This window comes from Durio zibethinus, chromosome 1, assembly GCF_047325235.1.
Source record: "Durio zibethinus cultivar Kanyao isolate XHJ-2024 chromosome 1, ASM4732523v1, whole genome shotgun sequence".
NCBI classification, from domain to species: Eukaryota; Viridiplantae; Streptophyta; class Magnoliopsida; order Malvales; family Malvaceae; genus Durio; species Durio zibethinus.
In genome coordinates this window covers 1,589,497-1,861,111 of record NC_143162.1, presented here as the reverse complement: position 1 = coordinate 1,861,111, position 271,615 = coordinate 1,589,497, and the positions used below count along the sequence as shown (strand labels likewise).

Genomic DNA, 271,615 nt, shown 5'->3' with positions numbered 1-271,615 from the left:
TAATAACCTCCCCAACCTGTAAATTTTTTGCATTAATTACTGCGAAAGAAAAGCTCATTCATTAAGTAACTCTAGTGAAAAAAACAACATTGACACAAGTTGATGTCGAACCCGAGTTAGAGGTGAAAATTTTAAAATTATATATATATATAAAAAAAAGAATGATCAATGATAAAAATAAGAGTATTCATTACGTTTTAATTATGATTTTAAAGTCATATATTAAGATAAGAGAAATAATAATAATAAAAAAAGAGATGAATAGATAGTATATGAATTATTTTATTTATAAAAAAAAATGAATGATATGTAATCAAGTAAAAACGTAACTTAATTAATGTGATATTATACACTATTAAATCATTTAAAAATTAAAATTATTTATATTTATTTACTAAAAATCTTTAATAAAAAAGATGAATTTATTTTTTAAATTTAAAAATACCTCTAACAAAAAAAAATATATATATAATGATACTATCGTTTTTTCTCGCTAGAAAAGAAAATAAAAATATATAATGTAATTAATTTTGATAACTCCATATTTTAAGTAATTTACTAAACCAAAATTTTTAATCAAGATTTTTCAAAATATTTTAATGAATAACATTTAAAATAAAATTTTAAACCTTGATCAATCGAATTAAAATTTTTTTGAAAAAATAATTAAGTCAATATTCGCGAGATAAAAATTTGTAATAGAAATTTTTATTTAAAGATTTTCTATTTTTACCCAACGTCCGTACAGATTGAGTGTCGGCATAACCCATAACTTTCGGATTAAGAATTGACCCTTGATTTGACATTAAGAAAATAGAAAAAAATGATTATATTAATAGGAAAGTAAAAAGTTTTGGGAAAAAGGGTATTTTCCATCTTTGGATCCATATTCTTTTTTCCATATTAATCATTAATTTGAAAATCTGACATCCATCAAAGACATGGGTCCATCAAAATAATTAGCAATAAAGAATAATGGACAGCATAAATATTGCATTAATTTTTTTTCCTTTTCCCCTTTTATATATTCTAAAGGTTTTCGACTAAAAAAATGATTGAAGTTTCGGTCCAACACGCTGACGACCAAATCATTGCATATTTCGAATTTAGAAATTATTCTAAATAGCTAATAAAAAAGATAGTAATAATTTTGTATAAAATTGAGCTTCGAATATTTGACACATAATTTTTTTTAATTTTAATTCTTCCTTATGTCTTAACCCTTTTTTTTTTTTTTTAAATTATCATTCCTTTTTTACCAAAAAAATATAAATATTTTTCATATTTGCTTTTTAATAAAATTTTGTGATTTCTTTTTAAATTATCATTTATCTAAAAATAAATTTGATAATTCATATATTATATCATATTTATTTTATATTAAATATGTATAAAATATAAAAATTATCATATCAAATATAAAATATATTTTTTATTTATTATATTCATATAAAAATTTTACTAAAATTTTATACTATATTATTCATATTTTTTATTTTTCATCGTATTTAAAATCATAAAATTTATTAAAAAAAAGTTAATCTCCAGCTAAGACAACCAAAAGTATTTATTGTGCATAGACTTGCAGTCCATAGACTGGCAGGAACCTTGGGACATAAATTAATCAGTGGTTGTTCCTGTCACTTTAAAATTGTACCGCCTAAAATGTTAAGGATGTGAATATTGGAAATTCTTGTTCTTTTATAGTTGCCATTTTGTACGGACAAAGCAATTTGTAGTTGGTGTGAATAGTCTTACCAATAATGATAAGGGGAGAAAAGAAAAATCAATGAAGAAGGAAATAAGATCGCTTGTTATCCTTGAATACACCAACTGTCAAAATGTGCTTCCTGTGTGGGAGCATGACACCCAGTTTCACTGGATTGACAGTGAAATTTGTTCAACCATCTGCTCCCAATGGTGAATTTCAGAGTTAATAATAATTATAGTAATTAATGGATTGTACAATTATCAATCCAACTCTTTTTTTTTTTCATAATCCAATTTTAGTTAAGAAAAAAAAAAAAAAAGAAAGAAGTTTTAGATCATGAGGATAAAAGTTCAAGTTTCATTTTCATTCCGTATGATTTTGATTATTTAATTATATTATATTTTATTAATTAATTATTCAGTTAATTGTAATTTAATTGTAATATAATAATTAATTATTCAGTTAATTATATAAATATAATATTTAATTATAATTATAATTAAAAGTTCCCAATACCAACAAATGTTTATGTATTTAATTTTGAAAAAAACATATAAATGCTTCAAAACATTTTAAAGATTTATTGATATTAAGATTTATTGTTTGAACATTTAATTTAATAATTAATATATTTAAAAAAAATTGAATATTTTTCCCATCTAAAAAAATACTATGATTATCAATATCATTCTCAATTAAGATAATAAAAGTCAAGTTTATGTCAGCCAATCATCTAAAAATTAAATTAAATTAATTTAATATCAAATTTGATAATTTTAAATATGATATAAAAAATATAAAAGTAACATATTTTATAAAATTAACGTGCTGATATAAATTATAATTTGAAATTTTTTTTATTTTATATTTGTTAAATGTAAAATAAATACAAATATATGATTATATAACTCTCTAACATAAAAAATAAAATAAAATTTAAATTAATTAATTGGGAAAAGAAAAAAAAAAACCTATACCAAACTCATTCTAGTATTGGCCCAAAAAAGTAGGTTATGATAATAAAAGACACTTATAATTGTATTCTTAATATATATATTTTTATCTTTTACCAATAATATAATTAAATATAAATATAAATTTGATAATTTTAAACACCAGCGTACAAGCTTATAAAAGAATACAAACAAAAGAAACTCGGGGATCTTGGTTTTTTTGGTCAAAGGGACAGTGAATTTTGCCATTGCTGCCCAAACTCTGTTGCAGGGAAATTTTTTTTCCTAACAGGTCTCCAAATCTTTGATTAAACTAATATTAATTGTCTTATTTGCCGACGGTCTAATCCCCAAAAAATGTCACATCCTTGGTTCCAAAAATCCCTCGATTTTATTCTCCAAATGCCAATGAAATTGTGAATTGGAGTTTAAAATAAAAAAAAAAAAATTTGGATGGTGAGTTGATGGGATGGGGGCACTCATTGTTGATTGACCACCCCTTTCTAAATGACAAACAAACTTATCATTCAAAAGATTTCTTTAGTACCATCATAATGTAAAATTTTACTAATTTTAACAAGGTTTTATTACTACAAATCTACATTGTACCCAAAAAATCATTACAACTAGAATATTAAAAATACAAAAAAATAATTTACAAATAAAAATTTATAAATAATAAATTTTAAATATATTAAATATTATTTTTAAAAACAATTATATAAATTAATTGAATTAATTTATAATATTCAAAGAAAATTATTTAACATCTAATACTATCGTGACATTTAATATTTATTTATATAAATGTATCCTTCGAATGATTTATTATAGTAGTACCTTTTTATAATTGTGGCTAATTTTATCTATTAAAATAAGATTCAATTTATATTCAGAAACAGAATTCAAGATATAGGTTCAAAGAAATTCAAGATAAAAAAATGCATAGATATTTGAAAATTTAAACATTAGAATAAGAACTTTATATCCAAAGGGAGACTGGGTGTGGGCGGTTGATATCACATGCATTTTGTTTTTTAGCTTTCACTTTTAACTTTTGGATTACTGAATTTTATATTTATTCATCAATATAATTTATTAATAAATGAATTAATATTTAAATAGATTGTATCGATTCAATGCAATCTATTTTCATATTTCTACAAATTAAGAAAATTTTTTGCAGTTATTAGTTTTGATTAATTTATCTTAATTTGATATGAACTCATTTACAAATCACACTTTACCACCAAAAAGAAAAAGAAAAAACCATTTACACCACCAACAAAACGTGAACTTAACATGCTAATAATTTTATGTTAGGTACATAATCTTTATGGGTTCTGCCACTTACTATTGTTTACCATTCTTAATGATGGCATCCACCAAGTAAATTTTATTGGACAAAACTTAATTAAAGTCTTTTAGGTAAAGTTATTAAAGTTGCTTTTTAAAAATAATTTAATAAAAATTTTAGATTAATAAATTAATAGAATTTAATATGAAAATAAAAGATCAATAATATATAAAAATATTATAAAAAAATATTATTTATAATTTAAATTTGTCTTATATTTGTTTAATTATACAAATTTTGTCAAAATTATTATTAAAAACATATATCTAAAAAAATCAATTTTTTTTTTTAATTTTTTCAAATTTTACATACTTAATCTATGTAATACAAAATTTTTAATGTATCACTTTTAATTTTTATTTTATCATTTTTAATAAAAAAATTTACAAAATTCACTTAAAAATTTTCATTAAAATTTTTTTCCAACTTTATTAATGCAAAAATAATTGATCAATCTTGACTTTTCCGTTGACTATTACCCTTCAACCCAAATGATGTGCCTCTGCATCAATTGAATGAGCACCCGACCAGCTTAATCTCACTCCCAAACTTCAAACATATAAGTAAATAAATAAATAAATAAAATTTATTTTTTCAAAGGGTTTCCCTAGTTAATATTCTATTTAAAGTAATAATTTTTTTTGGAATAAAGTAATAATCTTATATTAAATATAATAACTGATAATTTTATTGATGATTTCAAATGTATTGGATAAAAATATAGTAATATTTTAAAAAAGGTGTCCTTAAAATACTCGAAAATAAAATATTTTTTAAAACAGCAGTTGAAGATTATTGGACATTAACTCGTTATGTAAACGTATATACATTTAGATTTCTATCACTATTTTTGTAGATTTATGGCAAAATATTGGTTCTAGGAGTTTGAATTGTGAGGGATCATATGAATGTTTTAACGGCATTAGATGATAAAATATGTTGATATGAATAAATTTTAGTTTTGATAATTTATATATTTGTATTGTATTAAATATTTATAAAATATAAAAATTATTACATTATAAGTAATATTCACACAAATTCATAAATAATTTAATAAAATATTGGCCGCTCACATTATTTATCAATTATTTTTCAACAAAATATTATATTTGTCATGTTATTAAAAATTATGATAAAAATACATAATTTAATAATTTCAGATTATTTTAATCAAACACAAAAATCTAAAAATAAAATATCATGAAAATCATATTTTCTTCGAAAGAGTATATTTTTTCTCCAAATTCCATATTTTAGGAACCAAACGTTTTTTTAATAATATTTATATAATTAATAATTTTCAAAAAACAATACTTACCATTCTTTGCTGATTCTTTCTGTTTCTAAAAGAGTAAAGACTGACAAATTTGGTTTGTTCTGAGCTTTCTTTATTTTTTCTAATAAAGTAATTTAGTCAGAGTGTACTATACATCCCTCGCTGGCATGGGCCAGTTTCAGTGTCAGGTGTCTAACCTTTCACTGTCTCTCTCTGTGGATCTCTTTTTCCTCTTTACTTTACTTTATTAATGTTTATCGCTCCTTTATATTTATGTTTGTTTACTACTGTTTAGACTAAACAAACGCATTAAAATTTCTGTCTGTTGGGTGCGTGTACGGTGAGATAAGAAAGAGCACATTTTCATGACCCTCAAAGACAAAAACCCCATGAATGGGCACTAGGCAGAGCTCATGGAAATGGGTTCGGGCTCCTTGGGAGAGTCGGGCGGTTCTTCCACCAACTCTTCAACTGAATCACTCAACGGCTTGAAGTTTGGTAAAAAAATCTACTTTGAGGATGCAGCAGCTGGTGCACCACCAGCAGCTGCTGCTACTGCTACTGCTGCTGGTGGTTCAAACGTGGGGACTCCATCCAAGTCAGGCCCGGGGTCTTCAAGCTCATCCAGGTCGAGTAGGAAGGCCAGGGTGGGTGGAGTGGTGCAAGGGGCTCAGCCTCCAAGGTGTCAAGTAGAAGGGTGCAAAGTGGATCTGAGTGATGCTAAGGCTTACTATTCGAGGCATAAGGTTTGTGGTATGCACTCTAAGTCACCTAAAGTCATTGTTGCTGGTCTTGAGCAAAGGTTTTGTCAACAGTGTAGCAGGTCAGCCCTCCTAATACCTCTAACTTTGCTCTCTTCATTCTCCTTTTCAGTTCCAACTTTTTTAGTCTTGCTTTGTTTTGACTGGTCTTTGTCGTCCGCCTTTTCCCTTGTACTAATTTATGAAGAGCTTGTTAATTGGATTCTTTTTTTAGTTAATGTTCTGTTTCTATGATTGATGGTTTTGAGTTTTATCGGGTTAACTTTTGATTTTATTTGTTTTTCCCTTGTACCAGTCTTGGTGGCTTTCTGCATTATGTCTGGAAGTTTGTTACTTTCTTCTATTTATTAGTCTTTTTAAATTTCTCTGTTTAGTGGGAAGGGATATGGTGGCTAGAATTATGAGCCTGTTTCTTATGGTTGTGGATTAGGTGGTTTTGGATTTATTAGGTTAGTTAAATGGGTGTATGGGCTTAATTGAGTTCTATTTAAGTTAATTCGGACTTAAGTACTCTAATTATCTTGTTTCTTGGTTTTGAATTCTTATAAAGTGAAGGGTTGGGGTTTTGGTTTCTTATTGTCTTTTTTGGATTGATGTTCTTGGTTCTTTGTGTTTGGATTTGTAGATGGAGTCGATTCTAGTGAAGGTTCTGGACTTCATTGGTTGTGTTTGCTTGCTTTGGTGTTTAGCTACGGATTGGTGGCATAGATTTTTTGGTGCTTTTAATTTGTCTTCTCTTACATAGTTTTATAGTGATCCTTTTAATCTATGTTGAGCTGGTGGCAATGTCTGAACTATTTTGTTAAATAAATTTTTATGCTGAGATGGCATTGCATTTACACAAAATAAAATTTCAACCATCCTTCAGTTTTCTTTTATAACTTCTGGTTCTATGGTTTATGGGTTTGGCTTACACATATTTTCTTAAAAATCTCATCAGCGCATCCGGTATGCAAACCTGATCTTTTCTTAAACCAAACAGCATTAGTAACCAGTATTGGAGCATTTAAGACCAACTGAGTTCTAACTGTACTTCATCTTGAACCTGGCACCTCAACTTTGAATAAGTAGAGAAGTAAAACTGATAGTAGGTTATCAGTGATCTTAAGAAACTTCTTTCTTGGTTAACCGTCCTAAGTAGATTTTGGTTATTATGTCCTATGTTTTTCAGGTTGCTTAATTGTAATGTAATTGTGTGCCTGTTGCACCGATGTCTTAATTTTTCATACACCTAGGACACCTTCTTGTAATATGCTAAAGCATGCACTAAGTTATCAACTTTAAAGTAATCCCTGATCCTTATCTTGTGTTCTTCAGACATATGTTTATATCAATTCTGTGTTGTATATATTATTCAGTAACTTTAGTGAAATTAGTTTTCTGGTCTTGTTGAATGGCCTGTTTAAAGCCATTTGAGTTGCATGTTTCCTAAACCCTTTTTACCTGTGCAGTGGTGAATCTGTCACTTTATCATACTTTGTTTGGAGATAAGCAGATTGTCTATTATACCGGAATTAAACATGATTGTATGGAGGAGATTCATGTGATTAATATATCCATTGGCAATTCATAAAAATTGCACATATAAGGAAACATGGGATTAATAAAAAATAATCCAGTTGACTACATAAATAATCATGTAATTAAGTTAGAAATAATTGAATGTTGTGTCTTGATCCTTTACTTTCAACGTATGTGGTATTTTACTCTCTGGATATATTTGGCTGCTTCCCTAATGTTCTGTAATTTTTAATCAGATTTTTTGGAGCCATTTGCTTGGTGTGGTGGTTGTTGATCAATTGCATCCACAATTGGTGTATTGTATTTCCATTATTTTGAAAAAGAAAACCAGATGCTGTTTTCATCATTTTTGAAACGTTCACAAATTATGAATTGACTACACGGTCTAACGAAGCTTATAATTCTCAAATGCATGGTTTGCAAAATAAATGACTCATACATAATGCACTTCAAAGCTAAAAGAAAGAAAAAATCGAATGGTCCTAAATTTTTTGCTCATGACAACTTTTGGTATTTTGACATTCCCTCTGCCATTTTATGCTGCTCATACCTTGTTGAATGCAAGAGCCCTTTTATTTCCATGCTAGTAAAACTTAAGAAATCATTAAGTGTAGGAGGTTTACTCCTTGAGATAGTCACTGGGGTTAATTTTAGTGATGGAACTTGAGTGAATGTGCTAAATAGAGTTTGAAGCATGCATGCTGTTTTCATCATTTTTGAAACTTTCACAAATTATGAATTGACTACACGGTCTATCGAAGCTTATAATTCTAAAATGCATGGTTTGCAAAATAAATGACTCATACATAATGCACTTCAAAGCTAAAAGAAATAGAAAATCGAATGGTCCTAAATTTTTTGCTCATGACAACTTTTGGTATTTTGACATTCCCTCTGCCATTTTATGCTGCTTATACCTTGTTGAATGCAAGAGCCCTTTTATTTCCATGCTAGTAAAACTTAAGAAATCATGAAGTGTAGGAGGTTTACTCCTTGAGATAGTCACTGGGGTTAATTTTAGTGATGGAACTTGAGTGAATGTGCTAAATAGAGTTTGAGGCATGCATGCTTTTGACTGTGGGAAGTAATACACTCTGATAAAAGCAATCCAGGTCATGTAAAAGCTGTTTCAATTTCCTAGGTGAAAAAGATGTTTCATTGCTATCTTTAGATGGAATAACATGCATATGGAGAAGCTGAAAGTTTTTTAAGGATGTATTTACCTCTATCTGTTCTTTTCTTATAGTTATGCTGTAAAATTCTCAGGGTGCAATCAGGCTGTGCCTATTAAGATATTGTAATATGGTTTCCTTGTTTAATTTGAATCTTAATCATACGATTTGCGTCTTTAAGGTAGGCTTGACTTTGAAAGAAGTGACAACAGACAATAATAGTAAATTGGCAGATTGTTATATTCATTGGCAAGTTCTTTCTCAATTCAGTTTGTTATGTTTGAGAATTCTGAACTGTAGTATGCTTGGTAGCCTTCCAGATTGGGGATTTAGCATGTACCAAGGACCTATTTTAGGTGATGGCAATATCTGAGTTTCTTGTCTGGTTCCAGACTTGTTTATGCATCAGGAAAGAGAACCAGGTCTAAGGGTTCCTTTTTTTTTTTTTTTTTCAATAAAATGTCTTAAGCAAAAGTATGCCTAAGAATAGTATGTATGAATTATGGAAAGTATCTTATTCTTATAGATTTTGTCTTTGTGCTTCGACAAGGCTTGAGTGTGTGGTATATCCTACATTGACAGTTAAAGTTAGTTACTTTTGAATTTCTGATCCCATTTGCTGCAAAAGGCATGTTTTGTAATTGCTTATATGAATCATTTTTCACTCGTCCTCCTCTATCACAAAAGAAGAATTATGCTCTGTTGTGTGCCCACTATTATCCAGATTTCATCAGCTTCCTGAATTTGACCAAGGGAAACGGAGTTGCCGAAGACGGCTAGCAGGTCACAATGAGCGACGCAGGAAACCACCACCAGGATCATTATTACCCTCTCGTTATAGCAGGCTCTCTTCATCTATTATTGGTTAGATCGTGCTTAGAAATGGTGTTTAAAACTTTGTTTAGTAATTGCAAGGGAATGGCTTGCAGTTCTACTGTGTATTTAATAAGGTGTCTGCATTTGATACAGAAAGCAGTAGAGATGGAAGCTTTATCATGGATTTCACAGCTTACCCAAGGCATTCCTCAAGGGATGTGTGGCCAACAGCAAGATCATCAGAGTACTTACCTGGAAATCAAAACACAGCTGCGGCAAGGTCACTTCCACATCCATGGCAAAACAACTCGGAGAATCCTCGACCTGACCTTTTCATGCAAGGTTCACCGGGTGGGACTGTTTTCTCCAGTACTGAAATTACTCCGGGACAATGCTTCACCGGAGTTGGTGACTCAAGCTGTGCTCTCTCTCTTCTGTCAAATCAACCATGGGGCTCTAGAAATCGGGCGTCGAGTCTTGGGGTAAATAACATGATAAATACCGAAAGGTATTCTGCGGCCCAACCAGCAACGCGTCATGGTGCAGTTGTGAATCCTTATTCAAATGCCTCTTGGGGTTTCAAGGGCAATGACTCTGGTAGTAGCTCTCATGAGATGGCCCCTCAACTCGGTTTGGGTCAAATTTCAGAACCTGTTGTTAACAGTCAGTTTTCTGGCGGACCGGAGTTCTGTCAGCAAAGCAGGAGGCAATATATGGAACTTGAGCAGTCTAGAGCATACGACACCTCCACGCAGGATATTCACTGGTCACTCTAAGTTAGTTGTGTTTCTCTTTCCTCATCATTTTGGCCACTTTTCATGCCCAATCTTATGTCATACATGACATGCTGTTATTTTAGGCATCTGATTTTAAGTTTTAAGTCAGTGTCGGATAAACCCAAACTATCCCTGTTATGTGTCATCCCAAGGTTTGTAAGATGCTGAATAGCAAGGTGTTCCCCGCGCCAGTAAACTAATTAGATGTCGAACCATCTAGCAAGGTATTAAGCCTTAAGATAATCTGTTTGGCTTATCAAATTAGTTGTCACTGATGAGGATTAATGGTTCTGATGCCCTCTTATGTCATTGCTGCTGCCTGAGTAGCAATGTGTTGGTATACTTGGTTATGATGGGTGGCAGAAATAAATGGGCTACCCAATCTATTCAGAAGTTCAAAATTTCCAGACATGAATAATAGAACGTGGCATATGAATGAAGACAACAATTGTTTTTCTAAAATTTGGGTGCCATTACGAAGATGGTATCATGAGGATTTTAGTGCCCCATTCGGTGTTATGGTTAAATTTTTGGTATGGAAATTAAAACATCATGTGCTGCAGCTACTGGATGCTTTTCAGTATTGATTTAGTGTCAAACATCAATGTCCTGAAAATTGGAACTCCGCTTACATAAAAATGAAAGAAAAACACCTCCTAAGTTCTTGTGACTCGTGGTGTGCTGAAAAACCCTAGATTCATGGCTTTAACAATTGCATCCCGAAAGAACCTGAAGAATGTTTACAAAGCATACTATATTTTTTTATCCTCTGTTTTAGTCTCTGTTTAACTGATCTATATTCCAGCTTTTGGCTCATGTTGACTTAAAAAAAAAAAAAACAATCTAAGTGCAGATAATCACCTGCTTCCATGAATTCCATCAGCAGGAAGCTCAAACATTTCACCGACAGTGGCATCACTCATCAGAATTCACTAAAAGTGAAAATTTATTTCAACGTCTAAATCAATTAACTCCACTCTAGTGGTCATCTTCGTTTGTTCCAGGGCAGTTGGATAAAAGTGCTTCCATCGATTCATACTGAAACAAATGGAAGATTCAAGCTTAAAACAATAAGGAATTCAGATTTCTGGAATTTGGATTTAGCTCAAAATTTCTAGAGTCACACATTAATAACCAAGTGCAAAGCTTTGAAGTGGTAAAAATGTTAGCATAATCAAACTTACCTGAAATCCACAGAAGGGACAGTACTGATATTCATCTCTCAGTTTCATCAATATATCTTGCAAATCCTGCATCCAAAATAGTGTGACTATTACCCACACCAAATTAACTCTCCCAGTCATGCAACAAAAAAGAAGACAATAGTTTTCAGAATAAAAATATCTTAGGCTCTTAGCTACATTCAGATACACAAGGACCACAGGAGGAAAATAAGGTAATGCTGAAAGTACTGTTAGCACAAGAAGTTTGTGCTAGCATACCTTCGACCAAGTGGGCAGTCAACTGAGATTTATAATGAGAATTGGAGTCGTAAGACTGGCCAGGTTTGTTGGTCTTCAGTTCACACACATCAACTTTATGTTAGAATTCACCCACCCAATGGACATAATGTCAATACCACCAAGAAAGCTAAGTTGACAAACACTGGTCGTCCTTTCAGGTGAAGACAACAGTGCAAGAAGAGTACTAGCTATCTGATAGTAGCAATTAAAGACTTGGATGCCCATTCTATCAAAAGACATCTTTTTCTTGGATCAAGTACTCGTGCTAAGTAAAAGGTGTTATAGCATCATTCCTTAACAAGAGCATGCATGTGGGTTATTCATACAACCATATTTCTCTCTCACTCTCTCTAACATTTTTCATTAACAATACTTTATTCTAACAATTAGGGGTAGTCGAAATCGAAGAGAAGATGAGAGAGGGCCGTTTGCGATGATTTGGACATGTGAAATGTAGGCCTAGCTGTGCACCGGTTAGGAGAATTGAGTCTCTAGATCTAGAAGAGATCATAACATCTAGAGGTAAACCATGAAAGATATGGATGCAAGTAATAAAAAAAAACAATATGATGGTTAAAGAATTAGATGAAAAGGTGGTTGTTGATAGAAATGAGTGGCGCAAGAAGATTTAACCTATAACCTAACCTAATTCTCTTATTTGGTATTTCATACAGTCGACCTCAAAGTATGGGATATAAGGCTTAGTGTGTTGTTGTTGATGTTGTAATACTTTATTCTAACACCACAGGTCCATGCACCACCTGGTAAGCTACTTTTTGGACCTAAAACACTGGCCCTAAAATGTTGAAACTTATATGAATGATAGATTTGAATACTTACATAAGTTTTGATAATTGTATTCTTAACCAATGGGGGATAACGTCACAAATGCAATAATGACCAATTCACAATGGGCGTAATGCGATGCCATGTTGGACTGGCATATACTCTGATCCTAATTCTAATGTTACAAGCTGATACCACTAGCCCAGCTACTTTTGGACCTAAACCATTGGCCCTCAAAAACTTAAATTCAAGTTACTTGTCGTGACTTGAACCCATATATGGGCTTCACAACCACATTCCTATCCATTCGCACATATCAGATTATTATAGTTTAGGCCTAAAAAACAGTTCAGTCACTTGTGTTTACTTTGAGCATGATTTTGGGGCATTATATACACACACCATACACATCTTTTTAACTTCATCAACAATGAGACTTGATTTTAACTACTATAATACAAAATGTTTCATGCATAAAAGCCATAGCTATAAAAGCAAACTTAGCTTGAACTTTAACTAGTAGAATGCACTGAAATAATTATGCAGTCATAAAATCATCAACAAGATGCTCAATCCGAATTTATTCGTCAAGCAGAGAATTTTAAACTTTGTTATTCAGACTCTTCACTTTGCTTTGAGTATTCATGTTGATGCAACATGAAATTTGTAAGGTTTAAGGCAACCAGAAATCTACTAAACCTAGATACACATAACATTAGGAAATGAGACGAATCTATACCAGTATACAATTCTACATGACATAGGCATTAACAAAACACGCTAAAAGTAGGTCTAAAATAAGTTTGTACAACTATATACTTTATACGTATGTGCGGATACTTATATCTAATATATATATGTATGTAAGTCTACATACCCCTTCTGTCACTTCTTCTTCCTCTTCCTCTTCATCCTGTCCCCCCTCATCTTCATCTTCATTCTTCTTGGGCGCTACAACTTCTTTATTCTCTAGTTGATCAAGGGCTGCCTTTGCCTTCTTGTAATTTACCACAACTCTCCGACTCTGCCATTGTAACTTTTGCCAAGAACCAAATTCTGCCATCAAAGCCTCCTCATTCTTCTTTTTTGTCTCTAGCTCAATCTCCTCTTTTTTTCTCTTCACCTTAAGTGGGTCCTCCCGTCCAATCCCAGCTCGTGACCGCCGAATGTCAAGCCCCACCGGCTCAGCTCGACCCAAGCCCTCCTTTCCAAGTGCTGAGCCTGGGATGTAACCCATTTGCTTTAACAACTTGAAGCCTATGTTAGATTGTGGAATTGGAGCATCTATTTTTGCTAACGTTTGCTCATCCTCTTCTAGCTGCTTCCTTTCTCTATCAAGTTTACGCTGTTCTTGCCAATTCAACTTTTTTGACTTTTTCTTGGAAGGTTGGGAACTCAAAGAACTGGTGTTAGGAATCTGCAAACATTAAAATGACTGTAACAAACCTATAACAGTTGCCACAAACTTTAGCAATGGAGGAAAGGTCTTTAAAGTTTCATTTCTGAAAATGCAAAATGTCTAAAAGCTTGTTTATAAAAGGGGGAAAATAGGTACAAAATTATATTCCATTGAAATAACTGGCATTCTTTATTTGTTCGTTAGAACAATCTTTGAATTTGTTGAAATACTATCAAATAATGAAGTAAAAATGTACCCATGACCAGAGAGAGTTTACTGTTGGTTCAAATTCTTCCCTATCTCTTCCTCTGATAAAAAAAAATCGACTTTTTTTTTATAATTACGCCAAATCAATGTAATAAACAAGAAAAATAAAGCCATAGTTCCATATAAATGAAGAACTCAATTACTTCGGAGAGTTTAATTGCAAACTTTAAACGATATATTAAAAAAGAAAAAAAAAACCCAACCTTTTTGGAAGAGAATTTAGAAGGGTTAGTAGGTTCAGGAGAAAGAAACTGAGACAGATCACCCATATAATCTTCTTCGTCCTCTCCTTTTCCATTGCTGCCTTGATTTCTGCTTGATTCTTCTGCCATTTCCACCTTCAGAAGCAGAAAACAGAGATTTTAGTAGTAACCTTTGAAGAAGAGAACTTGACAACAGTATCTGGGCTTCAGGCCCAAAGAATATGGGCTTCTTTTAACCTCTAAAACTGTTCAAACTCGGGCCGAGTTTGGATCCAAAATGAACTTGCCCACGTGGCATTTTTCAAAACGACCTCAACTGCTTTTGCGGACGTGGATCCTCTTCTTCTCTTTCTCTCTCTGGAAAATTCTGTCCTTCAGCGCTTTTCTGGAGCTCTGCTTCAGTCAATGTCAAGTCAAAACACTTCTTAAGTTCACTTTCTCTAAATTTTTTTAAAGTTTGTTACCAGTTAGATTGATGATTCTTTGAAAAACTTGAATCATGCTATAAAGAAATCTGATATTCTCCGTTTGGTTTTCAAGAAAACGAAGGAAAATGCAAGAAACTTGGTTTACTTTCCAAGAAAGCCAAAATATGACAAGCTTAGCCTCCGTTTACAAACATTATTAAAGCTTGTTTCTTTTTCTATCGTTTAGATTTCTCAGAAACCTTCTCGTAATCTGATTTTTCATTGTGACCTAACATTTCCTTTTCGTTTCTGTTTTTCTTCTGCGTTTCCAGGAAAAGCTAAGATTCTCGACGAAAATGTATAAGGAGCTGCTGTGTTTGTATTTACTGTAGTTGTTTTCTCGGCGACTTTGTTGTTAGAGTCTAAAGCTACTACTGATGAACTTGATGGTAATTTTGTTCCAATCTTTTTTCCCTCTTATATTTATTGATAGTTCCTTTCGTATTATATGTTCTGTTTGGTTCGTAAGAAAATATAGGAAAATCTAAGAAAGTTTACATAACTATTTATTTTCTCGCTGTCAAGTTTTTGAGTTACTTAATACTTTTTGGACAAGAAGGGTAAAAAAGTATTGAGATTCTGGTATGTTAGTTTAGGGTAATTGATTTATCTGATGACTATAAGATCATGGAAAACTCATGAAAAAGGATGAAAAAAAAGGCATAGTTATGAGATCATAATTCATAAATGCTAGACTGCATCATCATTCATTTTCTTATTAAAGTTGAGAGATTAAAAAATCCGATGATTTGGGGTTTTCTGTGTCCAGATCCAGAATACATTGACAAAGAAGTTGTCTATAATTGGATTACTCTTTATTCCCCCTTTCTTTTGCTATGGATGTGATCAAATTAACTTGATTTTGTGGACCATTAACATTGTTATTCATAAACCTTATGCCATTTCAGGTCAATTATTACGCTTAGCTTTAATTACCATATTAGTGATAATCTTATGCCAGTAATATATATTGCGAATCTGTATTTACTTGTATATGCCTTTTGCCTTTTGTCAGTCGTAGCTCTAAACAGTCTGTTCAAGGCCGTGATGTACACGTCCTCGCTAAAAGGGTGGAAATTGGATGGTGGGAACCCATGTGGAGAATTCTGGACAAGAGTGGCATGTTCTGGGTCTTCCGTGACACAACTGTAATGCGCAAAACCTACAGCTTAAATAAAACCATCCACTCTATTTGGATAATCAATAATTAGTCACTTTCTTTTGTGCCTACTGACTAAATAAACTTGTTATCTACCCTTTTGCAGGGAACTACCACAACCAAACCTTAGTGGGTATCTCGGCCAACTTGATAATCTCCGTAACCTAAGGCATCTGTGAGTAACTTTACTTTGTATTGGATTTTGTACTTCAGAAAATGTATGGCAAGCTCTAGTCTGCATTAAACTCTTTGAGCTGTTTTTACTCTGCTTAGGGATGTAAGCTTCAATAACATTGAAGTTGAAATTCCTTACGGCTTACCGCCTAATGTCACTCGTGTAAGATGCCTGATCTCTATAACTTCTGGTTCGTTATTCAACGAATTTCATCTCAATTTAGACTTTGTCCCCCGAAATTTTCAGTCTTTTGTCCTCCCTTTCACTGTTTTTGTTATCATGACATTTAATGAATGCAGAAATATGGCATGTAACAAGTTGAGCAAAAATATACCCCAGTCATTATCTTTCTTGACAAATCTCAGGCATTTGTAAGTTGCTTTTACCATGACTACCTAGTTTGCTGGCTTTACTTCTGGTTATTCAATGATGTACTCATAATTATTTCCTTCTTTTTGAAGGAATCTAAGCCACACTTTTTGTCTGGACCTATTGGCGATGTGTTTACTAGCTTACGGAATCTGAAAACAATGTATTCTTTTCCTCCTACTGTTTTCTGTTTTGCATTAAAACTTGAAAGTGAAAGGGAAGTCGCTATCTATTAAATTCTGGCTTTTGAAAAGAGGGAAACAAAATCAGAATTCTGAACATTTTTCAGGCTTCATATTCATGTTAGGTTTGTTTACAGAAACTGGTTTGCAACCCTTATTAATGATTTCCATCAAAACCTTCTAGTTTAGATTGTTGGAAACTTACATTTAGTGAAACTAGTTTTCGTACGAATTTCTGAACTGAATATTTTCCATGATGACGTGAATCACAGTGTCTTATCAATTTACAGAACTGTGATCTTGAATTGTAAAATGCTGCACCTGTCTGATATCTTGTTTTCATTCCAACTTGTTACTAGTTTCCACACCATGCCTTTCATGGACATAAAACTCTAACGATGACTGATATAAAATCTTAAACATGTTTATGATAGAGATCTATCGAACAATAAGTTCACTGGAGATCTACCAAAATCTTTTGGAGCACTGACTAATCTTACTCGACTGTGAGTTATATTCAGCTTAATAAAAAATTTTCTTGTTGCATGCCCCAGTTTCTTTTAGCCTTTATACAGGCATCTTGATTTCCACATATTGCTTTGGTCTCTGCACAGGTTCTTGCAAAATAACAATTTCACTGGATCAGTGATATATCTGGATCAGTGATATATTTGGCTGAGCTTCCACTAGCTCACCTGTAGGTTTACGAGGACTGGTTTCTGCTGCATCTTTTGGCTAATTTTTGGCCAAGTTTGATATTTATTTTACTGTTTACTCATGCATATCTTTCTCAGGAACCTTGAGGATAATCATTTTGGTAGCATTATTCCGAAGCAGTTTCAGTTAATTCCAAATTTATGGCAAGTGAAAATCTCAATGGTGTTAGCTTGCATAAACTAACAAATCATACTATGACTATTTTCCTCTTTTACTTCTTAACAGGTTTTGGGGTAATAGATTTGACATAAGGGCCATTTATCCACCCTGGAATTTCCCTTTGGACAGTGTTCCGCTTGAGCAAAATATTAGTAGTCCACCAACAACTCAGCAGAGTGCTGTCGTGGACTACCCCTCCCCTGAATTTAGTGAAGAAAAAAACAAGTTAAGCCCTCTTGGAATAGCTTGTGTGGTTGTTGGTGTGGCTCTTGTGGCTATCTGTGCAGCGTTATTCTTTGCAAACCACATTAACCGTTCTCATGCAAAAAGACTAAGAAGCTTGGACAGCAGCAATAGAACGCTGCATTCTCTCCCAATCAGTACAACCATAGGTGAGAACTCCACTGGTTGGCATTCTTGAGTGTGTGTGGATATCAAGTGCATTTGTCACTCTGATTAGTTATAACTAAAAATTCTCTCTTTCTTCCTATGCTTATAGACTGTTCTACTACTGCACAAGCAGCGAGCCCACCATTCTTCAATATCAGCAGTCTCCATCCAATCTCGTCCAAGGGCATAATCCCCCTGTTCATCTTACCGGTACTGAGAAAACATCTAGAAGAAAATGTCTCGCAAGAAAACCCAAATTTGCAATGAATGCAAAAGTGTATACTGTGGCAGAGCTTCAATTAGCTACGAACAGCTTTAGTGAAGACAAACTTCCTGGAGAGGGATCTCTTGATTCTGTTTACAAAGCTGAGTTTCCTGATGGTCAAGTAAGTCTGTAATTTGCTATAGGTTTTTCTACAATGCTCAAGAGACAATCAAATTCTATGCAAGGTTTTAGCATTGTTTTTAACCGAAATTCTGTTACTTTTGTTTTTCGTCCAGGTTTTTGCTGTAAAGAACATCCACATGTCATCTTTGTCTTACCATGAAGAAGAGCAATTTATGCATGTAATTCAGATGGCATCACAACTAAGGCACCCCAACATTGGAAGACTTATTGGCTACTGTGTAGAACATGGACAGCATCTTGTAGTATATGAATATATGAGAAATTTGTCTCCTGACGATGCTTTGCACAATGAAGACTTCAAGCCACTGTCCTGGGGGTTACGTCTTTGTATTGCTCTTACCATTGCTGGGGCTTTGGAGTAAGTATTTCATATGGTTTCTGTAACAAGCACTTCTTTTCTTCAAAATTCTCTGTAGTACACCTTTATCCCTTGAGCACCCTATGAGGTGAATTAATCTTGATTACTGCATCTAAAAGTATTATCTGCATGATAAAAATTAAGCCATACAAGATTAGTTACACACTTTACAATCAAGAAGATAGGGATATGGACTTAATATTTAAGGCTGCTTTATCTATGAAGCCAAGGGAGTATGAATCCTACTATGATCTTTCCCTTCTGCTTTTTGATGGTTTCTATGTTGATAATGTTTTCAGCTATTTGCACTCTACATTCTCACCACCAGTTACTCATTGCAACATAAAAGCTGCCAACATCTTGCTTGATGAAGAACTAATGCCTCGCATATCTGACTGTGGCCTAGAAGTTCTAAGACCACTTACGAGCAATGTTGTCAAAATTAAGGTAAGCACTTCAAGGAATGTGAGATGGGGGGACAGTAACTTGATAAGTAAGAGCAAGCATTCCATATTTGTCTACTGAATTTAGCTAATTTTATTACTCTTCCATTCGCTGATAAAGAACTCCAGTCAATAAGATGAAAGAACTAGCTATAAAGAAAATAGTACCCAGCAATTTCATAGGTAAATGAATGGTTACTACTAATAACATCAATCCGTGTGACTGCCAGTATATCTGCATGCAGTTGGCAAAAAATTTTACTCTCTATTCTGTCCTCTCAACAAAAGTTGTTAAGCCTCTGTTTAGAAGAGTATTTATTTTTAAAAGTTGTTAAACCTTTGTTTAGAAGAGCTTTATTAATTTTTTAAAGTTGTTAAGCCTCTAATTAGAGGAGCTTTATTTATTTTTCCAAAGTTTTTGAGCATCTGATTAAAGAAACTTTATTTATTTTTCAAACTCGTTGAGCCTCTAATTAGAGGAACTTTGTTTATTTTTTCAAAGTTGTTGAGCCTTTGATTAGAGAAATCGTATTTATTTTTCTAAAGTCGTTGAGCTTCTATTTAGAGGAGTTGTATTTATTTTTTTCAAAAGTTGTGAGCTTCTGCTTAGGAGAGTTTTGTGTCATTCAGCAAGTTTTGGGTGTCTAATTTAAAAAAAAAAATGTGTTGAGATGACTATTTTGATATGAGGGGTATCTACATCTTTGTATAATTCCTATCACACAGAAAATGAACAAAAGGAGACAACTGTAGATACCTTATTCAAGCTGAGCCCAAATCAATTGGCCTGGCTCAATAGAGGCCAAGTAGTTAAACCTAATAGCTTATTGTTTTATATTTTATATTTTATTTATGTATTTTTAATTTTTCTAGATTTAATTTTTTGAATATTTATTTATTTTGATGTTTATCTGTGATTTTCTTTCTCTTTGTTTTTTGATTTATCTTTAGGGGTTAGGATAATGAGGTAATAGTTAAAAAAAAAGAAAAATAAAAAAAATAATGAAGATTTATGCCGGTGGAAGAATCATAGTTGGTTTTAATTTCTATAGGATAAATATGATGATTTTGTGATAATACATAATTTCTGTCAATGGTGGACTTAGGGTTAGTCAAAAACTCTTCTTATTATACTCTAAAAATACCCATACTAATAAGAGGTAGAAAATACAAAAATGCAAACGCAGATAGAAAGGTAAAGAAAAGCACACAAAAGTAGCCAAAAATTTTTAGGGAAATTTTAAAGGAAATTTTGCAGTATTTTTTTGGAAATTTTTTGGAAAATTTTCAAATTTTGGCCAATTTTCTGATGAAACTCATTTTTTTTGAAGGAATTTTCTAGTTTTTGGTATGTTTTTCTTAGTTTTTGATAAATATTCAACTAGAATCCTAGGTTTGTAGAGAGAGAGCAAGAGAAAAAAAAAGGAAGAAAAAGAGAAGAAAAGGGAAATCTGAAGAAAAAAAGTGAATTTTGGCTTTTATATCGGCTCTAAAACTATGTTATTTTTGCCTTAAGAAAAACCTAAGATCCACGTGTTTTTATTCGGGCAACCCAACCTAAGTGCAACCCATTTCGTTAACCTGCACCTTAACCAAACTCTTTCAGTCGAGCCAAGTCAAGCCAAGCTTCTGAGTTGAGTCATCGAGCCACTTTTGTGCTTGAAGCCAAGCCACATCGAGCCATTTTAGTTGAGTCGTTTCTTTTTTTGTGTTTTTACTTTTTTATTATTTATTATTTAATTATTTCTTTATGTGTTTGATTATCTTTATAGGTATTTTTGCATGATTAAGTTTAGGAAAAATAATAAAGAATAAAATTTTTAGAATTAAATATTAATTATCCAATGATGAAATTTTTAGAAATTTCAAATAGTTAATTTTTATAAAATTCCTAGATTTCTATATGAGAAAATTTTTTTTTCTAAATTTATCCCAAATGGTAAAATAATTTAGATAAAGTTTCAATAACAATAATTAATATTTATTTTCAATAAAAAAATATAAAAATTTTGGTTGAAAATATTTGACAATTATCCAAGGATGAGATTCTTAAAAATTTTAAATGGTAAATTCCTAAGAAATCTCTAAGTGAGAAATTTTTTTAAATTTGACCCAAATGATGGAAGAATTTAAATGAAATTTCCATAAAATAATTGTCATTTATTTTCTTTCCAAAGATAAAAAAACAAAACAAAACAAAATTTTAAATTGACCCAAATGGTAAAAAATTTAGAAATTAAAAAAATATATTTTTAATTTGGCCTAAATGGTAAAATAAATAGATATATCTTCAATAAAAAAACTAAACCAAATAAAAAATAATTAAACCTTTTTTTTTCTGACGATTGAGCTTCTTAAAAAAAATAAATAGATTCTTGAATACTTTTGAGGTAAAAAAATATTTTCGAGAATTCTACTATATTGATGGAGAATCTGATGAATTATTTTCAATATTTGAACCTAAAAATTTAAAATCATTAGAATCAAAACCTTAGGATAAATTTAAAATAAATTAGTACCATCCTTTGGATGGGTATGTGGGGGTGCTATAACCTTCCCTATATGTAACTGAACTCCTGAACTCAATTCTAATTAGTAGACCAAAACTTATTTTTTTAGAGACCTTTAGTCAAGCTTAGAATCTCTTTAATAGGATAGATTCATTATGTGCCCAATCACACCTAGTTAAAAAAGATTAGTGGTGACTCCTTCGATTAAGTCTAACTATAGATTTTTGGATCTATATGTTATGACATTAAGCAAATGTATTAGGCTTCTTGGATTGGCTATGCTAAAAAATCCAACTCCATTCGCTTTAATTAATAAATTTGTATTTATATGTTTTTATTTTGTAATTGAATGAAACTTTATTGATGAAGAAATACTTGTAAAAAAATAGTCTTGTACAAAAGTTTTGGGATTGAATTTGTCTAAGCATTAAGTGAGTTTTTATTGACTATAATATGTTTTTTTTTCCTATAGTGATTAGGATGGAACAAGAAGCTTTAAAATTGTGTTAACCGGGTTTTATCACCAAAGCAAAGTTTATAGTTTTGAGTCATTTATTGTTATACAATAAAAAAATTATCTTTATACTCATCATACTAAAATATACAAGCTTTAATTTTCTGTAAGAGGCATTTCACCTAGTTCATCTCATTTCATCCATTCATTCGCTTCTGATAACCAAACATAAGTTTGGATGGATATTTCTTTTAAAAGAGAATTTAAGGAAATGAAATAATAAAGAAAGAAAATGACAAAGGTCAACATATAAACACATGTAGACACCTAAATCTGTTTAGGGTTTTACTTGTTTTTTATAATTAAAAAATAATAAAAAAATAAAACTTAGGAAATTTTAAGGTGGTTGGTTTGGTTTAGGGTTGTTTATCTAAAGTTATCAAATTTGGGGTAAATTCAGGAGTTAAAGTTCGAATTTGAAAGAAATCAAAAATCCTTTCTTGTTTAGGGTTTTCAAACTCAAAACCCTATAAATACATATACATAAAACATATAGAAAAAACAAAAAAAAAAAGGATCAGAGAAAGGCTAATCACATAGAAAATCGAAAAGCAGTTAAAAATTTTTTTTGAAGATTTTTTGGGTGTTGAAAAAAGGGAGAATTTTTTTGGAAAAATCTAGAAAAATCCTAGATTCCAATGAAAATTTTCAATTTTTAGTGAATTTTTTGATGTCGATTGAATTTTTTGGTGAACTTTCTAGCATCGGTTGAAATTTTCAGTAGGTTTTCTAGAATTCAATGGAAGATTCCAACATCGGTTAAATTTTTCGATGAACTTTCGATGAACCAACCTAGATTTTGATAGGATTTTCATACTCCAATGAAGAATTCAACTGAAGTTCATCTAGTTGTAGAAAGAAAGTGAGAGAAAAAAAAAAAGGGAAAGAGAAATATGAAGGAGAAATCAAAATTTTGACTTTGATACCCGTACCAAAATGACAACATTTTAGCATTTAAAAGGCCTCAGGGTTCGTGTGTTTTTATTCAGGCGACCCGATCCAACCCAAGCGTAACTCACTTTTGTCGACCCACGTACCAGTCGATCCCTTGAACTGAGCCAAGCCGCCAAGTCACGTCCTCGAGCCACTTCTTGTGACTAAAGTCGAGCCACCAAAGCTGCCATGCCGAATCGTTTCCCTATTTTGGTATTTTTTCCTTTATTTATTTATTTTATTTATTTTTTAAAGTATTTTTGCATGAATAAATTTTGAGAAAAATAAAAAAGTATAAAACAAGAATAAAATTTTTTTTGAGAATAAATATTAACTATCAAATGATGAAATTTTTAAAATTTCAAATGGTAAATTTCTATAAATTTCCTAGGTTAGAAATTTTTTTTCTAAATTTGTCCCAAATTGTGGAATAATTTAGATAAAATTTCAATAACAATAATTAATATTTATTTTCAATCAAAAAAATAAAAATAAAAAAATTAAATTTTGGTTGAAAATATTTGACAATTATCCAAAAATGAGAATCTTAGAAATTTCAAATGATAAATTTCTAAGAAATCTCTAGGTGAGAAATTTTTTTAAATTTGTCTCAAATGGTGGAAGAATTTAAATGAAATTTTAATAAAAAATAATTGTCATATTATTTTCTTTCCAATAAACAAAAAAAAAAGAAAAATTTTTTTTAAATAGACCTAAATTGTGAAGAATTTAAAAATTCAAAACAGGAAGATATTTCTAATTTGGCTCAAATTGTGAAATAATTAGATATATTTTCAATAAAAACTAACTAAAAAATAAAAATAATTAAAACCTTTTTTCGATGACAGAGCCTCTTCAAGAAAACAAATGAATTTTTGAATACTTTTGAAATTAGAAACTATTTTTAAGAATTCTACCAGATTGATGGAGAATTTTAAAAATTATTTTTAATATTTAAACATAAAAATTTAAAATCATTAGAATTAAGACCTTAGAATAAATTTAAAATTAAATGGTACCATCTTTTGGATGGGCATGTAGGGTTGCTATAACTTTTTCCACATGTAATCGAACTCTGAAACTCTGTTCTGATTAGTAGATTAGAACTTATTCTTTTAGGGACCCTTAGTCAAGCTTAAAAGATCTTTAAAATGATAGATTCATTAAGTGACCAATCACACCTAATTAAAAGAGATTGGTGGTGACTCTATTTGTCAAGTCTAGCTATAGATTTATGGATTTATATGTTATGATAGTTTGGCGATTTCACTAAGGACTACTAGAGAGTCAGGCCATAACAAATTTAAATTTATCTTATCCTTGGGTCTAAGGGTTTTAAAGTGTAATGATTATGTTATTTGTTTGTTTACTAACGTTTTTTCTTTTTTCTCTTGTATTTTATTTATAGGGATTGACAAATATTATATTCTTTCATACACACTATCACATGTGTTCTCATTATATGAGCTCTATACCAGAGCTCTGTCTCTCTTAAGAGGGAGTAAAGTACCTACATTCTCGTGAGATGATAATCTTCGTAATGGCTAGTGAAATACTCTCACTTAAATTGAATCATTTCTATTGGTAGCTTGTGATGGGTGAGGATTGAAATGCTTTACTAGTCTATGATAGACTATGATGTAAGGAACAATTTAGAAACCTTTAGTGGCCAAAGTAATCTAACCATGCATATATGATTATGTAGTTTGAACGAGAATGAGCGATCTTAAGTTTTATCTAAGTTCTCTACCAATGTTGAAAATAACCTGTTACTTTTGTGGCTTCAAATTGAAAATGCACCCTGAGTCGACCACCGATGTCTGAAATCATGGAATCTCTAACACGTCTGTTACAGCAGATGGGCATGATAAAAAGCAGAGAAATAGATGGTACTGAAGTTCATCCCTTGGAGAGATCTTTCCGTTCAACTCAAACTTGCTTCAGGGGCTCCCCAACGGGTAGCTATTTGTCCCCCTAATCTTACATCAGAGTACTTAAACTTGGCATAGATTCTTATTCCTGATGTAAGAAATACTTCAAAATCAGTTCATTTCATTCCTTGGCACAGCATTACAGTTTTCTAGTGCTACACTCTCAGGATTCTTGGATTAATCTTGTTGGTGATGCACAGGCAATTTTGTTGATTCTTTTAATGCGGTTTAGTTTCATATATAGGCAAGTCCATTTTACTAGTGTTAAAATTTGATTGCTGGTAATGCATATGTATGAAATGGTTAGGGCTACATTAACCTGTTCACTGGTTCAATCTTTCAAAAACTACTCTTCCCAATTCTTATCAGCATTCTACAAGTTAAACTGACTAATCCTGACCTGATGAAGTTTAAGAAAAATGATTTGATTCCTTGGATGGCTTGTAACTCTGGCAGAAGGTTTATCCTTTTTTGAGGAGAAATTTGATTGAGATCTCTTGTACAAAGAAATTCCCAGAGTCACCCATGGCTATGAGCATGATACTAGTTCAGCAGCTAACAACAATATGACAGCATGTCAAATTTAAAAAATTAAAGCTACAGAAATTACTTTGCTAAACAAACAAAGAACAAATATCCTCCAACAAAGCAGCACAACCTCCATTAAAAAATTTCATATACATAGCAGGCGAAGTGTCAACTCCGGAATTAATTGATTTCATAATTATTATGTAACATAAAAAAACAGAAATAACAATACGGTAAAGCATAAAACGATGACAGCACATTAGAGTTCTAACTTTTAAGCATTGCTACCAAAACAAAAGAGGACAACCAATCGAACTGCACGATTTCCAAAACATCTGCTGACGTCTAATGCCAGCCGCTGATCCGATGGTTCTAAAGTAACATTAATACAACAAGCATCAACCTGCGACCTTAGTTTTAACATCTCCCAACACAAACTCCCCTTGGGAGCTGCTGGTCCTACGAACATGCATGGAAAACATCCTGACAGAAACATTAATGTAGGATAAGTCTGCTCCTCTCTGACAAGCTTCTCAGGGCCGGTGGCATCCTATTCTTCCTTAATTCTGAAGACATAAGGCATCTTTTGGTAAACTTCTCTCCCATTTAGTTTCAGCCTCTGAAGACGAGGATAATGTGATTTAATGTTATCTCGACTGTCTAATGAAAGAGGCCAAGGCCAAATTATCGAAAAATCTCGAAAGTAGTGGACTATGATGGTTGGGCATTCGAAGATTCCATTAAACCTCCTGAGTGAGATCTCATCAGATATCAGTATCTTCAATTTCCTAAGATTGGTCAGTCTGATCAGATCTTCTACGTCAGCATTAGATGTTGGAAAATTTACCAGTTTCCATAGGTCGCTCAGATCTGCAAATTGCAACTTTTTTTTTCCCTTCCAGATCTTATAGGAAGATAAAGATGCCTCAATATTTTCAACTTCCAAAACACATCCGGTATGGTTCTTGCTGAATCAAAAGGATCTAATATTAAGGTCAAAAGGCAACTCAAGTTGCCTATAGATGGAGGAAGATTTCCAACCCAAGCAGACCTCAAATTCAGGAGTCTCAAGTGAATTTAACTTTCCTATTTTTGCAGGTATAGCAAAACCCTTAACTCTTTCGAGATCTAGGATTCTAAGCAAAATCAAAATAAAGACATTATTTTGAAAATAAAAATAAATTAATAATCAATAATCATTATGAAAATAAAAACAGAAATAACATTACTGTAAAGCATAAATCAACAATAACAGCATAGTAGGGTTTTAACTTTTAAGCATTATTACACAAACAGAATAGGGCAAACAACCAAACTGCACGATTCTAAAACATCTGGCTGACGTCTAATGCCTACCACTGATCCGATGGTTCCCAAGTAGCAATAAAGCAAGCACCAACCTGCGACCTTAGTTCTAACATCTCCCATACATACATACATTCATTTTTTACAAATACATTCATTTTTTACAAACAAACTTTATTGCAAACTCCCCTTGGAAACTGCTGCTCCCACAAACATGCATGGAAAACTTCCTGACAGAAACATTAATGTACGTCCTTGCATAGGATAAGTCTGCTCCTTTCTGTCAAGCTTCTTAGGGCCGGTTGCATCCTATTCTTCCTCAATTCTGAAGACATCAATCTTCTCGTAAACTACACTCCAATTCAGTTTCAGCCGCTGAAGACGAGGACAACGTGATTTAATGTTGTCTACAACCAGAGATTCTAATGAAGGTAGCCGACAACAAATTATCGAAAAATCACGAAGGTGGTTGAATGTGATGGTTGGGGATTCGAAGATTACATTAAACCTCCTGAGTGAGATTTCATCAGATATCATTATCTTCAATTTCCTAAGATTGGTCAGTCTGATCAGATCTTCTACGTCAGCATTGGATATTGGAAAATTTACCAGTGTCCGTAGGTCGCTCAGATCCGCAAATTGCAAGCTTCTTGTGCCGCTTCCAGCTTTTCTAGGAAGATATAGATGCCTCGATCTTTTCAACTTCCAAAAAACATCCGGAATGGTTGATGCTGAATCAAAAGGATCTAATCTTAAGGTCAACAAGCAAATCAATTTGCCTATAGACGGAGGTAGATTTCCGATCCAAGCAGACCTCAAATTCAGGAGTCTCAAGTGAATTAACTTTCCTATTGTTTCAGGTATTCCAAAACCCATAACTCTTTCGAGATCTAGGATTCTAAGCAATTTGAAGCTTCGAACGAAGGTTTCAATAAGTGGCTGGTTTATACCACTGTGTCCATCTAAGGAGAAACCTATAATAGACCTGAATGGGGGATATTTTTCGCATTCCAGGGCAATGTCTCCAGGAAAGTTATTTAAATGCAAAGAAAGTCGGCGAACTCTGCCTTTCTCTTTGGTTGAAGAAGAAGAAATATTCAAACTCTTCTCTCTAGCTCCGTAGAATGGTAGAACTTGAAAGAAATTTTCCTCTTCAGCCTTGGACAAACAAAACTCCCTCATAAGATCGTGCATTTGGCACCTTTTGATTCTTCCAGATGAATCTCTTCTTTCCACATTAACCATGTACCTCTCCGTCAACACTGTCAAGTAACGATATGCGATATCCTCCAATGCTTCCTCACTTTCTCTCTCTATTTTTGGAGGTAATATAATACCGTCAGCCACCCATAAATTAATCAATCTATCCCGGGATACCTGAAAATCTTCTGGAAGCACGCCCATATAAAGGAGACACGGCTTCAGCTCATACGGTAAATCATCATAGCTTAAAGCCAGCAGCTGAAAAATTCCGAAATCTTCTCCCTTTAAGTATGACTTGATACATTCATGCATCGTATCCCAGCCATCGTACGTTCTTTTACTTTTTAAAAGACCTCCAAGGACAACGATGGCCAGTGGCAGACCCCTACAATGTTTTACCATTTCCCTCCCTAGCTTTTCCAAGCTCGGATCAACCCCGTAGGCTGAAGGAAGAGAACAAAAAATAATGTGGTTGTTTCAATTTGCAAAGGATAACGACAAAAAACAATCGTATTTAGTAAGTTAATTGCTAGTAACATGTATGCGTCACGAATCTCATAGGAAAGAGATGAAGTCAAAATTATTGTAAAATCAAGTTCTTTTTCCGATCAATAAACAATTCTTTACAGTTGAAAATGTGGACTTGTGACACACGCATTGGGTAAGTCCAATCAATAAATAGAATTAAATTGAGATGGTGAATAGTACTTTTGGATTGAATTATATAATATATTTTCCTTTTTCATAAATTATGTCTTGATTGCATATTTTAGTTATTCTAAATTATTGTTTTGTCTGAAAAGTGAAAAAAAAATCGTTATTACCCTCGCCTATAATTATCAACTTCTTATTTTTCAAGGTAAAGGTGATTCGAGAAAGAAATTTTACAATCAATAGAAATCAAATTTCAACTTAAGATTTTGAAACTGAAAAGTCAAAATCAAATATTATTATTTATGGGAGGCAGAAAATAATAGTTAATAAAGGATTGTTAGGTATAGATATTTTTGTACGTGTGTGTTGGCAAGACTTAAGTCACGATTTCATTTAAAAAAAAGTTTATAAAAGTTTCAACTGAAATTATAATTAAATAAAGAGTATCTTTGATATTGTAATTTTTTATTACACAAATCGAATTAAAAAATTTATCACATGTTTTATTTTTAATTAATTTTTTATTTTATAATATATTTTAAAAATTATCTTTTCCCTTATTAATGTTGAGTTTAAAAATTTTATTGATAATGAATAAGCTAATTTCTTTTAAATGATTAAACTTGTTAACTAGGTCAGGTATAGAAATTTCTAAAAAAAAAAATAAATACTACATTTAAATAGTAGGAGGAATATTTTCGTAGTTATAGTAATAAAGGCGTCATAGTAATTCTATCAAATTATGGTAAGAGGGACTTCTAATTTTAATTAATTTATAGTAAGAGAAACATTTTATGTAATTATGATAAAAGGAATATTATAATCATTTAAGACACATGTCAACTCTTAATAAAAAATCAAAAAGATATTTTGATAATTTTAATGAGATTAGTAATTTAAAACATAGTGAATTTTATATTATGTTAAAATTTAATATATATATATATATAATATAATAAGAGTATTATAGTAATTATCAAATAAAATTTCGCACATCAATTTTATATGAAACGATAATAAAGGTATTTTAATAATTTAATATATAATTAATTTTATATTGTTATGTTAAAATTTAATTTGTAAATTAAAAAGGATATTATAGTAATTTTTAAATTAAATGTTACATATCAACTTCTTACGAAGCAATCATAAAGAGACTTTGTAATTATGGTAAGGAGTATTATAGTTATTTTGATCAAGTTTGGTAAGAGGGTATTTTTATATTATTATAAGATAATTATAGCAAATTTGGTCAATTATAGGAGTAGGGATATTTTCATAATTATAATAAAAAGGATATTTTCATAATTTTAGTTAATTATAAGAAAGAGGATATTTTTGTAATTATGATATATATCATAATAATTCGTCATTTATAAGAGGGGTGTTTTCATCATTTAAGACATAAAGGACATTTTAGTCATTTGATATTTATAAAAAAGTCCTTTTGTAATTTAAGAAAAAAAAGGGTATTATAGTAGTTTATCATTTAAAAGAAGGGTATTTCTATCATGATCATTTTGTTGGCATTATAGTCATTTAACATTTATATGAGGGATATTTTTTCAATTTAAGAAAGGACGGGCATTATAATAATTTATCATTTAAAAAGGGATATTTTTGTCATTTAATACAGGAGGAGCATTGTCATCTTTTTTACAATTGTTAAGCAATTGGTAAAAAATTGAAAGGGTAAAATGATCATTTTGTTGGCGTTATAGTTATTAGATATTTATAAGAGGAGTATTTTTGTAATTTAAGAAAGGAGGGCATTATAGCAGTTTATAATTTAAAAGATGGATTTTTTTGTCATTTAATACAAGAGGGACATTGTTGTCTTTTTGAACATATGTTAAGCAATTGATAAAAATTTGGAAGCGTAAAATGATCATTTTACTGGGAGTTACTATCTATATATTATATAGATTTAAAACTTAAATTAAAACAATTTTCATCATTTGACAAGTGTTGATAAAGTTGTTTGTATATAATTTATAGTAGATAGTAGTAGAATTTTTTTTGGAGGAAGTATATTATTTATATATATTAGTTATATACTAACAACAAGCTCTAAGTTGGACCTAATTGCTGATCATACTCGAAAAATAACATACCCGTTATCCATACTCAATATGATAGATTTTTTCTATAAGACAAGAGTTTGAAGGGGATAAGATGATGTACCTGCTGGATTGATGTTTTGTGTCGATAATGCAGTCTTTTCAAGTAGTTCCCAACTATCTTCATCATTCAGGCATTTTGGTTCATAGATGAATACGCTTGGATCCACAAGATGAACCAAGTTTTTGTTGCGGGTGGTGATCATAAATTTGGTACTAGTCTCCTCAGTTGGGAAGCCAGGTTTCAATGCGTCCCAGACATTGTCCCATATGTCATCAAGTACCACTAGACATTTTTTCTTCTTCAGTTCATCGTGGAGCATTTTGGCCACAGCACCATCGTTCATTTTCTGAATCTTTTTCCATTCTTTTTTAAACTTTTTCTCGATCTTCTCGTCTTCTAACTGTTCTTTAGAAGGAGAAATAAGCTCGTGAAGAAATGTCTCCCAAATGTTCCTTTTTTGCCATTGTTGTGACACGAATACCCAAATGAAAAACTCAAAATGGCTCCCATCTTTACATTGACGGTAAACCTTCTTAGCCAGAGTAGTCTTTCCCAAGCCGCCCATCCCACATATCGACACAACTCGACAGTTAGTGCGTACAAGTTTTGTGAACAATAAATTTGTGGCTTCCTCCAACCCAACAACATTTTGTTCAATCATGTGAGAATAAGACTGCCGATCAATGACCCTATTTTCTGAAAAGCTTGGTGGCCTCTCTCTTTCCTCGTTGTCCCTTAAGGCATAAGTTGGTAGCCTTTCGGTTAATCTAGTAAGCCTGGTTGTAAGACCCTCAATTTCTGATCCCACCTTGTGGAGCAATTTTGTATCATTCCCCTTACATAAAAAGAACAAATATTTTAAGGAGGCATATCTAGAAGAACTTCTCCTGGATGTTGCTTTGAGGGCAAAAATCTCGAGGACATCTTCTGCATCATAAGCAATGTCTCTGATTTCTGCAACCCTAGTGCGTATGTTCCTGTCATTTCCCTGTCCTGACTCCGCTTCTCTTAAAAAACTCCGCATGCGCATTAGTTCAGTTCGCATTTCTTCCACTTTGCCCCTTACGTCGTACAAGAATCTTGCTTCCTGTATGATCACATCGCCAATTCTCTCCACAGCAAAGGAGATAATAGCCTCCACCACTGCCATTTCCGTGTTTAGTAAGAGGAACAGAAATGAAATATGGGTTTGGTTGGTTCTATATCTCCAAACCTTCACCGTTATATATAGATGTGCTATTTTGTTTTTTTCTTTCTTCTAGTGTATAATCTATAACCTACATAAAAATTATGTACGAGATCATGATAGAAATAATAATTTAAATCTCATCGTAAATCTATTTAAAATTGATTAAATATTAATCAATGGATAAAAAAAATTACAAAAGAAGAATTAAGAAAAATGCTTGATAAGTAAATTAGTATACATATAAATAAGTAGAATCTCTATTAGTAAACATTTCGTAAAATTAGAAAAAATTAAGAAGATTTTTATGAGTTTGTATATTTGACTGGATTAAAAGATAATGATAGAGTTCACATTATTATTGTGTATGAGTGCACAATTGATATGTATTTATTTAGATTAAAAATATTTCACAAAAATAAAGGAGAGTGAAAAAGGTCATAGGTATTGATTATTAAGTAATTGATTGAAAATATATATTTATAATTTTTTATAATTAGTGAACCTATTTTTTTTATTCATAAATGTAGGTAAATTGAGCTGAATCATGTTAAATTATTATCTTTTGTATAGTTAATTAATCATTTAATTTTGCTTTCTCTCTCTTGAATGTTTAATTGGATTGAACTTTTATGCCTAATAACTATTATCAAAGCTATCATGATCCAAATAATTGATATCAAAATGTAGGTTTGAGATATCGAAAGAGGCAAACCTAGAGGTACTTGATTCAATTGATGGATTTGAGTTCTAGTTTTGATGATTATTTTATAAGAAGCGTGAAGACACATAAAAAAAGCTTGCTACTAGACTTACATTGTAAATTGAGCCAAGTATAACTAGCATAAAAATTAATAATTTGATAGAATTTGAATAAATGTGAAAATTGTTGGGAATAGTACTCAAATACCATAAAAGATTTATTTGATATTGACAATATATTACTTGATGAATAAAAATACTTTAAAAAAAAATTAAGAGAAAGAGAATTCTTAATAAGAAAATTAGTATGCTTATAAATATGTAAAGTTTCCATAAAGTTAGATATTAGAAAAAAAATTTAAGAGAACTCTAGCATTTTATTAAGTAGACACTTCATAGACTAAAAGAGATTGATAAGGTATTTATAAGTGTATATGTTTGAGTAAATTAGAGAAAAATAAGAGAATCTACATATGTATGGTGCATGGATCTATATGGATATATGTTTATTTGTGTTGAGAATATTATATAAGATTAGAAGAGAATGAGAGTGTTTATAGGTATTGATTATGAGTAATATTGATTTATTGATTTTTTTGTAATTTTTTATAATTAGTAGATTTTTTTTCATTTCTGGACATATGTTGGATGGGATCACATAAAATTATTATCTCTTATGTAATTCATTAATTGTTTAATTATATTTTTATTGACTTAATTGTTTAAATAGATTGGGGCTTTTTAGCTTAACAAATCATTAGTTGACTTAAAAACTTTTTTTTTGTTTTTAATTTTGTAATAATTAATATTAATAATTATATTATAATAATTCAAGTAGTATTTTTAAATAAAACTTGTTATTGTGTAGGTAGATACTTAGTTACATTTGGTTCATATTTTTATTATTAGCTTTTTATATTTAAAAAATAATAAATTAAAAATTAAAAATAATTGACAAATAGTAAAAAGCACTAATCAATCTAGCTGTAATGATTTTTATTTTTATTTTAAGTAATTTAGGGTTTAGGTGAATAACTTTTTTAAATGACATATAAAATAGTTTTTTTAAGAATATATTTTATTTTAATTACAAATTGGATAATCTTGAATTTATTTAAATATCAAAATTATTCAAATTATAATTGCAAATCAAATTAACTTAGAGATTTTTTTTTAATTAAAAATTTGACATGTGGATTTTATCTAAATAATTTCAATTTTTTACAAGATAACTTTATTTTATAAATTATTTAATTGTAAAAATCTTTCATTATGTTTTAAATTTATAAAAATTAAGTTTATCCGGTTTTTTAAAAAACTAACTATGTTCTTTTATTTTAATTTGTATCAAACAAAAATGATCTTTTAAAAAATTTACAAAAATATTGAAAATTCAAATAGTCTTTTTATATTAAATCTCTAAATAATAGAACCTATATCCATCTCAATTCTAACTATTAAATTTATAGCTAAAAAATAGATAAGAAATTTAATTTAATTTTTATCACTTATATCCTTTTAATTTTTTAAATATCAATTTGAAAATTATCTACTTAATCTTAAATGTCATCCAAGAGTTGTTTTACAAATTAAAAACTATAAATATAATGTATTATATATTTTTTTTATTTTTCAACTTGTAGCTTTTTGAAATTTTATTGTTGTTGCAATTTATTTTTTCAATTTGCATCTTTCTTTTTTAACGTTTATTCTATTACTATTGTAAGTTTATTCTTATGAAAATTAACTTGTATTTATTTTTTTTAACGCATCTCTTAACTTTTTTTTATATTTTGTCTAGTAATTTGAATAAAATTACAAAAGTGAAAGCGTATACAAACTTTTTTTATTATTTAATTCATTATTCAGTAATATATATGTTTTTGTGTTTAAAAAAAAAATCATGTAATTTATTTTTTTATCTAAATTTTAAGTATATAAATATTATCGTAAATAAAAAAATGCAAAATATAGATATATTATTTTTAAAAAAAATTATTTTTTATTACAAATTAATCAAATATAAAATATTTTATATGTTATAAATTTTAAAATTTTAAATATATATTTTAAAAAGTACAATTTTATAGGTATTTACATATAAAGTAAATAAAATTTTTTCGTGCATAACACGAACTACAATCTAATAGCTAAAAAAAAAGATAATTATTAAGAGAAGACGGGGTAACAGTACCTAGATTGATTAAACCTAAGGGATAACTGCATTTCTTTATTTGTCCAGTAGAAAAACTCTTTTATCCTTTTACAGTGTCAAATATTTTATTAGATAAAAATAGTAATGATTTGGATTAGATTTTGTTTTATTTTTTTAAGTAATACATAATATTATAAATTTTAAAATTTTGATTTAAATTTAAATTTATATTTTTTAAAATCAATCTGATCTAAGTTGATTTTATTGATTCTATTAATTTAGTTTAATTTATCGATTTTTAAATTTTGATTTTTTATATATATTATTTTAATAAAATTATTAATATATATAAATAGATTAATATATAAATAATTATTTTATTTTCTAAAAATTTAAAATATTATATAAAAACTAATAAAATATACATAATTTGATTTAATTTTTTTTATTTTTTATATTGTAATTCGAAATTTGATTCAAACTTAACTTATACATTTAATATATGATTTTGATTCAAATAAAATAAAAACAAACTGATCCAAATTAATCTGATTAATATGATTTTAAATCAATTTTTGAATTTCAAAATTTTTTTTTACTCCTATTATCAATTACTAATTCTTAATTGCACGAAGGATTCTCTCTCTCTCTCTCAATATATATATATATATATATATATATATATATATAGAAAAACTTTAGGAGAAATTGGATGTAATGAAAAAAATCAAGTGACTGATTCCTCAAAAGCTAACCCAACATCGTTATTGAACGATAATTATATTATTGAGATCGATTGCATGGATCAAATTGACTTATCTGCTCTTTGGTATCTCCCAATTAAAGAGACGTAGACTTTGTTTCTAAATTTAACCAAAAAAAAATGACTCAAACTTACAATTAATGAGACATAGACATAACAAGGAAAAGGACAATGACGTAATTAGACCAATTATCTAAGTCTTGGATATAGTTTCATTTCGAAGCACATTGATAAAGCAAAAAGGACAATGACTTAATAGACAATTCAAAAAGCACAATAACTAGATTAATGACTTAATTATACAATTCAGAAAAGACACTGATTTAAGTAGACCAAAAAAAAGGACAATGACTTAAAACAATTCAGAAAAGGACAAATATAACACAAAAAGAAGTAATAAAATTTTTAATATATTTAAATAGATTAATATATAAAATAATTATTTTATTTTATAAAAATTAATAAAATATATATAAATTAATAAAATATATATATAATTCAATTTAATTTTTTATTTATCATATTTCAATTCAAAATTTAATTTGAACTTAATTTATATATTTCATATTTAACTTTGATTCAAATCAAATAAAAATAAATTAATCTAATTTAAATTAAATACTATGATTTTAAATAAATTTTTGACTTAAAAAAATTTCTCGCTCCTACTATCAATCACTAATTCTTAATTGCACGAAGGATTTTTTTTATATACATAGAAAAACTTTGGGAGAAATTGAAAGAAATGCAATAAAAAAAAACCAAGTGACTAATTCCCCAAGAGCTAACCCAACATCGTTATTGAACAGTAATTATATTATCGAGATCAATTGCATGGATCAAGCTGACTTGTCTGTTCTTTGGTATCTTCCAACTAGTGAGACGTAGACTTTATTTCTAAATTTCACAAAAAAAATATAAAATGACTTTTCAAACTTACAATTAATGAGACATAGACTTAACTAGGAAAAGGACAATGACTTAATTAGTCCAATTGTCTAAGTCTTGGCTATAGTTTCATTTCGAAGCACATAGATAATTCACAAAGGACAATGACTTAATTAGACGATTCAGAAAGCACAAGTTATTAATGACTTAATTATACTATTAAAAAAAATAATGATTTAATTAGACAATAAAAAAAAGGACAATAACTTAATACAATATAGAAAAGGACAAGATTTTACAAAAAGAACTAATAAAATTTTTAATATATTTAAATAAATTAATATATAAAATAATTTTTTTATTTTATAAAAATTAATAAAATATATATAATTCGATTTAATTTTTTATTTCTCATATCTTAATTCAAAATTCAATTTTAACTTAATTTATATGTTTCATATTTGACTTTGATTCAAAATAAAGAAAAATAAATTAATCTAAATTAAATTGATACCATAATTTTAAATAAATTTTTTATTTTAAAAACATTATCTCGCTCCTATTATCAATTATTAATTTTTAATTGCACGAAGGATTTTATATATATATATATATATATATACAAAAACTTTGGGAGAAATTAAAAGAAATGTAATGAAAAAAACAAGTGACTAATTCCCCAAGGGCTAACCCAACATCGTTATTGAACGGTAATTATATTATTTGAGATCGATTGCAAGGATCAAGCTGACTTGTCTGTTCTTTGGTACTTTATTTCTGAATTTCACAAAAAAAAAAAAGGGATTTTTCAAACTTTCAATTAATGAGAGATAGACTTAACCAGGAAAAAGACAATAACGTAATTAGCCCAATTATCTAAGTCTTGGATATAGTTTTACTTCGAAGCACATAGATAACCCCAAAAAGGACAATGACTTAATTAGACAATTCAAAAAGCACAATAACTGGATTTATGACTTAATTATGCATACAATTCAGAAAAGATACTGATTTAATTAGACAAAAAAATGGACAATGACTTAAAACAATTCAGAAAAGGACAAAGACAATACAAAAAGAAGTAATAAAAATTTTAATATATTTAAATAAATTAATATATAAAATAATTATTGAGATCGATTGCATGGATCAATCTAACTTGTCTGTTCTTTGGTATCTTGCAACAAGTGAGACGTAGACTTTTTTTATGAATTTAACTTGAAAAAAAAAAAAAAGACTTCTGAAACTTACAATTAATGAGACATAGACTTAACAAGGAAAAGGACAGTGACTTAATTAGTCCAATTGTCTAAGTCTTGGCTATAGTTTCATTCTAAGCACATAGATAATCCAAAAAAGGACAATGACTTAATTAGATAATTCAAAAAGCACAATAACTTGATTAATGACTTAATTATACAATTCAGAAAAGATAATGATTTAATTAGACAATAAAAAAAAAAGACAATGACTTAATACTATTCAGAAAAGATATGATTTAATTAGACAATAAAAAAAGGACAATGGCTTAATACAATTCAGAAAAGATAATGATTTAGTTAGACAATAAAAAAAAAGGACAATGACTTAAAACAATTCAGAAAAGGACAAGGACAATACAAGAAAAGAAATAATAAAATTTTTAATATGTTTAAATAGATTAATATATAAAATAATTATTTTATTTTATAAATTTTAAAATATATATAATAACTAATAAAATATATGTAATTCGATTTTTTTTATAACTCAATTCAAAATTTAATTCGAATTTAATTTATATATTTAATATTTGTTTTTATTCAAACAAATAAAAATAAATTGATATAAATTAAATTAAATGTTATGATTTTAAATTAATTTTTTATTTTGAAAAAATTTTCTCACTCCTATTATCAATTGCTAATTCTTAATTGCACGAAAGATTATATATATATATATATATATATATATATATATATATATATATATAAAAGCTTTGGGAGAAATCGGAAGAAATGTAATGAAAAAAACCAAGTGACTAATTCCTTAAGAGCTAAGCCAACATCGTTATTGAACGGTGATTATATTATTCAGATCGATTGCGTCGATCAAGCTGACTTGTCTGTTCTTTGGTATCTTCCAACTAACGAGACATAGACTTTATTTCTGAATTTAACAAAAAAAAAAGACTTTTCTAACTTATAATTAATGAGACGTAGACATAACCATGAAAAGGACAATGACTTAATTAGTCTAATTATCTAAGTCTTGGCTATAGTTTCATTTCGAAGCACATAGATAATCCCAAAAAAGATAATGACTTAATTAGACGATTCAAAAAGCACAACAACTTGATTAATGACTTAATTATACAATCCAGGAATGATAATGATTTAATTAGATAATAAAAAAATGGACAATGACTTAATACAATTCAGAAAAGGACAAAGACTACAAAAAAAATAAGTAACAAACTTTTTAATATATTTAAATAGATTAATATATAAAAAATTTATTTTATTTAATAAAAATTTAAAAAATATAAAAACTAACAAAATATAAATAATTTTTTTTAATTTTTTTTATTTTTCATGTCTTAATTCGAAATTTAATTTGAACTTAATTTATATATTTAATATTTGATTTTAATTCAAATAAAATAAAAATATATTAAAATAAATTAAACTGAATATTATGATTTAAAATTAATTTTTGATTTTAAAAAAAGTTTCTCACTCCTATTATCAATTACTAATTCTTAATTGCACGAAAGATTTTATATATATAAACTTTGGGAGAAATTGAAAGAAATGTAATGGAAAATACCAAGTGACTAATTCCTCAAGAGCTAACCCAACATCGTTATTGAACGGTAATTATATTATTGAGATCGATTGCATGGATCAAGCTGACTTGTCTGTTCTTTGGTACTTTATTTCTAAATTTCACAAAAAAAAAAAAAGGGAATTTTCCAACTTTCCATTAATGAGAAAGATTTAACCAGCAAAGGACAATAACGTAATTAGCCCAATTATCTAAGTCTTGGATATGGTTTTACTTCGAAGCACATAGATAATCCCAAAAAGGACAATGACTTAATTAGACAATTCAAAAAGCACAATAATTGGATTTATGACTTAATTATGCATACAATTCAGAAAAGATACTGATTTAATTAGACAAAAAAATGGACAATGACTTAAAACAATCCAGAAAAGGACAAAGACAATACAAAAAGAAGTAATAAAAATTTTAATATATTTAAATAAATTAATATATAAAATAATTATTTTATTTTATAAAATTTTAAAATATATATAAAAATTAATAATATATATAATTTGGTTTAATTTTTTATATTTTATATTTTAATTTGAAATTTAATTTAAACTTAATTTATATATTTAATATTTAATTTTGATTCAAACCAAATAAAAATAAATTAATTTAAATTAAACTGAATATTATGATTTTAAATCAATTTTTTATTTTAAAAAAATTCTCACTCCTAATACCAATTACTAATTCTTAATTACACGAAGGATTTTTTATGTATAAATAGAAAAACTTTGTGAGAATTGGAAGAAATGTAATGAAAAAAACCAAGAGACTAATTCCTGGAGAGTTAACCCAACATCGTTATTGAACGGTAATTATATTATTGAGATCGATTGCATGGATCAATCTAACTTGTCTGTTCTTTGGTATCTTGCAACAAGTGAGACGTAGACTTTTTTTATGAATTTAACTTGAAAAAAAAAAAAAAAGACTTCTGAAACTTACAATTAATGAGACATAGACTTAACAAGGAAAAGGACAGTGACTTAATTAGGCCAATTGTCTTAGTCTTGGCTATAGTTTCATTCTAAGCACATAGATAATCCAAAAAAAGACAATGACTTAATTAGACAATTCAAAAATCACAATAACTTGATTAATGACTTAATTATACAATTCAGAAAAGATAATGATTTAATTGGACAATAAAAATAAGGATAATGACTTAATACAATTCAGAAAAGCACAAAGGCAATGCAAAAAAAAAAAGTAATAAAATTTTTAATATATTTACATAGATTAATATAAAAATAATTATTTTATTTTATAAAATTTAAAAAATATATATAAACTAATAAAAAATATATAATTTAATTTAATTTTTTTATTTTTTATATCTTAATTCAAAATTTAATTTAAATTTAATTTATATATTTAATATTTGATTTTAATTCAAATCAAATAAAAATAAATTGATCTAAATTAAACTAAATACTATTATTTTAAGTCAATTTCTGACTTTAAAAAATTTTCTCACTCCTATTATCAATTACTAATTCTTAATTGCACGAAGGATCTTTTATATATATATATATATATATATATATATATATATATATAAACTTTGGGAGAAATCGGAAGAAATGTAATGAAAAAAATCAAGTAACTAATTCCTCAAGAGCTAACCCAACATCGTTATTGAACGGTAATTATATTATTGAGATCAATTGCATGGATCAAGCTGACTTGTCTGTTCTTTGGTATCTTCAAACTATTGAGACGTAGACTTTATTTTTGAATTTACCAAAAAAAAAAACTTACGAGAAATTGGATGAAATTTAATGAAAAAAACCAAGTGACTAATTCCTAAAGTTCTTGAGCTAACCCAACATAGTTATTGAACGATAATTAGATTATTAAGATCGATCGCATGGATCAAGCTCATTTGTTTCTTCTATGGTATCGTCCAATTAGTGAGATGTAGACTTTATTTCTAAATTTAACAAAAAAAAAACTTTTCAATCTCACATTTAATGAGACATAGACAATGATTTAATTAGTCCAACTGCCAATTAGTGAGACGTGGACTTAATTCTGAATTTAACAGAAAAAAAACTTTTTAATCTCACAATTAAGGAGACATAGACAATTATTTAATTAGTCCAATTGACAATTAGTGAAACGTAAAAAATCAATCTAATAATTAATGAGACATAGACAATGATTTAATTAGTCTAACTACTAATTAGTGAGAGGTAGACTTTATTTTTGCACTTAACAAAAAAAAAATTTTCAATCTCACAATTTAATGAGACATAGACAATGATTTAATTAGTCAAACTGCCAATTAGTGAGACGTAAACTTTATTTCTGAATTTTCAATCTCACAATTAATGAGACATAAACAATGATTTAATTAGTCCAACTGCCAATTAGTGAGACAGATTTTATTTCTGAATTTAACAAAAAAAAAACTTTTCAAATTCACAATTAATGAGACATATATAATGATTTAATTAGTCCAACTGTCAATTAGTGAGACATAAATTTTATTTTTGAATTTAACAAAAAAAGAAACTTTTCAATCTCACAATTAATGAGACACAGACAATGATTTGGTTACTTAACGGCCAATTAGTGAGATGTAGACTTTATTTCTGAATTTAACCAAAAAAAGCTTTTCAATCTCACAATTAATGAGACATAGACAATGATTTAATTAGTCTAATTGCCCAAGTCTTGGCAATGACTTAATTAGTCCAACTGCCCAAATCTTGGCTGTAGTTTCATTTCGAAGCACACCAGAAAAGGACAATGACTTAATTAGTCCAACTGCCAAGTCTTGGCTGTAGTTTCATTTCGAAGCGACAATACAGAAAAGGATAATGACTTAATTAAACAATATGAGTTTTAAAACATTATAATTTTTTTACACATTTCTTATTCTAAAAATATCCAAATATCAAATATAAATTTTAGCCTTTAATAAGTCAAAAATATCTTAATTGTTAAACTCAATTGAGTTTGAATTTTTGATGCTTTTGAAAATTTGTTTTCGAAACTGCAATATAAATTTCTACAATTTATTTTCGTGAATTATATTGTGTGCTCGAATATGAATTTTTGAAAATATATTACAATACTTAAAAATAAATTTTTAAGAATTATATATATTTTTATTGTTATAACGTTTAGATTCGTAAACTTATTGTTAGACATTAACTTAAGAGTCGTCATCAAATTTTTTTTTAGGTGCGATCAGTCACCTAATCGAACTGTTTCTTTAAAAAAAAAATTTTTAAGCTTGACTCAAGTATCTTTAAAAAATCAATTCAATGTCTAAAAAATCAAAATTAGGTTCAAAAATACGATTATATGTAAAAAATATTATAATAACCTCACAAAGCCAATCCAGTGATGATACCAATGCGATTTCGTATTACCTATTAAGCCTTAAAAATCTTACTGAGTAATTAATTATTAAAAATTATTCTTAATTCACTCCAATACTTTAGGTAAAAAATTAAAAAATTCTCTCACCTTAGGAATATAAAAAAAAAACTACTATTTTTCTTGTAGGAGCTCCGACGTCGAATTATTTAACATTAAAAAAATTCAAGAAAAAAAAATTAGTATTTCAACTTCTTCTTGAGATTTCTTTTCTTATTTTATTTCTTTTTAAAAATCATTAATGACTTTATTCAAGAAAAATTAATACTTTTAATAAAAAAATAATTAAACTAAACCAAATAAAAAATAATTAAACCTTTTTTTTTTACGATTGAACCTCTTCAGAAAAACAAATAGATTCTTGAATACTTTTGAGGTGAAAAAATATTTTCAAGAATTCTACTATATTGATGGAGAATCTGAGGAATTATTTTCAATATTTGAACATAAAAATTTAAAATCCTTAGAATCAAAACCTTAGGATAAATTTAAAATAAAATAGTACCATCCTTTGGATGGGTATGTGGGGATGCTATAACCTTCCTTATATGTAACTGAACTCCTGAACCTAGTTCTAATTAGTAGACTAAAACTTATTTTTTTAGAGACCCTTAGTTAAGCTTAGAATCTCCTTAATAGGATAGATTCATTATGTGCCCAATCACACCTAGTTAAAAAAGATTAGTGGTGACTCCTTCGATTAAGTCTAACTATAGATTTTTGGATCTATATGTTATGACATTAAGCAAATGTATTAGGCTTCTTGGATTGGCTATGCTAAAAAATCCAACTCCATTTGCTTTAATTAATAAATTTGTATTTATATGTTTTTATTTTGTAATTGAATGAAACTTTATTGATGAAGAAATACTTGTAAAAAAATAGTCTTGTACAAAGGTTTTAGGATTGAATTTGTCTAAGCATTACATGAGTTTTTATTGACTATAATATGTCTTTTTTTCCTATAGTGTTTAGGATGGAACAAGAAGCTTTAAAATTGTGTTAACCAGGTTTTATCACCAAAGCAAAGTTTATAGTTTTGAGTCATTTATTGTTATACAATAAAAAATTTATCTTTATACTCATCATACTAAAATATACAAGCTTTAATTTTCTGTAAAAGGCATTTCACCTAGTTCATCTCATTTCATCCATTCATTCGTTTCTGATAACCAAACATAAGTTTGGATGGATATTTCTTTTAAAACAGAATTTAAGGAAATGAAATAATAAAGAAAGAAAATGACAAAGGTCAACATATAAACACATGTAGACACCCGAATCTGTCTAGGATTTTACTTGTTTTTTATAATTAAAAAATAATAAAAAATGAAAACTTAGGAAATGAAATAATAAAGAAAGAAAATGACAAAGGTCAACATATAAACACATATAGACACTCGAATCTGTCTAGGGTTTTACTTGTTTTTTATAATTAAAAAATAAAAATAAATAAAAACTTAGGAAATTTTAAGGTGGTTGGTTTGGTTTATGGTTGTTTATTTGGAGTTATCAAATTTGGGGTAAATTTAGGATTTAAAGTTCGAATTTGAAAGAAATCAAAAATCCTTTCTTGTTTAAGGTTCTCAAACTCAGAACCCTATAAATACATATACATAAAACATACAGAAAAAACAAAAAAAAATCAGAGAAAGGCTAATCACATAGAAAATAAAAAAGCAATTAAAAATTTTTTTTGAAGATTTTTTGGGTGTTAAAAAAAGGGAGAATTTTTTTGGAAAAATTTAGAAAAATCCTAGATTCCAATGAAAATTTTCAATTTTCGGTGAATTTTTTGATGTCAATTGAATTTTTTGGTGAATTTTCCAGCATCGGTTGAAATTTTCAGTAGGTTTTCTATAATTCAATGGAAGATTTCGACATCAGTTAAATTTTTCGATGAATTTTTGATGAACCAACCTAGATTTCGATAGGATTTTCATACTCCAATGAAGAATTCAACTGAAGTTCATCTAGTTCTAGAGAGAAAGTGAGAGAAAAGAAAAAGGGGAAAGAGAAATATGAGGGAGAAATCAAAATTTTGACTTTGATACCCGTACCAAAATGACAACATTTTGGCATTTAAAAGGCCCCAGGGTTCGTGTGTTTTTATTCAGGCGACCCGATCCAACCCAAGCGCAACTCACTTTTGTCGACCCGCATACCAATCGATCCTTTGAGCTAAGCCAAGCCGCCAAGCCACGTCCCTGAGCCACTTCCAGTGCCTAAAGTCGAGCCACCAAAGCTGCCATGCCAAACCATTTCCCTATTTTGTTTTATTTTATTTTATTTATTTATTTTATTTATTTTTTAAAGTATTTTTGATTGAATAAATTTTGAGAAAAATAAAAAAGTATAAAACAAGAATAAAATATTTTTTTGAGAATAAATATTAACTATCAAATGATGAAATTTTTAAAAATTTCAAATGGTAAATTTCTATAAATTTCCTAGATTAGAAATTTTTTTTCTAAATTTTTTCTAAATGATGGAATAATTTAGATAAAATTTCAATAACAATAATTAATATTGTTTTTCAATCAAAAAATAAAAAATAAAAAAATAAAATTTTGGTTGAAAATATTTGACAATTATCCAAGAATGAGAATCTTAGAAATTTCAAATGATAAATTCCTAAGAAATCTCTAGGTGAGAAATTTCTTTAAATTTGTCTTAAATGGTGGAAGAATTTAAATGAAATTTTAATAAAAAATAATTGTCATATTATTTTTTTTCCAATAAACAAAAAAAAAAGAAAAATTTTTTTAAATAGACCTAAATTGTGAAGAATTTAAAAATTCAAAAGAGGAAGATATTTCTAATTTGGCTCAAATGGTGAAATAATTAGATATATTTTCAATAAAAACTAAATAAAAAAATAAAAATAATAAAACATTTTTTCAATGACAGAGCCTCTCCAAGAAAACAAATGGATTCTTGAATACTTTTGAAGTTAGAAAATATTTTTAAGAGTTTTACCAGATTGATGGAGAATTTTAAGAATTATTTTTAATATTTAAACATAAAAATTTTAAATCATTAGAATTAAGACCTTAGAATAAATTTAAAATTAAATGATACCATTCTTTGGATGGGCATGTAGGGGTGCTAGAACTTTTTTCACATATAATTGAACTCTCAAACTCTATTCTGATTAGTATATTAGAATTTATTCTTTTAGGGACCTTTAGTCAAGCTTAAAAGCTCCTTAAAAGGATAGATTCATTAGGTGACCAATCACACCTAGTTAAAAGAGATTGGTGGTGACTCTATTTTTCAAGTTTAACTATAGATTTATAGATCTATATGTTATGATAGTTTGACGATTTCGTTGAGGACTGTTAGAGAGTCAGGCCATAACAATTTTAAATTTATCTTATCCTTGGGTCTAAGGGTTTTAAAGTGTAATGATTATGTTATTTGTTTGTTTACTAACATTTTTTCTTTTTTGTCTTGTATTTTATTTATGGGGATTGACAAATATTATATTTTTTCATACACACTATCACATGTGTTCTCATTATATGAGCTCTATACCAGAGCTTCATCTCTCTTAAGAGGGAGTAAAGTACCTACGCTCTCGTAAGATGATAATTTTCGTAATGGCTAGTGAAATACTCCCACTTAAATTGAATCATTTTCATTGGTAGCCTGTGATGGGTAAGGATTGAAATGCTTTACTAGTCTATGATAGACTATGATGTAAGGAATAATTTAGAAACTTTTAGTGGCCAAAGTAATCTAACCCTGCATATAATCAACACTTAAGAGGCCAGCCCTAAGATAGAACCCTCTTACCTGTTGATAGATGTAACCCGAAGATAAAACACAAGAAGGAATGGCTTGTGATCTAACCATTTTATTTGTTTAACTTTGTGTATTTGCATTACCATATCATACATTATTTTCATTGTCATATTTAACATTGTGCATTTGCATCATTTTCATATAAGGAATATCTGCCAGATATTAGATTTCATTCATAAAGCATAGCATTTTTTATAACATAATTATGGTACTCAAGGTTCAAGAATAGCTCCACTAACCAAGAATCTCACATAATCAACTCACCAATAGAATACAAGAGCTCGAGCCAAACAAATGGAACAAAAAAATTTCAATCGTCTTAAGAGGATAAAGAAAACTTAAGAAAATCTTGAAGGCGAGTTGAGTAAAATCTTGGATGCTTTAAACAAGTTGAATGAGAGAAAGAACGTAGAAAAAAAATACTAACCAACAAGACCATCCATCATAAAAGGTGGATGACCTTTTGTACCCTCTTAGTTTTGTGCTACAACAAGCCCGATCTACATAAGACCCACCACCATAGTAGTTCACATATCCTACAGGGTATACATATCCTGAAATACCATCAGCTTCAAATTTAGGGCAATACCAGAATTATATAAATCTTATCTTTACTGAAAAGGTAGTAAAAATGATATCAATCCCTAACTTAGAAGATTTAAAAGAGAAAAAAAAGCTGAGCCTTAAGGAAAAGGAAATATTAAAAGGTTCAAAAGCTAAACAGAAGATGAACTTGTTAGAAAAAATGTTATGAGCAGTGGAGGGAATTGGTTTTTATGATTCTATAGATGCTGTTGGGCTCTGTTTAATCCTAGATGTGATTATTCCTTTTTAAAGTTCAAGTTGTCAGAGTTTAAAAAATATGATGGTACAAAGTGCCCAAAAACTTACATTACTATGTATTATCAAAAGATGGCTGCCTATGCTAATAATGAGAAGCTGTTAATGCATGTGTTCTAAGACAACCTTACTGATTCTCCTCTAGATGATATGTTCAGTTGGACAGGACTCACATTCAGTCCTGAAGTGATATGGCTCGTGACTTTATCAGTCAGTATCAACATATAATAGATTTAGCTCTTGATCGTCTGTCTTTGTGTAATATGAAGAAAAAAGTGACTAAATCATTTAAAGGGTATGCCCAAAGGTGAAAAGACATAGCTACTCAAGTTCAGTCATATTTGATTAAAAAAGAACCACAGTGCTATTTGTAAGCATTTTGAAATCTCTTTATTATGAAAAGATGATAGAGAATACAACAAAAAACTTCATTGATATGAGAATTTCAAGGAAAATTATGGAAAATATCATTAAGAGTGACAAGCTCTAAGAAGGAAAAACCACTAAAAAAAGAGGATTGCCTAAAAAGAAAGAAGCTAAAGCCCAAGCTATGAACATTGATGGGTAACAATTCAGAAGCTATGCTCGATATCCATCGCCAGTTCATCCTATTTATTATCTCATAGTTAATATTATTGCGCAAGCTTCTTACCAACTATATCCACAACCAGTTTAACCACTAACCTATCAATCAGATTTTCAAGTACCTACATCAATTTAAAAGCCTAACAATCAAGCAAGTGGATTAAAAAGATCTTGGGATAACCAAGAAAAGGTGCACATTTATCCTATCCCCATAACTTACACTGAATTATTCTCAGAATTGGTCAAGAATAACTTAGTATCTCTACTTATTCTTGAACCATTGAAGCCATTCTATCCAAAGCGGTATTATGCTAATCGACGTGCGATTATCATAATGGGAATATGGGTTATTCTATTGAAACTTGCACTGCTTTCAAACATAAAGTGTAAAATTTGATCCAAAAAAGCTTAGTAAGATTCGATAAATCAGGGGGTAAGATGTCAATAAAAATCCATCACTTGATTATATAGGGACATAATTTTAAAAAAGATGTTAAGGCTGGTTGAAAGTTGCTTGTCATTTTAAGATTTCTTTCAGAGTAATGTTAGGGATTCTTTCATGCAATAAGATTTCATTCATTATCATTTTAATAAAAAATAAATTGATGCATTTCATTACATTTTCTTTTTCATCCAAGCTATTATTCCATGCTTTGCTATCTGCCACATCTTTTTATTTTCATTCTCAAATTTCAAATAATGAATGTTTAGACAATGATAACAATAATTTTGGGATTTAAGTTTGAAAACTCATTTACATTGATAAAGTTCAATCTGTGGAGACTATTTGAGCAAAAAACAAAAAGGCTAGCAAATGTGAAATAGATATGTCTTGAAGATATACAATCTTTTATAAAGATCCATGAACTTGTTTTTATTCAATAGATGATATTCAAGGAAAACATTCACATTTGAAATTAAAAATGGTCATATTTCTTTTACCATTTAAAAAATCATCTATTGCTACCCCTTTAAGCCTATTATGATTTTTTTTCTAAAGAACCCCAACCAAGGATCATCCTCCACATTAAGGGACCAATTGAGAAAAATATGCTTAAGCAAGGAAAGAGGCAAAAAATCGTAAAAGGTCTCAAAGATAGAGTAAAAAAAAAGGGAAAAAGAATCTTTTTTTTTAAAAAAAAAATGAATGCCACACATGATTTGGGGCAAAATAATGAGAATCCTTTTGTGAGGAATGAGATGAATGAAAAAATAGTGAAATGATGAAGAATGGGAAAAAATGCCAAGCTACATCAAATGATGAATGATCTTTTAGTTCTGAACCCTTTAAACATGTGTTTTAAGCCTATTTTATCCATTTTTGTATGACCTCTCACCATAGCCTACATTACAACCTTTAAAAGTTCATTTAGATTAAATGTGAATGCTCAAATTGAACGATCATATGTTAGACTAAGGCATGCTTGTGATGGAACAAGGGAATCATGCTATGTTTTTTTATAGATTAATGTGGAAAAGATATAAATAATGGGTGAAAAAATGAAAGAAAGAAAAAAAATGAAAAATGAAAATGAGAGAAAAGGAAGACTCAAATTAAAAACCCGAAAAGTGATTTGAGTAGAAAAAATTAGAGCTGAGAGTTAAATAGATAGTTCAAAATAGTTAAAAAATCAAAGACGTCTTAAGATCCCTTAAAGCTGGGGGTAAAGTTCACTGAGCTTAAAATGATTTTGAAAGTCAATGGACTGAGTTTTTAATAAAGAATTCTGGATTAATGTTAAGAATTATCTAAGTATTCATTGTTTGGACATTGTTGTACCATTCAATACCATCCCTAGTGATAAACTTTGAATTTGTTTCTTTGCCCATTTATTTTTATATCAGATTTACTTTTCATTGATTACCTTTCTTTCAATTCACATTGTGCTCTCTTTTTCTTGTATTCCCAAAATAAATTGAGAATATATGAATGCATTATATTTGTCATAATTTAGAATGATAATGAATGAATGATAATGCATATAAAAAATTCTTGCATTCCTTTTTAAAAAAATTCAGGATGATAAGTGGCAAAAAAAATAAAAATATGGCAAAAACCTAAAAGCATGATTTGAAAAGACATTTAGGGTGACCAAGTGATGAATATGGTGATGAATTGATTGACATAACTTGTGAGATATAATCAAATGATGGAAATAATATGGATTAGTAGACAAAATTTATTCTAAAATGGCTAATGTTGAGAAGCTTGTGAATTGTGATAAAAATAGTATGGATTAGTAGACGAAACTTGTTCTGAAATTACTACTGCTGAAAAGCCTATAAATTGTGGTATCAATTGATGAAACTTATTCTAAAATGGTTAGTGATGAGAAGTTGAAAAAGAAAGATGAGAGATGGTGGAGTCTTGAGAATCATATTACGACAATTAATTAGAATTTCATCATATGGACATCCGCATTACATGCATTACGTTTGCATTGTTGTTTGGAGAATATTTAAAACTTTGGTTTGGCTATGCATTTACATTATATAGTAAACATTTGAATCATGGATGAGAATATGGCATTATAAGAATCCAGATTGTTGCATTTACAAAATTAAGAAGGCATTTGTATCATTAATCATGACATTCATTACATACAAAATTTTGAGTCACCTGGGAAAGAAATTATGAATATTTTAAGATGAAATTTTGAATCCTCAAATGAGAATCTTTGAGGTTTCAAATGAGAATCTTTGAGTTTTAAATGAGAATCTTTGAGATTTTAAATGAGAATCTTTGATTTTTCAAATGAGAATCTTTGAGTTTTCAAATGAGAATCTTTAAGTCTTAACTGAAAATCTTTAAAAAGTTTTCAAATAAGAATCTTTGAGTTTTCAAATGAAAATCTTTAAGTTTTCAAATGAGAATCTTTAAGTTTCAAATGAGAATCTTTAAATTTTAAATGAAAATCTTTGAATTTGAAATGAGAATCTTTAAGATGTGAAACCCTAAAATTTGTCAAATGTGAATCTTCGAACTAGAATGAGAAGCTTTGAACTTTTAGATGTGAATTTCTAAATTTGTGAATGAAAAACTTAAAAATAATTTGAATGTGAATATTTGAAAAGCTTTAAACTTTTTAGACGTGAACCCTAAATTGTCAAATGTGAACCTTTAAACTTAGTTATGAAGCTCTAAGATATGTTGAATGTGAATCTCCAAAATTCAAATGTTTAAATGTTGGATGTGAGCATTGCAATTTGCATGCGAATCCCTGAATTAAAATTTTGGATGTGAATTTCATAAATGCGAATATTGAAATCTTACGAATTTGAATTCTTGCAAAGTTGAAAAATCTTTCAAATATGATCTTTAATTCTTGTGAAACTGAAATTTTTATGATCAAATTTTAGTGAATTCTTACGAAGCTGAAAAAATTTTACGAATTTAAAAATTCTTATGAATCTTTGAATCACGAATCTTTGAATTTTGAACTCAAATTGTGAATCTTTGAGTTTCTAATATGATCTATAACTTCTCTGGATAAGATTATCGATGAGTTTATTTATTTTCTCAAAGTTGTTGAGCCTCTTATTAGAGGAGTCTTATTTATTTTCTCAAAGTTGTTAAGCCTCTGATTAGAAGAGCTATTTATTTTCTCAAAGTCGTGAAGCCTCTGTTTAGAGGAGTTTTTAGGAACTGTGAGTATGTTTAAAAAAAACCAAAAAAAAGGCATCGAGTTTATTTTAATTGGGTTGTCTACATCTTTACACAATTCCTGTTTTACAAAAAAATGTATAAAGAGGGGCAACTATAGATACCTTAATCTGTCTAGGTTTTACTTGTTTTTTATAATTAAAAAATAATAAAAAATGAAAACTTAAAAAAATTTTAAGGTGGTTGGTTTGGTTTAGGGTTGTTTCTCTAGAGTTATCAAATTTGGGATTTAAAGTTCAGATTTGAAAAAAAATTAGAACTCCTTTCCTATTTAAGGTTTTTAAACTTAGAACCCTATAAATACATGTACACGGAACACACAGAAAAAATAGAGAGAAAGATCATAGAAAGGCAGATCACAAAAAAAAAATAAAAAATAGTCAAAAAAAATTTTTAAAGATTTTTTTGGGTTTTAAAAAAAGGGAATTTTTTTGGAAAAATTTGAAAAATTCTTAGATTTTGATGAAAATTTCCAATTTTTGGTGAATTTTTCAATGCTGGTTGAATTTTTCAGCACTAGTTGAAATTTTTTGTAGGTTTTTCAGAATCTAATGGAAGATTTCGACACCGATTGAATTTTTTGGTAAACTTTTGACAAACTAACCCAGATTTTGATGGAATTTCCATAATCCAGAGAAGAATTCAATTGGAGTTCATCCGGTTCTAGAAAGAGGGAGAGAAAAAAAAAAAAAGAGAGAGAGAGGGAAGGAGAAATCTAAGGGAGAAATCAAAATTTGGACTTTGATACCCTCACTAAAACGATGTCGTTTTGGCGTTTAAAAGGCCTCAGGGTTTACGTGTTTTTATTCGAGGCACCCGACCCAAGCGTAACCTACTTCTGTCAACCTGCATACCAGCCCATCCCTTGAGTTTAGTCGAGTCGCCAAGCCACGTCCCCTAAGCCACTTCCTGTACCTGAAATTGAGCCAACAAAGTCGTTGAGCTGAGCCGTTTTCCTATTTTGGTTTATTTATTTATTTATTTTTATTTTTAAGTATTTTTGCATGAATAAATTTTGAAAAAAAATAAAAAAGTATAAAACAAGAATAAAATGTTTTTTTGAGAATAAATATTAACTATCTAATGATGAAAATTTTAAAAATTTCAAATAGTAAATTTTTATAAATTTCCTAGGTGAGAAATTTTTTATCTAAATTTATCCCAAATTGTGGAATAATTTAGATAAATTTCAATAACAATAATTAATATTTATTTTTAATAAAAAAAATAAAAATAAAAAATAAAATTTTGGTTGAAAATATTTAACAATTATCCAAGGATGAGAATCTTAGAAATTTCAAATGGTAAATTTCTAAAAAATCTTTAGGTGAGAAATTTCCTTAAATTTATCCTACATGGTGGAAGAATTTAAATGAAATTTCAATAAAAAAATAATTGTCATATTATTTTCTTTCCAAAAAACAAAAAGAAAAAGAATTTTTAAGTAGACAAAAATGGTAGAGAATTTAGAAATTAAAAAAAGAAAAATATTTCTAATTTGGCCCAAATTGTGGAATAATTAGATATATTTTCAATAAAAACTAAATAAAAATAATTAAAACATTTTTCGATGACAGAAGTTTTTTAAGAAAACAAATAGATTTTTGAATACTCTTGAGGTGAGAAAATATTTTTAAAAATTCTACTAGATTGATGGAGAATCTTAAAAATTATTTTCATTATTTAAACATAAAAATTTAAAATCATTAGAATCAAAACCTTATGATAAATTTAAAATTAAATGGTACCATCTTTTGGATGGGGATGTGGGGATGCTATAATCTTTCTCACATGTAACTGAACTCCTAAACTTTGTTCTGATTAGTAGATTAGAACATATTTTTTTAGGGATCCTTAGTCAAGCTTAGGAGCTCCTTAAAGGGATAGATTCATTATGTGGCCAATCACACCTAGTTAAAATAGATTGATGACGACTCTATTTACTAAGTCTAGCTATAGATTTATAAATCTATATGTTATGACAACACAAATTAAGTTACGAAATTGCACCTTTTAGAGTTGTGAATCATGATTAAATCTTATGTTTTTCCAGTTGTTAGCAGTGAAATTGCCAATGAAACATGAGATATCATTTTTCTGATGGCATTAGGTATATACTACTGTAACACCAAGGAAGCAACTGCTTGGACTTGATTTTACAAGGACAGAGTGTCTTCATTCCTCAACCCCACCAATCATTGGTTCAAAATTGATTTCATCTGATATCACAACATTAAACCAAATATGAAGCCTTAAACTAAAAATATCCTTTGAAGATTGATCGAATAATATGAACGATTACACCATAACGACAAACATGCTATCGTAACGATTTTGGGACTACCAGACGTAAAGTGTTTTAAGATCGAGAAAAATAAAAAAAGAGTCATCACCAATCTTTGTTAGAGTGTGATTGGATATCCAAAAGTTTATCTTTTTAATAAAACTATAAAAATGGGTTTAAAGCTTATCAAAAAGATAAATTTTGGTCCACGAAAAACCAAATTAGGCTTGGGACTCGGTTACATGTGGGGAAAGATTATCACCCCCACAATGCCCATAAATTGGTATCATTTAATTATGCGCTATTTTCGATGTTGGATAAAAATGGTTTCAATTTGAAATGTAACACTAATTTCTTTCATTTGAAAATATAAAATTTTTCTAAAGCTTTTTATTTAAGAATATTAAGAAAATCTTTAAGTTAAAAAATTATCTTCAAATTCTCCAACATCTAGGCAGAATTTAAAATAATCCTTTTCGCTTAAGATTTAACACAATAATCCTTAAAATGAAATAACACTTTTTATAGAAGATAATTATTGGTGACTCTCCAACATCTAGGCAGGGTACCAAAAATCATTTCTTTCGAAATGTTATTTTTATTTTATTTTAAAATTTTACATTTTTGTACTAATTTTTTTTTTAAAGAATATTTTTTGTGAAAAAATACATGATAAAACTAACAAGTAGTGAACGAAAATTAAAGGCATAAATATGCGAAGCGAGTGCAAACAATAACAAATAAATGCATGTAAGCTAATAGGTGTTATATATAATGATGGAATGCAAACTTGAAATTGGATTCCTAAATATAATGAGACCACTTTGACTTTCTAATATCTAGGCAAAGCTTAGGTGCGACTATTTATATTTAAAATCTCATTTTATTATTATTCTTATTTATTATTAATTGATTTTAATTCCATGGTTAAAGTGAATTAAGGGCTAGCATGAAAACTTAATGAAATAAAGTTTCTCAAATACCTCATCATCTAGACAGCATTCAAGAAAAAATTATTTTGAGATATTCATACATGTCTTTAAGATATTATGATGGTCCTGGTTAGAGCCTAGGGTCAAGGTTTTAAAGAATTGGTGACTTTCAAATGATGATTTGGGAATGCATATCAAATTTGGGATTTTTAGAATTTTGGATTTTAAGAATTTTTTTTTGGTTTAGGGTTTTGGCTCGGAGGATTTTGAGACCTTTAGATTTTGGATTTTGAAGGTTAGGGATTTTGATTTTAGGATTTAGAATTTTGGATTTTAACTTTTTGGTTTAGGGTTTTAATTTTGAGGTTTAAAGGTTTTAAGGTTTCAATTTAGTGAACATCTCTAAAAATCCCTAATATTTAGGCGGACTTTCGAAGTAAATTCGATTTTTTTATCATTTTTCAAAAATTAATTTAAAAAAATCTCTCTTTTTTTAATGAAAATTTATTAAAAAAATTAATTTTTTATTATTATTATTATTGAAAAAAATTTTATATAATTTTTCAACATCTAGGCGAAATTATATTTTTTATTCCTTCTAACATCTAGGCAGGGAAAACAAAAAAAATTATTTTATTCTGGTTATAATTTTTTTAGATTATTATTATTATTATTTGCATTTTTAGTATTTTTTTTAGTTATTATCCTATTTTATTTCATTTTATTATCAATAAAAATAATCAAATAATTATTCTAATAAATTTAAAAAATTATCATGCATAAATATTAAAAATAAAACTCAAAATAAAAAAATTAAAAAAATTAAAAAATTAAAAAAAAATACTCAAACCGGACCGGTCAACGATTCAGTCAAAGCTGGTCTAGATCGATTTGACCGGTTCAACAGTTAAATCAACGATTTGGGTGGTCTAACCATTCAGACCGATTCAATCGATTCACTGGCAGTTCATCTAGACCGATTCAAGGCTGGCTGAAGTGGGTTGTAAGTCGGGTTGCACGGATCCTAGGTCGGATCTAGGTTGACGCGCAGATCCCTTTAGTCCAAAACAACATCATTTTGGGTTTTGCTCTTCTATATAAAACCAATTTTTTTTTTTACTTCATTCTCACTTTTTAGCCCAAAAAAAAGTCAGAGCTCTAGGAGAGCTCTGAGGGCTTGGTTGGCATCCAATCACCAGTGTCTGTGCTGTCGTGTTGGTCACCATAACTACTACCATCAATGGGACTCTGTTGGTGGTCAAAAAGCACAAAAAAACTCTCAAATGTTCACCTCAACATGATCTTCTCAGATCTAGTGTTCGTTTTACCTGAAACAGCCTCGATTACATAGATCGGGGCTTAAAGTTTTCAGTCTCTTCTTTTTTTTTTGTAAACAAAAGTGATTAAAATTTTTTTTTGCAGGTGGCTTGGCGCTGGGTTCTTCCCTACGGGGAAGACTGCGTTGATTTTTTGTGTGGATTTTTTTGTGTGTTTTTTTTGTATCAGTTTGGTTTTTTTAGTGGATGAAAAGTTTGATAGGGGTCTCTAGCTTTCTGGTAGGTGAGGGAAGGATGTCTGAGCTTGGGGGTTGCTCGTATCTGGGTTTGTATATGAAAAGCTTGAAGAGCTATTACGTGTTGAAGGCTTTATTCAGTGTGTGCACTGAGTGAGTGGTTGGGACTCTGAGACTAGGGTGATTAGTTTAGTGCTAGGTCATTTTAGGTGTGGAAGCTTGGGTGTCAAGAGCTTCGAAGGTGTTTTTCCCAGTGGAAGAAAGAGATGATTGGTGCTTCAGGCTATATGGGTTTTTAAGAGCTTTAAAAGGAGAACATGTGATGGCTGGTATGGCAGGGTAAAGGTTCTGGCAATGCAGGGTATGGTCGGGCCAAAAGGGTGGGTGGTTAAGGGTCTGGGGTATGATGCTGGCAATGAAGTGGGCGGCCAATAGGGTGTGTGGCCAATGGGGTGGATGGTCAGTGGTGCCGTGCAAAACACCATTGCCACCAGTCCCTACCTCTTTGTTTCTTCTTTCGTTTAGATTTTTCTAATTGTCTCTTCTCTTTTTTTTTTAATTTTTTTAATAATTTTTAATTAATTAATTTTTAATTTTAATTAAACTAATATTATTATTATTGTTAAAATTATTATTAATAATACTAAACAAGAATTGAAGATAGTAGACCTGGACAAAATTAATGTCTACAACTGCCCTTATTTACACATTACTGAGAATCAAGAATAGGGTAAAGAGAATTACAAGTATTTTATCCGAAAGCAAATTGTGGATTTTTCAAAAGTTTTTTCTTTTTTTTTAATTTTTTTTAACCACAGGTCAAGTGATAAAGAAATTGACCGAGATGACATGATGAGTCGAAAAATAAAAAAATCGATCGATATAACACTGCAAGTCAAGAATAAAGAATCGATCGGGATAACACTGTAAGTCGAAATTAAATAATTGATCAGGACAACCCCACGAATTGAAATTATGCCTGGAGGTCTTACAAAATCGATAGGATAACACCGTAAGTTGAAAAATAAAGAATCAATTAAGACAACATTGTGAATCAAAATTATACTTGGAAGTCTTAAAGATTATGTTCGGAGGTCTTAGAAATCATGTTCGAAGTTCTTACAGAGTTTATCGGGATAATATCGCAAGTCAAAAAATTAAAAATCGATCAAGATAACACCGCGAATCGAAATTATGATCGAAAGTCTTAGAAATCATACCCGAAGGTCTTACAGAATCGACCAGGATAACATCGTAAGTCAAAAAATTAAAAATCAATTGGGATAACACCGTGAATCAAAATTATGCCTGGAGGTTTTAGAAATCATGCTCGAAAGTCTTATAAAATCGATCGAGATAACACCAAAGTTGAAAAATAAAGAATCAATTAGGACAACACTACGAATCAAAATTATGCCCGAAAGTCTTAAAGATTATCCCCGGAGGTCTTAGAAATCATACCCGAAGATCTTACAGAATCGATCAGAATAACACCGTAAGTTAAAAAGTTAAAAATCGATATGGATAACACCTCAAATCGAAATTATACCTAGAGGTCTTAGAAATCATGCTCGGAGGTCTTAGAGAATCTATCGGGATACATTGTAAATTAAAAAATTAAAAATCGATCGAGATAATACCGCGAATAGAAATTATGCCTAGAGGCTTTAAATATTATGTTCGGAGGTCTTAGAAATCATGCCTAGAGGTCTTACATAATCAACCAGGATAACATCACAAGTTAAAAAATTAAAAATCAATCGGGATAACATCGTGAATCGAAATTATACCCAGAGGCCTTAAAGATTATGTCCGAAGATCTTAGAAAACATGCTCGAAAGTTTTACAAATATCAAAACCTTTGAATGCTCTTCTTAATTAGAGGCAATGAAACTTTAAAATTTTGAATTTTTTTTTTTAAATGGCTTTCGTATGGTCAGAGATTTTTGAAACTTTAAAGGTCTTGTTTGAATAAGGTTCCTCCTAAACAGAGGCTTTAAAATCTTGAAGAAAAAACTTGCTCCCTCATTTTTTTTGTTTCTAATACTTACAAAGTTGATAAATGCAATCATGATACAAATGTTTATTCTCATCAAATGATGCTAATGGAAATGTCAATGTGAATTTAAATGTTAATACAAATGCAAGGATATGAATGCTTGATGCAAATATATTTGACTTTTTCATGATGCAAATATATTTGACTTTTTCATAATGCAAATGACAATGTTGTTTTCATGTAAATGCCCCTGCACATACATTTTTTTAGGATGCAGATGCCATGATGCAAAAGCAAATTTTTCTTCGTGCGAATGCAAATATCTTTCACAAGTGTAAATGCAAGTGATGCAAATGCAAATGTCTTTCTTATGGTGTAGATGCAAGTGATGCAAATACAAATGTCCCCTTTATGATACACAAGCAGGTGATGCAACGAATATCTTTTTTTTGTTTTTTTTTCTTGTAGGTCAAATGTCTTTCTCATAATACAAGTGATGCAAATGCAATATCTTTTAAAAGGTTTTGCATCAATAATTTTTTATTCTGGATAGAACCTTGAAACTCTAAAACTCTTTTAGGGCCAGATAAACTTGGCTTAAATTTCATTAATGGCCAGTTAAACTGGGCTTAAATTTCATTAATGGTCAGCTAAACTAGGCTTAGAACCTCATTTAAGGTCAAATAAACTCGGCTTAAAACTTCGTTAATGGCCAAGTAAATTGGGCTTAAGACTTTTTTAGGGGCCAACTAAACTAGGCTTAAAACTTCATTGATAGCTAGATAAATTTGACTTAAATTTCATTAAGGGCTAGCTAAACTAGGCTTAAAGCTTCATTGATAGCCAGATAAACTGAACTTAAATTTCATTAAGGGCTAACTAAACTAGCTTAAAACTTCATTGATGGCCAGATAAACTGGGCTTAAATTTCATTGATGGCAATATAAACTAAGCTTAAATTTCATCAAAGGCCAGATAAACTGGGCTTAAATTTCATTAAGAGCCAGTTAAACTGGACTTAAAACTTCAATGATGGCTAGATAAACTGAGCTTAAATTTCATTAAGGGCCAGATAAAATGAGCTTAAAACTTTATTGATGACCAGATAAACTGGGTTTAAATTTCATTGGTGCCAGATAATCCAAGCTTGAAATTTTTTTTTTTTCATTTGGCAATACCTATCAAAAATGAAAGATGTGAGAATTTTATTTCCAAATAGACGTAATGGTTCTATAGACAGAGATTTTTGCTTATTCAAATGGTTTCAACACTTGAAATTAGTGAAAGAGGCATATAATTTTTCTTGCAAGCTCACAGATGAAACATAAGCCTTTCTAAAAACATGAATTCTTTAAAAATCAAACATATTCAATATTTTTCTTAGTCTCCAAATACAACATTTTGATACATGTCAAAGTCAGTCGTAAGAGCTTAAAATTTTAAAAGGTTATCTGGGAATGAACAGTAGTTGAGATTTTCAAAATCAACCTATCTCAGACTTCTGTGACTTTGATATTTTAAATCTTTCAAAAGGTTTGGCTTTATCTTTGTTCAGCATCCATCATATTTAGCATAAGGAGTGACCTTTTATGGTTTGCTCTAGACTACTTTTTTGAGGGTTTTCACCTTAGAGCTACTTTTATTTCTATTTTTTATTTGATTTTTTTTACACACCATGTATTTAAAAAATTCAAACCTAATCCAAAATAGGAAAAGAATTTGTTTGAAAGGGTTTAACGGTTCAGACAGAAAATTAGGTAATAAAATGGAAGCTCAAAAAATTCATGTTCATTTTTCCAATAAAAACTCTTCAAGATTAAGCCTTTATATTTGATCCAATATGGAATTTTCAAAGCTTGTAACGTAGGTTAAGGTTCATGGTTACCAAGAAAAAGGATAAAAAGGCCCAAAACAAGTATTTAAGGATATATGAAACTAAGGATCATTTTTTATTTGAAGGATACACTCTAAGGTATATTTTTTTTTATGCCTTCCACCCATTCATTTCTTTTTCTTTCCTTTTTTTTTTATTCTTTCATTCCTTTCTTTTTTTTTCTTTTGCATTCTTTCACCGAGTGGATTTAAAACTTTTATGAACTTTTATACCGAGCTTTTGCCCCCATACATGAGCTTCCATTAGACACCCATTCTTAACCCTCAAACGTATTTTTTTTTACCCTTCAATGTGGAGGGAGATCTTTAGTTACGATTTATTTTGAAAGACTTCAGTCAGGCTCAAGGAGGTAACAAGGGATAAATTTTTATTTTTGTGAAGGGATAATGAAATATGACCATTTGTCATTTCAAGTATAAACACTTAAATTGAAGAATAGTTCTCTTTAGGAAAATGAACTTGAAGAGAGGATTTTATTTTGAAAATTTTTTGTTTTTTTTTTTAGTTATTGGTTTTTTCTATTTTGGTTTTTTTTCATCCATTTTTCAAAACTTTGAATTTTTCAGAACTTTATTTGGATTTGTTTAAATTTTCTAAATGCATTGTGTCATAACCATTTTTTCCTTTGCTTTTTTTTCTTTTTTTTTGACATGCCCCATAACTCACACCTGGATTTATTTTGCTAGTAATATGTTTTATGAAAGATACCCTATTTTAACAAACCACCTTAATGAAAGTAATTACAAGAGAAGAATCATATGAAATGGATGAGAAAAGGATTATGTGGGATAAACATGTTTAAGGTATCAAATGATCTAAGTTACTCCATAAAAAGAGAACAAAATGGGTGATCATAACTCAAGTTACCTTAAAGGCAATGAGGTATTTATTTTCTTACAAACATACCTCAGGACAAAGGATCGGGTCAATTTTGGGGTAAAAGGCTGAAAGGGTAGTATGTTTGAGTGTATTTTACAAAACTTGGGCTTGAAAATTTTGGAACTATAACATAATCTTGACACATCAAATATTGCATTTGAATTCTTAAAAAAAATGTATATACTTGATTTTCTAGGAATCATACATTTTTTCAATGGTTGTTTCATGGTTTATTGCCTTAAAAAATAATATTGCCTTAGAAAAGAATATTGCCTTTTGATATAATAACAATATTAGGTGAAAACAAGGTTCACAAATTCGAATTAAAGGCTATCAAAGGGTCATGGCTGATGAATAGGGTCAACTAAATGATTTAAGAAAATTAGTGTTTAGGTATTTGAAAAATTCCTAATAGTGATTGCCAATTCATCTTAGACTCAATACTTTCCTTTTTTTCCTTTTTTTTTTTGGCTTTTTTTACTTTTTTTTTCAAGGCATTTCTATAACCTTGGTATTTAACCACATAAAGCTTTATTCATATCTAACATCTTCTCTCTTCTTTTATTTTTGAATTTTTTTGTTAAGAAAACCAACCATATATAAAAAACTTATGCATAATGTTTACTCATGCAATGCAAACCTTAAAACCTAACAAAAAAATTTACCATCTTGATGGTGCTGTTGAGATGACATTCAAAGTTACATAAACAAAAATTTTCCCATTGATCTTTCAACTTTAGCATCATTAACTTGCAACTCTACTACTATCAATCATCAAAACACCAACCAGTTCTTTAAACTTTACAACATCTGCATTGATCAAAGCTTGAACTGTATCCTTAAAGGTAGTACAATATTCTATGAAATGCTCTTCAACTCCATCATGAAATTTACATTTAACATTAGGATCATACCACTTCAAGTATGGAGGCTTTCTGGGTCTTGTAGGAACAACAAAGATTATATGATTTTTTATCAATAAGGTAAAGAGCTTAACATAAGGTATTGAAAGTGAATGATACACTTTGACTCTTTTTTTCTTACAGCTTCGTGAATGGCTTAAGTTGACATTGGTTCTATAATTGTTTATGGTGAAGGAATTGGAGCACACAAATGAAGTGGTTGGGAAAAATCACTAATCTAAAATATTAGTTGAAAATGATATGGTGACCATTGCGAATAGTCATCCATTAAATTTTCTTGTATCATGGTAAAGTTTCTCTCATTTCACCCTTTAATAATTATTTTTTAGGTTGGTTCTACAAAAATATCTCTTATCTTTTCATCAATAACATTTTATAACTCTTTTTTTTTTCATCCGATCCTTAATTCTACTCACAGCAAATAATAAATTTGTAAACTCTGATGAAGTATTACTGATCAACTTATTATAATAAAGAGAAAAAAGGGTATCCACAAACAAGGAATTCAACTCCCTGTTGGTAAAAGGTGATTGTACTTTTGATGCCATATTCTTCCATCTAACAGCATATTCTTTGTAACTCTCATTGGGGCTCTTTCTCATATTTTGAAGGGTTAATCGATCTAGACCTAACTCTAATATATATTGGTATTGCTTCAAGAATGCCAGTGATAAATCCCTCTAAGTATGAATTTGACTACTCTTTAGACTATAATACCAATTAGCTGTTGTCCCAATTAAACTTTCTTGAAAGACATGAATAAGCAGGTTTTCATCACCAGCATACCCAACAATTTTGTGATAGTATTGAGCCAAATGTATTTTAGGACATCTAGTTCCATCATACTTTTCAAATGTCAGAACCTTGAACTTGAGTTGAATAACCACATCTGAAATTAGCTGAAATTCTTTTATATCACAAGATTCACCTTCAATAGCTTAAACTCTTTTTTCCAAGAGATTGTACCTTCTTTGTTCATTTAGATTCTTTGATTTTTCCCTTATGAGTCCTAAATCAAGTCATTCAGGATGATTATTTCCTTGAGCACATTGTCTATCGATGATCTTCTCCATCTCTCCTAAACTGATCAATATTCTTCAAATCCTTAAAAAAAATCACAGAGATTATTCTTGAAAAAAAATTCTTTCTTTTAGAGCATATGAGAATTGCATTAAATTGAATGAATACATAAATGGATGAATGAATGAATAAATGAATGAATGAATGAATGAACGAATAAAAGAATGCACAACAGACAAACTCTTTAGTGAAAATTATGAAAATTGGCAAAAGGGCAAAAATGAAAGATGAACCATAATTCACAAATCTAAGTTCGACAGACAATGTCATGTCAAAATAAAAAATTTTCAAATAAAAGAAATTCATAAGGCATTTTATTTTTCAAATAGCTTATCACTTAAAGACCCACTTTAAACAAAAGTCCCATCCATGTTTATCATCTTGCAATCCTTTTTCCTATTATTCCTAGATCTCTTAATCCCCTATTGTAGTTAGATCGAACCATTTCGCACCTATGAATGACTATACCTTATGCTTGAAGCCCTCATAATTCTTGATGAAATGCCTTATATTCCCTTCATGGTATTCGTATCTTACATTCAAGTTGAAATATTTTTAGTACGGAGGCTTTAAAGGCACAAGGTCAATAAGGTGTCTCTCAAATATATGAGAAAGAAAAAAAAAATTTAATGGGGGAAAGGCCTCACTCTTTCTTTTTTTTTGGGTAATTATTTTGTAACAGGTTGATTAGGAGTCTTAAGTTTTGACATGGTGTAAAGGTTCAAACTTGAGCAATTAGCTGAACAGGTGGTTGGGGAAGGAAAACCCGAAGATTTTAGTTCAATATGGACTTCTTGGAGATTGTATGAAGTTTTGGGCCCTAATCACAGATGTTTGGAAAAAAGGGCAAAAACAATCATGAGAAGGATTTGAATGCAAGTTTGAGCTTGAAACAATTAGTGACAGTTGCACAAAACCTAGTAATCCCTTCTTGAAAATCAAATTCTAAAGCTTAGACCTTTGAATGGTCAGATCACTCATTCCTTTCATGATTTTGTTGAGACTTTCATTATTACTCAAACCATTGAATGATTTAACATGCTTTAAAAGTGTACTAGGCCTAGTGAGAATCGGTTGATCATGACTCTATGAATTAATAGACTCACTGGGGCTTAAGTTGGTTAGAACTTTTTTTTGAAAAGGTGTCAAAATAAATTTCTTAAATCTATCCATGATTTTCATCAACTCAATAAGCTATTTTGAATGTCATGACCAAACTCCTCTTGATTTTGTTTTAACACACTAATTCGGGCCTCCAAGTGATCTTCCATATTTTTGGCTTCTTATACCCACTAATATTATTTCAAAGGTTTAACACCAATAATGCTTATGCGATTATTCTTGCTAAATGAATGGTACAATTCCTAATTTGTATGTAACATGTTTATGAATGCTTGAATATGATAATGATACAAAGATATATACAAAAAATAAAATAACCCAAAAATATACAAACTAACTTAATGATGAATAGAATGACTAAATTCCAAAAAGAAAACCGACTTTTTACCTATCCTAAATCTCTTTTTTTCTCTTTTTTTTTTTGCTTTTTTTTCTTTTTTTTTTCCATCTCTTTTTATTTATCCTAACTTTATTTATACTATTATTACCTTTAAACACTAACTGTATCAAAGTGCCCTACCTATCCTAATGTGAATAATTTTTATGGAAGAAGAAGAAAAAATGGCTTGGCTTTGGACTTCTAAATGATTTTTACAAAAGGTTGACACCACTAATGGCTCCATGCGAACTCTTTTTTTTTTCACTTTTTTTTCAATGATCGATCTAAAATAAATACCACATCTTAAATAATGCACGTAATCAAAGAATATATAAAAAAAATGACTCAAGAATTCAAAACAAATAAGTAAGAGAAATAATATAACAACCATACAACAAAATAATATAATGTATAATGTCCTAACTTTTGGTAATTTTCTAAAAAAAGTGGCATGGCTCTATCCTAGGCAGGCTTTCTATGGCTCTCAATATGTCGGGTCGAGATTTCTTTATCTAAGGTTCCCAGGCTATTCCTTACATCATTGTTTACTATAGACTAGTAAGGCTCCCTGATCCTCACCCATTGTAAGCTATTAACAAAAATGGTTCAATCTGAGTGAAAGTATTTTGCTAGCAAATACGAAAGTTATCACCTCACGAAAACGTAGCTACTCAACTTTTTCCTAAAAAGAATAGAGCCCGAGTCTAGAGCTCATGCATGCGAATAGATATGCAAAGTGTGTGAAAATGATGTATTAATCAAAATAAATAAATCATGAGAACAAATCAAAATAATAACTAATATGCAATTTATTCTATTTATTAACTCATATTTTTTTTTAAAAAAAAAATTAAACTAAATACTAAATAAAACCAATTAAATCTAACCATTGCTAATAGTGCATAATTAAAGTTTTGGCCTGACTCTCAAATATCTCCAATGGAGTCACCAAGCTGTCGTAACGATTTTGGGACCACCAGACGTAAAGTGTTTTAAGATCAAGAAAAACAAGAGGAGAGTCACCACCAATCTTTGTTAGGGTGTGATTGGTCACTTAAAAATTTATCTTTTTAATAAAACTATAAAAGCAGGTTTAAAGTTTATCAAAAAGATAAAATTTGATCTACGAAAAATTAGGTTAGGCTCAAGAGTCGGTTACGTGTGAAAAATATTAGCACTTCCACAACGCCCATAAATTGGTACTATTTAATTATGTGTTATTTTTTGTGTTGGATAAAAATGATTTCAATTTGAAATTTAACACTAATTCCCTTCATTTGAAAAAATAAAATTTTGCTAAAGCTCTTTATTTAGGAATATTGAGAAAGTTTTTAAGTTAAAGAATTCTCTTCAAATTTTCCAACATCTAGGTAGAATTTAAAATAAGCCTTTTCACTTAAGATTTAACACAACAATCTTTAAAATGAAATAACATTCTTTATAGAAGATAATTATTGGTAACTCTCCAACATCTAGGCAGGGTATCAAAAATTATTTCTTTCGAAATGTTATTTTTATTTTATTTTAAAATTTTACATTTTTGAAGTAAGTATTTTTTTTTAAGAATATTTTGTGTGAAAAAGTAAATGATAGAACTAACAAGTAGTGAACGAAAATTAAAGGCATAAATATGCAAAGCAAGTGCAAACAATAACAAATAAATGCATGTAAGCTAATAGGTGTTATATATAATGATGGAATGCAAACTTGAAATTGGATTCTTAAATATAATGAGACCATCTTGATTCTCCAACATCTGGGCAAAGCTTAGATGCAATTATTTATATTTAAGATCTCATTTTATTATTATTCTTGTTTATTATTAATTGATTTTAATCGCATAGTTAAAGTGAATTAAGGGCTAGCATAAAAACTTAATGAAATAAAGTTTCTCAAATACCCCATTGCCTAGGCAACATTCGAGAATAAATTATTTTGAGATATTCATACATGTCCTTGAGATTTTGGGATGGTCTTGGTTAGAGCCTAGGGTCGAGGTTTTAAAGATTCGGTGACTTTCGAATGATGATTCAGGAATACGTATCAAATTTTGAATTTTTAGAATTTTGGATTTTAAGGAATTTTTTTTAGTTTAGGGTTTTGGCTTGAGGGATTTTTAGATTTTTGGATTTTGGATTTTGAAGGTTTGGAATTTTGATTTTAAGATTTGGAATTTTAGATTTTAAGGTTTAGAGTTTCGATTTAGAGTTTTAATTTAGGGTTTTGTCTAGGGATTTTAAAATTTTAGGTTATGATTTTATTGTTTTTTTAATTTTAAAATGCGAACATCTCTAAAATCTTCAATATCTAGGTGAATTTTCGGAGCAAGTTTATTTTTTTATTATTTTTAAAAAACTAATTTTAAAAAATCTCTTTTTTATGAAAATTTATTAAAAAAATTAATTTATTATTATTATTATTGAAAAAAATTTTATATAATTTCCCAACATCTAGGTGGAATTATATTTTTTTATTCCCTCCAACATCTAGGTAGGAAAAACAAAAAAATTATTTTATTCTTATTATAATTTTTTTAGATTATTATTATTATTTTAGCATTTTTAGTTTTTTTTAGTTATTATCCTATTTTATTTCATTTTATTATCAATAAAAATAATCAAATAATTATTCTAATAAATTTAAAAAATTATCACGCATAAATATTAAAAATAAAACTCAAAATAAAAAAATAATAATATAAAAAAATTTAGAAAATTCAAAAAAATACTTGAACCGAATTGGTTAACAATCAGGTTAACGCTGGTCTGGACCAATTTGACCAATTCAGTAGTTTAATCAGTAGTTCGGGTGATTCAGCGATTTAGACCGATTCACTGGCGATTCATCTGGATCAGTTTAAGGTTGGCTGAAGCGGGTCGTGGGTCAAGTTGTGCAGATCCTAGGTCGGATTTAGGTTGACGCGCGGATCCCCTTAGTCCAAAACGACGTCGTTTTGGGTTTTGCTGTTCTATATAAAACCATTTTTTCTTCATTCTCACCTTTTAACCCAAAAAAAAAAGTCAAAGCTCTAGAAGAGCTCTGAAGGCTCAGTCAGTGTCCGATCGTCGGCGTTTGTGCCGCCATGCTGGCCGTCGATGGTCAAAAAACACAAAAAGTTCCCAAACATTCACCTCAACGTGATCTTCTTAGATCCAATGTCCGTTTGCTAGAAACAGCTCGAATCAATGTAAATCAGGGCTTGAAGCTTTTGACCTTCTTTTTTAAAAAAAAAAACAAAAGTGACGAAATATTTTTTTTTATAAGTAGCTTGGCATTGGGTTTCTCCCTACAGGAAAGACTGTATTATTTTTTTGTATTTTTTTCTTTTTTGTGTGAATTTTTTTTTTGTGTTTTTTTTGTGTCAATTTGGTTTTCTTGGTGGATTGAAAGTTTAGTAAGGGTCTCTGGCTTTTTGGTAGGTAGGAGAAGGATGTCTAAGCTTTGGGGTTTCTCATATTTGGGTTTGTATATGAAAAGCTTGAAGAGCTATTGGGTGTTGAAGGCTTTATTCAGTGTGTGCATCGAGTAAGGGGTTGGGACTCTGAGACTGGGGTGATTGGTTTGAATGAGTGCTAGGTCATTCTGGGTGTGAAAACTTGGGTGTCAAGAGCTTCGAAGGTGTTTTTCCCAGTAGAAAGAAGAGAAGATTGGTGCTTTGGGCTTTATGGGTTTTTAGGAGCTTCAAAAGGAGAGCAAGTGATGGTTGGTATGGCAGGGTAAGGGTTCTTGCAATGCAGGGTATGTCAGGCCAAAAAGGTGGGTGGCTGAGGGTATGGGGTATGGTGCTGGCAGTGAGATGGGTGGCTAATGGGGTGGGTGGCCAGTGGTGCCGTGCAAGGCACCATTGCCACCAACCTCTACCTCTTTATTTCTTCTTTCATTTGGATTTTTTTAATTGTCTCTTCTCTTTTTTAAAATTTTTTAATTAATTAATTTTAAATTTTAATTAAAATATTATTATTATTAAAATTGTTATTAATAATATTAAACAAGAACTGAAGATAATAGATCCGGATAAAATCGATGTCTACCCATACCTAATGAAGTTTTAATGCAATTTTACTTCTCTTATTTTGTTCATACAGAAGATAAAATGGTATTGGCAAACCAAACGTCATTATGCATCCATCACAAATTACATATAGTTGTCTATTAATGAAACCTTTTCTTCCACTTAGATATAAGCAAAAAAAAAAAAAAAAAAAAGAACTATTACAGCAATATTAGCCAATCAGAAATTTCTGTGAGACTAATCAGCATATACCTCGTACAAATCATCCAGAATCTTATTTCTGTATTCCTTCACCACTCCTCCCTGGTTCCTCGGGTAAGAGGTAAGCAATCTGGAGCATATGTCTGATTTTCCAATTGTATATTTTGTAATTAAGCTGACCTCATCATTCACATCAACCAGTGGTGTTTCAACACTAATGTCCCAGAATATATCTGATACAGATATTTGAGGAGGTGGGTTGCCTTCTGTTTTATGTAATGGGGTTTTATCAGATTCAGCAGCTTCATTTAGTGAAGAATTCTGCAATATCTCACTGGCATTAACTATCTCATATGGGCCCAAACCATTACCACCATCATCTGTTTCTTCCTCGGTACCAATATCCCCATCAATTTGAGCAGTGTCAACAGAGATATCCCAATCAATAGTATCGGTGTTGGCATCTATGTCTCCCCTCACGAGGTTTATTTAATTAGAGCTAAATTGAGTATTCTCTAAATCAAGGGTCTCAGAAGCTGCAGAAACAGTAAAAGATGGAGGATTTTCACGAATGTCTTTCCAGTTCAGCAAGAAAGCAAGTGAAGATTTCTGCAAATCTTTTTTGTCAGCAGCTACATCATATAACTTACAAAGTTCAAGTTACAACCCAGATCCAAAAAATAAGCTAAAACTTTGGAGTGTGCAAACAGCAATAACACAAGCATGATCGGAATTTTATTGTCTTACATCCTTTTCTGTATGAGCATCGCTGACAAAATTAGAATAATATTTTATCACTTATGGAACAGAATCACCATCAATGAATTCTAGAATCCTGCCAAATGTGCTTGGAAGTGAATTAGCAGTCTCTAAGAGTTCAAGCTGGACATTTTTTCCCTGTAACGTGCATTGATTGTATGAAGGAAAACAAATCAGACCAATTTGCTACCATCAATATAAATACTTTCATAACCTGCAAACCAAGCTCTGGCGAGCCTCAGCGTATTTAGCAGCTGATAAAGCTGCACTTCTTTTTATATCAGATTCCTTCTGCTCAATTTCTGCCAGTCGTTGCTCAATCTTTTGCACCTGTTTTTTCTGATATGAGCTTTTACATTTTAAGAAAATTGATCAATAAAGTGCATCATATTGACAATAAATCACTACTTGTGTGTACTGACAGAGAGATGATTTATATTGAAGTTTTAACAGTAAGAAAACGGAGGACAACAGCAATTAATTAGGTTGTGTATCGATTGCCTATAATTTGATTTTAGGGGTTCATAAACTTTGTTGCAATTGTCTGGTTCTTCGTCCTTACTGCCAGAATATACTTCTTTTTTTTTTTTTTTTTGGAAATGGCTCGAAACTAGAATTGTCAGAATTTATCAATCGAAATCTAACTTGAAAATTGCCAGAATTTGAAATTGTAATAACTGATTTTGAAGGATGGTTGTACTGAAAGTAGTACCATTTTATAGTTGCTTGTGAAAGAAGAAAACACCTTAACGTTTATATGATTATGCAGTTTGAACGAGAAATGAGCGATCTTAAGTTTTATCTAAGTTCTCTACTAATGTTGAAAATAACCTGTTACTTTTGTGGCTTCAATTTGAAAATGCAGCCTGAGTCGACCACCGATGTCTGAAATCGTGGAATCTCTAACACGTCTGTTACAGCAGATGGGCATGATAAAAAGCAGAGAAATAGATGGTACTGAAGTTCATCCCTTGGAGAGATCTTTCCGTTCAACTCAAACTTGCTTCAAGGGCTCCCCAACGGGTAGCTATTTGTCCCCCTAATCTTACATCAGAGTACTTAAACTTGGCATAGATTCTTATTCCTGATGTAAGAAATACTTCAAAATCAGTTCATTTCATTCCGTGGCACAGCATTACAGTTTTCTAGTGCTACACTCTCAGGATTCTTGGATTAATCTTGTTGATGATGCACAGGCAATTTTGTTGATTCTTTTAATGCGGTTTAGTTTCATATATAGGCAAGTCCATTTTACTAGTGTTAAAATTTGATTGCTGGTAATGCATATATATGAAATGGTTAGGGCTACATTAACCTGTTCACTGGTTCAATCTTTCAAAAACTACTCTTCCCAATTCTTATCAGCATTCTACAAGTGAAACTGACTAATCCTGACCTGATGAAGTTTAAGAAAAATGATTTGATTCCTTGGATGGCTTGTAACTCTGGCAGAAGGTTTATCCTTTTTTGAGGAGAAATTTGATTGAGATCTCTTGTACAAAGAAATTCCCAGAGTCACCCATGGCTATGAGCATGATACTAGTTCAGCAGCTAACAACAATATGACAGCATGTCAAATTTAAAAAATAAAAGCTACAGAAATTACTTTGCTAAACAAACAAAGAACAAATATCCTCCAACAAAGCAGCACAACCTCCATTAAAAAATTTCATATACATAGCAGGCGAAGTGTCAACTCCGGAATTAATTGATTTCATAATTATTATGTAACATAAAAAAACAGAAATAACAATACGGTAAAGCATAAAACGATGACAGCACATTAGAGTTCTAACTTTTAAGCATTGCTACCAAAACAAAAGAGGACAACCAATCGAACTGCACGATTTCCAAAACATCTGCTGACGTCTAATGCCAGCCGCTGATCCGATGGTTCTAAAGTAACATTAATACAACAAGCATCAACCTGCGACCTTAGTTTTAACATCTCCCAACACAAACTCCCCTTGGGAGCTGCTGGTCCTACGAACATGCATGGAAAACATCCTGACAGAAACATTAATGTAGGATAAGTCTGCTCCTCTCTGACAAGCTTCTCAGGGCCGGTGGCATCCTATTCTTCCTTAATTCTGAAGACATAAGGCATCTTTTGGTAAACTTCTCTCCCATTTAGTTTCAGCCTCTGAAGACGAGGATAATGTGATTTAATGTTATCTCGACTGTCTAATGAAAGAGGCCAAGGCCAAATTATCAAAAAATCTCGAAAGTAGTGGACTATGATGGTTGGGCATTCGAAGATTCCATTAAACCTCCTGAGTGAGATCTCATCAGATATCAGTATCTTCAATTTCCTAAGATTGGTCAGTCTGATCAGATCTTCTACGTCAGCATTAGATGTTGGAAAATTTACCAGTTTCCATAGGTCGCTCAGATCTGCAAATTGCAACTTTTTTTTTTCCTTCCAGATCTTATAGGAAGATAAAGATGCCTCAATATTTTCAACTTCCAAAACACATCCGGTATGGTTCTTGCTGAATCAAAAGGATCTAATATTAAGGTCAAAAGGCAACTCAAGTTGCCTATAGATGGAGGAAGTTTTCCAACCCAAGCAGACCTCAAATTCAGGAGTCTCAAGTGAATTTAACTTTCCTATTTTTGCAGGTATAGCAAAACCCTTAACTCTTTCGAGATCTAGGATTCTAAGCAAAATCAAAATAAAGACATTATTTTGAAAATAAAAATAAATTAATAATCAATAATCATTATGAAAATAAAAACAGAAATAACATTACTGTAAAGCATAAATCAACAATAACAGCATAGTAGGGTTTTAACTTTTAAGCATTATTACACAAACAGAATAGGGCAAACAACCAAACTGCACGATTCTAAAACATCTGGCTGACGTCTAATGCCTACCACTGATCCGATGGTTCCCAAGTAGCAATAAAGCAAGCACCAACCTGCGACCTTAGTTCTAACATCTCCCATACATACATACATTCATTTTTTACAAATACATTCATTTTTTACAAACAAACTTTATTGCAAACTCCCCTTGGAAACTGCTGCTCCCACAAACATGCATGGAAAACTTCCTGACAGAAACATTAATGTACGTCCTTGCATAGGATAAGTCTGCTCCTTTCTGTCAAGCTTCTTAGGGCCGGTTGCATCCTATTCTTCCTCAATTCTGAAGACATCAATCTTCTCGTAAACTACACTCCAATTCAGTTTCAGCCGCTGAAGACGAGGACAACGTGATTTAATGTTGTCTACAACCAGAGATTCTAATGAAGGTAGCCGACAACAAATTATCGAAAAATCACGAAGGTGGTTGAATGTGATGGTTGGGGATTCGAAGATTACATTAAACCTCCTGAGTGAGATTTCATCAGATATCATTATCTTCAATTTCCTAAGATTGGTCAGTCTGATCAGATCTTCTACGTCAGCATTGGATATTGGAAAATTTACCAGTGTCCGTAGGTCGCTCAGATCCGCAAATTGCAAGCTTCTTGTGCCGCTTCCAGCTTTTCTAGGAAGATATAGATGCCTCGATCTTTTCAACTTCCAAAAAACATCCGGAATGGTTGATGCTGAATCAAAAGGATCTAATCTTAAGGTCAACAAGCAAATCAATTTGCCTATAGACGGAGGTAGATTTCCGATCCAAGCAGACCTCAAATTCAGGAGTCTCAAGTGAATTAACTTTCCTATTGTTTCAGGTATTCCAAAACCCATAACTCTTTCGAGATCTAGGATTCTAAGCAATTTGAAGCTTCGAACGAAGGTTTCAATAAGTGGCTGGTTTATACCACTGTGTCCATCTAAGGAGAAACCTATAATAGACCTGAATGGGGGATATTTTTCGCATTCCAGGGCAATGTCTCCAGGAAAGTTATTTAAATGCAAAGAAAGTCGGCGAACTCTGCCTTTCTCTTTGGTTGAAGAAGAAGAAATATTCAAACTCTTCTCTCTAGCTCCGTAGAATGGTAGAACTTGAAAGAAATTTTCCTCTTCAGCCTTGGACAAACAAAACTCCCTCATAAGATCGTGCATTTGGCACCTTTTGATTCTTCCAGATGAATCTCTTCTTTCCACATTAACCATGTACCTCTCCGTCAACACTGTCAAGTAACGATATGCGATATCCTCCAATGCTTCCTCACTTTCTCTCTCTATTTTTGGAGGTAATATAATACCGTCAGCCACCCATAAATTAATCAATCTATCCCGGGATACCTGAAAATCTTCTGGAAGCACGCCAGGAGACACGGCTTCAGCTCATACGGTAAATCATCATAGCTTAAAGCCAGCAGCTGAAAAATTCCGAAATCTTCTCCCTTTAAGTATGACTTGATACATTCATGCATCGTATCCCAGCCATCGTACGTTCTTTTACTTTTTAAAAGACCTCCAAGGACAACGATGGCCTGTGGCAGACCCCTACAATGTTTTACCATTTCCCTCCCTAGCTTTTCCAAGCTCGGATCAACCCCGTAGGCTGAAGGAAGAGAACAAAAAATAATGTGGTTGTTTCAATTTGCAAAGGATAACGACAAAAAACAATCGTATTTAGTAAGTTAATTGCTAGTAACATGTATGCGTCACGAATCTCATAGGAAAGAGATGAAGTCAAAATTATTGTAAACTCAAGTTCTTTTTCCGATCAATAAACAATTCTTTACAGTTGAAAATGTGGACTTGTGACACACGCATTGGGTAAGTCCAATCAATAAATAGAATTAAATTGAGATGGTGAATAGTACTTTTGGATTGAATTATATAATATATTTTCCTTTTTCATAAATTATGTCTTGATTGCATATTTTAGTTATTCTAAATTATTGTTTTGTCTGAAAAGTGAAAAAAAAATCGTTATTACCCTCGCCTATAATTATCAACTTCTTATTTTTCAAGGTAAAGGTGATTCGAGAAAGAAATTTTACAATCAATAGAAATCAAATTTCAACTTAAGATTTTGAAACTGAAAAGTCAAAATCAAATATTATTATTTATGGGAGGCAGAAAATAATAGTTAATAAAGGATTGTTAGGTATAGATATTTTTGTACGTGTGTGTTGGCAAGACTTAAGTCACGATTTCATTTAAAAAAAAGTTTATAAAAGTTTCAACTGAAATTATAATTAAATAAAGAGTATCTTTGATATTGTAATTTTTTATTACACAAATCGAATTAAAAAATTTATCACATGTTTTATTTTTAATTAATTTTTTATTTTATAATATTTTAAAAATTATCTTTTCCCTTATTAATGTTGAGTTTAAAATTTTTATTGATAATGAATAAGCTAATTTCTTTTAAATGATTAAACTTGTTAACTAGGTCAGGTATAGAAATTTCTAAAAAAAAAAAAATACTACATTTAAATAGTAGGAGGAATATTTTCGTAGTTATAGTAATAAAGGCGTCATAGTAATTCTATCAAATTATGGTAAGAGGGACTTCTAATTTTAATTAATTTATAGTAAGAGAAACATTTTATGTAATTATGATAAAAGGGATATTATAATCATTTAAGACACATGTCAACTCTTAATAAAAAATCAAAAAGATATTTTGATAATTTTAATGTGATTAGTAATTTAAAACATAGTGAATTTTATATTATGTTAAAATTTAATATATATATATATAATATAATAAGAGTATTATAGTAATTATCAAATAAAATTTCACACATCAATTTTATATGAAACGATAATAAAGGTATTTTAATAATTTAATATATAATTAATTTTATATTGTTATGTTAAAATTTAATTTGTAAATTAAAAAAAGTATTATAATAATTTTTAAATTAAATGTTACATATCAACTTCTTACGAAGCAATCATAAAGAGACTTTGTAATTATGGTAAGGAGTATTATAGTTATTTTGATCAAGTTTGGTAAGAGGGTATTTTTATATTATTATAAGATAATTATAGCAAATTTGGTCAATTATAGGAGTAGGGACATTTTCATAATTATAATAAAAAGGATATTATAATAATTTTAGTTAATTATAAGAGAGAGGATATTTTTGTAATTATGATATATATCATAATAATTCGTCATTTATAAGAGGGGTGTTTTCATCATTTAAGACATAAAGGACATTTTAGTCATTTGATGTTTATAAAAAAGTACTTTTGTAATTTAAGAAAAAAAAGGGTATTGTAGTAGTTTATCATTTAAAAGAAGGGTATTTCTATCATGATCATTTTGTTGGCATTATAGTCATTTAACATTTATATGAGGGATATTTTTTCAATTTAAGAAAGGACGGGCATTATAATAATTTATCATTTAAAAAGGGATATTTTTGTCATTTAATACAGGAGGAGCATTGTCATCTTTTTTACAATTGTTAAGCAATTGGTAAAAAATTGAAAGGGTAAAATGATCATTTTGTTGGCATTATAGTTATTAGATATTTATAAGAGGAGTATTTTTGTAATTTAAGAAAGGAGGGCATTATAGCAGTTTATAATTTAAAAGATGGATTTTTTTGTCATTTAATACAAGAGGGACATTGTTGTCTTTTTGAACATATGTTAAGCAATTGATAAAAATTTGGAAGCGTAAAATGATCATTTTACTGGGAGTTACTATCTATATATTATATAGATTTTAAACTTAAATTAAAACAATTTTCATCATTTAACAAGTGTTGATAAAGTTGTTTGTATATAATTTATAGTAGATAGTAGTAGAATTTTTTTTGGAGGAAGTATATTATTTATATATATTAGTTATATACTAACAACAAGCTCTAAGTTGGACCTAATTGCTGATCATACTCGAAAAATAACATACCCGTTATCCATACTCAATATGATAGATTTTTTCTATAAGACAAGAGTTTGAAGGGGATAAGATGATGTACCTGCTGGATTGATGTTTTGTGTCGATAATGCAGTCTTTTCAAGTAGTTCCCAACTATCTTCATCATTCAGGCATTTTGGTTCATAGATGAATACGCTTGGATCCACAAGATGAACCAAGTTTTTGTTGCGGGAGGTGATCATAAATTTGGTACTAGTCTCCTCAGTTGGGAAGCCAGGTTTCAATGCGTCCCAGACATTGTCCCATATGTCATCAAGTACCACTAGACATTTTTTCTTCTTCAGTTCATCGTGGAGCATTTTGGCCACAGCACCATCGTTCATTTTCTGAATCTTTTTCCATTCTTTTTTAAACTTTTTCTCGATCTTCTCGTCTTCTAACTGTTCTTTAGAAGGAGAAATAAGCTCGTGAAGAAATGTCTCCCAAATGTTCCTTTTTTGCCATTGTTGTGACACGAATACCCAAATGAAAAACTCAAAATGGCTCCCATCTCTACATTGACGGTAAACCTTCTTAGCCAGAGTAGTCTTTCCCAAGCCGCCCATCCCACATATCGACACAACTCGACAGTTAGTGCGTACAAGTTTTGTGAACAATAAATTTGTGTCTTCCTCCAACCCAACAACATTTTGTTCAATCATGTGAGAATAAGACTGCCGATAAATGACCCTATTTTCTGAAAAGCTTGTTGGCCTCTCTCTTTCCTCGATGTCCCTTAAGGCATAAGTTGGTAGCCTTTCGGTTAATCTAGTAAGCCTGGTTGTAAGACCCTCAATTTCTGATCCCACCTTGTGGAGCAATTTTGTATCATTCCCCTTACATAAAAAGAACAAATATTTTAAGGAGGCATATCTAGAAGAACTTCTCCTGGATGTTGCTTTGAGGGCAAAAATCTCGAGGACATCTTCTGCATCATAAGCAATGTCTCTGATTTCTGCAACCCTAGTGCGTATGTTCCTGTCATTTCCCTGTCCTGACTCCGCTTCTCTTAAAAAACTCCGCATGCGCATTAGTTCAGTTCGCATTTCTTCCACTTTGCCCCTTACGTCGTACAAGAATCTTGCTTCCTGTATGATCACATCGCCAATTCTCTCCACAGCAAAGGAGATAATAGCCTCCACCACTGCCATTTCCGTGTTTAGTAAGAGGAACAGAAATGAAATATGGGTTTTGGTTGGTTCTATATCTCCAAACCTTCACCGTTATATATAGATGTGCTATTTTATTTTTTTCTTTCTTCTGGTGTATAATCTATACCCTACATAAAAATTATGTACGAGATCATGATAGAAATAATAATTTAAATCTCATCGTAAATCTATTTAAAATTGATTAGATATTAATCAATGGATAAAAAAAATTACAAAAGAAGAATTAAGAAAAATGCTTGATAAGTAAATTAGTATACATATAAATAAGTAGAATCTCTATTAGTAAACATTTCATAAAATTAGAAAAAATTAAGAAGATTTTTATGAGTTTGTATATTTGACTGGATTAAAAGATAATGATAGAGTTCACATTATTATTGTGTATGAGTGCACAATTGATATGTATTTATTTAGATTAAAAATATTTCACAAAAATAAAGGAGAGTGAAACGGTCATAGGTATTGATTATTAAGTAATTGATTGAAAATATATATTTATAATTTTTTATAATTAGTGAACCTATTTTTCTTATTCATAGATATACGTAAATTGAGCTGAATCATGTTAAATTATTATCTTTTGTATAGTTAATTAATCATTTAATTTTGCTTTCTCTCTCTTGAATGTTTAATTGGATTGAACTTTTATGCCTAATAACTATTATCAAAGCTATCATGATCCAAATAATTGATATCAAAATGTAGGTTTGAGATATCGAAAGAGGCAAACCTAGAGGTACTTGATTCAATGGATGGATTTGAGTTCTAGTTTTGATGATTATTTTATAAGAAGCGTGAAGACACACAAAAAAGCTTGTTACTAGACTTACATTGTAAATTGAGCCAAGTATAACTAGCATAAAAATTAATAATTTGATAGAATTTGAATAAATGTGAAAATTGTTGGGAATAGTACTCAAATACCATAAAAGATTTATTTGATATTGACAATATATTACTTGATGAATAAAAATACTTTAAAAAAAAATTAAGAGAAAGAGAATTCTTAATAAGCAAATTAGTATGCTTATAAATATGTAGAGTTTCCACAAGGTTAGATATTAGAAAAAAAATTTAAGAGAACTGTAGGATTTTATTAAGTAGACACTTCATAGACTAAAAGAGATTGATAAGGTATTTATAAGTGTATATGTTTGAGTAAATTAGAGAAAAATAAGAGAATTTACATATGTATGGTGCATGAATCTATATGGATATATGTTTATTTGTGTTGAGAATATTATATAAGATTAGAAGAGAATGAGAGTGTTTATAGGTATTGATTATGAGTAATATTGATTTATTGATTTGTTTGTAATTTTTTATAATTAGTAGATTTTTTTTCATTTGTGGACATATGTTGGATGGGCTGAATCACGTAAAATTATTATCTCTTATGTAGTTCATTAATTGTTTAATTATATTTTTATTGACTTAATTGTTTAAATAGATTGGGGCTTTTTAGCCTAACAAATCATTAGTTGACTTAAAAACTTTTTTTTTGTTTTTAATTTTGTAATAATTAATATTAATAATTATATTATAATAATTCAAGTGGTATTTTTAAATAAAACTTGTTATTGTGTAGGTAGATACTTAGTTGCATTTGGTTCATATTTTTATTATTAGATTTTTATATTTAAAAAATAATAAATTAAAAATTAAAAATAATTGACAAATAGTAAAAAGCACTAATCAATCTAGCTGTAATGATTTTTATTTTTATTTTAAGTAATTTAGGGTTTAGGTGAATAACTTTTTTAAATGACATATAAAATAGTTTTTTTAAGAATATATTTTATTTTAATTATAAATTGGATAATCTTGAATTTATTTAAATATCAAAATTATTCAAGTTATAATTGCAAATCAAATTAACTTAGAGATTTTTTTTTAATTAAAAATTTGACATGTGGATTTTATCTAAATAATTTTAATTTTTTACAAGATAACTTTATTTTATAAATTATTTATTGTAAAAATCTTTCATTATGTTTTAAATTTATAAAAATTAAGTTTATCCGGTTTTTTAAAAAACTAACTATGTTCTTTTATTTTAATTTGTATCAAACAAAAATGATCTTTTAAAAAATTTACAAAAATATTGAAAATTCAAATAGTCTTTTTATATTAAATCTCTAAATAATAGAACCTATATCCATCTCAATTCTAACTATTAAATTTATAGCTAAAAAATAGATAAGAAATTTAATTTAATTTTTATCACTTATATCCTTTTAATTTTTTAAATATCAATTTGAAAATTATCTACTTAATCTTAAATGTCATCCAAGAGTTGTTTTACAAATTAAAAACTATAAATATAATGTATTATATATTTGTTTTATTTTTCAACTTGTAGCTTTTTGAAATTTTATTGTTATTGCAATTTATTTTTTCAATTTGCATCTTTCTTTTTTAACGTTTATTCTATTACTATTGTAAGTTTATTCTTATGAAAATTAACTTTTATTTATTTTTTTTAACGCATCTCTTAACTTTTTTTTATATTTTGTCTAGTAATTTGAATAAAATTACAAAAGTGAAAGCGTATATAAACTTTTTTTATTATTTAATTAATTATTCAGTAATATATATGTTTTTGTGTTTAAAAAAAATCATGTAATTTATTTTTTTATCTAAATTTTAAGTATATAAATATTATCGTAAATAAAAAAATGCAAAATATAGATATATTATTTTTAAAAAAAATTATTTTTTATTACAAATTAATCAAATATAAAATATTTTATATGTTATAAATTTTAAAAATTTAAATATATATTTTAAAAAGTACAAATTTATAGGTATTTATATATAAAGTAAATAAATTTTTTTCGTGCATAACACGAACTACAATCTAATAGCTAAAAAAAAGAGATAATTATTAAGAGAAGACGGGGTAACAGTACCTAGATTTATTAAACCTAAGGGATAACTGCATTTCTTTATTTGTCCAGTAGAAAAACTCTTTTATCCTTTTACAGTGTCAAATATTTTATTAGATAAAAATAGTAATGATTTGGATTAGATTTTGTTTTATTTTTTTAAGTAATACATAATATTATAAATTTTAAAATTTTGATTTAAATTTAAATTTATATTTTTTAAAATCAATCTGATCTAAGTTGATTTTATTGATTCTATTAATTTAGTTTAATTTATCGATTTTTAAATTTTAATTTTTTATATATATTATCTTAATAAAATTATTAATATATATAAATAGATTAATATATAAATAATTATTTTATTTTATAAAAATTTAAAATATTATATAAAAACTAATAAAATATACATAATTCGATTTAATTTTTTTTATTTTTCATATCTTAATTCAAAATTTGATTAAACTTAATTTATACATTTAATATATGATTTTGATTCAAATAGAATAAAAACAAATTGATCCAAATTAATCTGATTAATATGATTTTAAATCAATTTTTGAATTTTAAAATTTTTTTTGACTCCTATTATCAATTACTAATTCTTAATTGCACGAAGGATTCTCTCTCTCTCTCTCTCCATATATATATATATATATATATAGAAAAACTTTAGGAGAAATTGGATGTAATGAAAAAAATCAAGTAACTAATTCCTCAAGAGCTAACCCAACATCGTTATTGAACGGTAATTATATTATTGAGATCAATTGCATGGATCAAGCTGACTTGTCTGTTCTTTGGTATCTTCAAACTAGTGAGACGTAGACTTTATTTTTGAATTTACCAAAAAAAAAACTTACGAGAAATTGGATGAAATTAAATGAAAAAAACCAAGTGACTAATTCCTAAAGTTCTTGAGCTAACCCAACATAGTTATTGAACGATAATTAGATTATTAAGATCGATCGCATGGATCAAGCTCATTTGTTTCTTCTATGGTATCGTCCAATTAGTGAGATGTAGACTTTATTTCTAAATTTAACAAAAAAAAAACTTTTCAATCTCACATTTAATGAGACATAGGCAATGATTTAATTAGTCCAACTGCCAATTAGTGAGACGTAGACTTAATTTCTGAATTTAACAGAAAAAAACTTTTTAATCTCACAATTAAGGAGACATAGACAATGATTTAATTAGTCCAATTGCCAATTAGTGAAACGTAGGAAAACACTTTTCAATCTAATAATTAATGAGACATAGACAATGATTTAATTAGTCCAACTACTAATTAGTGAGAGGTAAACTTTATTTTTGCACTTAACAAAAAAAAAATTTCAATCTCACAATTAATGAGACATAGACAATGATTTAATTAGTCAAACTGCCAATTAGTGAGACGTAAACTTCATTTCTGAATTTTCAATCTCACAATTAATGAGACATAAACAATGATTTAATTAGTCCAACTGCCAATTAGTGAGACATAGATTTTATTTCTGAATTTAACAAAAAAAACTTTTCAAATTCACAATTAATGAGACATATATAATGATTTAATTAGTCCAACTGTCAATTAGTGAGACATAAATTTTATTTTTGAATTTAACAAAAAAAGAAACTTTTCAATCTCACAATTAATGAGACACAGACAATGATTTGGTTAGTCAACGGCCAATTAGTGAGATGTAGACTTTATTTCTGAATTTAACCAAAAAAAGCTTTTCAATCTCACAATTAATGAGACATAGACAATGATTTAATTAGTCTAATTGCCCAAGTCTTGGCAATGACTTAATTAGTCCAACTGCCCAAATCTTGGCTGTAGTTTCATTTCGAAGCACACCAGAAAAGGACAATGACTTAATTAGTCCAACTGCCAAGTCTTGGCTGTAGTTTCATTTCGAAGCGACAATACAGAAAAGGATAATGACTTAATTAAACAAGATGAGTTTTAAAACATCATAATTTTTTTACACATTTCTTATTCTAAAAATATCCAAATATCAAATATAAATTTTAGCCTTTAATAAGTCAAAAATATCTTAATTGTTAAACTCAATTGAGTTTGAATTTTTTATGCTTTTGAAATTTTGTTTTCGAAACTGCAATATAAATTTCTAAAATTTATTTTCGTGAATTATATTGTGTGCTCGAATATGAATTTTTGAAAATATATTATAATACTTAAAAATAAATTTTTAAGAAGTATATAGTATTTTTATTGTTATAACGTTTAGATTCTTAAACTTATCGTTAGACATTAACTTAAGAGTCGTCACTAAATTTTTTTTTAAGTGCGATCAGTTACCTAACTGAACTGTTTCTTTTAAAAAAAAAAATTTTAAGCTTGACTCAAATATCTTTAAAAAATCAATTCAATGTCTAAAAAATAGAACTAGGTTTAAAAGAACGATTATATGTAAAAAGTATTATAATAACCTCACAAAGCCAATCCAATGATGATACCAATGCGATTTCGTATTATCTATTAAGCCTTAAAAATCTTAATGAGTAATTAATTATTAAAAATTATTCTTAATTGACTCCAATACTTTAGGTAAAAAATTAAAAAATTCTCTCACCTTAGGAATATACAAAAATACTACTATTTTTCTTGTAGGAGCTCCGACGTCGAATTATTTAACATTAAAAAAATTCAAGAAAAAAGAAAATTAGTATTTCAACTTCTTCTTGAGATTTCTTTTCTTATTTTATTTTTTTTTAAATGATTAATGACTTTATTCAAGAAAAATTGATACTTTTAATTTTTCTTCAAAAAAATTTTTTTTGAAATTTTTTTTTTTAAGAAAAATTGATACTCTCAACTTTTCTTCAAAAAAATATCTTTTGAAAATTTTATCTTCAAGAAAAATTGATATTTTCAATTTTTTCTAAAAGAAAATATGTTTTGAAAATTTTATTTTTAAGAAAATTTGATAATTTCAACTTTTTCATAAAATGTTTTTCTTTTGAATTTTTTATTTTAAAATAAAATTAATACTTTTAACTTTTTCTTGAAATGTTTTTTTTTTTAAATTTGATTTTAAATAAAAATTGACACTTTCAATTTTTTCTTAAAAAATATCGTTTAAAAATTTTATCTTTAAGAAAAATTGATACTATCAATTTTTTCTTAAAGTGCTCTTTGAAATTTTTATTTTTAAGAAAATTAATATTCTCAATTTTTCTTTAAAGCACTTTTTTGAAATTTTTTATTTTTAGTGTCAAATATTTATCAACTACTAATTCTTAAGGGCAGGAAGGATTTTTTTTATATATAGAAAAACTTTATGAGAAATTGAAAGAAATTCGATGGAAAAAACCAAGTGACTAATTTCTCAAGTTCTTGAGCTAACTAAACATAGTTTTTGAATGATAATTATATTATTGAGATGGATCGCATGGATCAAGCTGACTTGTCTGTTCTATGGTATCTTCCAATTTGTGAGACGTCGGCTATTCTGAATTTAACAAAAAAAAAAAAAGGCGTTTCAATCTTACAATTAATGAGACATAGACTTAACCAGGAAAAGAACTATGACTTAATTAGTCCAACTAACTGAACAAGTCTTGACTCTAGTTTCATTTCGAAGGACATGGACAATGCAGAAAAAGGACAATGACTTAATTAGGCCTGCTGTCCAAGGCTTTAGTCTTGGCTGCAGTTTCATTTCAAAGCACATAGATATTCCAGAAAAGAACAATGATTAGATATTCCAGAAAAGGACAATGATTTAGTGATAATTTGGATTTTATTATATTTTTTATGTGATTAAATTTATTATATTATCAATTAAATTTAAATATAAAATTTTTATTTTTTTAAATTATAAATATAATATATTTTTTCAATAATAATAATTATTATTATTATTATTTTTTTAATTTCATCACTCAATTTTATCGTTCAAGAACTGCCTAGTCTTTACTGTAGTTAGAAGACAAAGTTCTGTCTCGAGGTGGGCTGTTCAAACACAAGTTTTTATATTCACACGACACGAGATAAAATGACGAAAAAAATAAAAAAAAAAAAGAAAAGAAAAGAAAAGAAAGAAAGGTTAGAGGACATCAAAGAACAAAAACATAAATAAATATGAAACTTGCCTTCTGATAACCAAACATAAGTTTGGATGGATATTTCTTTTAAAAAAGAATTTAAGGAAATAAAATAGTAAAGAAAGAAAATGACGAGGGTCACCATATAAACGCAAATTAAGTTATCGAGTTGCACCCTTTTAGAGTTGAGAATCATGATTAAATCCCATGTTTTTCTATTTGTTAGCAGTGAAATTGCCAATGAAACATGAGATATCATTGTCCCGATCGCATCAAGGATATACTGCTGTAGGACCAAGGGAGCAACTGCTTGAACTTGATTTTTCAAGGACAGAGTGCCTTCATTCCTCAACTCCACCAATCGCTGGTTCAAAACTGATTTCATCTGATAGCACAATATTAAACCAAACATGAAGCCTTGAACTAAAAATATGCTTTGATCTAATGACAGAAACAATTACACCATAATGATAAGTATGCCTAGGGAAGTTTTAATGCAGTTTTACTTCTCTTATTTTGTTCATACAGAAGATAAAACGGAATTGGCAAACCAAAAGTCATTTTGCATCAATCACAAATTGCATAGAGTTGTCTATTAATGAAACCTTTTCTTCCACTTAGATATAAGTAAAAAAAAAAAAAAAACTATTACAGCAATATTAGCCAATCAGAAATTTCTGTAAGACTAATCAGTTTATACCTCGTTCAAATCATCCAGAATCTTATTTCTGTACTCCGTCACAAAAAGTTGTCTCCTGTTTTATGTATTGGGGTTTTATCAGATTCAGCAGCTTCATTTAGTGAAGAATTCTGCAATATCTCACTGGCATTAACTATCTCATATGGGCCCAAACCATTACCACCATCATCTGTTTTTCCACAGTAGCAATATCCCCATCAATTTGAGCAGTGTCAACGGAGATATCCTAATCAATAGTATCGATGTTGACATCTGTCTCCCCTCACAAGGTTTATTTAATTAGAGCTAAATTGAGTATTTTCTAAGTCAAGGGTCTCAGAAGCTGCAGAAGCATTCAAAAATGGAGGATTTTCACGAATGTCTTCCAAGTTCAGCAAGAAACATTCAAAGATGGAGAATTTTCCCAGTTCTTATCAGCATTCTACATGAGAAACTGGTTCAATCCTGATCTGATGAAATTTAAGAAAAATGATTTGATTCCTTGGATAGCTTGTAACTATGGCAGAAGGTTTATCCTTTTTTTGAGGAGAAATTTGATTGAAATCTCTTGTACATAGAAATTCGCAGAGTCACCCATGGTTATGAGCACGCATACTAGTTCAGCAGCTACAACAATATGCCAGCATGTCAAATTTAAAAAATAAAAGCTACCGCAATTAATTGGCTAAACAAATAAAGAACAAGTATCCTCCAACAAACCAGCACATTCTCCATTAAAAAATTTCACATACATGGCAGGCGAAGGGTTAACTCCAGAATTAATTGATTTCAATAATTATTATGTAAAAAGAAAAAAAAGAAATAACAATACGGTAAAGCATAAAACAAAAACAAAAGAGGACAAGCAATGGAACCGCACGACTTCCAAAACATCTGCTGACGTTTAATGCCAGCCGCCGATCCGATGGTTCTAAAGTAACATTAATTGAACAAGCATACCTACGACCTTAGTTCTAATATCTCCCAACACAAACTCCCCTTGGAAACTGTGCTCCAACAAACATGCAGGGAAAACATAAATGTAAGATGAGTAGGTCCTATACATAAAAGGTAGAAATTTTAAAATATATAAATATTTATTAAATATTAAAAATAAAAGATATACAAGATTAAAAATTTTGGTACAAATGAGTCCATACATGAAAAATAAAATCTTATAAAATATATTTTATAATTAAAAAAAATAAAAAAGTTTTATTAAATATTTTTAAATAAAAATTTAAAAAGGATAAAAAAAGCAAAAAAAAAAAGATATAAATGGATCTCATACATAAAAAGCAAAATATTTTAAAATATAGGTTTTTGAATATTTGAAAAAAATTATTGAATATTTGAAAATTCAAGAAAAAAATTGAAAAGGATAAAAAAAAGCAAAAACGAAAGTTTAGTATAAATAAGTTTCATGTATAAAAATCAAATATTTAAAATATATTTTTTATAATTTTAAAAATATTTATTAAAATTTTTAAAAAAATTAAAAAGAATAAAAGATAAAAAAATTTAATATAAGTTGATCTCACGCATAAAAATAAAATCTTTAAAAAATATATATTTTTATAATTTTACAAAATATTTATTAAAATAAAAAAAAAAACTAAAACACAGCAAAATAAAAGAAAATTAACATAAATAAAAAAAAGACACGTGACAGCTTAAGGAGCTGGTCCTGTTTCGATACATTTGTTAGATTAAATGTTTAGATTTACGCTTTTGTTCTTTCTCTCTCTCTTTTTTTTTTGGTGAATTTTCTGTCATTTTGTCTTGTGTGTATATACATACTTGGGTTTGAACTGCCCACCTAGAGACAGTTCTAGCTACAATGAAGAACAGCAAACACGCTTGTTGGACTATTCATGTCATTGTCCTTGTACTTCGACATGAAACTATGTGCTTTCGAGATGAAACTACGGCCAAGACTTGGACAATTGGAGTATTCAAGTCATTGTCCTTTCTGCGTTGTCTATTTGCTTAAAGATGAAACTACAGCCAAGACATGGATAGTTGGACTAATTCAAGACATTGTGCTTTATAATTATCCAATGACCCCCTACATCATTTTTATGTAGGGTATAGATTATACACTTGAATAAAAAAAACAAAATAGCACATCTATAGAACGGTGAGAAGGTTTTGAGCTATAGAACCAAACAAAGCCCATATTTCATTTCTGTTCCTCTTACTAAAACACGGGAATGGCAGTGGCGGACGCCGTTATCTACTTTGCTGTGGATAGAATTGGCGATGTGATCATACAGGGAGCAAGATTCTTGTACGGGGTAAGGGTCAGACTCGATGAACTACGAACGGAATTAATACGTATACGGTGTTTTTTAAGAGATGCAGAGTCAAGATAGGGAGATGAAATGAGCATACGCAATTGGATTGCAGAAATGAGAGACATTGCTTATAATGCAGAAGATGTACTCGAGATTTATGCCCTCAATGCAGCAGAATCCAGGAGAAGTTCTTCATCTAGATATGCCTTCTTAAAATGTTCCTTTCTTTTCGGTAAGTGGAATAATATAAAATTGCTCTGCAAGGTTGGATCAGAAATTGAGGGTCTTACAGCCGGGCTTACTACATTAACCACAAGGCTACTTATGGCTTAAAATGTTTCTTATGGCTTAAAGGAAATCAAGGAAAGAGAGAGACCACCAAGCTCTTCAGAAAATAGGTTCCTTAATCGGCGGACTTATTCTCACAAGATTGAACAAAATGTTGTTGGGTTGGAGGAAGATACAAATTTATTGTTGACACAACTTGTGCGTACTGACTGTCAAGTTGTGGCGATATGTGGGATAGGTGGCTTGGGAAAGACAACTCTGGCCAAGAAGGTTTACCGTCAATGTAAAGCTGGGCACCATTTTAAGTTCTTCATTTGGGTATTCGTGTCTCAACAATAGCAAAAAAGAAACATTTGGTAAACATTTCTGTACGAGCTTATTTCCCCTCCTAAAGAAAGGCTAAGAGATGAGCAGATGGAGAAAGAGTTTAAAGAAAGATGGAAAAAGATTCAGAAAATGAACGATGATGCTGTGGCCAATATGCTCCACGAAGAACTACAATAGTCTAAATGTCAAGTGGTACTTGATGACGTATGGGACAATGTCTGAGACGCATTAAAACCCGGCTTCCCAACTGACGAGACTAGTACCAAATTTATGATCACCACCCGCAATAAGAACTTGGTTCAACGTGTGGATTCAAACGTATTCATCCATGAACCAAGCTGCCTGAATGATGAGGATAGTTGGGAACTATTTAAAAAGACTGCACTACCGGCAAAAAAAATCAATCCAGAAGGTACATCATCTTATCCCACCAATCTATAATTCCGCTTCAAACGCCAATTATCTCGTCTTATAGTAAAAATCTATGAACAATATGCAAATTATTTATTTTCCTGAGTTTGAGCAATTAGCTCCAGCTTGCTATTGATTAATATATAGAGCTAGTTATGACTATATAAATAATATCTATACAAATAATTAAAACTATCCCATATAGCAGCGTTAGTTTTTTTTCTTAAAAAATTATTTGTGGGGCATTTTTGAAGCTAATACTAATATTTGAAGATAACATGGTCTTTGTCATATGTTAAAAGTTGTCGTACTCATATTTTTTTGCTTTGATTTTTTCTTTTTATTTTTAATTTTATTTTGTTATTATTGATTTTTATTTCTTTAATTTTGTTTTTTTTACATATTTCACTTTTCAAACAAGACAATAACTTAGAATAACTAAAAGTATGCAATTAAATTGGCAAGAAAAGCATGGAAGACATAATTTATAAAAAGGGGGATATATTAAAACTCAATCCTCAATTTACTCTGTATTGATTGGAAAGCAAAAATCACCTCATGCATGTGCCACAACTCCACGTTTTCAACCCAAAATAATTGTCTATTGACTGGGAAAAAAAGAAACTTTTGACTTATACCCTATGTGTGGACGGAGGTAAGGGAAGAGAAAGAAAAGGAATGGAAACGATATAGAAGAAAATGAGAAAAATTTTTTTATTTGTATATAATATAAATTTTTAAAAAAAGTATGCCTATCTCTCTTTGTTTTTCTCAATTTTTAAAATTTTTAATTACATCAAATTGGGAGAAAAAAAGAAAAAAATATAAAATATAAAATAATTACTATATTTTTATTAATTTTTTAAATTAAAAATGTATAATTTTGAACTTTAAAATTAAATTGAAAATATAAAACATCATTTACTAATAAATTTATTATCTCAAAATTTTTTTTATTTTTATGAATTTTATAAATTTTATTGATGAATATTTTATGAAAAAAATAAAAAAATTGAAAACATGAAAGACATTAATATAAATATTATAATAAAAACAAAGATTATCAAAAATTATAATAAAAAAATAATATGATAAATGATTTTTTATTATTTAATTAAATAATAATTGTTAAAATTTTTTAATTAATTTTAACTATCCAAATAAGTTTATATATATTTTTAAAAATATTTTTCTTTTCTTTTATTTTTTTATTAATATTTATCTAAATATAGCGATAAAAACAAAACCATTCGGGTTCGTGATGTATGGATATATATTGCTTCTTTGTTGATGTTATCCTTTGCAAATTGAAACAACCACATATTTGTTTTCTTCTTCAGCTTACAGAGTAGACGCGAGCTTGGAAAAGCTAGGGAGGGAAATGGTAAAACATTGTAGGGATCTGCCACTAGCCATCGTTGTCCTTGGAGATCTTTTATCAAGTAAAAGAACGTACGATGAATGGGATACGATACATCAATGTATCAAGTCATACTTAAAGAGAGAAGATTTCGAAATTTTTCAGCTTCTGGCTTTAAGCTATGATGATTTACCGTATAAGCTGAAGCCGTATTTCCTTTATTTAGCCATGCTTCCGGAAGATTTTAATATATCCCGAGATTGGTTGATTAATTTATGGGTGGCTGAGGGTATTATCTTACCGCCAAGAATAGAGAGAGAAAGTGAGGAATCATTGGAGTATGTTGCATATCGCTGCTTGACAGAGTTGACGGAGAGGTACATGGTTAATGTGGAAAAAAGAGACCCATCTGGGAGAATCAAAAGGTGCCGAATGCACGATCTTATGAGGGAGTTTTGTTTGTCCAAGGCTGAAGAGGAAAATTTGTTTCAAGTTCTACCATTCTACGGGGCTAGAGAGAGGAGTTTGAATATTTCTTCTTCTTCAGCAGAAGTGAAAGGCAGAGTTCGCCGACTTTCTTTGCATTTAAATAATTTTCCTGGAGACATTGCCCTGGAATGCGACGGATATCCCGTATTCAGGTCTGTTATAGGTTTCTCCTTACACCGACACAGTGGTATAAATGAGCCTCTTATTGAAACCTTCGTTCGCAGCTTCAAATTGCTTAGAATCCAGTAGATCTCGAAAGAGTTAAGGGTTTTGCAATACCCGAAACAATAGGAAAGTTAATTCACTTGAGACTCGTGAATTTGAGGTCTGCTTGGGTCTCCGTCTATAGGCGACTTGAGTTGCTTGTTGACCTTAAGATTAGATCGTTTTGATTCAGCATCAACCATACCGGATGTTTTATGGAAGTTGAAAAGATTGAGGCATCTATATCTTCCTCGCTGGTATGGAAGAGGCACAAAAAGGTTGCAATTTGCGGACCTGAGCGACCTAAGGACACTGGTAAATTTTCCAGCATCTGATGCTGACGTAGAAGATCTGATCAGACTGACCAATCTTAGGAAATTGAAGATATTATTATCTTCTAATGAAATAACACTAAGGAGGTTTAAGGGAATCTTCGAATCCCCAACCATCATACTCAACTACCTTCGTGATTTGTCCATCCTTTCGTCACTTTCATTGGACGGTCAAGATGTAGAGAACATTAAATCACGTTGTCCTCGTCTTCAGCGGCTGAAACTAAATGGGACAGTAGTTTACCAGACGCCTGATGTCTTCGGAATTAAGGAAGAAGAGGATGCCACCTGCCTTGAGAGCGGACTTATCCCACAATATTAATATTTGTCAGAAAGTTTTCCATGCACGTGGGAGCGGCAGTTTCCAAGGGGAGTTTGTGCTAGGAGATGTTAGAACTAAGGTCGCAGGTTGATGCTTGTTGTATTAATGTTACTTCGGAATCATCGGGTCGGCGGCTGGCATTATTAGATGTCAGCAGATGTTTTGAGAATCATGCAGTTCGATTGTTTGTCCGGTTCTATTTGTTTAATAATGCTTTACCGTTGTTGTTGTTTTAGGTTTTAGGGAATCTAGTGGGCCGTTATTGTTGGTTTATGTTTTGCCGTAATTTATTTCAGTTTTAATTTTCATAATTTTTATTGAAATAAATTGATACTGTAGTTAACACTTTGCCTGCTATGTACGTGACATTTTTTAAGGGAGGTTGTGCTTTTCTTTTAGGTTATTTGTTGGTTTCTTTTTCTTTGTTTATTTAGCCAATTAATTGTGGTAGCTTTTACTTTTTATATGTGACATGCTGGCATATAGTTGTAACTGCCGAACTAGCATGCATGCTCAAAACCATGGGTGACGGTGAATTTCTATGTTCGTACAAGAGATTTCGTCAAACTGTAACTGTAATGCTGAGAGTCTAGAACTAGAAAACTGTAATGCTGTGCGAAAGAACAGTATGAGCTGATTTTGAAGTATTTCTTACATCAGGAATAAGAATCTACGACAAGTTCAACTACACTGTGTAAGATTAGAGGCACAAATATCTACCTGCTAGGGATATGTCTGTTGACATCGCTCAAGTTGATTGTAATATTGTACTGTGGAAGAAACAGATGATGGAAGTAATAGTTTGGGCCCATATGAGATAGTTAATGCCAGCGAGATCTTGCAGAATTCTTCACCAAATGAAGCTGCTGAATCTGATAAAACCACATTACATAAAACAGAAGACAACCCACCTCCTGAATTTCTGTATCAGATATATCCTGGGACAATAGTGTTGAAACACCACTTGTTGATGTGATTGGTGATGCTATCTTACAAAATATACAATTGGAAAATCAGACATATGCTCCAGATTCCTTACCTCTTACCCGAGGAACCAGGGAAGAGAGGAGCCAACTTTTGGAAACAGAGTACAGAAATAAAGATTCAGGATTATTTGTACGAGGTAGTGAAGATCGTGGCTAGTGGCGTTTTTAAATGAAATGCCGCTACAAAACTGCTACTAATCTTCTTTTTTCTTGAGACGTGTGTTTGATTATCGGAAGCGAATGAACGGAGGAAAGAAGATGAACTAGGTGAAATCCCTCTTACAGAAAATTAAAGCTTGTATATCTCAGTATGCTGAGCATAAAGTTAAATTTTTTATTGTATAAAGATAAATGATTCAAAACTATAAACTTTGCTTTGGAGATAAAACCTGGTTAACACAATTTTAAAGCTTCTTGTGCCATTCTAATCGCTAGGGGAAAAAAGTAAAGACATTATAGTCGATAAAAACTTCCTTAATGCTTAGACAAAGTCAATCCCAAAACCTTTGTACAAGACTATTCCTTTATAAGTATTTCTTCATCAATAAAGTTTCATTCGATTACAAAATAAAAACATATAAATACAAATTTATTAATTAGAGCGAGTGGAGTTGGATTTGAGTAAGATTGAAAAATTTTAGCACAGCCAATCCAAGAAGCCTAATACATTTGCTTAAGCCCACGCCCAGATTTTGCTTGGGCTCTTTGACTTCTGAGTTTATGCAGAATCAGTCCATTATACCATCGATGATTTGAGCTAAAGAGGGCCGAGTCATTGCTGATCAAATTAATTTTTAATTCAAGAGTTTGATTACCAAGTTTTATCCTTAACAACGAAGTTCATTTGAAGATAGATATAGTCATATCGGTATAGTATTTTATATAAAAATTATGTGTTATAATTTATGTTAATATATATAAAATACAAAATATATTTTTTATTTTGTTAAAATTCATATGCAAAAATAAAAATAAAAAATCGGATGAAATTTATTGAGTAAATTTGAGAATAATGAATTTTAATGATTTCGATGTAACAAGTTAAACTTCAACGACCTAATAGAGAGGATAGGTATAGTTATGCCACATTTAAAAGGTAGAAGATACCACAATTGACTAAACAAACAAAGAAAAAGAAAACAACAAATAATTAACCTAAAAAAACAGCTCAACCTCCCTTAAAACAGGTCAGAAACTTAGCAGGCGAAGTGTTGACTCCAGAATTAATTGATTTGAATAATCATTATGAAAATAAGAACAGAAATAACATTACGGTAAAGCATAAAACAACAGTAACAGCATACTAGAGTTTTAACTTTTAAGCATTATTACAGAAACAGAATAGGACAAACAATCGAACTGCACGATTTTGAAACATCTGCTGACGTCTAATTCCAGCCGCTGATCCGATGGTTCCAAAGTAACAATGCAGCAAGCATCAACCTGAGATCTTAGTTCTAACACCTGACAACACAAACACACACACAGAAACACAAGCACACATATAAACACAAACAAACTTTATTGCAAACTCCTCTTGGAAACTACTGCCTCCAGAAACATGCATGGAAAACTTAATGGAGGTCCGTACGTAAGTCTGCTCCTCTCTATCAAGCTTCTCATGGCCGGTGGCATCCTATTCTTCCTCAATTCTGAAGACATCAGGCGTCTTCTGGTAAACTACTTTCCCATTTAATTTCAGCCTCTGAAGACGAGGACAACGTGATTTAATATTGTCTACATCTTGACTGTCTGAAAGTAATGAAAGTGCCAACTCTATCGAAAAATCACGAAGGTAGTTGAATGTGATGGTTGGGGATTCGAAGATTCTTTTAAACCTCCTTGGTGAGATCTCATCAGATATCACTATCTTCAATTTCCTAAGATTGGTCAATCTGATCAGATCTTCTACATCAGCATAACATGTTTGAAAATCTACCAGTGTCCTTAGGTCGCTCAGATCCGCAAATTGCAACCTTTCTGTGCCGCTTCCATACCAGCGAGGAAGATATAGATGCCTCAATCTTTTCAACTTCCACAAAACATCTGGTATGGTTGTTGCTGAATCAAAAGGATCTAATCTTAAGGTCAACAAGCAACTCAAGTTGCCTATAGACGGAGGAAGATTTCCGATCCAAGCAGACCTCAAATTCAGGAGTCTCAAGTGAATTAACTTTCCTATTGTTTCAGGTATTCCAAAACCCTTAACTCCTTCGAGATCTAGGATTCTAAGCAATTTGAATTTGCGAACGAAGGTTTCAATAAGTGTCTGGCTTATTACACTGTATTTATCTAAGGAGAAACCTATAACAGACCTGAATGGGGATTCTTCACATTTCAGGGCAATGTCTCCAGGAAAGTTATTTAAATGCAAAGAAAGTCGGCGAACTCTGCCTTTCTCTTTGGTTGAAGAAGAAGAAATATTCAAACTCTTCTTTTTACCCCCGTAGAGTGGTAGAACTTGAAAGAAATTTTCCTTTTCAGCCTTGGACAAACAAAACTCCCTCATAAGATCGTGCATTTGGCATCTTTTGATTCTTCCGGACGGATCTCTTCTTTCCACATTAACCATGTACCTCTCCGTCAACTCTGTCAAGTAACGATATGCAACATCCTCCAATGAATCCTCACTTTCTCTCTCTTTTCTTGGCTGTAATATAATACCCTCAGCCACCCATAGATTAATCAACCTATCTCGGGATATCTGAAAATCTTCCGGAAACACGGCTTCAGCTCAAACGGTAAATCATCATAGCTTAAAGCCAGAAACTGAAAAATTCCGAAATCTTCTTTCTTTATGTATGACTTGATACATTGATGTATCGTATCCCATTAATCGTACGTTCTTTTACTTGATAAAAGACCTCCGAGGACAACGATGGCCAGTGGCAGACCCCTACAATGTTTTACCATTTCCCTCAGCTTTTCCAAGCTCGCCTCAACTCTGTAGGCTGAAGGAAGATAAGAAAAATGTGGTTGTTTCAATTTGCAAAGGATAACAAAAATAAAAGACGCAATTGTCATTAGTAAGGAGTTGCCAGTAATATACATCCATGCATCACGAACCTAACGGTTTTGTGCTTGTAAGTCAAAAGTTTTTTCCAGTCAATAAACTTTTTTTAGTCGAAAATGTGGAGTTGTGGCACATGCACAAGATGATTTCTGCTTTCCAATCAATAAATAGTAAATTGAGATCCTGAATAGTACTTTTGGATTGAGTTTTATATATTTTCCCTTTTAATATTAAATTATGTCTATTTTTCGAATTTAATTGCATACTTTTAGTTAGTCTAAATTATTGTGTTGTTTGAAAAGTGAAAAAAAATCACTCAAACTCTTTTTTATTAAGTTAATATTTGATGTATTATCATTATAAATTTTAATTACACAAATAAAATTAATTGAGTGACAAATGTTTTATTTTTTTAATTTTTTAAAATATATTCTAAGATTATATATTTTTTCTTCTCTGTTACTCTCATTTATAATTATACTCCTTCTGTTCTAAATTATTTATATGGTATTAATTTTTATGAAATTTAAGAAAAAATATTAAATTTAATATATTAAAAAATATTAACTTTAATATATTAAATACTAAAATTAATTTTTTTATAAAATTAAATTTTTATATTTTTATTATAAAAAATTAAAAAAATAATTTTAAAATATAGAAAGTAAGCGTTTTATATATTAAAAATATATAATTTTAGGATATCCAAAAGAATGAAAAAAATAAAGGATAGAGAGAATAACTTTTTATTGTTCAAGGTAAAAGTAACTCGAAAAAGAAAATTTATAATCAATAGAAATCAAATTTCAACTTAAAATTTTTAAACTCTTTGTAAAGTCGAAATAAAATCTAATATATATATATATATATATATATTATAGGATACAAAGTTACCGGATAAAATATGTTGATATGAATGCTTATATGATAGCTTTTCTTTATGACACATAAGATAATATTTATATTATATTATTTATCAAGTAACTTTATTTAATAAATTATTTAAATTTAATATGTTTGGATAATTATTTAAATTCAAATCAAAACCTATAAAATATTAAAAATTTTACAGAAATTTTAAATTCAAATATATTGAATTATAAATTATCTTTTTTTTAGTTTAATTGTAATTCCAAATATATATAGGCTTAATAAATTTTTCTTTGCTTTCAAATAATTTTATTTAATAAATTATATAAAATAAATATTTTTAGGTAACTATTTAAATTCAAATAAAACTTTATCAAAAATTGAAAATTTTACATAAAATTTAAATTTAAACATATTAAATCATAATTTATCTTTTCTTTTCAAATTTAATTATAGCTTTACATGTATGTATATATATATATATATATATATATATATATATGTGTGTGTGTGTGTGTGTGTGTGTGTGTGTGTGTGTGTATGTGTTTGTGTAAGCTTAATAAATTTATATTTGTTGAAATCAAAATCTCAAAATAAAAATAAAAAGCTCATAAAATGAGAGCGTCACCTCCTAACCAATATTATTTTATTTGTTATTATTAGAATTATAAATTGAAGAATACAATCTATTTTTTATTTGACGATTATGATTTATGAGTTTTGAAAGGAATTAGTAAAAATTAGAAATAATAATAATCACATCATACTCATGAACAAGTAAATTTATTTTATGCCTTTATTTTTCTTTTATTTTTTTATTATTATTTTTTTAGTTTTAAAAATAAGTTTGTGATGGTGTTGGATTGTTTTTTCTTTGTTTTTATAATATTGAATTTTTTTTTAGATTTCAATAATGAAAGAAAAATGAGCATACATTTAAATTGGTTTCAACTAGGTAAGAGGTATAGTTCATTATTTTTTTCCTATTCTATTTATTTTTTTTCTCTCTATTTGTTTGTTTTTTCCAACCTTTTTTATTTACATTGTATGATATATACATTTAGATTTGATTTATTCTAAAAAAAAGTTGGTTCATATTTGTGTGTGTGTGTGTGTATATATATATATATATATATATATAATTAAACTAAATATTTACTATGCACAAGTATAAAATATTTAAATTATATATACGTTCTCAATTTGTGTATTTTGTAAAATCAAAATCTATAAAATATTAAAAATTTTACATAAATTTTAAATTTAAATATATTAAATTATAAATTACTTTTCTTTTTTAATTTAATCATAATTCCAAATATATATAAGTTTAATAAACTTTTATCTACTATCAAATAATTTTATCTAATAAATTATATAAATTTAATTTAATAAATTATATAAATTTAATATCTTTGGGTAACTATTTAAATTCAAATCAAAACTTTATCAAAAATTATAAATTTTACATAAATTTTGGATTTAAATATATTAAATCATAATTTATCTTTTTCTTTTTAAATTTAATCATAACTCTACATATATATATATATGTGATATGTGTGTGTGTGTGTGTGCGAACTTAATAAATTTTTATTTGTTGAAATTAAAATCTCAAAATAAAAATAAGTAACTCGTAAAGTGAGTGCATCACTTTTTAACCAATATTATTTTATTTGTTATTATTAGAATTAAAAATTAAATAATACAATCTTTTTTTTTATTTGATGATTATGATTTACAAGTTTTGATAGAAATGGACAAAAGCTATAAAGAATAATAACCACATCATAGTCATAAATAAGTAAATTCATTTTATGCCTTTATTATTTTTTAGTTTTAAGAATAAGTTTGTCATGGTGTTGGATTCTTTTTTATAATATTGATTTTTTTTTTTTTGTTTTTAGATTTCAATAATGAAAAGAAAATGAGAACATATTTGGTTGGGTTTTAACTAGGTAATAGGTATAGTTTATTACCTTTTTTATATTATATTTCATTTTTTTATTATTTTCCTCTGTTTGTTTGTTTCTTCAAACTTATTACTTGGTTTTATTTGCATTATATGCTATATGCATCTAGATTTGATTTATTTTAAAATAAATTGGTTTATATATAGTTAAACTAGATATTTGCTATGCATAAGTACAAGAGATGTAAATTATTTATAATTCTCAATTTCTATATTTAGTTTATATTCTAATAAAAAAAACAACTATGTATGTTAAAGTACATAGCAAATTGTAACTCGGACAATAGCAAATTATTGTCATAGCAAATTTTATTAGTTAAAATACAATATCAATTAATTTTATATTATTGTAGATACTTCAATCTGTCTGGAAAGTCTACTTTTAATTTTACTAATAAAAAATAAAATATAAATATAAAAAATAGATAGTTGAATTTGTATGAAATTATTGGAATTGAGTTTAATATTGAAATTCAAAGAAAATTGAGATTCATTTTTGGATTGAAGTTCTCAGATTCAGAACCCTATAAATATATACCCACATAGATCACACATACAAAAACAAAAATCAGGGAGAGAGACAGAAATAAAAAAAAAACAGTCAAAAAAACTTTTCAAAGATTTTTTGGGGTTTTAAAAAAAATTTTTGAAAATTCTCAAATTTCGGTAATTTTTTCTAGTCTTTGTCTCAAGCCGAGCCACTTTTTAAACTGTTTTAGCTTTTTTTCCTACAGTCGAGTCAAGCCTTCTAGTTGTTGAACTGAGCCATTTTCCTGTTTGGTTTTTTTTTATTATTTTTTATTAATTTATTTTTTTATTTTCATAGTATTTTTGCATGATTAGATTTAGGAAAAATAAAAAATGTAAAACTTGATAAAATATTTTTTTTGAGAATAAATATTAATTATCTAATAATGAAATTTTTAAAAATTTTAAATGGTAAATTTTCTAAGAAATTCTTTGGTGAGAAATTTTGTCTAAATTTATCACAAATGGTAGAATAATTTAGATAAAGTTTCAATAATAATAATTAATATTTATTTTCAATATAAAATACAAAAAATAACAAAAATTTTTGGTTGAGAATATATGACAATTATTCAAGGATAAGAATCTTAAAAATTTTAAATGGTAAATTTTTAAAAAATCTCTAAGTGAGAAATTTCTTTAAATTTGTTCCAAATTGTGAAAGAATTTAAATGAAACTTCAAAAATAAAAAATAATTTTTATATTATTTTCTTTCCAAAATAAAATAAAATAAAATAAGTCAAATAGTGAAAAATTTAGAAATCCAAAAAAATAATAAAATAAAAATATATTAAAAATAAAAATTTTAAATTAGCCCAAATGGTGAAAAATTTAAAAATCCAACAAATAAATAAATAAAGAGAATTTCTAAATAGGCCCAAATGGTGGAGAATTTAGAAATCCAAAAAGAGAAAATATTTTTAATTTAGCCCAAAATAATTAGATATATTTTCAACAAAAACTAAACAAAAAAAATCTTTTTGACGATGGAGCCTCTTCAAGAAAATAAATAGGATTCTTGAATACTCTTAAGGTGAGAAAATATTTTTAAGAGTTCTACCAAATTGATGGAAGAATCTTATGAATTATTTTCAATATTTAATAAAAAAATTTGAAATCATTAGAATCAAAACCATAAGATAAATTTAAAATAATATAGTATTATTTTTTGGATGGGCATATAAGGGTGCTATAATCTTTTTCACATGTAATCGAACTCCCAAATCTTATTCTAGCTTGTAAAATCAAACATATTCTTTTAAGGACCTTTAATCAAGCTTAAGAGTTCCTTAGAAAGATAGATTCTTTATGTGACCAATTACACCTAGTAAAAAAGATTGATAGTGACTCCTTTTATTAAATCTAATTATAAATTTTTGGATCTATATATTATGAAAATTATCTTAAAAGAGTTCTAGCTAAATGGTATTTTATTTTTAATTAAATTTTATTAGCTAAAATATTTAAAAAATTTTATCTCCAATATTATGACATAATTTTTAGAAAATTCTCTAATCTCAAGAATATTCAAAACTTCATTTGTTAAAAGGCTCCATTGTTAAATTAATTTAAAATTTTAAGGAACAAATGTATTTTTTATTTTTATAATGATTTTACCAACATTTATTTTTTACTAAATAATTTATTAAAAAATAAAAATATTTATTAAAATATTTCCAAAATCTTTCCATCTCTTTTGGCAACAATTTTGGTTTAATTTCATCATTAGAATAATTTTCATTTATTTTCAAATTTTATAAAAATAAATAAAAATAATTATAAAAAACTATAAATTTATTTGTCTAACCCATATTTTTTGTTTTTTTGTATATTTTCAATAACTAAATTATATTCTTAACATACATTTAAATGTTTATGTGAATAAAAAATAAACAAAGAAATAACAAAATCAATAAATAACAAAATATAAATTTTTTTTAAAAAAATCAAAGCAAACAAAATGAGTCATTAACTTTTAATGTGACAGACAATTCTATTCTCAAATATAAATATTAATTTAAAAAATGTCCCTCAAATAATTTTTTAAGACAACATTGACGTGGCTGTATCTGATATTTTAATTATTTGTAAAGATATTATTTATATACTAATAACAAGCTCTATATATTAATCTATAGCAAGCTGAACCTAATTGCTCCAACTCAGGAAAATAAATAATTTGCATGTTATTTATAGATTTTTACCATAAGACAAGATATTTAGCATTAGAAGCGAAATCATAGATTGGTGGGATAAGATGATGCACCTGCTGGATTGATGTTTAGTTTCGGTATTGCAGTCTTTTCAAATAGTTCCCAACTATCTTCATCATTCAGACATCTTGGTTCATGGATGAACACGTTTGGATCCACACGATGCACCAAGTTCCTATTGCGGGTGGTGATCATAAATTTGGTACTAGTCTCCTCCGTTGGGAAGCCAGGTTTTAATGGGTCCCAGACAATATTGTCCCATATGTCATCAAGTACCACTAGACATTTCGACTTTTGTAGTTCTTCGTGGAGCATTTTGGCCACAGCATCATTGTTCATTTTCTGAATCTCTTTCCATTTTTCTTTGAACTCTTTCTCCATCTGCCCATCTCCTAACCGCTTTTTAGAAGGGGAAAGAAGCTCGTATAGAAATGTCTCCCAAATGTTCCTTTGTTGCCATTGCTGAGACACGAATACCCAAATGAAGAACTCAAAATGGCGCCCAACTTTACATTGATGGTAAACCTTCTTAGCCAGAGTTGTCTTTCCCAAGCCGCCCATCCCACATATCGCCACAACTCGACAGTCAGTACGTACAAGTTGTGTCAACAAGAAATTTGTATCTTCCTCCAACCCAACAACATTTTGTTCAATCTTGTGAGAATAAGTCCGCCGATTAATGAACCAATTTTCTGGAGAGCTTGGTGGCCTCTCTCTTTCCTTGATTTCCTTTAAGCCATAAGTTGGTAGCCTTGCGGTTAATATATTAAGCCTGGCTGTGAGACCCTCAATTTCTGATCCTGTTGGGAATATTGACTCAAATCCCATAAGAGATTTGTTTGGGATTTGTCAGATATTGCTTAATGGACAAGAAGACTTGCAAAAGAAGAATTCCAAGAGAAAGAGGATTCTTAATAGGTAAGTTTGATTTGCAAGAGAAGAATTCTAAAAGGAAAGGGATTCTTAATAGGCAAGTTTGACTTACAGGAAAAGAATTCTAAGAGGAGAGGGATTCTTAATGGGCAAGTTTGTATGGTTATAAATAGGTGAAGTCTTTACAGGGTTTGGTATGAGAAAAAGATGTAAGAGAGTTGTAAGGTTTTGTGGGATAGACACCCCATAGGAGTATTGGGGCTCTACGTCTTATGGGTGTGTGTGTTTGTTTGTGAGTGGACTAGAGGAGATTGAGAGGGTCCATATAGGTATGGTGTATGGGAGCATATGGGTATGTGTTTGGTTATGTTGAAAAAGTGCACAAGGGTTTGGGTTTGTGTTTGTTTGGGTAGAGAATACTTCATAGGATTAGAGGAGATTGAGAGTGTCTTATGAGTATTGATTGTTGAGTGAGGTTGATGATATGATGTATGTTTGTAATTCTCTACAACTAGTGGATCTTGTTTCTCATCCGTGGATGTAGGTCAGTTGGACCGAACCACGTTAAATTATTGTCTCTTGTGTGTTTGATTTATTGTTTGATTTCGCTTCCGCTGGTGTGATTGAATTGGAGGCTTTTAGCCCAACAGATCCAACCTTGCAGAGCAATTTTATATTATTCCACTTGCCCAAAAGAAAGGAACATTTTAAGAAGGCATATCTAGATGAAGAACTTCTCCTGGATTCTACCGCTTTGAGGGCATAAATCTCGAGTACATCTTCTGCATCATAAGCAATGTCTCTGATTTCTGCAACCCAATTGCGTATCATTTCATCTCCCTGTCTTGACTCCGCATCTCTTAAAAAACACCTCATACGTATTAATTCAGTTCGCAGTTCATCGAGTCTGCCCCTTACCTCGTGCAAGAATCTTGCTCCTTGTATGATCACATCGCCAACTCTATCCACAGCAAAGGAGATAACGGCGTTCGCCACTGCCATTCCTCTGTTTTAATAAGAGGAACAGAAATTAAATATGGGCTTTGGTTGGTTCTATAGCACAAAACCTTCGCCAATATATATAGACATGCTATATGTTTCGTATTTTCTTTCTTCTACCGTATAATATAATATTTTATTGACTATACTAAGGACGCTCTCACTTCTTTGACCATAATTGTCGGCGTAATTCTCGATGATATTGGAATAATTATTATTTATACTGTTCAATTTTCTTGTTATGGTATCATCTCTACGTGCTTCTCATTTTTTTCCTACTGTTTTTTTTTTCACCAATTCCCTGTCGTTTGTTTCTTTTTATTCTGGCATTGTAACATTACATTAAAAAAATTAAGCCTTCTTTTTAGTCCTTGCTGTTTTTGAATGGCTCCCACCTAAAACCAAACTTTTTTTTAATTCTTTTAAGCATCATCTCTCAATCACTTTTTCTTTAATCATCACACGCCATCATTTTGCTCTCATCGTAACCATTTTTCTTTAATCACACAGTCTATTATTTCATCAGATTAATGATATATTTGCCCCCTGACTATTAATAAAATCTTTAACGTAGTGTTTATATTATGATTTTGTTAATTTATATATTATTTGCTTTTAACATCATTAATGATAATACAAATATTGATCAATAAAAACATAGGATGCGTCATAAAAATTCTTATATCATCAATTTAATCAATTTCATTACTCATACATGGCTTTTACATATGACACTAACATATCACCTTAAATTATTATGTATCATCGTAATCATGAAAAGAAGGATGATTGTATATACAAATTTTGAATAAAAATAAAATTAAAAATTTTGGATGATATGTCATCATAAAGTTACCACATATCACTGTAATCACCGGAAGGAAAGCGGTTATATATATAAATTTTAAGTCAAAAATAAAATTGAAAAAAATTTTAAACAAATAATAAACTTATTAATCATATATAAAATTTATAATCTTTAAAAATTCTCATAAAAAATCTCTTGATTTTTTTTCTTCATCAAAATAAATAAAATTTTAACGATGTTTTTTTCTTGTTTACAATAAAAATTAAAAGATAAATAAATAAATAAATGATCCGCAAACCACTTGATCAGTGATCAACCGGCATCATTTCTGTACATAGTTTAATCTAAAAGGACATTTTTTACTATACAATACAGTTGACATATTTTTCCACGATAACCATACCTTAAATCCAAAAGCAGCTTAAGAGTTGTTTAAAGCACTTGATTGCCTGTCTCTTTCCCTTTATTTGCTTGCTCAACCCGGTATGCTCTTCTTAAGGGGGAAAAAAAAAGGTGGAAGCCGATTTCAATTAATTGAATACCCCCAAGTCATTCTCTACCAATCCCTTTTAAAGTGGGGGAATTCAATAGCTTTCTTTAATTCTTCATTCGTCAGGGTCTGGGGGAGGTAGGAAGCTGCCTTAAAGGGGACTTATCACATTAAGAAAAGAATCTAAGCAAACTAACAACAACCTTAGTTAGATTCTTTTTTTTTTTCTTTATGAATCTTATTTTCCTTTATCCTCCCATTTGTCTTGCTTGCTCCCTTTATCCTCTTTTTTTTTTCTTTCAAGCATATTGCAATTGTAATTGATTAAGCAAAATTTCTTCCGCCGCAGAGATTCCTTACTTGGGGGTTTCTTGGTACCTCAATTCCCTTTTTTTGTCAGTCTTTTAAAAATTTTAATTTATTCTTAAATATACATTAAAATATTATGTAAATATTTTTTTAATTTATACTTTTAAATGTTAATTTTAATATTATATCAATTGATTAAAAACTAATTGGTATATCTTGTATATTAATTAAATACTCATACATGCTCGAAACTCTTTTAATTTTGGCTCACAAATCAAATCATGCATACAATATATCACATTACAAGTCAAGCACATGCAAGTTGACACTTATTAACTTGGACATATATGATTTGTTAGTGCTTTCTTGCACCGTGCATCACTTGTGAGAATAACCCTGCTGAAGATCCACTTAATGCTTGAAGATATCATGTTTTGGATTTACATTTTTTTTACTAATTAAATTCCTTCATTGCGAAGCACTGATTCCAATTATTCCAATGCATTATCGTCTTCAGTTTGAATGATGATAAATTAATTTTAGCCCTGATTTCAAGCCATTCGGTGTATCTATGAATTCAAACCCTTCAATGTTTCAATGAACCCAAGCTATTTGCCCTTTGCATAATCTTTCATTCTTAATCTTGACATAATATTCCTTGGAACCCCACCAAAAAAAAAAATGCCTTGCTTGAATTTTTTTTAATTCATAACACGGTTTTTTTTTTTTCTGTCTCTGACCCTGATGTACTTGTCTCGAATAACAAGTAAAGAATTCTTTAAAATTCTTTCGATGGCTAGTTGGAATTGATACTACTTGTTGTTGGACCGGCTCTTCTCCAAGGTAATGGTGACAGTTTCCTGTATCTTTTAAAGTTTTAAACTTTTCTCAAGAAGATGAATAGAAAGTTTTTAATTCTAATGCTTAATTTCGAAAGTTAATTTGTGGGTTTGGTTGCTGAGAGAATCAGAATAGTTGGGAAGAAAGAATTGTCAGAACTATCCATTGCATTGGCAAAGCAATCATCCATTCATAAAATATAACCTTAATAAGTGCGCTTAATCAAGGTACTCGTCAGCATTTATAAGGCTTGCTGCCATTACAAAGCGTGAAAACACTCACATTATTTTCTTCTGTTCTATAGCCTTCTGAATCGGCGGATTATATTGATTCTTTTTTTTTTCTGCTGAATTTCCTGAAAAATGGACCAAAAAAAAAATAAAGAAGATGAAGAATGCACTAGCTTGTTCATGAACTTTTTGTTGGAATATTTGTAGTTATATAGTTTAGAAATGACACACAACCAGTGTAGAAATTGAAATAAAAAGGCTACCAACATGGAAGTAATGAATTAAGATGTGGTTTCAGCAATTCTAGAACTTGGCTGGAATTAAAGACTCACCATGGAAGGGCCATCTCAGGGATACCTATCCAGCGTAGACATTTAAGCATTGGAGCGGATGTGAATTTTGTAAATGCTGAAGAAGCAAAAATAACTTATAGCCATTGAGGGTTATGCAGTTTTTGATGTCCGTGATAAATTTCATTTTGATCGAGCTCATATCAAATCATGTTATCATGCGCCTCTTTTCATTGAAAATAAAGACAATGATCCTGGTAACACCATCTATCTTCATTTCTTCTTCTAAATTCAGTTCATTTTTTCATTTTTGTCTCTCCCCTCTGAAGATTATTAAGTACTACATACATAACTGCATACGAGGGAATTTTGGAAATAGCAATTAACTCATTCTTATTTTTCTTTGTTTTGTTTGTGCGGGCACAATAATAAAAGAGGACTTTGCACGATAAATTTTCAGGTTTATTCTTTGGGTTGCCATTTAAAAACTCAATCCTGAATTTGTACAATCTGTGAAAAGTCAGCTTTCACCTGAATGTAAATTGCTTCTTGTATGTTAGAAGAGGCTAAGGATAGTTTTTACTACCATCCTTATGGTGTCTCAGACTTACTTTACTCGGACTCGAAGGTGAGTGTCGGCTATGGTATGCGTCTAGCACAAGAGTATATCATTTACATTTTTTTTTCTTATAATGCTACAATTGTCCAATCACAATAAAAAATTATATAGGAGTTCATCACTTAAAAATGTAAAGTTTACCTAAAATTATGATGGATTCCACATAATTTTAAATTATGATTGATTATATGTATTATAATTATTGTCGGTCAAGAGATCCCATCGGACATGGGTATATTCAATTTTTTCTAAGTTTTTTCATATATTTGCAGAATCTTACCCTAATCCATAGTCAATACTGATACTTCTGAGGAGTCAGAGGAATATAGTCCCTAACAGTTTCAAACCCAGAACGTTTTTTCATCAATTTTATTTTGTCTTAACATCTGGTTGCCAGAAGATTGTAAACATATCATACTCATAACACAGGACTAGTTGGTATGGCCTATAGAGGAACTTATTATTTATGTATATCTTTTTCAGATGAGAAATGTAGTGGTGAAGTCTTTAGATTTGCTATAATAGATATGTTAACTGTGCGATCTGATTTAGTAGTATACCTCCGATTTCTAAATTCAATCCATCTTATTCTTGTTTGTGATAAAGGCAGTTCGCATTCGCATTGAATATACCAGTTAAGTATTCAGATATCAACTGATGAATAATCTGAATTTATTTCCACACTCTTATTACTTCATTGTATCCAGTTAAATTTGCCTCAATGTGGAAACCATTTGACGGGATTCTGCTTCTTTTTTTATGTCAAGGTCTGCTGCTGCTGCCAATAAATTGGACCAAGCTGGTTTACAGAATATAGCATGTATAACGGCAGGGCTTCAAACTGCAAAACCAGGTTAGACATCAATTGCTTGACCTTGTAAAGCCCAGCTTGTCCTGTATGCAAAGGACAAGAGAATGAAGTAGTTCTTGTTTTGCAGGTACATGTGATTCTGTGGGTACTACTTAGTTGCCAGATGCTGGCAAAGCTGGTTTGGAGACGATGAAGCAGAAAAAATTCACCCAAATTTGTAAGATTTGAGCTGTAATCAACCTTACCTAAATGACCAACAAAAAAATGCTGAAAAAGAGGCAACTATGAATTTTTCTTAATGACAGACCATGTCTATTTTAACTATCGTCGAATCTCACTGTGATTGTTATACCAACGAAAACAAATAAACCTGCAAAACTGCTTTTATCTTGAGTAGTTTAATTTGCTACCATCAAAACCTAATAATTTAAAAAAAAAAAAAAAAGGAAGAGAGGAAAATAACTCAACAAAATTAAAATAAAAAAAAAGATTCAGTATTTTAATTCACATGGCTAGATGAAGGGGATCAAAAAATTCACAAGATTGCAGACCTAGGTTAACAAATATTACAGTAAGATTATTTTTCTTTTCATCCAAAAAAAAATATTACATTGGGATTAGCAAATGTATATATAATTGCATTCTGTGCACAAAAGCCAATCCATAAAATTTTTGTGCCGTTCCAAATTAAACGGGTGATTCTCAGCTGCCTGTTGTACCCACAGAAATGACCTGAGGAACTGGCAAAGGGGTTGAAACTGAAAGAAAACTATAAACCGTCGTTCTGTAACTCATCTAATCATGAAGCATAACCTTGAAGTATCAGTCACCTTGTAGGCAGTACAGCTGACGAATATTTCCAGAAGCTGCCATGTTATTACAGGAAATGAGCTCATTTGCTAAAAATCTTTTAAGTTCGTACCATACAGTATAAAATTCAGAAACACCAGCTAAGATATGGTCACCGGTCATAAACTCAGAAAAACTCATAGACCATATCTAAAAAGTTGACAGTTCAATCCTACCTTTAGTTGATCTCCTAATTTAGGTATGTCCAACACTCAATTTCACATATAATTCAGAAGGGTGAGAGAAATTGGATAAGGGTAAGAAATCGTATAATCTATTTCTATTTTTGAATTTTCAAGTAAGAAACAACCATATAATCTTTACCACACAGCATCCTACCATCGAAAGAACTCTGGACTAGGAAAGTACAGAAGTGGAAACAACTATAACCATGAATATACCTAAAAGTAAAAAATAACGAAAACCACATAGAAATAAAACGAAGAAATAAAATGATGAAATTAACAAAGAGACCGAAATGATGGATTACCATATAACCAGTCTTTGAAGTATACATGAAGAGCACATGATAATTCTCTTTTTCGATTTTCTTCAAGAGGAGCTTCCCTCAATATTTGCTTTATCTCACCCAAATTCTTTTGCTGTTGATAACATCAGGAAGAAAACCAAAATTCAGTTAATTCAAAGTTAGAAAGATCAACAAAACCAATCACTAATTCTAAATACGCAACAATGCTTCTATCATGCAGATAAAAACCAATTCAAACTATAACGTCAAACTTTGCCATCCTCAGTTGAGATTAGTGCATTTACATTTCTCTGTTGAGATGTTAAGTACGCATCAGGTAAGGGGAATGGGTTATCCTTTGTCAACCCAGTGGATTCACCTTCAAACCAGTTTGGAATCTGTGTACGAAGAAATGCTTATGTCAAGTACAATAAAAAGGTAACAGAAAAGAAAGACGTAAAAATACCCCAAGCTAAGCTATGAAATACACAAAAGCATACCAGAAAATTTGTGAACTGATCAGGATCTAGGAGTGCAGCTGACTCAGCTTGAGCATCAGAAACACCTGCAGGATGTGATAATGAATCATGTGGATCAATAACTCCAAGTGCCAAAGGTTCATCCCATCTATTGATAGTTGTCCCAATGCCAACTTCAGTCATGTGCTCCTCCAACTTAGAATAGAATGTGTTATATGGTGCCACCTGATGAAATTTAAGAAAAGAATTTCCAAAACTGTCAGTCTTCCGGGTGTTGAATTTAATAATGGTGATAAAACCCATAAACCAACTCAAAACAATAGCAAAGATGGGTCTAAAAAGTGAAATGTCGTTAAAGATTAATCAATAATCTGTAAGGGCCTGTCTACCAGCTCTAAAAAGAAGGAATGACTTCTTGGGGTGCTCTCCACTGATGGTCTGGAAGAGTCCATATTCTATTTTGCAGCACAATTAGATATTAAATATGTTAAATCAAATCCTCGAGGAATTAAATATCCCTTGAAAACCTTAATACTTCATGCTGTCTATACAAACAGATATAGCAGCATTTGCATTAAAATGGCCAGAACCAAATCCCCGAAACCCCTCCATCATTGCAAGCTAACAGACAGAATTGACTAGACAGCAACAAAAGCCCACCAATGATGATACTACAAAGAAATCAAATACTAAGTGCAAAATATTGAGCTCAAACAAGTGTTGAAAGACCTTAGTTAAACAATATGCATGAAAAAAGATCAAGAAGTTTAGCTTTGGAGTATTTTTTCTTCTCTTGTCACTTGTGGTTTGATTGCTTTTCTTTGTGAAATGATTTTACCAAGAATGATCAAATTGTTATAATAACCTTAGTACTATTCTCAGCAAGATATAAGGCACTACAGGCATGCTTCCCTTGTGCCCTCTATCCAGCACAGACCCATTGACTATAGCGATCAACAAAAAGATTCTACAATAGAACTTGTGCCCAATGTTTTAACTTGATCAGTATTCATTAATTTGGCTCATAGGTGGTTCAAAATTAACTCCTGAACAGTAATTTAAACCCCATCTTGTTCAAAGATTAACAGGATATTCTGTTGATGATTCGTTTCAAGCAGTTAAAAAATTAAAATCTTGGCTGTAATGGGAAAAAAAAATCATCTTTATTTGAGGACAATCAGCCTTAAGAACACATAAAATAAAACATGACAAAGAATACGAAAGAAATTCTCCCTTCCAACCATAAGCCACAGCACCAACCAGCAATCACCTACAGACATCTTTCACACGTAAATGAACCAACCATTGGTGGACTGTTCATAAACAAGATTGGTTTAAATTTATTTATGTTCATTTATTAAGTTAAACAAACAAGCTCAAACAAGATTTTAAGGCTTGTTTAATATAAGAGCCAAACAAGAACAGAGGAGTTCAACTCATTTTTGTTCATGAATCATAAACTCGTTCTAAGTTCATGAACAAGTTTAATAAAAAACTTGATTATAGCATGATCAAATTTGTTTATGTTCAGGAATAAGCGTGATCACATTAAATTCTCATTGCACTCACAAATGGGGATGCTTGTGGTTTACTCACCTGGAGCTTGTGGTTATCGCCAACAATAAGGGGACGATGGTTCACTCCCAAAAAGAATACACACTCACGACAATTGACAATGCAGACTCGTTTTGCAGCTATAATCACATGAACTCGTTCACAGTGTTCAATTCTTACCGCCTGCAATGACAAAAAAAATCATATTATATTCATCCATGAAATGAGAGTATATCAATTGCTTGAACTGGAATTGTGTAAACATCAGGTCAATTGTTTTACAAGAAAGTACTATAAAATATGGAAAGAGAGGTGAAGGGAGCCTATAAAGTGTTCCTATAAGAGAAGAATTATCACAAACAAGTAAAGAATATAAGAGGGAATACCATAACTGGAACCAGCAGCAAGACTTAATAAATGACTTAAAACAAAGATGACATATGCATATATCATGTAGGCAAGAAAACATCTATTATTGATTTAACAATCTTAGCAATCGAAACTGAAAGTGCACATGTCCATGGCAATATTTCAGTTCATACAAATTCCTTTTAGCAATTTTGAGATAGACAAGAAATGGAGCAGAGATGAAGAGAGGCTATTCTTCTACAAGTTCTGACACATTTGTTGAATATGTATTCAAAATAAAAACAGACTAACCAACATTAGATGATAGATTTTGACATTCCAACCATGAAGAGTTCATAGATTGCTGAGAGATGCTAGGCAGATGAAATGACAGATACACGTCTAGCCATTTCCTAAAAGTCAAAACATAAGGAATCAAACAGTAAGATGCTGGGTTGCCTTTCATGTGAGTTTCAGTTCAAAATACCATAGAAATGTTTTCAGCAATTCCAAACACCAATACTGAATTAAAACGATGAAAACAATTTTGTATCTTAATTCCGCATTACAACGTTTCCACTGGTTCCAAAATTAGTGAAATACAAACAGCTGACAGCACAAAGGCAATGATACCTTGCCAACAGCTCCAAGAACTACAGTAGCATCAGAGCATCCATAAATGGTGGCATATCTCAAAGGCGCTAAAATGTAAATGACTGAATCATGGCAATTAATGACCTGAAATTATTAAATCACAAAAAGTTAGGGGTGTTTTATGTCACAAAGTACATAAATATCAAACAATAATCAAGAATTAGATAAAAGTTGTTGGCATAGCCCAATTAGCACCACATCTTTCCTCAAAATTGAAGGCCCCAAGTCAAATCCCCCTACTCCCAATTATCAAAAATATTTTAATTTTAATAAAAGCAAGCTAGGTGTTCATGAAATAATTGGGTAGAAGACAAACATTACAAAAAGGACAGCAATTCGAACTGTGTTACTTGCAGCTTTTAATTAATAATAAGATGATGATTATAATGACATTGAGGACAGTGACTATGAAGAGGGGATGGAAACAAAAGAGCCATATTTGGTTGCATTTAAATGGGAATCAAGAAAAACACTACACGGCGAATACCCATGAAAAATTCCAGATTTCACTAAATCACAATGCATTTAAGCTCACCTTAACAGAAGAATTTTTAAGATCAGATGCCTGCTTTATATAAGATGATTTAGAGACCCCCTCGATGAAACAAGGACTCCTCACACTTGGTGAGGCTTTAGCTGAACTTGGGCTAGCATCAGCCATTGCAACATCCTGATCAGAGCCGCTTGGAGGACCATTTTCTTTTGCAGAAATTTTTTCAGTAACATGCTCCAAAGAAGAAGCTATATTCTGTAGAAGCCAATCATGAACTTGTGACGCTGGAACGGGAACAGCAGGCATGTCTGGATCTGAATTAGCAAAAAAAGGAGCAGCTTCGCTTAAAGGAACTCCTTCAGATCCCTTATCACCAAATTGAATCAGAAATCCAAGGTGCTCAAATCCTTCCATGGTTAAAACCTGAATGAACAGCAGTTACATGAGAAAACCAAGCCATAGAAGCTAATAACACGCACAAACAAATGACAACAGAGTAAGATATGCAACAACTAGAAAGACCAATCAAGAAGAATACATAATAAGAGAGATATAACAGCCTGGCTGATAACAAAAAGGAAAAATAAAGAGTGCAGAACAAATCAAAATATAATAAAAAAGACAGGGTATAAGGGAAGTCATGTATGTTGGTTAAGGTAAAGAAAATAAGAACAAAAGATTCATAAAACTCAAATTTATACTCTGAACATTTTACAAAGAAAAATTCAGCTCAAAATCAGTGAATAATTGCTGAAAGCTGACAAGGACTTCTTTTGACCTCTTTTGGTCAAAATTGCTCGTATTTCTTATTTTAATCCTGTAAATGAGGCCCCTGACTCTTCCTTCCATCATAAAACCAGGTTTAGCACTAAAACAAACCAATTTTTGGTTGCAAAACCAATAATAAAGCAAAGAAACAACACATAAAGAGAAAAAGCGCATAATGAGGATCCCATTGTTTCATAACAAACGGTCTCACCAAGTTATCTAGTAAGACAAACCAGGCTATGCCTTCAAAGACTAGAATAAAAACCAAATGAAACATTTTATAAACAGCAAGATTAAATTCCAGCTCATTAGTATTTTACATCAATATTTGGCTCTAATGAGTCTACCACTAAAATAATTCTCCTATGGTTTCACCTGTTATCCTTCTAAACTACAGTTACCACACATTGGAATTACAAAATTGTATTTCAGAGATGAACTAAAAAGAAAAAGAATAAACCAAATGCAACAAAGAAATGCAATCCTTGACATATATTTCAAATATCTCAGTTTTACTTGAATTGAGAAAAACAAAACAAAACCCAAAAACAGAAAAAGAGAAAAGAGAACTCCACTAGACTACAGATAGCAAGAAGCAGTATTACAAACCAGAGACTCTTCACCTTCCCCCTCCACAGGCTCTGACAAAAGAGAGAGAATATTAGCCAAGTGCTTTTTTAGATAGGACAATTGATGGGCCTCTTCATCAGCCTGTGATGGCATAAAGCGACGCGTGTTGCAGCGTACAAGCTGCAATGAGAGGAACCACCAAGGTTAAATCTAAGTAACTAACTCACATAAAGTAAAAGACTACAGCTATTAACTTCCAACAACAAATTGAACCATAATTATAACAAATGTTCACAGACATAGTGAAATCCATATTAATGAGATACTTAGCTGGACAAAACAATAAGACAAACAACAATGATAGAAAATCCTAGTGTCTAAAACACAAAGTTAAATGAAACCATAAAATTTTACAATCTCTCCAGTAACATAGTGCCAGCTTCATTTATCATATTTGACAGCAATCTTAAAGCAAAAGGCACAGGGAAGAAATTAAAACACAACTATCAAAACCAAGCAATTTAGTTATTCCTTTTGCCACTTGCTTTTTGCTTTCTAATAGTCTATTTGGTTGTTACTTTACTCTTGCCATTTATTTTCCGCTATTTGTTTTTCACCTCCTAAAAAGTTATTAAAAAGAAAAAGTAAATAATAGAAAGCAAATTAATAATCGATTAGAAATGAATAGATAACTAAAATGCAACACCAATGCTGATATAATTGTTCTACATAAAAGTATAATCATGCATTTTATTTTCCAAAAACAATTGTATGTTCAATTTTAAGTTATTAAAAATGTTGTTTGTTTTTGTATATGCACTTGTTCATTTTTCCTTTTTGCTTCATATGCAAAAAGAGAGTTGCCCAAATAACAAGCAAATCGTATTTGAAAAATTGCCAAAAAGAAAAGGCAAAATTATATTTTATCAAAATAAGAATTCGTAAAATGTAAAATATATTCAAACATAATAGTTCCATATAAAAGTATAATCATGTATCTTTGGTATTGAATTTAATTCTTCGAAAATATTAGTAGCTTTTGTATCTTAAAAGACCTTTTGCTTCCAATTTCCAAAACCAAAAAGCTAGAGACAAGGGTAACACCAAACGCAGCTTCAATTATCAAAAAGATTAACTTAATCCTAAAAGACATCTTTCAATTTGCCAAACATAAACGGAATCACATTTGGTTCTTTTCCAAATGCCAATCAAGAGTTAACTCTATCGTTAATTTTATCACCTCCAGCACCAAAGACGTTCATTTTCCTAAAAGTAGCCATAAATCTAACGCAATTGTATAAAATGACATTGAAATTAAACCATAATTACCTACTTTTAAACAACCACAAATCAAATACAAAAAAAATCAACCACATTTCACCAAAAAGATGGCGAATTGGTCAAACTCCTTACTTGCAAAGGAGAAAGGGCCGACAAGTAACCGTCGAAAGCTGACGTGGAAGGCCAAACATCGGCAACCGCAGCGGAGTCCTTGTGCGGGCGCGGCAAAAGCCTCTTATATGATTGAATATACAAAAACATAATCAGATCACGCAAATCGGCACCAACGGAATCGACATCCTCGGGCCTGGCGCTGACAAGTGGGTCGGATTCGGAGTGGAGCACCAAGGCGAGGGTCTCGAGGACGAGACGTGCATGGTCCAACGAGATCTGGAGCGCGTCTGCGAGGGCCGCCGAGTCGACTCGGTGAGTTGAGGACGATACAAGTTTTTGCTTGAGAGGGGTTAGGGCTTGTACCGGGTCGGCGAATATGAGCTTCTGGATTGGTAGGAGGCCGTGCTCGAAAGGCTCGCGTCGAGGGAGGAGGAGAGTGCTCGGGCTTAGATTCAGATTCGGGTCGCTCGTTGACGTTGATGGTTCAATGGGGTCGGTCATCGCTTTGATTTAGAGAGAGAAACAGAAAGAAAGCTCCTTTTTTTCTTTTTCTTTTTTTTTTTTTGTTTGAAGAGAAAAAAAAAAAGGGATGGTTTTGTCTTGCAGATCTTCGAGCAAGGAATGATGATGTTGAAGGCGGAAGAGAGAGGAGAGAGTGAGGGGATGGCTGTGGTGAGGTCGGGGCTAGCGGAACTATTTACGTGGCTGGGTTTCATTGGGTATAACGTTAGTGGAGCAATCAAATAATGTAATAAAATCAAAGTCTACCCGGTTCCTCGTTCTTGCATGATTTTGTGGTTGAGATTTCCTTGATCCGATATTAAAAAAAATTATAGTAGAGCTTACGTCAGTTGCATGTAATTATTTTTAAAAATTTGTATTTAATAAATATAAAATTTTAATTTTAATATTTATATTTATATTTTTTTTTATAAAATTACAATCTGTGTTACAAGAAATTATATTATAATTATTAATAAAATTTTATTTAATATAACATAAATAAAAAATTTTAATTATATAACGAAGTTAACATATGATACATGTCTTATTTTTTTTATTAATTTTATATATGAAATTAAAATTTTATTTTGATAATATATTTGATCATTCCTATTAATAAATTTAATTTTTTTAAACATATAAATTTCTTTTTTTTTCTCTAATAAAAATAATCAATATGATTATTCCAACAACAATATTACGATTATCAAGCGCGGATTCGAATGGACACTTAGAATGCTTATAGACACTTAAAAAATGAAAAAAAAATTAAAAAAATCCTATATACCTCTAAACTTTTTCACTAGGCACCCAAAAAAAATGAAAAATAATAAATTTTGAAAAAAAAAAAAGACATCTCAAAATTTTATCTTAAACACTTCGAAAACCAAAAACAAGAAAACAAAAAACAAATCTTAAACAATCAATAAAATTGATAAATATATCAATATTATATATATTATAAATAAACAACCGTAAAAATCTTATATTCATTGCTTATAGTTATTAATAAATTTGATCATTCTACTCTCTGTTAATTAATATTCTAACAAATATATATCAAGATCAATCTTTTTTTTATTGATAATTTTTGTTCAAACACTTAAAGATTAAAGATGGAGGTGTGACCGAAGTCATTAAAAAAAAATAATAATAATAAAAGAAATTATGTGACCCAAGTTGATCCTCAATCCAGAACAAAATAGCAATGTTGATTTGTTGAGCAAACATGCAAGTATGGCATCTAGGCTTTTTTTTTTTTTTCTTTTATCTAAAGTTATCTTAGCATCGATCATTTCAAATTTTAAATAATTTCATATGCGATACTTTTATTTTTAGATTCGGGTAATTGAGAATACATAATTTTTATTTTAAATTGTTAATTTTAAAATTAAATCAATTTATCTCAAGTTAATCATTTTGATCCTTTCAATTTGACTTAAACAAGTTTAAATTGTTTTTTTTTTTTTAATAATTTGGGTTGAAGCAGATAAATTTTTCACATTTAGTCACATTTGCTAATTCTAATTTTAAGGATGCCTAAACATTGAAGCTTGGACATTTGTGATATCACTTCTTTCCACAATGTTTTTATCTTCACATTCAAATGTATTTACCACTACCTAAGTGTAAAGGGCCAAAAAATATCAATTAAGACTGAAAAAGATATCGATAGATACCAATGAAGTTTTAATTTAGTGACAAAAAATTTTTAAAATTGAAGATTTAAATTTAAATTTAATAATTATAAACGTTTAGTCGAATTTTATATAGTTTTGTCTAATTATATAGTAATCATTAGTATGTTTGTTTATTTTATTTAATTCAATAAAATTATTATACAAACAATAATAGTTAGTGGAAGGTAGAAAAGTGATAGATCATGAAAATCATAGAACATTGCGTGACAATTTCATTTGTCATAATTACAAAATTCAAGTAAAAAAAAACTCGATTACAAACTAAAAATTCAATAGGCTGATGAATTAACGTGGCTCAAAAAGAGCAAGAATTGAATTAATTACGTTTCAATTAGTTTCTTAATGGCATGCAACTTTGACAAGCTACCTTTCTATGGACCAATTTTTGCATTGTTAATTGATTGAACTTAAAAAAAAATGTATAATAATTTAGTTTGAAATTGAAGTTGTTAACAAAAAGCCCTTTGGTTCATTGTTTTTTTTTAAGTTACATAAGTGGGCTTTTAGGCTGGCTAATGCTGGTAATGGACCTTTAGAAGTGTGAATGGGATGGGCTGGGGGCACAAAAAGACCAATCAAGCTAAATATGCTGAAGCAAAAACCAGACAAACAAGTTTATAAAAAGCAAGGGTGTTTTTTTTTTTTTTTTTACAAAGATAAGAGCTTTAAAGCAAGTTCACGATGAAATCCATTTCCACACACACAATTTATTTGACAATGCTCTTCTTCAATCCAATTCCTAAGCATTTACTGTAAAAACCACAAAAAAGGAATCGGTGTTTGAACGATGTAGAGAGAGAAATGACATGATGAGTAGAGATAAAATTAATTGAGTTTAAATTGATACAGTATTACATTTGAGTTCAAGTTTGACTTTAAATTTAAAATTCGAAATTCAAATCAAATTCGATTAAATTTTTTTTCAATTTGAGTTTAATTTGAGATAGAAATCGAGCTCACTAAATTATATTCGATTAATATATAAAAATAAGTTTGATTCTTATATTCGATAAAAACTTAATTATTTATACTTGAGTTTAAGATATTTTATTAATTTAAATAATTAAAATATGTTAAAATATAAAAATTTGATTAGATTCATGAGTTATTCGAATTAGATATAAAAATATTTAAATTTGACTCAATCGATAAATCGAGTTATTTAAATTTGAGCTCAATTTAAATAATAATTTAGTTGAATTTAAATTTTATTTAAATCAAAATCAAATTTTATTTAAATTAAATTCAAATAATTTATTAATATTAATATATCATTTACATTTTTAACAGTGAAGCTTTAATTCCTTTTTGAGCCTTCCATACTAACTCACTCCTACTAACTTGTTTTTTTTTTTTTATATAATGTTTTCGTCAATTTTCTGCCTAACTGACCATATGGAACTTAGTTGACAGTTGCATCAATATATTAATCATGGGAGGTTGAAAAGGCATTACCATGACATTTTCACACAATTTCATGATCAAATAATGCGATATCATTGGTCGCATGAGCTTGGAACAGCCATGATTTGATGGATAGTAAAAATTTCCAAGCATTTCCTAACATGAAGGGAGCTTGTCAGTTGTATTTTGGGCTTCAATTGTCATTGCTCTTACTTCAAAAAAAGTTAGAATCTCCATATTTATACACCAAACTAAGCTCTAAATGCAAGTTTAAAGGATGAAGGGACTGTCAAATTAAGCCAAAAGCCAAATCTACTTGTAGTACATGCAACATGTTGCTGTGCATTTCCATATGCCCCAAAGCATCCCCCGCCCCTGGGGGTGTCCTGCCTGGTGCAGCGCCACCTATAGCCACGATTCTTACCCAGGATGGATTCTTCTCAAGCTCCTGCAAGCTGCTGCACTACAAACGCTAGGGAATATGGATTTCTGTAAGACACCTGCAAAGGCCATCTCCATTAGGATTAGCCATTAGGTCCTTTCCTTAGGAACCCTTTTTGCCCTTGTACGGCAATGGAGGCTTCTTTACCCTTACTAGCCTTATGATTTCCATCATAAACCAGCTCAAGAATCTAACACGTACGTACGTTCACCAAGCCTTGTCTTGTTACGTGTCAGCCAATTTTCGGGGGCTTTATCACTGGCTCACTGCCATGCATATAGGTCACTAGCTTTCCAAGATTTTCGTTAATGTCGAAAAATTTAAGTCTTGTCCTAATTTTTTTTAAGATTTTAAAAATAAACTCTAACATATTCTTATGAAAACATCTTACGTACAACTATTGCTTTATATGAATTAATCATAGTTTAAAACATGTAAGATCCATCACAATTGCTTATATAACCCATAATTATAAATTAATTAATTATAAGATTATTGTAAAGAAAATGATAGGTGAAATGTTCCATTAATACAGTATATTCAAATTTAATTTTATTTTTTAAATGCTCCCACAATGAAAAGTAATATTTTCCACGTCATATGAAGAAAATAAAATGAACAAACAACTACCCATCAAAAAGAAAAAAAAATTTCCAAATTTATGACTCTGATTTTGCTCTCGTAAATCCCTTTTAATACAGCCAAATCACACCAACTTAGCCTAAATTGAAAAATAAAATTCTGAAGTGATAGAGTAGGTAGATCCTCAACTTAGTTAAGGAATACACAAATTTAGATTTCCTGAGTTGCTCTTTCAGGATTTATTTGTTTCATGGTAATTGCGTTATAAAAAATGTTGACATTTTAATAATTTTTTGTTACTTAAATGACTAAAAACAATGTTTTTGGTTATTTAGTTATTTTTTAAATATTATATATTTTTGAAAAGAATTATATTGACATAACTGATAAAATATAAAAAATTATTTATTATTAAATATTAATATTTTAATATTTTCAAGTAGTAATATATAATAATATTGAATATTAAAATATTATATTAATATTGAATGTTTGGAAATACTATTTATTATTAATACATTATTTATAATAATATTTTAAAATATTTAAAAAATATTATTTTTCTTAATATAAATATATTAAAATATAAATATTTGTTATTAAAATTTGAAAGTGTTTATACTATTAAAATAGAAAAAATTTATATTGAAAAAATTTATTATTAAAATAATAATATAAAACATTTTTTTATAAAAATAAATATATATTTTAAATTTCAAAATCTTAAGAAATGATTAAAAATACTCACTTTTATTAAAAATTATTATTAAAATTATAGTTATATTAAATATTCATTATTAAATTAATAAAAATATTATTTATTATATGAATTATTATTTTTAATTAAAACAATATTAAAATAATATTTTTATTAAAATATTAATTTTTAATAATAGTTAAAATATATATTTTAAATTAAAATAGGAAACGATTTTTTATATTAATATTTTATATATTTTAAAATCAAATAAAATAATAAATTTTATGAATATAATAATACTTTAGATTGAATGAGCAATAATCCTGTTCACGGATTTTTTTTTTTTAAATATTTGTCTCTTTTGAAAATAGTAAGACAACTTTCCAAAAGATTACTTTTTTTTTGTTGATTAGTAAATAAGTTTTAATTAATCAAATAAATTTTGTCAAATAAATATTAAAAATATAAAAATAATTTTTATAAATAAATTTATCCGAAACACTCATTCTTTAGTTAATTAGTTTAGTTAAAATTTAAACAAATGAATATTGCTTTAAATATGAAGTATTTCAGCTACAAATTCAAATTTTTAATTATAATTCTGCAATTAACTAATTACAATAAAAAATTATGTAAAAATTTACTATTTAAAAGTGTGAACTACGTATTTTTTTTATGGATCCTAAGTAATATTAAATTATAATTAATTAATTAAATTACAGTAATTATGTTTAAACCTGATTTCAATAAACCATGCATGTGGCCATAACCATTTACTCCCTTAAGCAAGTTGTTATTAAGTCAGTGTCAATTAATTAATTTCCACTTTCATGCTATGATAAGCTTCAATTTCAGTTTCTACATAATCTGGAAACAAACTCAAATGCATTTTCAAAACTAGTTCGAACAAACTTTCAAATTGATGACTAATTTCACACGAAACCCGCTTTTTAAGCTAAGTTCGCCATCAGTATAATATAGTTAGTACGTAATTTCAAAAAAAAAAAACAATTCCGTCCCAATTCCGAACCGAGAAAAAAACATTCCAAAAGATTACAAAATAAGTGAAATCCCAATAATATCCCTAAGAAAACAAAGAATCCGATGACAATAAAAGAATATCAAAACGAGAAGAAATATAATCGTGATTTGTTCATTTATTTTTAAAATTATTTATGTTTGATAAAATATTTTTATATTGTATTTGAATTTAATTTATTTAAATATTGAAATATCAAATTGATATGAGATCTATTTATTCAAATTAAATGAACTCATTTCCTTTATAACTTATTTATTGATTATTTTAAATGATTAAAAATTATATTTATAATTATGTTTTTAAAGCCATTATAAAAGATTTTTTTATCTATTAGATAAGGGATAAAAAATAAAATTGATGAGGTTCGAACTTTTAATTTATATGTTTTCTTAAGGTTTTTTAATCATTAGGCTAAAAAATTGAAAGCTATGAAAGATTTTTAATATATATTAAATATATTTTTTAATGTATTAATATTACATTATAATTAAAATTTTATAAAAAATATTTAATATGAAATAATTATTTTAAAAAAATAAAAACAAAATATAAAAAAATATTTGATGAATTTTCTCATGAACACTAAATAAATATTTTCATGACTAAAAAGAAATTATTAAATAAATATTAAAATATTATTCATCAAGCTTAATAAATAAATATAAATAAATCTTCCTTTACATTACTGATCAGAGCAGATGAACTAAACAACGTCATAAGGGGTTGATTCCGACAATTCACCTTAAACAAAGACACGTTTGAAATCCGGACGACGTTCTCCTCACAAGCGTGAAAGAGTCGGGTCCCCACTTTCACTGTATTCCAACAGAGAAAAAAACAGACAAAGCAAAGCAAAGCACCACCCAAAGAAAAAGAGAAAGGCAGACTCAGAGAGTATTCTCTGGCAGATTCATTAGATCCCAACCAACAAAAAAAAAAAAAAAAAAGCAAAAAACTGCACCGTTTCTCTTTCTCTATAGACAAGACTTCTCCTTTTTTTTTTTTTTTTCTTTCTTGTTCTTATCTTTGATTTTTTTGTTTTGGTTTTTCACTCTCTTGAAAGAACAGAAAAAATTTTTTTTTGTTTGATTGGGAAGTTCTTTTACTTGTCCATTTTGGTTCAATTATTGCTGATGAGACTTTCATTGATGTAATCGAGCTTTTTTTTTATTTTTTTGTTTGAACGTTTTATTTTGGGTCCTTTGTAAACCGATCTTCGAGGGTATAATATTTATCTTTTTCTTTTTTGTTTTCAGTAGTTTTTGATTTACCATTTGAATCTAAAAGCCTTTCTAAAATGTTTTTAGGGTTTTGTTGGTTCATTTGATAGTGCAGTTTGGTGCTTTGTTTCAGTGTTCTGTTTTTTATTCCTATTGTTTATAAGTTGTTTTTTTTTTCGTGACTTGTGCTTTGGTTTCTGAGAAAAGCAAGGGGAATGATAAGTGTACGTTGTGATTTATTTTTTTAAATGTTGGTTTAGTTGTTTTGTTACTGAGAAATATTTTGGAATCAAAAGGAAAATCTGAAGTTTTGAACTCTTTGTCTCTTCGAAAATAAACAAAAAAAAAAAAGTTTTTGATAGTTTTACTATATCTAGCACCATCAGAAATAAAAAAAAAATCAGAGAAATTAGCGTACATTTTCACGCATTTTCGCAGGAACCAAACAGGGGATTACTTGTAGATACTCTGTTTTTTCACATCTCTTTGTAATTGGATCTAAAGCTTCATTTTCATACACTTTCATGCTTTTTCAGGAATCAAGGTTGGCAGATCTGAAAGTTTGAAGGAAGTCTCTGTTTACGTCCCTCACTTGAAAAACCTTGTAAGTTTCGGTAGCTGTCTTTGTCTACCAAGCTTTTCTTACATGACTGCATTTTGCGTTCTATGTTTCATCCGATGTCGTTTTGAGTTCATATAATAAAATGGATGTAGCCTCATTTGTAGTAGTTGGTGTTGTTATAAATGTTTGGATTTTTTATATCATTTTTTCCCTAATTTTCAGTTTCCCTAGCATTTAGGCAAACTCAGCTTTTTTTTGTTCTTTTGTTAAAGGAAATTTTGTTTCGATCTTTTAGGTTTCTGTAGGTAGTTAACTCTTGAACTGCAGTTCCAGGTTTTTGGTTTTTTCGGTCACTTTGTTTGAATCCAAAGATGATGCATCGTCCTCAACGTGAAGAATTCGCCCTTAAGGAGACCTATCCCCACCTTGGTGGTGGAAAGATCAGTGGGGACAAGCTTACGAGCACTTATGACTTGGTAGAGCAGATGCAATACTTATATGTTCGGGTTGTAAAGGCAAAGGATTTGCCAGGGAAAGATGTTACTGGTAGTTGTGATCCTTATGTTGAGGTTAAGCTTGGAAACTACGTGGGTTTTACTCGGTTTTTTGAGAAAAAGTCGAATCCTGAGTGGAATCAGGTGTTTGCTTTTTCGAAAGATAGGCTTCAGGCTTCATTGCTTGAGGTTACGGTTAAGGACAAGGATTTTGTGAAGGATGACTTTATTGGGAAGATTTTCTTTGATCTCAATGAGATTCCAAAAAGGGTTCCCCCGGATAGTCCACTGGCACCACAATGGTATAGGTTGGAGGATAGGCAGGGGAATAAGGTTAAGGGAGAGTTGATGTTGGCTGTTTGGATGGGAACTCAAGCTGATGAAGCGTTCCCTGAAGCTTGGCATTCTGATGCAGCTGTTGTTAGTGGGGCTGAAGGTCTTGCAAATATTCGATCAAAAGTATATCTCTCTCCAAAGCTTTGGTATTTGAGGGTTAATGTTATTGAGGCTCAGGACTTGCAACCTGGTGATAAGGGTCGGTATCCTGAAGTTTTTGTGAAGGCTACCTTGGGAAATCAGGCTTTAAGGACTAGGATTTCTCAGGCCAGGGGTATGAATCCAATGTGGAATGAGGATCTTATGTTTGTGGCAGCAGAACCTTTTGAGGAGCGATTAATTTTGAGTGTAGAAGACAGGGTTGCTCCTAACAAGGATGAAGTTCTGGGGAAGTGTGCAATTCCTTTACAATATGTAGACAAGAGGTTTGATCATAAACCTGTGAATAGTAGGTGGTTTAATCTTGAGAAGCATGCTATTATAGAAGGAGAGAAGAAGAAAGAGACTAAGTTTTCGAGCAGAATTCATATGAGGATCTGTTTGGAAGGTGGTTATCACGTTCTGGATGAGTCAACCCATTACAGTAGTGATCTTAGACCAACTGCAAAGCAGTTGTGGAAGGCTAGCATTGGGGTTCTGGAATTGGGTATTCTTAATGCGCATGGTTTAATGCCAATGAAGACAAAAGATGGACGGGGGACAACAGATGCTTATTGTGTTGCAAAGTATGGTCAAAAATGGGTTCGAACCAGGACAATCATTGATAGCTTTGCACCCAAGTGGAATGAGCAGTATACATGGGAGGTTTTCGATCCTTGTACTGTCATAACTATTGGGGTGTTTGATAACTGCCATTTGCATGGAGGAGATAAGGGTGGAGGGGCTAAGGATTCTAAGATTGGGAAGGTGAGAATTCGTCTTTCCACTCTTGAAACTGATCGGGTTTACACTCATTCATATCCACTTCTGGTGCTACATCCAAATGGGGTCAAGAAGATGGGTGAAATTCATTTGGCTGTGAGGTTCACTTGCTCTTCGTTGCTTAATATGATGCATATGTACTCTCGTCCTCTTTTGCCAAAAATGCATTATCTTCATCCGTTGACTGTTATCCAACTTGATAGCTTGAGGCATCAGGCCACACAGATTGTGTCAATGTGGCTAGGACGGGCTGAACCACCATTGAGAAAAGAGGTGGTCGAATATATGCTAGATGTGGGTTCTCACATGTGGAGCATGAGAAGAAGCAAAGCAAATTTTTTCAGAATTATGAATGTTTTGGGTGGGTTAATTGCTGTTGGAAAATGGTTTGATCAGATTTGTAATTGGAAAAACCCTATTACGACAGTATTGATTCACATCTTGTTTATCATACTGGTCCTCTATCCTGAACTTATTTTGCCGACAATTTTCCTCTACCTGTTCTTGATTGGGGTTTGGTATTATAGATGGAGGCCAAGGCATCCTCCTCACATGGACACTCGCCTTTCTCATGCAGATTCCGCACATCCTGATGAACTGGATGAAGAGTTTGACACATTCCCAACTTCCCGGCCATCTGATATTGTCAGGATGAGATATGACCGACTGAGAAGTATTGCTGGGAGAATTCAGACAGTGGTTGGCGATTTGGCTACACAGGGTGAGAGGCTGCAATCTCTATTAAGCTGGAGAGACCCAAGAGCCACGGCTCTGTTTGTAATTTTCTGTCTGGTTGCTGCCATTGTTTTATATGTCACACCATTCCAGGTTGTGGCGCTGCTAGCAGGATTTTATATCTTGAGACATCCAAGGTTTCGCCATAAGCTTCCATCAGTGCCTCTCAATTTCTTCAGGAGGTTGCCTGCTAGAACTGATTCCATGTTATGAACAAGACTAGTTTTGTGTGCAATTTCCTCAAGGTAGTTTGGAACTGGATTTTTCCCCTTGTTGATTCTGACAAGAATATGCTGAAACAAATGGAGCTTGTTTCTTTTCTGTGTTCAGTAGCTATTGTTGAGTTCTGGTATGATGTATAACCTTCCCCTGAAGGTAGTAGATTTTGTGGGTTTGTGTTCATTTATGGTATCTATAGGATTTCTGTCTTAAAACTGAGGTGTTTTCCATGATCAATCAGTTTTCATTGTAATTTTTTAGGTTGTGATTGGAATTTAGCCAATTGCTGGACCTTCCCTATCCTTATTTTGCATCTAGCAGATAGTGTACTAAAACGTTATGGGACTTATAACCCCAAGCTTTAGTTCATCCTTCATGACAAGTTATTTGTTTTGTTCAATGGTGATATTAGAGCATTAGCATATTGACATGAAGCGTGTGAATTTTAAATTAAATCTTGATTAATCGATGTGAATGTCGTCTAGGATTTGGAATTGAAAAAGCATTCTTTTTATTAGATTAATCGGGTTGCTGATCAAAGCTGTTAATTTATAGTAACAGATAAACACCAACATAATTTTTTTATTACATTGTAGGGATCTCCTATTGGTTGGTTTCATTCCTCGAGAAGTAGATCAGCTTCATTGTTTATTGCTTTGTTCTCGTGGAATATCGTGATAGCGATTTGTTTATGTATGGTATATCTAATTATCTACCATTAACTGATACGAATGTAGATGTGGATTTGTTTGGGAAGTGAAAAGGACATATTTTCTGAGGTGCTGTCTTGTCCTTTTACCTATTTTATTCCAAGTTGGTTTCACTCGATAGAAGATTCAAGAAATAGGGACAGGCTGGTTGCCCCTGGCTGGCTCTGGGCATTTGTGTTGTGTGTCTCTCATATCATTTTTTAAACAATAAATGCTGGTAAAACTTGGTTTCTTTCTTGGTAAAACAATTTCCTATCAATGATCATGGTATGAGTGTGAATTCTGAGAACCTGGTTTTATCCGTTAGTTATAAAAAATGTGGTGTTCAAAGTTTCTGAATGATTCCAAAAAAAAAAAAAAAAAAAAAGAAAAGTGGGCTCTCCCATGGAACCTTGGCAGACCAAAGCAGAATAGGATTGGTTAAAGTGCCTTCTACGACGGAGCCTATCTGATTTTCAACGGCAAAATTTGACGGTTAGGACTACTAAAATGTGACCTTTGGGTAGAAATATGGCTCATCTGCTTCCTGGTATTCTCTGAAAATGGCCTGCCCAATTCTTAGTTGTAGGGGCAGTGGGGACCTACATCTCTTCCTTTATGTTTTTTCTCACCCCTTTCCTCCTTTACAGCCTGTAAAATTGCTTTCTTCTTCTTCTTCTTCTTCAAGTCTTTTGTTTTTGTTGCCAATGCAACCTGTGGATGGGACTGGGAGCCCTTAGAATACTGCTTTTACTCTTGTTTTTCATGTGGTCCAATCCTTCTTTCTCATCACACTCGGCCACATTGTGAATTCTAAAGCCACATTGCTGTCGGGGCTACAGTTAATTTGTGAGACATGAAAAGAAAGTTATTAATGTAAACTTCAGACATTTGTAACCAGTAACCACACCACACATGATGCTCACAAAAGAAGCAATAGGAAGAACGAAACGTGCTGCCATTGCATTAATTTTTTAAATATAGATACCTTTTTTTAAAATGTGCATGAATGTAGAATAGAAGAATTCATGTGAAAGTCTAATAGATTCATAAATTTTAATTGAATTGATGATTTATCTTAATCTTAAGCTTCATCTTCCTTACTCTTAAATTTTTCTGGATAAAAAAAAATGTTTTGGGAGCATTTTGTTTTAATGACGTTTCATCAAAAAAGGAAAGCAGTCTGCAATAAATTTTCCTAAATCTGCTACTTCCCTTTACGTATCATCCTGAAACACAGCTTTATTATTATTAGCATATCAAACATTAATTGATAAAGGACCCCATTTTTCCCTCCCACACTCTCCCTTTATATAATCAAACATTTATTTGGACAGACAGAATTCATAATAAAAAATTAAATTCCATCTCCGTCTCTATCAAACATTTATTTTTAGATTCACATCAACAACATAACATAATATTAAAAATGAGTCATTCACTATCCTTTCAGAATTTGAGAATTAGGGCTCCAAATTACTTGCCAAATGTCATTTAATTTGGGAAATTAGGGTATTTTTGATTCAATGGGATAGATGGTTCTTGGCCTGATGATTGGCCTCATGGAAAAGTCTACTGTGGACTGTAGACATGGGTTTATTTTAGCTCAGCCTTAACCCTGTATTAGGTTGTTTAAGAGTTGGGCTAGGCCTTGCTTTGTGATTTTTTAGTTCAAACTCTGGTTTCTTACACAAAAAATCTTTTAAGAATCAAACAAGATCAGCAACCAAAAATTTACTTGAAATTGAACAAATGGCCAAGCCAAAAATTATGAAATGTATCAGGACACAATTATTAAATTTCTTATTCAACAAAAAATAGCAAAACCATTTAACTCCATCACCCAATCAACCCATCCAGATTTACTATATTTAGAAACTTGACAGTTTGCTCAAGGGCCCAGCCTGGAACTTTGTTGATAAGTGTTGATTTATCATTTAAGGCCCATTTCTGTTGAAAGAAAAGCAGAACAAAAGGAAAAAGCCATTGCCAAATATAGCAAAATGGTTATCTCCACCGCCCACTAACCAAAGAGAAATCAATGCCACTTTAATTTTAGAGTATGGTGCTTGAGATTTCCAAGCCTAAACCTTTTGCCACTTTTAGCTATAAAATAACACATGGAGTCCGTACAAGACAATGAATCGGTTGGGCTGTCTATGTTATTGATTTGATTTGATTACCACCTCCTTCAAGCAAAGGTAATGTTTGAGGATTTTTGTCACTTTGAATACCAAAAAAATCGTTTAGCATTACAAAATTTGCCTTTGACGGTGAATATATATACGCGCATATATATATATTAATACGTTATAAGTATTGAGATATAACAATATTTATATAAATCAATTGAATTAAATTTTAAATTCAACATTTATATTTTAAAATGTGAGTTTAGATATTCTTTAGTTTTTTCTTGAGAAAATGACTTCCAATGACAATATATAGTTCTTAAGATATGTCTACGCTTGTGTAAAATTGAATATCACCTCAAATTGAAAAATGAAAAGTATTTTGCGTTTTTAGATTAATCAACAAAGCAAAATCCAATCTTCCTTTTGTAATTTCTGTCATGTGACCTCCTTTGTGAAACGAGGATGTCAAGACATGAAAAAGCAAAAACTAGTTATACAGATATATATATATTGATAAATGGGAAGATTTCTTGTTTGACAAATTGAAAATTAATGATATGGGTTTTGGTATACCATGTAATAAATTTATTTTAAAAGTTGGAGCATCCAATTCAATCAACAAATCTTCAAAGCTTGGGAAAGGGTACTGTTTTGTCCTTATTTGATACCTGCAGTTAGACAATTCTGACTTTCCAACATCAACGAAGTAGATTTAGTTGAAAACATAGATTTAATAGAATTAAAAAAAATAGATTTAATAGAATTAAAAAGCATAAGGTAAATTAATTGCTCTATGGAAGTAGGTATACATACATATACAAGTGCATGAAGTGCCTTAAATTATTAGGAGAATTTTCCTCATTTAAGGCAAGCAAGATTAGGCTAACCATGCCTCTTTTTTTTTTTTTTATCTTGATTTTGTTAAACAACCCTAAGTTATTATTATTATTAAGTAGAGTCAACAATACAATATATGTGTACTAACAATCAAACAACACAGACAAGTGAGATTATAAGTTTAAAATTATAAGAAGACTAAGAAAGTGGATGCCCTCTCTTAAATTGAACTTGGAACTCCTCTCTTCAAATTTTGATTGGGGACATAACTAGGTTAAGAGGAGGTTTGGATTGCATCGCATCTTTAATGCGATGCAATTAAATTTATTGTATTATTAGTTGAATTTAAATACTAATTTTAATAAAATATATTTAGTATGAATTTTTTTTTATAATTTTATTTTCAATCGCAATTACATTAATTTTTATTATTATTTTCAATCTCACATGAGTTAATATCAACATCCATCTAAATAAACCTTTAATATATATGAGTTTGATTGATTCATGTCAATTAATTTTCAAAACAGCTTTAATAAAATCAATAATTCATGATTAGATCCAAACGATGGATATACGAAAAACATAGATAAAAAAAGTAACAAAAGAGAGACAAATTCGAAACATATTATGTATTCTAGATTGAGATAATCTATGTTGCAAAGCATCACATAATTTGTCTAACAATTTGACTTGCGTGAAAGAGTGCTCAAGCAACTTGTAAAACAACATCTCCTATACAATTTGTGTATTATCGATTAGTTTTATATAATATATATGTAGTTTGTTCTAATAAGATGCCCTAATTGGTTGACCAAAATATTAATATAAAAAGTCAACCAAAGAATAATGAAAGATTTGGGGTCGCATCAATAGGATAAGTGAGCAAACTAAAGAGTACATATAGATTGGTGCAAGGTAGATACATTGGATTTAAACAATATTTCGATATTTATTGTGGGAATTTAGAAAATTAAATGAGCAGTTAGGAAAGTAAACCATATTGAAAATATTTGAGTTCTATGATAAAATCTGAATATGAAGAACTTGGAATCTAAATCACGGAATATCGTTTTAATAAAAAAATTTAATTATTAATCTGACTCTGATTTTTTAAATAAATAAAATAAAATAAATTATTCTTTTAATCATAAAATTGTAAAGTACTTTACTCGGGTCCAAATAAATTTTCTTCTTTCAATCGCCAAGTGTGACTTGTCATGCTTCGGTTGCCTTCCTAGCAATTTCAGTTTCATTTGATTTTTCAATAGATCTGTTCATAAAACAAATTATTTATTCAATTTATAAATCTAACATGATTTAAATAATTATTTTTAAATCTGAATTCGATTCAATTTAATATATTAAATTATTAATAAAAATATTTTAAATTTAATTTTATTATATTTTAAAAAAATTCAAATCTCTTAAACCGACTAAACTAAATTAATTGAGCCTCGAATAAAATCTTTAAAAAACCAATCCGACCGGACCCACAAACAGGTTGAATGAGCGCAGACTTTCCACATTTGCAAAGCCCTGAAAGTGATCAATATTATTTACTTTAATAATAAAGGATCAGTCCCCCCAGATTGGTTAACCTAATTTTGAACCAACATAGAAAATTAGCAAGGGCTAACAAGAAAACTCAGCCACACGGCAAACAACCTTGAGTTAAAGGGCGGCATCAAGTATTAGTGATATAATTGTTAAATTAATGTGAAAGTAAAACTTTAATTTCAATTTTTTAATCAACTTCAAATCCACGTATATAAAGGGTTGTCCAAAAATACCGTGTAATCTATTATTATAACTAATTATAAAACATATTAAATTCCAACAAATTTTTTTAATTAAAAAGGCACGCTTTGAAACAATTGAATATATTATACATTTCTTACACAAATTGGTAAGTTATTGTATCTTGGGCAATTTCAACCACATATGCATATTTCTCGATTTCGAGGTATTATTTGTTTTAATTTTATTAGGTTTTATAATTTTATCTCATAAAAAATATTTTATAAATTAAAAATGATGTAAATATTTATATTTTAAAATTAACTTTAATATATAATTGATGTGAAATTCATGTTTCTTCTCCTGCTCCAATCAAAGTCATCATTTTCGATAATAATTGCTAATATTTAAGTGTTAGTTCATTGTCAAATATCATAATTTATACTAACTTATAAAATATTTTTTGTAAAATAAAATTATAAAATTTAATAAAATTAAAATGAATAAAATTTCATAAATAGATATAAATCATAATGCCGTGTTATTACGTCAAAACGATAGTATTTTTTTTTGTTACAACATATCCAGTTTTTACTCGTGATGATGAAGCAAGTCATGCGGTTTAATTCATCCACAAAATGGAAAATGAATAATTTTTTTTATTTTATATATAATGACATAAATTGTCATTTTCTGATTCGAAATGTCAGCCAATGAAAGGAGTTGTTGGAAACTCTAGCAACTTAAATGGCCTTAATAAGGACATAAATCATTTATCCATACCTAATCCAAATAGTTTAGTTTTTTAGCATTTATTCTATAATAAGAACAAAGAAATATATAGTAAATAAATAAAAAGAATTAGTTTGCTTTTTGAGCAACAAAATAAGTTAGTGCATCTTTTATTTTTTTTTATAATATACGGTTAAAAAAAACTTATTTGATAATGATTGTTCAAATAAGAAACAATTCTACTAACCGACTGATGTTTGTATTTAATGTATAATACACATATTATAAATACCTTGGAGGTTTTGCATACATAAAATAAGTAATTAAATGTGTATATAGTCAAACAAAGTTTCCGTATGTATATACATATATACATTAGCAACTTGATCAAAATATATCCATGAAAGGAACTTATTTAACAGTTCTGATAAATTTTAATTTATTTCAGTTATTTCTTATTCATGTTCTTCTCATTATTTATATATATATATATATATGTATATATGAAGAGCAGTCCAATTATATCAATGTAGAATTTTTCAAGTTTATATTTTTTTAATTATTAATTTCAATAGATCTAAAGGATATGATTAAATCATTTTTTTTTTACTTATTTCTTTTATTTTTTAGATTTATTGAAATCAATTATTAGAAAAAAATGTAAAATTTTTTCCCATTCCTCTCTCTCTATATATATGTGTATATAAGTATATATATATATATATATATATTTATATATATATCATAGTATCATTTGTCCTTACCTTTTTTTTTTTTTTGAAAGATTGGTACGTCAAATTAACTGGTTGGCGTTAATAATACATGATATAATGAAGAAAGTAGTAAAGAGTGGGGAGTATGCTCTTAAAATCATTCGAAAATATATATTAAAGTTACGTAAAATAGAGAAGTTTATGGACGGGTCGCATTGGATTTGAACAGAATCCAAGTATAATGTTAACATTATATATGCTTGCCCAAATGATATAGCTCAGACCCATCCATGTTATTTTTTATCTAAAAAATAAATAACATGTTAGTAATTTAATAATTTTTTTATTAAATTTCAAAATATGAATAACTTAACATAATTTCTGATGTTTAAATTATAATATTATATATATTTATCCTTTATATAATATAAATTAGTACATAATATATATCTAAAATTGAAAAAATGAATTGAATTGGGAATTAAAAAAAGGGATCAAATTCAGATCTTAAATATTAGAGTCAAAACCTAACTCGTTTTTTTAATGAGACTATTTTTTTTTTCCAAAGACACGTTGCAGGCTTTATATTTTTGCCCATTATTCTAGTTTCTATGTCATCACACAAAAACTTGATTATATCCCTTAAAAAAATAGGTCGAATTCAAATCTTTGCAAATAAAAAAATCCACTACCAATTTCTCAGACATAAAAAAATAAAATGATGCAAGGACGAATTTAGAGGGAGTATGTACATCAACATTGATGCATGCTTGCGATGCCAAAGGCCTCTAAAAGTGAGTTTTAAACTTTAACAGTTGAGATGTCTTCTCTATAAATGTGAAAAACCATCATATGTAGAGAATTTCTTATTTATCCTATGATGGAGCATGTGGTAGGTTATAAATATCGACAGTTAAAAATTTTCGTTTATTAAAGATTTGAGCAAAACTTTTAACTGTTAATATTTATTTTCCTTCGATCGATGCTCAATTAGGTTAATTGTATGAAAATAAATATTTAAACATTTAAATAATTTAAAATAAAAAATTCAAAATTTGATCGATTAAAATAAAATATCAAATATTTAAAATTTTGTTCGAAGATTTTTTTTATCCTTTAATCTTATAATAATTATGTAATCACATTCTTACCAGTCCAATAGCATTCATTCAGCCTAAGATCTCATCCTGGAATGAGGATTTTCTGAGAAGATTTTGGTTTTTATTATTTTCTTCTTGTACCCATAATCATGATTAAATAATAGAAGGTAACCTTCTCCAATCTTGAAAGTTTCACTCTTTTCCTATTTTAAATATTTGAAATCGAGATTTATTGGTTACAACTTAAATTTTATGTTGTTAAAAGCAATAGTTAAATAATCCAAATTAGTATTTTTTAAAAAAATCTTATTCTATTCAAACTATTTGAATAGACATTAAATTTTTCTTTATTTAGCATTGAAAAAGTTTATTCAAACTCTCAATTTCACATTAGAATACAGGCACATTACACATGAACAAAATTTGCTTTCGAAACAAGTCAAATTTTACTATCAACATCCAACATAAAATTATAGATAACAAATAATAACAATATTATCATACATTTAAAAATTTACGAAACCCTATTAAGTAATTAATGAGGTTTTGATTTAGTGATAAGGAAAAATTTTAGAATTTTAGAATTTTAAGTTTAAATTTCACTATGTGAATTTGGTTTTTTGATTAAATTATAATTTATTAATTGATTATTCAGTGATTCATTATATGAATGTAATATTTGATTATAAGTGTAATTTTAAAAAAATTTATTAAGCAATTTGAGATTTATTTTTCTTTATCACTTAAACTTATACATGAAAAAGTTTACTCTACACATTTAATTTATTTGTGGAACTTGAACCTTATAGAGTGGTTTATCCTTAAAAATAGACTTTCCATGCTTTAGATTATTCTTGCTTTATAAAACTTTCTATTCAAAATTTTCCAACATTATTGATGGTTTTTTTTTTGTTGCGTAGATAATGAAATTAAAGAAAATAAATACAAAGTATAATTAACATTAATTACCAACAAATAGTTGATTTAATCGATTAAAATTATTTTTTTCGATGGAGAGATTTTGAGTTTGAATTTTATTAGTGATCATTTGTTAGAATTATCTCGAATGCACGATATGTAATTATTTGTTTTAGATTATCAAATACAACATATTTTATCTTAATTTAAGAAACTGAACAATTTATCTATCTCAAATTATTTCTTACCAAAAAAAAATTAACATTAATTTGTTAATATTATTCATCTTTATTTTTATATTTGCAGTGGTTGGAAGAAACAAGGCAGAAGAAACATCGCGGGAAAAGTTGTGGGGCGGTCCGGTTGGGCCCACTCCAAATTGGGACAGCCGTTCGATTGTTTGAAAGTTTCCCTTGATGCTGTGGTCCCACGTTCTCCACTTCTCCTTCTTCTTATTCCAACGCCTTACAATCGCCAAATATCAAAGTCGGAACTCTAATCTTACACGTGTTCCATAGTCAACAGTCCAACCTTACTTTTCTTGAACATTTTATTTTTGCTGACAATTCTACCCCTTCAGGATTCAGTAAGCTTGGAAAATTTTGGTCCTTTTCACATTTTTATTTTTCTTGACCTTCCATATTTCCATATTGTCATTTATTAGTATTATACATTTAATTTTGAAATTTACAATTGACTTATTTTATGCGTAATTAAATGGTATTCCTTCCTTTCAAAATTGAAATTCAAAATTTTCAAACTGAAAGATTAATTAATTTTAATTTAAAAAAAATCAAAGATAGAAAGATTACTTTTATATCTTGATGATACGATGTTGTTGCATTCTACGTAAATCAGCATTCGAGATTAATTTTAATGATAAGTGACAAGAATAAAATTTACATAAAATTTTTTAAATTAAGTTTGTAACGTTTTTTTTTAAAAAATGATTCATCAAAATTTTAATAAAAAATTTAATCTAATAGATTGATATAGCTCAATATCAAAATCAATAATATATAAAAAAAATTATTAAAAGTTTTATTTATAATTTAAATTTAATCAGTATTTATTTAACAGTAAAAACTTATTAATATTTTTACTACAAATATCTATCTAAAAATATAAATTTATTGAATTTTTATTCAAAATTTATATACTTGATCTATGTAATAAATCTTTGTAATTTATTAATTTTGATTTTTGATTTTAATTTTGATTTAATTATTTTTAGTTGAAAACTTCACAAACTTTACCAAAAAAAACTTCATCTATATCTTTCCCTAAGTTACGATGTTATGTTAATCCAAAAGCATTTATTGTCGAGATTGAATGAATCCTAACCATTTGACTAACTTTAGTTGATGTTTGATTAATTATTTACTGTTATGAATTTATTTGTAGATAATCAAACACTTTAATTTGAAATTGAGATTAAAGGTTTACTTGATAAATTACAAAAAGGAAAGTGGTTATGAATTTTAACTATTGGATTAACAAATTTTTTATTATCACTTATTTTCATTTTTCATATTAAGCATAGCCTAAAATATTAACATATATCTTAATTTTTAATTATTTTTTATTTTTAATATACTATAAGTGATATGTATCACCTTATTATGCTAATTTCATTTATAGAATTTAAATTTTTCATTAACAGTAAATGAGATAATTTTCCTCCTTTTATATAATTTTATGCATAGTTATTAAAGTTTTAGAAACTTAAATTGACCCATTAAATTAAATGATACTAAGAATTTATGGGTTATTAAAGTTTTAGGAACTTGACCCCTTGGTTGGTAGAGTTGGGAAACTAGATTTTTTTTCTCATTCTTGTAATTTAGCACGATTGATTAGGTGAACATAATAGACAAAGAACATAAAGGGTGTGAAAATGTTGGTCCCGATATTTATAAATGCATATTACCCAAAGTCTAGTGTTGGCAAAAGCTAGCTTGGAAACGAAGGAATTTTCTTAACATTGCATTATTGCCCATTGATTCTAAGGATTCCAAAAATCCACATGTTCAAGATATAGCTTTCAAATCTTACCTTATGTCTTCAAATCTATGAACAGGTTGAATTAATGAACAATTTCCCACACTTGCTATCATTTTCTTCTACACATTATAATAAAAATATTAATATTAATATTAATTATATAGTGTTCATTGAACTAGCCTAGAATTTTCTGTCGCTTTTACATATTACATGCATAGAACATTGACTTTGGCTTCCTTAAAGTTACCGATGTTTCAAACTCAATAAAATCTGATTAATGTAATTTGTGATAGACAAAATTTGGAAGAATGCCATCAACATTCAAAGCTTTAAGCAACAGTTTTTTTGTCTTTCTGAACCATTAAATTAAAGTGTTAGATTGAAAATCCCACTTCAACAACCAAGCCATTGAAGAAAATTAGATTATTGAACAAAGAAAAAAGGAAAAGACTTTGGGCAGTAAATGATGCATAGTAATCTTATAAAGTACAATTATATTATGGAAAGGATATTGTTTGTTTTATGTGTTTTTTTATTTGAAAAAAGGTGAATCAAACTTTATTCTTTAAGTAGAAAATCACGCATCAATTAACTAAGCTAAATGCTTAATGTAGTTAGTTTCATGTTTTAATTATTTATTTTATTATTTTATATGATAATGATTTATGAATTTATATTTGATATATTGTTAATATATAAATTTTATATAATGTTAATACATCAAAAGAGGTTACCTTATTAATGAGAATTTTTTAAAATTAAATTTTTATCTATTTATTTTAAGCGTTTGTAAAAATTTATGTTTCATCATTGATGATATGAAATCATCTACTTTATTAAAAGCATATAAAATTTATACATTGACAGCACATCAAATATAAATTTATAAATTTATTAATTTATCTTTAATATTTTTTTACATACATAAATTAATTCATCCACCCATAAACTCTATCTTATTAAATTTATGCAATAAATTATTATCACGTCAAGGTAAATTTGTTAAGACATAACTCATGAAATAATCAACATTATTATGATTAAAATAGTTAAGATTAAAAATGTTATTTTAAATTAAATTAAATAAAACTTACAGAGATATAATATATTTCCTTACTTTTACTCTAATAATAATAATATATATTATTAAATTTTTTTTTTGGCATGATTATAAATGTTTATTAGTCTAAAAAGAGTTCAAGTTAAAAACTCCAACTCAATAGAAGTTTAAGAGCTAAATATCAAATTTATCTTTACAAAAGGAAAATTAAAGAGACAAATGCAAAGTAAAAATAGGGCTAGAAAGGCCTGAGCGGTTGTTGGCGTTTGAACAAGAGCCGCCACCGGCCCACCACAACATCTACGTGTAAGTTTACATGAAAATGTCAATAGTAATTATGGTTTTTCATAAGGGCATAATCATCATTTCAGTACATAAATTTTTAGAAACTGCACCAGGGAAGTCCTAAGCAGTTTCTCTTATAAAAGTGGTTTTATAAATAAATAAATAAATGAATAAATTATAGAATTGTTTTTTTTTTTTTTTTATAGCCAAGCAACCCAACACAACACTCCTAATATATATATATATATAACCCACTTTATCTGAAAATTTTGGTTTATAAAAGAAAAAAAAAAGTTATATAATTCGATATATTTATATAAAGAGATAAAAGGGGTTTTGTCTTTTGTTTATGGGTATCCAATTCCATTCTTCTTTTTTCTTGTTTTCTTTCTTTCTCTCTGACTGTCTCATTCTATCATTAAAAAACCTCTTCTTTTCTTTCAAACTATAACCGACTCTTTATTTTTTTTCAATCTCTCTTTCTTTCTTTTTTATGACTATTTTGATGATGGAGGTGGAAGAAATTATCTGCAAATGAAAAAAAGGAAGGTGATTTTGACATTAATGGTGAATTCAAGAGCTTTTTAAGTAGCAGACAAAGAAGAAGAAGAAGTGCAAGCTTAGCTAGCTTGTGTTGGGGTGGGGTTTTCGTTCTCATGGCTACCGGTAGAGGCAACATGCACTCCATCCAACTAGACCACCAGCAACATACTAATCAACATCATTATCAAAATCAGCAGCAACAACCACATCAGCACCAAATACAAGAGTATAATCAACATCATCAAAATCAGATTCCTTATGCAATGATGCAATCATCGTCATCATCTTCCATCCCTGGAAACTTCATGTAATTGTTTTTTTCTTTCTGCATCAAGCTAAGCTAGGTCTTAAAACCCAGAACTTTTCTTTTTTCTTCATATAAATGTTAATTTTTTTGAAATTTTATTTCTGTAATTTGTTGTTTGCGTTAAGCAGAAGCAAAGACACTGGAGCTTATGATTTGGGTGAATTAGATCAAGCCCTTTTTCTCTATTTTGATGGACAAGACCCTTCCAGTATTCAAGACCAAAAACGTGAGTGTTCACTCCATCTCTAGCTCTCTCAAATTTTTTTTCACTGTTTGCTTCCAAGTCTATAGGGGTTTTCCTTCCTTCCTAAGAAGATTCTTTCCGGACAGGGCCTGTTTTGGTCACAGGAAAAGCATGTTCATGAATTCAACAGATTTAATCTGGCAGTTCTTTCTTTTGACCAGATCCTTATAGAAAAAAATCTCTGAAAGAAAAAAAAAAAAAGAACTGAAAGAAACAAAAAAAAAGAACTAAGATTTTCAAAGAAAAAAATCTGTTTTTATTTTATTTTATTTGTGTTATGAGTAGCTTTGGACCATGACATGTAACAAACAACTCTATGATCATGAATTCCTTGCAAAATTTCTTTACATGTACCGAAAAGAGTACGTGTAGAAGTATGGGTTTTCTTTGCCTTTTTTTTCCTTTTTTTTTTTTTTTTTTCTGTTTTGATGGAACAAAGCAACAAATTAATGCATGAAGATCCCTATCTTTTATTTCATATGTCATACTTCTCTTGCCTTTGTCTTCCTTCCCTTTCTTTTGGGTCCTGCTTTAATCAGTTTCACTCGTTTGCTCTCTTTCTTCTCTTTTTAATTTCATGGACTCGAAATTTTCTTGTAAAAGAATTTGAGTTAATGCTTGAGAGTATTAATATATATACATATGCAGATAACGCTGGAATGAGGCCTCCGACTCTGAACATTTTCCCTTCACAGCCTATGCACGTTGAGCCACCATCTTCAACAAAGGTAAAACTTATTATTTATATTGATATAGAGTTTTATATTAAGTACAATAATTTAAATACTAATTTTCTAAGTGGGTTTGTTTCGTATTTGGTAGACGAGTACAGGATTGGTTTCTCCAGCAAAAAGTGGTTCAAAGAGACCATCAGAGCCGTCCATAGAGTTGGCCAACGCCAGAAATGATGCTTCAGCTTCTGCAACAGATCAACCAGCTAAAGCTGTCAAGGTATGATGGACTCTGAATATAAAATGAAATAATATATTTTTATATATTTAAATCAGGAAACAGAAACCTGATGCATTATTTTATAGAAGAAAACTGAGATTCCCATGTTTTGATTTTGTTTTTCTAAGAGGTTAGAATCTTTGTAACAAATGCAAGTTTTAATTTGGCAGCGTGAGGGGAACCGTAAAGGGCCAGCATCAAGTTCCGAGCAGGAAGGACCCAAAACACCTGACCCTAAGGTGAATCCTTTGACCCTCTTTTTATAGACATTCATTCATACTTTTTTTTTCTTTCTACTACTTTTTTTCTGTAACCAAAAAAAATGTTGAATGTATGTAATTTGTTTGGATCATTTCCAAGCAGACATTGAGAAGACTTGCTCAGAATAGAGAGGCAGCAAGGAAAAGCAGGATAAGAAAAAAGGTTAGGCCGTAGAAAAAAATTAACTACTACTACTAGTACTGGTTTGTTTGGTACAAATAAATTTTCTTAAATTTCAAACAAGATTGTTTTCTAGCGTTCATTTATTTTCTTGTTAATTTCATTACAGGCTTATGTTCAACAGTTAGAGTCAAGTAGGATTAGGCTTACCCAACTGGAACAAGAGCTTCAAAGAGCTAGAGCTCAAGTGAGCATTTCTTTTAAACTTTATTTTTATTTTTATTTTTTCCCATATTTTCTTTTCATATCGTTTATCTTTATATATTTGAGTATGAGTTTGAAATTTTTATTTTACTGTTTAGGGCATGTTTTTTGGTGGTGCTAATATCTTAGGAGGAGAGCAAGGCCTTCCTGTTGGTATTAACAACATAAGCTCAGGTTTATATACTACAAATTAAGTCTCTCTCTCTCTCTCTCTCACTCTTTTTCATGTCTTTTAATTTCATGGCTATATATCGACTGAATTTTTATGTTTCAGACGCTGCTGTGTTTGACATGGAGTATACAAGATGGCGAGAAGAGAACCATCGACTCATGTGTGAGCTTCGAGCAGCAGTTCAAGAGCATCTACCGGAGAACGAGCTTCGGATCTTTGTCGACAACTGTTTAGCACACTTCGACGAGGTGATAAACCTAAAAAGCATGGTGGCCAAAACCGATGTCTTTCACCTTGTGTCCGGCATGTGGAAGACACCAGCTGAACGATGCTTCATGTGGATGGGTGGATTTCGGCCGTCTGAGCTCATCAAGGTACTCTAATGATCTAACCCTATCCTTGAAATATATAATTCAAAACTTGGAATACTAACTTCAAACTAATTTATGTCTACAAAAAGACTAAAAACTAATCATTACTATAGGTTTATATTCAATAATCAAAGAACAATCCTACTAATTAGATTCCTTTTCCTTTATATTTTTTACCTTATTTTTCCCATATAAAAGCCTTTCACACTATATTTTATTCGACAAAAAAAATTGTGAAAAAGAATTATGTTTCTTTTATTAGGAGGATGAGTGAAAGAAGATATTAAAGATTTTATTCATGATATATGAGGATATCTTGAGATAAGACAGGAGACAAATTGTACGTTTTAAATTGCATGGGTGCAATTTGTCGGTAGTCGTGACAAGGAAATATATGGGGATAACAAAAAGAAAAAAAAAAATCAATTGAATGACGAAAGGTATCGTGAATGTTTTTCTCTAAAAGGATTTGGTTAGTTGTCTTTATGATAAAGCTATGTCTGTTTCTACAATTTGTGGTGGTAGAAAAGAGAGAACTGCACGGTTCTCTACTCTCTGCTTTATCTTCTCCTTCCTCTCCATTACCTTCATGGGAATCAAGAATCTTGTTTGTAGTAAATAAATAAGCAAAATGGCAAAGCTGCAGTTTCATAATAAAGAAAAAATATGAAGGATGTTTCAGTTTTTTATAAATATTCAGCTTTTGTCGACATTAGAGAAAATGTTTTGATTCTGGGTATGATTTATTTTTGGTTTCAGGTTATACTGAATCAGATTGAGCCATTGACAGAGCAGCAGATAATGGGCATATGTGCATTGCAGCAATCGACACTGGAAGCTGAAGAAGCTCTATCACAAGGCTTGGAAGCTCTGAATCAGTCTCTTTCTGATATTATAACATCCGATTCACTAAGCTGCCCTCCTAATATGACTAACTACATGGGCCAAATGGCTATTGCCATGAACAAACTCTCCACCCTTGAAGGTTTTGTTAGACAGGTATGCCAGCAGCTTCATGATCATTACATGCATTAGTCTCTTTTACATAGTTAATTTGTTTGATGTGTTTGTGGACCCCTCTCTAGGCCCTGGCCCCATGAATGATGATCAATTCATGATCACCAACTTGGGGTCGTGTGTGTGTGGGAAAAGAATCTTGTTGGGAATATTTAAACCTAACCCCAAAATGATGTTTTCCCTACGAAACTACTCCCATATCTTCCTTGTTCTTGAGGAGGCTTTGTGGTTTCATAATTCCATTAACATTATTATTATCTACAAAACATATATATATATATATATCTGTCATCCCATAAAATGCTTGGGGGTTCAAGCATTTCTGTGAAAGTGACATTTGTATGTAGTAGTCATTTAGGTTTCCGGTTGTAGTCCATGCCATTTGAGCATCATATAATTAAAAATACCAGCTTCAGCTTGTCTGATTTAGGTAATTTTTCCCAAAATAACATAGTTACCAATTAGAGGAAAAGAAAAAAATTGGATTAACTTCATGGGTAGATTGAGTTTTTCTGCTAGCAAATCGGATGGCTGCAATAGAGCGTAGTATAGCTTTCGAAACTTAAATACTTCTATAGGAATGAAACTCTATTTTAATTGTTCTAGGAGTTATTAACTGTAACAAGAAGACATTAACTTTGAAACAATGGGCAGATCTCTCTGTCAAATAATGATCTATCTATGCCTAAAGCAAGCATGAAGAATGGCAGCTTGTCTTTGTGTCGATTTCCCAATGCTTAAAACCTAATCACTATGAAGTTGTCAACTGATGGAAATAGTATAAGATGAATGGTGGCAACTAAGTCTAAGAATATTTTCATTTTCACATGCTGATGGGTCCCTCCCTTAAATAATGCATATATATCGACGTCCTAAGAGATCCCTCGTGCCCATATGTTTGTGATGTCATGGTCGTAACCGTTTGACTAAAAAGACATCTTTAAAGACCATCTCCTACAACTTCCCCTTTTGACCATTCTTTAACATAGCCTAAATCTCACCCACTTATGTGCCCACGGTTGCACATGGACATGCCCTCTTCCATCCATCATTAATTCACACTCCTCGACACCCAGTTAATTTAGAGTTACGGTAATGAAATCTCGAGAGCTACTAATTGTTTATTCTTCTACGCTCGAAAACGATTAAGCCTTACATGATTGATCTTTGATATGGATCTCTAAGAGAATTGACTTTGTAATTGTGGGAATTAGAGTATACCTAGTTTAAACTTTGAGGATCCAGGGTAGGTGGGGACTATTTAAGGTTGGGAATAAAGCAGTTAGCCTTTTGAAATTCATGTTCCCACACTTAGAAAAACCATGAGATTTTCAATTTTTTTGACATTTGGTTAGTAGAATTGTTAAGTGAAATTCTAATGAAGATGTTTACCTATCAAATTATCAGAGGAAGTCATAGTAATCATCATTGATGATAAGCCAACACTCACCAATAGGACAATATTGTTCATTGACTACTTTTTATAAGTAAATTAGCATCATTAAGTTTCTTATAGGGATTGGTTGAAAATGAAATGAATTAACAAGTTGTATAGTGAAGATTATGATCACCCTTGAATTATATTTTATTTTCTGTCAAAACGTTCTAGACAAGGTAAGTAAAAGCCACACCCCACAAGTAATTAATTTGGACCAAAGAAAATGAGATGAAAAATATCCTATATCATTTTCTTCTTTTCTTTATTCTTTTTCCCATTTGACAATCAAAACACCATAGTGCCACAAAGTCATGGGTGGATAGCCAGTGTAAAATTTAAGAAAGCAAAATTTCTCTTGCCCTCAAAGTCAAATTTAATCCATTTTCAGTCTTAATATTACTATCTTATTTTCAAGTTTAATCCATTGCACTCATTTATTTTCAAGTTCTATTTTAGGGATTTAAACGAAAAATATTAAAATTTTATGAATTATAATAGAATTTTAAAAATAACGGTTTTTTTTTCATAAGATGAGTGCGTACAACATTTTCCTTTAGCATATACTGTTCATTTATAATTATTATTAATTTGCTTAAGAAAAAACTTACAGGCTGATAATCTGAGGCACCAAACCATACAACGGCTGCATCAAATCCTGACGACCCGTCAAGCTGCAAGGTGTTTACTGGCGATTGCTGAATACTTCCACCGCCTGAGAGCTCTCAGCTCCCTCTGGCTGGCTCGACCTCGGCAGGAACAATAGAAACCCTAGCTAGCCCATAGCCACTTTCGTATCTTTTTACTCTTTATCATAATTATTGTCTTCTTTTGATATTCTCCCTTTCTGCAGAGAGATGTATAGATACACTAAAATAGATTAAATTTCAAAGTTAAATTAGTGGAAGTTTCTCTGACTATACTGATTTTTCTGCTTTGAACAAAGAAATCCAAATAAAGGCAATGATTTCGCAGCCATTTCTGACTGATTAGAAAGAGATAGAACTGGTTAAGAAGAAGAAAAGAGCATTGAGAATAGAGAAGAAGGTTTTATTTTTTTATTATTATTTATTTTGGGTTTATTTTTGTGGTATCGAAGAAAGACTAAAATTATTTGGTTCTCGGAAGAGAAGGAGATGCCGAGTGTTGAAATATAAACGTACATTTGGCCTAGGTATGTGTTGTTGCATGCATGCTTTTAGGGGCTAAAAATCCAAAGATGAAGCTCACAAACTTACTTTTATTTTTTTGACTTTGTTGGTTTTTGCCTTTTGGGACGAAGGAACTTAAAAGGGTAATTTGTCCAAAGATATCTATTAGATTGAATAATTCATATATTTATATTTGTGTATAGTTTGTGTTAACAAAAATTTTATTTCAAATTCATGTGGATACGTTGAACATGAAACATATCTCATTTTTGCACCAAAGTCATATACAATTTTTATTAAAATTTTAAATTGTTATTTTTATATATTTTTTATATCGTTTTTATGTCATATCATAGTGTCATGTTTAAGATTATCAAAATTTTTATTATTAATTATCTTTGATAAATAATAAATCCCTCTCAAGCCTCTTAGTAAGATGATAATTAAATTCAAAGTAATTACTCATTTTAGGTTTGTCCAAACAAAAGAACAAACGATGAGTAAGGAAGAAGAAGAAATTCTAGCTTGGTGTTTACTCTCTCTAAGTTTGTAAGTCAAGGGGAGAAGATATGGAAAAAAGAGATGGAGACATTTTTTTTGTTATTCCATTTTTCTTAGTCTTTGAAAACCACAATTTGGAAACATTTGGAGCTAGCTAGTTATATGCTTAAGTTTATTTATTTGATTATTTTTTGTATTTAAAATGACTTCACAAACTGCACCTAAACATTTGAGTGAATAGTTTATGGTAGTCAAGTTCGAGCTTTCCTTCTCTAATAAGAAAACAACTTCATATATACAATAGTTTAACCCTTTATACATGTGACATTTAGCAATAAAAAATTTGTGTAATGCTATAAATAACTATGATAAAAATATTTACAACAATTTCAACATACACTTTTTCTTGCAATGAAATATAATTTATAATAGCTTGTTACAACAAAATATTTTTTATAATATGATGAAAATAAGATTTTACGATATTAATTATTAATTAAAAATATATGTGCAGCTAAACATTTTTCTAGGGTTATGTAATTGTATTTGTAAGTCTTACTTTTTAGGCTTTTAAATTTAAGTCTGCCCAAGAGTAATTTGGGCCGTAGATATGTGATTTTCGGTTAGATCGTGGCAACGATCAATTCTATCTCCTCATTTGCTTCTCCTTTGTTTTGTTTTTCAACCCAAAGCCCAAAGCCACCTCGCATTGGCACTTTGCATGACCCCTAAAAACCCTAGACAGAGGAAGCCATATATTTCTTAGACGCCAAGCGAGGAGCAGCAGCAGAGCAAAGGGTTTAGAGAGGAAATGGTGTCGAAGAGGAAGACCCCTGTCAAGACCCGAAACCCAGATCTCATACGTGGTGTGGGCAAGTATTCCAGGTCTAAGATGTACCACAAACGTGGCCTTTGGGCCATCAAGGCCAAAAACGGCGGCGTTTTTCCCCACCATGATCCCAAACCTAAGGCCCCCGCTGCCGCCGAGAAGGCTCCCAAGTTTTACCCGGCTGATGATGTCAAGAAGCCGCTTCTTAATAAGCGCAAGCCAAAACCCACCAAGCTCAGGTTCCTTTTTTGAAATGATTATTTGTTTATTTGTAGATCTCCGAACATATGTTTCTTATTTTTGGGGTTTTTTATTTGTTTAGAGCGAGCATTACTCCAGGGACCGTGCTGATTTTGTTGGCTGGAAGGTTTATGGGGAAGAGGGTTGTTTTCTTGAAGCAACTGCCTTCTGGGCTCCTTTTGGTTACTGGTGAGTTTTTTTTTTTTTTTTTTCATGTTCTTGTTTGCTGAATGTTTGTTTGGAAATTTTCTTGATGAATTATAATTAGTGGCTGAAAATGTAATTTAATTTTAAAGCTGTTGCAGCATATAGTTTAACTAATAAAGTATGATTTTTGTGATTCAAATACAAGTTGGATCTATGACAATGATGTTAAAACCTTTGTTATTGATGTCTTCAGTGTTGCTTCCTTAGCGTCGATGGTCTCTTGTTTTTCAAAAAGTGCAAGGTTGTATATCCCTTTTCATGTTGCTTCTGCTTGTAGGTTAGATACTGTCATGACACGATCCATTTAATGTTCAATATGATGGAGATTCAGTGCTGCTATCTTGAAATCATAACCTGAGATTTACTTGATGCTTTTACTTGTATTGTATCGTTATAGGCATAGTATCCTCATTTGCCTATTGTGGCTTAGGGTGGCTAGGCTTATTATCTGGGAATTTCATTTTGTTTTTCAGGACCATTCAAGATTAATGGTGTTCCTTTAAGGCGTGTGAACCAATCCTATGTCATTGCTACTTCCACCAAGGTTGACATCTCAGGAGTTAATACAGAGAAGTTTGATGACAAGTACTTTGCCAAGGAAGTAGGGAAGAAGAAAAAGAAGGGTGAGGGCGAGTTTTTTGAAGCTGAAAAAGAGGTTAGTTTGTTTGTTTTGTATTTATTATAATTTAAGCTGTCCTAAATGGGTTCATCTAATATGATATGCTGATTGTCTATTATTTTACTTTTCCTCAAACAATTGTAGGATAAGAAGAAACTGCCCGAAGACAAGAAAGAAGACCAGAAAGCTGTAGATGGCTCTTTAATAAAGTCCATTGAGGTAGTTCCAGACTTAAAGGCCTACCTCGCTGCAAGATTTTCTCTGAAATCTGGCATGAAACCTCATGAGCTTGTCTTCTAGAGGGAATTTTGCATTTACTTAACTGTTAAGTGCAACATTGGTTTACAGTATCTTTGGTTGTATTATCGGATTCTATATGTGGAAAACCTAAATTTTGGGATACCATCTTTTGTTATGTAAGAGCCTCAACTTTCCTTATTTGACTGTGATTTGTGCTAATCTGATTGGAGCTTGTTCTATTAAGGTCAAATTTTGTATTTGACAGAATTGAATAGCTTTTTGTTGTTGAACAGCTGATAGGTTTCTAATTTGTGCCATGGAAGGCCAACCAAAGTAACTTTGATTCTGGGCCACTCCCACTATACCCCCTTGAGTTGGTACTCCTTTCTGATTTACCAATTCTCTGTTTCTGGGTTACCGGTGGTATGAAGATATGTGCTCCTCATCCTACGCTCTCAATTCGAGTTTCTCTACTTACACGAAAATCATATAAGTAGAAACAACTGCGTTTTTTCCCTTTGCTGATGCTTGTCATTGAAATGATAAGGATGTTTTTTAGTTGTGACTTTTAGTGTATCTTGTATGGTTTTAAAACTGTAATTAGATCAGGAAGCTCGAGTTTATGGAGTCGACATTAATTTGTAATTAAAATGACTAAGTAAATGAAAACTGAGACAAACAAATACAATAGAACATAGAAATTTTATTGGGAAGGTAGTGACAGAAATTTATAAGAGAATAAGAATCGCAATGGAGGTGAAACACTCTAATTCTTCAGAGCATGCTATCAGCTCGAGAGGGCAATCTCCTGAAGAAATTGCTTGGTACTAAAGGTAGCTTGCTCCGGAATCTGGGATGGCGTAGCCAGAATAAGCCTGCAAACAAAGCCATGATTTTGAATGGCGTCACATACAGCGCCACTGCAGCAAATAGGCAGAATATTACGAAGAGGCTGGTTGCTCTGGGGTCTCTCCAACTGAGTAGAGCCAGAAATCTTTCTCCTTGAGTTGCCATGTCTCCTACCACCGTCTGAATTCTTCCTGCCACACTCCTAAGCCTGTCATATCTCATCCTCACTACATCTTGAGCCTTGGATGTTGGGAAAGTATCGAATTCTTCATCTAGTTCATCTGGGTGAACTACTTCTGCCCATGAAAGCTTGGTGTCCATGTGAGGAGGATGCCTTGGCCGGAACCGGTAATTCCAAATCCCAATAAGAAACATGTATAAGAAGATGGTTGGCAGGATTAATTCTGGATAGCAAATCAATATGAAAAACAGAACATGTACTAGGATCGTAGTGACAGGATTCTTCCAGTGGCAAACTTCACCAAGCCACTTGCTCATAGCTATCACACCCGAAAACAATGAGACAATTCTGAAGAAGTTAGCTTTGCTTCTTCTCATGCTCCACATGTGGGAATCCACATCCAACATATACTCGACAACCTCTCTCCTCAGTGGTGGCTCAGCTCGGCCAAGCCTCACTGCAACAATGTTCATGGCCTGATATCTCAAGCTGTCTAACTGGTTTACGGTGAAAGGTTGCAAATAATGCATTTTTGGCAGCAAGGGATGCCAATAGAGATAAATCATACTTGCAAAAGAGAGGCACGTGAACCTAACTGCTAACTGAAGTTCCCCCATCTTCTTCAATCCAGATGTTTGTAGAACAAGAAGAGGGTAAGAGTTTGTATAAATTTTATCTGTTTCCAGGGTTGATAGTCTAATCCTTACCTTACCGATTCTGGAATCATTTTTACTTCCACTACCTGAAGCTGGTTTTTCACTTCCACCTAAGTGGCAGTTGTCAAAAACCCCCAATGTGATCACCGTGCAAGGGTCATAGACCTCCCAAGTATATTGCTCATTCCATTTTGGATTGAAGCTTTCAATTATAGTTCTCGTGCGCACCCACTTCTGCCCATATTTAGCCACACAGTAAGCATCTGTGGTTCCCCTGCCCTCCTTGGTCTTCATCGGCTGAAGACCTTGAGCACTTAAGATGCCCACTTCCAGGATTCCAATTGGTTTCTTCCAAAGCTGCCTGGCAGTTGGCCTTTGATCACTTATATACATGGTTGAATCATCCAGCACATGATAAGCTCCTTCAAGACAAACTCTAAGATGAATCCTGCCTGCAAATTTGAGTTCGTGCCTCTTGTCTCCCTCCAGAGCACCGAATCCAAATTTTTCGAGGTTGAACCATTTAGAATGAACTGGCCTATGATCCAAGCGGCTTTCAAAGGTGCGGAGGGGTTGGATTATCGTCCCCATAACTTCATCTTTTGCAGGGGTCACTTTATTTTCAACTGTTAGATACAGTTTCTCCTCGAAAGGTTCAGCTGCTACAAACATCAAATCTTCATTCCACATGGGATTTATCGTCTTCTGGGGACATAGCTTAGTTTTCAGTACTTGGTGTCCAACTTGAGCCTTAACAAAAGCCTGTGGTAATTGGCTTCTGTCATGTGGCTCCACATCCTGAGCTTCAATCACGTTCACTCTAAGGTACCACAGTTTTGGAGAGACATAAACCTTTGATCGTATGCTGAAAACACCCTCTCCTTGAACTGAAGCAGCATCTGTGTGCCAGGCTTCTGGAAAAGCTTCATCAGCTTGTGTTCCCATCCAGACCGCAAGCATGACCTCTCCTTTCACCTTGCTATCCCCTCGACGGTCTTCTAATCTATACCATTGTGGTGCCAAAGGGCTATCAGGTGGAACCCTTGTAGGCACTTCATTCATGTCGAAGATTACCCTTCCTATAAAATCATCTCTGCCAACAATCTCTCTGTCTCTGACAAAGACCTCAAGAATTGAAGACTGTATCTTCTCCTTTGAGAATGCAAAGACTTGTTTCCATTCCGGGTTTGTTTTCTTCTCAAAATGCTGTGTTTTTCCTTTATAGTTCCCCAGCTTCACTTCGACATAAGGATCAATATTTCCGGTAACAGGATTAGGGGGCAGATCTTTGGCTTTAACAACTCTGACATACAGATAAAACATCTGTTCAACGAGATCATAAGTGCTTGTTGCTCTTTCACTGCTAATCCAACCACCTCCGCCACGCATTCCTCCATGAGGCCATCGTTCTCCTAGCTGGGGCTTTGTGTCCTTCAATTTGAACTCTTCTTTCTGGGTAGCAGCAGCTGCCGGATTCATTGGTGCAAGACTTTAACTCACCCCTTATGCCGGTTTTGCCTAATGAAATTTTGTTGCTTGATCTTTCTATCTTTGTATGACTTAGGAGCCTTCAAAGCTGCCAAATGAAGTACAATGACTGCTTTATACCTGTATACTTCTCTTGTACCTTTAATACCTGAAGCTGAATGATTAGCATCAAAAAGAGAATTAGAAGGGATTTTTCACTTTAAGGACAGGAAGACAGTTGCCAATGCTACATCATAAATCGTATTCTAAAGTTCTGTAACTCACCTCGGCATACAAGAAAAACCCACTTCTTTTCTAATTGGAATTGATCATAATTGTCTCTCCTTTATTGACTTGTATAGTTGTATTCAAACAATGGATTCTTATCTTCCCAAGAAAGTTGCCCACCAGATATTTTTCTCTCTAGACAGATATCAGTCTCATGGTTTTGGGAGGCATTTGGGACCCTTGGGCTTGATTTGAAGCTTCGGGTTTCAAAAGGGTTTCAGCTACTGTATTAGAGTTCTTTTTCTCTGGTTTTAAATTAGAAGCCTATTTCCTGGAAACATGTCATGCCATTAGCTTTCTATGTCCCTGGGGTTTAACGTGGCTACCTGCCTCATTACACCTTTTCTGCTTCTTTAATGTTAAGAAAAAGAATCTTTTCTTTTTCAAAGAAAAAAAAAAAGGTAATAAAAAAGAATGATCCAGGCTGATATTGAAGATTAATTGGTACAAGGAAAAGGCATCACAAAACATGACCATCCAATATCCGTACTTAAATCTGAAAACATGGAGAACAGCAGTGACTTGGTTCCTAGAATTCCATGTACCAGCAAAAAGATTGTTGATGCCCTACTTGGGTGGACAAAGATAACCTTTTTAACATTTCAATATAGGGTTGAGACCAAGTGCATCCTCACTTTCCTAGATTCTTTGTTAAAATTTTGTCAAACTGCAAAAGCCAAAAAAAAAAAAAAAAGAGCTTAAACTACCCTTCTCTACACATATAGGATGCTGCTAAGACAAGGGTATCCTAGTGATTTTAGCTCAGTTGCATCACTTTGCAGTTGGCCTCTGATTGTGGACAGTTTTCTTCTTTCTGAAACACTGCCAATGGGTGAATGAAGTAAAGGTAGCAAAACACATAAAGAAATTCAATGAACTACAACAGCTGTGTGATGAGAAAGCTTAAAAGAAAAGCAAAAGCAAAGCAGAAAGTTCAAGGGTATATGACCTTACATTGATGCAAAGATGATTTTGCCCTTTTATTCTCCTTCTTTATTCCAATCTTTAGTTTAATTTTTTCCCAATGGCATCTTCAAGTAAGAATTTGGTGTCACTTCAACCTGGGCATCTCTTAGTTGTTTATCATCATCCATAGAATAATAAAAAAATGGAAAATAAATTACATTTAAGTAACACAAGAATTTGGCAAAAGAAAAATGAACTTGAATTATATTAGAATGAACCTAAAAAATGGATTTTTTGAGCATTAATAGAAAATTCCACATCTATTTCTCTCTTTTATTCTTATCTTAATTTTGATTAAAATATCTCAAAGTTTTTAGGTTAACTTAAAATAACACAAACAATTATTATTATTTTTTTATATTCTTGCCATCCATGGTGTTGGTTATGGTGCAAGGGTTTGTAATAGTCTCACACCATTTTTTTACCAAACAAATTAGAAAAAGAAATCGGAAAATATCGCTAAATGAATACACAAGGTTATGTGATCATGAAGAAATTAACAGGAAAAAAAAAGACATATAGATTCATATTACTAACCAGAAGATTAATGAACTTACATGAATCCTTTACAACAATAGAGAAGATGATTTCTTGATAAACCCCATATGTTATTCATCAGTAGAGACAATTACACAAACAAAAGAGGAACAGAAATTGGGTAAATACCATTGGGATATTTTTGGTTTTCTAAAAAATTTATAATTAGTAGTTTTTGAAGAAGATTTTTTTTTTCTATGAAAATTAATTCTAGTTTAAAATTTTTTATATTTAAGATTATTAATATTTAAATCTTAATCGTTGAAATTGAAAATTTAATATTGTATCAATAAATTAGACTACTAAAAGTTACGATAAGTCATCATATAAAATTATGATATGATATTTTAATGGATGTCAAAAATTCATTTTCTAAAATCATTTTATAATATAATTTAAAATTCATAAAACAATGAGTAATCTTTTTTTCCTTTTGTCTAGAAATTCTATTGCATGTGCATATCTTTTTGTCATGGTGTTTAAATATATGTTTTGAAATGTGAAGTATTTTTTACCTTTGATTACTGCAATAAATGTTGTAACTTTAATGATTAGTATAAAGGGCTAAAAAAGTTCTTTTAATTAGTAGATAATGATTACCTTATCTAGCCTTTGGATTTTATTAATAAGTACCAACTGTTTTTAAGATTAATGTATAAAATAACACTTTCACTCAATACATTGAAATCACGTTTAAAATTATTAATTATTATAAATAATATATTAATTAATCTTTATAAATACAATAATTAATTATAATTGTAATTTCTCTAATACTTATAATTTTAAAAAATAATATTTATTGAATCAAACTTGATCACAAATATTTTTATCTTTAATATAAAAATTATCATTTTTTATTGATGAAGGAAATTAAAAGTTAAAATCAATAAGAGGTTGGTTCAATTGATTAAGGTTCATCTTTTTCGATGAATATATTTTGAGTTTAAATTCTGTCGATAATTATTTGTTGAGATCATCTTAAATGTACAATCTATAATCATTTATCTTAAACTGTTATGTACAATACATCTTATCTTGACATGAGAGATCAAATAATTTATCTACCTTCAAATTTTGATGTTTCTTATTAAAAAAAAAAAACAACTCTTTGAATAAAGAATACATGCATTATTTTGGAACATACTCGTTAGTATGATACTGTTTGGATTCTTATCAATATATATATATAAATATTATATATAAAAGTACCAACTCGAAAAGTAAAAAAACAAAGTTTTGGCCAAAAAAAAAAACACAAATACAATGATAATATGTTCTAATTAAGGTGATATTTAAGAAAATAAGTGCAATTAATACATTATTTTTCTTGAATTTGTTAAAAACAATGCATGAAATGCAATTTTTTTCTATTAAATAGTAATTAAATAATGGATTCTTGAATAATTAATTGATGAATAGTTATTTATTTACTGTAACTTTTGATTAAAAATTATTTATTATTTTATTATTGAAAAATTAAAATTTTTAATAAATTCATTCTAAAAAAATAATATTATCATATTATATTGTTTACTTGCAATACACGTGTGGATTAAATTTGTCTTTTAAAATGAACAACAATATATATATATATTTATATATATGCAAAAATGCTGTTAGAAAAATTTTGATACTTATGATATTTTATATAATTCTTAAATTTGGGTTTAAAAATTAAGTTTTAGAATGAAAATTTCAAAAGAAACCTACACCGACAAATTTTATTTTAAAAAAAAGGTTATATTCTTAGTTAAAAAAGATTAGAACATATATATATATATTTTGTTATTCATGATAGTTAATTTGGCTTAAGGTAGAGGATTTATTTTGCATTTTTTTTTTTGAAAAAACAAGAAAACCCAAAAGAAAACAAGGATTTGGATTTGGGCCTACGCTGTCTTATAAACGTCGGGAAGGGAAACCAATTTGTTTTTGAAGCCTGGGCCTAGCCTATAGAGTTCCCTCAATTGTCATACTTTGCTTCGCCGCTTCAATGTTCGAGTTGATATGTCTAAGTTTTTCTTTTCTAGCTAATTAAAAGTCTAAATCTGTCTTCAATTTCTTAGTTTAGTGGTCAAATAAATCTTAAGAAAACACCAAAATTGAGATTCATCTCCAACCTATTTCTTTCTTTTGTTGTAAGGTTCTGTCCCTCTTATTAAACAAAAAAAAAATCTAAATAAAAAATGCATCTTCCTTTATATTAAAATTTTATGAAAATAAAAGTGAAGTTCTATTAGCCTTTTAAAGGCTTTGTCTAAAGCTTAGCTCTATCCGTTGAGTCGAAGAGCTCAAAATTTTTAAAAATATATTAAAATATTAAAAATTATTAAATATATATTTGAATCAAAATTAAATTAAAAAATATTTTTATTAATAATTTATTATTTAAGTTGAATTAGGTACAAGTTCAAAAATATTTATTCAAAATATTTGTGTTGGAATAAATAATTCGATCTGTAAATGAATTTAGAACGTATTTGTAATTGATGATTTATTTTATTTTTATTTATTATGTTACACTTGCATATAATGATATTTTAAATATAGAACGTTAGGGATCAACTTGAATATATTAATATCCATTTTAGTCTCTTCTATATTGTAAGTTGCTAAAAGAAATCAAATAGTATATATGTAAGATTTATTTAACTCTAATTTTTACCTATATCTTTACACTTTCAATACAAATTATTCACATTAATAGTCATCATATTTAATTTTAAAAATAATTAAAGCATGTTGAAATAAGGTCATGTAATTAATACTAATTATACCAATATTACTCTTTTCGGTAATTGAGCTGAGAAAAAAAATGTATGCAATTTGCTCTTCGCTTCCATTGGCACCTGGTTTTCATTAATCTCCTTGTGCTGCCTAAAGCTTCCATCAGTCGCAAGCCTCATTGGCACATGGAAAAATTAGACCAGGAATTGAACAGTCCTCATCAAGCAATATATATGCATAAAACATGTAGCTCAATCCATTTTAACCATTGGATTTTAAATTATATTTTTTTAAAAAATGTGGATCACCCGTTACATTCTAAACATGTAAGATGCCATGTCTATGAAATAAACATTAGATTATACAAAATAAATACGATTTTGTCATACTAATTTGATTTAAATGAAAAAAAAATTCTCTTAATTTTACTCCTGATTTGACTGGAACCAAAATTTTCAATACCATTGAGCAGTCTAAAGCTTCTACGTGCCGAAACCAATTCACAAATGGACAATCTAGTCCCACCACTCTAACCTGCCTCACCCTATAAATCGCATTTTTTGAGCAATATGGTCTCGTCAAGCAAATAGTCTGAAACGTGAAGATTGTTCCAGTTTTTCTCTGCTTTCTCCTCCTCTCCATCTTCTTTTCACCTTTTCTGTCAGAACACTGCAACCCTCATGACAAGAAGGTCCTTCTCCAGATCAAAAAAGCCTTAAACAATCCTTACCTCTTGGCGTCATGGGACCCAAAAACAGATTGCTGTGATTGGTATTGTCTTGAATATGATCTCAACACCCACCGTGTTATTTCACTCACCATGTTCTCTGATGACCTTCTCACAGGCCAAATCCCAGCTGAAGTTGGCGACCTTCCTTACCTTGAAACTCTTCTATTCAGACACCTGCCTAACCTCAATGGTACCATACAGCCTACCATTGTAAAGCTCAAGAACCTCAAGACTCTTCGCTTGAGCTGGACAAACCTGTCTGGTTCTGTACCAGATTTTCTTAGCCAACTTACGAACTTGACTTACTTGGACCTGTCATTTAATAACCTCTCAGGCTCTATTCCAAGCTCCCTCTCTTCACTTCCAAATCTTGGTGCTTTGCATTTGGATAGAAACAAGCTTACAGGTTCAATACCAGAATCTTTTGGTATGTTTCCTGACAAAGCAGTAGGTTTGTACTTGTCTCATAATAAACTTTCTGGTACAATTCCTGCTTCTTTAGGCAACATGGACTTCGATACCATTGACTTGTCCAGGAATATGCTTGAAGGTGATGCTTCAAGGTTGTTTGGATCGAACAAAACTACATCTGAAATTGATCTTTCAAGGAATATGTTCCAGTTTAATCTATCCAAAGTGAAGTTTCCCAAGAGTTTGGCATGGCTGGATCTGAATCACAACAAGATTATGGGAAGCATTCCTACTGGGTTGACCGGAGTGAATTTGCAGTTCTTGAATGTGAGTTACAATAGGTTGTGTTGGCAGATTCCAGTCGGAGGGAAGTTGCAGAATTTCGATTACTCCTCGTATTTTCACAACCGTTGCTTGTGTGGTACTCCGCTTGAAAGCTGCAAGTAACGGTGGAGACAGCTAGGGCTTTGATTGCCGGGGAACACAACCAGTGAAGTGTGTATAGATGATAGTTCAGGAAGAGTTGTAATAAGCACATAGTGGCAAATGATCTGGCATTCAATTTGCTTTTATGTGAGTCTGCTTGTAATTTGATTCGGCTAGAACGTAGAAAAGCACATAATCAGGGTGTAGCTTCCTAATAAACAGCTGTGCAGTTATGTTTTACTCCAAAGTTATTTGCTCTTACATTGCAATGCGGGGCATGAATTTTCTTAAGGGATCAGAAAACGAAGTAATACAAAGGCAGCATAGTAATGCGACTCACATAAATTTGGCCCCCTTCATGAGTTAAGATAAAGAACATGAAGGTGGGAAAATCTCTCTGATCTCCAAAGAATATAAAGGCAGAATCATTCGAAGTACAATAAATTCAGAATGGCTGCTCTAAATCAAGTTGTGATAGCACAATATCCCTAACTCTCAAAATCAAAATTGAACAAAAACTTTTATCGGCAATTTGACCCTTTATTATTTACTCAAAGAAATCAAAAACATTATATTTCCCCTAAAATTAATGTAGTTAAATACAAACACATAAAGTGGAAATAAATTATTCACAAAGCAATTGCCCTTCTCTTTTCGTTTAAGGGTTGCAGTCAAATATCAGTTGCTATAATCCAGTTTACAAGTGTGATGTTAATAAATAAATGCAGTAATTTCTTGATGCACTGTCACAAGGAAGATTCCTTCCATTCTAATCTGTTAAGCCCGTCAACAATTGCCTTCCGAAATTCACCATGATGAAGAAGAAAGGATGACACATGCCCACCAGTAACCCATCTCACTTCTGAACCAGGCCAAGCCTTTTGAAGCTCCAGCACAGAGTGCTTTGGTATGTAACCATCATCCTGAAACACATAATTGCACTTGAAGATATAAATGATGAGATTAAATGACGAGAAGTGACTCTCGAAGACCATTATAAAGAGAGCATTAAGCTTGAGAGGAGATAATTTAGGGATCTAGGCATTACCATAGACATTCTATGAAAAATCTAAAACCTAAGAAGGGTAAGCATATAGGTGTTAGATTCTCCTGTGAGCTTATTTACAGTATGTGGAGTTACCCATGCCCCCTCCCCCTTCTAACAGGGGAAGAAACCTGAATAGTGGGCCTTAAAATAAGAAAAACATGGATGATTCCAACAATCAACAGCATGGACTGCAGGAAAAGGACAACTGTATCACCTAAGTTGTTTGCAAATTGGAATTTTAAATGCAAAAGAAATTAAGTGTTGAAACTTTGGAATCAAATCTTTTAAGTGTAAAAATTGAATAAAACTTTTGCTTTGCAAAAAAATTTTTTCATTGAATTTTTTTTTAAATGCAAAAGAATTTTTTTTTTTCATTGAAGACTTCAAAATCTAAAAATAAAGAGTAACCAAACATGTTTGAAAAAATAGCTTAAAATATCGCAACTAAATTTTCAGTAGTTTTGATAACATGCAAACGAGAGGAAATAAGCAGTTCCATAACAAAATCAACAAAAAATAACTACAAGCTCCTTATCAATATTCTTAAGGAACACCCATTTTGTTAGACAGAGATATGGTACTTACAGTAGCAGCAACAAATATTATGGCACTAGGGTTTTTGGGAATTGGAAAGCGTGTGACATCTGTGAGAGACAGTACATTTCGCATTCGTTCTCTCACCTCCTCGAGAGTCATTGCAGCCTCTTTTGCTGCAAGATCCTCTCTCAGTGCCTCCCATGCAGTGGCATGCTTCAATAAACCCTCACAGAATGCCACAACAGCAGAATGTGGGGAGAGAAAAGGAAGGGTTGCAACAGGTGTGGGGTGCAGTGATCCAACCATTGCAGCATGCACTCCCCCTAATTCCATAAAAGCGTCAAACTTTAAAAGGAAGTACCAATTAAGAGTGAGAGCAACCCAGTTTCAGGAAGAATATTGACCATATATTTCACAACCATGAACCTGGTAATTTAGTTTCTAGCAAAAGGTAATATATGAAAAATACGAATAGAATAATAGCACCACAACAACAACAATTCTTACCCATACTAAGCCCACACACACCCATCTTGCCGAACCCTGCCTCAGAGTCTAACCAATATAAAAGGCTACGTGCCTCTTCAATGGTTGCTCTTCCTAATAAAAGCAAGTCACTAACACACAAGAGTTTTGCACCACGTTGCAGCATAGGGCGTCTTTGACCATAGAAAGGGCTACCAAAAATAGTTATATCAATTAGAAAACATAAATGCATAAGTAAAAGAAGTCAAGCTTTGCTTTTAGCTTCTAAAAGTAGTTGACAACACCAAAAGGACTCCAACCTCTCAAGCACCATAGTTGCAATGTTTTGCTTCAATAATGGTCCACCAAGACGTAATCTCCGTTCAAATGTATGATCTCCTGTGCCTGACAAGGGAGGTTAAATTATATATCAATAAGGATGAGTTCTAAACATCAAATTCACAACCCAAATGATTTTCAATTTGAAGCAATAGTTGCAAGATTGAAATATACATCAAAACTGAAATACTCTGACATGAATAATCTGGGAAGTAACAGCCAATGATTTTACACGGGTATAGCAAACAAACAAAGAATTTATAAACACGTGTAAATGAAACAGCACCACAAGAACATGAAATCTAGTGAATATGTCTATATTCTGTTCTATGAGAGTAGGAATCAGTTCCCTGAATTATAACATAGAGAAAAGCATGTAAACCCTCAAAACATCCCCAATAAGTAGGTCAGGTGAAATTCATTTCAAACATCTTCATATTTCTAGTAAGAACAGATTTTTGACAAATTAGAACAAGAAAATAAATTAAAATAAAAAAGAATACCATTAATTGTGGACGAAAATTAGAAAAGAAAAAGAATAACTAGGAATGAAACAGAGAACAACTTGCGACTGTATGATTTGAAAGAAGGAAAGTGGTTCAGCTATCAACTTGGATGTGTTGCCATGCTCAAATGTAAGCTTATATCAAGCTGCTGTTTGGTATAAACAGTTCAAGGAAAAAAAAGAAAAGAAAGAAATAACACTAAAATCTTTAAAACAAACAATAATAAGTGTGCTAAAGCTTGAAATATATAGAGCTAGTCACAAACAACCATCACAAGACCCAATTAACAAACGGTAGGAAGCTGGTGACATTCTCATTTACCAACCAAAGGTTGTCCATCGTTGTAAATAGACATAATACGAAAATCTCCTTCAATTTTACATCCTGAATAAAGCAGAAATAAACTAAGCCTAAATATTCAATTCCCACCATGTAGAAGATGATTCATTCTAAGCTCACACCAAGAATAAAAAGCAATCAACTAGCATTATCCAGGTATATAAGTAAACATAAATAAACAACTAAGGTTTACCTCCTAATTAAATAATGCAATCACTTATTAAACTAAACTACAGCCAACGGATACAAAACCATATCAAGGGTTTAAATACAACATAATTAATCAATCAAAGAAAACTAAAAGAGCAGGATTTATCTGAAGGCTAAAAGATATACCGTGATACCTGCGAGGTGAACCACACATGCCATCTTTTGAGGTGGCACAAATTTTGGGACAAGGAAAGCAACCCTTGCATTGTGACTTTCAGCAGGCAATGCACTCAGCAAGTGCTCATCACAAGGGGTCCTAAACACACCTTCTCTCAAGCAAGAACTTTGGGTCTCCCAAACTGTTTTCCAAATGGGTTGTATCAATCTTGGAGGCCAGTTTTGGCCTTCAACTTCAGGGAACAGCTGGCTTATCAATCTCTCCAGAAGCTGAAGCTTTGTTCCACCCCATCCTCTTGAGAAAAATGGTGGGGTTATCTTTGTTCTATGCATAAATGCACCATATACATGGTCTAGAATGTAATGAAGCATCCCCAAATTGACTGTAACCATTTTTTTGGAGGAAAACCCAGATTTCAAAATCGCTTAAACCAATGGAAAGTTAGCTCCTTTTTTTATTGTTTTTAGAAATGCCGTGAAAAAGCTATTCACAATCTGAGTTAATTACAACAACCCAGTAATCAAAACTCTATAACAAGATTAGGGTTTTGAAATTTTTTGGTTAGATTGTGAAGAAAGCACAATAGAATAGATCTGGTAAATTAATAATACCTTCTTCCCTGTAAAATTTGAGAAAAAAAGCATGTAAAGATTGGAGTGGATTCAATGAAACAATAGAGTTGCAAAACACAGAAATTTTCAGAAAAAGAATTGAAGATCTGTAAACTATTCAGGGTATGAAATTAATAAGAAAAAAATACAGAGAGGGCTGATATGAAGAAACCGAGGGGGATCCAAATATTATGAATTTTAATTTGAACCAAAGGCAAACTCTGGACTGAGCCCTGAGATAGAATTTAAAACAGCCAATGACACGCGGAAAAGGTTCCTACATGCCATGCCATCCTTATCTAATTGCCACGTCATAGAAAAATCCATTGCGGTTTTGTTCGTTACGAGTTTTTTTTTTTGGTTCTTTTTTGTGTGTTCGGTGAGTCCCATGATTCTGAAGGTCAGCAGCGAACAGAGCGGACAAGTGATAAGGTTGCAATAATTCCTCCATTTTACCCAACTAAATTTTAATAGTTTAATAAAAAATACTAATATATTAAAATACTATTCATGTTTTTCTTAAATAACTAACCTACCCAAAGAAAGAAAAAAGAAACTAGAAAAAGAAATTGGGTGGAAACTGGCGATGATGATCATGATTATCCAGTATAATTAATTGTCCCAAGAAGTTGACTTCTCAACTGTAAGTTAATGCTAGGATGATCAAACTCAAGATCCCTTCAAAAAATATTTTTTTATAGATAATTAAAGTTTTAAATTGAAAATATCTAATTGCAATTATTAGTAATTAAATTAACAGGTACTTTTAAAATTGAAGTCTATCTTTTGTTTTATCTTAAATATATATCTGTGGATGGTTCAAATTTATCATAATCTTTTAGTTAGTGTAATTTTATCATCTTACGTTAATCTTCGAGTAAATTTATTCTTATACTTCAATTTTTGAAATAATTAATGAATATTCAACAAAAATTTTATTAAAAACTGTTTGACAATTCAAAAAATAATTTTTAAAATGATATGGCAAGAAAAATAACCTTGAAGCACACAACAGTTTCAATTGGTTTCTATTTCCATTTGATAAATCAGAACGATGGAAATGGAGATAGCCTAGGGACAGGGATACAGATTAAGGGATGAGCCCGTGGAAGGGTCAGACCAGGTCCTTCTTTCATGTCAACAGTACCATTTGCCCCGTCAACCTTCCAATCAAAGCATTGAATCATAGCAGCAAGACTTGTCTGAACAACTTGCAATGCTAGTGAGGTTCCAGGGCATGATCTTCTTCCACTCCCAAATGGCAACAGTTGAAAATGCTGTCCTCTTACATCCAATTGAGTTTTTCTACTTCCCTCTATGCTGAGAAACCTCTCTGGGCAGAACTCAAGTGGGTTCTCCCAGTGATTAGGATCCCTACCGATAGCCCACACATTGACAAAGAGTCGGGTCTTGGCTGGAATGTCATAACCTCCAATAGTACAGTTTTCACTTGACTCCCGTACAATTATAGGACCAGTGGGGTGAAGCCTTAATGTTTCCTTTACAATAGCTTGAAGGTAGGGGAGATTGGTGATGTCTGATTCTTCTACTATTTTGTTCCTTCCTACAACAATATCAATCTCTTCTCTTGCTTTCTCCATTATATCAGTATGATTAATAAGCTCAGCTAGAGCCCATTCTGTTGTAACAGCAGATGTGTCGGTGCCAGCAGCAAATATGTCCTAGAAAATTTATAAACTATCCATCAGTATTGTCTGTGAATTCTATTGTCAAGTCATTTTCATTTATATTGATAATTCAGAGGTCATCTACACTAACATGATGTCAATGCCAACCGGTGAATTCGGAGTGATTGTCTTTTATAAAAATTTGTTTAAGATATGCGATGATTTGTTCTTCTAACTGAAATTAAAATGGATACTAGCTAGGACCGAGTTTTCTGTAGTTTGTGTAGATTTAGCTCCATTGATTTTGTTCTTATAAATAATAGTTTAATTTCTGGAGACTTTCAGGCTTGAGGACAGAAATAGATTCCCCTTTCAGGAAAGAAGTGAAGAAAATTAGACTACTAAAACAAGGTACTTCAATGTTAGAAAGTAGCTTTATGAGAAAGAGAGAAAGAAACAGTAAAAAAATTTACCAGGATGAATGCCTTTATGTTTTCTCTGGTCAATCTCATCTCTGAGCTTTCATCTTCTGATATATCAAGTAAAATATCAAGCAAATCTTTCACCGTATCACTATCACCTCCATTCTTCTTTCTCTTCCTCGCTTCTTCATGGTCCTTTATTATTTTATCCATCATCACATCAAACTTATCACGAACTTCCTTGAGTTTTTTATTCATTCCTTGCAAATCCAAATTCTTACAGAACCAGATGAAATCTGACAAATTAAACTGCCCTGAGAGCTTGGCTATTGCTTGCACCAACTTCCTTACCTCTTCAGCTTCATCCTCATTATTGGAACATGTTTGATTCATTGTCATTCTTGATACAATATTATTTGTTAGCCTTACAAGCTCTCCTCCAACATCCACCTTTTCACTTGCATTTGCTTTTTTCATCATGAACTGCAAAAACCGCCTTAATTCTTCACGTCTAACCGGAAGAAACTGGTCTAGCATTCGGCCACTTAGAAGTTCAGACATGCAAATTTTCTTCATAAACTTCCAGTAAGGTCCGTATGGGGCAAAGGAGAAATCAGCAGAGCCATATGTAAGGTAGTCAACGGTAGCTGTTTTTGGCCGGTTGGAGAAAGACGACTCATGGGTTTTGAGGAACTCCTTGGCCATTTCCGAGGAGGAAGCCACAACACAAGGGACAGATCCAAGCAGGATATGCATCAAGGGCCCGTGTTTGGTTGAAAGTTTGTGAAGAGCTTGGTGAGGTATTGGTGCTAGGAGGTGGAGGTGTCCAATGATTGGTAGTGCCATAGGGCTTGGTGGGAGACGTGATGTGGTCCGGATCTTGGTGAAGAGTGTTCTGACCAAAATAATGGATACCAGCCATATTAGGAAAAGTAGGAAGTAGCCTTGGAAATCAGCCATCTTTGAACCTTGGTTAATCAACTAACAGTAAGCCTATGGTTTTAGAGAGGTGTTTATATAACTGCTGCTAGGATGTTGGACCTCAATTAACTTCTGGGATCTTGTATTTGGATTTTGGGTGATCATCTTTCTTCCCTCTAGTTCTGCTTAGGATAGCCATGACTGGGTCAGTGGCCATCTGCCGTCGATCACAAGGTCAAAAGTTAAGGATCAGCCCTTATATTATATAATACCATATTGACATTTATTATTCTAAGTATATATATATCTTTTCTGTTCTCTTGACATATTCGTAAATTGTAAGCTACTGTTAAGCCTCCATTGTTATATACTGATTTTTTATTCCTTTCTCACGTCATGTTTCAACCTTTTAGAAGTTGCATTTGGTTGTTTCTGCAAGTGGCCGGCCGGCTGGGAGCCAACAAGAAATGAGAAACCTGACCGGCCATTCTGATAACGATGTTTGAGCTTAAAACTGCAAAAGAATTGGCAGGAAAACCTAAACAGGCCCAGACACAATTAGCAATAAACAATTCTGAGAGGGCATTCCAATTCTTTTGAGTGAGGTTTCCTTCCTTTCAATGACAATTCACTGCATTTTCTCTAATCTTATAATAACGTGTCATTTTCTTCTTTTCTTCCGTCCTTTTGGGCCACCAATGATTTAATCACAATTCATTGGCGACATTAAAATTGTTTCCTGGAAAACAGACAAGATAATGGCCTTGTTCGTTTATGGTTGATTGTATCCTGCTTCCTCTGCCTTCTTCCTATCTAAATTCCTGGGTCTAATGAAGTTTATAATTCTTAATGCAAGCTGGAATTAGCTTTCTTTTACATATCTTTCCTTCATTAATTTTCAAGAGGACATGATTTAGCATCTTAAAGCAACAAGTGAAAAGCATAATTTTCTGCATGAAAGGATTTTTTATTAAGCAGCCTCAGTTAAAACTTTTGAATGGTGGAATTTTGGTGATAGATAAATCGAACCAATTGGAGCTAGTTCTGTGTTACATTTCCTAAATAGGAGATATGGATGCAGCTAGCTAGAAGGAAAACAAAGTTTGGCAAAACTAATAAAAGTTCTGTCTCAATGGCATGGACTGACCATGTATTTTCATGTTTGAGAACAGTTTGATCTCATTGGCTGTTCTTTTTCATTCATTTTACCCGACAGATCTGCAAAAATGGGGAAGAAATGTGCTATCTGAGATACAAACATGCACATACCAAACTCATATGACATAGAAAGTCAGAAAGTTTATTGAAAAAGGGTAAGGTGATTTGGCAAACCGTAACAGTGGTAATTCCAAGAAGAAACAAGCCCACCTGAATGCTAAACAACATGGAAAGCCACAACATAGGAACGGCCAATTTGCCTAGTTATAAGAGATTATACAATTTATGAAAATAGAAAATATGGACAGAATCTAAAACTACTGACAATCAGCTGCTGATGACAACCATATTTCTACTAACATTGTATTTTTATATAGCGGATTTAGATGAAGCAAGCAAGCTTGAGGCTCAGTCATTGAAGGTTTCTGAGCCAGGATGTATTTGAATGATTCACCATAGCAGTGGAGATCTGAGAAATTCAATAACTAGCATTTCTACAATCAGACAATGAACAGTATCAGAATCTCAGACTGATGGAAATGGAGAAAGCCTAGCCACAGGGTAACAAACCAAGGGATGAGCTCTAAGAGGAGCCATTCCAGCTTTTTTCTTCCATATTAACAGTACCATTTGCTCCATTCCCAACTTTCCAATCAAAGCAATGGACAATCTTAAATCTTAAATCCATAATTAGCAAATAGATAGGCAAGAGCCCAAATATAAAATGACCAAAGCATTATAAACCCAATTTGAAGAAGACATAATTGGAGATGATTTTGGGCCTAAAATTTACTAAGTCCTTTTTAAAGTCCAAGTAGTAATCTAAGTCAAAGCCCTAGTCTGAACCTAACTTCTGTTCTGCACCGTTCTCCTACCTTTACCAGTCAGCCATGCCACAAGCAGCATTGCGTAAACTCCTACCTCCTCTCAGCCTGCATCCATTTCTTCTTCTTCCTTTGATCACTAGAACAGGTAACCAAAAGGCGAAAAGGAGGCGTCAAAATGCTCCAAGCTATGTCAGACACATATATCACACTCTAACCATGTCGTGTCATTCGAATGTTAAATCTTAGGTTGTCTTACTCTTATATTCAAGTTGGATCAATCCACCTATTGTTAATTACTTTTAGGTTTTGATGGTTAACACTGCAGAGAACAGTCTTATTAGATAGGGATAGTCTTATCAAATAGGGATTAATGCATGCAAAGCAGGATACTGAAGGAGATAATAAATTTTTTTTCTTGTTCAGAAGAGCTAATAACTTGATCATGCATGCAGTGTCTAATAAACCTAAGGAACCGAAACTATAATTTTTTAACAGTGCCCAAATAGGTAATAATTAATCTGAGTTCCTTGGTAAACAGGTTACAGTTTCCTTGCAAACTTACAACATTCAAGAAAAGGTTTACATGATCAATGTTTACTGATACATGAAAAACTTCACTCTAGGTATAGCTGAGCAAAAATGTGTTTCTTAAATTCTGTATCTTTATTGGAAAACAGTCTTGAAAACAGTGGAATGGATAAAATGGATTTACATAACAGATGCCACTTAAGTTGGTATTAATTAATGTGTGTAAGCTGACCTTTCTCCAATATATCTACTTAATGATATGACGTAGGTTGTTCTAAATGCAATTGTTGCTTGGGTTATGACAAATTTCTTCCGGTGAGTAATAGTATATTTGTATTTCAATGTTTATTATATTTTTCTTGTACTATCTATGAAATGAGACTTGTAAAATATCATACACGTATGACGTAATACATGTATGTGCTTCCATTACGGGTCCTCTGGATAATTATAATTAATGCCATAAGAAATTGTACTGTTTTGTTTCTGACTTCTGTGTTCTTGATTATTAATGGCCATAATATACATTGTATATTAACTACATTATTTGTAGGTGAAAATGATGTATATATATAATTCTTTTTTTTTTGGATTATGATTTTTTTTTGGCCAAATTCTTGGATTATGATGAGGGATGCTGAATTATATTGTAAACCTTTTTTTAAAGTTGTATTAATTATGGGACCAAAATCGATGTGTATATATTATCTCGTGTTCATGTTAGTTATTTTTGTCTTTTGATGAAAGTGAACAATCTGGGGAAAAGCTTTCCCGACTCAATAATTGAAAATCTTGATGATACATATAATTTCTTTTGGAAGTCATTTTCTTCCGGAATTAGCTATCTTATAACTCCTTTGGAGGTCATTTTCTTCCTGCATATCAGATATAGATGATTGATTGGAAGCAAACGACACAAGTGGTCCATGAGCTTGAGAACTACATATGAAAGAAGCTCCAATGTATGCAGATCTGTATTTTCCTGGACATTCATATCAATTGTTTCATTTTCCAGGATTTATTTGTAAATATTTTATTCATCTTGAAAAGCATTGAAGGGTTTAGAGTTTAATTTATTTTGCCTCATCTTCAGGTCAAATAATTGGTCTATAGGTTGTTTTCTCATCTCCCTCATGAAAAAATTGTGGCTCAAGTAATAGAGGCCAACTACTTCAGTTCTTGCATATGGACATGTTTGAATAACCATACATTGATACAATTAATATTATCTTACCTTATGAATGCCATGAAAGTGAAACTGATATATTGAAAAATAGTGTCTGCATTAGAGGGGACAAAGTGCACTTATGAAATCAAGAGACAATAAGGTCCTTAATCCTTTCAAGGGAAAAATATAATATTGACACTATACACTATTAATGACTGCTACATTTCTTCATAGGATCTGAACCAAGATTGGAGTCTCACAGGGAAAAAAGAAAAGAAAAGAAAAAAACCCTTTGAGATGTTGCAGGTTACAATGGAAGAAGAAAATATGAGAGGTTGAAAACTACTTTGTAATTGTTGACAACCTTGGGAACTTAGAGTTTACTGACAATTACAAATGGATGGTGAAAGCTTCATGTCCTATAGTTAGAGTACTCTGAAATAGTCAAGCATCAGAAACAGAAAGAACTCTGTTTCTGTTGCAAGGTTAAAAAAAAAAAATTACATACAAATATAAATTGAATGGTTAATGAACGAAAATTCAGGTTTAAAGACATACAATGTTAAAACCATTATAATCCATCAATGACAAAAAACAACAGGCTGTATCCCTTAAATTTAATTGATTGGTGCTTTGACCACTCATGGAATTAACAGGATCTATGCTCATGTTCCCCTGGCAACAAAGTTCGCAGCCTAAGGACGCAAACAAATTAACAGCTTCTGCTAGGAGAAAACAGATGATACTGCAAGCCAAGTCAAGCTTGAGCTCCATAAGAGATGATACTGCTTTACTGAAAGTAAATAGTTTCATATAAAACTAACTGAAAGCATTCATCACCAAACAAGTAACTAATACAGTCTGCACATTTTGAGAACATGATCCATAAGGCATATATTTGATCATTGCATTATTCTAGAATGTAAAGTACTTTCTGTTGCTTGTTGAGTAGGCAACTTAAATAGTACAATCAACTTAAAAAAACACCCAAATTCCAGAGGAATTAAGACTGTTCAGCTTTTACATATCCTGAAAATGTTCCTAATAGCAAGCATATATTGCATGATAACCACATTTAGATTTATCAGATTGATGGAAACGGACTGAGCCTGGCCACTGGGAAACAAATCAAGTCATTAGCCCTCAGGAGAGTCATTCCATTCATCTCTTCCATGTCAACAGTACCGTTGCCTCCACTCCCAAGCTTCCACTCAAAGCACTGAATCATACAACCAAGGACAGTTGAGACAATGCTTAGTGCTAGTGAAGCTCCAGGACAGCTTCTTCTTCCACTCCCAAATGGCAAAAGATTAAAATCCTGTCCCAACACATCCAACCACTGGCTCTTCCCTTGCCACTCTTCACTATTAAGAAACCTCTCTGGCCGGAACTCAAGGTGGTTTTTCCACTGCTTTGAGTTTCTGCCAAGTGACCATACATTAACATAGAGACGAGTATCTGCTGGGATTTCATAACCAGCAATAACACAGGCTTTAGTTGACTCTCTTACAATGAATGGGCCACTGGGATGAAGCCTAAGTGTTTCTTTCACTATGGCTTGGAGGTAAGGCAGGCTGGCAACATCTGATTCCTCTAATATTCTGTTGTTTCCAACCACTGAATCGATCTCCTGTCTTGCTTTCTCAATTACATGTGGGTTGTTGAGTAGCTCTGCAAGTCCCCATCCCATAGTTGTGGAAGATGTATCTGTTCCAGCCCCAAATAAATTCTGCACAGTTCAAAGCATACAAATTAATTTCTATAATCTCGAGCTTATCTTTTTCATTTCAATACTAGTAATTTTATTTAATTATCCATTTTGGTACAATCTTTTATTTCTCTTATACTCATTTCCCTAAGAAAAATACTGTAAAAACTGGCTTGATATAAATACAATTGTCCGAAATAATTAAATTAAAATCTGTATGGATGTGTGCTTGAGTTTGTGTCAAGTATCATTACCAAAATGAAGGCCTTTATGTTTTCCCTGGTCAATTTGACCTCTGAGCTCTCATCTTCATAAATATCAAGCAAAATATCAAGTAAATCTTTCGCTGCATCACCTTCAATCCCCATCTCTTTCCTCTTCCTCCTCTCTTCTTCATGCTCTTTTATGATCTTCTCCATCATAGTATCATACCGGTCACGAACTTCCACTAGTCTTTTCCTGAAACCCTGCAAATCCAAATTCTTACAAAACCAAATAACATCAGCCAAATTAAACTTTGTCCCAAGGTCATTCATCTCTCTCATCATCTTCCTTATCTCGTCAGCTTTGTTCTCATCACCAGAACATCGATAGCTGACGGTCATTCGGGATATTGTGTTATTAGTCAGAGTCATAAGCTCTGATACAATATCAATAGCCTCTCCTATTTCAGCTTTCTTTTTGGTCATCTTCAGAAAGGACCTTATCTCTTGACGCCTAATTGGAAGGAGTTTCTCTAGTGTTCGGGGACCCAGAAGTTCAGCCATGCAAAGTCTCTTCATCAACTTCCACCTGGGTCCATAAGGTGCCGTTGAGAAATCGGATGTGCCATAGGTAAGGTAATCGAAGTTAGCCATTTTAGGGCGGTCTAAATAAGAAGTTTCATTAGTTTTCAGGAATTCTTCTGCTATGTCCGGGGATGAAACAAGGACACAATGTTTTGAGCCAAGGTAGAAGGACACTATTGGTCCGTAGCGTGTAGAGAGCTTGTGAAGACCTCGGTGAGGTATAGGGCGGAGAAGATGGAGATGTCCAATAATTGGTAGGGCTGGAGGGGTCGGTGGACGCCTACCCTTTGGCAGATTCTTTGCAAAGATGGCTAGGAACAAGATGATGGTTGCCAGGCAAATAGTGAAAAGTATAGCAGGATCTCCCAAATCAGCCATAGTTGAAGTTTTGAAAGATGACTGGCTGATAGTAAAGAGCTAGACAGAGTGTTAACAGAAAAGATGCCTACTTAAATAATTTAGGATTGTGTTTGGACCATGTGTATACGTATTCCTATAGTATATCCATAATGTAGATCATCAAAGCAACCACTAGGGTTTGGCAAAAAAAAAAAAGAAAGAGTAACCAATAGGGAAAAATAATAGAAAGTCTGAGCTTTGCGGCTTACAGATAATCAAAACAATGAAAATATTTTTAAATCAACCAGTTTTGACGTCAATGCTTGATTTTTATTTATTTTAACCTCTAAACAATATCACTATTGCCATGGAACCAAAGATCGAAGCTTCATCAGTCCTTCCATGATAATCCAGCCCATCAATCATTGAAGTCCATGAAATCACACTCTAGATGGCATCTTTCGAAACAAACAAACCGCCTTATCAACTTTTCCAAACTTCAAATACCCACAAATCATTGAATTCCAAGCCGTGACATCCTTCACAGGCATTTAAAAAGAAAAAAACCTTTCAGACACCTCGATTTTCCCAAACTGCAAGTACCCATTTATCATCGTCGTCGAAGAAACAGCTTTTCGTCCCAGCATTTCATCGAAATGCTTCTTAGCCGTAAATAATTCCCCGCAATGCAAATTCTTATGAGTCTCACAGCACTGATAAAATATGACGTAGGATATGAATATAATATAAATATAAAATATAAAAGTGATATTATTTAAAATTTTAATAATAATATTTAAATTTAATAAAATAAAAAATATATTTTATATTTTTATATTAATACAAATTATAATATATAATTTTTGTATGAATCATGATACAAATAATCATCAAACCTAAACATTACAATTTAGAATGGAGTTGAACTCAGTAAGCTATGGAAGTTAGCTGAGTGGTCCAGTCCAATAAATTATAATTAGTTTAAAAGTACGTTAAAGTTGGTTTGAGGATAGAATTTGTGTCCGTTGCTATTAACGTCTGGATTAGTTACGTTGCCGCTGAGTCATGTTCAGCTGGAGTGATTTAAGGGAGGTCACAATGGCTGTATGGCATATACGATTGCTGAATACAATTCTAGTCATGAAATTGAATCAATAGATCTCTTCTTATATTCTCTTTTTTTCATTTATTTTATTACATTCATATTTTCCGCTTTTTAGATTAGATATAAGTTTTAGTTATTTTAAATTAGTGATGGTAAAAAAAAAAAAAGTATTTAACAAATTTAAATGTTGAAAATTTTAAATTTCTCTGAAAGCATTTGTTGAGTTTGTGAAGCAGAACAAAATGATTTTCTTAATCATTCATATCTTTCAATTGTTAAACAAACTTGAATTTAAAATATCTAATTAACTTGAATCATATTCTAAGATAGCTTTATTGAACGTGATCAATTAAATTTAAAAATTAGTAATTATAATTTATAATTGATTATCAATCTTAATAGAAAATGACTTCGGAGCTACATCAAAATAGAAAAATTATAGTCAAACATAAAATTAAAAATAAAAATAAAATCTTTTGACGTAATTCCTATCAATATCTCTTTCTAACACACATCATCTTGCTAATTAAATTGAAGGATGAAATATAATTAGAAATTAAATGAAGGGTGAAGTTACTTAATATTCAATTAAGAGCGGAGAGAAAATGACATTGGTCCCAAATTGTGAAATTGGCTTTCTATTTTCTTTTTTTTTTTAATTTTTAATCTACCCTTAAAATCTCTCTTACTTTATTATTTACTTGATTGAAAAAAATATTATGCACATAAATATTCGTAAACACGTAACATTCAAACGATAATTCTAATAACACATCAACTTATTCAAGGAATAATCGACTCTAATTTCTTTCTTTTAATAAAGAAGAGATATAGTAAACCATTATTGTAAGATCGTGCATGTCATGTGCATGGTCCCTTTGGTATAGTTTCGCCATTATAAATAAATATATATATATATATATCTTCTTCTTTTCAATGACCTGGTTGGCATGGCTTATTGGAGTTTGATGTATACAATTTTTTTTGTTAATCATTTAACTTTCAACATATATCAAGTAGAAAAAACCAATAAGCATGTCGAATAAATATAATCATCCAACCAACATGAAGTTGGACGAAAACAACGTATGTTGAAATGTGTTGAAACTTGAATCACGGATCAAATAATTTTGCTATAAAATAAAATAAAAAATGATGTAGAATATATATTTTCTGTTTTATTTTAATATTGTACTATATGTATATATATAATAGAAATTGAGAAATACGAGAGAAACTGTTTTGGCAAAAAGCTTTTGGACATTCAAAATAATTGCCCTAAAGTTTTAAATAATTCCCAAGTTCATTAATTCATAAATCATATATCATAGTCTGTCATTTTTTTAGCAGTGGTCCATGAGGTCGAAAGTGGTCCAGAGAAAATCTTAATGTAACGGTGATTATTCAACACATTTGCCGTCTTAATGTTCAATCATTACATTATTTTTCTAATATTCAAAACAAACATTTAATATATATTATCTTTTGAAATACATTAGGGGTTTGAACTGGTAGGTATATATTTTTAATATTTGTTTTTATTTTAAAAAAACGAATAATATGTAAAAAAAAAAAAGAAAAATTAAATTATATAAAGCAAGTAAAAAGAAGTTTAAACCAAATGAAACCTCAGTTATATGCTTGAATATTGCCTTATCCTCCTAATAGAGGTTTATTTGCTGCTAATTGGTAAAGCTTGATTAGTAGTTTGTAATTAAGTTTATGGCATATGTATATGTATATGTATGTATATATAAAAAGAAGATTTTTGTCTTTTCTTTGTTAACGAATGCCAGTTATTTATGATATTTTTTTTTAATTATCAATTTTTTCTTTAATTTTTAAAATTTTTAAACTATAAAAAAATTTCGATTATCAAATCTAAAAGTCCAACTCTCCATCAACAATATATTTTTATTATCTATACATTATATACAATAATATGTGTGTATATATATATATATATAATATGATAAATTTCACCTTTATCCTGTTAAATGACCTTTTAGGAAAAATTGAAAACGTAAAAGAAAATGATAGAAATGTAATTAAAGCCTCCAAAGTCGTCCAACACGTAAAACCCTAAACAAATTAACCCAAAAATCCAAAAAAGTCTCTAACAAATTAAAAACTTTCCTTCATGTTTCTGATTGTGTCATTCAACATTCAAATGGCATTTTTTTTCAATACCACAGGATTTTTCACTCAACAAACGGTTTCTGGTGTGTTATTAATTACAAGTGATGTATACACTAATTCAAAGGCTCAAATGAGTTCCTTGCCTTGTAGCACTAGCAACAAGTACAACTGTACATAAAACAAGTTTCAGATATTGGATTCATGCCTCAAATGGATCAAAACGGGTGATGGGATAGCACACAAGAGGAAGTGCAAATGCCCCTGAATACCCTGTACCTGCTACTCCATCGTCGGTTTTCTTCCCATCTTTCACTCTCCAATCAAAGCATTGTATCAGGGCTCCAATCGTTGCATGCATCACGAACATAGCATGTGATGCACCAGGGCAAGCTCTCCTTCCACTACCGAATGGAAGGTAATGAAAATCCTGGCCCTTCATTTCAGTAGAGTTGCCTAAGAACCTCTCAGGCAGGAATTTTTCCGGTTCCTTGTAGCTATCTGGATCCCTCATGATCATGTAGATGTTGATGAAAACTCTAGTCCCTTCCTTGAGATCAAAGCCGTTGACCTTCCTATCTTTGTTGGAAAGTCGGCGGAGCAAGGGCCCTGGAGGATGTAGCCGTAGGATTTCCTTAACTACTGCTTGCAAGTATGGGAGTTTTGGGGCATCAGATTCTTTGATTAGCCTATTTGTACCCAAAACCGAGTCAATCTCCTCTCTGAGCTTTTTGAATATGTGGGGATGATTGATAACCTCTGCCATTGCCCATCGTATTGCTGCTGCTGTTGTATCCACACCAGCCATAAATAATTCCTATCAGACATGACATGAATCATGTGTCAACAAGCATTTTGCTGCTTTCATGTGATGGATATATAGCAGTAAGCCAGTAAAACAACAACACAATGATATTTCATAGAAATAAATTACTAAATAAATAAGATGATCTAATTGGAAAAGAAAAATGGACAAGGTCCTATAGTTTAGTGATAATGACTTAATTGATAAGTGATAATTGAAGTTGAGCTTTATGCTAACTAATTAATAATTGAAAGACAGATTGAACTCAACCATAAGATTTAGCTTATTATAATTTATAACTAAGATCATCAACTGCAACTGAAACTAAGCTTTAATTGATGTTTGGTAACTGTTCTTCTTTAGAAAGAAATTATGCAAGTAACAATTACCATGAAAAAGTTCTTGATCTGATCCCTAGTCAACTTCACTTCAGCATTTCTGTCTTTATAAGTCTTCAACAGAATATCCATCAGATCTTTCTCTTGATCACTTTCACAATTGTTCAGCTCATTATCTTGATAATCCTTCATAATCTGCTCCATCAACTGATCATAACCCTTCAGAGTCAACTTAAGCCTCTTCCCATTACCAAAGAGGTCGAATTTCTTCAAAGGACCAAAAACTTCTCCAAAATGAAACTTTGCTGCATATTTCATGCTATCTGTAATAAATTTTCTGATCTCCGCGGCTTGGTTAGGATTCTTTGAACATCGCCTTCCCATTGCCATTCTGTAGATCATGTTATTAGTTAAAGCTGTTATCTCAGTCGCCAAGTCGCATAGCTCTCCTTCTTTAGACCTCTTCAGCAGCGATTTTAAGAGCTTGCTTGTCTCTTGCTCTCTAATATGGATGAACCGATCAAGCTGTGAACCTGTAAACAGCTTAGTCATGCATAGTTTCTTCATGAACCTCCAATAAGCACCATAAGGAGCATTAGTAAAGGAGCTGTCTTCATATATGTGGTAAGTTGTCGGACCAGGCTGGAACTTGGATGCAAAATCAGTATCAAATGTTCTCAATATTTCTTCAGCAGATTTTGCATCCGAGGCCACTACAAACTTAGTAGCTCCCACGCGTATCTGCATTAACTGGCCATATTTTTTGGCTAGACTCTGAAAGGATGTAGGTAATCCGGATTTTAACATGTGAATGTGACCGATGATCGGTAGAGCCGGAGGGCTGGGTGGATATTTGGCTTTTGACTTAAACTTCCTGAAGGACTTAACCAGGAAAGTTAGCAGAATAGTAGAAATGATCAGGATTAAGAAGTGGTAGAAGTAGTCCATGAGGCCAAGAGTGGGCGCCATGAAATTCTGGTATGGCAGATGAAGAGGAGTAATTTTGAATACGGGGTGCCAACCATCAGACATATATAATTGGACTTAGATTTTTAATCCAGATATATCCTTGAAACAAAGAAATTTGGAAATAGAAATCCTCTGCCGCATCTAGCCACCCCTGTGTTCTGTTCTTGTCGGATGTGTTAGCTTTGAAGTTGGGCTTCGGCCCACATGTTTGGGCCAACCCAAAAAAAAAAACCTAATTCAAACAAGAAGGAACAAACCCCCCCCCCCTTCCTTCTCAGTTACTCTGGCTTTGGAAAGCAGACCAAAATGAGTATGCTATTGCAATCTTTCTTGTGCCCTAGATGAGTACACTTTTTGAGAGTATTGCTATGAAATCATGACTTTATTTAACTTGAACCATTATTTCATAACCCAGACATTTGAGAACCCAAAAGCCATACATGCTCTGGGAGCTTTGCAATGGCTTATATACTTCACAATGCAAACGACAATGTTGGGAACATTTTAAAGGCAGAACTGCACTTCAAGCTCCATTTATTCTTAGCATTTTCACTCCTGAAATGGATCAAAACGTAAAACAGGATAACATTCCATAGGAAGTGCCATTGCACCCGAAAATCCTGACCCAACGGTGATGTCAACCTTTTCCCCATCTTTAATTTTCCAATCAAAGCATTGAACCAAAGCACCAACTGTCCCATGAATCACTAGATAAGCATGTAAGGAACCAGCGCATGCTCTTCGACCACCCCCAAATGGAAGGAACCAAAAATCCGGATCCTTGTTTTGCATCAAATATTTACCATTATTTTCTCCAGAGTTGTCCAAAAACCTCTCCGGAAAATACTTATCCGGGTCGTCCCAGGCTTCTGGGTGTCGCATAATAGCGTAGGCATTGATCAGGACTCTATCCTTGACTTGGATGTCGTAGCCGTTGATCTTGCATTCTTTGATGCATTCCCTATGGAAAATAGGCACCGGAGAATGCAGCCTCAAGGTTTCCTTGGCGATTGCTTGCAAGTAAGGGAGGTTTGGCACGTCTGATTCTTTGACTAGCCTTTTGAACTTGACAACCGAATCAATCTCTTCCCTTAGCTTCTTGAAGACTTGTGGATGGTTGATGAGCTCTGCTGTGGCCCATTGTATGGCTGCGGATGAAGTATCAATGCTTGCAGTAAACAATTCCTGTGACACATTTTTTGTTAGTTATAACAAAAAGTTTATCTCAAAAACTAATAATAATCTTTGTTAAAACAGTCAAATATAATACTCGCTAACTCCAAAGCAAAAGTGTGATATACTGGTATTGGATTCTTTTTGGCCAATTACTGCTATTGGATTCAACTAACTATTAAACAGACAATTCCAAAGCAAATATAGAACTGTACTTCTTCTATCTTAAATTGACTGTCTGACCTAAGCGATAAAAAATACATTTTTTTCCTATAGGATTCAAGATGATTCATAGTAAATGATACACACGATCCAAGATAGACTTTATTCCATTTTTCATTTTTCTAAATTCTTTAAAGAGATAATATTGCAGACAACCTAAAGAAGTCAATATATTTTTGTAACCACATGTAGCTTAATTCAAATAAACTGTTTGTAGTGAATTAAGAACTCACAAGAACAAAGTACTTGATCTGATCTCTTGTTATCTTCAATTCAGCATTGTTGTCTCTATAAATCCGCAGCAAAATGTCCATCAGATCTTCATCTCCTTCACCATTTTCTTCATAATCCTTGATGATCTGTTCCACTAACCTATCATACCTTTCAAGTGCCTCTCTAAGCTTTTTCCCATTTCCAAAAAGGTCAATTTTCTTCAATAAACCATGCACTTCATTCACTCCTAGCTTTGCCGCAAGCCCCATCATCTCCACCACCAATTTCCACATCTTCTTCCCTGCATTCTCATCCTTAGAAAACCTCTTGCTCATTGTCATCCTGAATATCAAGTTGTTGGTCAAGTTGGCTAACTCCGCACTCAAATCACACCATTTCCCTTCCCTAGATCTCTTCATCAATGATTTCAACAGCTTGACGATCTCCTCCTCTCGGATATGGTTGAACCTGTCGAGTTGTGGCCCCGCAAAGAGCTTCGTCATGCAAAGCTTTTTCATGAACCGCCAGTAGGTGCCATAAGGGCCACTGATGAAACCAGCATCTTTGTATATGTTGTACTCAGCTGGACCAAACTCAAACCTGGAAGCAAACTCACCGTCATGGATTTTCAGGACCTCTTTTGCGACGTTGGCATCTGAAACAACGACAAAAATGGATTGGCCTATGTGAATGCGCATGAGAGGGCCATATCGGCGAGCTAGGTTTTGGAAGGACTTGGGCAATGAAGAGCTTAGGAGGTGGAGATGGCCGATAATAGGTAGAGCTAGAGGGCTGGGAGGGTAGTTGATGGAGGATTTCAGTTTCGTGCATCGTTTGATGAGCAAATAAACAATGATAATTGTAAAAACGGAAATGAAGAAAGGGTTGCTATAATTCAAGAACTCGGTGCTTGTTGCCATGGCAGCCTTGCTGTTGCTAACGAAAGAGGAAAATAAATTTTCATAATATAAAAGATAAGTAAATTAAGCCTTTACTTATGAACTTAGAGGTGTCCATGGCCCGATCCAGTATTAAAAAAATTATTTAATATTAATATTTCAAATATTTTATAAATTAAATTTAAATAAAATTTAATTTGTTATTAATAAAATCATAATCCAAATTAATTGAGCTAAGATTAAATTTTAAAATTTATATCAAAGACCCAATTCAAGTGAGATCTAATTCGCAATCTTAATGAATATCCCAACCCTTGAATAATTATGGTGCTTATTAATTATGATAGTCATATAATAAAATTAATATAGCTTTAAATAAGTTTTTTGTATGTATGAAAATAAATCGACTTTTAAATTATATATATCAAAACAAATAATAATTTTGTCACCCAATATATTTAATCATCCTTCACATCCCAAAATTTTTAAACCTACAAACCTTCAAATTAGAATTCCAAATACTAACCATCCTTCAAAAAGAAAAAAAAGAAAAAAAACATATTTTTAAAAGACTATATTTTTTGCATAATGCAAATATATATATAATTGTCTGTGTAATTCAAATTAATTTTATTATTTTCGTAACTAAAGCAAAGAGAATTAGAATTCAATTTTTTTAAAGAATATAACTAAGATTTAAACTATATCTTGACCCAAAAAAATGATATATATTACTCCATTATTTAATTTGCACAATAGCTTTTCTACTATATAACTATATGGGAGGGAGTCACATGCCCAAAGTACATGATTTGTAATTAAAGCTTCCAATTGACTTACTTAAAATTAAATCTTGATTTTGATTGGCTACGACCATTGGGTTACGAGTAGACCAAGATGAACATTGGATCATTGCTTGGGCATTTATATTTTAATTTATAGCTTTAATCATACATTAATAATTAAATTACCTTGTTTTTCGGTAAATTATTACTATATATTAATTTGATGATTCAATGAACCAATGCAAGCACTACTTAACTTGGATCTGAACTTGCGGGCAAGACCATGAATAATTGGTCGATCGTTCAATGTTAATGTTGGAATTTTTTTCTTCCTTTAATCAAACAATCAACTAATTAATTACTTCATTTTTTTACATTTTTAAGCAGTACTTTCTGTACTGTATAAATTCTTAATTTATTGCCTGCACAATTGCGGCAAAAGCAATCTAAACTATTCATAATTAAAATTATTCTTGTAAAAAAATACGAGTTTAATTCAATTAATTTATAAAATTATTTTTATCAGAGAATTTAGTTCAATTAATTTATTTATGAGAATGACCTTATAAAATAATTAATTAAAATAATTTTTCCTATATGGTTGACTTTTTAACTGTACAAATCTTTTACAATTTTTTTTTTCAAGTCAAAAACCCTAAACAAAGTACTAGGGAACAGGGCAAAAAGATGCAAAACATTGCACCAATTAATAAAGTGAACAAAAATTGGTAGAATCTATTCTTATGATACTTGAATGGTATATGGTAAGATGAATATAGAGCACAGAAAAATGTGAACCAAGCCTAAACAGGTTGTATATCTACATGGTTTGAAACAAAATCCTCCTATTCCTACACTGGCCCCTTTAAAGAATGAAGGAGAGTGAAAACAAGACTGCTTACCAATCTTATACCAGGGCCTTCAGCGAGGATTGAAGGAAAATAGCCTCCTCAGTCCTGATCCTATAGTTAAGACATCTGGTAATACGTCAAGCCGCAAAAGAAAATATAGAAAGGATCATGCTATATGGTAGAAGTTCAAGAATGTAAATATATCATCAGAGGATGATTGGCCAGCTTCCACTGCAACGTGGCTTTGAATTTCTAGCCTTCCAGTTGTCCTCACTGATGCTTTCTTCCCAATCCTTGTGGTTGCATAATGCACTAGAGATCAACGCATTGACATCAGTGTGCGGACTTTCTTTTGTCTTTCTGCTTTCTTAGCACTGGGAGTCCTCTTCATTTTCTGTAATTCCTCCATCACAGCTTTCTCTACAGTGCCAATGGAGTTCAAGAGTTTCTTTTGGGGTGTAAGAAGTTCTGATTCCTCGTCATTCTGATTAGTGACATTAAGCAAGATCTTTGACACATTAAGGACTGATGGAGGACGAGGCTTCAACCTGACAGTTGATGCTGGAGTAGAGAAATTGTGCTCGAGTTGAGCACATTATGATACATTTGAATTAAGAACCCTTTCATCCTGGGATATGGGGCTCTCAGTTATCTGGCCTTCACCTTCTCCTAAACGACCTCTCCTCCTTTCAATGGCCTGCATAAATCCCATCAAATCTAATTATCCCAATAAAGCAAGCGCAAGAAAAACCTCTTAGTGACAGAACAAATTAAAGAAATATATACTATCTGCTCCCTTTCAGTTCAAATGCTATGCTCTCCTCCTTTCAATGGCCTGGCTTCTCCCTCAAAATTGACATCCAAAATAAATATGAGAAAATTTCCAACTTTAACAGACTCAGAAAGCAAAGATAAATTCTGGCCATTCCGTTTGGTGCTGGAGTTGAGTACCCTATATAATTTGCTATATAAAGTTCTCAACTTGGGCAGAAGGATAGGACACCAATGTGGCTATTTCGTAGGATGACACTGTAACAGGGCAGTGTAATAATGAATGGCCATCTCACTACCATAGCCGATGAAACCATATAGCAAAAATTAGAACAAAATGGGAAAAAAAAAATAAAACAACTGAAGCCAATATATCAGACTGAAAATTACAGAGCATAAAGACCAGCAGGCAGTATGAATACAAGAACTAGTTGCAACCATACAACACAAAGAATTACAACAGCCTTACAGGCAAATAGACTATGGGTGAAAAAGACTGAAACAAGAGATGAATGGATCAAAATCCAGACCTGAGAAAGTAAAATCGAACTCATTCAAGACAGATTAAGAAATTACTATGATAATTTACTAAATTCAGCAACCACTAAAGCGTATTGGAAATAAGGGAAAAGGGGCAATAAATACCAAAAACAATCACATTGCCTTAAAATTTGAAATGTCGTCAACAAATGACCTAAATGTAACAAGCAAAAGGAAATGAAACCCAAACCATGAAAGTAAATATATCAGCAGTTGAATGGTCATAATTTCAAGAAGCTCTCATCAGCAAAACTAAATAGAGCATTTAAACAAACCAAGCAATCTTTTTTTTTATTTAACAAACATAAAAAATAGTTAAGAAACAGATCAAAAACCACAAGTAATATCTGACAACAAAATAAATAAATGAATAAATGAAGAAGAAAAAGCGAGCATTACCCTTACAACTGCGGTAATATCACGGAGAGGAGTTCTTGGGTACGAAGAAGGTAACACACTGCCCGCACCTCGACCCGTTCCACGGCCCATGTCACTCGCAGTCGCCGGCGATCGGTAAAGATTCCAGCCAAGTCTAATACCGGTTCTTGGAGTCCCGAAACGGTTTCCTCTTCGGAGCCCTCCACCACTGGCCGTGGCAGTAGTAAGACCAATACCCATTGGCCTACGCGTAACTGATTGTTGAACTGGGGTGCCTAACAACTCCAGTGCTGCATCTGAAAGGATTCCTGAAGGCCCAGACCGTCTTCGAGCCAAGACTTCGGCTATATCAACGGCCCTCGTGATCCTATCTCTTGACTCTGCCATTGCTTATCAATTTCAACAGAGGAAAAATGAAAATGGGAAAATGGGCAGCAAAATTGTTGGCACCTGCGCAAGTTCAAATTTTGGGTTTAGGCGCTTAAGCGTAGTCGCGTAATTTGTTTAAAATTACTCTTTTGTCATTATCGGAGCTACGATCTTGAGATGGGATTTATGATTTATCTCAATGTCAATTAAAATATATATACATACAAAAACTAATTAAATTAATCGATCATTACCTTCTGTCAAACAAAGAATATGAATAACCTTTTTCCTACAAAAATACTGAAATGCTTTTCTTATGAATTACAAAAATGAACCTAAATTAACAAATCAAAAAAGTTTGGCAAAACAAAAACAAAGGTGGGCTGTTAAAGTAGGATCATCCACAGCAACCACCTTTCCTTTCTGTTTGCAGCTCCTGATTGGGAACAATAATCCGGGTTCCCTTAAGAAGACCTGAATTGCCATTGGGATCTAACTCATCGTTAGCAGAAAGGGTTTTCTTGCTGATTATTCGATATATCTCTGTTAGAACTGTAAAAAATGCAGTTTCGACGTTGGTAGATTCTAGAGCTGATGTCTCCATGAAGAACACGTTCTCTTTTTGAGCAAACTCTTGTGCATCTTCAGTTGGCACTGCTCTCAGACTTCTCAAGTCACACTTGTTGCCAATGAGCATGACAACAATATTCTTATCGGCATGTCCCCTCAATTCCTCTAGCCACCTTGCCATGTGGTCAAACGATTGACGCTTGGTCATGTCAAAAACTAACATTGCTCCTACTGCTCCTCGGTAATATGCACTTGTCACGGCCCTATACCTGATAGGAGAATGAAAGAAGGATACTTCAGCGCACCATACAATATGAAGGAAACAGAAACAAAATGCAATAGCTTGATGCAAACAAAACACAGTCCCATGAGCTTCTCAATGCCATCAGCCATTGCCATTTTACTTTGTGCCCTAATCTATAAGTTAAAAAGAATAAAGATTGCGAATAGTGAATACCAAATCCAGAGAAAATAGACATCTTCCTGAGAAGATGGTTGTATAGTTTCATATGGAATAAGACAGCCCTAGGATTACCATGTCAAAAAGAAAGACCAGCAATCTCTAATTATTGCTGCTGCAGGATGTGACTAGTTTTTCAAAGAAAAGTCGTTGTCATCATCAATCTAAAAGAAGAACAAACAAAACAAACTGAGGTCAACCAAACTTCTTACTTTTAGCTATGATGAAAGCAGTAATAAGATGCATTTCATTATTAGATTGGATGAAACGTCCATGACCAATGATAGTTACTCCAATCACATTAGATGAAATGTCATGGGTTCATCACAATTCAAGGAGCATTTCAACAAGAACGAATAACCTTGAAGAATATCAGGTATACAAGTTTCTGTTTTATATGTCTCAGAAAAAATTCAAACAATTATTTGTGAGGAAAATAAAATTGATAGTTGCAACCCATGAAAGCTATTCTCTTGTTTAATGACAGAATCTAGTTTAGACATTACTTGCAGTATAATCTGTGGCATGTATACTCAATGATCAGAATTCTGTATTTGTTTAGGTGAACTAAGAGGAAATTTATCACACATGCCAAAACTATGGTAATGTAGGAAACAAGACTAAAACGCCTGATTTCAACAAGACCAAGTATAATTTTTTCTGCTATTAACTTCTTAGAGGATTACTCCAATCAGATCTGCTATCCTGAAGATAAAAAGATGAGCATGTGCATTTAGGAGGAAAATAAGTTATATACCAAAACTACAAATGAGTTTACATCCAAAATTGAATACCATTTGAAGATGGTATACACAGGACCATGATAAAGAAGGAAAAGGGTAGAACTGAAAGCAGAATAAGATTGTCATGGATGAACAAGATGATACTCTGGTTTAGAACTTGACAATGCAGATGAATTGAAAGAGCACATACCTATCACTGAAATTCAGAGCCAGATTTCTATATCTATATGTAATTTGAGTTCCCTCAAGATATGAAGGATCCACAGAGTAAAAATATTCACTGAAATAAGGTAAAGAATAGTACACGGTGGGTTCAAGATTGAGTAAAATGATGCAGCGATAAGCCATGTACCCAGGATAGTAAGATACTATCCTAAGGTAAAGAATACTAGTAAAAAATATTCACTAAGGTAAAGAATAGTACGCGGTAGGTTCAAGATTGAGTGAAATGATGCAGCAATAAGCCAAGTACCCAGGATAGTAAGATACCATGCCACAATCTTCTTTTCTGTGCTTGCTTGATGAACGAATCCATCCCAATAAATAAAGCATAAAGTTCCAAACAAAAAATCCATCAAATCAGAAAATACAAACGCCTAACTTTGATGTACCCTTGAGGAAACTATAATACAACTCCATCATAAATGAAAGAGGAAAAGCCTATTAATAGCATAAAATTACATGAAAAATGTTTTATTAGTACGTATGATGTTGGCATTGCAACATAAAAGAAACAATACTCTAACATGTTGCTGAAAGGTCTTAAGTCTCATTCATTGTTTCTTGATGTTTTAACCAGTGGAAATCAGATAGTTCTTTACTTCTTTCTTTTCCTTTCCTAATTTTAATTTTTCCAGGAGGAAGACAATGTTATGTCAGATTAAAAGCTTATATAAATAACAGCATCAGCAATGGGCTATTATATTTCATGATCTCTTCTCATTTGAAAAATTTTAGGATCTATAACCAGCAGAAAATAACCCTCTATCTTCAACAAGAATGACAACAAAAAATTGAAGTATTTATAGGAGGTCTAAGAATTTTCCACTAAATATCATCTAAAATCATTCATAGAAGACTCAGAAACTAACGAAACCTGGGAAGCAGTTATTCGCCTGCTATTACATTTCAGTTTACCATTTCAAACCAGCATTACAATAGAATCACTGATAGAATTTGTAACACTTAAGTTCCACACTAAACAACCTTACCACTGACATTATTCATTAAAAAGAAGCAACATAAAGATCTACTTCATATTAACCAAATAAGAAAATCTCAAGTCTACTGAGACCCTTGGCTTCAACTAAGTAATGCATCATAATCTCCAGAATTCCACCATAAGCCGGAGCACCACTTATTCTTCCAAATCATCATTACAAAATGTAAAAGGTACTACTTTCCTATCGAATTCTTCCTTCATTCATCCATGCACCTTTGACACGGCTTTACCTCACTTCCCATGTATTTTATTGTCCTAATTTTCTTAGCTTGAAATAATGAAACTCGGTCTGTCTATTACAAGTGTTCCTTTGAAAGGTAAAAAGATATAACATAATTGTTCCTTAACATTTTCTGCTCTAACTCTTTCTTTTCCTGAAATCTAACAATTGTGCAAATAAATAAATGAAAAATTCAGGGGTATACAAGTAAAAGTCTTACCTTTCTTGGCCAGCAGTGTCCCAAATCTGCGCTTTAACAGTCTTGTGATCAATGGAAAGGGTTTTAGTCTGGAATTCAACACCAATTGTGGCTTTTGAATCCACACTGAATTCGTTCCTGGCGAAACGAGCCAGCAGCTGAGATTTCCCAACTGCTGAATCCCCAATCAAAACCACTTTGAATACATAATCAATCTTCTGATTGTAATCCCCATACAAGTTTGACATGGTCACCACCCAATCAAAATCCCCCCTCAAATTGATCCACCGCTCAAAATCGAGAAATCAATTCGATCATTAAACACAATACTCAAATCAAATCAACTAGAAATGAAGCACTGGGTGGCATGAATATAGATTAAAGTAAGAAATGTGGAGAAGGGCAAAATGGGAATGAGGGTGAATGGGAAGAGACCAAGATGGGAATTGGAAATTAGGGTTAGGGTTAGGGCTAGAGGAAAGAGGAAGAAGAAGATCGGAGAATTTTTGGATTCATTGAAAAGAAGTGAAGGAGAAAGCCAAACACCAACGGTCAGTGCGGGACCCCATTAACGGTTTTTTGCTTATTGCTGCTTCAGAAGAATTGTTCTGGTGTGTTAGATGGATACCCAATTTTGGTGTGCCTCATTTTTATTCAACTTTATAAGCATACCTTTTCTATTTTTTTTAATGTAAAATTTTCTATTTTATCAACGAAAATTTTTTTTGGTGTCTATCTTATATCATTATTTTAATGATAAAAGCAAGTTTGTTTGAACTCTGACTTTAAAAAAAAAAAGTCTTCTCTCATCCTAAATTTTTATATATAAAAAAATTAATAAAATAGTTTAAATTTTAAAAATGTAAACGATGAAACAACTGTACTGCTTTTTACGTAGTGTTACATTTAAAATTTGAAATTAAAAATAAAATGAGTTGAATATGAAAAAAGAAAAGCAAAAATTAAAAAAGTATATATTATATGTGATTAAAATTAAAATATAGTTAAATTAAATTGAATCAATATATTTATTATCAAATTTGAGTTTATTCATATTTAGATTTAAATTCAATTAAATTTTATTTTTTATACTTAAATTTAAATTTATAATTTAATTTAACTGCTTAAATTCGATTTGTTAATTTGATTAAATTCAATCCGACTTATTATTGCATAAAACATGGATTCAAGTATGAGATAATATATTGAAATCAATTAAATAAGTAAAATATATATATTAAAAAAAGAAAATCAGTAGCATTTGGTATGGTTTCCGAGCTCAAAAATTGACATAATCTTTATGATTTACGTTGCCAAAACTATTGATAAATTGGTTGGAGGCTTAAGTACTCGTGCATGCCAAAGGCCATTTTTATTGACAATTTCTTGCATTGCCTTTTCCCCTTTCCCTTCCCTTTACGCAATATAAATAAAGGGTTGACGCAGCTGTTTTTTTTTTTTTTTTTTGTTAGACAGCGCCCTTTGAATAAATAAAAAGTGGACAAGGTTGGTTCAAGGCCCATACAGTGGCTTCCCAAAGATGGGATGACGAACAACTAAATACCTGGAAGCTAGCCATACTTGGGGAATTTCAACTTCAAATCAAAATTTACATAAAAAGTAACCAAAAAAAAAAAAAGTGAGAGATGATAACGAGGAATGCAATCCAAAAACATATCCTATACAATTTTCTCTTTATTCCATATACCTTGAAAGTGGGAAGCTTTTTTAGCTTACAGGATTGGAATCTCGTGATGAAAATGCAGCCAAACTTTTTATATCATAAAAGAAAAGGAAAAAAGAAGCTAAAAGTTCCTTTTTTACTTGGTTCACCGCATCAAAAAAAGACTAACAATTCATTCATATCAAAATTCTATCCCCTTCTCTCCATTACTTTCCTTATCTTTTGTACAGAAGCAAAGCTAATCATACAATTTGATTTGGGACTGGTTTCTGAATATTTAAGCACTTGCAGTTTGCTCGATTGTCGCTGAGAGTCTGCAAAAGAATGTTATTGCAAGTATGAGGTGAAAAACAAAGGTATCAGAAAAGAATGTTGAGTTAGAAGTTTAGGGTCTCCTTCAGTACCTTGAACTGTTTTTGAAGGTCCTTGATGTACTCCACTGCCAAATCTAACATGTCTGCTGTATTGGTTTGCTGCCAAAATCAAACCCCAAAACATTTAGTTTCCAAACACAGAAATTCTGTCCAAAAGTGTAAGGAAAAAATAATACCTTGTCCATGTTTGGAACAAGCTCTTGTAGCTTTCTCATCCGTTCACTAATCCGGGTTCTTCTCACCTGAAAGAAATTTACTCTTTATAGTCCCCTTTATGAACTGGCCGTATTTGTTAAAACAACTTAAGCAAATAGATATGGTCAATTTGAAAGCATGCTAGATATATGATCAGGAGGTAATTAGGAAGAGCAGACTACAACAGGTCTGAAATGTAGGCATTTTTACCCTTTCTGCAATGCTTCGAGGATGAGTAGCACAACCACGCTTAGCTCTAATCTTACAAGGGACTGAATCTTGAAAATATAGAAACTTCTCCGTGGCAACTATCTCGTTTGAAGTCTTTGGCAGACTCAAGTGGTGAGATAATACATGAACACGACTTCCAAGATCTCCATTCTATTAATAAAGAACCAATCCTAGATTAAAAATCGATGCAGTGACGAAGAACTAATTTAAGAAAAGCTAAAGTTTATATGAAAATTTATACCTGGTTAATGGAAAAGAACTTCCGCTCATTATCTTGTGTCCTTTTCAAGCCAGAAAAATTCTCTGTGAAGCGTGCAGAATCATTCCAAGAACTATATTGGTATCCAGTGCCATAGAATTGAGCATCACTGTTGCTATTTCCAAGTTTGCTATCATCGGGACTATTAGCCCCATTGCTTTCATCGCCAATTTCTGAAATCTGTGACAACATGCCCAAGGAAGAACGTAGTCCTGACGAGAAGCTGATCTGATTCTTCAATCTGTTTGAAGATGGACTTAATTCTCCATTAGTAACATTCACCCCACAGTAGTTTCCCACACCTTTCATGCTGGCATAGCCTGCAATTTACTGAAAACATTTTCAGTAGTTCATCCCAGTCTCTAACTTCCTCAGTACTAAGTTCGTTGGCTTCACATTACAACCAAAATGGATTCACTAGACAACCTCAAATCTCCAGGTTCAAAGAATTCCTTAATCAAATAGCATAAACTCAATCTAACTATTAGTAAAGAGTAAGTAACCAAATTGAATGAGTGGTCTGTATATTAATTTACAAAAAGATTAACGATTATTAGCTTGCTAGATCCATATTTCAACTCCAAATCTATTCAGCAAAACCAAAACCCCAAATTTAAACTTCAAATCCAATCTTAAATGATAAGAAAAGAACAGCTACCAAACTAGCAAAACCAAAAGTTAACTACAAACCAAAAATATTACAGACAAAGAATTAAAAGCCTAAACAAAATAAATTGATAATCATAAATGAAAACAATGACAATACCATTTTGAACAGAAAAGTTGGTAAAAAGCCCTGCAGGAGAGCTACTTTGCCTCATAAGGCTAGAAATAAACGGTTTCCCTTGACTGTGATGATCCATTCCCAATAACTCATATGAGCTATCCATGGTAGAGGAGCTCGTAGCAGAGCTCTGTCTCGGATAATGAGGCGGCAACCCTGAATAACTCTGCTGCGGATTCGCATAGTTAACAGCCGTCTCTGTCCCAGATTTATCCTCGATTTCTCTGTCACCGCCGCTTGAATTCATGAATCTGGATATCGATCTCTCTGAGTCGATACTGCCCTTGCTAATCCCGCAATCAAGGCTATTGGTGAAATTAGCAAGAAGAGAACTTGGAGCTGAACGAAAACGTAACAACCCTGAATTGGGTTGATTAGTTTGGTTTTGATAGCTTTGATGGGCACTTGAATCCATTAAAACTTCCTCTAATCTTCCCCTGTTTTGCCCTGTTTTTACTCTGTTATTTTTCTGCTTCGTAGAGCTGAGAACTTCAAGCTAGAGAACCATTCTACGTAGCTCAAGTCGACTTCCTATAAAACGAAGAGGAAAATTCTGAAGGAATTTTAGCATCAATTTCCTGGAAGAAAATCTTCAGCTTAATTTCTAAGCAGAGTGCGATAAGATCTTGAAGAAGAAGCAACTAAAAGAAACCCAAAGGTCCCAAAATAATAAGTTGACAAAGGGAAGGAAGGAAAAAACCCAACATAGAGAAAAGGAAAGCATAAATAGAATTAGAAGCTGAAGGTTTTAGAATAATTAAATCAGATACAAAAAAAAGATGGATTTTGTGAAAGAAGAGAGAAGATAAACATGAGCCTCAGATTAGCTTTTCACAGTACCAAAAGCAAAGAAGATCTAGAGAGAGAGAGAAAAAGGGCGGTTTTGACAGATAAATAGAAGTGGAAAAGAAAGAGAAAGAAAGGAAAGGAGGCGATATTTATCTTCTTTGCCTTTGGGCTTTGGGTTGTACACAATGGCAGAAGTACATGGAGAGCCATCAATTTCAGCTTCTCTTGTCCCCCACACGCTCGCACCTAACTTTTTTTTTTTTTTTTTAATTAAAAATAAATAAATTGATCGATCTTTTAAATTAAAATAAAATATATTATATTTAATAATTTAAAATAAATAATTATAAATAATATATTTAAAATAATTTTAATAAATAATCATCGATAAAATTTAAATTTAAATTTTAAAAAAAAAATAAATAATTTTAATCTATTAAACCATACGTAATTTTAACTCTTATGTCTTTGCTTATTTTATCATTATTTTTTTTTATTATTTTTATAATTTTTTTTTTCGTAAAAGTCAAACGAAAATGATTTTTTTTAATTAAAAATCAGAAGAGAACCTTCAAAAAAAAACAAATATGAGATTTATATATCATTTATTTAAAAAAGTCAAATATTTTTGTCTAAAATTATAATTTTTATAATTTATAATAATTAATATTATTTATTTAATATATAAATTAAAATTTTTTTATCTCAAAATTATAATTATTTTATATTATAAATTTTTATATCATCAATTGCACTAAAATTTTGAGGTGATAAATAAATTGTTTGCTTATACTCTTATTAACGGATTTTTTTAATATAAAAAAATTCTTTAAAATAATATACCAATTGATTTTGAATTTAAGACAAAGTCAAAATTAAGTACACAACTTTTGTTACCGGCAATGAATTCTCAACGTAGTACCTAACGTTTTGTCAAGAAAGAACAACAATTCGGCTCAAGGGCTTTCCTTTTTCTTGCCATACCTTTTAAACGTGCATTATTAATAAATGGATTAATATTATAAATAATTTTAAAATTACAAAAAAAATCTAATAATTTTAAAATAATTTTTTAGTATGATACATTAATATAATTTTATTACTTAATAAAATATTTAAAAAACTATTTATTTGTCATATAACATAATTTAAATCTAATCATATTAATAATAAATATTATGTTAATTAATAAATTTATAATTTAAATATTATATTAAAGATTATTTGTAAAAAAATTACGTTAATAATTTTTAAATTTTAGATATTATATTAAATATTTTATTATAATTTAAAATTTGTTCATGACATTAATACTTAATAAATAGAATATGATCTGAAAATTAATTTAATTAGTTTACTTCTAAAATAAAACATATAGTAAATTAAAAATTTAAATTCTAACATCTAAATTTTTTATCTCAAATTACAATTTTATTTATAAAAAAATAAAAATAAACAAAATACAACATAAATGATTTGACCCAATAGTAAGTCACCAATATAACAAGATAATTATCAACAAGTGAAGTTGTTCACAGATTAAGTTATTTTAAGTTCATTTAAGTTTAACTTAATTTGAATTTGAATATAATCTTTCGGATTTATTAGATATGATAATATTGTTATACTAATAAATAATATATATTTACTTAGTTTTAATTTAAATATTTTATTAATGAATATAAAATAAATTAGCTTGAGTTTATGTTTTTTATGTATCGATTAAATTTTATAAAACATGTATTAAATTTTTATATAATATTTATTTCTTTATTAAAATTTTAAATTATATAATTTTATATATTTATTATATTATATTTATATTATATTTAAAATTATTTTATTCTATTTATATTATATTTCCATAACCTTTTATTTTATCAAATTAAGTTCATAAAAAAGAGAATTTGAAAATGAAAAAGAAAAAAAATTGGTGTTGAACATCCAATAGTATTGCAAGGTGGAACAGAAACCACGGGGATATGGCGGAAACCACATGAGAATGGAAAGCAATGGAAAGCTATTGTTCCGTGATTACGCCTTGACGTAACCCGTGACTGCACCTGATTCATGCCGTATCTGATTCCTTCCCTCCTTCCTTTTGACCTTTTTCTTTCTTACCATCCTATCACATCAGAATTCAGATAAACCAGCGCCGTCTTGACCAAATGTCAGCTTCATTTTCACCACCCGTTTTCTCTTTAATTTACCAAATTGCCATTCCCGTAAATAATAAGTTTTTTCTTTATTTTTTTTCTTTATTTTTTTATTATACTATAAGCCACCTAGCCTTTTCAACTTTGTGAAACTTTAAAAAGGAAAAAGTTTAATTAATTAAGAAGTTAAAAGCATGTGTTCATATTATTTGTAAAAAAAATTCAACTAAGGTTAGTGAAAATTAAATGTATCAGTTTAATTTGTATTCGACGAATTTTAATTTAATTTATTTTTTTAAAATTAATTTTTTTAAAATTAAATTTTAAATAAAAGTAATTGAGTAATTATAAAATAACGTTAAGATCGAATTTTAAGTGAATTCAACTTAATATATATAATTATTTTTAAATTATTTATTTAATTTTATATTTATATAAAAAATAATATTTTATATTTTTAAAAATAATATTTTATTAATTTTAAATCAAATCAAATCAAACACAATTTTTCATAATATCATATCATATTCAAATATTATAAATATAGAATTTAATTGAGTTCTAGGTGAATAACAAAATTTTATCTCGACTCGATCTGCTACTATCTCTAATAAAAATTAATAAAAATTATTTAATTTGATGTAAATAATATGGTCAATGAGGTCTACAAGTGTAAAATTAAAAAGTAAGAAAGCATATCTTCGTTTTATATTTCTTTATCATGCAATAATAAGCAAGATTGATTAAAATGGAAGGATCTAAACACATTTAAATGATCAGAGATTAATCGATTTGGTACTTTTAGTATCTTAGATCAATTGGATTAATTTTTTTTTTCTTGTATCTTGTTCTTTTGCCAAAAAGAGAATTGATCAAATCCGCATTTAAAAAAAAAAAGGTAAGAAGCATAAAAAAATGTGTACTGGTTGGTTTAGATTTGCATGTTGGATCCTATTTTATATATGTATTTCTTTATTATTGGATCAAATCTTGTATGCTTTTATGCTTGTTCCACAACTTTATAGATGGATGGACAAAATCATAGTAATTTTCAGGTTAAAAAAAGAATAAGATAAGATAAAAGTCAAGTTATATTAGTATAAAATTTTTTAATTTTATATATTCTTTAATTACTAGTTTCAATAAATTACAATTAAAAAAAATATATAATTATTTTAAATAATTGAAAGTAAATTTAATTAATGATAAAAATATTTTTATTCAAATAAAAAATAAGTTTATATATATATGTGAAGTATAATTTTTTTTTTTTTTAATTTCAGTAACGAAATCAAAGTAACACATCTCTTTATAAAACACATTAAAAGGGAGTTTTTATTTGCAGCTCAATAATTACTTTCATATCTTAAATTTTCTATAATAAAAGTATCACTAAATGAAGTTATTTAATTAATTTTTGTTAAATTATCTTTCAATCCTTTATACACTTATTTCTACTTTTATCCTTCTCTTCCTTTCTCTTCCATTTTTCTTTTTCCTTCCATACACTCATATCTGTAACAAACCTTAAACCATAAAAATTGCAATTATTATTAAGGAAAGAAAATCAATGGGATGAAGAATTTGGGATTTGGGATTAGGGCTTTCAAGCATTCAAATTTGTATTTTTAAAATTTTATGAAAATTTTTAAATTTATAAATTCAAAAATTCATAAAAATATTTTACTTTCGAGCACGTAATTATGACAACTTTTAAAATATTCTAAAAATATAAATCTGAAAACTTGTGAAAACTTTCAAAAATGTAAATCCAAAATTAATGATTTCAGTCAATAAATAAATCCATATCAGAATTTAATTTTATCAATATTTTTCCAATATCAAATACAACTTATCTCTAAATTGAAACTTGATGAGTTAATTAACTTTGGAACTTATGATTATAGAGTTTAGATTGAAGTTTTAGAATGATTTTTGGAGTTAGAGGTATGAGTACAAATTTTATGTTAATAAGTTCATTGTGGTCTCAAATTGCCCCCATGGTTTTAGTGATAAAGAAAAACAAAGTGAAAAAAAAAATTTTTGATAGTGAGAGGAACAAGACAAGGGATGCACATTGAAGGGGCCTCCAATCCAAAGGAAACAAAGACATACGAGATTGCATTCGCTTGAATGGCTTTGCTCACAAACTTCTTTTTAGTAGTAACAAAAAATTGAGCTCTTTCTTTCTACTTTTGGGATTTACATCTCCAAAAAAATGTTATAAAAAATGCTTCTAATTTAAGCAAAGATCTCTTGGTTTTTGTGATGTTGTTTCTTTCAACTCTCATTTCTTTTTATTTTTCTGCTTTTTTTTTTTTTTTTTGAGAAAGAGAGATACCCACAATCCAATGGCAAGTAACCTCTTTGATTCTCTTGATCTTTTGAAGATCATTTTTATTAAGATACTTTATTTAGTAGTGTTAAGGTTGATTGCAACGGTTAAATTTAACTAATTCTTCCATCTTGTTAATTATGTTTGATTTGATTTTTTTTAATAGTTAAATTTTATTAATTTTAATCATTGATATTTTAAATACTATATTAAAATATATTTGAAAAATTCTCCATTCAAAGTTTTAAAAAGTTTTTTTATTTATCTAAAATAGTATTTTTCTTGTATTTTAATTAATAATCTATTTAAAATAAAATAAAATCAAATTTGAAAAAAAATTTGACCCTAAAAAGTTAAATTAAGACATTATTTATGTGACAAAGGGAGTAATAGACACATATATATATATATATATTATAAAAAATTTCAAAAGAATTTTTATATTTAAACTATTATTTTGCATGAAAATCACTAAAATTTACTGTTTTTATCATGTTAAACTCTACATGATCTTTATCTTAATTTATCAAATCTTCATTCACGTGGTATCATATAAAAAAATCATATTAAGTTGATATTGAGGAATTTCAAGTTCAAGTGAACATCCCAATTCAATTCGGCTAATGAAAGTATTGTAATTTTAATGTATTATTATATTTTACTTAATTTTAATTTAAAATCTATTTAAAACACTAAAACATTAATATAAAAAATAATTTATTAGATAAGCTAAAGTGGGTAAACTGAGTTGGACCTTAGGAGGTGTCAAATGTCAATTGCGTTTGACCCATTGACATATCTAATTGACATGTAGCAACAATTTACATGGTAGATCACAACATTTATTATTAATAGTATATTAGTATTGCACCATAAAATCTTAAAAAAAAAAAAAAAAACTTTGGTGTTATACGAGAAAACCTTTAAACTAAAAATTTTAATTTATAATTGAATAATTTTGAAATCATCAGTTTGAGAAAATATTATATTGGGATGTCTTATTTATAAATAAAAGTTTTTTAATAACTAAAGAAATAATCTCATATAATATTCATAATGTAATCTTAAATATTATTCTAATTATAATATTATAATACCTAATATTATGTTTGACTATATAATTATAATAATATTGTCTAATGAGAGGTTTTACATTAAGTGATGATGAAAGTGATTGTTAGCTTTTATCGCACTTCATTATACCTCCTTATAGATAACACTTTTGGAATATAAATATTAAATATGCTTTAATCTTTTTTATTATCCTAACTTATTTTGAGAAGAAAAAAATTTTTTTTGGAATATTAAAGTACTTTATTATTCTGCATACTTAGGATAACTTGAATCATATTTCTTAACCATTTTGGACCCTCTTCATTTTTTTTATATTTAAAACTACTAAAAATTAATATTAATTATTAAAAATTTAATACTCTTTAAAATAATTGAAAAAACTGAATAGTGTCCTAACAGGAAATGGGGACACGAAATAAATATTTGTACCCTCTTTAAGACAAGACAATTTTTGACAAATTTTTTTGGGCTTTTTTTTTTTTTTTTTTAATTCAATCATTGAAGTGGTGCTATTGAAGCACGCACGGTGCCTGTCATAGTTTTTCTTTGTCTTATTACAAGGTTCCTCTAATCCCAATGGCTTTATCTTCGTCCAGAACTGAAGCATTCAAGCTGGGCTTGCTCTGGTTACATGTAAAGCCAGCTCCTATAATTTGAGTTGTCGAGTGACAAAGCGCTTGCTATACGGGTGAATACTTTGATACAAGGGTTTACAATTACATTTGAGGCATTCCATTATGAACTTCTTAAACATATGGTTTTGCATGAATCTCACTTGATGGACAACTTCCAATTTGGAAGCACATGAGAGACATGAATATAATGCTCCATTAGAAAGAGAGACTAAGAGATTTTTGCATGATACGTTTGCTTGAGGATTTCATAACTATATAGATACTTGTTTTGCATGACCTGGATATGCTTCTTTGATCAACATTCAAATATGGACGTGACCTGGATATCCTTCTTTGATAAACATTCATATATGGACGGATTAAAACATTTAAAGATAACGCATTTGATTACAACAATAAAGTCATACATCAAAGTGTCCAAGGATTTCAGAAACCAAAACAGCTTCTGCAGGAGCCAGCGGTAAGCGACAATGATGGAACTTTACTAGATTCTTCCCGACATATTTTCACTACGATTTGATACGATCAAGACTCTCCGACACAGTTCTCATCCTAGGGCGCAACTCTGGATCCAGTTCTGTGCAATTGAGTGCAATGTGAAATGCTGCAACCACTTGCTTCTTCGCATAAACTTCTGTTAGAAGTGTTGGGTCTATGATTTCAGACAAGGGACGCTCTTCTCGGAATGCCTTCCTCACAAGACCTTCCAACCCCTTATCATCATTTTCTGGTCCAGCATCAGGCAGCCGACCAGTTAAAATCTCCAATAGCACAATTCCAAAAGAGTACACATCACATTTCTGAGTGAACTTGCTACCAGATACTCGAGCCTCAGGTGCCAGGTAAGAATTAGGAGTTGAAATTCTTGAAGCCACTGCAGGCGTTGCAATTGTTTGGGTTGTGTTCAGCTTTTTGCTTGCTGAACTGGTATACTTGGAAGTCCCAGAGACAAGACGAGTGAGTCCAAACCCGGAGATGTAAGGCTGGAGTTCATTGTCAAGAAGGATTTTTGTTGATTTTAAGTTGCCATGAACATATTTTCGAGGGCTGTATTCATGTATGTACATTAAACCCCTTGCAGTCCCCTGAACAATTCTCAACCTTGTAGCCCAGGAAAGCGGTGGCAAAGTATTGGACGGCCCTCCTGCATAGTTTGAAAACCACATTAAAATGGCTATGTTTCGCATGTTATCATAGAATTACCACAGTCAAACAAAAAGCACATAGGAAAAGCTCGTTGGATGACAATAAAGAAAAGTGTTTTTCTAAATCTATTATTTTTCTCACTTTGCAGTTTGCATACAATGACAAGTCACATACAAACTAATTGCAGAGCGATACCAAACAATCTACTGGAGAATAATAATTTCATGGGAACTTCTTTACAGCAAAACCTGAGACATGCAAATGCACTTCAGATAATAAGGCAAGTATTGTGTCAGTGGTCCACATTTTGTTAAATGTCATCAACAATGCATAAAAAACAATGCATTTGTCAGCCATTCTGATGGGGTCCGTTCAATAAATTTTGGCCCTTCAACTTGTAGAACAGCAGATCAGCAGGACCATATGCGTTCTAAATGCATACTTTATAGTGAAATGATACTAATAAAAGACAAGAGAGACATTAATCTCTGTTGAAAAGGAAAACACCAAGAGAAATATGTCACAAGTTAATACAGGGCCAATGAGGACAAACAAACTCTCTAAAAAGATCCAGCAAGTAATTCAAATGAAGTAAAACCAAAAGGCTTATATAAGATTCTCAATTTATTGTCTCCTCGGGCATGAGTGTGTAAGGGTTAGGAAAGGAAGAACACTCTGATTGTTATCAATTGTTAAAATTTGCTCCTATGCAGTTTTCAGCTTACACCCTCAGCAGGAAAAATTAGAAACTAAAAAAAATTGTGACAAGAAGTATCACCTACTTATCATCAAAGTAGGGAAAGCAATAAAGCCTATATTCTATTACCGTAATGTTCGGTGCTTTTCTCTTGTTCATCTTACTGGTGAAAATAAATATAGGAATTTTCCAAGAATGACCGACAAAATTTATAACAAAATCCGTGCAAAATCGATGCAAACTGTTCACTAGCTGAAGAATTTAGGTGTTTGAAAACAACTCGAGTCTCCTTCAGCTTACTTGTCAGTATATTTCCCTATCATTATACAAGACAGGAGCTGTCTTGAAAGAGATAGATTGTGTTGAACTTGTATCGTATTAGCAAGGCCAGGAGCCCAAGAACATATGACTGTTTATGCTAATACTCATCAATGAAAAGTATAGAAAGTAATGAATCACGATAGGAAGAGGAAAACAAGTAGAAGATATTGTCAAATAGATTTCAACAAGAAAATGCAGTAAGCAATAATTCTTCTAAATTAACCAGTATACCTGATATATCAGATGTAGAATTATCGGATTCAACCAGCTACCTAATATAATATACCAAGATCATGTACTACAAAAAGAGTACAGGAATGATCTAGACTTTTAAGCACTCTACAGTTAAAAATCAAAACTAAAGTTTACTCTGGAAATTTCATAACTAAAGTATCTCAGAAACATGATCATACATGAAAACTCCCACCAATGCTTTAATGTAATCATAACTCTGGGTTTTATTATCTTTCCATCTGGATAAATCATGAGCAGAACATTGAAATTGAAGTTCTAACAGTTCTCTTGTTCCTATAGTTATATAAATTACAAACCACCGACAATTTTGTACATAAATAAGAGTAATTTTGAATTGTTCAACAAGCCACAGGGATAAGAGAATATCACTGTTTTTTCGTATTCGAGGCTGTCAAGATTTGAACTCTAGTAGTTAGAACCAAAGGCCAATGAGATCAGAATATCATCATCATACGCATAGTGCAAGTAGACTCATTGCAAAACACAACCAAGATTCAACTGTAAAGTATGTTCCAAAATCATTGACTTATGTTTAATGACAATAAAGTTAGTGGGCAAGGGACCCCTCAAATCAATGTCCAATACCCCATTTTTTTCAAATTAGGGTCTCATTCAACAATCATAATTAAAGAAATAAAAAAATGCCACTAGCTACTTCAAGAACTGCATTAGTAGAATTTAGACGAATAAAAAACCAATGGATGGAGAGGAATGTTACCATGCAATGCAGCATACAAGCTTCCATTACGGATGAAATCAGTAACCAGCAACTTCTCATCATTGGCATAATAATAAGCTTTCAACCTAACAACATTGGGATGATTAACCCTCCCGATAGCCTCCACTTCAGCCTCAAACTCCTTGAACTTCCACGTGGCATCACCCTCACTCAATCTCCTTACGGCAACTACCGTAGTACCCACCGTGCAGGATCCCCTCCCCGTCACCACTTTGTACACTATCCCACTCCTACTCTTCCCCACTACGTACGCAGATGCCCTCAACAGATCCTCTAATTCCAAATTGAACCCTTCATCAATCACCACGAATTTACCATTTTGCCCTTCTTCATCAACCTCCTGTTCCTTTTTCGTTTTCCCCATTTTACCCTCCCCTGATTTCCATTTCCTCCGAAACAGCCAGACAAATACCGAAACCACCCCGATCACCACCGAAACGCCTGAGATCAAGGGAACAGCCACTGACCCATTTTTCTCCTTGCTTCTTTCTCCATTCCCATCATCTAAAATGGGCCTAAAACCATTGGGATTTTCCGGGTTTTCTTCAGGGTTTAAAATGGCTCTAGGGTTCTGAGCTTCAGGGCAAAGATTCCCCAACGGAAACCCACAAAGATTAGGGTTTCCTGAAAATGCGGTGGGCCCTTGGTTTAACAAAGAACCAACCTGAGGCACTTTCCCCGTTAAATTATTGTGCCTTAGATCCAAGCTTATCATAACAGGAAACTCTCCATAAGAAGCTGGGATTTTACCTGAAAACTTGTTATAAGATAAGTTGAGGGTTCCTGTCAAGCTTTTAAGCTCGACGAGTGACTCAGGGAGTGACCCGTTGAGTGAGTTGGAAGAAAGGTCGAGGTGGGTTAAGTTCTTGAGGGATTTTATTTCTGGAGGAACTGAGCCAGAGAGCGAGTTATGAGACAGGTCAATGTAGATAAGGTTTATAGCGTTGAAGAGATGATAAGGAATGGGTTTGGAGAAGTTGTTTTGAGAGAGACTCAGGCGAGTTAGCGAGTCGAGGAGACCAAGTTCTGATGGGATGTAACCGGTTAACCCTTTGTTATGAAGGAAGATTGAGGAGACTCGGTTACGAGTGCAGGCGATTCCTGGCCAGTGGCATGGGGTTGAGTCAGACTCAGACCATTTGTCAAGGGAACGACTTGGGTCGGATTCTATGGCTGCCTTGAGAGCAAGCAGAGAGAGACCATCCGAATTGAGAGAGGAAACCATTGAAGTAAAGAAAAACAGAAAGTAAACGACATTGGGAAGTGAAAGTAGCATCATTTTTCTTTGTGATTTTGAAAATGCCAGTCTTTCTAAAGCTTCATTGGATCGTAAATTCATAATCAAATTTCGGTTTCATGCAACGAGAAGTTGCAGAAGATGAGAGGAAGTAAGGAAGCAAATGTAAAGGAGAGATCTTTGATGTGTTTGAAAGTGGGGGTAGTTTCTCGAGGTGGAGAATGGAGAGAGGGAGAGGAGGAACGTGGCTGGCTAAGCTTTCTATACAAAACAAAAAGTTTGAATTTCTCTGAGCATTAAGCACTCAGCAGTGTTTTTCTTCATATATTGGGAAGGTTTTAAAAAATATTACTAGTTTATTGGACATCAACACTGACAAAGACAATTTAATCAGATGATATATTGGAATATTAATTGCTCGATTACATGAAAAGCTGTTCTGTCTTTTCTTGATTGCCTCGCAAACGTTGTAGCTTGAAAACATTTTGAATTGTTGTCTTGTAACTAGAAACTCTAGAACCACAACCCACAATCAAAGAGGATAGTTTTACCAGTACTAGTAATCAAGATTCTTTACTCATGTTGAAATATAAGATATTTAAAATCAGTTTTTTTTTAATAAAAAACATGTCCTTTAATTATTGAAATATATGTTTCCATTGCGAATCTAGGGTGAAAACCTGAAAATATTCCTGTTGAAGGTCATGCCAACTTACATACATTGAGATTATATATATATAGATATAGATACATATATATAGTTATAGATATCTTTCCATTTAATTTCAAAATGGGTGTTACTGAGTTGTGTCAATTAGAAAAACTGAAACAGGAATTGGTTGGGGGATTGGATTGTTCGGTAAATTGACACTTGAAACTTCAAAGTAGAAAGTGGGTGAGCTCCCTAGTTTGTAATTTGATACATTTGTTTATGTCAGACAATCATCCAGGCAGGGCCATCCATGCTTGTCAAACTGGCTCTCACTTTCCAGTTTCCACTTCGAAAAAAAGGTGTTTTACGTAATTTAGATCCTCTACAACTACAACAACACAACACACCATTTGAGATTTTCAAAAACCTCCATAGCATACGACATGCCTAAAAAGTAGAAATTTGTATGCTCCAATGCTGCTTATACCCTAATACTTGAGAGTATTACGTTTGGCTTTATTCGAAAAAGAACATTTTCAGATTTTACAGTGAAACTGAAACTCCTTTTTTTTTTTTTTGAACTTTTTAAAATTCAAATTCCCCTTTCCATCCAACATAGTACGTACAGATTTCATAGAGATAATCATTTAGATTTGGAGATGTGTTCAAGATTAGGATACATAATTTTATACTTTCGTTTTATTGTTATCTAATTGAACTACTTTCAACATAAGATACACATGAAACAGTTAGAATATCCTTAATAAGAATGCTTTGTTTAGGCATTAGGCCATACAGAAGACTAAAGGCAAAAAGAGCAACAGATTTTTATTAAAGTGATTAAAATTTTGGAGAATTTAATTATCCTAAAGATAGTTTGTTGAAACAGGGGAAGATATGGCTTCTAAAATATGTGATAAAGAAAAGTTCAACTGGTTAAAGAGTATCTGCATCCATCTACTTCCAAACATTCATCAATGGTACATACTTTTGAAAAATTATGTCAAATTCAAATCTCATCGTACATTTGACATATTTTTATGTTAAATTTGTTTAAGCACGTACTGTTGCACTGCTGCTTCGATGTTTAATTTATTTGCTTGATTTAATTTAATAATATTTTATATAAATATAATACTTAATTTTAATTTTCTTATTTATAGTTTCGTAAAAAAATTGCAAACTTTTGTCTGATAAAGAAGAAAACAGGGGCCGATGTTGCGTAGATTAAAAGTTGTAATGATCCAATAATTGACAAAGTTGTTGCATTCCTAACATTCAATTGGATATGATGATGTTCAAAACTTTTTCATTTTATCATTTTTGGTTCTTTACCGGTCAAAGGTGAAAGTAAGAGAATGATAATGCAAGATAGTGCAGTTTTCAAAGATTCAGAGAGAGCTCAAGTGCTGAAAGCACTAACGCAGCCCAATATACCTAATTTGAATTTTAGCCAAAAAGATAAAAGTAACGGCATTTTTGCTATCAAAAATGAAAAAGAAAAAGCAAAAAAGTATACTTTTAGGTTCATCCAAAGCAATATTTATGAAATAAAATCGTCAATACTTTTCTTTTGTATGGCAAAACGTAAAAAATCCACCAAACCTTAATCGGATCCAAAGCGTTCACCAAAAAACAATCACCTTTTCTAGTAATGTTATTGTACCTTTTAGCCTCAATGGAGTCATATGAGATCCACATGCGGAGATCGAAAATTGTCGTGTTAAAAAAGTTTAACAGAGAAACAAACTTGCCAATGTTGCCACACTCTTGTTCAGTTTAACTTGACAAAAGTTTCATGGCATAACTTTCGGCATTGTCGACTATTCCTCTGGTGCAAATATTCAGCTACTCTTCAGCTTCAATGTCAATGGAGTTGATAAAGTGATGGTTGAGTGTGAAATGGAATGAAAAGTGATTTATTATGTCAAACAAAAAAATAAATAATCTTGAATGATCATTTGCAACTAAACATAGTTACATATTTGACATCGATGATACAAATATAAAAGATTACATGCATATGCTCTAAAAATTGAATACTAATACTTATATATTGTCAGAATCAAAAGTTAAAGTTTCGATTTACCAGGCTTTGTTCCAGGCATCTGCAATGCATCATAATGACCAAAACCATAATAGAGAACTCTTATAGGATTTTCCTTCCCATATTCTTGGCCATACTCTGCAATCATAATCAAGCCGCCAGCATCCTTGTCATACATGTAGACTGTGATTGGCATCCTGTAATCATCAATTATAGATATATTTATTCATTTATTGACTTAAAAAGGGAAAGGCAGAAAAGAAAAATCTGCCATGCAAGACATCACGAAAGGGCTTTTTTCAATGCCAGTATATACAAGAGAAGAATACATTTGCATATGGTAACATTCACAATTCTGTGAATTAGGCTCTCTCGGTCAAGAAAACATAACCCTTTTTATACAATGCTGAAAAACACACACAGACAAAGACTTACTGGAGAACATGTGAAGCCATGAACAGTTCAGGTTCACCTCCCCACACATGTGGCTTCCTTATTTGCGATACATAGGCATCAAAATCTCCCTCAACAAACCTGTTGGCATTGTTAAGCCATCAGATACATGTTAAGAAGAAAAAGGTTCAGCCTAAGTGAAGCAATATCTTCTACTGAAAAGATGAATGCCATATGATTTTGCCCAATGTGAATGACAAGTATTTTTCATGTAGAGAGCTAATACTCTTAGAAAACTGATTGGCCACTATATTCAAATTGGTAGGAAAGGTTGCATCATGAACAATAATAAAAACATATCGGAGTTCTTCCTCTCAGAAATAGTATCAGTAAACTGAAATTTAACATTAATGAGTTGCCTACATGACTGCTGTATTGACATCTCGCTTTCATTTCATAGTATTTAACAATAGATGGAAGATTCTTCTGGCAATAAAATAGCTGACAGCAAAAGGGACAACAAAATGAGTCTAGAAGTTGACAAAGATGAGAGCAAACAGACTTACAACTCAGAAGACTTACCATTCTGTTTCTTTTCTTCTTTTGATGAATTCATCTGCAACCTGCAGAAAAGACAACAGTGCATTATGCATCAAACAAATCTGTTTAGCATCACAAACATAAGAATTATTCTGTGAACAAACTGGCATCACTTTTGATTCAGTAAAAAAATTTTATAAAAAGATTAACAAAAACTGCAAAGTTTTAGCAATTGCAAGTTATAAAAAAGGGATATATAATCAGTAAACCAATCAGAAGTAAAATATTTTTTGTATATAAAATAAAACCCAAAAACAAAAAAAAAGAAAAAGGAAAAAAGGAAAATGATTATGGAAGCAGACTGAGAATATACTTTAGCCCTTAATTCATCTGCTAATTCTCTCTGAACATGCTCATTGGGAGCTGATCTCCCAGATCTTAAACAAGCTCCATGAGCCACAGACCGGAACATACATCTTCCATCTCCAGGTATTCCTGCACAATATAGGGCTTAGGGAGGTAACTTAACTGATACTCCAATTTAAATTCAATAACTAGGTGCAAATACTTTCTGACCAGGCTGAATAAGGGCTAGGGTGTAATCTGCCACTCACCAATAACAGAGAAGTTGGTATAGACTTTTTTCCCATGAGAGAATTTAGCATGAGAAGACCCATATTCATCTTCATTGCCCTCCTTTGCCCCAGCAGCTTCTGTGTATACTGTTTCAGAACTTGAATAACAAACCAACAAACCAAAAACTAAGCCAGCAGAAACACAACCTGGAGGCCAGGATATAGGTCCTCCAATGCATTTGAATTTTTGAAGTGTTCCTTGTTTGGGTAACAAAAGCCTTATTTTCATACTTTGGCCTGCCCAAGAAATTTCAAACTGTCTTTTCTGTTTTCCTTTATCACTAACTGATTCCTGTAGTGCTAGTGACTGGAATTTGCCACTTTGACTGGAAGAGCGAAAGCAGCCTGCTTGGAATTCTTGGCAGCCAATAGCAGGTGAACCAGATGTTGTATTGGAAACAGAAAGATCAGTATATTTTTTCTTGGGTCCGGCATACAAACAATAATAGCATGAACTGGATGGTCCATGGGAAATGACACTGGAGAGACTGCTGCTCATTCGGCCCTTCATGCGGACAACATTTTTTGCATATGTGCTGATGGGAGAACAAACCATCATGTCGGCAAAATCTGATGCACAAGCACAATAAAGAGAGCTAAATGCCCAATAATCCACAGGCATAAATTTCAAAATTATGTCACCAAACAATTAGCTGACTCATTAAATAATCACCAATTTACAAATCAAGTTGCATTTTTTCCATTACATATCACTCAATTTATAGAGATTATAAGTAGGTTCAGCCAAATTATTGAATAACCATACCCAAAACATCATGCAGGAGTATATGCAGGTTAAACAAGTAACGACTATATGTATTTCAATACCTTGACTAGCATTTTTAGAATTTGTATTTGGGGAAAATGATTTGATCAATAGTAACAGTATCATTGATACCTATTACTTCATGAAAAAATGATTCTTAGAATTGCAGCTATAGTGGCTGCGGCAATAACCTAATACAAGTCATACTTACCCCCATAGGGGGGGGGGGGTTTCCCAAGTGTAAATCCCCTTTCCAGCCCCAACTTAACAAGTCACGAGAATAATTTTTCCTATGATTATGCATATAAAGACAGTATAAGAGACTACTTTATCTTATTACATACATGAATCAAATTCAGGTTTGGGTTAGCGCAATTGTTGAATTGATTCCTAACATCACTCTCGGTTATATTTTCTGGCAACCTGAACGGTCCAAGCCAAAGAACAAATTAGGTTGACTGCTGAGTTTGGAATGTTCAATTTTGAGTTTGAAACTCAGAACTCAAGGTCAGCGTTAAAATTGCATGTCAACTTGAGAACCATGGCCAAAAATCATATTAGGTTCACTGTCAACTCAAGCCTCCTTTGTACCCCATTTATGAATAACAAAGAACATAATAATCATGCCACTGATTTTTTTTTTCTTTTTCTTTCTTTCAACCCCTTAAAGTTTCTGTAAGTCATTCAAAAGTTTGTCCTCAAAATTTGATTGGATTTGAAAAACATAAATGAATATGATCAACCCTTTTGTCATATTCATGCTTATTGCTTTCTCAAACTCTTTAGCATCTTAATGCAAACAACTACTGCAATACCAACGCTGATTTTGTTATTGCAGTTTATAAAATCGATCAAATTATCCCTCATCCAAACTATAACTATGTTAAAGCTCATGGAGCTAATTGCATCATTGTCTGATTTCTTCTATGTACAATATGCATAGCAGAAATGTCCAGAAATAAACAAGGGATAACAAAGTAAATAAGATAAAAATGTCGCAATAACAATAAAAAAAATAAAAAGAAACTAGAAAAGAAATTGGATTGAAATTGGAAAATTGATGAAAATGAAAAGAGAAAGGGGAAATGCGAACCTGTTGAATCGAGAAAAAGGGGGGAAATGATTGTAAAAGAAAAGGAAAGAAAGGGGAAGAAATGGAAAAAGGAAATGCAAAAAGAAACATATGGAAGGAAAGAATTACCTGGAAAATAAAAAGAGGGAATTGGAGTTTTCAGTAGAGACAAGCAATGGATTTTCTCTTTGTAAAACTTGCTTTAACAATTGATTGGCTTTTGGATTCTGAGATACGCTCAGGTGTCTCTCTCTCTTCCTGTGCTTGAGTACCAAGCAACGAGTCTGCATGCCTATTTACATCCCCTATGCTCAAAACGGTTGCGTTTTAAGTTGTTGCAGAACCCAAAACAGTGGTGTTATTCCATGTAAGAGCTCCAAGCTCTTTGTTTACCATCTAAGAAATTTACTACTAGTAAAAATTTGTTTACTGCAAAAAACAATTTTTTTAACAAATTTATTATTAAAAAAGAAAAAAAAATACCTTCCTTTGCCTTGAATCACGTGGCACCTGACGATCGGAAGCATGAAGGTGAGAGCAATCAGAAAAAAGTAGGCACGCTCACAAAGTGAAAAGGACCTTCCCCCGTTCTTTTCTTGAACGGTACTTCACTCCGTTCGCTGTCTTGAGTCTTCACAGTAAACCCTGCAAACCGGAGAGGGTTTTTCTTTTCTCTCCCTTTTGCTCTCAATAAAAACGCTAATAAGACCTTTCACATTGTTCGGGAAAATGGCTTGGGATTTAATGTTCTGGATTCTCTGTTTCTTTATCAAAATTGCTCTCGTCTCTTCATCCTTTTATCAGGTAATAATATTTTATTCTTTTTTATTTTGAAAAACTGTGAGTAATCTTTTTTTTTTTTTTTTAAATTGTTTTGGTGCAGTTGTTGTCGTTGTCGGATCTTGAGTCTGATCATCTGAATCCTTTCGAAGCATCGACTCGGATTAATTCGGTTGTTATCCCGGAGTTTCTTCTGCAAGGATTTCTCTGCGCTCTTTTCCTGCTGACGTGGCATTGGTTCATGTTTCTCTTGGCTGTTCCCCTCACTGTTTTTCATCTGATGTTGTAAGTATATTTATACTGATCATTTGTACTGATTGCTGTACTATTTTTGGAGTTGGAATGGTGATTTCTTTAGCTTTATTTGGTTTGATTTAGGTCAAATATTTTAGATTTTATAATTCGTAAGTGATGATATGGCGCCTGTATTGTCGATTTGGCATTTTAGATTGTAAATCTTCGGTAGTAGTTTGTATTTGTTGTGAATTACTACATCTAATATATATTTGATCTAAATGGAACCGGCTTTTATTACTTGGATCCTTGCAAAGAGGGTCCTGTCGTTCTTTCAAATGCATTTATTATGTTTAGAAAGTTGTGAATTCTATGAGATTCTATCACCGTTTCACAGAGAAAGATGTGTGCTGTTGTGTTAGAGGAAATTCTTCAAGCAAGAAATCTTAGAAGGTAAAAGTTTTGTTTGTAAATGGTTACTTTAGGCAATGCTTGCATCGTGGTTCCTTTTTAAGTGGTTGACAAAAGAGCTGACAACTGAATCAACTAACTTAACTTTTTTCGTGGTTGTTGAGGGTATTATTATGTTTTGACTAATTTTTCTATATAAATTTGTCACTGCACTATGTTTGTGGGTGATTGGTAATTGAATTTTTCAGGTACTTGAATCGAAAGCATCTGCTTGATGTCACTGAGATTTTCAGAGATCTTAACAACGAGAAGAAATATAGATTTGTCAAGCTGGGCATTTACTTATTGCTCTTCACTTTAGTTTTGTTCAGGTTAGTTCTGAACTTTAGCAATACTTTGATTTTGATTAGCCTTATTATTTCTGCATTGCCATGTACTTATCTCATGATTTAATATTTCTAATTAAGCTTTTCCCTCTTTTTTGGGTGTAGACTTCTTTCCGCAGGCATATTCTTTTTCTTCACTTCCAAGTTGGAAGAATTAGACATTCGATCCTCTCTTTTCTACTAGTATTTTAGGAACCTTTGGGTCAGTCATCTTGTTATAATTTAACCTATGCACGTACAGTGTCACTCTGTTCTCAAATTAGATTGCCATTTGACCTTATGATGCATCCATAGTTTATTTTCGTGCAAATATTGAATGCATGAATAGCTTGGCATTGTTACGGTTGCATTACATGAACTAGCTTCTAATGTGTCCAATATTTAATAGTAACTTGCCTATTTGTGATATCTGATTTCATTTCATTTCTTAGGTAACTTTTGAATGCTTAAGACTCAAAAATTTTGTTTTGAAAACCTGAAATTTCATGTTTTCATAAAGCAGCACATGTTATTAGTATACTTATGTCATACATGTAAACAAACCTGTCTCAATATGTATGGAGGATTCTATCTCTGAACCAAGAGTATTTCTGGTTCTAACATTTATAGTGTGTTAGCCATACATTATGTATCTTATGAGTACTGAAAAGTACTCAACTTCAAGAAAGTGTCAGTTGTTTATATTTTCTCTGAGGGAAATTGTCATCTGATCTAATGTACTGTAAAACTAGTAGAATTCAGTAGGCTGTTAAACTAAACTGCCACCATTTGTTATCTGTGTGACCAATTTCTTATAGCTAGGACAATTGCACAATTAAGCAGTGATAAAATTCAGTATGTCTGTCATCCAGAGGTGTTGTTGAAAGAGATATTTGTCATGGGCATGCTGAAGAGAACTGAACTCTTTCTTTAATTGATATGAAGATATTGTAGTTTGCTGTTGTTTGCTGCCTTAGAAAGTACATAGCCTGAATTTTACTTATAGTGGAAAGAATACAAATTAGGCTCTAAATTCTCCTTAATAATAATTTGGTTGAGTTTCCTTGAGCAAATCCAAGATCCGCAGGTGTTACTGTGTTGAAATACAAGGGTAGTCAAATGTGAAATGAACAAAAAGTTGACTGTATTGATGTGATATGAGCTCTGTGTGGACCTGTAACGAATGTCAAACAATAGTAATGGTGATTTAAAACAAGTCATAAAGTCTGGTTAAGAAGATATTTGCTATAAATTTATAAATGCTAAGCGTCTCACTTATTTGGGCATAATTCAATATAATTATAAAATATTGAATGATATTAGTAGCTGAGAACAGGTTTGTGTTTAGAGAAATAGAATTTTTGATGTTTAGAATCTTTTAGTTGTAAAGAGTAATTTTTTTTCTTAATTAGTTTGTGTTTTAGAGAAATGGAATTTTTTTTTTTTTATCTTTAGAATCTTTTAATTTAAAGAGTTTTCTTTCTTAATTAGTTTTTTTATCTCTTTCTCACTCTCTATCTCTATCTCTCTCTATGTTATACAAGCTGATAATAACCTCTGATTTGCAGGCTTATAATTTCTGCTTTCAACTCTTTACACGATGAAGTTGACGAGCATGTATTTTGATTACTGGGCAGTATGGTAGGTGGTATTTGCAAGTTTGTCATCCATATTTCTGATCCATATAGAAAGTGAACCTTAACTAACAGGCATAGATGTATTAAAACTTGGATTTAATTAGTTTACTGAATGTTTTTCCACTTGGGTGGTCATATCCTTCATCTGTTATGGCTGATTCATAGATGTGGGAGGTTCTGTAGACTGTTTAAATTTTGAAGAATGAAGGGAAAGGATTATTATTTTCCGTAAGTAGTGATTAAATCAAATGCTTTTTTAGTTGCCATGTAAAATTTCATATGAATTCACTAAGGTAACTTTTTTCTCTTTATGAACTTATTATACCAATTGATGATCAATTTAAATTTTTTTATGTTATGCACATGTTTATTTTATGATGGTGTCTCAGTCATCAAGTACTGTTTTTCTTTTCTTTTATGCTTTGAAATGGATATTTTGCTGCAATTGTAAGATTCACACTTCTCATGGTTTTTTTTTTTTTTTTTATAATTGAGAAAATAACCTTCTCATAATGATTCTGTGATCACACATGTTTGATAAATTAGTGATCGTTTCACATATGCAAACCATTCTGAATTATATATTGATGAGCAAGTATTCGATGTACTCACTTTCTTAGTTTGAAATCAACTAGTTTGTGCTTAATTGGACATGCTATAACCTGTCTAGCAGATTATATTTGCACAACAAATATATGGTATCAAGTGCTTATGGTACATGACTGATTGATGGTTTCACCAGCAGTAGGAAATTGAGTTTGCTGTTTGCCAATTGCCAGGCCACAACCAAGTCACCACCTTTGACATTCTATGCCTGTCATTTTTTATGAAACTAATCAAATTATTACGAGAATACTTGAAAATCCACAAAATTTCCTTGATTCAATTTCATTCCTAATCAAATGGGAGGAAATAATTATTCCATTTATCTTTTTTATTTATTTTTATTATTTTTTCTTTCTATTAACTACAGTGCTATGGATTTTATTATTGCAAGCTTTCTTTTAGGGAAAACCCTTCCTTTTTCTCCTTATGGTAATACTTTCCTCCAGGAATATTATTTTAAGATCTTTTAAACGGGATTGTTTGATCTAATAATTTTTTTTAATGAATTTAATGAAATAATTTTGATCGATCCGTTAGATTTAATTGTAAGCTAGAAAATTTCTTGTTCAGTGCTATGAGAGTTGCTTTAAAACTAATTTTGATCGAATTTCTTGAAGCCACCCTCCATGCAGGATTTTGCGATTGCATTAATATGAAAACATTCAAACCTTCCTTGGAAGACCATTAGCTCTGATTTTAATCATTTGGAGTACTTCAAATTTAAAAAAAAAAAAAAAAAAGTATGTATGAACCTAATATTTTCATCCAAAGCCAAATATCCTTGACATATTTTATCTCACGTATGGTTTTTTATAATATTTAGAAAATAATAAAAAATTATATCATATAATCATTCAAATTAAAAATTTTAATACGTTATCAATAAATCATACTTTTTGCGTACATTACGACGGGGAAGCGGAAACTGAAGTTGGCAACTTTTTTGAAGATAAAGAGAGGATAAGGATCATTTTTAGAGAATTCATAATGTCACGATCTCATCCGATAAAAGAAGAAAAAGAAACTTGAAATAGATCAGGATCAAGCAGATCATGTTACCTATTGAAGCCGCCTATATATATATATATATGTTTATATCTCCAGTTGCACTGACTATTATCCATAAATATTCATTTCATTTATACTCCTTTGGATAAATTTGACCAAGAATTGTATGCGGTGCCAATCTTTATTTCTTACGTCACCCCTGATGTCTTTCTATCTAATTTTTTTCTTCTAAGGCTGCAAAACCGAACACATAAAAATTGTTTGAGCTAAGCTTTTTATGTTAAACAGGCCTTACAATGAAACTTGATTTCTGGTTCAAAATCATTTTGATCAATTATTCATGAACTGTTATATTATTATTGTCTACTTTTTTGCATATAGAAATCTTCACTTTCTTCCAAAGATTGACTGCTAAGATAAAAGAGTAGTATAAATACAGATTTTTGCACACTGCATTTCATGCTTTTATTAATTTCTTCGATATTGATCCCTTGACTATAAAATACTTTGTTGAAGTTCATTATTGGCAGGAACTTACTTTTACAATAATTGATGAATAGTTTTAATGACAACAGCTGAAAAACCATAAAGGAAGCAGAAGATTGGGCCAACTTTGAAAGTCAAGTCACAGACACTGAGACAGGTCAGGCAGATCAGCCAGGTGGAAAGTTAGATGAATGGAACCCCTAACCAATGCTTCTTAGTCTTCAATTATAAAAGCTGAGCCATGGATGGACCACAAATCAGAGGTTTCTGTGACACAGTTTTGCATTGATAAAGAGTGCCATTTTATTTGGACAGACTCCAAATAACATCTTGGCCAACCCGCCCTTGTCAGAGAGTACAAACTGAGTTTATTTTTTGGGTTTCAAACTGTCTTAGAAGATCCCTCATCCCATGATTGTTCAACTAGTACAACTTCTGGTTTAACCATTTTCTTCTTGGCAAGTTTTAAAATTTTCAAGCGTACCCATTTGGGTTGAAAATGTTTAAGTAAATGTTAAAAACCTGAAGCGAAAGACTATAATGAAGCACATTTCAAATTCAAACAGAAATTAAGGAGTTGTCTGGAAAATTGCCCACAATTGGAATCAATGGTAAGGTGGGGATGGTACTATGAAAGTCTGCAAACTGATTGATTGATTGATTGTCTGCTCTGCTCAATGATTTTATTGTGGAAAAAAAAAAGGACCTGTTCTTTAATGGTGAAAGCAAACTGTGGAACCCTAAAGGAAGGCCATGGTTTAATTTAGAGCCACACCAAGATGTAATGAACTGCAAAAGCACTGTGGTCATGAATCTAATGGGAAAAGAAAAAAGGTTAGAAAGATAAAATGATAAAAACATTGGATAACAAATCAACAACCAGCTAATGTCTGATGACAATAATCTAATTTCTTTTTTGTTGCAATTATAATAATCTAAATTGAGACAACTATCAATCAATTTGTAATTTTTTTTTTTTGAAATGCAAAATATACATATTTTATATACATAAATTATATGTATCCGTTATTTTTTCAAGTTTTATTTTTTTTTTCCATTTAGTCTCTATAAATGTTGTCAAATTTATATGTATGTGTATGAAAGTTATGCATTTGTTATGCACGTATAATTTAATTAAAGACATTATGAAAATATCATCAAAATTATTAAAAAAATAATAATATAGATACAATAATTCATTAAAATTTTATTATCATGTCATGATCGTTATTGTCGTCGTCGTCATCGTCGAGAAAAGTTGATATAACAACAGACAAGGATCACGGACAAATGACCTAAGCATAGTGTGCTCGACCTAAGCTAGTTTTCACAATGGACAAAACCAAAGCGAATTTGATAGATTTTTATTGGTTGATTTATACACTTGATGGGAATCATATTTCACATCAAAATTTTTTTCTGTTTAAACAAAAAAAAAACAAAAAAATGGCAAGGAAGTAATGACAAGGGTGACGAGATCCCTATATTAATATTCGTTACTGTAAAAAGTTGGGAAAATAGTAATTTTTGGCTTTAAGTTTTGGTGCCTTTTAAGCTCATATGATCCTCTTCTTTTGTTGACATTGTTAAAGCGATTTCTTGCCTAATCTAAAATGCCGCATAACAAACTGTCTCGCTACAAATTCATAATCGTTACCATTTAGATGTTGATAGTAAAAGCGACAACATGGAAATAACAAATGGTATAATCGTTACTTTATATATATTATCAAACTTTTATGTGAATTATTTAAAATAATTTACCCAATTGAATTATTTAAAATAATTTTACTACTTTTATTATGAGTTAAATTTTATTTGTAGTTAAATCATGTCAAGATTTATGTTAGTTTGTTCATTAATTTCTCTGTGTAAATGTAATATTTATTTTATTATAATTAAAGATAACAAATTTATCCATAAATTTTGATTCAACTTAAATTTTAGGAATTTTTTGTTTTGAAAATTTGATTTCGGGTTGAATAACAATAAAAAAATTTAGAGTTAAGTTGAGGTTGTTTTAGGTAATCCTAACCTTATTCAATTTTATATATATTAAAAATTATTCTTATTTAATTATTTAATTTTATATTTATATTTTAAAAAATAAAATATTTTATTAATTTCGAATTTGATCGGATTCAACACTAATAATAATCTATTTCATCCTAATCTATTACCATCTCAAATATATAATTTTCACTTGTAAAGTAATAAAAATATTAATGATATGCGTAGAGAATAATTTTTAAAAAATATATATATAATTCAAGACACAGATTTGTACCACATACTTGAATTTATTTCCATTATTAGATTCAATATGAAAGAGAAACATGAGGCTCATAGTCTCATAAAACTTGAAAAGAAAAGCGTCGAAGCCACCCAAATTGGGAGCTCTGAATCAAAATTTATTACTCCATCGATTAACGTACCAGTAAAGGTAGTATAAATATAATAAATATTTCAAATATAATTTTCATTTAATATAAATTGGTTATAAATAAATGCAAGACAATGATGGGTCATCTTCTACGATTAAAAACAGTGTCTGGGCTCGGTTCATGGCGGTCCCCTCCGTAAGTGACCGAGCCAGTGTCTTACGCCCAACGGCTCGTCCTTCCATCTCTTCCGTGTCCACCGCATCGCTTTCAGTTTTTTCTATGGTTTTTATTCATTATAATAAGGCCCATGTTATCATACATGATATTATTGTACACATTGAAGTTTCCATTTTAAATGTCCTTTTTAACGTACTATTGGGCCTTAATTATTTGTACACATTCAAAATTTTATGCATATATGATATATACAGACCGAAGGTTTTCAAATTTTTTGGGAGCTAAGCCCCCTAAGGCTTTCCATTATCATAAGCTGCTTTTGCATATATTTGTATTTGACAGTTATTTTTAAATTCAACTAATGTATCAATCAAAATTTTTTATTTTATACAATATAAATACTAAATTTTTAATCTAAAATTTTTATCTATATCTATGTTATTTTCTAATTTAATTGTGCATCATTTTTGTTACATTTTTTTATTAAAAGTTACCAATAAATAATTAAAAATATTTTGAATATTTAAATTTATTTGATATGTTCGGTATCATATAATTTTAATTATATTATTGTTATCTCCTATAAATCTTTAATCTCTTATTTATAAATATGGACAATCAAATACTATCATTCTATGTTTTATTTTGTTTTAATTTTTTATTTTTTTTTATTTCAACCTCTTTTATTTTTATCTTTAATTTATCCGTCAAAATATAAACAAAAAAAAAAAAACTTTACCTTTGTATTCAACTGCTTTTTTGTTTTTGTATTTTTTCAAAAATACCCTTAAATCATTTTTTAAACCATGGGAGACTTCATTACTATGCTTCCCATACTCTATGCTCTATGCTGATGAAATTCACTCTAAGCCAAAGGAATTAGCAATATTTCTCATGGTACAAACAAACTGATCTACATTTACCAAAAAGTTGAGCCAAATCTATAATATCCAAAACCATTCCCCTACCATTCATCCCAATACGAATCACCTGCTTAATTTGAGAATTTCAGCATCATCTCCATGGTAAATGATCATTCAATCCAAATTCAAGTGTTTCAGCATGTATAGGAGATGATAATCATTGATCTTTTTTATGCATTGGGTTCAGCTTTTTAAAAAATTGAGAATTGAAAAAGGTCAAATTGTGGGGGAATCTTTTTAATCAAAAATCAGAAAAAAAAAAAAAGTGGAAAGAGCACGTTGAAATCACAATGTTAACATAATCCAACTCAACGTTGAAAAACACAAAAAGCAAATCACTAAAAAGTCAAAACCAATCACAAAAACACAACAATTAAAGTAAATAAAAATTAAATAATTATGTCAAGCTTAATAAGATATCTTCGTGGAAAACCCAAATTGAAAAACCATTTCTTTATTTTATTTTTAGGTAGTAATGTTTTATAAAGAAAATAAATAAAAAAAATCGTGGAAAACAAGAGCCTTGAGGAGACGGTGCCCAACCCAACAAACTTCTTTTCTTCTAATCTCAACGAACTATACAGTCGTAACTGTACGATTCTAGTGTGATTTGAAACTTTTTTTTTTAATAAAAAATTATCTCACTTTTAAAATTAGAATAAGTTATTTTTCTTTCTCCAAAATTAAAATATATTTTTTTAAATTTCTTTTTTATTATTAGACCGGACAAGCTCAGCGACGTTGCTTTCCCTATACTTCTATTGGCTGAGAAGTAATCTCTTTTCCAGAGCAACAAACTCTCTCTCTCTCTCTCTCAAAAAAAAAAAAAAAAAAAGACATTAACTCATTTTCTAAGCTTGACCGACCTGACCGCCTTTAAAGAAACTAATCGAAGTTTCTCTGAAGACTTTTTGAAGCTGTTAGACTCAAAATTGGGTTGAATTAACCAAGTGGGTACTTTTATTTTGAACGAATTTAAGTGGGTATTTTTCAGAATTTCGAAATTGGGTGGCTTTTCTTTTTTCCCCAAGGAGCCAAACGCAAGGACGATGGCAGCCAGATCCAATGGAACGGCGTCAGACAGGGGCGAAGTTGAGGTACTCGAATCGCTCCAATTTACAGACGAAATTCACCATTTGATGTCAGCTCCGACAACCGACAATGCGGGTTTCTTCACGGCTTTGCTAGAACTCCCGGCTCCACAAGCTGTTCAGCTTCTACACTCTCCTGAGTCGGCTAAGCTTATCGCGGCTCCAGTTCCGAACGTTGAAGATTTCAAAGGCAGCTTCCATTTTCCTTCTAATAGTGGTTTGATTGAACGAGCTGCGAGGTTCTCTGTGTTTGCTGGAGAGGGTAACAACAACACTAAGAAGAGTAACTCCCCTGAAACGACGTCGAACATTTCAAGTGCGAATCTTGAGAAGGCGGTGAAGAGTGAGCCGGCGGAGACCGAGTCATCGCAGCCGTTGGTTTCTGATCCAACGGTGGAGAAGCGGAGTATCAAGAGAAAGGACCGAGAAAAGAAGGTGGAAAACTAAAAACAAAAGAAGATTGTGATCTAGGGTTTCTGGGGTTTTCCATTTTTGGTATGATTTTGATTAATTTGTTTTTGAGGGTTTTTAGGTCAAAGAGTCAAAGAAGAAAAGCAAAACTGCGGCGAATGAGAGTTCAGAGGATGCCGAGAAACTGCCGTACGTTCACGTCAGAGCTCGCCGGGGACAAGCAACGGATAGCCATAGCTTAGCAGAGAGAGTAATCTAATAATTTTCATAATTGACTCCTTAATTAGTTTGCTTGTTAGTATTTATTTTTATGAAGCTAATAATTTTGGTGTTTAATACAGGCAAGGAGAGAGAAGATTAATGCAAGAATGAAGCTACTACAGGAGTTGGTACCTGGGTGCAATAAGGTCAGTTCAATTCGATCAATTGGTTGATTAATGATTTAATTGTGGTTTTGTGATTAAATTAAGAATATCTATGTGATTACGTCTTTAGATTATTTTTGTTTAGTAACCATTTTGTCCTTGTCACCTTTTACACAAAGTGGATTACTTTTGCAACAAGAAGAGTGCTGATATGGTGTCCTAATGGCATTTTGGTAATTCTAATGTTTGAGCTTTTTTTCTTTTGTGGGGACTGGGGATGGTTTGTTACAAGTCCTTTTTGAGCTTATTTTCGTCTTTTCAAATAGCAAGTGCAATTTAATTGCTAGTTTAGTAAAACGTTGTAAATTGAAAAGCTAGATTTTCTAGTTTTCATTAAATCTTTTGAATTGATGTTTGGACTTTGAATTATCTATGGAAAGGATAGTTATATTAAAATGACAATTCTAAGGCTTTGACGGCAGTGGATGAAAATTTTAGTCATGTGGAAATGCTAGCTGGACATTACCATGAAGTGTTTTGTAGACATGTCTAGTGGCTTGTTAGATTAAATGTCTTTATGTGGTCCCATTTCATTGATGTAGAATAGTTGCTAACTTCTCTTACAAGTTCGGTATCGTTCCTCCAAGGGATAAGTAGAAAAAGGATGACAAAAGAAAATGCCTTTTGATATGCCAAATGCCTACCTAACTACATGGGGACATGATGTGATAGTCCTTAACGAATTAGTTTAATTGTTCAAAACATAATCTTGATTTATGCCTTAACATTTCACAAGATCCTTTTAACAAATGAAAAGGGGTTCTGAGTTATTTTCTGGTGCCTTTTCTTCATGAAGTGACCACAATTCAGTGAATACTAAATGAACAAACCACTGAATAACCTTTCTTTTCTAGGACCACAAGTCATGATCTCCTTAAAACTTGAAAGGATGAGAGATGCCTAATTGTTGGAGAAAAATTGTTGATATTAATGGCTTTCAATTCCTTTTTGCATTTGCATTGCATCCTTTGGGAGACTGGCCATCTATAGGCTTCCAGCTTGCTTTAGATTTCTATTTGGATGAACTCACTTTGGAACTTATTTTATGATGAGGCCATGATTGTGCCATCTGACCTCATGCCACGAGTTGCTCCTTTGTTTCATGTCTGTTCCATGGTTCTTGATATGCAGCCAAGTTAAAGTTATGTGAATTGTGGCTATTGTGAAAGTTTAAGTCATAATTTTCAAAGAATCATATTCTAGTTGAAGGCCCTTGTATTAAACCTGAAACTTTTATCTGCTTCCCATGGAGTTGACTTCTTACTCTTTGGCCTGTTCTTCATGCCATTCATTTACACTGTTTGAATTAACGAAGATTAAAATTTTGGATTTAGACTTTATTTTCAGTCAATGCATATGTGTAGACTGAGTGGAGCTCCTTGTTACGGCCTATACAAATGATTTTCTGTAGTTTCAAATAAGAACAATAAATGAAAAGTTTAAATGGCGGGTGTCTTCTTGTATGTTTGTTATAAAAATATTCTACAAGGAGCCAATGTCAAGAGCTTTGATAACTACTCCTTTGTTTCCAAAGGCATTAGGTTCTAGAAGTTGACTGCTATGAAAAGCCTTTGTAGTTTGAATTTCTTTATAGAATGCATACAAAGTCAAATTATTGAAGACTTTTTTGTAATATGAGAAATACCATGTGCTGCAGATTTCTGGTACAGCATTGGTGTTGGATGAAATCATCAATCATGTGCAGTCCCTGCAACATCAAGTGGAGGTGAGAATTGTGTATCTCAAGCTTCAGTTTTATTTTTCTTAGATACCAGAAGGTTTGAACTTGTAAGAATATGGGTTCAAGATGTGTTCTTAAGCATTACAACTGGACTAATAAGGTGTAGGGAAAGACATAACTTGGCCACTGGATGGGCCCCTACTGAAATCACTACCCAAAATTTTTAAAAATTCTTTATCATATGGGTTTAAAAAAATATTTAGTCTTTATTTGTTCCAAAATCACTTTCAAATGATCTTAGATGTCAAGATGGCTTGAGATTTATCATCTTACATATTTACCAAGAGTTTCAGGTGGATTTAACCAATTTGTAGGAGGGCCCTTGTTGGAGCGATTCTCCATGTTCTGCAACCCTTGCAATGTTGATTTTTCTCTTGGTTCTTGTTGTGGACATCCTTTTCTGGCTTAACGAAAGCATTTCCATTGCCTCCCAACCATAACAGGAAAAAAATGCAAAATTAATCTAAGATCCCAATTAGCTGGCATGTCTTGTTATATGATTAGTTTTACTTACAGTATTTTCCATCTCCATGGTCTGACTCTGGTAACATATTCCTTTGGTTGCAGTTCTTATCAATGAGACTTGCAGCAGTGAACCCAAGAATTGATTTCAACCTTGATAGTATATTCACTGCAGAAGTAAGTATCAGGCACGTTTTGTCTTATATGTCTAGTCTGGATTAGGGAATTGAAAGTTCTTCTGGTGATTCTACCAGTTCATGTGATAAGTTGCTCTGCAAAGATTTTAGCCTTCTATAGCGTTGGTGGGAATTAAGCTACTGTTCTATTCCTCTAGAGCAATTTTATGACAGAAGTTTCTTGAAAAATTCTTTTTCATTCCAGGATTGTTGTTTGTGAACATGGCATATAGATTGGTAAAGCCTAAACAGGTGTTTGCTTTATTTTATGGCTTCTTCCACTGGATTCCTACCCAGTATCATAAAGGACCGTGCCTCATTAATATTTGGAGGGCAGTGGATCATGTCTGGACCACCGTCTTCCATCTGCCTATTTATGTTTTCAGCTGTTTGTTAATGTGTGAATGGGAAAAATGGTTGCTAGCTGAATTTAAATGTTGTCATTTCAATGGAAAATTGGAATGGTGGGTCCATCCATGAAGGCCCATGATTGCAGGAAATTATTGAAATTCATGGGTCTTCAAATGACTTGCAATGCTAGTTAGCTGAATGTGTTGAATGAAAATTACTGAAAAGATGCTACTAAATTTCCCTTTAAGTGAAAGGACTATACAATCTATTTGAGTACTTTTGCTTGTCATGTAAATTGGTAATTAAATGAAGCCTGTGAACTAACTGTATAATAGATTGTGTTGGGTATAAGCATCTATACGATGCCCCGTTTACACAGTTTTCCATCAAGTTTCTCTTCTTAGGGCAAGATAATAGCTATAGGTTTTAGTTACCTGAAAATTTCCTCTAACATGTCTGATCATCTTTTAATATGTGTAGAGTGGATCTATAATAGACTGTAACTTCCCTAGCATGGTTATGCCTATGATGTGGCCTGAGGTTCAAGTCAATGGAAACAGACAACAGTATCAGCAGCAATGGCATTTTGATGCACTTCAGCAGCCTGTTTGGGGTAGCGAAGAAGTCTGCAATAATTACATTACTCCAGAGAACTCACTTTTAAGTTATGACTCCTCGACAAATTCAGGTAGATAACAAAAGAAACTAGTGTATTTGCTTTCTAGTATATATGCAGAATCACAACATAACATTTGAAATACTGCTTACTTTCAAGTTTCAACTTAAACAAAAAATAGTAAGGCTTTAACTTTTCCCTTGGTTTAAATGATCAATGGACAACTAACAAATTATTGAGTTCAGGCATTTAGGCCGCTGTTGATAAGTTACCTTGCAGATTCCATTCATTCAACTGATTTTCATTTAATAAGTTGAACAGAATTTTGGTGAACAAATGGCATTGCAAATTATGGACTGTTTGAGATTTTTCTTTTGTTGTTAAGAGGGGTGTTTAATGATTTGATTGTACTGCTCAAGGTTTTAAAATTTATCCTATAATTACTTGATGTAGAGAACTTCATTTCCTTGTTAAGAATTGATGTAAATCTTGTTGTCAGCTTCCAGATGTTTGCTGCAAGAAACTTTTTTCAAGTTTGATATTAGTCATTTCAATTCATATCTTTCCTCTAATGCCTAGTAAACTGAGAACGATACTAACTTCTATTGCAACTTTGGTGCAGTTACGTTGCACTCAAATCATTTGAAAATGGAGCTATGAAGTCTGAAGAAGTTCCAACGGTTAGATTTATGGAAAAATTGTTCTAGTGCTAGCTAGTATTGTACATATCAAATATTAGAAATTAGGAGGTAGAGGAGAGGCCTCACCATTTATCTCTGTGTTCCCATGTCTTCTGTTTACCTGAGTCAATTGGAAGACTTTGATTTCTCAGGACCGGAGGCAGGAAATCTCAGTATGTTGTTATTAAATATATATATCTTACTATATATACTAACTCAGAGTCATTCAATCTAATACTTCATTTGCGAGGTTGATTGATTCATATTGTAAAATCATAGAACGAACTATGATTAAACTATTATCGAAGTCGGCTTCTTTTGTTCAGTATATAGATTATAGGCTGTCTGTCATCTTTTTCTTTCTATGTTGAAGACATAAGAAGCTTTTTATTGATTGTTAAACCATATATATTCTTCTCACCTTGATATCATTTCAACTATGGATCTTTATTGTTATGCTGGAAAGTAATACTCTACTATGTTGTGGCTGAATTTTGCTTCGACGATGAACTATCAAAAGGGTTCCACTGGCCCCTGTTTTGTCCAATGCTTTATGTATAACTTGATAGCAGGGGTGACATTTACAGCTGCGATTCCAATGAATCAATTCTCATTCTCCACTTTCTCCTGTGTCTCTAGCCTTACTTTCATCATAGTGAAAAGGAAAAGGCTGTCAGAAAACCATTGCCAATCCTACCAAAAAAGCCCCAGTGAACAGAGAACTCCATTATTGTGCTAGGCGTCAACAGTCCCGATTGGCCCAAGTCAAACCCATTGCGTCTTAATTTGGTTTTGCAATTTCTATTTGTTGAAGGAATTAAAGATTAATACTTTTTTTTTTTTTGTTTCGTCTTGGACTCTTCTTTGCTCTACGCATTCCAATGGTTACATTATATTAATTATTAATAGTAATATTTTAACTCCATGTTGATAAAGTCTAGATTTCGGCTTTACAAATGAGTTGACCAAATAAAAAAGCAAGCAAGAAAAATGGCTGCTCCAGCTCCAGCTCCCCAGCTAACAGTTATCACTTTCCTGTTCCTCCTCTCCACCATCATCCAATCCCATCGTTCCACCTACACCACCATCTCCGTCACCGACTTCGGAGCCATCGGGGACGGCAAACACTACGACACATGCGCCATCCAATCAGCGATCGACAGCTGCCACGCCTACTCCACCACCTCCAAACCATGCTATGTAACCTTCCCGTCAGGCACCTACCTAACAGCCACCATCTTCCTCAGATCCAACGTCTTTTTAAACATCCCAGAAGGCTCCACCATCTTGGGTGGGACCAAATTGGAAGACTACCCAAAAGATTCGGATAAATGGTATGTGATATTGGCAGAGAATGCTAGCGATGTTGGGATAACAGGTGGAGGGGTTGTGGATGGGCAGGGATTGAAGTTCGTGGTGAAGTTTAATCCAAGGAAAAATGTGATGATGAGTTGGAACCAGACCGGGGCTTGCTTAGGCGATGAGTGTCGGCCGAGGTTGGTTGGTTTTCTTGACTCCACCAATGTTAGAGTTTGGAATGTTACCCTCAACCTGCCGGCTTATTGGTGGTTAGTCCCTCTGCTTTACTTATCTGTTTCTAATTTGCTTTCCTGCTTTTTTCTTTTTAGTCAACTTGTATTCTTTTTTACTTAGTGATTTCAATATTCAAATGAAGAAAATTACACTACTAAAACTGTAAGTTCTAAAAATCTCTAAGGATCCGTGAATTTCATTTGTGAGTCGTCGGCTTGTCCTGCTTTAGAAATGAGATAACTTCCCCGATCCTAAACTTTTACAAACCCAAAAAAAAATTATTTCATTTTTTCTTTTATTTTGTTGTAGATAATTCATAATTGTTTGCCATAACTAAAATTTAAACCAACAAACAATGGTGGGTTGAAATCCCATAGCCTTAAATATAAAAAAATAAAACATTTATAAACTGCTTCAAACTTCTCCAATTCCAAATTGCTTGAGGCTGTCTTGCTTAGGGTTTAGGGATTTAATACTCTCTAAAAATAGTCTACCACATTTGAGCTAGGTTATCCTTGATGTTAAGACTAAGATCTGATCATAAAAAAACACTAGTATATTAAAATAACAAAGGGTATCTTTCAAACCCCCATTAAATATAGAGTCAAATCTTCATTTTGTTGATTCGTTTACATGTGTCAGAAACATATTGGCTTTGAAGCTTATTCTTTTCCCTTTCCCTTTACATAATTCCTTTATACGTAATTTTGTCTTGAATCTGAACCAATCCATTTTCTTCAACTTGAAATGAGACTTCCATTTGATGGATAGTCGCAATCCATGACTGACACATTGCATGTGAGCCTTTTATAGTTATAATAATATACAGATACATATACATGTAATTTAGTAATCGAGTGAGAGTTTTGACAATATTGCACGCATTTGCATTTTAGCTTTTATCCTCACTGTCATGGGTCATGGGTCATGGGTCATGGCTCTGTTCTCAAAGGACCCTTCTACAGGATGGTGACTGCTGGCTTTTCCATTGTTGCTTGTCTGGATAACTCTGAACTTTTCTTGACATAAAAGCTCAAAGTTTCTGTTTTTCCTTTCTTATTGGTGCCTCATTTTCTGTTATAATTTACAGCCTTTTTGTTACTAATACTAGTGTTTTCTAAAAGGGAATTGATAATTTGTCTGATATTTATTAGTTGATATTGTACTATTTTTTAAATAGGCACATTGCCACAACTAGTAAATAGATCAAACGTTAGGGTATTTAATTTTTTTGTCTACTTGGATACTGTGGATAATAAATCTCTCCCATTTTAACATTTTCCATTTTTTCCATGGAAAGCATCTTGCAATAGAAGATATGATTCCGAGATACAATTTAATATAGTTCCAAGTTACAAATTCAATGATTTAAGGGTGGCTACTGGCTAGCATAGGACCAGACTAGTTGCTGACAACCAGGTTTACGTAGTTGTTAAATCAGATAATCTGATACCATGTTTCTGGAGTTACTTTTATTTGTTTTTATTTAAAGAAGGATCAACTGAATATTCATTGATCAAAATAAACTATAAGTACATTTTGAGTTGGGAGTATAGGGAATAAATTGTTGCCCAAGCAAAAAGATGTAGGGAATGTTGGATCTACCAATTTATGTTATGTAAAATTATTCATAAATACAATGTTTAAATTTAAACCAATGATTTTTTTCACATCAGCAAGGACAAAATGGCAGGGTCAAATAGCACTACTCCTTTTAAGAGTGTTTAGAATGGTTTTAATTAATTGCTTGGTACAGTGTCTGTTGCTTAATATCCAGCCATTGCAAAAGGAAACAAATAATGAAACCAGAAAATTGGTGTTAAAAAGGGCTCACGAAATAAGCAAGAAACAGAGTCACTCCATTTATCGCATTTAAAAGATGAGGATTTTTTTTTTTTTTGTTTAAACTAAAATGATTCATTCTGAAAGGAAGGGGAACCATATCAGTTGGTTGAATGGTTTAAGCAGGACAATTCTATTAGATTCTGAGTGAATTTTTGTATGTCATTGAGTGGTTTTATTATTGGGGTATTAGAGCTATGGATTCTGATTCATGTCCTTCAATCCATTTAAATTAGTTAAATAAAGCAACTATCTTGATCAACGGTGTTTTTCTGTTTCTTCTATTCTTTTAACTTATCCTTGTATTCTGATGAAGAATTTGGATAAATGCAGCTTGCACATAGTTCGATGTGAAAACACATCAATTCATGATGTTTCAATATATGGAGATTTTAATACACCTAACAATGATGGAATAGACATAGAGGATTCAAATAATACAGTGATCACAAGATGCCACATTGATACTGGAGATGATGCCCTATGCCCGAAGACATCCACTTCTCCCCTACATAACTTAACAGCCACAGACTGCTGGATTCGAACAAAATCTTCCGCAATTAAACTTGGAAGTGCCAGTTGGTTTGAGTTCAAGAATATGGTCTTTGACAACATAACTATTGTAGATTCTCATAGAGGGCTTGGATTTCAGATACGTGATGGAGGTAATATTATCTGGTTTTGCACCAGGCTTAGTTTGTGAACATGAAACATGTTTCGGTTTTCTATTTGCCACAATGACTTGGGATTTATCTTGTGCAGGAAATGCAAGTGACATTACTTTCTCGAACATAAACATCAGCACAAGATACTATGATCTGTCATGGTGGGGGAGGGCAGAGCCAATTTACGTGACAACCTGCCCACGAGACTCAAACTCAGCAGAGGGTTCAATCTCTAATTTAAACTTCATAAACATCACTGCAATTTCTGAAAATGGTGTCTTCTTATCAGGTTCCAAAGGTGGACTTCTAAGGAATTTGAGATTCATTAACATGAATCTAACTTACAAAAAATGGACAAATTATGTTGGCGGGTTGGTTGACTACAGGCCTGGATGTCAGGGACTTGTGAATCACAGCACAGCTGGGATTATCATGGAACATATTGATGGGTTGGATGTTGAGAATGTAAATATGAGATGGTTTGATGGACGAACATTGCAATGGGATAATCCTTTGGACTTCAGGCCTTTAACTGTGAATAATATTTCTTTGCTTAACTTTCATTCTGGTTTCTACAGACAGTGACAGAAAGATTGGAGGCTAATTCCCTTTGCTCAATGTCATTCTTTGATGGAAATAAGGTACGGGTTCATGATTTTTATGCCAAGTATGTGTAGACAATACCATTTGATGAGTGGTTTTGCTTGTAAACTCTTATCATCAGAACAATTTAAACGAAATCATTTCATTAAAACTCTTTTCATTATTTCATACGTTTAGTTTAGTTTTGGTCTTGGAAGATGAAGTTACTTAAAAAATTAACTGCCTTTTCCCATTATTACCCCAAAGAAGCATCAGTTTCATTTTCATTCAACTTCTTTACCACCAGCCAACTAACTGTCACTACTTTCCCTCCAGACCCACAAATTCTTTTAACTACCCTATGCTACAACGGTCATCTGAAAGAAGCTTTACTAGAAATGGCGGTTCAAGCCCTTGAAATGAAGTTTGAAAGCTACAATATGTTATTAAACGCGTGTATAAACAAAAGGTTATTTAGAGAAGGCCAAAGGGTCCATGCCCATATGATCAAAACTCGATATTTATCGCATGTTTACCTTATAACTAGGCTGAATGTCACGGACTAAGCTTTCTCTCAACAAGCACTAGCCCACGAGGCACTTGAATGGACGTTTCCACCCAAGTCAGCCCTCAATAGATCGAGATCTGAACAAATAACCATAAACCATGGTTAGTCTCAAGCATTCACAATAAGGCACAATATATCAATATCAATCTCATCCATACACACAACAAGGCACATTCACATCGAGAAAGAAAAGAAACACATCGAGGCAACAATCGGGCATTCAATCGAGGCGAATTTCATTAAAATCGGGAATCATACATCGGGACCTCCCACCATCACCAGGGCCAGGGGGGCAGCCATGGTGGGTGGCCTAAGCTCGCATAGCACCCGGTGAGACAGCCCAACAATATCCTGCCGGCTCACCCCCCCTAAAGAGCCTTAGAGATTTTAGAGCTATGCTACCAGTAACCGTTACAATGTTTGAAATGGGGACACTTTTCCTAACACACGGGGTCTACCCGGCCATGGCCCTATACATGGGTGGCTCATGGCAACCTAAGTCCCGGTCATGGCCTTATACAAGGTTGGCTCATGACATCCTCCCCCACCTATTCTAACGACGTCCTCGTCGACTTGCTGGCTTGAAATTCTTCGATCTTCCTTTGAAATCTCTGGAGGTCGTGCTCTCTCTCCCAGTTGGTTTCTTCTAGGCCTAGTCCCTCCCACTTTACTAAGTACTCCCGAACTAGTCTTCGAGATATCTTGGTTTCCCTGTCAGCTAAGATCTCTTGGACTCGATGCTCTGAGGGTGGTTTCATGGTGATGGCGGCTCTGGTTGGCTCTCTTCGACCAGCATCTGTAGGATCTGCATGGAATGGCTTCAAGTTGCTCACATGAAATACCGGGTGCACCTTCATCCACTTTGAAGGGTTGATTTTGTAGGAAGCATTCCCTACTTTGGAAAGGACCCTTACTGGACCTTCGTACTTACGCACCAATCTACGATCTCTCTTCCTCAAGAACCTGGTTTGTTCAGGGACTAATCGAACAAGAACCAAATCCCCAACTTGAAATTGTTGAGCTCTACGACCCTTGTCTGCCCATTTCTTCATCCGTTTTGACGCTTTCTCTAAGTAGGCTTGTGCGATCTCCGTGTTTTGTTTCCACTCCTTGCTGAGGTTGAATGCTTTGGGATTCTTTCCTCCATATTGTTTCAAGGAAGTGTGGGGTAGCCTTGGTAATTGTCCGGTGATCACCTCAAATGGGCTCTTGTTGGTGGAAGAGCTTTTGTTGGAATTAAAACAGAGTTGAGCAACGTCCAATAATGAGGGCCAGTTCTTTTGGTTGGCGTGGACAAAATGCCTCAAGTATTCCTCTAACAATCCATTGAACCGCTCTGTTTGGCCATCAGTTTGAGGGTGATAGCTCGAGGAGATGTTGAGTTGGGACCCCAAAATCTTGAAAAGTTCTCTCCAAAAGGACCCCGTGAATCTAGGATCTCTATCACTGACAATGTTTTGGGGGAGGCCCCAATACTTGACCACATGTTTGAACAATAGTCGAGCTGTGTCCTCCGCTGTACAGTACTTGGGAGCAGGAATGAATGTGGCATACTTAGAGAACCGATCAATCACCACCAAGATAGCTCCAAGATCGCCAACCTTGGGTAGGCTCGAGATGAAATCGAGGGAGATGCTTTCCCACGGTTTGGTAGGTACCGATAAAGGTTCAAGCATACCTGCAGGTTTCCTCTTCTCGACTTTGTCTTGTTGGCAAATGAGGCAAGTCTTCGTATATTCCATCACATCTTGTCGCATTTGAGGCCAATAATATCCTTGTTTCAATAACGCCAACGTGCGCTGCCAGCCCGGATGTCCCGCCCATGGGGTGTCATGACACTCCCTCATCAGCATCTGTCTCAGACCTCCTGCTCTTGGCACAAAGACTCGAGGTCCCTTGGTCCACAAGACCCCATTTTCTTTCCAGAAATGTTTGGACTTCCCTTTTTCCACTAGCTTCAAAATGGCACAGGCTTGCGGGTCTTTCCCTAAATGATCTCCAATCAACTTATGGATGTCTGTAGTGGCTCTGCTAGCCACCATTGGGGCCATTCTTCTGAGGGCTGCTAACTCTGGCCGCCTGCTCAGGGCATCCGCCACTTGATTAGTCTTTCCCGCGGTATGCTCAAAATAAAAGTCGAACTCAGCTAAAAATTCCTGCCACCTAGCTTGTTTCGCCGTGAGTCTTGGTTGGGTGAGGAAGTGGCTAACGGCTGTGTTGTCTGTCTTCACGACAAAGTGCGCACCCAACAAGTAATGCCGCCAAGTCCTCAAGCAATGAACCACCGCAAGGAGCTCTTTCTCCTGGGCTGTGTATTTCCTTTCAGCTTCACTCAGCTTCCTACTTTCGAATGCTACCAGGTGATGTTGTTGTAAAAGCACACCTCCAATAGCAAAATCCGATGCATCCGTCTGGACTTCAAAAGGCTTTCCAATATCGGAGAGAGCTAAGATGGGATCATTCATAATAGCATCCTTCAATCCCTCAAAGGCCTCCTGGCACTCGTTCGTCCAACACCATTTATGTTCCTTCTTCAGTAGCTCCGTGAGGGTCGTGGTCTTACGAGAGTACCCTTCCACAAACCTTCTATAATAGTTGGCTAGTCCCAGAAAGGAGCGAAGCTCACTAACATTCTTCGGTATCGTTCACTCTTTGATGGCCCTGACTTTTTCCATGTCCATTCGGATGTGGCCACGTTCGACAATGTGACCAAGAAAATGGATTTGGGTCTGAGCGAATGCACACTTCTCCCTTTTTACATATAACTGGTGGTCCTGTAACCTTTGAAATACCTGGCGCAGGTGTTCTTGATGTTCTTCCAACGTGGAGCTATATATCACTATATCGTCTAAATAAATGACTACAAACTTGTCTAGGTAGTCATGAAACACCTGATTCATCAATGTACAAAATGTGACAGGAGCATTGGTTAGTCCAAAAGGCATAACAAGGAATTCAAATGCACCATACCGTGTCACACAGGTGGTTTTCGGCTCATCTCCCTCGAGGATTCTGACCTGATGGTATCCCGATCTCAGGTCCAGTTTGGAGAAGTACTTGGCCCCGTTCAATTGATCAAACAAGTCTGCTATGAGCGGGATAGGATATTTGTTTCTTACGGTGACTTTGTTCAAAGCCCTGTAGTCGGCACATAAGCGCAAGCTCCCATCATGCTTTTTCTGGAATAGCACTGGCGCTCCGAAAGGAGCCTTTGATGGTCGGATGAACCCGACTTGTAGAAGCTCATCCAACTGTTTTCTCAGCTCGGCCAACTCTGGCGGGGCCATGCGATAGGGGGCTCTAGCAGGGGGTTTTGCCCCTGGGAGTAGCTCAATTTCGTGGTCCACTGCTCGTCGAGGGGGTAGAACCTTAGGCAACATCTCTGGCATCACCTCTCTGAATTCTTCTAACACTTTTTTCACGCCATTGGGTATTGGTTCTACTTTCGACCCTTCTTTGTAGATCGGCATGGCCACAAAAGAGGGTTCCCCTCTCTTTATCCCTTTCTTGAATTGCAAAGCCGAAATTATTTTCTTCCCACTCTTTGGCAAGATATTGGCTGGCACCACACATGGGTGTTCTCCTAAGAACAACAAGCAGCTAGCAGCGGGGATAGGGATCACCTGAGCCAACGTCATGAAGTCCAATCCTAGAACGGCATCAAAGTCATCCATGGGGGAGACTGTGAAGTCTACCTTCCCTTTCCATGGCCCCAATTGGGTTGTCACACTTTTCGAGCTTCCACTGATTGCAAAGGCTGGCGAATTGACCGCCTTCATTCGCCCACAGTCTTTACTAATCTGAAGATCACACCTTTTTGCTTCTTCTGGTGTGATGAAAGTGTCGGTTGCACCTGTATCCACCATGGCCTTGGTGGCTTTCCCATTGATCGTCAAGTTCACGTACATCAAGCCTCTGCTTTGCTCTTTCTTTATAGTGTTCAATTGGGTGTGAAGGGCACTGAGGAACCTTATTGAGCCCATCCTGGCTGGCTCCTCTTCAGCTTCTTCAACGCTCTCGGGCGCTTTTGCAGACTCTTGGGATGAGGTCCTTAAGGCATTAAGGGCTCCTCGGTGCGGGCACTCAGCCACTCGATGCGGCCCCTTGCAAAGAAAGCAAGCAAGCGGTTGCCTAGGCTTGAAGATCCCTGCGTTGTTTGTCCTAGGCTGGGTGCTATCTCGCCCAAAGGACCTCCTGTCTGATCCCCAACTGAAGGGTCGGTCCAACCTAGTTATCTTTCCCCCATTCCCAAGATTAGAGCTACTGCCAGTTGGTGGAGGGTTCTTCCGTTTTAACGAACCATCATTAAAATCATGAAGACGTTCCGCTGCAGCCATGGCCGTCGTCACATCTTGCACTCTTTGCCTCTGTAGCTCTGTCCTCGCCCACGGCTTGAGGCCCTCAATAAAATGGAATAACTTGTCCTTTTCGGACATGTCCCTAATATCCAGCATCAGGGTAGAAAAGTTCCTCACGAACTCTCGCACCGTTCCGGTTTGCACCAACTCTCGAAGTCTCCTTCGAGCCATATAATCCACATTCTCCGGAAAAAACTGGTTTTTCAGTTCACGCTTCAGATCCGTCCAGGTATTAATCGGGCACTCGTCATCGACAAACTTGGAGCGCCACCACAACTTGGCATCCCCTACGAGATACATCGATGCCATTGTCACCTTGTCTTCCTCTGAACTTGTGTGTACAGCTCGGAAGTATTGTTCCATGTCGAACAGGAAATTCTCAAGTTCCTTAGCATCCCTTGCCCCCTCATAGCACCGAGGTTCCGGTACTTTGGGCCTTTGTCCCCTGTCCGTCGAGCTTGAACCCGAACTGGCCACCGCCATTTGTAGGATGCTCATCTGGGCCCTGAGCTCCTCAAACTCCTTGTGGAGAATGTTCAAGGCATCTCTAGCCTCTTCGTTCACATTGTGGAGAGTATCGGACAACTCCCGCTGGGTTGTCTCGATCTCCTTCACTCGGTCTTTTGTTACCATATGAGTTTTCATTGCGGCCACCGCGGCCTCAAGTTCCTCAATTCTTTGCCGATGATCCGGTCCACCACTTGTGGCCATCTCATCCATTTCTCTAGCATTTTTCAACCGTGCTCTGATACCACGTGTCACGGACTAAGCTTTCTCTCAACAAGCACTAGCCCGCGAGGCACTTGAATGGACGCTTCCACCCAAGTCAGCCCTCAATAGATCGAGATCTGAACAAATAACCATAAACCATGGTTAGTCTCAAGCATTCACAATAAGGCACAATATATCAATATCAATCTCATCCATACACACAACAAGGCACATTCACATCGAGAAAGAAAAGAAACACATCGAGGCAACAATCGGGCATTCAATCGAGGCGAATTTCATTAAAATCGGGAATCATACATCGGGACCTCCCACCATCACCAGGGCCAGGGGGCAGCCCATGGTGGGTGGCCTAAGCTCGCATAGCACCCGGTGAGACAGCCCAACAATACCCTGCCGGCTCACCCCCCCTAAAGAGCCTTAGAGATTTTAGAGCTATGCTACCAGTAACCGTTACAATATTTGAAATGGGGACACTTTTCCTAACACACGGGGTTTACTCGGCCATGGCCCTATACATGGGTGGCTCATGGCAACCTAAGTCCCGGTCATGGCCTTATACAAGGTTGGCTCATGACACTGAACGTGTTTTATAGCGTCTTGGAGGAGGTGAGGTATGTGCTTGATGAAATGCCTGAGAGGAATGTGGTTTCTTCACTTCTTGGACTGCTATGATTTCGGCTTATTCTCAAAAAGGGTTTGCCTCTTAAGGCGTTGGATTTTTTTTTACAGATGTCAAGGTATTTTACGCTAACATGACTTTTCATGTAATACGGTTTAGATCGGATTAAATCCGATTTACGTTTAAAATTTAAATGCGAATTTCAACTCAATTCACACATTTATGTTATGATTTTATTGAAAATTTTTTATATTAATATGTTAATATTTATAATTAAAATTGAGTAAAAATATATTATTTATTAATATAATAATATTTTCGAGTTTAAACATAAAAATTCGTTTGCAAAGCTTAACCCACGACTGATTGCTGGCTTTACACAACTCTTACACAAGCCCATTTGCCCAAGGGAGCGTTGTTAAAAACCAAAAAGGCCCAAAATGACACGACGTCGTGCAAGAGCAATTCCACTCCGTCATGACGCTCCCTTTTAACTAGCCAAACAAAACCCCCAGCACTACGAGACCCCAAATTCCCTCTACATTACCTTTCGGGCTTCAGCCACCGCCACGATGGCCTTGACCAACATGCTTCGCCAGCGCCTCTTCTCCCGAACATTCTCGTCCCACTCCGGTCCAAGCCGCTGGACGACGCCAGGCCACCAGGAGCGACCTAATGGTTACCTCTTCAACAGGACCCCACTACCTCCAGGCCAATCCCGCAAATGGGAAGATTGGGAGTTACCTTCCTACATCACATGCTTCCTCACCGTTGTCATCCTTGGTGTTGGCCTCAACGCCAAGCCTGATCTTTCTATTGAGACTTGGGCCCATCAAAAAGCCCTCGAAAAACTCGCCGCCGAATCCGAATCATCTTCTTCTTCTGACTGAGCTGTTTTGGGTTCAAACTTCAATCTGGGTCTGTTGGGTACGGATCTTAGGAACTCTTATGATTTTCTATTGTTGATAAAATGTGTAGCTCAAATAAAAAACTGTTCTTTTTTAATCGTTGAAGGATTTGTAGTTGTTAAATCTTAATGGGTTTTTAATTGGATTCATGCTTTCGCTGATGATGAAGTCATTGGCTGATTTGGGATCACAATATAATATATACTTTTTGAGTTTTAATGGCTTTTGAGTTTAGTTTGCTTAACCAATTGTGTGCTGTTCAAAAGAAATTGAAAATAGATTAGGGGTAATTGGCCCTGTATTAAAATGCCAATGCACTTATGATATCCTTATAAAAAAATGGATTATCTTATAAATATTGTACTGTGTAAGTTTTATTTCTTAGTTCTTTCGGTAGGTTCTAGGAAAATATCAGCTCTTTAGAGGTTCTTAGAGAAAGAATAATCCACGTTCGACTTGTGTTAGCCTGTGAAGAAAACGAGTATGTAGTTACCGTGAAGGATTGAGGATGATAGCCTTTACATAAGGATATTATTAGTGAAACAAGGGTTATGAGTTGACCACATACGGCTGTGGGGTGGGATATGTAAGAATGTTAAGATGTTCCTGTTTGGTAGATTTAGACGGTATGCAAGTTTCTTTCTCCGTGCTTTTAAGGATTGATTCTTAGGTCAGAAAGAAGGGGAAAAAACAGAATGATTCATGGTATTGTTATATTAAAGGCCTGTATTAGTGTTGAGCATGTAATAGTTAGTATCAGGATTGCAATTCAGTTGCAGAGTGAATGAATGTGTTGATTGATAAAGTTGTGATTAAGGATCTAAGAGCAGGGATGTTGTTAATCAACTACATTTTCTTGAATAAAACTTGTTCTTGTAAGTTTTTTAGTTTGTTTTCCACTATATATGTTGTCTTTAACACTGTTTATTTAGTAATGAAAAGTCTAGGACACTCGAAATTCTGTCTCATCCCTGCGAATGGACCTTTCCATATGGCTAAGGCTCGTATTCTAGGCTAAAACATTTTCTCATTAACCATCTGTTTGTTAAACTTTATGCATTTTTTTGTCTGACGCTTGATAGTCACTGCCATGGTTTCCAGTCTGTTTCTTGATAGAATTGTGATTGAGAATATGGGAACGCGGATCTATTAAATTTTTTCAGAGAAGTCTTGCCAGCTTAAGTTGCATGTTCTTGGCTAAAACCATTGTACATCTGGTTTAGAAAACTACAGATTCGTTTCCAGCACCATTGCAAGTCTGTTGCAGTGTATAGGATTATAATTTTTTATAGAGTTCTGATCAAAGAGGTGGTATTTGTGATGGGAAAGTTTCTTTATTTTTTTGTGAATTTTTAACGTTCATTAAGTATGATCATGCAATGAGGATATTTTCTTTATATTTCATCACATAGCCAAGGTTTTAATCGTATTTGTTGATACCATTTCTTACTGCAGTTGTCATTGAGACCTCTGCTTGCTTGGGATCATTAGGACATGTTTTTTATATATGAATTATTCCTGGTAGAAGTATCATCCTTATTTATGTTGTTTGCAACATGGAAGATAAATTTTTGCCTTCCAGTTATTTTATTGTGGGAAAGTTAGTACTACCTGAGAACTATAACCCTTTGCCCTTCAGATAACCAAACCATCTCCACCTTCCTAGCTGCCCCCTTTCTACCTCCATCTCTTTTCTCTGTCACACAATTCTGTAGTTCCCAGATTTCTTTCTATGCGTATGATGCAAATTTCTTGGTACTCTGTTGTCATCTGTGGAGTCATCTCCTTAAGTTCTGTTTATTTGAGTGTAACTTCCTGGATTATGGATGTTATTTTACAACTACAGATTATACATATCGTTAACAAAATTATGTTTACTGGAAGTCTGGAACAATGGAAGGCAAGTCACTAATTTGTGTTTCGTATCCTCCAACATCCATCGCTATATAATTTAACATTAATTTTCTTGTGCAATGGAACATAAAACACTTGAGCGTTTTCTTTATTCAATCAAGTTAAATGGAAAATGCTGACAACATAAACAAGGAAATAAACGTAAGAATATTTGAGCCTTGTGTCTGTGTTGTTTCCTTTGTCCCTTGAGTCAATGAGATGGTTTTATGGTGATACTGTGCAGCACAGCAGTCTCGACGGTAAGACCTGGCCCGAATCCTAAAAGAACACCCCACTCTAACGCTTCACCTGTGGTGGCTTTCCCTTCCTCCACAGACTTGTTTCCCATCCCATCCAACACAAAGAACATGCTTGTGTCACGGTTTTAGGAATGAGTCATAAATCTCACATTGATTATATGCAAGAGTTGGTAATAGGATATAAGAGTTCACACTACTTTTAATTTGTAAAGTATTTGTTTAGATAAAATCGTAAGATCAAGAAAACCAAAATAAGAGTTCACACTACTTTTAATTTATAAAGTATTTGTTTAGATAAAATCGTGAGGTCAAGAAAATCGAAATAAATAATATCTTATAAAAATGTGAATCATGACAGTTAAGTTGATATGAGACATCAGATAAGTCTATGTATAGATCTTGAAGTTACACGAATCTAAAGGTTAAGCTTTGGCCCGTGACAAGTGGTATCAGAGTCAGTTCTGGTTGATTATGAGATATAAAGATTCACACAAACTTCAACTTGTGAGGTCATTTTTATGAGACAAAATCGTGAGGATAAGGAGATCGAAGTGGATAATATCTCGGTGTGAATCGTGATAATTAGACTGATCTAAGACATCAGATAAATTCATATCCAAGTTTTAAAACTGCACAATCCTAGAAGTTACAATCCTGGAAGTTGAGTCTCAACCTTGACACTTGCACTTGACATGTTGCCATACTCAGCACATGATGTGTCGCCGTCAGTTTGTGTTTTTGGAGACTTAGTTTTGCCTCTAATTGGTCAAGAATTTTCCGGCCAGCAGCACAGAAGATTGAGTCCCAATAGGTGATCATCCCAACCTGGGAAAGTGCTTCAGCAATGTTCTTCTCTTTATTGTTTGAGATCAATGTTGGTACATATTCAGATAACTGTACAGTTAGGCCAGCTTCACGTAAATGTGCCTCAACGGAAGCCTCTGAATCAGGTAGAATGGTCTGAGAAGAGAAAACCAGTTGGAATAATGGACGTTCATGACGGTATCAGGATCAGCGCCTACGATAACAGCTCTAGTGCCATCACCGTAAAGCGCCGAGGCCACCAGGTAGTCCTGGTTGGTATCAGACACCCCACGGAAATAATAAGCTGAGATTTCGGAGCACACGACAAGAACACGTGCACCTTTGTTATTCTCAGCTAAGTCCTTGGCGAGACGGAGTGCTGTGCCACCAGAACCTTGGTGTTAAATCACCATCCTTTAAACCGAAGGACTAAGAGCAAGGAGCTTGGTAAGTTGGTAGTCAGCACCAGCAAGCCTATGCTTGAGCTGATGCAAAAAACGAGGTGGGTGATCTTGGATTTGGGCTGCCCCCATTCTTCGATAGCTTTTGCAGCTGCTTCTTTGCCTAGTTTAGGTACCTCCAGCACGGTTATGTCTTGGCGACCGTCCAGCTATGGAGTCATGCAGCCACACATGCTTGGATTTTCCTTCGACATTTCTTCTGTCATGTAGAAGTAACGTTTCTTGCTCATTGATTTGTCACCTGTTGAATAATCAATCAAAGGCAAACGACACAACCATTACTTTAATTCAGAAAAGAACAGAAAGAAATGGGAGACCATAACTACTCAATTTTTTGCATGCATTTGAGCTTTTGAAGACCAATTTATGTATGTAACTAATAATTAGTACATATTCGCTTGAATTTTTGTTTGAACTCAGTCAAGTAGATGCTATTGGTGACGCGAAAGTAATAGTTGGGATAGTCAGACTGGGAGATGCAATAGGGTGGTGTGGCAGTGCTAATTGATAGGATGGTGGTGGCTACACCCTCGGCTCCCTGGGCTTTTCTAATCTCTTCAAGCTTTGCCATTGCCATTAGTATATACTGGTTGCTGAGTACTTGTTCTTAGTTTCGGTCTTAAGGTAAGGAACATATGATATAAAATATATATATATATATATTGATAGAAATTAGAAAGTATAAGTAAAAGACAGAACTATAATTAGTAGTTTGATTAAAATATGTCAAATTATTAAGATTTGATTAATTACCTTCCACCAATTCCTCCAAACATTTATATCATCTCGAATCACTCATTCATTATTATATAGTATACATAAAAAAAAATCAAATTCTTTATGCAAGAATTAATAGAATCATTAATTAATTACATATATATTTTTCTAAGAAAAAAATTATATCTTAAAAATGCAAAAAATTCTACTTGTATTAATGTAAATCTTACATTTATTTTAACTTTTAAATTACAAATAAAGAATTAAACAATCACAAGTTTTAACTATTGAGATAGTCTATAGACTTTCCTTTTGTTTAATTTCTTCAATAACAATATATTAGATGTTTTGTTGCTGTGATACAAAGATAATATAGTTAATTTATGAAATTTATTTTGGCCTCACTATAAAGTGAAGTAAAGGAGTATGATCATGTTGGCATGTCCACCGATGTCTATATATGCATGTGAAATCAAATCAAAACAAATATTTTTATAATATTCCGCTATATGAAGAATGAATTCCAATCCCTACTTAACTTATAATATATGAATTTTCTTGTAATTATTTCCGAAGAAAAGGTCATGGTTTTACTTTTTTTTTTACATATGAAGAAGTCGTATAAGAGAAAGAGATTTAAACGGGTTCGTAGGGATTATAAGCTAGATTTAGTAGATCTAAAGGAAGTATTAATGAAAGCATTGGTTAAATCCAAGATATCATTTTTTTAAATAATAATACAAAAAAAGATGATGATCACTAAGGATTATATCATAATTTGATATGGTGTATGTATAAAGGTGAACCAATATAATCTTTTACATGTCTATAATGTTAAAAGATTTTATATGCTAATTGGCCCCCTGAATCGTTTCTTAATTTAGGCAGCTTAAAAGGGAATTCTTCATTTTATATGCTTAAAAGGCACATTTGAAGCCTCGGTCCAGTAGATTAGCGGTTGGTCATCCTCTCCCCCTCCTCTTCCTTCTCCTCTTCTCTCTTTTTTTATTTTTTATTTTTTCTTTCTATTTTGAATTTAAAAAATGTAGATTTTAAATTCAAAATAAAAAGTTTTCAATATTTTGAATTTTCTAAAAATTTTTCCAAAAATTTTGAAAATATTAATTTTGATTTTTTAAAAGAAAACATAGTGTTTTATTTTTCATTTTTAATTAAAAAAAAATTTGAAAGGGACTGTTAGGTCCACAAGACGGTTTAGACACATTGCAGGGAATGTCTCTTAACATGTGAAATTATGAAAGGTGTTGGCATGGAATTTCTCTTTAACATTTGAAAGCTGTCGTGTTGATTGTGGTTCATTTGGGGCTTCTTTGCTTGGAGTGTGCTTTGACAACAACTTTCCATAGATAGACTGTATCTTCCTAATCTTTCCCTTAGCCTTACGCTTTTCTTATGTTGTTATTTACTTTATCCTCACTAATGTTCTTATTGTCCTGTTTAATGAATATTTCTTGACTCTTTAAAAAAAATAACTTTTTGAAACAGATTAGAAAAGAAACATATACTCATGAACATGATTAAAATTTCTAAGAGCATAATCTCATGCATCAGCTTTTGTCTTCTTTCAAGCTTAATTATGCAATTATCTGCCATACATGGCACTGCAATTGCATAAGACCGAGTCACTTATTTCAAGTTCATTATTAGGTTTATAAAAACTTTATAATCAGTCCCCCTTTTTTTTTTTTTTGAGTTAACCATAAACCTTCCCACACTTCAGAAGCATAGCGGTCCAAGTTCATCCGGTACTTGCAAACAACTGGAAAGGTCATGTTCGCAGTCTTCAAAGAAATTCACTCCATTTCCTGTATTTCCTGGGACTAGGTTTTCCACCATAGCTGCTCCATTAATGTATGAGTCATCATGCCCTCCTGTAGAAATATTCTCAATCTCCAATGGGCTTGGACCGTCCTCGAAAATCCCATTAAAAGAAACTTCTGCGTTGTAACCGCCATTCAACGGATAGACAGGAATGGGATTTGTTTGAAAATTAGTAGGGTTTTGATGCAGGTTCTGGGCGGTGGCATCCTCAATCGGGTTGAAGTTAAGAGAATCTTGTCTCTGAAGGGCTAACAGGCTCTGAAAGTTCTCACATAGCTGCATCTGTCGGATATCCCCTGATAATTCATTAGTACAAAAATTATCGTATGCTGTTGCCACTGCTGAATGGCCATCCATAATCGCATTACCCCGAAATATTCCTCCATTATAGTTACCAGTAAACTCTCTGTCAGTCTCCAAACAATTTCCCAAGCCAAACCCGGCAAGATTTTCCTGAAACTCAACCTGGTTTTGGTAGCCATGAAGAAAAGGAAAGCTAGGATTTTGATCATCACCTTGTATAAAGGGGAAGCCTGAATTTTGATGCAGGTTCTCCGGGGCTGATAATTCCTGTGGGAATTCAAAAGGCTGAATTTCTTGAAACCCATTCTCTAATCCACCAGTGTAATTCTCACCAGTCCCTGAAATTGTAAAGTGCCCATCCAGATCCGCGTTAAAGTTAAAGCTTAGATTCCCGTCTGTGCTCGTATCACTTCTAAAGCTGCTGAATCCTAGATGTGGCGTAGGATTAGTCTCAACCTCATCAGGGTTCTGGAATCCATGGGGAAAAATCTTCTGATGCTGCATGTTAGGATCCTCTGGAGCTAGTAGGTTTTGAAACTCTTCAGGGGACATTGATAGTAGATCCAAATCAGGGTTGCTTGAATCATCTTCTTGAAAATATACAAAGGAATTTTTCGCATTGGCATTTCTTTTCTTTCTAATGACATCATCCATGGAAGACCGCAGCAATAGCTTAGAAGCTCCCTTGCCAATTGGTAGCTTTATACTTTGAAGAATACCAATCATATCATACTCATTTATATCGAAATTGGTAATAGCGTTTTCACCTTTAAGCCTAATTGCTGCAACATCATATGCCCTAGCTGCTTCCTCTTCAGTATCTGATTGTTTAAAGCATGAAAGTGTGAGACATATGAACCATGAAAGTTAAAGCATTTAGTTCTTTGAAACAAGTAACAGCAATGTGCTAGCGAGATTTAGTTTCACCATTTGGCCAAAGAAGAAAAGGATTTAGTTTCACCATTGTTTAATACCATTATATCACATAAAAAGGATTACTTGATTGTCAAGTTATCTTTAATTATAATAATCATTGTCATTTTCATAAAAAAATGATATAAGTTATGATCAGTATTACCAAATGTTCCTAGGTAAATTCCTTTAATATCTTTTCCTTTTCCAATCCTTGCTTGCCATTTCTTGAAATCTGAGTTCCTGCTAAGTGATTTCTCATGAGAGAGTGAGAAGAAGAAGCAGAATACAACAGGTGGGGAGAAGGAGATGAGGAAATATATATATGCTACCTGGAGACTCCACGATAAATTGATGCACCCTTTGCAAAGCCTCTACTTTTTCTGAAATTTGTGAAGTTTTAAGCCATAACAGGAAACCCTCAAGAGTTAATTTCAAGTGACAATGACTTTCAGAATATAAGGAATCAGTTCATTTGTATATATTAAAGGATTATTTGAGCACAAAAGAAAACGAGTTCACTTCCAGGAATATAAGGCAAATTGAAATAATTCTAACTTGCGGCTAACCTTCTTATGTTGCGAAAATATTCATTTTTCGTATAAAACTGCATCTCTTCCAAATCCTTCTTATAGTTACTCATCTAGAGATACATGAAGAAAATTTAGCTGCTAATTGAGCATTAATTGATCATACTTGTAAAACATATGTTGTGAAAGGAAATATACTGGGAAATTTAGTGGCGCAAATTCGCCCCATAACTTCAGAGCAGCTAAATCATAAGCCCTGGCTGCGGACTCTTCGTCATCATATCCACCTGTCAAACCAAATGAACAGGCTGAGGAATCATTATTTGTTCTTTGGGATGTCTTACATAGTTACAAAGTGGCATTGAATGATCACTCACCTATATAAACTACAAGTGCAGAAGGAAGAAGAACAACAACCAAAGGATTAGTAATCAATGAGATGATGATAACTAGGAAAAAATATAATACAAAAAAGAAAAACAAAATAGAAAACCAGACATTTGAGTGACCTGTCTTTGGTTTTTGTCTCCTATCACTGTTATCCCACAAAAATGCCTCATATCGACCAGTGTATCTGCATCAAATTCAATGTCAACTTTGAATTTCAATCAGAAAATATATACGTACTTGAATATTTATGCGTTATTTACATGTCTAATTAACCTGTTTAATTAGCTTAAATATGGTGGATAGAATCAGACCTGCTTACTCCTCGATAAGTTGAGCTTCTCACACCAAAAATCCGCTGCGGATCCTGCCTTTGCTGACGCCTTCTCTTACATTGGTTACTCTTATTTTCATTACTTTCACCAGGGCTTTGACTACTGTTACCCTTATCACTGCCACAGGAATTTGTTCTGTTGATGATCAAATACACAAACTTGCATACATGATTAAGAAGGAAAAATGTGATAGACGCTAACCTTGTTTCTTCTGCTAGTTTGTGCTTCTTTGACGTATTTCTAGGCTTCCTTTTGGCACAGATGGATTTTTTACTTCCAAAGGTATTCATTTCCTCGGCATTTTGCTCCGTAGGAATGAAAGAGTTTGTCATCTCTCGAGGCATATTACAAGGCAATTGTGGGGGATTTTGAAGTAGCAATGAAGTTTCATGTCGTAAAGGATACTGATCAGGCAATGTGGCTGGAATTTGGTTCACTTGAAGGAGATTACTAAGGAAACCATAGCTTTCATGAGCATCGGTGGAGTAATTTGGCTGTGCCATTGGAAATAAACAATGGTTTTGGAGGAATATTAAATTATCCAAATTAGTACCATTCATGAATATTGCATTTGAATCTTCAAACTGAGGAGCTTACTGAGTTGGCAAAGGAAAACTTGGTAAACTCATGTTAGTTGAATTGAGAATTATCCTGCAAAAAATGGGATTCAACACGAATGAGAGAAATGCTAAGTGAAAAATAAACAAATGTAATAAACAAAACTATCATCATTGGTGAATTTCTGTAATTTTTCCAAGAGGATACAATTAATCTAGGCATCCTTGGAACCAATAAATTAAACATGCATGTTTGGGATCATTACTTATTGATACACATTTTCCCATTTTAAACTTAATTAAAAATAAGAAAAACATATAGACATTTAGTTTTAAGTTTGATCAAGAGAGACCGAAATTTTTTATTTTAGTACTGTTATCTATGTTATTAACCTAATGAAAAGCATTAATAAGGAAAGAGTCCATCTTAATTATTTTAAGTTCTTGTCATGAAATTTTTTTTATACTTCCACATTATTATTTTTTAGTTGCAAATGCCCTTAATTATTGATGAATATCTATATATATATATATATGTGTGTTTTAAGAGTGTATTCTTAACCCTCTACATTTCAAAACACATGTATAATATCATCTCAAATAAGATCATTTAAACATACACATATACTTGGATACTAATAACAATTTTATATCCATGCTAATCAATAAAAACATTTGAAATTTATATAATCATTATATTATAACAATATCCTGAAAACATCATTTACCAAACATTCGAAGATAAACATCTTTAAGTATATAAAGTTAGATTTTTAATAACATATAATATCAAGATTACACTTTTACATGATATTTTCATCACCAAGAGTATAATGATTAAAAATATATTGAAACAGATTTGGACATAAAGAGAATTTACAACTAAAGAGGGAAAAATACATATGTCAAGCACAAACCCTTGAAGGCAATGAATTGTAAGAAACATGCATGGCCAGCTCTCTTCAAATCATAAAAAATATTAAACAACCTTCAAAATGATTTGAACTCAAATGATACATCTAATGATTATGCAAAATTAAACAGGATTATATCTAATTAAATATTTTTCATATTTTCCCCATCTAAATGTGATTGAAAAAATTTAGTCACTCAGATTTGAAACCCCAATGTTGAAGAATCGTGCATGTCATCGTGATTGTCACCAGCACTAGATTTCTTGGATAACATACAAAATAAACTAGAATTAAATTGGAAAAAAATTAAAAAAAATGGGGCTTTGAAAGCAATGAAAACATGAAAATGAAAAAAAAAAAAAAAAAAGAAGGGTAAAAGTAGAGAATTAATAAATCACTTTCCTATCAATAGGACAAGGAAGTACTCCTTATTCAAACTGACCTGATTTTATCTCAATGGAACTAACTTTATATCCAAATTAAAACCCAAAATCTAAGATTTTTTTTTTTTTTTTGCATGATTTGCTCTATCATCCTGAGAAAATCTTTTCCTTTTGAGTGAAAGAAGAAAAAAGCAGAAACAGAAAATTTACTAAGTGAAATGGCAAGTTTATAATTGATAAAACAAGTGATAAATACAAGATTTTACTAACCATATATGGTTGTATATAATAAATTCAGAAACCATGCAAATTTGGCCACATGAATGGAAGTGTGGGTTCCACGATCTTGTCAACTTACGTTTTAGTTTAAATCAAAAAAAAAAAAAAATAGTAAAGCTGCCCAATCATTCTTACCATTTGAACAATTTTTTATACATATATTTGACCAGAAAAAGGTTGGGATAAGAATAAAAATTTGGGTTTCTTAACTCATCATGCAACAAATGTGAGGTTCATCAGTTACATGTTTACATTTGTATGCCATTTACCAAATTCCCTAGTTGGAATTTGGAAAATGTATTGGCCATGTGGGGTTACTACACTATAGGACTCTTTTTCTTTTCTTTTCGTTTTTTTTTTCTCGTTAAAACTATTTAATTTGAGTATATTTTAGATATTAAAACTAATTAATATATATATGAATTAGTTTATATTATTTTTGTCCAATTAATTTTTTAATAAAAAAATTGTAATATAAAAATAGAAGAGAAAAAATATTAAAAATATTGAAATTTCAATTTCAATTAAATACCACTTTTTAATTATATGAGTAAAATAAATTAAATTTTAATTCAATTAATTTTTTTATATAGATATCTTAAAATTGTGTTCTCATTTCATTTTTTAAGTATTTAATGCCTTATTTCTTTTTATGTTCCAAATTATTTTTTTATGAGTTTTTTATTTTTTGACATTAAAAGTCAAACATTAATTTTATATAAAAAATTCAATTTTAATAGAAAATAAACTGAAATCAAATTCTTTTTCTTTCAAATTTTGTAAAAAATCAGATAGAGACCAAAAAAAAAAAAAAAAAAAAACTGAAACTGAAAGAATAATTTTTTTTTTTTCATTTTTGTTGTTTAACACTAAATTTGTGAGTTTTTTTAGGCTAAAATGGGTTTCATTACATGTACTTTGAATTAAATAAGAAAATCAAAGACTTGTGGACCCATAAATTATTCCTCTTCCGAGGAAATGATAAAAGCTGAAGATATTGACATTAATTGATCAAGATATTAATATGGGTTACAACTAAAATCGCCTCTCATGGATGACAATTGCCAAGTTTACTTCCAAACGTGAAATCTATTTTATAAATTTTCCCGTAACTTTGAATGATGATATTCTTTTCTTCCCTTTCTAAGCCAACGCATAATTAAAATTTTGATATTTTATTAATAAATCACATGATCATTGATGTCAGCGTTTAAGTTTCAGACTTAGACCATAATTATTATGGCCTTAAACTCTTACAACTTCTTATCAAACATGAAAACTTTACAATATTGAATTTTGAAACTTAAAAAACAATAGTATTATCAGATTTGCAGCAAGAACCTGATGCACCTTCACAAGCATGCAAGACAGTAATACTTTCAATGCTTTAAGAACTTGCAATTAGTAATACCTTGTAAAAACCTCGTATTTCTAGTAATGAACTTCTGAAACAAATTCTGATAAAGAAATGGGAACACCATGCCCAAACATTTTCCAGTCAAAAAGAGATGATTACATACAAGACATGAACGAACACTTGATGATCTTAACTTTAATATTCAAACAGGAAGTGATAGCTCCTCAGAAGTAGAGAGCTCCAGATTTGGAAGGCAAGTCCTTGTGTTAAGGGACTGAAGTGTTCTCAGTACTTCAAACATTGAAGGACGTTTTTCTGGCATAACAGCAGTGCAACGCAGGGCGATTTCAAGAGCTCCTAGCATTTCTTTTTGGTAAGAATTTGATATCTTAGGGTCAAGAACTTGCAATGCCCCATTGGTGATATTAACTTTTCTACGAACCCACTTCACGATGTCAAGAGAGTCCAAGGATTCAATATCCTCAGCTTGTCGGCCAGTTATGAGCTCTAACAGCACGACACCGAAGCTATAAACATCAATCTGTTCAGTTGCTTTTTTACTGTATCCATATTCTGCAATCCAACAACTGATACAGTGAGAAATTTAACACATCAAATTTATAAGATCAGTTTTATATTTATACAATATAGTTATATAAAACGCATAATCACAACTGGTTAAAAATATTTTTTGGTCTACATCAAAAAGAACATAGAAAGTTACAATCATGAGGATTATTTGTTAAGACAGGCAAAACAGAGTTTGACTCAAATTCTGTTAGCAATATGGTGTGATAATATTCATTCATCAAATTCCATCTACATGTATGAAAGAAGTTTGGGCTAAATTTCAACAGGTAATAGATCAATGTAACAACGCATCAAGGAGCATTATATTAGTCCAATATAGTTTCTGTGAGATCCCTTACCTGGTGCATTATAGCAGGAGTGTGCAAATTCTGAAGTAATAGTTGACTGAAATGGAGCTTCTCCAACTATCCTATCAAGTGCAAAGTCTGTAAGCTTTGGTTCATAATCTGCATCCAGAAGAATGTTTTTTGACTTGAGATTTCTGTGAAGCAAATGTGGAACATAATCCTTATGTAGGTATACCAATCCTTGTGCAATCCCAATAGCAATCTTCAATCTAACACTCCATTGTATCTGAAAATCTGGTCTGCAAATCATATCCCCTAAACTCCCCTTCTGCAAGAATTCATAAATAAGAAAGACTGATTCATCTGAATGGAAAAACCCCAGAACTTTCACAATGTTCTTATGCCTGATCTTGGCTAATGTCTTGACTTCTGCCTTCAAAGCTTTGGATGATTGGCTCCCAAAATTGGTCAGTTTCTTTATGGCAACTAGTTCACCACTTGGTAGACCTATTGTATATACCCTGCCAAAAGGACCACCACTTCCTAGAGCACTTTTCTCATCCATTCCCATTACCAAATCATGCTCGGTGACTCTAAGAGGGTAGAAGAATACTGACCGCCAAACACCCATTTGAGACTTCCTCTTTGAATATCGATGAAACACAAAAATACCAGCAGCAAGAATCACAGTTCCAATAGCAAATGCTATAGATATCAGGGCACACATCAAAGTTGTCAGACCAGAAGAGTGATGTTTTGGCTGTTCATCAGAACAAGAATTTGGCAATCCAGGGCCGCAGAGTCCAGGATTTCCTTCCAAATATGAAGCTGGGAGACCTGATATTAGAGATAATGGGACCCTACCAGAGAGTTGGTTGAAGGATACGTTGAAGAGAGCTAGCTTCAAGTTTTGGAGTCCCTGTGGAATAGAACCACTGAGACGGTTGTGAGATAGATCAAGGTAAGTTAGCACAGGTAATTCAGCAAGGGAAGCTGGGATTTCTCCAGTAAGACTGTTATCGGCTAAAGACAAGGAAACTAGTTTCCTACATTTCTTCAACTCTGGAATCTGACCGGACAGGGTATTATGGGAAAGATTTATTATACTCATAACAGGTGAATCACAAAAGTTTGGAGGAAGTTCACCAGAGAAGCCATTAAGAGAAGCAGAAAATCTGTATAAGCTCTTTACCAGGCCAAGACCCTGAGGGATTTTACCAGTAAAGCTGTTATTATCTATCTGAACTTGCTCCAACTGAGCAGCCACTGATATTGAATCTGGCAATGCCCCAGAGAACCTATTGTTTTCAGCTCTGACGAGCATAACTTTGGGTAAAGACCATAATCCACTAGGGAAATCACCATAAAACCCATTGTTTTGAACTTGAAAAATCTCAAGATTCAAACAATCAGAAATGGAGTTAGGAATTGAACCATTGAAGAAATTTGTATGGAGACTGAGAAATTTAAGGCCTTTTCCATCACATATGCCACTTGGAAATGACCCAAAAAGCTTGTTCTCTGAGATGTCAAAAGACACCAAGTTCTTTAGAGAAGAGCCCAGTGTTTGTGGAAGCTTACCAGTCAGATTGTTCTGAGAAAGGTCCAAAGTGGTCAAATTTTGTAAACCCACAAAAGATTCAGGGATTTCACCGACAAAACCAGACCTTTGCAAAAAGATCTGCTCAAGTTTCTCAAGCTTCCCAATATCAGTAGGAATCTCACTCACCAAGTAAGCATTTTGAGACAAATCAAGGACAGCAAGCTCACTAAAATTGCCAAAAACAAAAGGAACAGTACCTGAAAGCAAGTTGCTTCCCAAGTTGAGCACTTGAAGATGCATCAATGACCCAATAGTCTCAGGAATCTTCCCTTCAATATGATTTTTGCTCAAATCAAGAACTTTCAAGGCATCAAACTGAGAAATCTGATCTGGGATGGTACCCCAAATGAGATTGTTACTAAGATTCAAAGTCTCCAAAGAACTACACTGAGAGAGGTGTAGTGGGATAGGCTGATTAAAAAGGTTATCAGCAAGGTTAAGATGAGACAAATACCGTAGCTCACATATTGAAGATGAAATTTCACCAGAGAGATTCAAGCTTTGCAGGTTAATGGAAGACACAGAGAATGAAGGAGTAGGGCAAGTAATACCAGTCCAGTTACAGTGATGAACAACGGAAGTATTTGACCAACTGGAAAGAGAGTTCATTGGGTCATCAATGACAGCCTTAAAATTAAGAAGGGCATCAGCTTCAGTTGAAGCTGAGCTAAACATGAAGAACGTGAAGCTGATGGAGAGAAGAAAAGGGTATATGCAGACTGTAGCCATTGAAGGGGACTGAAAGAGCTTGGTTTGGCTGTTTTCAGTGATTCCTATATAACCTGTGAAGTGAGAGAGAGTATAACTCAGAGAAATGGATTGGTATGATGTTGATAGGCTCGTGGATATCTATGCAAAGCTGAAAAGAACTCAAATCTTTTTTTTTCTTTTGCATGAATCTGAAAAGGGAAAATGGCACTGTCATTTTGAAACCTTTTGCCATTTTTTTTGTAAAATTTCTGAAAATTTGTAAAATATATATAGCTAAAAACAAAGATTACAACTAATAATTATATAAGTGATAAAAACAAATAAAAATAAATTAAAGAAAAGAATATTCATTAAGAAAAAAATCTAACTGTTCTGCTTGGTCTGATGTATGGACAAGCAAAATTAATTAAACCATACAAGGAGTAAACTGACTGAGTCAACTGGGCATTTATTGTTTTGGACCTACACACTTACCACAGTTTATATTTACAACTCCAAAGAATTACTGCAGAAATTTCTGGAGTCAACTTTACTGATTTATTATATTTATTGTACCAAAAAAAATCATGAATAAAAAATTGACATTTTCTTTAGATTTCCAAATCTAAAGTAACTTTCATTTTTCAACATTTCTTTTGATTGAATTTATTTTTTAATTTCTCGTGTACATTGTCCCATAATTGATTAGTGAATTAGTAGTAATAAATACGTAGGAATTGTGAATTGTGGTTGGTAATTTTTTAATTAATAACCTCTCTTGCAAGTATATTCATTTTAAGTTTATGAAAAATTACTCAATTGGTCATCAAAGTTTTTTAATTTTTTTCAATAATTGTTAAGTATTTTTCATTTACATTAATTAAATCTGATAATTTATATATTTATATTATGTAAAATATTAAAATATTTATATTTTATATAAAATTATATCATAATTTATGTCAATATAAAAATATAAAATATATATTTTTTAATTTTATTAAAATTATATATAATTATTATTAAAATTTTAAATCATATTATTTTTATATTTTATAATATATTTATATTATATTATTATATTATATTATATTTTAAATTATTCAATCTATCACTAAATATATAATTTATTATATAATTTAGTGTCCATTTAAATTTCATTATATTTTCGATGCGATATAATTGAATTTATCATATTTTAATTAAATTAAAATATTTAATTTTAATAAAATTTATTTAATATTAATTTATTATTATTATTATTTAATTATATTTATAATATTTTTTTATTATAATTATAATAATAATTATTATTATTTTTAATTTCATCATAATTAATTTTACGATTCATTCGACCGAAGGCTTAAGCGACACTCCAACCGTGGAATGCTTTTAATCACAAAAGATGGAAGACATGAAATGTCAGGTTTGAATTTCCTTAGTGCCTCAATAATGCACAATAATTATAAAGTTAATGGTTGAAAAGTGAATGGCCAGGCTAGAAAAAGCAAAAAATACAAAATATTTTGCGATCAACGTAATAATTTAGAATAAAAAATTAAATTCCCGGTTCTGTCTATAAACACGTTTTGTGATTTAGTTTGGCTCACCAACTCAAAAAGAGAATAAAATATCAGACCCAAAAACAGGAAACTAGCCAAAGGACTCAACTTCAAACCTCGAAAGACAACTGCTACAAAAAATAATAATAAAATGAAATGAAAATTTATAATTTTTTTTTGTGATAAAAAAATATGAAGATAAATAGATTATTTAATTTTTTATATTAAAAAAAATGTATCATATTTAATAATTTAAAATAAATAATTATAAATTATGTATTTGAAATAATTTTAAAAAATAATTCTTGACAAAATTTGAATCCGATTTTTTTTTCAAAAAAAAAAATTTTAATCAATTTGATCAATTATTTATTAATAAAAATTTATAATTCATACCACAAAAATAAATGTTTTCGTGAATAAACATAGAATAACTCATAATGGATTTTGATGCCTCCGTAGTTTTTATTTGAGATAAAATCATATATCTAGATTTAATTTATATATATAATTAAATTAAATCAAAAAATTATTGAATTTATTTAAATACGAAATTAAATCGAATTAGATAAAATTGTGTCAATGTGTTAAGTTATTTTGAGCATAAATTTTATTATTTAATTATTTAAAAATATTTTTTTCACGTGACGAGCTATGAATCTTCGACGCTTTAGCTTTGCATTAAAATCTTATGGCAAGTCAAGTACATGTATTTATTAAATCATTATTATATTTAACATTTATTAGGCGACAATTTGGAGATCCCATTGGTCCAACCTCCGATCTGATTTAAAAAAAAATTGATAGTTCATGCCACAAGTTATTGTATGTGAAAGCATATTTAGGAAGATAAATATTTTATGGTATAAATTCAAGGTCTTGTTGGATTTGAATAAAAATATTAAATGGATTAAATTAGTTTAAAAAAATAATGGAGTCTATTTAAAAAATGGATCAACCCGGATTTTAACATTCAAATCTCAAATCTGGCTCGGCTTGCAGGTTCATATGATAATTACAAAATATATATTATTTTATATATTATATAATTTACATTAGATAAAAGATAAATATATATAATTTTATGATGTAAACATTAGAAAATTTGTTAAATTATCAACATTTTAAAATTTTAATAAAAGAAAAAAAAATGCTAAAGATTAAATTAAAATTAACAAAATTTTTTTTTAAATGAATTATTTGGATAAGTTTGAATTATATTTTTTTAATCAAGACAAATTTAAATAAAATTTAAGATTCAAAATATCAAATCGAACAAGATTTGAGAAATCTTGTAAGATATTAATACCATGTTTAGGAGTGGCCCATGCACCCTTCTACTGCAAACTCTTATAATGAACACCATGTGTTACATTTGAATCATGATTGTAAAATTCGATAGCACTAATTATAACTGTTGGAGAAAAGAAAATTACAAATAACAGTAATGAACTCAAAATAATGAGACTTTGTTTGTCAAATAACAATGTATTTCTTGACAAATGCAAAACGTTTAAAATTTATTAAAATAACATACAAAATTTTGAATTGGAAGATTACTAAAATTTTGGGTCCTTAATTGATAGGAATGAAATGTGAAATCTTACAATTTGGTTTTATGTAAAGATTAGTACCTATGAGTTGATTTTAGTTTATAGATTTATATTTGATACATTATCAATATATAAATATTATATATTGTCAGTGAATCAAATGATATCACTTCATTAATAAGGTGAATTAAATGATGATATCTTGTTAATAATTAAATTTTTATATATTTTATTTTAAAAGTTGATATTTATTTATTAATAATATGATATCATCTAATTTAATAATAATGTATAAAATCTGTACACTGATATTTTATTAAATATAAATTCATTTGTTATTAGTACTTAATTCTTAATAAAAATCTTTCAAAAGAGGTAAAAGAAAAAAGTAAAAATCAAAAGAGAAAAAATAGTGCATTAAAAATAGATTAATTATGAAATTTAGGTGAATATGGTAGTTGTAGACACCGGTTTTGTCCGGATCTACTGTTTTTTTTAATAATAATAATATTTAACAAAACAAACAAAAAACAAAAAATAAACAAACAAAAGAAACATAAATAAAACAAAAGTCAAGGGGTTGGTTCGGCGCCGAACTGGCCCGACCAACTACCCGATCAGCCTCCCGACAAGCCACCAATCACGGACGGTAGGTATGATTTTTCAGTTGAAAAATGAGATTCAAATCTCAGAAAATCTGAGATTTGAATCTCAACAAGCTCTATAAATAGAGCTTGCAAACCAGAAAAAAAAAAAAAACGGAAAAAAAAAAAGAAAAAAAGGAGGCAGCTTCTGTAAAAAAAAAAATTCTGCAAAAACACACAAAAAAAAACAACAGTCCCCTGGAACGGGGAACCCAGCGCCGAAGCTACCTGCAAAAGCAAAAAAAAATTACATCAGTCTTGTTTCAACAAAACAAAAAAAAAAATTGAAAACAGAAACCTTGAGCCCCGATCTACGCTGATCGAGGCTGTTTCTGGTGAAAAAGAGACCGGATCCGGGTAGATCGCGTCGAAGAGAAACACCAGAAGAATTTTGGCGATTTTTCGATCACCGGTGACCACCGCCGACGGTGGACCAGGCGGCGGCCGGCAACTGAACGGCGACCGACCGGCGACCCTCCCCCAGAGCTCTCTCTCTCCCTCTCTCCCTTTTTTTTCTGAAACAGGAACCAAACTGACCAAAAAAAAATTTCTGAACCTTTTATATAAACACCCAAAATCAAAACGACGTCGTTTCATTAAAGGCCCAAAACGACGTCGTTTTAACCCTGAGGATCCGCGCGTCAACCCGCGACCCGACCCGGGGTCCGCGCACCCGACCCACAACCCGCTTCTTCACCAGCCTGTGACCGGTCTGTCTGGACCGAACCGAACCGCCCAAGCCGAACCAAACCGGCACTGAACCGTCCAGACCGAACCGAACCGCCGAACCGAACCAGGAGTTGACCGGACCGTTGACCGGTCCGGTTCAGGTAATTTTTTTATTTTTTTATTTATTTTTTTTTTTTTGAATTTTTTTTATATATTATTTTATTAATATTTATGCATATTAAAATACCTATATTTGTTAGACTAATTAATGAAATTGTGGTTAAATAATTTTTTATATAATTATGTTAATTTTTAGAATAAACTTTAAAAACAATAACATAAAAAATAAATTTAATAATAATACTAAAGTAATAAAAAAATGAAAGAAAAAGGAAATTTTTATCCGACGATGAGATTCAAAGGTATTCCGAGTAGTGATGCCTACAAAATCTCTAGGTGAGAAGATTTTTTTTAAAATACTACCAGCGTATTGGAGTATTTATAAAAAAATTTTCAATACAGTAAAGATTTTCTTTTTTAAAATAATAAATAAAAATTAATGAATATAATAAAAAATATAAGTAATAAAAATAAGAAGAAAAGAAATTTAATCCAATGATGAGATTCTAAAAGTATTCCGAGTAGAGATGCTTTAAGAAATCTCTAGGTGAGAAGATTTTTTGTAAAATATTACCAGCGTATTGGAATATTTATAGAAAATCTTCAATATGATTAAATTCCTTTTTTCTTCAAAATTTTAATTAAAATTAATAAAATTAATAAAATAATTAATAAAATTTTTGAATGAGAATAAAATGTGTGCATAAATAAGAAAATATTTTGCATGGCATGCATAACATAATTTCTTACGAAAAGTAAATTTAGACCTCCAAAGATGAGATTCTAAAAGTATTCCGAGTAGAGATGCTTTAAGAAATCTCTAGGTGAGAAAGAGTTCTTTTAATGTTACCAACGTACTGGAACATTTTAAGAATTATTTCAACAAAAAGGTTTTAATTTATTTTTCTCGAGAATAAATTTTTTTTTTTACATGACATTTTCTTACGAAAAGTAAATTCGAGCCTCCAAAGATGAGATTCTAAAAGTATTCCGAGTAGAGATGCTTTAAGAAATCTCTAGGTGAGAAAGAGTTCTTTTAATGTTACCAACGTACTGGAACATTTTAAGAATTATTTCAATAAAAAGGTTTTGATTTATTTTTCTCAAGAATAATTTTAATAAATAAAAAAATCAAAGAAATTATTTTTCGAATGCTGAAAATAAGACTGTTTGTATCAAAATCAAAGGATAACACGTTGTTAATTGGTACCGTTTTTTAACGGGCGTTGTGGGGGTGCTAATCCTTCCCCACGCGTAATCGACTCCCGAACCCAGACTGTTTCGCAGACCGTAAAATTATCTTTTTAATAAATTTTAATTAATTTTAAGATTTCATTAAAAGGATATGTTTTAATAGGTGGCCAATCGCACCTAGCCAAAAAAGATTGGTGGCGACTCCGTTATTTTTTATTTCGTTTCCAAATTCGTCGGGCGGACACAAAACCGTTACGACAGCTTGGCGACTCCACTGGGGACGCCTTTTGTTTTCGAGAGTCAGGCCAAAATTAACTACTTGTTATCCTCAAATTTTGATTTAAATAGTCTTAATCAATTTCTTAGTAAAAAAAAAGGTAAAAAAGAAAAACCAAACAAAACAAAACAAATCAACAATAAAAAGCAAAAAAATTCACATACATTTATCTTACTATGCCTCTTATGTTTTATTTTATATATTGCTTTCAATAAATTAGGATATATTTTGCACACAATGGCACGATGCATCTTATACATGAGCTCTATACCCGGGCTCCGTCCTTTATAGGAGGAAGTAAAGTACCTATGCTCTCGTGAGGTGATAACCTCCGCAATGGCAAGCGAAATACTTTCACTCGAATTGAACCCTTTCCGTGAGGATCGGGGTGCCTTACTAGTCCAATATGGACGACAGTGAGGAACAATTTGGGAACCTTTAGACCCTGTCAATCCAAACCCAGCATATAATAAGCCTAGGAAACCAACCTTATGTAGAGCCCCGTCCACCTTCTCTTAGAAAGTACCTAAGAATAAAAGTTGTGTGTAATACGAAACAAAAAAAAAATCTCAAAAACATTAAAAAAACAAAAAAAAAAACAAAAAAATGTTTTTTTTTTTCAAATCACACTAACTCAATTTTGCATTAATCATATCATACAGTTTTACATCGAGATATTTGCTCAAGGACACATTTCTCCTAAGAAGTTTCATGGATCCCATAGAACTACAGATTTGCTCATCCTCGGTTAGTGTGCCATGTGAGTCGTATAATGAAGTACATGTCTGGTCAAAAGAGGCTCAACAAAAGAATGGAGATTGTTTGCCTACCAGTTATGTGTCTGAGTTACCCGAGAAAGTGCATTTAGATCTCACACAGAATGATTTAAAAGAGTTAGTTGCTATCTGGGGTCAATTAAGTGAGGAAAGAAAAGAAAGCTTTTGCAAAAAGTATGGGCAGATTGCATCCCTCATTTCAATAGTGATTGATGAACAGCTGGTCAAAGCAACTATACAGTTTTGGGATCCATCATATAGATGTTTCACCTTTAATCAGGAAGATTTGGTGCCAACTATCGAGGAGTATTCGATTTTGCTCGGGATAGAACTACAATGTCCGGATAAGGTGTTTACTCGAAAGCCAAAATCAGGTTACCGTAAAAAGTTAGCCAAGCTTATGGGGGTTAAGGTAGAAACCATCGATTCTTTTGTGAAGTCTAAAGGTGAACATCTCGGCATTCGTTGGGACTTTCTCCGAAACTTCATTCAGGAGCATTTGGATAACGATCAAGGTATGGATGTGTTTGCTCTAGCATTGTATGGCATGATAATCTTTCCGAAGACTTTGGGTTATATTGAGATAACTGTGGTAGACTTTTTCGAGCAAATCAAAACCCAGGCAATTAATCCTGCTCCAGCAGTCCTAGCCGAAACTATCAGATCATTGAATTTCTGTCGACGAAAGGGGAAAGGACGATTCATAGGATGTGCATCTCTATTGTATATATGGGTCAGAAGTCATTTCAAATGTGGGAAGAGTGCATTTTCAAAACCATATCTTCGAAACAAGGCACCAATCGAAGAGTTTTGTAAAAGCCAATGGCCGACGTTAAAGACTAAGGAAGAATGGGTCCTTTTCTTGCGAAAGCTTACTGGGGATAAAATTGAATGGATGGCGCCTTGGATGTCTCGTGTGCCCTTGTTGTATCGTGGAGGAAATGAGCCATGGATTCCGTTATTAGGGCTATGGGGTGTTGTAAGCTACGCTCCATTGATGGTACTTAGACAATTTGGTGCGAAACAGTTTGTTCCTGCTACTCATGGCCTGGTCCAAGTAGAATTCATTTACGGAGAATCGAATCCATCAAGAATCCCAGAGCAGTTGATCCAAGCATGGAAGAGAACACAAAGAATGAGGTTAGGGCCTCTCATCGACAAAGTCACTTTTGATTACCAGATTTGGAAAGCAATGCGCCTTAGAGATATAGTACTCCCTCCAGAGGATAGCTCATATCAATTGGTTAATCTTTCAGAAGAAGTGCAATTATCAGAAGTTGAGCTTATCAAGAAAGAATTAGAAGCTGAAAAAGAAGAAATAAGAAGGGAGAATTTAAGACTTCGCGAGAAGGTAGGGCAATTGAAATATGAAGCGGAGATACAAGGGAGCAAATTAGAAAAAGTCATAAAAGAGCGGGATCAGGCTAATAGTGATTTGAAAAATCTACACCAAGAAAATAAGAGGCTACGAGTTCAATTCAAAACTGAAAAAGTTACCAAGTCTTACCTTAGTCGACAACGAGAAATGGATGAACTCCGAGAGGGAATAAACCAATGGAAGGGCAAAGCTCAAGAAAAGCAAGAGGAGACCACCAGAATTTTTCAAGAATGTCAGAATTGGAAGGGATTATACTCTACAACTTCAGCAAGATTGGTGGAATGCCAAAATGAAAAGGAAAGGTTGAAAGTCATGCTTGCAAAAGAGAGAAGAAAGCATTTTGAAGTACTGAATGAAAAAGAATCACTTCACCAGGTGATCCAAGGGTTAGAGATAGAACTACAAGACCACAAGAGTCATATTTCAGTAATGATAGATGAGTGGCATAGAAGGGAAAAAGATTGGATCTTTACATGTGATTCAGAGAGGGATGCCCACATGAGATGGAAGGCAGAAAGCCTAGGGAGGCAACAGTACATAGATCACTTGACTAATCAAGTTTGCAAGGCAGTAAAGAAAGCATGGGAGATGGTTGAAAAGGTAGAAGCATTAAGAAAAGAAGTCAATCCCATAGGAGAATATGGACAGCGCCTAGTGAACTTTCTAGATGAGACGAAAGACCATTATGCGCAAGTCAAACGCTTTTATGGATATAACTCTAGGATGTTAAAACCTATGTAATAACAGTTGTATGGGATCAATAAAAATTTCTAATGTTGAAGTTCGTCCAAAAGCAAATATCTCCCACTTGCATTCATGCATCATATGCATCATTTTTCAACACATAAACATTCTAATTTTTTTTTCTCAAAACAAAAACTTTGTGGTAATAAAGGTTCAAGAATAGCTCGCCCATCAAAAATTTCGGTCCAACCTACTCGTCATTCATACAATACCAAGACACAGACAAGAATCATGGAGCAAGAACAAGCCAGTAGATTTGAGAGAATTGAAAAAGCTCAAGAAGAACTAAAAGGAGATCTTAGCGCAATAATGGCTATGCTCAAGAAGCTTGACAAGGCAAAAGCAGTGGAAGAAAATCCTAGCCTTCAAGAGCAATCACCAGATATGGTCGATCCTGTCTATCCTCCAGGGTTTGAACCACGACTGAACCAACCTTCACAAGAAACTAGACTACCAGTTCCTACTCCTGGTGGATATCCTAATCCTTATCCAGGAATGACATCCACACTTGCTCCAGGACAATTTCAAAATTTTGTTAATCCCATTATGATGGAAAGACCACCTGAGCCAATCCTAGTTCCTGATTTGGATGATCCCAAAGAAAGAGAAAAGCTAGGGATGCAGACGCCTGAAAAGGTAGAAGATACCAGTGCTCGGGAGAAGATGAAGTTATTGGAAGAAAGGCTTAGGGCTGTAGAAGGAATGAATTTTTATGGCTTCACAGATGCGGCTGACCTTTGTTTAGTTCCAGACGTGGTAATTCCAACTAAATTCAAGGTCCCTGAATTTGAAAAATATGATGGCACAAAATGCCCAATGACCCACATCATCATGTATTGTCGAAAGATGGCAGCATATGCTCGAGACGAGAAGTTGTTAATGCACATATTTCAAGATAGTCTCACGGGTTCTGCAGTTAGATGGTATGTCCAACTAGATAGAACTCGTATTCATTCTTGGCAAGCGCTTACAAAGGCATTCCTTACACAATATCGCCATGTCACGGATATGATTCCAGATCGTCTATCTCTTCAAAGCATGGAAAAGAAAGCAACTGAAAACTTCAAGGAGTATGCACAAAGGTGGAGAGATGTGGCTGCACAAGTCCAACCTCCTCTCACTGAAAAAGAAACAACTGTTTTATTTGTGAACACCTTGAAAGCACCATATTATGAGAGATTGATAGGCAATGCAACCAAGAACTTTGCAGATATGGTGATATCAGGAGAGATCATTGAAAGTGCCATAAAAAATGGTAAGCTCGATGTGGGAGAGGCAAGTGGAGCAAGAAAGAGTGGAGCTCCTAGAAAGAAAGAGAATGAGGCCCAAGCAGTAAATTTTGTGGGGCAACAATTCAGAGGTTTCACACCCTACTCTGTACCAGTCTACCAAACCCATTACCCTTCTGTAAACCATGTTACATCCACCCCCCATTCATATCAACCATACCAGTCATTACCACAACCAGCTTATTCACCCCGTTTTCAGCCATCCTTTCGAACACCCACCTATTCCTATAATCGTCCTGTTATACCTACAAGACCAGATTGGAGACCTAATAGTGGTCCAAGAGCCCCAAGAAATACCCAAGAAAAACTCACTTTCGATCCCATTCCCATGACATATACAGATTTGTATCCTCGACTTGTTGAGAAACATCTGCTTGCTCCTGTTATCATTGAACCTATGAAACCTCCGTTTCCCAAATGGTATGACCCCAATGCACATTGTGATTATCATTATGGGAATCCAGGTCATTCCACTGAGAACTGTACTGCTTTGAAGCGTAAAGTGCAGGGGTTAATCAATGAAGGAGTATTAAATTTTGATACCAGCCAACAAGGGACTCCAAATGTCAATGAGAACCCTCTACCTAATCATACCAGACCATCAATAAATGCTTTGATTGATGGGCAAACAAGCTATGTGAAAAGAAGAATAGAAGAGGTCAAAACTCCTATGGCTAAGGTGTTCGAAGTATTGGTCAAAACTGACATGTTGAAGCCAATAGAACCTCAAAATTACTCTGAAATAATAAACTCAACTGAAAGCTGCAATTATCACAGAGGTGTTCTGGGGCATTCTATCCAAAATTGTCATCAATTTCGTCAGGAGGTGCAAAAATTGATAGATGAAGGTCGAATGGAGTTTTATCAAGAAAGAGGAGAGTTGGTGAAAACTGAAGTGTCTACCATTGATTCAAAGAATAAGTTTGTACGTAGACCGGTAACTATCTATTATGATGAAAAGCCAACATCAAAGCTAGAAAAACCCGTCTCTCGACCAGTGGTGACAATTAAAGTTCCTGGCCCTTTTTCATATCAGAATGATAAAACAGTACCTTGGAAGTATGATTATGATGTCGTAGTTAACCCAGATACTGCCAACATAACGGGTGTAAGAGGCATAACTCGAAGTGGGAGGTGTTATACCCCAGAAGCTCTAGAAAAAGCTAGAAAGGAGAAAGCCAAAGTAGGAGAAGAAAATGAAAATCAGAGTGGTCTTGACACAACCCTAGAAAAAGAATGGCAGAAGCCAGTATCTGAAAGTGAAGCAGGTGAATTTTTGAAGTTAATAAAACATAGCGAGTATAGCGTGGTAGAACAGCTGAACAAGATGCCAGCTAGAATTTCGCTATTGTCATTATTGCTCAGTTCAGAGTCACACCGTAATGCTTTGCTGAAAGTGCTAAATCAAGCATATGTGTCTCACAATGCTTCTGTTGAATATGTGGAACAGCTTGTTGGCAATCTGACGATTTCAAACTATATCTCTTTCAGTGATGAAGAGATTCCTCCTGAAGGTAGAGGAAGTACCAAGGCTCTTCACATTACTGTGAAATGTAAAAGTCATATAATGGCTAAGGTTTTGATTGATAATGGTTCATCCATCAATGTTATGCCTGTGACTACTTTAACAAAACTTCCTGTTGATGGATCTTATATGAAACCTAGTCATATGATAGTGAGAGCCTTTGATGGAACCAGAAGAGAGGTGCTAGGAGATATAGAAGTGCCATTGCAAATTGGCCCATGCATTTTCAATGTGAAATTTCAAGTTATGGACATCTCTCCTTCATACAGTTGCTTATTGGGTAGGCCGTGGATCCATATGGCAGGTGCTGTTCCATCCTCATTACATCAAAAAGTCAAATTCATTGTTGAAGGGAAGCTAACATGTGTGGCAGGGGAAGAAGATTTATTGGTAACTCAACCGATAAATACTCCTTATGTGGAATCAGCAGATGAAGCTTTAGAATGCTCTTATAGATCTTTCGAGATTGCCAATGCAACATATATAGCTGGAGGATCTAAATTGTATTCGCCATACTTATCTACGACTACTAAAATGGTAGTCAAACAGCTTACCAAGATGGGATGGCGACCTGAAGCCGGACTTGGGAAGAACCTGCAAGGAATCACGAAGCCATCGACTATAAATGAAAAGAGAGATAGATTTGGCTTGGGATATAAGCCAACAAGAGGGGACAGAACAAGAATGGTGAATGAGAAAAGAGATAAAAGGATAGCTAATCTTAAGGGATATGAGCTGGAGTCAGAGCCTATAGTCATTCCACACCTCTATGATTCTTTTCACTCAGGAGGATACATTTATTCAGATTTACCGAGAGCCTCAAGTGCAGGATTCATGGAAAAATTTTCAGAGCTGGCCATTCAAATGGTGGATGATGGGGAAAAGAAGAGTCGAAGTGAAGAGTTGTTCGTGTACCCTTGTCCTTCAGATTTTGAGCTGGATAATTGGAAAGTTATGGAGCTGCCTGTTGTTTTTAAAACTTTGGAAAAGTAATGTGAAACTTTAAATCCCTAATTACTTTTTATTAGGAGATCTTTTATGGTGTGTTTATGTTTGTCATTTTAATAAAAGACTTAGAAGATGCATCCATATTTTTTCTATTGTTTTTATCTTCATTTTACCTTTCATTCTTTTCTTTCCTACATTTTCTTGTCATTCCATCTTTGTGTGCCAATATTTTCTTCATCTTACCCTTTGCAGGGTCCCAAACAATGAACATGAAGATAATCATGGCAATAATCTCGGATTTGATTTTGAAAACTTAATTCATGTTGATGAACTTGATAATGAGGAAGATTCAGATAACTACACATTGCCTCTTGATTTGTTAAAATTAATAGAACATGAAGATAAGCCAATTGAACCCCACCAAGAAATTACTGAATCAGTAAATTTGGGAGGTGGTGAGAACAAAAGAGAGGTCAAAGTTGGTACATCTCTTTTACCAGCTGAAAGACAGAAGCTAGAAGAGCTACTCCGAGAATATGTAGATGTGTTCGCATGGACTTATCAAGATATGCCAGGACTCAGCACTGATATTGTAGAGCACAAGTTACCTTTAAAATCAGGATGTAAGCCGATGCAGCAAAAGCTAAGGCGCATGAAACCAGAGATGCTGCTGAAAATTAAAGAGGAAGTGAAGAAACAATTCGATGCTGGATTTTTGGAAGTGGCAAAATATCCTGAATGGGTAGCCAACATAGTGCCAGTTCCTAAGAAGGATGGAAAAGTGAGAATGTGTGTCGATTATCGAGATCTGAATAGAGCAAGCCCTAAGGATAACTTTCCTTTACCTCACATCGATACTCTAGTGGATAATACTGCTAGGCACTCCACGTTTTCCTTTATGGATGGTTTCTCAGGCTATAATCAGATCAAGATGGCTCGAGATGATATGGAGAAAACTACATTTGTGACCATGTGGGGAACATTCTGTTACAAAGTCATGCCTTTTGGGTTGAAAAATGCTGGTGCTACTTATCAAAGAGCAATGGTGACTCTTTTTCATGACATGATGCATAAAGAGATAGAAGTGTATGTGGATGATATGATTGCAAAATCTCGTGAAGGAGAGGATCATATCGTCAATCTCAAAAAGCTGTTCGACAGGTTGAGGAGATTTCAGTTGAAGTTGAATCCTGCCAAATGTACATTTGGAGCCAAATCAGGAAAACTATTGGGCTTTGTAGTCAGTGAAAAAGGAATCGAAGTGGACCCGGATAAGATACAAGCCATCCAAAACTTATCTCCTCCTCATACCTCAAAAGAAGTGCGAGGTTTCTTAGGGAGATTAAATTATATTGCTCGCTTCATCTCTCAACTCACTTATAAGTGTGATTCTATTTTCAAGCTTCTCAGAAAACATGATCCTGGAGAATGGAATGACGAATGCCAAGAAGCTTTTGATAAGATCAAAGAATACTTGTCAAATCCACCTGTGTTGGTGCCACCAATGCCAGGAAAACCTTTGATTTTGTACTTGACAGTGCATGAAAATTCAATGGGATGTGTGCTAGGGCAAAGAGATGAAACTGACAGGAAAGAACGAGCAATTTACTACTTGAGCAAGAAGTTCACTGATTATGAGTCAAAGTATTCACCATTAGAGAAGATGTGTTGTGCATTAACCTGGACAGCTCGAAGGCTGAGACAATACATGCTTTATCACACTACTTGGCTCATAGCAAAGCTGGATCCTATTAAGTATGTCTTCGAAAAGCCCTCATTGACAGGAAGAATAGCACGGTGGCAAGTTATGCTTTCAGAATATGATATCATTTACGTGACTCAAAAAGCTATTAAAGGGAGTGCAATAGCTGAATTCCTTGCTGATCGTGCAGTCGAAGATTATGAGCCAATGAAATTAGATTTTCCTGATGAAGATGTGATGGCCATTGAAAAAAATGAACCTGTTGAAAAATCATGGAGGATGTATTTTGATGGAGCTGCTAATGCTTTGGGTCATGGTATTGGGGCAATTTTGATATCTCCTGATGGACATTATTACCCCATCACAGCCAGATTAAATTTTAAATTGCACAAACAATGTGGCTGAATATGAGGCCTGTGTTATGGGTCTACAAGCAGCAATTGAAAAGAAGATCAAAGTGTTAGATGTGTTTGGAGATTCAGCTTTAGTCATCTATCAGTTACGAGGTGAATGGGAAACAAGAGACTCTAAGTTGATTCAGTACCATAAATACATCTCTGAGTTGGTTAAGCAATTTAAAGAAGTTCAGTTTGAGCATCTACCCAGAGAGGAAAACCAAATTGCTGATGCACTGGCTACTCTAGCTGCAATGATCAAAATAGATACAAATACTGAAATCCAACCCATCAAGCTGGATGTGAAAGATATACCAGCACATTGCTCAGGTGTTGAAAAAGAAATTGATGGAAGGCCATGGTATCATGACATCATGCAATACATTAAAAGCCAGCAATACCCAGAACATGCAACAGAAAATGATAAGAGAACTATCAGAAGATTAGCTATGAGCTTCTTCATTGATGGAGATATCCTTTACAAAAGAAGTCGAGATCAAGTGCTCTTAAGATGTGTAAATGCAGCTGAAGCAAAGAAGATTATTGAAGAAGTGCATGATGGAATTTGTGGGGCACATGCAAATGGTCATATGATGGCTAGACAAATAATGAGGGCTGGCTATTATTGGTTGACAATGGAGAGTGACTGTATTGATTATGCTAGGAGATGTCATAAATGTCAGATTTATGCTGACAAGATTCATGCTCCACCATCAACATTACACGTTCTAGCTCCTCCCTGGCCATTCTCTATGTGGGGCATGGATGTTATTGGTCCCATCACTCCAAAAGCTTCGAATGGGCATAGATTCATTTTTGTGATGATTGATTACTTCACCAAATGGGTAGAAGCTGCATCATATGCTAGTGTGACCCGATCTGTGGTATGTAAGTTCATAAAAAGAGAGATAATGTGTAGATATGGGCTTCCGGAGACAATTATTTCTGATAATGCCAAAAACTTGAACAACAAAATGATGAATGAAGTATGCACTCAGTTCAAGATCCGCCATCGTAATTCGGCACCATATCGTCCAAAAATGAATGGGGCAGTGGAGGCTGCGAATAAGAATATCAAGAGAATCCTGGAGAAAATGACTGAAACTTACAAAGATTGGCATGAGAAGTTGCCTTTTGCCTTGCATGCTTATAGAACATCAGTCAGAACATCTACTGGGGCCACACCGTTCTCTTTGGTATATGGAATGGAAGCTGTGCTACCGATCGAAGTGGAAATTCCCTCACTGAGAGTCCTGATGGAGGTAGAGTTAGAGGAAGCAGAATGGGTTCGAAATCGCTACGAGCAGTTAAACCTCATTGAAGAGAAAAGACTGTCAGCACTTTGTCACGGTCAATTATATCAAAAGAGGATGATGAGAGCACATGACAAGAAAACTCGTCCCCGTTGCTTTAGGGAAGGAGACTTAGTGCTAAAAAGATTCCTTCCAAATCAACATGATAATCGAGGGAAATGGACACCAAATTGGGAAGGCCCGTATGTGGTGAAAAAGGCCTTTTCTGGTGGGGCATTGATTTTGGCAGAAATGGATGGAGGTGATCTGCCTACCCCAATAAATTCAGATGTTGTGAAGAAATATTTTGCTTAAAAAAAAAAAAAAAAAAAAAAAAAAAAAAAGAAAAAAATGATGACTTATCTAAGTTGAAAACCTGAAAAGGCGGCTTAGATGTGAAGCAAAAGCATCATCAAGAAAAGATCCCACAATGCAGGGGCAAGTGTAGTTTGACGAACTTTGAATAATCAAGAAAGTCATCTGATTTAGTTTTAGAGAAAGAATCTGAGAATATTTTGTTCATGATTATCTTGTGATCATTCTTTTGACACCTTTATTTCAACTCAAACACTTTGACATACACTTGGTATCAGCCATAGAAAATACATTATCCTTCATTTGAAAATAATGCCTATCCTTTCCTTTATCCTTATTCGATATTTTTTGTCCATCAGAGAAATGTGATTGCATTTTATTTGTCTTGAACTTAAAATGATGAAAAGAAAAACAAACATGAAAGATTTCAGCATTACTTTTAAAGTTGACAAAGGCAAATGAAAAAGGGATGAGAAAAGCATGACAAGACATTGATGTTGTAGACTTTTGAAGAAAAACTATTGTGGTCAGATGTTGAAGACAGATTGGTCATATAAGAATTCAGATAAAAGAAGCCGAAAGCGAGAGATTTCGAGAACCTTTTTACTACAATGAACGATTTTGATTGCATTACATGCATTGCATCATGAGCACTCAGTACATGCATCCCTGAGAAGTTGTAACCCAGATAGAAATTTTCCATTTCTTAATGAAAAAACAAGATTTTGGTAAAGACAATGATCAAACAAAGGAATTCAAAAGAGGAAATTTACTTGTTCAAAGATGAGAACTCAAATTTGAAAACAGAAGATGAATTTTAAAGTTGTTGAGCCTCTGCTGAGAGGAGCTTTTTCAGATGAAATTTTAAAGTTGTGGAGCCTCTGCTGAGAGGAGCTTTTCCAAGATGGAATTTTAAAGTTGTGGAGCCTCTGCTGAGAGGAGCTTTTCCAAGATGAATTTTAAAGTTGTTGAGCCTCTGCTGAGAGGAGCTTTTCCAAGATGAATTTTAAAGTTGTTGAGCCTCTGCTGAGAGGAGCTTTTCCAAGATGAGATTTTAAAGTTGTTGAGCCTCTGCTGAGAGGAGCTTTTTCAGATGAGATTTTAAAGTTGTTGAACCTCTGCTGAGAGGAGCTTTTTCAGATGAAATTTTAAAGTTGTGGAGCCTCTGCTGAGAGGAGCTTTTCCAAGATGAATTTTAAAGTTGTTGAGCCTCTACTGAGAGGAGCTTTTTTCAGATGAGATTTTAAAGTTGTTGAGCCTCTGCTGAGAGGAGCTTTTCCAAGATGAATTTTAAAGTTGTTGAACCTCTGCTGAGAGGAGCCCTTTCAAAAATAAAAAAATAAAAAAAATCAAATCAGGATTTATCTTCGGACAAAATCGTCGTCTTTGTCTTTGCCCTATTCCTGATTCTCAGTAATGTGCAAAGAGGGGCAGCTGTAGACACCGGTTTTGTCCGGATCTACTGTTTTTTTTAATAATAATAATATTTAACAAAACAAACAAAAAACAAAAAATAAACAAACAAAAGAAACATAAATAAAACAAAAGTCAAGGGGTTGGTTCGGCGCCGAACTGGCCCGACCAACTACCCGATCAGCCTCCCGACAAGCCACCAATCACGGACGGTAGGTATGATTTTTCAGTTGAAAAATGAGATTCAAATCTCAGAAAATCTGAGATTTGAATCTCAACAAGCTCTATAAATAGAGCTTGCAAACCAGAAAAAAAAAAAAAACGGAAAAAAAAAAAGAAAAAAAGGAGGCAGCTTCTGTAAAAAAAAAAATTCTGCAAAAACACACAAAAAAAAACAACAGTCCCCTGGAACGGGGAACCCAGCGCCGAAGCTACCTGCAAAAGCAAAAAAAAATTACATCAGTCTTGTTTCAACAAAACAAAAAAAAAAATTGAAAACAGAAACCTTGAGCCCCGATCTACGCTGATCGAGGCTGTTTCTGGTGAAAAAGAGACCGGATCCGGGTAGATCGCGTCGAAGAGAAACACCAGAAGAATTTTGGCGATTTTTCGATCACCGGTGACCACCGCCGACGGTGGACCAGGCGGCGGCCGGCAACTGAACGGCGACCGACCGGCGACCCTCCCCCAGAGCTCTCTCTCTCCCTCTCTCCCTTTTTTTTCTGAAACAGGAACCAAACTGACCAAAAAAAAATTTCTGAACCTTTTATATAAACACCCAAAATCAAAACGACGTCGTTTCATTAAAGGCCCAAAACGACGTCGTTTTAACCCTGAGGATCCGCGCGTCAACCCGCGACCCGACCCGGGGTCCGCGCACCCGACCCACAACCCGCTTCTTCACCAGCCTGTGACCGGTCTGTCTGGACCGAACCGAACCGCCCAAGCCGAACCAAACCGGCACTGAACCGTCCAGACCGAACCGAACCGCCGAACCGAACCAGGAGTTGACCGGACCGTTGACCGGTCCGGTTCAGGTAATTTTTTTATTTTTTTATTTATTTTTTTTTTTTTGAATTTTTTTTATATATTATTTTATTAATATTTATGCATATTAAAATACCTATATTTGTTAGACTAATTAATGAAATTGTGGTTAAATAATTTTTTATATAATTATGTTAATTTTTAGAATAAACTTTAAAAACAATAACATAAAAAATAAATTTAATAATAATACTAAAGTAATAAAAAAATGAAAGAAAAAGGAAATTTTTATCCGACGATGAGATTCAAAGGTATTCCGAGTAGTGATGCCTACAAAATCTCTAGGTGAGAAGATTTTTTTTAAAATACTACCAGCGTATTGGAGTATTTATAAAAAAATTTTCAATACAGTAAAGATTTTCTTTTTTAAAATAATAAATAAAAATTAATGAATATAATAAAAAATATAAGTAATAAAAATAAGAAGAAAAGAAATTTAATCCAATGATGAGATTCTAAAAGTATTCCGAGTAGAGATGCTTTAAGAAATCTCTAGGTGAGAAGATTTTTTGTAAAATATTACCAGCGTATTGGAATATTTATAGAAAATCTTCAATATGATTAAATTCCTTTTTTCTTCAAAATTTTAATTAAAATTAATAAAATTAATAAAATAATTAATAAAATTTTTGAATGAGAATAAAATGTGTGCATAAATAAGAAAATATTTTGCATGGCATGCATAACATAATTTCTTACGAAAAGTAAATTTAGACCTCCAAAGATGAGATTCTAAAAGTATTCCGAGTAGAGATGCTTTAAGAAATCTCTAGGTGAGAAAGAGTTCTTTTAATGTTACCAACGTACTGGAACATTTTAAGAATTATTTCAACAAAAAGGTTTTAATTTATTTTTCTCGAGAATAAATTTTTTTTTTTACATGACATTTTCTTACGAAAAGTAAATTCGAGCCTCCAAAGATGAGATTCTAAAAGTATTCCGAGTAGAGATGCTTTAAGAAATCTCTAGGTGAGAAAGAGTTCTTTTAATGTTACCAACGTACTGGAACATTTTAAGAATTATTTCAATAAAAAGGTTTTGATTTATTTTTCTCAAGAATAATTTTAATAAATAAAAAAATCAAAGAAATTATTTTTCGAATGCTGAAAATAAGACTGTTTGTATCAAAATCAAAGGATAACACGTTGTTAATTGGTACCGTTTTTTAACGGGCGTTGTGGGGGTGCTAATCCTTCCCCACGCGTAATCGACTCCCGAACCCAGACTGTTTCGCAGACCGTAAAATTATCTTTTTAATAAATTTTAATTAATTTTAAGATTTCATTAAAAGGATATGTTTTAATAGGTGGCCAATCGCACCTAGCCAAAAAAGATTGGTGGCGACTCCGTTATTTTTTATTTCGTTTCCAAATTCGTCGGGCGGACACAAAACCGTTACGACAGTAGTGATTAGTGGTTTAGTGACATAGAAAAAATCTGTAGGCACCAAATTCGTATTGATTTGTTTAATCCCAATTTGATATTTAATCTGTTTTATTTATTGTAATGTTACAATAAACAATAGGATAAGGCTACTAATATTCATAAAATTAGACTAATTTTATCAATTACTTATAAAAATAATAAATAAAAATTTTATTTAATCTTAATTTTAAAATATATAAAATATTAATATAAATTAATTATTAAATACTTTAATAATAAATATAATTTAAATTAACAAATTAGATTTAAATTTTAAAAGTAGCCCTCTCACATTTTTTTTTTTGTTTTGCTGGAAGGGAATTGATTTAGAGGGATGGTTAATTATTTTCACAAATTGGTAATGATTTGTTTAACTTCTTACCTTTTGTTTTTCCACCCAATGGCATGTTGTGTCATAATTATTGATTGATTCATGAAATTTAAGAAAATTTGGAAACATTAGTTGTTGAAAAATCAAGTGGATGTTGGAAAAAAAAAAAGTGTAAAATGGTGGTTGAGAGGTGGAAAATGGTGTCTATTACCACCACTTGATGTGGTATTGACATCAGAAATGATTTTATTATTTCTATAATTTTTCCTTTGAATTTTTGCAAATTGACTTTTGAAAAAAGTTTTGACTCTTTTAAGCAAAAGTGTAAAGTTAAAAGGACAGTAATTATTGCAGACGCCTGCCGTAAAAGCATCCCAAGAAACTTGGTTACCATCTGGCTTTGCAATAATTATAAAAAAATATATATATTTAAAATATATTTTATCAAAATTTGTTTAATTAAAATATTTTATAAAATAAATTTAAAAATTAAAAAAATTAATTATGACAATTTAACTCGAACAAAGAGATTATTTGTTATCTGCTCTGTTGGTACTGACTGGTCAACTCATCAAGCCATATATATGCCTGGGAATGATGAGATTATAGTTGAGAAAATAAACACTTGTTTATCATATAATTTAATCAAATAACTCCTTACTGTTTCCTCTGCTTAATCAAAGACTTAGAATTTATAAATGTCAACCAATTGAATAAAATTTCACTAATCAACACCTAATTTAAATTAGTTATTAAGCATAAATTAATAATAAAAAAGGGTTATAGACGTGATCTCACACTTCAAGGGTCAACTTTTTAAGTAGGAAAATGAGTTAAAAAAAAAAAGACAGAAGCATCCAAGGGTGAGTGAGAGCATCCAAGGGCAACGAATCATTTCATTTTATGAATAATAAATTAAGATTAGGTCAATAATCACGTAATTGTGTTAGCAAAATATTAAAATTTTAATTTTAATAATAAAAAAATAAAATACGACGTCTTTAAATATTAAAAAAAATAAAGAATAGAGAGGGGCAGGTGGGTGTTTGTGCTTTGGTTGGTTGCAAAATGCAATATTCCGTAAGATAAGATAAGGAGTCATCCAAGTCCCAACAAAAGATTTTAAGAGTGCCCTTTTTGTCTTTGAGGAAAACAAACCAAAGACATTAATGTTAAAGTATGAGGCGGGTGGTGGTGAGTGAAAGTTGGTCATGGTCATGTTAATCAATTTTTTACTTATTGCATTGAAGAAAGCTATGACAACAATAATTCATACACTTTCAATACCAACATTGCTTTCAGCAGAAGATGGCACCTTTCTTTCTTGATTTAATTTGTTTTTCCATCATGCCATCTTCAAACCTTTTGCTTTCCATTTCCTATGGTTAATTAGTCAAGCTATATATTCCTAAAACTTTTTTCTGCATCTGAGAAAGAAATACACGTATGTTTACAATCAAATTAAATGTTCGGATACCAAAGATCGAGATATTTTAAGTACACAAGTATGGAGAGATTAGAATTTTATGTTCAAAGAATTGTTGATCTTAAATGTGAGATACATGATTGATTGGTCAAAACCATGTTGTATACACAATTATGTTCATTATTGTTGAATAATTGTGATAGTAGCCAAAAGAGAAATTGATAATTAGGGGAAAAATAACCATCCATTCCCCTTGAAAGAGACCTTGCTAGTGGCTATTACATCCACAGAGCAGATTAGGGTTGCCGTCCAGTTCAAGCCATTGCTATAGCTTAATATCAAAATTTTCTACCTTCTTCCCACAATCTTCACCAGAAGACTCTGATTTTTCAGTTACCTTTACCCCCATCAGAAACCAAGCTTCATGACTCCAAACAAGATTGGACAGCCAAATTAATTTACTTTCTGCCATATGAGGGCAAAAGCAATTTTAAAGCTCAAACGCATGATAGCTACTCATTTCAAAAATATTTGCCACTTGCTAAAATCATTTTCCGCACAGTTTTCATGCAGCTTAAATTTATTATTGTTATTATTGTTATTATTATTATTATTATTTTAACATGGGGTGCAATCACAATCAAACAAACCAAAAAATCAACTCGAGAGGCCGAAAAGAAAAAGCATACTTTTCCATGGAAAACGGGTTGCATTTGTTTTACCTAAATGCTGAGTAATAGTAGCATCGGAGAGCATCCAATGAGATATGTAAATAGAGAAATTATTCTATATTTTATAAATAAAATTTTAATTTCACTAATAAAACTAATAAAGTGAGACATGTTTATTTTTTAAATTAATTATTTTATTTAAAATATATACTAAACAATATATGTCATCCCTTAAACTTCGTACACGTGGATTAAAAAAATTTTACTATTAATATATTTGATAATTTCTTAAATAAATAAATAAGATCTTTTCACTCGTAAATTATTTTTAATTACAATCCTATAATTAATTAATCATAACAAAAAATTCTTTTCATATATTAGATTTATTTATTGAATCTAAATCTAACTTCAAAAAGTTACAAGAGTCAAAGCCATTGACATAGAAAAAATAAAAAAACGGCTTTCTTTTATTTGTATTAAACTTGGATAAATCCTTGCCCGGCATTATCTATAATATAATATATACAATTATAAATATAACATTTATAATCTATATTTTATATTCATAATCTATATCTATTAATTATTAATAGCATATATTATTAATTATTTTGTAGCTTACAAATTCGATTTGATTTTTTTAACCTTTTTTTCCTTCTCTATTTTCATTCTATCAGAAAGGAGAGTTTGGAACTAATTCAAATTGGATCCAATCCTGAGAGTTTGAGATGTACCTTAGAGACTGCCTTCACACAAGTTAATTGTTTCTCTCTATCAAGA

At 31.8% G+C, this 271,615-nt stretch overlaps 27 protein-coding genes, 1 long non-coding RNA gene and 3 pseudogenes across 45 annotated transcripts; 11 read left to right on the top strand and 20 right to left on the bottom strand.

Moving 5' to 3' along the window:
* The first annotated feature begins 5,599 nt into the window (after window positions 1–5,599).
* Window positions 5,600–10,450, top strand: LOC111311559 (squamosa promoter-binding-like protein 9). Its single transcript, XM_022911040.2, has 3 exons — window positions 5,600–6,123; window positions 9,479–9,618; window positions 9,724–10,450. Exons 1-3 carry the CDS (start codon window positions 5,714–5,716, stop codon window positions 10,344–10,346), a joined length of 1,173 nt encoding a protein of 390 aa, XP_022766775.2. The 5' UTR covers window positions 5,600–5,713; the 3' UTR covers window positions 10,347–10,450.
* A 451-nt stretch (window positions 10,451–10,901) lies between these two features.
* On the bottom strand, window positions 10,902–14,610 carry LOC111311561 (D111/G-patch domain-containing protein). Its single transcript, XM_022911044.2, has 4 exons — window positions 14,465–14,610; window positions 13,473–14,012; window positions 11,531–11,596; window positions 10,902–11,384 (listed from the first exon to the last, which is right to left on the bottom strand). The coding sequence occupies exons 1-4, from the start codon at window positions 14,591–14,593 to the stop codon at window positions 11,325–11,327; spliced, it is 795 nt and encodes a 264-aa protein (XP_022766779.2). The 5' UTR covers window positions 14,594–14,610; the 3' UTR covers window positions 10,902–11,324.
* Window positions 14,611–15,958: 1,348 nt separating this feature from the next.
* On the top strand, window positions 15,959–25,341 carry LOC111310913 (protein STRUBBELIG-RECEPTOR FAMILY 2-like; annotated as a pseudogene). Its single transcript, XR_016340098.1, has 13 exons — window positions 15,959–16,079; window positions 16,197–16,265; window positions 16,364–16,427; window positions 16,565–16,636; window positions 16,727–16,797; window positions 17,251–17,322; window positions 17,431–17,513; window positions 17,611–17,676; window positions 17,759–18,039; window positions 18,192–18,468; window positions 18,584–18,849; window positions 19,149–19,296; window positions 25,108–25,341. The product of XR_016340098.1 is annotated as a protein STRUBBELIG-RECEPTOR FAMILY 2-like (transcript).
* Window positions 25,342–26,909: 1,568 nt separating this feature from the next.
* Window positions 26,910–32,194, bottom strand: LOC111310556 (putative disease resistance protein At1g50180). Its single transcript, XM_089743386.1, has 2 exons — window positions 31,055–32,194; window positions 26,910–28,659 (listed from the first exon to the last, which is right to left on the bottom strand). The coding sequence occupies exons 1-2, from the start codon at window positions 32,142–32,144 to the stop codon at window positions 27,323–27,325; spliced, it is 2,427 nt and encodes an 808-aa protein (XP_089599512.1). The 5' UTR covers window positions 32,145–32,194; the 3' UTR covers window positions 26,910–27,322.
* An 18,366-nt stretch (window positions 32,195–50,560) lies between these two features.
* On the bottom strand, window positions 50,561–72,716 carry LOC111310555 (CDK5RAP3 protein homolog; annotated as a pseudogene).
* Window positions 72,404–77,745, bottom strand: LOC111310554 (putative disease resistance protein At1g50180). The gene is made up of 4 exons (XM_089757931.1): window positions 76,600–77,745; window positions 76,342–76,354; window positions 73,978–74,239; window positions 72,404–73,945 (listed from the first exon to the last, which is right to left on the bottom strand). The coding sequence occupies exons 1-4, from the start codon at window positions 77,716–77,718 to the stop codon at window positions 72,910–72,912; spliced, it is 2,430 nt and encodes an 809-aa protein (XP_089614057.1). The 5' UTR covers window positions 77,719–77,745; the 3' UTR covers window positions 72,404–72,909.
* A 9,836-nt stretch (window positions 77,746–87,581) lies between these two features.
* Window positions 87,582–91,398, top strand: LOC111310552 (putative disease resistance RPP8-like protein 2). Its single transcript, XM_089754722.1, has 4 exons — window positions 87,582–87,665; window positions 88,020–88,236; window positions 90,032–90,692; window positions 90,918–91,398. The coding sequence occupies exons 1-4, from the start codon at window positions 87,582–87,584 to the stop codon at window positions 91,396–91,398; spliced, it is 1,443 nt and encodes a 480-aa protein (XP_089610848.1).
* A 2,498-nt stretch (window positions 91,399–93,896) lies between these two features.
* On the bottom strand, window positions 93,897–102,856 carry LOC111310551 (putative disease resistance protein At1g50180). Its single transcript, XM_089750442.1, has 5 exons — window positions 102,544–102,856; window positions 101,035–101,781; window positions 95,227–95,335; window positions 95,155–95,177; window positions 93,897–95,111 (listed from the first exon to the last, which is right to left on the bottom strand). Exons 1-5 carry the CDS (start codon window positions 102,854–102,856, stop codon window positions 94,021–94,023), a joined length of 2,283 nt encoding a protein of 760 aa, XP_089606568.1. The 3' UTR covers window positions 93,897–94,020.
* Window positions 102,857–107,709: 4,853 nt separating this feature from the next.
* On the bottom strand, window positions 107,710–115,441 carry LOC111311557 (uncharacterized). The gene is made up of 9 exons (XM_022911034.2): window positions 114,848–115,441; window positions 113,474–113,614; window positions 112,139–112,519; window positions 111,583–111,687; window positions 110,644–110,784; window positions 109,069–109,272; window positions 108,874–108,966; window positions 108,590–108,701; window positions 107,710–108,116 (listed from the first exon to the last, which is right to left on the bottom strand). Exons 1-9 carry the CDS (start codon window positions 115,328–115,330, stop codon window positions 108,073–108,075), a joined length of 1,704 nt encoding a protein of 567 aa, XP_022766769.1. The 5' UTR covers window positions 115,331–115,441; the 3' UTR covers window positions 107,710–108,072.
* Window positions 115,442–122,099: 6,658 nt separating this feature from the next.
* LOC111311556 (FT-interacting protein 3) lies at window positions 122,100–126,090 on the top strand. Of its 11 annotated transcripts, none has more exons than XM_089757971.1 (3): window positions 122,100–122,353; window positions 122,960–123,027; window positions 123,319–126,090. In XM_089757971.1, the coding sequence occupies exon 3, from the start codon at window positions 123,357–123,359 to the stop codon at window positions 125,682–125,684; it is 2,328 nt and encodes a 775-aa protein (XP_089614097.1). In that variant the 5' UTR covers window positions 122,100–122,353; window positions 122,960–123,027; window positions 123,319–123,356; the 3' UTR covers window positions 125,685–126,090. The 11 variants fall into 11 exon arrangements, with proteins under 11 accessions (XP_089614097.1, XP_089614089.1, XP_089614096.1 ...); XM_089757963.1 differs by having other exon boundaries at window positions 123,313–126,090; XM_089757970.1 differs by having other exon boundaries at window positions 123,281–126,090.
* A 12,151-nt stretch (window positions 126,091–138,241) lies between these two features.
* On the top strand, window positions 138,242–144,566 carry LOC111311555 (bZIP transcription factor TGA10-like). Its single transcript, XM_022911025.2, has 11 exons — window positions 138,242–138,753; window positions 138,882–138,979; window positions 139,646–139,725; window positions 139,820–139,948; window positions 140,119–140,187; window positions 140,312–140,371; window positions 140,499–140,576; window positions 140,692–140,767; window positions 140,868–141,139; window positions 141,896–142,135; window positions 144,202–144,566. The coding sequence occupies exons 1-11, from the start codon at window positions 138,560–138,562 to the stop codon at window positions 144,352–144,354; spliced, it is 1,449 nt and encodes a 482-aa protein (XP_022766760.1). The 5' UTR covers window positions 138,242–138,559; the 3' UTR covers window positions 144,355–144,566.
* A 1,438-nt stretch (window positions 144,567–146,004) lies between these two features.
* On the top strand, window positions 146,005–147,618 carry LOC111311554 (large ribosomal subunit protein eL6z-like). The gene is made up of 4 exons (XM_022911024.2): window positions 146,005–146,308; window positions 146,392–146,498; window positions 146,990–147,171; window positions 147,280–147,618. The coding sequence occupies exons 1-4, from the start codon at window positions 146,052–146,054 to the stop codon at window positions 147,433–147,435; spliced, it is 702 nt and encodes a 233-aa protein (XP_022766759.1). The 5' UTR covers window positions 146,005–146,051; the 3' UTR covers window positions 147,436–147,618.
* Window positions 147,619–148,058: 440 nt separating this feature from the next.
* LOC111311553 (FT-interacting protein 1-like) lies at window positions 148,059–152,450 on the bottom strand. Its single transcript, XM_089757868.1, has 3 exons — window positions 152,340–152,450; window positions 150,814–151,877; window positions 148,059–150,703 (listed from the first exon to the last, which is right to left on the bottom strand). Exon 3 carries the CDS (start codon window positions 150,538–150,540, stop codon window positions 148,150–148,152), a length of 2,391 nt encoding a protein of 796 aa, XP_089613994.1. The 5' UTR covers window positions 150,541–150,703; window positions 150,814–151,877; window positions 152,340–152,450; the 3' UTR covers window positions 148,059–148,149.
* Window positions 152,451–155,632: 3,182 nt separating this feature from the next.
* Window positions 155,633–156,863, top strand: LOC111311552 (polygalacturonase inhibitor-like). Its single transcript, XM_022911021.2, has one exon. The coding sequence runs from the start codon at window positions 155,870–155,872 to the stop codon at window positions 156,635–156,637; it is 768 nt and encodes a 255-aa protein (XP_022766756.2). The 5' UTR covers window positions 155,633–155,869; the 3' UTR covers window positions 156,638–156,863.
* A 272-nt stretch (window positions 156,864–157,135) lies between these two features.
* LOC111311551 (uncharacterized) lies at window positions 157,136–161,024 on the bottom strand. Of its 2 annotated transcripts, none has more exons than XM_022911020.2 (5): window positions 160,195–161,024; window positions 158,987–159,071; window positions 158,709–158,878; window positions 158,250–158,524; window positions 157,136–157,539 (listed from the first exon to the last, which is right to left on the bottom strand). In XM_022911020.2, exons 1-5 carry the CDS (start codon window positions 160,568–160,570, stop codon window positions 157,363–157,365), a joined length of 1,083 nt encoding a protein of 360 aa, XP_022766755.2. In that variant the 5' UTR covers window positions 160,571–161,024; the 3' UTR covers window positions 157,136–157,362. The 2 variants fall into 2 exon arrangements, with proteins under 2 accessions (XP_022766755.2, XP_089614053.1); XM_089757927.1 differs by having other exon boundaries at window positions 158,346–158,524; window positions 160,195–161,005.
* A 716-nt stretch (window positions 161,025–161,740) lies between these two features.
* LOC111310912 (3,9-dihydroxypterocarpan 6A-monooxygenase-like) lies at window positions 161,741–164,287 on the bottom strand. The gene is made up of 2 exons (XM_022910284.2): window positions 162,891–164,287; window positions 161,741–162,471 (listed from the first exon to the last, which is right to left on the bottom strand). The coding sequence occupies exons 1-2, from the start codon at window positions 163,797–163,799 to the stop codon at window positions 161,836–161,838; spliced, it is 1,545 nt and encodes a 514-aa protein (XP_022766019.2). The 5' UTR covers window positions 163,800–164,287; the 3' UTR covers window positions 161,741–161,835.
* A 3,943-nt stretch (window positions 164,288–168,230) lies between these two features.
* Window positions 168,231–170,940, bottom strand: LOC111310911 (3,9-dihydroxypterocarpan 6A-monooxygenase-like). Its single transcript, XM_022910283.2, has 2 exons — window positions 169,404–170,940; window positions 168,231–169,170 (listed from the first exon to the last, which is right to left on the bottom strand). The coding sequence occupies exons 1-2, from the start codon at window positions 170,313–170,315 to the stop codon at window positions 168,526–168,528; spliced, it is 1,557 nt and encodes a 518-aa protein (XP_022766018.2). The 5' UTR covers window positions 170,316–170,940; the 3' UTR covers window positions 168,231–168,525.
* Window positions 170,941–173,566: 2,626 nt separating this feature from the next.
* On the bottom strand, window positions 173,567–175,761 carry CYP712A2 (cytochrome P450, family 712, subfamily A, polypeptide 2). The gene is made up of 2 exons (XM_022910282.2): window positions 174,712–175,761; window positions 173,567–174,334 (listed from the first exon to the last, which is right to left on the bottom strand). The coding sequence occupies exons 1-2, from the start codon at window positions 175,690–175,692 to the stop codon at window positions 173,720–173,722; spliced, it is 1,596 nt and encodes a 531-aa protein (XP_022766017.2). The 5' UTR covers window positions 175,693–175,761; the 3' UTR covers window positions 173,567–173,719.
* Window positions 175,762–175,992: 231 nt separating this feature from the next.
* LOC111310908 (3,9-dihydroxypterocarpan 6A-monooxygenase-like) lies at window positions 175,993–178,187 on the bottom strand. Its single transcript, XM_022910281.2, has 2 exons — window positions 177,258–178,187; window positions 175,993–176,814 (listed from the first exon to the last, which is right to left on the bottom strand). Exons 1-2 carry the CDS (start codon window positions 178,155–178,157, stop codon window positions 176,179–176,181), a joined length of 1,536 nt encoding a protein of 511 aa, XP_022766016.2. The 5' UTR covers window positions 178,158–178,187; the 3' UTR covers window positions 175,993–176,178.
* A 1,331-nt stretch (window positions 178,188–179,518) lies between these two features.
* On the bottom strand, window positions 179,519–185,402 carry LOC111311550 (protein POLYCHOME-like). Its single transcript, XM_089757861.1, has 3 exons — window positions 185,266–185,402; window positions 181,483–181,911; window positions 179,519–180,469 (listed from the first exon to the last, which is right to left on the bottom strand). Exons 2-3 carry the CDS (start codon window positions 181,846–181,848, stop codon window positions 180,368–180,370), a joined length of 468 nt encoding a protein of 155 aa, XP_089613987.1. The 5' UTR covers window positions 181,849–181,911; window positions 185,266–185,402; the 3' UTR covers window positions 179,519–180,367.
* LOC111311549 (ras-related protein RABA4d-like) lies at window positions 182,049–185,943 on the bottom strand. 2 transcript variants are annotated; one of them, XM_022911017.2, is made up of 2 exons: window positions 185,266–185,943; window positions 182,049–182,669 (listed from the first exon to the last, which is right to left on the bottom strand). In XM_022911017.2, exons 1-2 carry the CDS (start codon window positions 185,490–185,492, stop codon window positions 182,228–182,230), a joined length of 669 nt encoding a protein of 222 aa, XP_022766752.2. In that variant the 5' UTR covers window positions 185,493–185,943; the 3' UTR covers window positions 182,049–182,227. The 2 variants fall into 2 exon arrangements, with proteins under 2 accessions (XP_022766752.2, XP_089613981.1); XM_089757855.1 differs by lacking the exon at window positions 185,266–185,943 and adding an exon at window positions 184,028–185,242.
* A 961-nt stretch (window positions 185,944–186,904) lies between these two features.
* LOC111311548 (transcription factor bHLH130-like) lies at window positions 186,905–189,747 on the bottom strand. Its single transcript, XM_022911016.2, has 6 exons — window positions 188,754–189,747; window positions 187,970–188,307; window positions 187,708–187,878; window positions 187,479–187,544; window positions 187,333–187,401; window positions 186,905–187,242 (listed from the first exon to the last, which is right to left on the bottom strand). The coding sequence occupies exons 1-6, from the start codon at window positions 189,184–189,186 to the stop codon at window positions 187,171–187,173; spliced, it is 1,149 nt and encodes a 382-aa protein (XP_022766751.2). The 5' UTR covers window positions 189,187–189,747; the 3' UTR covers window positions 186,905–187,170.
* Window positions 189,748–195,971: 6,224 nt separating this feature from the next.
* LOC111310907 (receptor protein kinase-like protein ZAR1) lies at window positions 195,972–200,734 on the bottom strand. Its single transcript, XM_022910280.2, has 2 exons — window positions 198,898–200,734; window positions 195,972–196,904 (listed from the first exon to the last, which is right to left on the bottom strand). The coding sequence occupies exons 1-2, from the start codon at window positions 200,255–200,257 to the stop codon at window positions 196,270–196,272; spliced, it is 1,995 nt and encodes a 664-aa protein (XP_022766015.2). The 5' UTR covers window positions 200,258–200,734; the 3' UTR covers window positions 195,972–196,269.
* A 1,697-nt stretch (window positions 200,735–202,431) lies between these two features.
* On the bottom strand, window positions 202,432–206,552 carry LOC111311546 (Cysteine proteinases superfamily protein). Of its 4 annotated transcripts, none has more exons than XM_089757840.1 (7): window positions 206,390–206,552; window positions 204,402–204,992; window positions 204,161–204,282; window positions 203,830–203,870; window positions 203,290–203,388; window positions 202,897–203,051; window positions 202,432–202,666 (listed from the first exon to the last, which is right to left on the bottom strand). In XM_089757840.1, the coding sequence occupies exons 2-7, from the start codon at window positions 204,979–204,981 to the stop codon at window positions 202,656–202,658; spliced, it is 1,008 nt and encodes a 335-aa protein (XP_089613966.1). In that variant the 5' UTR covers window positions 204,982–204,992; window positions 206,390–206,552; the 3' UTR covers window positions 202,432–202,655. The 4 variants fall into 4 exon arrangements, with proteins under 4 accessions (XP_089613966.1, XP_022766747.1, XP_022766745.1 ...); XM_022911012.2 differs by lacking the exon at window positions 202,432–202,666 and having other exon boundaries at window positions 202,699–203,051; window positions 204,402–204,500; window positions 204,570–204,992; window positions 206,390–206,550; XM_022911010.2 differs by lacking the exon at window positions 202,432–202,666 and having other exon boundaries at window positions 202,699–203,051; window positions 206,390–206,549.
* A 209-nt stretch (window positions 206,553–206,761) lies between these two features.
* Window positions 206,762–209,919, top strand: LOC111311547 (Cornichon family protein). Of its 2 annotated transcripts, XM_022911014.2 has the most exons (5): window positions 206,762–207,064; window positions 207,144–207,325; window positions 207,934–208,056; window positions 208,177–208,273; window positions 209,619–209,919. In XM_022911014.2, exons 1-4 carry the CDS (start codon window positions 206,990–206,992, stop codon window positions 208,253–208,255), a joined length of 459 nt encoding a protein of 152 aa, XP_022766749.1. In that variant the 5' UTR covers window positions 206,762–206,989; the 3' UTR covers window positions 208,256–208,273; window positions 209,619–209,919. The 2 variants fall into 2 exon arrangements, with proteins under 2 accessions (XP_022766749.1, XP_022766750.1); XM_022911015.2 differs by lacking the exon at window positions 208,177–208,273.
* Window positions 209,920–215,999: 6,080 nt separating this feature from the next.
* Window positions 216,000–221,677, top strand: LOC111311545 (transcription factor bHLH48-like). Its single transcript, XM_022911007.2, has 7 exons — window positions 216,000–216,797; window positions 216,895–217,023; window positions 217,115–217,180; window positions 218,856–218,924; window positions 219,507–219,578; window positions 220,409–220,616; window positions 221,167–221,677. Exons 1-7 carry the CDS (start codon window positions 216,321–216,323, stop codon window positions 221,202–221,204), a joined length of 1,059 nt encoding a protein of 352 aa, XP_022766742.2. The 5' UTR covers window positions 216,000–216,320; the 3' UTR covers window positions 221,205–221,677.
* A 510-nt stretch (window positions 221,678–222,187) lies between these two features.
* LOC111311544 (Pectin lyase-like superfamily protein) lies at window positions 222,188–226,035 on the top strand. Its single transcript, XM_022911006.2, has 3 exons — window positions 222,188–222,792; window positions 224,933–225,264; window positions 225,362–226,035. The coding sequence occupies exons 1-3, from the start codon at window positions 222,215–222,217 to the stop codon at window positions 225,847–225,849; spliced, it is 1,398 nt and encodes a 465-aa protein (XP_022766741.2). The 5' UTR covers window positions 222,188–222,214; the 3' UTR covers window positions 225,850–226,035.
* Window positions 226,036–232,627: 6,592 nt separating this feature from the next.
* LOC111311542 (uncharacterized) lies at window positions 232,628–233,250 on the top strand. The gene has a single exon (XM_022911005.2). It carries the CDS (start codon window positions 232,696–232,698, stop codon window positions 233,011–233,013), a length of 318 nt encoding a protein of 105 aa, XP_022766740.2. The 5' UTR covers window positions 232,628–232,695; the 3' UTR covers window positions 233,014–233,250.
* A 1,885-nt stretch (window positions 233,251–235,135) lies between these two features.
* Window positions 235,136–237,067, bottom strand: LOC111311543 (chalcone synthase 2-like; annotated as a pseudogene).
* A 7,942-nt stretch (window positions 237,068–245,009) lies between these two features.
* Window positions 245,010–248,398, bottom strand: LOC111310906 (probably inactive leucine-rich repeat receptor-like protein kinase At5g06940). The gene is made up of 2 exons (XM_022910279.2): window positions 245,895–248,398; window positions 245,010–245,538 (listed from the first exon to the last, which is right to left on the bottom strand). The coding sequence occupies exons 1-2, from the start codon at window positions 248,173–248,175 to the stop codon at window positions 245,168–245,170; spliced, it is 2,652 nt and encodes an 883-aa protein (XP_022766014.2). The 5' UTR covers window positions 248,176–248,398; the 3' UTR covers window positions 245,010–245,167.
* Window positions 248,399–251,640: 3,242 nt separating this feature from the next.
* Window positions 251,641–252,774, bottom strand: LOC149520250 (uncharacterized). Its single transcript, XR_016326611.1, has 2 exons — window positions 252,244–252,774; window positions 251,641–252,123 (listed from the first exon to the last, which is right to left on the bottom strand). It is a non-coding gene; the product is annotated as an uncharacterized LOC149520250 (long non-coding RNA).
* Window positions 252,775–271,615: the final 18,841 nt, after the last annotated feature.

Excerpts from the sequence above, each read along its gene's own strand:
- LOC111311546 (XM_022911010.2), bottom strand. The coding sequence starts at position 204,981 with ATGATGGTTTGTTCTCCCATCAGCACATATGCAAAAAATGTTGTCCGC. Across the intron at positions 203,871-204,160 it reads CAGATGAATTAAGGGCTAAA|GTTGCAGATGAATTCATCAA; the intron begins GTATATTCTCAG and ends TCTTTTCTGCAG. Across the intron at positions 203,389-203,829 it reads AGAAGAAAAGAAACAGAATG|GTTTGTTGAGGGAGATTTTG; the intron begins GTAAGTCTTCTG and ends CAATGCCAACAG.
- LOC111310552 (XM_089754722.1), top strand. The coding sequence starts at position 87,582 with ATGGCAGTGGCGGACGCCGTTATCTACTTTGCTGTGGATAGAATTGGC. Across the intron at positions 87,666-88,019 it reads GAGCAAGATTCTTGTACGGG|GAAATCAAGGAAAGAGAGAG; the intron begins GTAAGGGTCAGA and ends TATGGCTTAAAG. Across the intron at positions 90,693-90,917 it reads GACGGATATCCCGTATTCAG|ATTAGATCGTTTTGATTCAG; the intron begins GTCTGTTATAGG and ends GTTGACCTTAAG.
- LOC111310911 (XM_022910283.2), bottom strand. The coding sequence starts at position 170,315 with ATGGCTGATTTGGGAGATCCTGCTATACTTTTCACTATTTGCCTGGCA. Across the intron at positions 169,171-169,403 it reads ACATAAAGGCCTTCATTTTG|AATTTATTTGGGGCTGGAAC; the intron begins GTAATGATACTT and ends TGAACTGTGCAG.
- LOC111311554 (XM_022911024.2), top strand. The coding sequence starts at position 146,052 with ATGGTGTCGAAGAGGAAGACCCCTGTCAAGACCCGAAACCCAGATCTC. Across the intron at positions 146,499-146,989 it reads TGGGCTCCTTTTGGTTACTG|GACCATTCAAGATTAATGGT; the intron begins GTGAGTTTTTTT and ends TTTGTTTTTCAG. Across the intron at positions 147,172-147,279 it reads TTTTTGAAGCTGAAAAAGAG|GATAAGAAGAAACTGCCCGA; the intron begins GTTAGTTTGTTT and ends AAACAATTGTAG.
- LOC111311548 (XM_022911016.2), bottom strand. The coding sequence starts at position 189,186 with ATGGATTCAAGTGCCCATCAAAGCTATCAAAACCAAACTAATCAACCC. Across the intron at positions 188,308-188,753 it reads CAACTTTTCTGTTCAAAATG|GCTATGCCAGCATGAAAGGT; the intron begins GTATTGTCATTG and ends AGTAAATTGCAG. Across the intron at positions 187,402-187,478 it reads TTGTTCCAAACATGGACAAG|CAAACCAATACAGCAGACAT; the intron begins GTATTATTTTTT and ends TGATTTTGGCAG.
- CYP712A2 (XM_022910282.2), bottom strand. The coding sequence starts at position 175,692 with ATGTCTGATGGTTGGCACCCCGTATTCAAAATTACTCCTCTTCATCTG. Across the intron at positions 174,335-174,711 it reads AGATCAAGAACTTTTTCATG|GAATTATTTATGGCTGGTGT; the intron begins GTAATTGTTACT and ends CATGTCTGATAG.
- LOC111311551 (XM_022911020.2), bottom strand. The coding sequence starts at position 160,570 with ATGGTTACAGTCAATTTGGGGATGCTTCATTACATTCTAGACCATGTA. Across the intron at positions 158,879-158,986 it reads GCAACTATGGTGCTTGAGAG|CCCTTTCTATGGTCAAAGAC; the intron begins GTTGGAGTCCTT and ends TATTTTTGGTAG. Across the intron at positions 157,540-158,249 it reads TAATATTTGTTGCTGCTACT|GATGATGGTTACATACCAAA; the intron begins GTAAGTACCATA and ends TATGTGTTTCAG.
- LOC111311549 (XM_022911017.2), bottom strand. The coding sequence starts at position 185,492 with ATGTCAAACTTGTATGGGGATTACAATCAGAAGATTGATTATGTATTC. Across the intron at positions 182,670-185,265 it reads GACACTGCTGGCCAAGAAAG|GTATAGGGCCGTGACAAGTG; the intron begins GTAAGACTTTTA and ends TTCTCCTATCAG.
- LOC111310906 (XM_022910279.2), bottom strand. The coding sequence starts at position 248,175 with ATGGCTACAGTCTGCATATACCCTTTTCTTCTCTCCATCAGCTTCACG. Across the intron at positions 245,539-245,894 it reads CTCCTGCTATAATGCACCAG|AATATGGATACAGTAAAAAA; the intron begins GTAAGGGATCTC and ends GTTGGATTGCAG.
- LOC111311559 (XM_022911040.2), top strand. The coding sequence starts at position 5,714 with ATGGAAATGGGTTCGGGCTCCTTGGGAGAGTCGGGCGGTTCTTCCACC. Across the intron at positions 6,124-9,478 it reads TTTTGTCAACAGTGTAGCAG|ATTTCATCAGCTTCCTGAAT; the intron begins GTCAGCCCTCCT and ends ACTATTATCCAG. Across the intron at positions 9,619-9,723 it reads GCTCTCTTCATCTATTATTG|AAAGCAGTAGAGATGGAAGC; the intron begins GTTAGATCGTGC and ends CATTTGATACAG.
- LOC111310908 (XM_022910281.2), bottom strand. The coding sequence starts at position 178,157 with ATGGCAACAAGCACCGAGTTCTTGAATTATAGCAACCCTTTCTTCATT. Across the intron at positions 176,815-177,257 it reads AGATCAAGTACTTTGTTCTT|GAATTGTTTACTGCAAGCAT; the intron begins GTGAGTTCTTAA and ends AATGTGTCACAG.
- LOC111311547 (XM_022911014.2), top strand. The coding sequence starts at position 206,990 with ATGGCTTGGGATTTAATGTTCTGGATTCTCTGTTTCTTTATCAAAATT. Across the intron at positions 207,326-207,933 it reads ACTGTTTTTCATCTGATGTT|GTACTTGAATCGAAAGCATC; the intron begins GTAAGTATATTT and ends TGAATTTTTCAG. Across the intron at positions 208,057-208,176 it reads TTCACTTTAGTTTTGTTCAG|ACTTCTTTCCGCAGGCATAT; the intron begins GTTAGTTCTGAA and ends TTTTGGGTGTAG.
- LOC111311553 (XM_089757868.1), bottom strand. The coding sequence starts at position 150,540 with ATGAATCCGGCAGCTGCTGCTACCCAGAAAGAAGAGTTCAAATTGAAG.
- LOC111310556 (XM_089743386.1), bottom strand. The coding sequence starts at position 32,144 with ATGGCAGTGGTGGAGGCTATTATCTCCTTTGCTGTGGAGAGAATTGGC. Across the intron at positions 28,660-31,054 it reads ACAAAACATCAATCCAGCAG|CCTACGGGGTTGATCCGAGC; the intron begins GTACATCATCTT and ends CTCTTCCTTCAG.
- LOC111311550 (XM_089757861.1), bottom strand. The coding sequence starts at position 181,848 with ATGGCAGAGTCAAGAGATAGGATCACGAGGGCCGTTGATATAGCCGAA. Across the intron at positions 180,470-181,482 it reads ATATTACCGCAGTTGTAAGG|GCCATTGAAAGGAGGAGAGG; the intron begins GTAATGCTCGCT and ends GGATTTATGCAG.
- LOC111310907 (XM_022910280.2), bottom strand. The coding sequence starts at position 200,257 with ATGAATTTACGATCCAATGAAGCTTTAGAAAGACTGGCATTTTCAAAA. Across the intron at positions 196,905-198,897 it reads CTTGTATGCTGCATTGCATG|GAGGGCCGTCCAATACTTTG; the intron begins GTAACATTCCTC and ends CAAACTATGCAG.
- LOC111310554 (XM_089757931.1), bottom strand. The coding sequence starts at position 77,718 with ATGGCAGTGGTGGAGGCTATTATCTCCTTTGCTGTGGAGAGAATTGGC. Across the intron at positions 73,946-73,977 it reads TGCTTCCAGAAGATTTTCAG|GGCTGACGGTATTATATTAC; the intron begins GTATCCCGGGAT and ends TAATTTATGGGT.
- LOC111311561 (XM_022911044.2), bottom strand. The coding sequence starts at position 14,593 with ATGGCAGAAGAATCAAGCAGAAATCAAGGCAGCAATGGAAAAGGAGAG. Across the intron at positions 14,013-14,464 it reads CTAAATTCTCTTCCAAAAAG|ATTCCTAACACCAGTTCTTT; the intron begins GTTGGGTTTTTT and ends TAATGTTTGCAG. Across the intron at positions 11,597-13,472 it reads AAGAAGAAGTGACAGAAGGG|GATTTGCAAGATATATTGAT; the intron begins GTATGTAGACTT and ends TTTTGGATGCAG.
- LOC111310551 (XM_089750442.1), bottom strand. The coding sequence starts at position 102,856 with ATGGCAGTGGCGAACGCCGTTATCTCCTTTGCTGTGGATAGAGTTGGC. Across the intron at positions 95,336-101,034 it reads ACTAAACATCAATCCAGCAG|CCTACAGAGTTGAGGCGAGC; the intron begins GTGCATCATCTT and ends ATCTTCCTTCAG. Across the intron at positions 95,178-95,226 it reads CTTTTATCAAGTAAAAGAAC|AAAGAAGATTTCGGAATTTT; the intron begins GTACGATTAATG and ends TCATACATAAAG.
- LOC111311555 (XM_022911025.2), top strand. The coding sequence starts at position 138,560 with ATGGCTACCGGTAGAGGCAACATGCACTCCATCCAACTAGACCACCAG. Across the intron at positions 140,372-140,498 it reads AAAGCAGGATAAGAAAAAAG|GCTTATGTTCAACAGTTAGA; the intron begins GTTAGGCCGTAG and ends ATTTCATTACAG. Across the intron at positions 142,136-144,201 it reads TTGAAGGTTTTGTTAGACAG|GCTGATAATCTGAGGCACCA; the intron begins GTATGCCAGCAG and ends AAAAACTTACAG.
- LOC111311557 (XM_022911034.2), bottom strand. The coding sequence starts at position 115,330 with ATGACCGACCCCATTGAACCATCAACGTCAACGAGCGACCCGAATCTG. Across the intron at positions 112,520-113,473 it reads GGGAAGGTGAAGAGTCTCTG|GTTTTAACCATGGAAGGATT; the intron begins GTTTGTAATACT and ends CTGTTCATTCAG. Across the intron at positions 111,688-112,138 it reads TTAAAAATTCTTCTGTTAAG|GTCATTAATTGCCATGATTC; the intron begins GTGAGCTTAAAT and ends TAATAATTTCAG.
- LOC111310912 (XM_022910284.2), bottom strand. The coding sequence starts at position 163,799 with ATGGCTGATTTCCAAGGCTACTTCCTACTTTTCCTAATATGGCTGGTA. Across the intron at positions 162,472-162,890 it reads ACATAAAGGCATTCATCCTG|GACATATTTGCTGCTGGCAC; the intron begins GTAAATTTTTTT and ends TAAATTTTCTAG.
- LOC111311556 (XM_089757971.1), top strand. The coding sequence starts at position 123,357 with ATGATGCATCGTCCTCAACGTGAAGAATTCGCCCTTAAGGAGACCTAT.
- LOC111311545 (XM_022911007.2), top strand. The coding sequence starts at position 216,321 with ATGGCAGCCAGATCCAATGGAACGGCGTCAGACAGGGGCGAAGTTGAG. Across the intron at positions 216,798-216,894 it reads GAAAGGACCGAGAAAAGAAG|GTCAAAGAGTCAAAGAAGAA; the intron begins GTGGAAAACTAA and ends GAGGGTTTTTAG. Across the intron at positions 218,925-219,506 it reads CCCTGCAACATCAAGTGGAG|TTCTTATCAATGAGACTTGC; the intron begins GTGAGAATTGTG and ends CTTTGGTTGCAG.
- LOC111311544 (XM_022911006.2), top strand. The coding sequence starts at position 222,215 with ATGGCTGCTCCAGCTCCAGCTCCCCAGCTAACAGTTATCACTTTCCTG. Across the intron at positions 222,793-224,932 it reads AACCTGCCGGCTTATTGGTG|CTTGCACATAGTTCGATGTG; the intron begins GTTAGTCCCTCT and ends GGATAAATGCAG. Across the intron at positions 225,265-225,361 it reads ATTTCAGATACGTGATGGAG|GAAATGCAAGTGACATTACT; the intron begins GTAATATTATCT and ends TATCTTGTGCAG.
- LOC111311542 (XM_022911005.2), top strand. The coding sequence starts at position 232,696 with ATGGCCTTGACCAACATGCTTCGCCAGCGCCTCTTCTCCCGAACATTC.
- LOC111311552 (XM_022911021.2), top strand. The coding sequence starts at position 155,870 with ATGTTCTCTGATGACCTTCTCACAGGCCAAATCCCAGCTGAAGTTGGC.